A 288,358-nucleotide genomic window follows, 5' to 3' on the forward strand; every position below is an offset into this window, starting at 1 on the left:
AACTGCCTGCTGCTCATCCCGCACAGCACCCGGTGAGCCGTCAATCTGTCAGCCAGGAGTTTCCCCAGAAGCTTCCCGAACAGGTCCAATAGGCAGATTGGCCTGTAAGATTTAACTTCGGCCGGATCTTTTTCTGGTCCTTTTTTTAATTATTACCAATTTCGCGGTTTTCCACCTCTTGGGAAACCTCCTTTGTCTAAGACATTCGTTGAATAGGTGGGTCAGCGGCTTAGAATTACTTAAACCTAACTAATCTAAGTACATCACACACATCCATGCCCGAGGCAGGATTCGAACCTGCGACCATAGCAGCAGCGCGGTTCCGGACTGAAGCGCCTAGAACCGCTCGGCCACACCGGCACGTACGGTAAATGCAGGGACAGCATATGCTAGCACGGCGGTTTCCTTCTCTCATCTGAGCTTCTGCTCTGTCTCTAACGACCTCGTTGTCGACAGGACGTTATATCAAATGTTCTTCCTTTGTTTCCTTTATGTCCTTACCTAACCGAAGAGTCACTACTAACAATTTCACTGCGTGATTCACCGCAGTACAGCTTGTGATTTAATCCAGGGCATTGACCATAGCTGTGACCCGGATCTGCAGGACGCCAGTTTTGGGGATATACGTTTCCACTGCCAAGATTCGAACTGACAACACCCGGCATGAGCGCTGCCGCGTTACAAAGTTCAGTAGCGGATAGTACTGTGTTGCCACAGCGGCTCTGCAGTCCCCTACCTGAATATGACGTCACCACGCCACTCAGTGTAATTACCCCGCCGGTTATCACGGCTCTGTGAACTCCCGGAATACGTTGCCTGGCCCGTGGCAGCGCGTGGAAATTTTCGTGTAACACGCGAAATTCTTTACACGTGACAGCAGACGCTAACCGACTTCCTTGAATAACAAATCCCAAACTTGTTTGTCCTAGTTTCTGAATATTAATACAACAGGCACTGTCTAAACTGGCCACATCCTGTGCGTGCTGACGCTAAATTAAGAAACGAACATTTCCGAAATTAGTGTTATGAAGTGCATCTGAATCACACTGCCTCTAACGTTACTGTTAAACAGTAATGACTAGCCATGTCATACTTGTAACCTCATTCTCTCACAAATAAGGCAGTTATCGACAACGGAAGGCTATTTGAAGGAAACTGAAAAGGCGGATCAGATCTTGGCTCCTTAATTTATACTAAAGGCTGGCAGTTCATTCTAAATGCTCAAAAAATAGCCATTGGCTACTTACAATTTGAATCAACTACTTGTGCAATTTCCTGAACGGATATGGATTGGAACAATAAGCAAATTTCGTTTGCATGGTGTCAGGGCCGGATCGAGAACATTTTTCCACAGTAAAGTCTTATCATTTGGCGCCCCTACCCCCTCGTACACTTTCGCTACTCCTTTTGATATGCACTGAATACAAATCTTGCACTTGGTTCCCCTAGTGCTCACTTCAGCTTGGCGCCCCAAACGGCCTCTACTAATTGTGATAACGTCACGTATATAAATGTTACAGCTGTAGCGTCCCAGCCGCCCCTCTAAGGCTACGGCCATACGAGCGTTTTTTTCACGCACGTTTCTGCCGGCGTTCACGCCGACTTTAGGCTACGACCACACGAGCGTTTTTTCCACGCGCGTTTCTGCCAGAATTCACGCAACACGCGCGGCCACCTGGCCGCCTCTCTCACGCGGCGTGAAGCCCAGCGAAACGCCAGTAGTGCTTTGGTGCAAGCTGTGACAACATCTACTGTTCGCAGATTAGTATCAACTATGAGCGGAAATACATTAAACAAGAACGCGGTTCTTGCAGTATGTGCTGCGTTAGTTGTACATAGGCGTCGGAAACGACGGCAGGAAAAAAATACTGGATTCATCCCATATTAAGCGACAGATTAACTAAAGGAAAGTTCATGCTTCTATACAACAAACTGAAGGCAAATCCAGACAAGTTCTTTGAATACTACAGGATGTCGGTTAACTCATTTGAAATGCTTCTGAATATGATTGGAGAGAAAATTTCTAAAAGGAATACGAACATGAGGGAATGTATCAGTGCAGAAGAAATACTCGCAGTAACCTTAAGGTACGTTTTATTTTTTAATTCTTTCTCTGTTTAGATATTAATATTAATTAAAAATGTTTATGCCAAGGAAAAAATCTAGATCTGAAAGACCTGACATAGTTTTTAATTATAAGTCAAAAAGTGTCACAAAAGCATCTTCTCTTTATTCTGTGGACTCTCTTTCTTCTGTGGACTGTGACGAATAGCTTTCGTAGTGATGTACAAAAGACTGATTAATTGTGCTGCCACTCGGTGAAGATGGTGAAGGTGAAGACGTCGGAATTGTGTAAGACCTTAAAAATTGAAGGAATTTCATTTGAAAATCTAATTTGTCCTCCGTTTTAAGCTTCCTAATAACAGGAAGTTGCGACATGAGGAACATCTCATCCGCATCAGGCACGTGACGTGCAGGTTGTTCCAAATGCCCTTTTAAGACCTTCACAATTTCGTCCTCGAACGTATCTTGTTTCCGCTTTTTTGGTTTTGGCCTTGAAATATTTTCTGCACTTCGAGGTTCTGGTGCTAGTACGCTCTCTGTTCTGTCGTCATTCTCAATGACGTTCATATTCCCGGCAGTTCTGAAAAAATAACTTTTTTTTTATAATTTAAAACAGTATCCTTTCATATTAAACCTACTGAAACAGCTACTATGTTCAACAAGTGACCTTATAATCCACAGACAGTAAGGGGTAATTGTCACTTACGTCCTTTGTTGCAGCACTCCTTCAAGGAACGTCATTTGCTTATAAAATACATATGGTTTGCTGGACGTAGCAGCATCACCACTTCTTCCTTTACTTTTCATATATTTTGTAAAGGAATCTGTCATACTTTTCCACCGTTTCTGAACTTCTATCCCTAAAAGATAACGAATAAAAGTATTGTAGATTTATGTAATTACCTGGAGCTCATTTAATTTCTCCTACTTAAAATGAAATCATTTAAGAGGTTTGTGTATGAAACAATTTTTCTACTACCAAGAACGATTTTTTCCATTTATATTTTCCACAACGTGTTTTATGAAATGGTTTCCATTTTCAAGTGAATTTCTGCGTGCTGTCCGGTACTGCAGTCTTGTGTTGTCTTTAATGCATAAATCCATGTGCAGTTTTTAACTAATGATCGACATTTTTGCAGACTTTCACCATTAACTATATATAAAGACAGACAATTATTTCAATATTCCTCTTGGTTTTATATATTACAATGAAGACAACAGGACAACGGAGCTCCTTACACATGGAAAAAATCACGATAAAATAGCATAGCACACAAAAATACGTTTGGTAGTGATAACCATTTCCTGAAACAAAAATAAAGAGAAAATTCATTGGCTTTCCCCAACCATTTCTAACTGATCAAATCAAATTTTACAGGCATCTGGAGACTGGAAATTAGATGCGTTCTCTGCATTTTGAGTTTCTTCTAGGCCGATCCACAGTTGCTGATATTGTTAGAGATACTTGCACTTCCATATGGGAGATGCTGAAAGTGGAGTATATGAAACCCCCGACTACAGAAGAGTGGAAGAAAATCAGCGACCAGTGTGAGAAGACAGCAGACTTTCCTCATGGTGTGGGATCCATTGATGGAAAACACGTTAGAATCGTTAAACCATGGACATCAGGCAGAGAATTTTATAACTACAAAAAGTATTTTTCTATTGTATTGATGGCCATAGTAGACAGCAAATATTGTTTCAGATTCATAGATGTAGGGGCATTTGGTCATCAAGGAGACTCCAATATATTCAAAGCAACTGAATTGGGTAAAAAACTTTACCAACAAGCCTTGAATTTGCCAGAAGCTGCGCCACTTCCGAATGATCCTTGTGGACTGAAAATTCCTTATGTGTTTGTGGCTGATGAGGCTTTTGCGATGAGTTACCATTTAATGAGACCATATCCCGCAAAAAACCTTACGAATAAACAAAAAGTGTTTAACTACAGACTGTCACGAGCACGACGTTATGTGGAATGTGCATTTGGCATTTTATCCAATAAATGGAGAATTTTCCATCGTCCAATCGATGTTAACGTGGATGTGGCGGATACTATTGTTCAAGCATGTTGTGTACTTCACAATTTTGTGAGACAACATGATGGTTACAATTTTGAAGACACACTGACTTGCACAATGGAAAGTATTCCGGCACATGGGACAAAAGGAAAGGTCAGTGGCAAAAGTATCAGAGATCATTTTGCTGATTACTTCTGTTCCCCTCAAGCAACTGTACCATGGCAAGATCATTATGCAAACTTCTTCGGATGAAGACTAATTTTTGTATTGGCTTGTTAACATTTTATTCATGTATAAATTTCATTGTACACTGTTTATAGCAATTAATAAAATATTTACTGTCTGTAATTACCTAGATCTGATGTTTGCTTGTTATCCATTCCATCCCATTTTTTTCCCAGAACGGCCGCTGTAACTGCTCGCCACGATTCTCTTTTTCTTTCTCTAACTTTGTATTCCGGATCCCAGCCATGGATGTTTCTGCACTTCCATAATAATGATTTCACTGTCCAGACGCTCCATCCTGGCACTTTATAAAATACAAGAAGACTGCTACAATGACTACGAAGCGAGGACGGCAAAGTCTGTCCTTAAACTGAACAGCGAGCTGCCGAGCAGGGTTGCCAACCATAGAACTTTTTCCCTCGTACATAAACAACTAAAATCTCCTACTTTGGCTTTCAAACCACGTACATTTATCATGCATTTGACATGTTATAAAACCAAAAATAAGACATGTGTGGCTACTTCATTATGAAATACCTACTTTTTATAATATCGCACCACGCATTGTTAAACTGCATACGCCCAGCGTGAAAAACACGCAGAACGAATGCACCCGAGAGCATTCGCTCAGCGTGAACGCCGATGTTTGCGTGCCCGCGGCGTGCGAAAACGCCTCGTGTGGCCAGCCCCATTCAACACGCAGTGGTCTATAATGTCGGCGTGAACGCCGGCAGAAACGCGCGTGAAAAAAACGCTCGTGTGGCCTTAGCCTAAGCTTGGCAGCCGAGCGGCGGCTTGTGCTTCTTGGGCCTTAAACCGGCACTGTATGGAGTTCAATCAATCAATCAATCTCTTTATTCATCCGTTAACAACATACATTGTATGGATGTAGTCAATTACAATATAGTTTCTTATCTTTAATTTGTTTCAAAAACTTGGATAATAAATACAAATATGTTATATGAGTATATACAGGGTGTTACAAAAAGGTACGGCCAAACTTTCAGGAAACATTCCTCAGACACAAAGAAAGAAAATATGTTATGTGGACATGTGTCCGGAAACGCTTACTTTCCGTGTTTTTATTACTTCTCTTCAAATCACATTCATCATGGAATGGAAACACACAGCAACAGAACGTACCAGCGTGACTTCAAACACTTTGTTACAGGAAATGTTCAAAATGTCCTCCGTTAGCGAGGATACATGCATCCACCCTCCGTCGCATGGAATCCCTGATGCGCAGATGCAGCCCTGGAGAATGGCGTATTGTATCACAGCCGTCCACAAAACGAGCACGAAGAGTCTCTACATTTGGTACCGGGGTTGCGTAGACAAGAACTTTCAAATGCCCCCATAAATGAAAGTCAAGAGGGTTGAGGTCAGGAGAGTGTGGAGGCCATGGAATTGGTCCACCTCTACCAATCCATCGGCCACCGAATCTGTTGTTGAGAAGCATACGAACACTTCGACTGAAATGTGCAGGAGCTCCATCGTGCATGAACCACATGATATGTCGTACTTGTAAAGACACATGTTCTAGCAGCACAGGTAGAGTATCCCGTATGAAATCATGATAACGTGCTCCATTGAGCGTAGGTGGAAGAACATGGGGCCCAATCAAGACATCACCAACAATACCTGCCCAAAGGTTCACAGAAAATCTGTGTTGATGACGTGATTGCAGAATTGCGTGCGGATTCTCGTCAGCTCACACATGTTGATTGTGAAAATTTACAATTTGATCACGTTGGAATGAAGCCTCATCCGTAAAGAGAACATTTGCACTGAAATGAGGATTGACACAATGTCGGATGAACCATTCGCAGAAGTGTACCCGTGGAGGCCAATCAGCTGCTGATAGTGCCTGCACACGCTGTACATGGTACGGAAACAACTGGTTCTCCCGTAGCACTCTCCATACAGTGATGTGGTCAACGTTATCTTGTACAGCAGCAACTTCTCTGACGCTGACAGAGTTGATGTGGTCAACGTTACCTTGTACAGCAGCAACTTCTCTGACGCTGACATTAGGGTTATCGTCAACTGCACGAAGAATTGCCTCGTCCATTGCAGGTGTCCTCGTCGTTCTAGGTCTTCCCCAGTCGCGAGTCATGGGCTGGAACGTTCCATGCTTCCTAAGACGCCGATCAATTGCTCCGTTCGTCTTCCTGTCGGGACACCTTCGTTCTGGAAATCTGTCTCGATACAAACGTACCGCGCCACGGCTATTGCCCCGTGCTAACCCATACATCAAATGGGCGTCTACCAACTCCACATTTGTAAACATTGCACTGACTGCAAAACCACGTTCGTGATGAACACTAACCTGTTGATGCTACGTACTGATGTGCTTGATGCTAGTACTGTAGAGCAATGAGTCGCATGTCAACACAAGCACCGAAGTCAACATTACCTTCCTTCAATTGAGCCAACTGGCGGTGAATCGAGGAAGTACAGTAAATACTGACGAAACTAAAATGAGCTCTAACATGGGAATTAAGCGTTTCCGGACACATGTCCACATAACATCTTTTCTTCATTTGTGTGTTAGGAATGTTTCCTGAAAGTTTGGCCGTACCTTTTTGTAACACCCTGTATAAATAATATTACTTTTCCATATTCAGATATTCTTCAATGCTATAAAAACTACGTGTTAGTAAAAATTGTTTAAGATCTACCTTGAATTTATGAAATTCTTTAATTAAAATATTATTCTGCACCGACGAAAGAACTAGCTTACAGGAGATACTAAATTTACAACACTACTAGTTATGCGTATGTTCGTCAAGCTTTATAATCTTGATGTAGGGATGATTTACACAGAAGTGCACAGATGGTTTGTATGATGACAAATCTGAATAGGCGCAAGCTCAAAGAAAAAGAATTAGGTCTCGGAATTATACTTGAAAAACATGGGATTTATGGGAAAGTCCTTCTAGTATCTCTAGCGAAGATTACACAAAATTAATCGTAACACACGGGGGCTTTATCTAGATTGTTCTTATTCCTAGTATTGATACTGTGTATTGAGGTATTGGTTGGAAATAGAGATATATTACTTGCAACAAATTTCATTAAGGAATAAATATACTTAGAAGCAGTGGTTAGAATACAAAGTTCCATGAAAAGGTTTCTACATGACGTTCTTGAATTTACACCACAAATGATTCTTATTACACGCTTGGACGCTAAAAACTTTTGCTCGGTTTGATGAGTTACCCCGGAATATGATCCTGCATGACACAATAGAATAAAAGTAAGCAAAGTATGCAAGTTATTTTATATTTATATCTCCTATATCTGACATCATTCTCACTGCCAATACGGACTTGTTTATGAGCTTTAGCAGTTCTGTGGTATGCCCTTCCCAACTTAATTTGTTAATAAGTTGTAATTCCAGCAATTTAACACTGTCAACCTCTTAGATCTGCATGTCTCCACTGCATGTGGGCTGCCGAACTAGCAGCCCAAAACAATTTTCAGAAAATGTGTTCAAAAATATTTCGCATGACTGTCTGCCTGTACCTCCCGCAATGAATCCATAGACATCCCAGTCTATACTCAGCAGTTTAAAGTCGCCTCAAACTAGTATTGTATGATCTGGGTATTTATGTGCTATTGACTGTAGACTTTCTCTGAATGACTCTATGGTTGTCACAGCAGAATCAGGTGGCCAGTAAAAACATCCAACAATTAACTTAGTTTCACCTACACCTGTTGTGCACGACCAGAGGACTTCATTGTCACACTCAACTTCGAGCTCAACAGAGACAATATTTTTGTCAATTGCAATGAACAGTGCCCCTCTTATGGCCTCTAATCTGTCTTTCCGATATATGTTCCATGACTCGCTAAATAACTCAGAGCTTTCCACTTTGGATTTCAGCCAGCTCTTTGTTGCAACAATAATCTCAGCATTAGGCAGTAAATTCGGGAACTCTATTAAGAATACTTCGACAGTTTACTGATAAAATTGTGACAGTCAAAGTGTCTTTATTCTGAATGCCGTTTGAGTTCCCTCGCTGTGAATCAGCTGGCGAGTCGAGTCTTTATCAGAGCGCCTTAAACTACCGCCTAACCTAAAAAACCCTCGTGTGCATTCCACAAGTTCTTTGCCCCCTTGAGTAACTGCTTCCTTTGTGTAGTGACCCCTAACCTATCAGGGTGAGTCCTACAAATCCCCACACGAAATGCAGGTCTAGAAATCTGCAGCCAAGACAATCACAGAATCGGTGAAGCCTCTGGCTGAGACCCTCCACTTAGCTCCAAACCAAAGGACCTGGATCAACTCTGGGAACGATGCTGCAAATTGCAAGCTCTGCTTGCACCCCACGCGTGAGGCCAGCAGTCTTCCGCATCTCTGCCAACCACCTGTATGAACTGTGGATTGCTTCAGAACCCACGCGACAGGTGTTGTTGGTGCCGACGTGAGCCACAACCTGCAGACAATTGCACCCTGCACACTCGATAGCCACAAGCAAGGCCACCATCTCATCCCGGATAAGGCCCATTGGCGGACACACCAAGTGCACATCGGCTTTTTTTCCAGCCATGAACGCTATCTGCCTAAGGGGCTCCATAACGCACCGAACATCGGAGCTCCTAATAACCAGTAAACCCCTCCCTCTGTGTGCCTTTGCCAAAGGAGAGGACGTCTGACCACTCACAGGGTGAACGAGTGAGGCCAGGCTCTCCACATCGGCTCTACGCCTCGAGCAACGCAAACACATTACTACCCGCCACTCAACCTCCTGTGAGGGCAGATCCACTGCATTAGGTGCACTAAGAGGTGCCACGGAAGCAGAGCATGTGGTCAAAACAACTGACAGCTGAGGTGTCCCACGAGATGCGCCAGATTCTCCGCCACCGCTACACCCCGAGGCAGCAGCCTGAAGGTGACTGACCATAGCCGCAAGCACATACGTGTACAACACTTCTTTGAGAGTCTTGGCCGAATGCAGCACCTTCTGGAAGTGTTGACTGAAAATACATGCAGTCGGTTCTCGAATCTGGCTGGCTGGAAGACCTAAATGTAAGATTATTTCCTAGAACCGAGGAGAATCAAAACACCTAGCTGGTGTGAGTGTGGACATTCCATAATTTTTTGGGCGATCTACATACATAAACGATAACTGCAGTGCTTGTCTGAAATGCCTGTATATTGGAGTGTAAAGTTACTGTGGCCTGTGTTAACGGCATGAAAATTATGTGGGTGGGAAGTAAACAGACTATGTCTGGTTGTAAGGGAGGTATTGTATTGTATTGTATTTTAACCGGGGACCTAGAAACAACGGAGACGCTCTGTCCCCGCCGCAGCCGCAGTGGTCCACAACCCCACGACGACTACCACAGTCCACTTCACTCCGCTGCCCCACTCCGAACCCAGGGTTATTGTGCGGTTCGGTCCCCGGTGGAACCCCCAGGGAGCGTCTCACACCAGACGAGTGTAACCCTTATGTTTGCGTGGTAGAGTAATGGTGGTGTACCCGTACGTGGAGAACTTGTTTGCACAGCAATCGCCGACATAGTGTTACTGAGGCGGAATAAGGGGAACCAGCCCGCATTCGCCGAGGCAGATGGAAAACCGCCTAAAAACCATCTACAGACTCATAGTATGAAGGCTTTCACGACCGGATGACATATCTTCTGGTAAACCTTCCAGGATGTAAGGTCGTGGTCCATGAAACTCTTCGGCTCCTAACGTTTCGTCCAGAGCTGCGCTGGACATCTTCAGAGGGGTGTTTCTCCTCTGGTGAGTCTTGCCGACTGACGGGTCGGACGTCTGAGAGCGACTTATATATCGTAGAAAGTGGGCGTGACCAGAGTTACACGTGATATGCAGAGATAATCTTTGTCAGAGATAAAACTTAACTATCGATCGTAATCTCGTCACGGATAAAACTGTCTAGCAATTCTGTAGTGCTACTGTCCAAATTTCACTGAGTTTCATGGTCTCTTCTTTCCAATTAAAATTATCCCTATGTTTATATATTTCAATTGCTTCTCTACAAAGCCGTGGGTAATAGTTCGTCGTCGTAGATAAAATTTTTGTTTCGGAAAACCTCACTTGATGATTTCCTGACTGAAAAGCGTGTTCTGCTACAGCCGAACATCTGAAGCACGCTTTTGAGAAAAATGGCTACTCAAAGAAAGAAGTAAGCAGACTTCTGCACCCAAACAACAAAAAGCCTAAGGACAAACCCGAAAAACGATGGAAGAATACAGTCTCTGTCCCTTTCATACAGAAAGTAACGGATCAGATTGGAAAGATTTTAAGTAAACATGATATTAGACCTGTTTTTAGACCAACGAAGAAAATTTGTCATGTTCTTCGGTCTGTAAAAGATAAACGGGCTCCTCTATCAGCCAGTGGCGTATATAAAATTCCGTGTACATGTGGAAAAGTTTATATTGGAACAACAAAAAGAAGCGTAAATACACGGTTAAAAGAACACAGAAGTATTTGCCGATTAGGAAAAACAGATAAATCGGCTGTAGTAGAACACGCTTTTCAGTCAGGAAATCATCAAGTGAGGTTTTCCGAAACAAAAATTTTATCTACGACGACGAACTATTACCCACGGCTTTGTAGAGAAGCAATTGAAATATATAAACATAGGGATAATTTTAATCGGAAAGAAGAGACCATGAAACTCAGTGAAATTTGGACAGTAGCACTACAGAATTGCTAGACAGTTTTATCCGTGACGAGATTACGATCGATAGTTAAGTTTTATCTCTGACAAAGATTATCTCTGCATATCACGTGTAACTCTGGTCACGCCCACTTTCTACGATATATAAGTCGCTCTCAGACGTCCGACCCGTCAGTCGGCAAGACTCACCGGAGGAGAAACACCCCTCTGAAGATGTCCAGCGCAGCTCTGGACGAAACGTTAGGAGCCGAAGAGTTTCATGGACCACGACCTTACATCCCGGAAGGTTTACCAGAAGATACATCTACAGACTGGCCAGTTCACCGGACGTCGACACAAAGCCGCCGGGCGGATTCGTGCTGGGGACCAGGCGCTCCTTCCCGCCCGGAAAGCCGTGCGTTAGACCGCACGGCCAACCGGGCGGCCTAAGGGAGGTATAGATTTTACGTGTAAAACTGCGATTTCAGTACATTGATAGCAGTAAGAGGTATGAAAGATTTTACATGGAAAATTATGTCCAGTTGTACGGAGGATATAGCACACTTGTTTGTCAGAGTGAGACAGGTCTCTCTCTCTCTCTCTCTCTCTCTCCAGCACGTCTTTGTGCTGGACTCGTGGTCTGTTACAAGGCACACAATTTAGCAGCAAATAGTGCCAATGACCACTCGCCCAGTGTAAAGTGGACCCATTCCATTTCATAAAAGCACGCATAGCAAGCGGGACGCAGTGTTCGGAGCTGCTCCTCGATGGTGAAGTATGTTTTGTTATTATTATTACCATGGAGGTGTTTTTTTTCCTCCCGAGTACGATGATGCATTGTGGTTATTAGAAACACAACTTTGTTTTCTTTCGTAGTTTTCTCATCTGTAGGACTGTGCCATGAATTCCCTTGTCTTGATGTGACCTAATGATGCAATGAGCACCTGTGCTGAGACTCATGGCACCTCACTGGCGTAGGGTACGACCCTGGAACAGGGCTGGCAGCTGACACTACAGGTGTAACCGACCACTTAACGTGGGCAGGCTAATAAGATGTGGTTTTATGTTACTGTCGTCCATTCCACTCATAAATTTGTTGTGTTTTTTCCAAATATAATACAGCAGCAAACTCCATCTCTCAGTGACAAGGAGCGTGTTATAACACTGGCAAGGTGGTTACGGCAGCAGTGTGCCAGGCCCCGGGCTGCTGTCTTCGGCGGCATGCAGCTGTGGCAGACCTGTGTTTGCAGATGGTCTGCAGGTTGTGAGCTTACCGGAAGAGGCCTTACCCAGAGTGCTATCTGAGAATCAGTTGTTCCTATCCTAACTTTGCTCCTAGCAGGGGCACCATGGACGGCTTGTCGGTGGATTTCGCGACCTGCCTGGTGGTCGGGAACTTTGCGATTGCGGAATAGGCAGCTCTCTCTCCCTGCAAGTTATTTGTTGAAATAAAGATGCGAGTGTTCCTACTACACACCGTACATTTTGGGCTTTAACTTAGAGGAATAACTCAGGGCTGCTGCCTGGTGGTGACGGCATAGTGGGAAGTGGCTACACACCGTTGCAAAGGATGGCAGTGGCCACAGATATGACTCATGAGTTGGAGCAGTAATCAGGCGTTTTTTGTTGGGCTGTAACAGATAAGAACAGATTTTTTTACTAGGTGAGACAATACTTAAAGGAAATGTAGCCTATGTCATAGTGCTGTACAGGGTTTTCACGATTCTTTAGCAATGTGAAAACATTTGTTTGCTCCACTTTCTTCAGTCACTACGAATAAGGGGTGGGATATATATTTAGGAAGGGGTGGACTGCAGACAGATATTTTGCTATTGTCAGTTTGTAGAAATCAATTCCCCTCAGCATTCAGAAATGTCTTTGAAGCCGCTTGACGGTTCATGAGATATTTTAGACAGAAATTTTGTTTATGAAGAACTGTTTGGTTTCAACAGGTATTACCTCTCTCTCTGCTGCAGGTGCTGAGAAAGCTTTTAGCATTAATGGCAGTATACTCTCAAAATAGCTCCTTTATTGGGAGTTGCAGTTGAAAGTTTTGACAACCGACAGGTCAGAGAGCTGCATCTCAGGAAGGTCTTTGTCTGTGTAAATGATCGACGGAGTCCATTATTTATGAATTGAGAAGACACTGGCCACATACCAGACACACACAGATGTTGCAAAAGTATGCTATTGTTGTAGAATGTCGACAGCTTCTGTTTGCTCTTGTCCATCTATAAACGTGAGGCTGAGTGCATATTTGTGTTTGGATCCAGCAGAATGGACCGTATCACTCTTGTGAAATCACAGCAGGACTTCGCAAATCGTCTCACGTGGCAGCCACCTGCATTGCTGTGTTGAGTGCCTCATCATTGTTCCACCAGCGGCCATCTTGTAGCACGACAGTCGGCAGAGCACACAGTTGCAGGCAGAGAGCCAAGACTCAACACCTGAAGTAGAAGAGCCTCAAACAGTTTTTGAGCAAAGTAGGGTGCAGCAGACTCGTAGTAACAATTGCAATGCTAGGTCGGGAGTAAAATCAAGCAGAAAGAAAAGAATTCTGCTGTTAGGAAGCAGATATGGGAGAGGTGTAGGCCAGTTGCTACAGGATAGGCTAGGAGTCGAGTACCAGGTCACAAGCATTGTGAAACCTAGTGCTAAGCTTAGCCAGGTTACAGAAAATCTAGGAGCCTTGTGCAAAGATTTTGATGGTGAGGACCATGTTCTTATAGTAGGAGGAGGAGGAAACAGCCTGGCTAGCAATTCGGACTATAGTATTAAGTGTGATATGAATGTAATAGGAGCAGCAACAGCTCACACTCGTGTGGGGTTTGTGGATGTTTTGCAGCACCATGACCAGTCTTGGGTTAATACGGTTGTCAACCGTGTTAACAGAGAGCTGGGAGGGCGGGGGGTTACTGTTGGCAGAAACTAAATCTCATATCTGTGCTGTGCCTGTTGATGCAATTGGGAGGTGGGGTTACACTAGTCATAGCCTGCATCTGAATAGGAGAGGTAAGGATAGATTAGTTGATCTTCTTGCAGAAAATGTAACGGGGGGCCACATGCACACAATACAAAATATCTGTGATTACTGGAGTCAGAGGGACACATTTTTTAGGTTAGAGTCCGGTTACAGACAGAGAGTATTGAAAGAGATTAAAACAGAACAGTGCCATAAAGTCTGTGGCAGTATCCACAGAAATAAAATTTGTGTGTTTCATCAGAACATTAGAGGACTGAAAAATAAGATAGCTGAGCTTCTTGTATGCCTAGAAAATGGGGTAAATTCTGAATGTAGAGATGTTTTGTGTCTCTCTGAACACCATGTAACCGCAGGGATGGAGAAGTTACATTAAGGGACTACAGATTAGCATCTTATTCATGTAGAGTCAACATGGAAAAAGGAGGAGTTGCTACTTATATAAAAATTGGACACAAAGTCAAAAATATTGAAACAATTAATTTTTGTGTAGATCAGATCCTTGACGCATGTGCTTGTGAGTTGCTACTGCAATATACTGCTACAGTAGTTGTAACAATCTACAGATCCCCTCAAGGTAACTTTCAGCTATTCATGAAAAATCTGGAGGCATTATTGAGTCATCTGTCAGACAAAAAGAAGCCGTTAGAGGTTTGTGGTGATTTTAATGGATAGGAAAAATGAGCTAGAATCTTTGTTTGGTTGTTTCAATGTAGTATCTGTTGTAAATTTTCCAACTTGTGTGCAGCAGGATAGTAAATCACTTATCGATAACAAATGGTTCAAATGGCTCTGAGCACTATGGGACTTAACTTCTGAGGTCATCAGTCCCCTAGAACTTAGAACTACTTAAACCTAACTAACCTAAGGACATCACACACATCTATGCCCGAGGCAGGATTCGAACCTGCGACCGTAGCGGTCGTGCGGTTCCAGACTGTAGCGCCTAGAACCACTCGGCCACTCCGGACGGACTATCGATAACATTTTCATAGACAGTGCTCGGGCAGAAACAATTAATGTGTACCCAGTTGTTAATGGGCTATCTGATCATGATGCACAGTTAATGGAAATAACACATGTAGCACCTTACAGACTTCAGGCAGGTTCATACAAGGCAGGGAGGCTTATTGATGCTAACAGGGTACAGAGTTTTAAGAGCAGCCTAGAAGAGGTAGAATGGGATGAAGTATACACAGAAAACGGTGCTGATGCCAAATTCAATTTATTCCATATTTGAGAGTTGCTTTCCTGAAACGTTATCCAAAAAAGTCATTACAAAGGCAAGTAAGCCATGGATTATTAAGGGAATTAAGATATCGTGTAAGAGGAAGAGGTAAATATATGGGCAGGCCAGAATAAGTCATGAATCAGACATTACTTGCTTACTACAAAAGATATTGTAATATTTTAAGGAAAGTCATTAAGAAGTCGAGAAGCTTATGTGTTCTGACAGAAATTAATAATGTGGATAATAAGATTAAAACTATATGGAATATTGTCAAACGGGAGATGGGGCAGCCTGACAGTGCACAGCATACCATAGCAATAAAGCTAAATGGTGATGTTGTGATTGATAATTCACAAGTTGCAATTATTTTTAACAGTCACTTTCTTCTGAATGTAGCATCAAAAATAGGGTTACAGGGCTCGGTTGAAGAAGCAAAAAAATAAATTAAAAATGTCATTCCCCAGGGATTTAGGCCTTTAGAAATAGCACCAACATACCCCACTGAAATTAAGGGGATTATAAATATACTGAATAACAGGAGCTCATGTAGTGTTGATGCAGTCTCTAAGAGAATTTTGAAGTGTTGCTCTAGTTTAATAAGTGGAGTCCTTAGTGAAATATGTAATGCTTCGCTGGCACAGGGACTTTTCAGGCAGATTGAAGTAAATATGCAACTGTCAAACCTCTTCATAAGAAAGGGGACAAGAGTGATTTAAATAATTATAGACCAATCTCATTGCTGACTTTATTTTCTAAAATATTCGAAAAAGTTATGTATCCAAGAGTAGTTGCAGATTTAAGTGAAAATAATTTACACAGCATGTCACAGTTCGGATTCTGGATGGGTTACTCGACTGAGAATGCTATCTACACATTTACCCATCAATTAGTACAAGCCCTAAATAACAGGAGCTACTCCTAGGTTGTAGTGGCAAGCGACATGGCGGCTAACTGTACTTACGGCTCGTGATGTTTGAATGCTCTATGAAATTTCTTCTTGGCGACGGATTTTTAACCTATTACAGCCGTTCCTTATTGCCAAGAGTACTATGCAACAGCCAAATCCACATCCGAGGCAAAATTCCTTGCAAAGTGGCTTCCAATTGTCTCCTTTGCCACCGTCCATGTGTACCATGCAACGGCTAGCAACTGACTGCATACCGTTCACACCAAGGAGCCGCCCAGGTCGACCTCCAAAACCACCTTCCACATCGCGCCAAGCCACTTCTGTTGCGGAGGGACTTCCCTACATCTTTTACATTTTACAATACAAGTGCCCTAAGCATGAACCAGTTTCCAATAACAATGTTTTTCTTTTAAATATACCCATATTATAAAATGTCATTATTTTAAATATCATTTAGCTCTTTACGTATATACATTACAGAACTCTAAATTTCCTGTCACAAATCAATAACCTTAACTAACAAAGAACACACACTTCGTAATTACAGTTACACAGTTACATAATATAAACCTACTACCATTCGATATAAGTGTTACACATGCCCATGTTTCATTGAGGTTTCCCGATAGGGGTACTTCAATGAAACATCAATAACACTTCAAAACCGTGCAGGCGCTAAATAAGAATTTTCTGCGATTACATTACACAAAAATACTTCACATAACTGTTCATATAAAACACTGTTTCATCAAGTATAAAACAAAAAAATTAAATTCTGTTGCATTCAGAAAATGTTTGTACTACTTCAGATATGGGCCCATCTTGCAAAACAACATATATACAGGAATTTACATATTGCTTACAAACACAGTTTTCATTACACATAGTTAATCTAAGTCTATTTGTCACTGTATGATCAATAAGATATTATGTTTTGTCAGCTAGAAATATGTATGCAGTTCATCAAGAAAATACGATAGTCAGAAACTATATACATTTTTCACCCTTTGTCTACCTAATCATATATTTAGCAGTCCTTCGTTATTTTCGTTATCAACACTTATCTGCCGTTTGACACTTTTGGCAGTCCTTTGTTATTTTCAACATCAACACTTTATCTGCCTATGGACACATTTGGCAGTCCCTTCTTATCGTACTGCAATATTCCATTATTGCAGTCCTTCTATAATTCATTGCATGGAGTTTACATGTAATTAATATATCCCATTATGTTATCCCAAATCTGAAACTTACAGACATGCATCAGTAGTCTGATAACAGAAAAGTTTTTTTCCAACATAACAACACTCGACAACGCAACATCACAAACAAGAACATACAATCTTCGAAATTAAGACCTGAGCAGCTGCTAACAAAGAAAGGTGCATCCAGCGTTAGAGCAACTACGCTGACAGATTTTTTTAAGCTTGAAATTCACATTGATTGGACATTATTCCATTATAGAGTTGATTTTGTACCTGAGGAAGACAACACATTTGTGAGGAAAACGTTGTTAAGAGTTCACAAGAAAAGACGTGGAGGCTTCATATTTGATGGGACAATGATGTTCACATCAAGCAGATTATTTCCAGATTCAAATGCAGTTGTGAAGTTGACATCGCAGAGGAAATCGGATGCAGTCAGATACAAATTCATATCAAGTTTGTGGGGGAACTTAGCCTTAGGAGATTATCATTACCTCCAGTCAACATTTTAGTGCGTAAATATTTGGGATTGCTCAAACCGCAATTAGTGGAACAGAACTATTTTGATGCAGCTACCAGAATAAGTATCAAGGTGTATAAATTGGAACTTTGGACCGGTTATATTACATCCATTCGACAGCATAATAATACAATTCTCATGAATTCAGAATTTAATTTCAAAGTTGTGTGCTACCATACAGATTTCCCTATTTACACAGAATTATGTGACAAAGAAAAGGATTACCAGGTAGCTTACAAGAAAACCACTGTTGGAGTCATCGTAATGGCACCTTAAAACAATAGAACATACAGAGTAAAATATTCCCTGATTAAATACATATAAAATTTTCCAGTTTGCCCCTTATTACTCATTTCTGTAGACGTAAGGTTTTAAATCTACATTGTTACAAACACCCAAAGGCTTCTTTGGGATAAACAAGATAATAGGCAATAGTGTGCGAGTTCCTTGCACTTCAAAGGGACCATTAGAAATATATTTGAACTTAGAAATTTCCTGGTTTATTTCACTAGGTTTTTCGAGAGTTTTTTACGAGAACAAAATCCCCAATTTTGAATTTGGTCACTTTAAGGCCCTTATCGTGCCTTATAGATCTGGCTCCCGCTTTTTATTTCATTCTTTTTCTTATTAAGTCTTTTTTCTCTTTCAGATTTAGTTCTACATAAGGTGGAAATTGTAAAGCTTCTTCAATTATACTTTTTTTCTTATACTTCAAAAATGGTTCAAATGGCTCTGAGCACTATGGGACTTAACATCTATGGTCATCAGTCCCCTAGAAATTAGAACTACTTAAACCTAACTAACCTAAGGACATCACACACAACACCCAGCCATCACGAGGCAGAGAAAATCCCTGACCCCGCCGGGAATCGAACCCGGGAACCCGGGCGTGGGAAGCGAGAACGCTACCGCACGACCACGAGATGCGGGCTTTCTTATAGTTAAGTAGAATTTCCTCGTGTGTGAATCCTGTAGTTTCATGGTGTAGGGTATTAATTACACTTTCAAATTCTGCAATAAAACTGCCCCATGCCTTATGATTGTGGTGGCAGTAAGTTCGACACAACCTACCTAGTTCACGCATATAACGTTACACTAGATTACTTCCAAGATGGTAGGCCAAAATATATTTCACTTGGATGCCATTCTGTTCCATCCCTTCCTTCCATATTTTTGAAATAAGCTGAGGCTCATTATCTGATAGTACTGCCTTTGGTTTTCCTATCGTATTGAAATATTCAATCATTCTATTAAATACTGCTTTTGCAGTACCTTTTATAATGGGAAATAGTTTGATAAATTTCGAAAATACTTCCAATATCATTACAATGTATGTACAATTTCCGGAAGTTTTTGGGAGAGGCCCATACATATCTACTGACAATAAGTCAAGCGTGTCCTCTGGTACATTGTTCTGTATATTACCTTGGTTGGTTCGATTTGTAACTTTTGCCCTCTGGCAAATATCGCATGATTTAATTCGATCTGTTATTTTCTTTGTTGCACTCATATTTATTAGCGGAGAGTTTTTCAATACATTTTTTCGGACCACAGTGTCCTATGGCGAGGTGGAAATAGTCAATTACTTTGATCTCAAATTGAGATGTCCGTCATACTTTCCACCCCTCTCTATTCGCATCTTTCCTTTTGTAAAAATATCTTTAAAGATCTTATAAAATTTATTAATTTGAGGATACTTGGTATTATTAAAATTTACTTTAACTGACTTCCAGACTTCATCTTCACTTTGGTAGTACCGCATTTTTTGCAAATTTGTTCGATATTCTTTTCCCCCTGAACCTCTCTGATGAATGAAAAGTGCCATCTTCGTTATTTTCCTCTGGTACACTGTCTATTCCTTCCGGTAGTATGGATAGAGCATGAGCTACATGGTTGTTTCTTCCTTTAACATAAAAAATTTCGTAGTCAAACTGCTGAAGTTACAGAGCCCAATGGCTTAATCTGCCAGTAAATAAGCGGCAGTCTTTGAGAGACGTCAATGCTTTGTGGTCAGTATGTATAATTGTTTTATGCCCCCATAAATAATTTCGAAACTTTTTCAAACCCCATATGATGGCTAGAGCTCCCTTCTCTGAAATGGTGTAATTTCTTTCGTACTTAGTCAGAGTTCGAGTAGCGAAAGCTATTGTCCTGTGTTTTGGTTCTATTGTGTCAACGTTCTCTTGTAAAATTTCTATTCTTATTCCATATGCACTGCTATTAGTATTCATATGAAAAGGTTCACTCAAAACAGGGTGATGCAAAGTATTATTCCTTATTAGTACAGTCTTCAGATTTTCGAAATCTTGTTGGCATTCTTGTGTTCAAATGAATGCACTGTTTTTCTTAAGCAACTCATTTAAATGAGTGTTAAACGCTTGCCCCTCCGCAAATTTTCGGTAAAATCCACACAGACCGAGATACGCTTTTAACTGCTTTCTGTTTTTAGGTGGTGGGCATTTTTCAAGAGCATTTAACTTCTCCACGTCCTTTCCAATCCCAGAAGTGGTAATAATATGTCCCAAGAATTTTATTTCTTGTTTTACTAACTTGTACTTCTTCAGTTTTAATGTCATTCCTCCTGCTTGAAGAGCAGAAAGGGTTTTGTTTAACAATTCGCAATGTTCCCTCCAATTTTCTGTGGCGATCAGCAAGTCGACCACGTAGATTGTCAATCTAGCACTTAGTTCCCTTCCTAGCACAGAGTCTAAAGCCCTAATGAAGACTGAGACAGAAGTATTAAGACCAAAAGGAACAACTTTATATTGGTAACATTTTTCCGCAAATAGAAATTCTTTATACTTTCGAGACTCTTTATGCAATGGGATTTGCCAATATCCCACGTGCGGTCTAAGCTAGTCAAATATCGCACATTGTGGAACTTTTACAATAGATCATCTAAATTTTCTGGACGATCTACTTCTCTTTAGACAACCTTGTTTAGAGTTCGTGCATCGATTACTACTTGCAGGCCTCATTGTTCTTGTTTACAATAATGAGAAGGCTATTATACTCACTATTGCTCCTTTTGATAATCCCCATTCAATCATTTTATCGATTTCTGCCTACACGGCTTCTCTCTTAGCTAGAGGTATTGGATAAGGTCTCACGAAAAATGGCTCATATTCTATGGCTTCAATACGATATTCAAAATTCTTTACCATCCCCAGTTTAGCTGAAAACACTTCCTGAGTATCAGTTAGAATGTTAAACAAATCGGCTTTTTGTTCTGACATAAGTTATTCTATCTCTTTAATAATTTCTTTAAAAGTTTCTATTTTTGTGTTATCAATCATTACCTTCTTTACATAGTATATCTTATATAAATTGGACAAACCATCGTTTCCAGGATCTAATTCTAATATCAATGGATCAACTTTGGTGTCCTGTGAAATTTCGTTTTCTTCAAACCTAATTTCCAAAATGCCAGATTTACTACAAATTTTGACAATCCCATTACCGCAATCAATGAATACTTCTTCCTTTTCTACCCAATCAATACCTTAAATGATCTCAGCATTCAATTCAGGCACAACCAGATAGTTGTGTTCAAATTTTCGTCCTTAATCTCAAATTCCACCAACACTTGTCTCTGAATTGGCTTGCTGGATTTGCCAGTTGCTCCTACAATTTTCACACCATTGACTGACATCATAACTAACGCAGGTTTATTTGAAATGTGTTCAAGGAAAGATTGTGAAATAGCACTAATTTGGGATCCAGTGTCTAAAAGTACTTGCAATTTAACACCGTAAATTTCGACTGGGATGATTGTTTGATTGTTCTACTTTCTGAATTTTGTTGTTCCTCCCATAACAAATCTTGTTCGACCATCACATCGCTCCAAGATATGTTATTTACTGGCAAATCACATATATCCAGGGGATTTTTCGTTTTTTTATTTCTATTTCCTTCACAACCCTCATCAACTCTCGCCACGGTATCGTATCGTCAGGTGGCTCTTTCTTTTTCAGTTCGCTATCTACTGCCGGAATTTGTTTAGAAAAGACCTCATTTTGCTTTGTTCTCTTTCCTCTATTTCTACGTTTTCTTCGTCTGAACTATCACTGAACTATCACTGATTCTAGCATGAACGCTACTCTTAGACAACGAGCCAGCTCTTCTTTTCACCTTTAATTATTTTTCTCGATTTAAATTTTCTGGTCCTTTCCTACAACTCCTACTTCATTTTCAGTCGTAGGCGTTTCTTCAGTATCACAATGGATAACATCTACTTTAATTTCATATTTTGTATAGCCATCATGGATTTCAGTGGTTCGCATATATTAATCTGAATCTGTATTCTCACGATCACCAACAATATTTACTTGTAAGAGCATTTCGTCAGCCAGGATCACCTCATCCACACTATTGAGGATTTCATCCTCCTCCAGATCCGTATTTATACCGACTATGTTTCTATTTTTTGCACCAATTTCTCTAACATCAGAAGCCTGGGTGCTTTGCATGGCGCCTCCCTTTCTCTTACCAACCTCTACCTCTAAAACTGCTGCGCGAGCACCTTGCATGGCGCTAACTACTTCCACCTCATTTTCATTTTCGGACGTCCTCTTACCGATGTTTCCACTTTCGTTTCTCCGTTCAATTAAATCTCTAGCCATATAACCCCTTTCAAAGTTTTCTCTCTCATATTGCTTTATACTGTAAAACAAATCGTCATACCGTTCTGCGATCGCTGACGACTCCTTTTCGCACAAATTGTTTGTCTTTTCGCTCTTACTTAATAACTTGTCTGATTCCTCTTTCATTTCGGTGATATTCCCCACCGAAACGGGTCCACTGAACTCCCTCAGGAAGTAATCTCTTCTTACTGCGGTTACTGCAGCCGCATGATGGACAGCTGATATCTCCGCCAAGTTCAATGCATGCTGTGGCTTAGACCGGTATTACACTATCAAATTTCTTTATCAAAGATTTGATCAAAGATGTGATCAAATATTCTGTCAAATATATTTGAGAAAGATCTTTGACGAAGCGTTAGAAGGGGTATTACACTGTCATCATATTTTTCGTCAAAGTTCAAGATGGCTGACAACAACAACTTGTTATTAACTGCAGCAGTTGCATGTACCACAATTGCACTGTGTGCATATGCGGAAGAGAAGCGGGGGGAAAAATGGAAACATACCTGGGTGAAGCCGTGGGTTTTACGACGACACGATAAAAGCATTCAACAAAACTTGTTACGTGAGCTTGTAGTGAAGGACGTCAAGTCGTACATCAATTACTTAAGAATGGATGAGCATACATTTCTGTATGTGCTCAATGAAGTGTATCCTCATATCACAATGCACAATATTCACTTAAGAACTGCTACATCTGCAGAAGACAGATTCCTTGCTACAGGAGGGGGTTAGGTTAGGTTAGATTAGGTTAGGTCAGGTCTCCAATCTTCATAATCTATTTTTATATTCAGCATGCATCACGTTGTAAAGCGCCTCATCAGCTTCATAAATCTCTATTAATTTTGTAGTTATCGGCACACACCAATTGTATTTACCTGCAATGTTTATAGAAACGCTACAGACAACAGAATGCAGTGATGCTAGCGCTCCATGTGGTAACATGTCACATTGCAGTGAACAGAAGAAAAGCGATTTCTTTGATCAAATCTACAGCGAGGCCCTAGATTTGATCAAATATTGGACGACATTTGACAAAGTTCCCTATTACACCATCAAATATCTTTGACAAAGATATTGGACAAAGATATTTGACAAAGAAGTTTAATAGTGTAATACCGGCCTTAGTTCGCACGCTATCACCTGCAACATATTCTTCCGTACGTGACTCATACATGCCCGCATTTGTTGTTCTGCGCGTACCGCCTTGGTACGCAGCTCTGCTGCTTGCTCGTGTCTTAAATTCATTTCGCTTTATCTGGTATGGTTTCTATAGTTTGGGCCCATAATACTTGTTCGCGAAACATGCGGGCCTTAGTTTTCCACATTATTTCGGTTTTGAAAGTTTTCACGGTACAAACCCCCTACTGTGAAATGACATGTTACCACGACCTCTGCCTCTACCTCTCTGCATCATATTTACTCAGTAATGTTCTTTCTCACTTGCTCGTGATTTTCCCTCGTCCGGTTGCTACTGATTTGACGATAATAACAGGTCCCTCTCCAGTGATCCTTGTCTTCTACTCTTTCTAAAAACGACGAGGAGCTTTTGTGATTGCTTCCTATGTAACATTTAGAATCCTCCGGGAGCTTTTTCCATAGCTCCCACACTATTTTGTATTCTGTTCGTCTGTTTCTCAAATGTGTCAAGTTTCGATGCCATATTTCGAAAAACTTTTTCATTGGGTTTCTGCCTCTGTAGTCATACAGCCCTGGCATGATAAACTCTCGCCATGTACAGTCCTGTTTTTGTTCCGGCCAGTATTCCTCTATACATTTTTGTTTCAATTCTCCAAATGATATTTGTTCCATATGCAAATTTAGTCCCCATCTTTTCGCATTACCAGCTATGGCGCTAATTACCACATTGATATTTTCCTGACCCGTTACATAATCAGGAAAATTCCTTTCACAGTTTTTCAAAAATTCTAATGGGTGCCATTCATTATGCTTTTTAGCCAGATCGAATCGTTCTTCTCCCTCCAGCAGTTTGCTACAAACTATTCTGTCAGTGGCATAATTCTATTTTTCTCTTATTTTGCGTTCAAGGTCGCTCACTTTACCTTAAATCTGTGAAGTGTTCTGTTCATATTTCTTTTCACAAGCCACCACTTGTTTACTCAGTTCTTTTTCGGAATCATTCACCATTTCTCTCAAATGAGAAATTTCGGTGTTACATTTTTTATTAACTCGGTTTTGAGGCCGAAAACGTTTCCATCAACTTTTATTACCACCAAAGGTTCTACAATATCTTGCATTTTCATTATTTCCACATTGAACCTTTTGTTGATGTCATTTATCTGCCCCTGCATATTGTCGATATTGTTATTGATAGTGTCTATTCAATTTTTAAGTCGCTGATTGCATTACTCACAACACCTACTTTTGAGTTTACTTCTTCGATTTGTTTACTGATTTTAACCTCCTGCATTTCAATTTTATGACCTTGTCCTTTAATTTTGTTGTTAATGTCACTACTCTGTGCTGCAATTTGTGCTTTAATTTGGTTGTTAATATTGTTACTGTGTGCTGCAACTTGTGTTTTAATTTAGTTGTTAATATTACTACTGTGTGCTGACAACATTTTTAACAAATCGTTCATGCTCAGTGGTTTTTCGCTTTCTTCTTCTAATGTATCCTCATATTCAGATCCTACTTCTTGTATTTTGCTCAGTTCACTTTCGGCTTTTGATGAATTGAACATATCCATCGAGTCGTTAACATAGCCACTGTCTTCAGTCATGTCTTTTTCCTGCCTTATTTTATATGTGATGAGATCATCATTTGAATTTTATCGTTGCTTCGTCTGTTGCCATCCTATGGCGTCATCTGTGCTCTCGTTTAGATTAGATTAGTACTTGTTCCTTAGATCATGACTACAACACTTCGTAATGATGTGGAACATGTCAGGTTAATAAAAGGTGTCTATACAAGATATTACATTACACAAAATATTACATGACAATTTTTTTTTGGGTGGGTGTGGGGAAATTACCCACTTACTATATACAAAAATTCATCTAATGAGTAGACATAGTTGCCATTCAGAAATTCTTTTAATTTCCTTTTAAATGCTATATGGCTATCTGAGGTCGTTAGTCCCCTAGATTTAGAACTACTTAAACCTAACTAACCTAAGGACATCACACACATCCATGCCCGAGGCAGGATTCGAACCTGTGACCGTAGCAGCAGCGCGGTTAAGGACTGAAGCACCTAGAACCGCTCGGCCACAACGGCCGGCCATGTAACAATCAGTAATAAAAATTTAAAAAACAAATAGTATCATAATTACGCTGTTTATACTCCCATTTAAAGAAATATATCAGATTTCCTTAGTAGCAATAATATTCCAATTATCTTTCTAATATGAGAAGAATATAGTGGGAACCTATAAACTGGTATAGTATCACTATTCAAGCTCTATTATTATTTCAGTAGCAAATTTAATTCAGCTAAAGTTAATTCGTAGCTTCACTTGGAATAGTGTACGTTTTTCTTTTCAAGGCAAATTGTTCAACACTGAGCTCAATTAACTTCAAATAAATCTTTCTTGGTAGTAATCAAGGCTAAATTATGTTTCAAATAAGTTTGACTTTTGTGCCTTTTTCATCACCTGTGAAGCAGTAATATTAGACAGTAACATTTACACTGCCTGCCACAGAATTTTTGCAAAACGATACTTTGCAATAAACTGATAGTACTTTAGCAAAATTCTAACTGACTTCAACTTTTGCTAATCCTTCACATTTGACAAATATGAATAAATCACTAGTTGATTTGAAACATGATACTCAATTTTATAAATACTCAGAAGAGGACCCTGCATAGGTTCATGATCAGGATGGAAGATATGGTTTTAAATACAGGTTTACAGCACTTGGATTATTATTAAAATCGCTCACACAAATTAACTGGTCCATGCTCTGATACATATCTGTAAGCATGAAGTTGGTGGAGCAGTGGCAAAGTTGTGGTGGCAAGCGACATGGCAGCTAACTGTGCTCACGGCTCTTGATGTTTGAATGCTCTATAAAATTTCTTCTAAGCGACGGATTTTTAATGTATTAGAGCCATTCCTTATTGCCAAGAGTACTATGCAACAGCCAAATCCACATCCGAGGCAAAATTCTTTGCAAAGTGGCTTTCAATTGTCTCCTTTGGCGCCGTCGATGTGTACCATGCAACGGCTAGCAACTGACTGCTACCGTTCATACCAAGGAGCCGCCCAGTTCGACCTCCAAAACCACCTTTTACATAGCGCCAATCCACTTCCGTTTCAGAGGGACTTCCCTACATCTTTTAAATTTTACAGTACAAGTGTCCTAAGGATGAACCAGTTTCCAATAACATAGTTTTTCTTTTAAATATACCCATATTATAAAATGTCATTATTTTAAATATCATTTAGCTTTTTCCATATATACGTCACAGAACTCTAAATTTCCTGTCACAAATCAATAACCTTAACTAACAAAGAACACACTCTTCATAATTACAGTTACATAATATGAACCTACTTCTAATCGATATAAGCGTTACAAACAGTAGGGGGCGAAGGACTACAACCCTATCTTACGCTCTCTCTAATCTGAACACACCATTCTTGATTCTCTAGTCACATTCCTTGGTTCTTGTACGTATTGAATATTACTCGTGTTTCCCTATAGCTTACTCCTGTTTTTCTCAGAATTTCTAACATCTTATACCATTTCACACTGTCAATGCTTTTTCCAGATCGACAAATTCTATGAAAGTGTTTTAATTTTTCTTCAGTCTTGCTTCCATTCTCAGCTACAATGTCAAAACTGGCTCCCTAGTGCCTTTACCTCTCCTAAAGCCAAGCTGACTGTCGTTTAACAGATCCTCAATTTTCTTTTCCATTCTTCTGTATATTATTCTTGTCAGCAACTTGGATGTATGAGCTGTTACACTGATTGTGCCATAATTCTCACAGTTGTCAGTTCTTGCTGTCTTCTGATTTTAGTTCCTTCTGTGGATTTTAGTTTTTGGTGAACAACATGAAATACTGAGGGAGTATATAGAATTACTGTCAAGAGGTCTTTTAATTTCACAGAAGATAAGGGCCATTTGAACACAGTAATGGTATTTCTTCCAGAAGTTTAGTGACATAAGGAAGCTCATGTGCAGGTTCTCTTCTGATTTTTGAACGACGACCTGGAATCTCATTGAAGGGTTTCAATCCATGCTACAGTTAGACTTCCAAATAGTCTTTTTTTATATTTTTTTAAAGCATGCCTGGTTGGCTGTGTATCAAATTTCACAGCACTTGTATTACTGACACTAAAGATTGCACCAGTTGTTGCAGTTCAATTCTTTACTATTTCAATGTTTAACTATTGAAAAGCCTGGATATCTGTTTTAATTCAAAATACCTTAAATGAGCATTTTCCACAATATCATACCATTGGTCATGTGCGTAAATATGACTTGTATTTCAGAGTTTCTTTTCCATTGAGCCAGAATCTCGAGTTCTGGGTAAATAGTTGCGTTCAGAAAAAAGTAAATAATACCGGTATTGAATGGAATCTTACAGTTCTTCAGTAACGAGAGAATACTACAAATTAATCACTGTATTGTCTTTGTTTTGTAAAAAAATTGAACTTTCTCCTAAAATGAACATTCAGGTGATCACTGAGCACTTTCGTAATACAGGATGCATCTTCTGACGAACCCCTTGGGTAATATCTTCTGGCCACATGCACATAAAACCTGAATTAGAGTTGCACATCTAGCAGCTAAGGCTGTAAACCCACAACTGCCTTCGGTAGAATAATCGCTGTTAGAATTTCTGGTGTTGGCAATGTCTATTATAAATCATAAGTGATCACTCACTAGTCGCAATCATACTGGAACAAGCATTTACGTATTCCCGAAACAGAGCAGGGGTGGCTACACAGGGCTAGTAGGTGAAGTTGCACTTCATCAGTATTTTCATTCTGCCACATCTTAAAAACGTTTACTTATCTTACCACGTATGCTGGTTTTTACTCCAAACAATTTCCCTGTTTTGTACTGTGTGGAACTGAAGTAGCCAGCCTTTCTTACAGCTCAGCCTCATAGGTGGGGCCACAGGCCGAGCATAACTGCATGGTCGCTATAATGACTCTGACGTCAACCCTTGAGTTTGTGGAGGCGGCATGTGGTTATGTAAAAGGAAATTTTATTCTTGGCTATTTCTGCTATGCTGGAGTTTTTTATGGAAATTATTGTGTGTAGTTGTGAATGACTGGGAAAAGCAGAATGGAGTTTTCGAAACCATAGTTTGCTCCGTCTCTAATGACCTCGTTGTCGACGGGACGTTAAACACTAACCACCACCACCACCATAGTTTGCTGTCAATAAGCTGATGATTCCACTCAACTTGCCAGATGTTTCCTCAATTACATGAACAATTTTTAATTTACAATTTTGGCAGTAGTATTTCACGACTATTTTCTTTGACAGATATACTTTTAAATGTTTTGCAGAAGCTATCATTGGACGTTAACTGCTGCACATCTAAAGTAAGGAATATTTGTGATATGCCAAGAAACAAGAGGAAGTGTGTTTTTCAATTATCTTTCAAAGGCCAATAAAATAAGAGATATGTGACTCTCATGAGTACATTTCCCTGTCTCAGGATGAATGTGTTCAAATGGACTGAGCGCTGTATTAAGAAATTTCGTGTCACGTTGTGATGGAAATGGACGGCAGATTTTGTGATTGTGAAAAAATTCAGTTTGTTTGTGTTGCCGATGTCACAAAATTTCCAGAATACATCTTTTCCTTTTAGTCCACTTGAAAACGTGCAAAATTTCTTTGACTATGTATTCTCCAAGACACAGCACTTAAGAAACGAAGGCTGTATTTTCTATGCCAATTAGATGTATAGAAAGATTTCCACTGGAACGTTGTTGCAATGCTTAACAAGAATAAGACAATTTTACAGAGACTTAAAAGGTGTTTTCCCTTACCCTGTCCATCTTCTCTACTACAGCATCTGTGGAACGAAGCTTTTTATTGTCTGAAGCGTATAAAAACATACCTGAGAAATGCAGTTTCAGAAGAGATACACTTTGTTCTTTAGTGAATATTTCAATTCAGAAAGAACTGCAGTGAATACGAAGTCAGCCATTCTATGAAGACATTACATCGACAGTTTGTGACCTCAAAACGCAGGTGGATTGATTTGGTATACAAGAAATAGGTTAAGTTTGATGATTAAAATAAGTTTGTGTAAATATATGGACATTTTTCCTTTCATGCTATGTCTTCACCTAACTTTCCAGCCACGAGTCGGCGCTGCAACAAAGATCATGCTTTTTCAGCTGGAAGTTGGTTGGCCTACCATTCAAGGGAATATTATCTATTGTAGAATCAGGACACTCACTGCAAGTTTTACATGTGTCTGTAAATGGTAACTTAAAGCCTGTTTTAAACTTGGTATTGAAGCTTTACCATACATTTCAGATTTTATGGGTGGCATTCTTTTTCGTACAGATGGTGCATTTTCATTCACAGTTATCACATTTATAATGTCCAACCCACTGGTATTGTCTTTCTCACTTCTTTATTTTGCAAGCATTTCAATACTGTCTCTAACACTACCCAGAGAGGTTTCATTGATTTTATGCTCCTTTTTCCACATCTGTCAATATGCTGAATGCCACGATGTGGGATATTATATTCATTGCTAATTTCATCACTATCTATGTCTTCACCAACTTTACACACTTTCCTGTCTTCTCTAGCTGTTGACACACTCTTCTGTGGAACTGCAAACACGTCACAAAAAGCTTTCAAACATACTCTAATCTTTGTACCTGTAGGATTTTTAGTATAGCCCCAATTGCAACCACCACACTCAATAAGACCACTGTGGTGTGCAGTTTGAATGTTGTGTTCTTACAGCTTGTAAAACACAAAATAGTGTGTTTTTATAATCTTCCACTAACTCTGAATACTACCACAAACTGACGTTAGAACTGTGTTTTTACAGTACTATCCATGTCCTTGTTGTTTAGCTACCATTTTTTTGACTGGTTTTCTTTCCTTCTTTACATTTTCTGTCTTTCATTTGTCTGGGATACAGATATTTTTTTTCCAACCACCTTCAAAATTCCCTGACACACAAGCATCCATGATTCTCTGAAGTATTGTAAAGCAGGAGTACCAGAAATATCACTTCCTTTACCACAAGAATGACATCACATACACATTACAGAGTGGGGCAAAATAAAAATCTAGGTGTAATGTGCTTACAAGGGGATGTATGTAAGAATAAAAATTAAACTACATACACCTCCCATATGGTAAAGTTTATGAATCAATCTGTAACATTCCTACGTTGATTACTCTGCTACTGACATAGTGCAGACATCAATATGTGGCACAGTTCCTCCTGCCACTTAATCTACTGCGGAAAATGCAGGACCTATGTCATTCTAGTTCACATGCTGGTTGGAGTATACTACACTCAGTTTTTTCATGTTTACTTACCTAGTTTCATCTCTCACTTGAACCCCTCTATTATTAGTTGGTTTTTGGAGTGGCAAAAACACCAGTTGAACTGTGGCACTGTGTGAGGTTTTTGTAAGTACTGGTGGAAGCATATTAAATTCATTGACATGGGAAATGACACACAGGTGTTTGCCATCAGTATTGAGAGAATGTTGCCTTCCTACAGCTGTCGAAAGGTAATAGCAGCACCCAGGGATGATTATGGCAAACACAATAGATTTTTTTGAATGAGTGAAACGTTTGTTTGTACATGCGTACAAGATGACATTTGGCCTGTGTATATAATGTGGAGCCATGGAAGGCGGTTGAACTCAGGTGGAGCACAATTAATGGGAACAATTGTGTTACAATGGAATATGGAAATCATCGTATCCCACATGAGAAATTAAATTAAATGGTGTCTTGGTACAGGATCAACAAGAGACAACAGATTCCGAAGTCCAAAGGTTTGTTTTAAATTAAAATGATGGAGGAAACTATTTTTAACGAATGGAAAAGGAAGAGCAATATGGTGACGCCACTTATAACCTTGAAAAGCACAGATGGACACATACAGTACTAGCTACCCTTGCCCTTTTCAGTATGATGTGTGTGGTACTGCAGGGTACGAGTTGGCAAGTTGTTCTCTGCTGGAGGTTGGCGATGGAGTGGGCGAAGAAGGCCGCCAATCAGTTGATAGGACGCTATATTGATGGACATGAACAGATATGGTTCAGCACATCTGAAACAGACAGAGTGTGAATGACAGGAGGTGATCCTCACGCCACTGCACTCAGGTACAGGTGAGCCGATGCAGTGGTCTCCTGTGGACAGAGGCAATGGCCCAGCTACCACAGCATGCTGAGGGATGGCAGATACGTGGTGGCACCACAGCAGCGAGGTGATGTCCCTGTATCCGGATTGGATACGCAGGCAGTGGCCATTGGTTACCAGCCCGGTGGAGGCAATGTCATAGATGTGGCGATGACCAACACTGTCTACACGTCATCAGACAACCCAGCTGTGATGGCTTGCAGACAGGCTTGTCCTAGTAGCTTAAATCCTGTTTCCACATGCTGTCAGTTGCAGAAGGCCCCTGTATAGAGCCCACGTCGAAATGTTGGGAGCGAGGTTGATGGCCCAGTGTGGCGTAACCAGTAGATTGGTCAGTCATTTTGGTAGGACTGCATATGATGGCCCTCATCACCATGTGGAAGTGCTAGCAGTGAAAGTTGACCTGGTGAGGCATTGGCCAGTGCACTGTGGCCTGGGTTCTGTCGCTGGTCTGCAGTCCTGACTGCTGGCATCTGGGCCATTACAAGGTGAGCACCTGGATAGCAGTTCCAGCAACCATGACATTGGCAAAGTCACGTTTAACCTTGACAAATGGAGGTGGAAGTATCATGATGCTGGTGACCCAAGCCAACTGCAGACTGGCGATGGTAGTTCCAGCAACCATAAGTTCCTATAGGACCAAACTTCTGAGGTCATCTGTCCATAGGCTTACACACTACTTAACACACCAATGCCCAAGGAAGGACTTGGACCTCCGACAGAGGGGGGGGGGGGGGGGGTCAAGCCTCAGACGGCATGGCTATCCCATCTGGCTTTTCGGTATTGCAATGCTGTTTAATAAATGGAAATAAAATGTTGTAAGACAGGAGTAATTGGCAGAACATTAAGTTGGTAGTTTTAGGATATATAGGCACTGGAAAATAAATTAGAGGAAGATGCATTCGAGAATGCATCTGTGAGATGTGGCTCAGAACTTAACAAGACAGAAAAACTGAAATGCACAGAAGTGTTCAAGATCCCCTCCCCCCTTCCTAATAAACCTCCAGAAGTGTCTCAGTCTAGTTAGGAAATCCGCAGAAGATTGTGTTAGGGGCATACAGTATTAGTACTGTGCTTTCCCATCCAAGACTAACAGAGAGTAAGACAACCCTTCCTTGGATTATCTCAGATAATCAGGTTTCTTCTTACGTCTTACCTGTTTTGTCACAAAGCTCTCATAGCTGAAGTCCCTCGCAGAAGCAGTATGAGCGCCATCAGATTCTCTGGAAAGTGCAATTCTATAGTGTATCATTTCTAAAGGATGAAAACAGGAAGCTATATTAACTGAAATAATGTTCTGGGACGCCTTTATAATGTGTTTATTTTCGTAAAATACCGTAATCTGATAATAAATGAAACACTATGTTTTTTAGTAACTCAAAACTAGTAAGTTGTTGAGAGCATGATCTTGTGACAGAACTAGATAGAAAGGCATCCTATTGGCAACTGGCGACTATGGCGCGCAGGCTAAATGTTGTACTTCCACTCGTGAAACATAGTAAGTGTTCGTGCAGTGAGGTTATCTGAAACATTATTCTTCTGTTTAATACTGTTGTAAGAAAGTGTTTATGTCCAGCAGGCTTCACCTAACAACTGTATTGGAAATAGTAGCTTTTATTAATAAACATTTATTTTAAAAAATTACTTGCTTCGCGCCAGAATGGCTGTGGTTTTACTACGTATGGTGACCTGGCATAACCTTCTTTGCCACAGCTAACCACAGCAGCCCACCGTCTACTGGTAACGCCAGATGGTCCAGCAATTACTTTAGACAGTGTGGGGACTGAAATCGTACTCCCTGCAACACGTACTGCAGCACTGCCCGAGCTTATTGAATGCTACTGATATCTATAGATGCAATATAAAGTGTAAACATGGAAAATAATGAAATAAAATGTAATCTGTAAATAAGGGGTACCTTACAAGTTGCAGGTAACGAAAGAGAAAAATTATACAGATTCATATTCAACAGGAAATCTGAATGCGAACTGCTATTAAGGTTAGATGAAACGGCTACTTTTCTTTCTGGTGTACACAAGGAGTGGTGCGGGACACAGCACCAATGTGACCTGTCACTTCATGATGCGCTGCTTAAGTAGATCCAGTGTTTGCCCCTGGTGAGAAGGCAAATTGCAAATGTCCCCAGCTACAGGAATATTTGGTTGTATAGCTATCATTGCAGACTTTATTACACAAAGATGATCCTATTGAGGCGTAATTCCCTGCATCGTGCCTATGTAAGTCGCATAGTAGACGCAATATTAGCTTCACACATGAGTCATCGTTCCAGCACGACAGATATACTCTTATGATGCATCAGTTCCTAACAGTCGTGGCTGTGTCCAGAAGGTGTCAGCATCTTATGGACTATATATTATAAAGTCAAAACAAGTATTTTCATTCTGTGAATATTATACACCTATTAATTATTGCTGATCTAATATGTCTAGTTATTAGTGTGAATGAACGTGTGAAGTAATATTATAAATAAATATTGTTATGTCTGCTAATTGAGTAGACGTTAGCGTGAGAACTGTGGTCCTACAGAGAAAGTGAATTATACTCTCATGAGAAACTTGTAACGCGCAAGTAGCCACTTTACAGGACTAGGGAAACAAGAAACATCTTACGATAATTTAGTTATTTAAAGAAGGGGTTATTTTGATATTTGTGCGTTTTATAAATTTGTTCTTTTAATAAATTGCCCATAAACGCTATAATGTTGTGATTGGTCAAGTATTAAAAACACGCGATTATGCGATTTCATTCTGATATTGGATTGGATATGATGTTCCTCAACCAATCAGATGACAATGAGTTTGCAAGTATTTTGTGGACTAAAGAATTGCTTTGTGCGGTTTGAGAGTTCAGAGCTCAGCTTTGGTCATGTTCAGATGGGGGTAAAAGGAGACCTGAATAGATATGAACATTTTGCCGGATGATCAGTTAAACTTGACCGTGGAGTGCTGCAAAGTGAACACGAACGACAGACAAACACTCGAAATCCGATTTTTCTGTGAACAGTTACTTTTGAGACAACTAAAATCTGCATGGCGTATTGAGCTTTTCGGGACCAAGAACTGATTGTTCAAAGGGATCGAGTTGTGGATTATTGGAGCGAGCATTCTGTAACAAATAAGCCGTTTTGTAATCTTCCTGATATAACAGGCTCGGTTAATTATCATAAGCTGGCTATAATGAGTGACTGCATTTGCATGTGAATGTTGAAGCTGTAAATTAAGCCTAGCATGAAGTTGGTAGTGTTTTGTACAAAAGAAGTGACAATATATCGAAGTTTTCACTCAAAATCTATCTTTTAATACTTCACTTAACCCGTTACTAGAGACGCTTAATGCATCCTTTAGACACAGTTAATGTGACTGGCTCTCCTACAGCTCATCCAGTCGAGTAATATTATCAATTATCTAACAGGGTTGGTGTGTGGACGGGACTGCAGAAGATGAAATCATCAAAAGCTGGGTGGATATTTTCTGTAGGACAAACACAATCAACAGCGCCATTTCACTATGACAGTTAAATCTAGACATGTTGTATGTGCATGGTTAGGCTGTGTTGATTCTGAAATCTTAATAGACAGCAGTTCAGAAATCTCTGCATTGGCACAAGAGTATTTTGACGCTTTTCCTAGGATAGATAGATAGATAGATGGATGGATGGATGGATGGATGGATTGATCGCTTGATTAGGTTAAAGGGACCAAACTATGAGGTTATCAGTCCCTTAATCCTTTGTGTGTCAAGCTGGGAGCAGTCCCCAGAGACCAAGGACACGTAAGACAAATCGCAATGGACTGGACTGTACCCAAGAATAAAGAAAGCCAAGAGACAGAAGCAAGTAGAAGTGACAGAGTTGTAAAAGGGTGAAGATGAGAGAGTTGCTCCGCCTAGAAAGCAGCTGGAAGCCCTCTAGACGTGTTATGCTATTGGGTACACACCTTCTGCATCCAACCAGTGCATCCACACCCTTCATTATCACAAGAAAACTAGCTACATGGACAAGGTAAAATCTCAGGAAAGAGAATCAGTCAACACCAGATGTAAAAGAATAAGATGATTTAAAATGGCAGGAACGGCAGGAGCCAGACTGGACCACCAAGTAAGAGCAGCCACAGGCCCCTTGGGTTGGAGAGGCTGACGAGGAACCCTTCCAACCACTCCAGTGGTCAATGATGCTGATGTGCGCCACCTCACAGAGAGGAGTAGACACCACCTTCACAGGTGCCCCTTTTGCATCATCCATTAGGACCAGAGGCAGCATATCAGCAAGTTTATGGTTTCTCCATAAGGTGGCCAAATTAGCAGAGTCCACTAAGATTTGGGCCATTGTTAGCAGGCATCAGCTGTGGGTTGGATCCTCATGTTGTAGGATGTGGCCATGGGTCAGCCATGTGTGGCCTACGTGAAGTGGACAGAACAGCATATTCCCTACGAGAGACACGAAACGAAAAATACTACATGTTCATAGTCCCGTTTATTGTTTGCAGTTTGGAGAAACCAGGGCACATCAAGCCGTATTCCATGCCTCCAACGACTGATAGCATAAAGTCAACCAAAGGTCTGATTCTGATACTCCCATCTCCAAATTCAGAATCCTGGTAGCCAACTTCGCCAACCACTCAGCATGTTCACTCCTCGGGATCCAAACGTGACAAAGGGTCCATACAAAGATGACCAACCATCCAGCATGGGAGGTCATACAGGAGATCCTGGACTGTCGCAACCAATGGTTGTTGAGGGCAGCATTGGTTGACAGCCTGAAGACTATTCCAGGAATCACTGCCAATTAAGAACAATTCTTAAGTGCAAGAACAATGGTGTCTGAGAGCTCAAACAATGGCCACCATTTCTGCATTGAATACACTGTATCCATTTAGCAGGGAGCATAGCTCACTTATCTTCCACATGTACGCAAAACCAGTTTGTCTACCGACTACAAAGTCATCAGTGTACACCACGGCTGAGCATGGTAATACATCAAGGATGTCGAGGAACAAAAAACCATAGCATTTATCGAGTCTTTCGGTCCAAAGGAGAGGTTGAGGCAGATCTGAGCAAGAGGTACGCACCACGGAACCACACATGATTTCTCCCTGACAAGAGGTAACAGAGGGGTTAAGCTGGAGTTGAGGGCAGAAACTCCGTATGCGAATAATCGAGTTGCAACAGGGCCAGAGCTTTGTGTAGCAGTGAAAGTGTACAACAGTCTGCACCCCAGCTGATGTTACTGAGACAACAAATAGTATTAAGGTGTAACCGTCTGTTTCCTTAATGTGGAGAAGACAGAGAAGCCATGTCAATCAAGCATCAACGAAGTCCCAAAAAACGATAAGACTCCACCACACTGAGCATTTGGTTCTCAAGATAGAGTTCTGGTTGGGGATGGACGATATGAATGCAAAATAAGTACATGACACCACGCTTGGTGGCAGAAAACTGGAAGTCATGGGTGAGAGCCCAGGACTGTGCCTTTTGTAAGGCACCCTGCAGTTGGCATCCAGCAACACACATAGTTGAAGAGCAACAGTAGATGCAAAAGTCGTCAGCATATAGGGACGGCGACCTGTAGTCCCCACAGGTATAGCTCCACCATTGACAGCCGCTAGATAAAAGGATACACTCAATACAGAGCCCTGTGGGACCCCATTCTCTTGTGTATGGGGTGTACTGTGGGAAACACCAAGTACTGCAGGACAAGAAGTTCCAGACAAAAATCGGGAGTTGGCTCTGGAGATCCCACTCATGGAAGGTAGCTAGGATGTGGTGACGCCATGTGGTGTTGCAAGCCCTACGAAAGTCAAAGAAGACAGTGATAAGATTTAGATTCTGGGCAAAAGCTGAACTAACAGCAGACCAAACTGTCAGCAGTTTAACAGCCTTGGTGGTACCAGAAGACCTCGAGACTCAAGGTATCAACACAGCATTGTCTCACCCTATTGATGAGCAACTTGCAGAGAACATCAGTGGGGCTAACTGGGCGATAGCTGTCTGTCTTAGTGGGGTGTTTATATACTTTCAGCACTGGGATAATCACGCTTTCTCGCCAGATACAGTTGAAAACGGCAACAATCTGACATTGGCAAACCACTGATAAGTGTTTCAGTATTTGGCTGTGGATTTGGTCTGGCCCTGGAGCCATGTCAGGGCAAAGGGCTAGGGCACTGAGGAATTCCCTTTCTTTGAATGGAGCATTTTAAGGTTCCAGGGGACGCGTAATAAAAGGTAAAGGAAGTCAGTCTACCCACTGTTGGGGGTCCAGAAATGCAGGTTGATAATTCTCAGATGTAAAGGCTCGCACATTCAGCAGTGTATCACAATAGACATCAACATTCACAGGGATACCAGCTACACCCACAGGGTACTGGTGTTAACAGAAGCTTTTAATCTTCACCCATACCTGCAAAGGAGGATTGGTTGGTTTGTTTGTTTTGAGGAGGAGACCAAACAGCGAGGTCATCGGTCCCATCAGATTAGGGAAGGATGGGGAAGGAAGTCGGCCATGCCCTTCCAGAGGAGCCATCCCGGCATTTCTCTGAAGTGATTTAGGGAAATCATGGAAAACCTAAATCAGGATAGCCAGACGCAGGTTCGAACTGTCATCCTTCCAAATCGAGTCCAGTGTGCTAACCACTGCGCCATCTCGCTCAGTGCAAAGAAGGGCTACATGGTCTAATGTTAGCAAACAAACCACACTCAGCATTCTTGTTTCTGCCATTTTATGAGGTGGTGAACTTGCGCATGTAGCAATTTAAAGGCAATGAAGTGCTCCATCGACAGTTGTTGCTTATGGTGTCAGACAGCCTGCCTGTGATCTCTAATAGTGGCAACAATTTCAGGAGCCCACCAAGGTACTGTCTTCCAAGAGGAGAATCCCAAGAAAGAGGGGACTGCCGAGTCAGCTGCCAATAGAATAGCTGCAGCTGGGAGGACTCCATCTGAGTGACACTGAGGGAGCGTCAAAACGATCAGAAAATGATCACTGTTGCATAGGTCATCAGAGAGTTTCTCCAATGGATGGATAGGAGAAAACCTGAGCTGCAAATGGAAAGGTCCATGGCTAAATAAGACCCATATGCCACACTAAAGTGTGTGAGAACACCAGTATTTAAGAGGCAAATGCTGAGCCTTGCAAGAAAGCTTTAACACAGCAAGTAGTTGTAGTTCCACCCAACAAAGGGTAACGGACATTGAAGTCACCCAATATTAGGAAGGATAGGGGGAACAACACAAAAAAAGTGCAGACAACACATTCTGGGACACTTAATTGTTGCGAGGGAGATACATGGAAAAAATGATAAATTCTAGATATATTCTCACACAAAGCCACAGCCTCCAATGTCGTATTGAGTGGCCCATGTTTGCTGTAGACACAGTCCAGAACATACACGCAAACATCACCTGATGGTCATTCATAGTCAGTGTGATTCTTAAAACAAAGGCAACAGCTGCAGAGGGTAGGGGTCCACATTACTAGAAACCAGTTTCCTAGAGGCTGATGCAAGAAACAGGGCAAGTGTACAAAACATTGTCATAGATCAGACAAGTGGCGGAAAAACCCACTGAAGTTCCACTGGAGAATCACGCTATCAGTATCCTGTGGGGCACAAAGAGACTGAGGAAGCAGGTCATGAGTCAGTGACGCCTGCTGCTACTCATTATGAAGATACTCCAGCAGTACACATTTGTTCTGAATCAGGGTGGATGGGCGGGGAAAGGGGGGTCCAGGGCGATATGGGTCACCAGAAACGCTGCTTCAGATATAGAGGCAGAACATGTGGGGTCTGGCATCATGGGAGCCATCAGAATCTCCATCTTTTAGGATGACTTTTCCTTGTCCTTCTATAATTTCGATTTCCACAAGGGCTTGTTTGCTCCAGATTCTGGCACAGAGGAAAAATGTGAAGTCCTATGACCCACAACCTGTGGCTCCTTCAGCCACTAGCTGGCATCCAGTTGCAAGTCAGCATAATCTTGGATGGGAGTCTCCTGAGCTGCCTGTTTCTGGTAAGGGGTTCCGGAGGAGGTCATTGCTTCTCTGGCTGTGGGTTGAGGACTGATTGGCCCAGCAGATAGGGAGTTGACATTCTCAAAGGGGGTGTTGGGGAAGGAAACACAACCACTAGGGGAACAGATGTAGTTGAGTGGCCCTGGGGGCCAGACATAGAAGACATGGAGGGCGATGGCACACCACTAAAAAGGATGACGACATTGTAGCATTCATACATATAGGATGTGGAGGATAATATTTCTTCTTGGCCTCTTGATCTGTGAGGCTATCTCTTGCTTTGTATTCATGGATTTTCATTTCTCGTTTGGAAATGGTGTAGTCTGCTCCCCACAGTTGACACAGATTGTGAAGGTGCACAAGGAGTGAGTATTCATGTGCAACTGATAGCCACAATCCCTACAGATGGGTCTGGTGTTGCAACATGAAGACATGAGTCCAAACTGAATGCATCTGTAGCACCACATGAAAGGCGGAATATATGGCTTGACATCAAATCAATACACCCTCACCTTGACCCTCTCAGGGAACAACTCACATTCAAAGGCCAAAATGAAGGCTCCAGTATCCACTATGTTGTTTTTTGGCCCCCTCTGGACATGACGGTCAAAATGCACACCCTGTTACTCAAGTATACAACTAGTCATCGGTCTGTAAAAGGAGATCTCAATGGAAAATGATACCATGTACCACATTCAGCCTTTATGGGGGATTATGCTGACAGGAATATCACCCAGCTTCTCGCAGGCACGCAATGCCTGGGAGTGTGTGGGGAAGGCTATTTTAAACAGAACAAAGTCACTTTTCATTTGTTAAATCACTGAAACTTTCTCACACCTGTCCTCGAGATGTTCAATGAAGAAACAAGACTGTGTAGTCAAAAAGGAAATCCTGCCCATCCTAGAACAAATCAAGTTTGGGGAGAGTATTTCTCGCCCTATGTTCTTCCCATGGCATAGCCAGGGAAGGGAAGGGAACATTCTTGGGTCAAACCTCTCCACATTGTAATGTGTCTTAGCTTACGAAGAGATTCCTAGGGGCATGTGGCCAACAGTGGAAGGAATTTTAGTTTGCTTCACGTGAGAATCTTGTATCATGGTACCACCCAGTCTAAAAGGAGCTCTCCCCACATGGGCCACCTAGCCACAGCAACAGTTATCTGGCCGCTAAACCATTGCCCAGAGTCCGTGTGCCCCAGCCATGGCCGGCACATGCTCTTTAGCTTGTGTGGGGAGTTTCCAACTTAGGCACCAACAGCGTGACCCCAATGTGGTCAGGTGGTACCACTGCACAGGGACTTGACAACCCCTCATCCTTCCTCCCCCGCCCCCCCCCCCCACCCCCACATCCAAATGGCTATTGTGCTGGGTTTTGTGTGTACTCTCTTTCCAATAAAGGAATGGTACAAAGAGAAAAAGGCCCAAATGTGGAAAATACCTTGCATTGGGCGACATTCCCTGCACAATCCGCAATTCTGTAAAATTTGTAAAAGAAATAGCAGGTCAAACACAACAATGGAGATCATATAGTTAAGAATGAAAAGATTTAGAATGCCAGAAGGGAAGAAAATCAATGTCGAATATGAGAAACAAAATCCAAGCACAATGGGCACCAAGGAGACCATGCAATGGAAAGGTCGAGTAGCTGACAGACAGACTTGCAGCACGGATATGGAAGTAGCTTTGCGATGGCTGGTGCACTGTGGTGGCCAAGCACGGACTCACAAAAGAGATGTGAGCGCCCCCCCCCCCCCACCCCAATGGGGATTAAAGAAAGACTAGTTGTAATGCCAGTGTCTGGTGTAAACTATGCAGAACAAATAAACACAAGGTGCTGTTGCCTTTGAAATTGAATAATGTTGACATGGAACACCAGTCCATAATTATGTCATCTTAGTGTTAATATGATGGTGAATGTTCATTTTATGAATTATTATGTCTGTGAACCTGATTTTGAGACATTATTGGGGTACCTCATTCGTTACACTGAAAAACTTTATAGAGAAGAGATAAGTGTGCTTAATTTTCATGGGCTTAGAGTTGAGAGAGTAGAAGAAGATTGGGTCAAGATATACAATCCTCTATTTCATAAACAAAAACAAATTGTGGTCAAGATACGTGAAAGAATTCACATTATGCATATTTTGTCTGAGCCACAAAAGCAACTTTAAAGTAAGCGCTCCTGCGAAATAGCAAAGTGTTTCTGGACTCATCCACAGCAGTCCAAAGCTGAAAAAAAATGGCTCTGAGCACTATGGGACTTAACATCTATGGTCATCAGTCCCCTAGAACTTAGAACTACCTAAACCTAACTAACCTAAGGACATCACACACAACACCCAGCCATCACGAGGCAGAGAAAATCCCTGACCCCGCCGGGAATCGAACCCGGGAACCCGGGCGTGGGAAGCGAGAACGCTACCGCACGACCACGAGATGCGGGCTGTCCAAAACTGAGTGTAGGTTGAAAATTAAGCAAAATGTTAAGTTCGCAAAAAATTTATCTGATACTTTTTGTACAAATAGAAGCTATACAGAAGGAAATAATTGTAATGGATGAACAGGGAATCACTGAGGGTGCCTGAAGCGAGTATATCTATCATTTGTTTTCATTTTTCAGACTTTCTCAACTGATCTGTTGCAAATACTTTTCTCAGGTTTTCCGTAGCATCAAATTGCGCAAATCCCACAATATTTTGTCAATACAACTGTTCAACAACTTCAGGTGGTGGCAGCTGCTTTTGTCACTACTGTGACTGATGATAATCATGCAGCGGCGTCGAAATTTATCAGGGTACGAGCAGGCAGTATACGCGCATTGGCAGACGCTTGCAGTTGGAGGAAAGCGGCACTCATACTGCCCCTGACAGGAGACGCAGAAAGGGCTTATGCAGGTGTGCTGTGGGCAATGATGTGCTGCCAGACCCTCCTTGTTGTTAAAAGCTGAATTAAATCTTAGCAGTGTGCTGTGTCAGGTAATGAATTTGAAGTTCTTGTTACTCCTGTTTTAATTTAATGGCAGCCAATGACGCATTCCAGGCAGCACTTGGTTGAGAGAACCTGATCATTGTTGATAAGATTATCAACTTAATGGATATGTATGGCCTCCTTAAAAACACACTTTCAAACTGATGACGCTGAGGATAAAACGTCAATCTCCTCGAAAACCATGTGATGCCCCATATCCAAGTAATGGTTGCTCTGCTTCTGCTGATTTGTCAGAATGGTCCAGGTGTATATGACGATGATGTTCAGCACAACGTTCTTCCATGGTACGGCATGTCTGCCCAATATAAGATTTTCCACGTTGGCATGGGATCTTATAGTACATGCCACGTTTCCTAAGGCCAAGATCGTCCTTTACTTAACACAATGAATTCCTCAATTTTGATAGTGGCCGAGAAGAAGACTTCATGTCGTGTCTCTTGAGGATTCTTTCTATTGTTGAAGACATGTCGCCAAAATAAGACAACAATGCTGGTGGAATAGGTGCCCCTGCATCTTCATTTACATCCCTGCTCTGAACTTGCTTAGAAATGAATGCGTGGCGTATCTGTATATCAGAATAGCTGTTCAGTTGGAATGCCATTCTTAGGTATTGTAGCTCACCAAGGACACTGTCGGTGTCTGAGACCACATGTGGCCTATGTACCATAGAGTGTAAAACACTACCACGTTGTGCCAGATGAGAACGGCATGTGGCCTGCAAATATAACTCAATGTTACTACAAATCAACTCACACAAATTAAATAAAAACTTATTTTCTGTAGGGACTCATATACAGTGAACCTCGCATAGCGAGCGTAATTCGTCCCAGAATCTTACTCGTAGTGCAAAACACTCGTTAAGCGAAACAATTTATCCCATATAAATCAATGTAAAATACGATGTGTTCCATGCTGAAAAAGTACTAAAAGTTTCACCTAATTCATGCCATTTATTCAAAGAAAATTATACATTCAGTACTATTTACTTTATTATTCACGATAGGCAACTAATTCTTTTTCACTAGGAAGCTATCTAAAGTCATTTGTATCTGCTAACACTTCAACACTTGGCGAAAACGCGACACAGCATTATCGTCAAATAAATATGTAGCGCATAACCACTGCTTTGTTGGGGTGATGATTTAAAGGAAACGCTTCACTGATCTAATCACAAAAAGACCACGTGTCATCCAAGGCTTGTGTTTCGACCTCCACATAACATTTAACCTGCTCTTCTGGACTTTACACTTCTTGAAGGCTCGTGGAGCTTCTGGACGGTAAACAAGCAGCGGTTTAATTTTCAAATCGCCACTTGCATTGGCACAGAATAGCAGTGTGACGCGGTCTTTCACTGGCTTGTGACCGGGCAATGCATTCTCCTCTGCTGTTATAAAGGTACACTTCGGCATCTTTTTCGAGAATAGACCCGCTGCGGTAGATAAACCTCAGAATTTACGAGCATTCTGAAATTGCTGATGAAGTTCTCTGCTGCCTTTGTGTCGGAGATGGCTGGTTCGCCGAGCCTCACAACGCTGTTCTCAAACTTTTAGAACCACCCACGGCTCCCCTTAAAACACTTCTTCGGCCGCTGATTATTCTGGCGTCTCCTTAACGAGGTCGACGGAAATCATTCTCGCCATCTCACAAATAATGTCGTCGTTAATAGTGCCGCCTTGAAATTGCTTTTCATTTATCCATATAAGGAGCAACCTTTCGACATCGACCAGAATACGAAACCGTTGTTTAGATACTCCTGTCTCGCCCTTTGAAGCATCTATCTCCTTAATCTTGTCTCTGTTCTTGACGATAGTACAAATAGTTGATGTAGACCGATTGTATATGTACGCTAAATCAGCAACGCTCACATCACGTTCCTTGTTTTTCAATGATTTTACGTTTCATTTCTAAGGTCACTTTCTTTCTCTTATGGTCGTCTTCTTGCGGCTTTAACTTTGGGGACGTTTCTACGACGGTTAATAAAATGTGCACACAAAAAAGCACTGTGTGAACACAAGTTTAGAAAGATGTTTGATCACAAGCTGCACTAAGTTTGTAGCAGAAAGAACGCTGAACCCAGACTGCAGTACGTGCTAAAGACATAGTTCATCACATGCGGCTGCCGACAACCACAATGTGTTCATATTGTTCAACGTTTCCCCCGCAGCGCGCGAACGGCTGGTGACGTCACACTAAATCGTTCATCACTCGTTATGCGAAATATCGCTCGTTACACGAGTCATTGAGTCATTTTTTTTTTCAATTTGTTTTGCTCGTTGTGCGAATTGGAGGTGCTAGTCAAGCGAGGTTAAACCATAACACTCTTGGTAAATGGCTTTCCGAGACTTATCTGAAATACTCCTCCGTGATGTTGACAAGGGAGAGATTGAGTCAATAATTAAATCATTATAGACTCAGGACTTTTATGGATGTGATGGAGTATATAGCAGAATACCAAAGTACTGTGCTGCATGTGTCAGCCCTGTATTTTGCCATATTTGTAATTCTTACCTTAGGAATGGTCGGTGTCCTGGGTGATTAAAGTACTCAGTAGTAAAGCCGCTACATAAAAAGGGAGAAAGGGGTAATGTAGACAATTTTAGATCTATTTCTATGCCATTAGTGTTTTAGTACTTTCATGGACACTATGTGCAGTTCCTGTCGTGTCCACAGAAATATTATCACTGCATCTAAAGATCTCTTCGAACTTCTCAGCTGTATCCTGGGGTTGGGTAGATATCATCACATAGGTTCCAGCTGACTCGTCTAAACAACAAGCTAAGGTTCGCCAAATGTCAAAGTATACTCGTCTCGAGGCCGAACGGCAAACAGTGAATGCACCATGTTTAATCTCATGGATAGGATCCTGGATGACGTAATGATTTTAGTGCTCGACAAAGATTTGAACTATGCACCAACACAAGGAATAAAGATTTCCTATAAGACAAAAAGGAAAATGTATCTGTCGACCAAGAATAGCTCCAATGCTGATGATCTAGCTAAATACAAGGAATACTGTAAAACATTAAAAAAAGTAATTCAGACGTCTAAACAAATGCACTACGAGAAGAAGATAGCAATGTCAGGGAACAAAATAAAAACAATATGGGATATAGTGAAAGAGCAGACTGGTAGAACCAGAAAGGAACAGGAGCAAATAGCACTAAGGGTAGATGACACATTAGTAACTGATGGGCATAGTGTGGCAAATCTATTTAACAAGTACTTTATATCCGTTACTGATAGAATGGGACTTTCAGGATCAGTAAATAATGCCCTTGAATATCTGAAACTAGCCTTCACAAATAGCTTCAAGTACATGAATATATCACTCACTTCAGCAAAAGAAATAACTTCCATAATAAAATCTTTAAAAACAAAGCATTCTAGTGGGTACGATGAAATATCAACAAAGTTAATTAAGGCATGTTCTTGTGAGTTTAGTACAATTCTAAGTTATTTGTGTAACCAGTCAATTATAACTGGGACATTTCCTGACTGGCTAAAATATGCAGATGTTAAGTCTCTATTCAAGAAAGGGGATAAAGAGATACCATCAAACTACAGACCGATTTCACTTTTGCCAGCATTCTCCAAAATTTTAGAAAAAGTAATGTACAGGCAGCTGCTCAACCATCTGACCACAAATAACATTATCAAGAACACAGTTTGGATTTCTGAAGGGTTCTGATATCGAGAAGGCTATTTACACCTACAGTGAAAATGTACTTAATTCATTAAATAACAAATTACAAGCAGCAGGTATTTTCTGTGATTTGTCAAAGGCATTTGATTGTGTGAATCACAACATCCTTTTAAGTAAATTAGAATTATATGGTGTCACGGGCAGTGCTGCAAAATGGTTCAAGTCATACCTCCCTAACAGGGAACAAAGGGTGTCAGTGCAAGGGACTAATGAATTAAGTCATCAGTCATCATCAGAATGGGAAGAAATTACATTTGGTGTCCCACAAGGATCCATCTTAGGGCCATTGCTTTTTCTTGTGTACATTAATGATCTCTCGTCAGTTACACTGCCAGAAGCAGAGTTCGTTTTGTTTGCAGATGACACAAGTATTGCAATAAATAGTATGTCAAGCGTAGTTCTAGAAAGATCTGCTAATGATATTTTCATGGATATTAATAAATGGTTTAAAGCCAACTCACTGACATTAAACTTCGAAAAGACTCACTATATGCAATTCAGAACCTGTAAGAGGTTTCCACCCAGCATATGCATAAAATACGAAGAAGAGCAGATAGAAGAGGTTGACAGTCTTAAATTCCTGGGATTACAACTTGATAATAAATTCAGTTGGGAAGAGCACACCACAGAACTGCAGAAACGCCTTAACAAATCTGTATTTGCAATTCGAGTGTTAGCAGACATAGGCGACATAAAAATGAAAAAGGCTTGCATACTTTGCCTACTTTCATTCCATAATGTCATATGGTATAATATTCTGGGGTAACTCTTCAAGCAAAACAAAAGTTTTCAGAGTCCAAAAGGGTGTAATACGTATTATTTGTGGAGTAAATTCACGGACTTCCTGTAGAAACCTCTTCAAAGAACTGAGTATACTAACTACTGCCTCTCAGTATATTTACTCCTTAATGAAATTTGTCCTAAATAATATAGCTCTTTTTCCAACAAACAGCCCAGTTCATACATACAATACCAGGAACAAAAATGATCTGCACAAGGACTTAAAAGCACTTACTTTAGTTCAAAAAGGGGTCCACTACTCAGGAACACTCATCTTCAATAATTTGCCAGTAAACATAAAAAATTTAGTTACAAATAAAGATCAGTTTAAAAGGAGCCTGAAAGACTTACTAGTGGCCAACTCCTTCTACTCCATTGACGAATTTTTTAATAGAAACAAATGATGTATTGTATATATTCATACTATTAGTATTGTTATTGCAGCTTAAAAAAAATTGACATGTTCCACATCCACGAGGATCTCCTCAGCACGGATCTATGGAACGAAAAACTAATCTAATCTAATCTAATCTGGGACAGCTCCAATCCGAGATGTGACTGGTGGGGTACAACAGGCAATTTTGAAACTTCCAAATGACGTTGCGGAAGAGATTAGGAGGGACACCTACCAAATTTTAACCCAAGACACGCCAAAAAAGTTTAACATTAGTTCAGCAGGAAGAAAGATTCTGCATGGCTTGAGAGTAGACAGAGACACCGTTATTTTACCTACTGACAAGGTGAACGCCATTGTCCTTCTCTCATGAATTGAATACAATAGCAAGACAGAGGCACTGATCAATGATACTGCTTATTGCAAGCTAAGAAAGGATACAACAGGCAAATTCAGATGAAAACATTAGACTTTCTCAAGAAGAGATCTATTCTGACTAAAGTCATTAAGGGCGTGAGCCAACAGACTGCATTTCACCCAATACTGTACAGCCTACCGCAAATACATCACTCTGGGTTTCCTCTTTGTCCAATAGTGAGCAACAGTGGAACCCCTACCGATTTCCTGGCTAAACATCTTACTTCACTATTGGGTCCTCTTGTAGGCAAATGTGACCATCATACCCAGAATTCAGAGGACTTCATAGGAAACCTGAAGACACTTAAGCTACAACTGTTGGATCTTTTGATTCTGATGTTGTATCTTTATTTATGAATGCATCTCTGTGGGACTCATTAAGCTGCTTAGCAGCAAGTTTGAGAAAGACATTGTGGGATTGATTAAACATGTACTTACCTCAACTTATTTCTGATTCAGGACCCAGTATTTTGAACAAGTGGACGGTGTCGCGATGGGAAGTTCTGTCTCCCATGGTGGCCAACTATTTTATGGAAGACTTTGAGGAAAAAGCAATGCAGTTGGCAAGTCTCTAAACTTCCTGCTTCTGGCAGTATGTAGACAATACATTTGTGGTGCGGCCTCACAGAATAGACACATTAGCTATATTTCTCCAGCATTTGAACTTGCTACATGCAAATATAAGGTTCACCATGAAAGTGGAAAAAGATGCCATCTTACCATTCTTGGGTATGGTTAGAAGAAACGTCGACGACATGCTGGGACATAGTGCCTACGGCATATCAACTCACGTGGTGTTTCATTTGCAGGCCATAAGCTGTCATCATCCGGCACAAAGTGGTAGTGTCTTACACTCGAGGTCTCAGATACTGACAGTTCGCCTGGCGAGCTAAGCATCTAAGAATGGTGCTCCAACAGAATGGCTATTCTGATAGACAAATATGCCTTGTTTTTTGTTCTAAGCAAGTTCAAAGCTGTGATGTAAGTGATGATGCAGAGGCCCCCACTGCAATGGTGTTCATGCCGTATTTAGGCAGCATGTCTTCCCCCAACAATAGAACGAATTTTCAAGAGACACAACATCAAGTTTTTTGGCTGCTGGGAGAATTGAGAAATTTGTTGTGTTCGGTCAAAGACGATCTTGGCATTAGGAAATGTGGCATATATAAAAACCGATGCCAATGTGGGGGATCTTATATTGGGCAGACATCGCTCACCGTGCAAGAACATTGTGTTGAACACCATCGTCATACACATCATACACATCGTCATACACAAAAATGGTTCAAATGGCTCTGAGCACTATGGGACTTAACATCTGAGGTCAGCAGTCCCCTAGAACTCAGAACTAGTTAAACCTAACCAACCTAAGGACATCACTCACATCCATGCCCGAGGCAGGATTCGAACCTGCGACCGTAGCGGTCACGCGGTTCCAGAGTGGAGCGCGCAGAACCGCACGGCCACTAGCGGCCGGCTCGTCATACACAGCCTGATAAATCAGTGGTAGTGGAGCATTTCGTGGACATGGGGTATCATATGTTTTATCACAATTTTTATCTTCAGCGTGTTTTTAAGGAGGCCATACAAATCCATACACTGGAAGATCTTATCAACAGGGATGCAGGTTTTTAACCAACCACTGCCTAGAATCCAGCACTGGCTGTCATTAAATTGGAACAGGAGGAACAAAAATTTCATACTGATGACCCAACACAGCATATTGCTGAGATTTAATTCAGCTTTTAACCACAGGAGCATCCAGCAGCACAGTAATTGCCCACAGAGCACACACAAAGCCTTTCCGAGGCTCCTGGGAGGGGACACTATGAGCATGGCTTTCCTTGAACTGTGAGTGTCTTCCCATGCACGCGTATTGCCTATTCCTGGTCTGATAAATTTAGATGCTGTCGCGCAGTTATCATCATTTGCATCTTGCAGCAGTGACAACAGCAACTACCGCCACTCGAAGATGTCAAATAGTTGTATCAATGAAATATTGTGGGATTTGCACCATATGATCCCATGGTAAACCAGAGAAGAGTATTTGCAACGCTTTGTTTTTTTTTTTTTTTTTTTTTGTTCCAAAATGAGGTGCAGTGTAAGTCCTGCTCTTGAGGTACAAATTCTTAATGAGATTGTGGAAAGAGACAGTGACAGACCAGGTTCAATTGACAAACTTTTGCAAAGGTTCCACAGAGCAAAATATGGGATGTCACTGGATGTCGCTTGAGGATACTCGAGTATATGGCTAGCTCTAGAGTTGCAGAAGTATTCATTGTTCTTGCAAGGCACGTCGTGTTATCAGTTCTGCGAGTAGCTCTTGGAAGGAATACAGCTGTCTGTGCATCCCAAAGGCAATGCATCAACTAATAACGCAGCCAGAACTGATGGATCAATGGACAGTATATTCGATGGCGTAGTGCTGGTGACATCCACTTGGGTATGGCACTGTGAATTGTTGGAATTGGTTTTAGTAGCTATGCACGGACGTGAAATGAAATTCTACGACGGAACTGGTCTCAAGTGAGTTTAAATTCTTGGGACCCACCATTAGTGCAGTGCGTATAGTTCCCGACCAAGGTCGTGCAGTTGTAATTTGGTTATTTTGAATGGCCAGTGGCTGTTGGTCACATCTCAGTCAGGTTCCAACCTCTGATGGGGACACACCACGAGAGTAGCAAGTTACTTATTTAGCTTCTTCTGCATCCTTTCGTAGTTTAATTCTTAAATTCCTTGCATGTTGTTGTATTTAAGAGATGCAGTCTTGCGTATTAGTAACTGTAAAGTGTAGATTCGTGCAGTAAGACATCATCATCCGTTGGTGACACACTAGGAGAGTAGCAAGTTACACATTTAGCTTCCTCTATGTGCTTTTATAGTTAATTCTGAAGTCGGCAGTCTAAGGATGGACAGGATGTATGCATGCTGTGTGCAGGTACAGGAGCAGCTGACCGCATTCACAAAAAGCTAGAGACACTTTTGATGACAGTCAGCTGTCTTCAGTCTGCTGTCTTGGGTTGTAGCAGTGGCGAAGAATTTGCCAGATCTCATGGGTCACCTCAGGTGTTGCATGTTTCACAGATGGGCTCTGTTGCCGAGGCACCTTGCAGCATATATGACACGCAGGATCCACCCTCATTGGAGTGTGAGTGGCAGGCTGTAATGTCTACATATTGCTAGAGTTGGAAAGTAATGTGAAGGATGGCCATATTCTGCCCCCATTCAGCCTGCGAGTGGACAGGTGGCCACACCTTCAGTGGGGTCCAAGGAGGCACATGACGACAAGGGTTGGTTTCCCTTAGGTAAATAGTGTTCAGGGCTGGAAAGAAGTCAAATGTGCACTCGGTATGTCTGCCCGGGGGCCTCATTCAAGATGTGAAGGACGACCTGGCTGCGGCAACAGAGGATGCAGGAGTCTGTAAGTTGAGACCCATGTTGGCACCAATGTCGTCTCTCCCTTGGGTTCTTGAGTGACCCCAGTTTGTACAGATGAAAGTGGTGAAGACAGCTAGCCTTTCCCGTGAGGTGCAAGCAGAGCTCTGAGTTTGCAGCATCCGTTGGTGACACAGGGCTGACTGGCATCCTTTGGTTTGGAGCCAACTCGAAGGTCTCAATCAAAGGCTCTGTCACTTCCGTGATGGTCCTAGCTGATTTCTGGAGCTGCGTTGTGTGGGGGAGAATTGTAGAACTCCACTTGATAGATCAGGGGTGGACTACACAAAGGTACCAGCTTCTTGGGTAGCAGAGTACTTGTAGAGTGCATATGGGTTTTTAAGATAGGTAGTAGTTTGACATCCTCTGATGATTGCTTGCTGGTCGATATGCAGAGAGCAAAATCCAACTGTGTACAATGTAAAGACACTGTGACTGTCAAAATTTTAAGAGTAAATTGTCAAAGTATCCAAAAAAAGTTCCTGAACTTACTGTCCTCCATGAAAGTTGTTGCACTCAAATTATTCTCAGGACCGAGAGTTGGTTGAAACACGAAATAGAATATTTAGTAAGGTATATCAAAAAGATTAGATGCCATAGGAGTAGTTTTCATTAGTCAACGAAAATATTGTGTCCATCGAGGTCAAAACTGAGTCTCACTGTAGAGTTATCAGCATCGTTTATGAATATATTTCCTACAGGATCAAGTCCCTCAGCACTTGTAACAGTAACCTCTCACAGACTTTCCTCCCCTGCAACTACTCCACTGACCTTATCCACAAACTTATTTTGCAAGTACTCTCCTCCTCTGATTAAAATAGTATCAAGGATTGATCACACAAGTGTTTCGTTTACAGCCTCCGTTGTAGTCGAGCTACACTTCCCAAGAATTCTCTCAGTAAACTTATGTCAACCATTCATCTTTCCTATAACCAACCTTATGTGCTTCTTCCATTTCATATTGCTTTACACTGCACACAGATATTTAATTGACATGACTGTGTCAAGCAGCACACCACTAATACTGTATTTGAACATTCATTATTGTTTCTCCTACTCATCTGCGTAACTTACATTTTTACACATTTGGAACGAGCTGCCATTCATCACACCAAATAGAAATTCTATCCAAGTCTTTATGTATCCTCCTAATGTCACTCAAAGACGACAATTTTCCATACCCTACAGTTCCATCCGCAAACAGTCACAAATTGCCAGTCAGCCTACCCAAAAGATAGGTTGTGTGTATAGAGAACTAGATCAGTCCTATCACACTTTCTCGGGGCACACATTTTTCTCTGACACATATTCACCATCCCTTCACAACATGCTGACAAGGGGAGGCCGCCAATTGTGAAATTCAGATTCGATTCATACTGCGCATAATAAAAGCTCATGGCCAGAGGTGTAATGTGGCAAAGCACCAAGATGCACTTCTCAGCCGTTGTCGAGAAAATCGACAGTTAAAAAAAACCGTTGCGGTGAAATACTCTCTACGATTAATAATTTTCTACAGCGTCGTGGCGCAGCGGTAAGCGCTCGGGTTCGTAATCCGAAGGTCGCCCGATCGAATCTCGCGCCATGCAACTTTTTTTTTTAGTATTTGATTTTTGTAATTCATATATATATATATATATATATATATATATATATATATATATATATATATATAATTCACGGCAATCAGTTGCAACAATTATGCATATAATAAGTTGTTGAAAGTCGTTTGTCGTGGAAAAACTGGCGACTTCGAACATCATTATGTTTTCCGCAAACAAAGTTGTATTTCACAAATGTTATTAATTGTCTTCATAATGTTAACCACGTATAGTTAACGGAAGACATAGAAACGATATTCCGAAACGAATACGTATAGCGTAAGTCAAACGTTCGAATTAGAATAGAGACCCCACGAACACAAATTTGCTGTGACAGGTATGAAATATAAACTCCGTTACTCGCTCGTTACACTTGAAGGACAGATGTTGAATGGGTCGAAACGAGCCGCCGCATAACAGCGTAGTTGCCTGCTAACTTCGAAAGAAGGTAGATGCGGTCCCTAGCGCAACTTATAACATCGTCGAAAATCAGTGCGGACGGGAGAGCTTTGGTACACCCTGTTAAAAAAAAAAACGGAAAAATGGAGGCGGTACAATTGGAGAGCGATCCGCCTTCACCAACATGCATAAGCAATTCATTACAAAAAACTAGTAATAAAAAAAAATTGCATCGCGCGAGATTCGATCCGGCGACTTTCGGATTACGAACCCGAGCGCTTACCGCTGCGCCACGACACTGTAGAAAATTGTTAATCGTAGAGAGTGTTTCACCGCAACGGTTTCTTTTAACTGTCGATTTTCTCGACAACGGCTGAGAAGTGTATCTTGGTGCTTTGCCACATTACACCTCTGGCCATGAGCTTTTATTATGCGCAGTATGAATCGAATCTGAATTTCACAATTGGCGGCCTCCCGTTGTATCACTACTTAAAAAGTGTTTCACCCACTCACATATTTGAGAACCTATTCTGTATGCTCTGATCTTCATTGACAGTCTGCAGTATAGCACTGTGTCAAATGCCTTCCATCACAACAACCAGTCAAACCATATGACATTTCTCATACCACAATCCTTAGTGTGAGGTTCCTAACCTTGCAATCATTTCCACTGTAGAACTGGCTCAATGAACCCATCCACTAGCACTTACTCCAGCTCTGTCACTGGGAAATCATACTATATTAAAGACAGAGTAACATGTGAAACCATTTATTGTTTAACAACTGTAACAACACAAGCCTAGGCAGAGGAGCTCCATGCTGGAAAGCAGGTAATTTACAGCAATATGCTGACTGCACCATGTCGCTCACTAAATATCGTCATCCACCTACCAACTGCCCAGTTGGTTACTATCCAAGGTGCACAGCCACAGCTGGATGGGACTCAGTGTCAGAGATAGTAGGATGAGTCAATCTGTTGTGTCAACCCTGATGTTGCTTGGTCATGGCCAGGACCACTGACTACTCAAGGTCACACCACACCTGGACTGCAGCCAGAGACCTAGTACAATGTTTCACTGCTGCGACCCGTAGGTCGAGGCCCACCTTCCAGCACCACCGAATGTGGGTCTGAGTTGTACTACAAACTACTTCAGGTAATAAAGGAAGTATACAGCTTCCGAGTGGCTTCTGACTCATTCTGAACCACAGTCCTCCACTAAAGCATACCCAAATCCTCTACATAACTGACATATACAGAGGGGTTCAGAAAAATGTGGAACTCTTTGATAGTCAATATGCAGTTGTGGCAGTTTACAGCACTGTTCAGTTTGAACTGCATCTTGTCAGATCAGATAACCAACCTCGCAAACTGTTCATCCTCGTGAAGCATGTCTGCAAACATATTGCAGTACTTCATCTTTCAATCCAGTTTGTCCTTGTTCATAGTGTGCAGTGATCGTGGAATGTACACTTTTCACTTTGCAACCTTCAGAATTCGTCATATGCTTGATTGGCTCACCTCACTTTCATGTGCACCCTGCTTCATACATTTTTGAGGTGATCTAGTAAAACATTGCAATACAGCAGTGCTGGAAGCTGGACTACTTGATCTTTTTGGCTGGCCAGACTTTTCCTTATGCACATCCCAAACAGTACCGTACCATTGCTTTCAAATTTATCCTGAGTACAATAAATTGTTGTCTATGTTGGTGGGCTTAAATTTTGTTACTGATGTACAAATCTGAAAATATATTTGTCACTGATTTAAAATACTAACAGCACTGTCTTTTGGTTCTTTGGTGTACTACACCACAATGATCATGTCACTGAGGTCAACACAATTAAGTTGAGCACATGATTTCAAATAAAACTTGAAATTACAATATCTGTTTTCTTCATATTCCAATTTTGATGAAATAAAGCCTATATGTTGCCCCATGCTATGTTTAAGTTATCTGTGAAAACACCATGAAAATTCATCAAGTAGTTTTAGAGATTAGCCTGTTCAAACAGAAAAACGGACACACACAACAGTTTCAGATAAGACTTTAAATCACTATATCTTTTTTTCCATGATCCGGTTTTCACGTGATAAAGCCTATATGGTCCTTCAAACTATGCTCAAGTTACCTGTGATAACACATGAAAATTTGTCTAGAAGTTTTGGAGATTAGTGTATTCGAACAGACAAGCAAACAAGCTGACACAATGGTTTTACAGTTTTATCATTAGTATAGATATCTGCTAAGTGAATATATTTTCCACTGTTGTTTGTCCACATCTAAATCCACTCTGGTCTTCAATTAAAATTGTTTCACCTATTGGTCTTAACCTTAGAGTCAAAATTTTTTACATATATTTTACATTCAGCTGTTAAAACACTTATAACCATAGAATTAGCCTTTTTGATCTCCTTTCTTAAAAACTGAGTACACAACAGCTGTTGATCAGATTTCCACTATTCTTGCTTTCTTCCAGCACAAATTAAAGAAATGCAAAAATCTTGTTTTTAAGAGAATTCCACCTTGTTTTTAATAATTTATTAATAAAATATTGTTGTTGTTGTTGTTGTTGTCGTCGTCTTCAGTCCTAAGACTGGTTTGATGCAGCTCTCCATGCTACTCTATCCTGTGCAAGCTTCTTCATCTCCCAGTACTTACTGAAACCTACATCCTTCTGAATCTGCTTAGTGTATTCATCTCTTAGTCTCCCTCTACGATTTTTACCCTCCACGCTGCCCTCCAATACTAAATTGGTGATCCCTCGATGTCTCAGAACATGTCCTACCAACCGATCCCTTCTTCTAGTCAAGTTGTGCCACAAGCTCCTCTTCTCCCCAATTCTATTCAATACCTTCTCATTAGTTATGTGATCTACCCATCTAATCTTCAGCATTTTTCTGTAGCACCACATTTCGAAACTTTCTATTCTCTTCTTGTCTAAGCTATTTATCATCCACGTTTCACTTCCATACATGGCTACACTCCAAACAAATACTTTCAGAAATGACTTCCTTACATTTAAATCTATACTTGATGTTAACAAATTTTTCTTCCTCAGAAACGCTTTCCTTGCCATTGCCAGTCTACATTTGATATCCTCTCTACTTTGACCATCATCAGTTGTTATGCTCCCCAAATAGCAAAACTCCTTTACTACTCTAAGTGTCTCATTTCCTAATCTAATACCCTCAACATCACCCGGCTTAATTTGACTACATTCCATTATCCTCATTTTGCTTTTGTTGATGTTCATCTTATACCCTCCTTTCAAGACACTGTCAATTCCGTTCAACAGCTCTTCCAAGTCCTTTGTTGTCTCTGACAGAATTACAATGTCATCGGCGAACCTCAAAGTTTTTATTTCTTCTCCATGGATTTTAATACCTACTCCGAACTTTTCTTTTGTTTCCTTTATTGCTTGCTCAATATACAGATTGAATAACATCAGGGATACGCTACAAACCTGTCTCACTCCCTTCCCAACCACTGCTTCCCTTTCATACCCCTCAACTCTTATAACTGCCATCTGCTTTCTGTACAAATTGTAAATAGCCTTTCGCTCCCCGTATTTTATCCCTGCCACCTTCAGAATTTGAAAGAGAGTATTCCAGTCAACATTGTCAAAAGCTTTCTCTAAGTCTACAAATGCTAGAAACGTAGGTTTGCCTTTCCTTAATCTAGCTTCTAAGGTAAGACATAGGGTCAGTATTCCAATATTTCTACAGAATCCAAACTGATCTTCCCCAAGGTTGGCTTCTTCTAGTTTTTCCATTCGTCTATAAAGAATTTGCATTAGTATTTTGCAGCTGTGACTTATTAAACTGATAGTTCGGTAATTTTCACATCTGTCAACACCTACTTTCTCTGGGATTGGGATTATTATATTCTTCTTGAAGTCTGAGGGGATTTCGCCTGTCTCATATATCTTGCTCACCAGATGGTAGAGTTTTGTCAGGACTGGCTCTCCCAAGGCTGTCAGTAGTTCTAATGGAATGTTGTCTACTCCCAGGGCCTTGTTTCGACTCAGGTCTTTCAGTGCTCTGTCAAACTCTTCATGCAGTATCGTATCTCCCATTTCATCTTCATCTACATCCTCTTCCATTTCCATAATATTGTCCTCAAGTACATCGCCCTTGTATAGACCCTCTATATACTCCTTCCAACTTTCTGCTTTCCCTTCTTTGCTTAGAACTGGGTTTCCATCAAAGCTCTTGATATTTATGCAAGTGGTTCTGCTTTCTCCAAAGGTCTCTTTAATTTTCCTGTAGGCAGTATCTATCTTACCCCTAGTGAGATAAGCCTCTACATCCTTACATTTGTCCTATAGCCATCCCTGCTTAGCCATTTTTCACTTCCTGTCAATATCATTTTTGAGACGTTTGTATTCCTTTTTGTCTGCTTCATTTACTGCATTATTATTTTTTCTCCTTTCATCACTTAAATTCAATATTTGTTCTGTTACCCAAAGGTTTCTACTAGACCTCGTCTCTTTACCTACACTCCTGGAAATGGAAAAAAGAACACATTGACACCGGTGTGTCAGACCCACCATACTTGCTCCGGACACTGCGAGAGGGCTGTACAAGCAATGATCACACGCACGGCACAGCGGACACACCAGGAACCGCGGTGTTGGCCGTCGAATGGCGCTAGCTGCGCAGCATTTGTGCACCGCCGCCGTCAGTGTCAGCCAGTTTGCCGTGGCATACGGAGCTCCATCGCAGTCTTTAACACTGGTAGCATGCCGCGACAGCGTGGACGTGAACCGCATGTGCAGTTGACGGACTTTGAGCGAGGGCGTATAGTGGGCATGCGGGAGGCCGGGTGGACGTACCGCCGAATTGCTCAACACGTGGGGCGTGAGGTCTCCACAGTACATCGATGATGTCGCCAGTGGTCGGCGGAAGGTGCACGTGCCCGTCGACCTGGGACCGGACCGCAGCGACGCACGGATGCACGCCAAGACCGTAGGATCCTACGCAGTGCCGTAGGGGACCGCACCGCCACTTCCCAGCAAATTAGGGACACTGTTGCTCCTGGGGTATCGGCGAGGACCATTCGCAACCGTCTCCATGAAGCTGGGCTACGGTCCCGCACACCGTTAGGCCGTCTTCCGCTCACGCCCCAACATCGTGCAGCCCGCCTCCAGTGGTGTCGCGACAGGCGTGAATGGAGGGACGAATGGAGACGTGTCGTCTTCAGCGATGAGAGTCGCTTCTGCCTTGGTGCCAATGATGGTCGTATGCGTGTTTGGCGCCGTGCAGGTGAGTGCCACAATCAGGACTGCATACGACCGAGGCACACAGGGCCAACACCCGGCATCATGGTGTGGGGAGCGATCTCCTACACTGGCCGTACACCACTGGTGATCGTCGAGGGGACACTGAATAGTGCACAGTACATCCAAACCGTCATCGAACCCATCGTTCTACCATTCCTAGACCGGCAAGGGAACTTGCTGTTCCAACAGGACAATGCACATCCGCATGTATCCCGTGCCACCCAACGTGCTCTAGAAGGTGTAAGTCAACTACCCTGGCCAGCAAGATCTCCGGATCTGTCCCCCATTGAGCATGTTTGGGACTGGATGAAGCGTCGTCTCACGCGGTCTGCACGTCCAGCACGAACGCTGGTCCAACTGAGGCACCAGGTGGAAATGGCATGGCAAGCCGTTCCACAGGACTACATCCAGCATCTCTACGATTGTCTCCATGGGAGAATAGCAGCCTGCATTGCTGCGAAAGGTGGATATACACTGTACTAGTGCCGACATTGTGCATGCTCTGTTGCCTGTGTCTATGTGCCTGTGGTTCTGTCAGTGTGATCATGTGATGTATCTGACCCCAGGAATGTGTCAATAAAGTTTCCCCTTCCTGGGACAATGAATTCACGGTGTTCTTATTTCAATTTCCAGGAGTGTATTTGATCCTCTGCTGCCTTCACTATTTCATCCCTCACAGCTACCCATTCTTCTTCTACTGTATTTCTTTCCCCCATTCCTGTCAATTGTTCCCTTATGCTCTCCCTGAAACTCTCTACAACCTCTGGTTCTTTTAGTTTATCCAGGTCCCATCTCCTTAAATTCCCACCTTTTTGCAGTTTCTTCAGTTTTAATCTACAGTTCATAGCCAATAGATTGTGGTCAGAGTCCACATCTGCCCCTGGAAATGTCTTACAATTTAAAATCTGGTTCCTAAATCTCTGTCTTACCATTATATAATCTGATACCTTTTAGTATCTCCAGGGTTCTTCCATATATACAACCTTCTTTCATGATTCTTAAACCAAGTGTTAGCTATGATTAAGTTATGGTCTGTGCAAAATTCTACCAGGCGGCTTCCTCTTTCATTTCTTCCCCCCAATCCATATTCACCTACTATGTTTCCTTCTCTCTCTTTTCCTACTCTTGAATTTCAGTCACCCGTGACTATTAAATTTTCGTCTCCCTTCACTACCTGAATAATTTCTTTTATCTCATCATACATTTCATCAATTTCTTCTTCATCTGCAGAGCTAGTTTGCATATAAACTTGTACTACTGTAGTAGGTGTGGGCTTGGTGTCTATCTTGGCCACAATAATGCGTTCACTATGCTGTTTGTAGTAGCTTACCCGCACTCCTATTTTTTTATTCATTATTAAACCTACTCCTGCATTGCCCCTATTTGATTTTGTATTCACCTGACCAAAAGTCTTGTTCCTCCTGCCACCGAACTTCACTAATTCCCACTATATCTAACTTTAACCTATCCATTTCCCTTTTTAAATTTTCTAATCTACCTGCCCGATTAAGGTATCAGACATTCCACGCTCCGATCTGTAGAATGCCAGTTTTCTTTCTCCTGATAACAACGTCCTCTTGAGTAGTCCCCGCATGGAGATCCGAATGGGGGACTATTTTACCTCCGGAATATTTTACCCAAGAGGATGCCATCATCATTTAATCATACAGTAAAGCTGCATGCCCTCGGGAAAAGTTACGGCTGTAGTTTCCCCTTGCTTTCAGCTGTTTGCAGTACCAGAACAGCAAGGCCATTTTGGTAAGTGTTACAAGGCCAGATCAATCATCCAGACTGTTGCCCCTGCAACTACTGAAAAGGCTGCTGCCCCTCTTCAGGAACCACACGTTTGTCTGGCCTCTCAACAGATACCCCTCCATTGTGGTTGTTAGCATATTCACCCCTTTCCCACATTCATACATTTCTGCTTGTTCCATCAAGTTTCAGTCATACCACAGCTTTTTATAATGATCTTCCCAGTGTTTTATGTTGATTGTGTTAATGCTTAATGTATATTTTTTTGTCTGTTTAAAAGCCTGACCGCATTATAGGCAGCTGCTCGCTGTCCATGATTGTCATTTTCTACATTACTTATATATCTGCCCCAATCTGCTGTGTGTGCCTTTTTACATTTTCATTTAGCAATTGCTCTTTTTGAATTATATTCTGCTCTTCACTCTGGCTCTTTTTTTGTATTCATTGAATGGCTTTCCATATAGGAATGATCATGACAAAATTTACTGAATACACGAATGCACACAAAAGAACTGTCCATTACCCAGTTTCTGAGCACGCCCTACAGCATAACTCAAGAGACACGAGTGCTTGTTATACCATATGGGCTATTTGGATCTTCCCACCCAGCACTAGTTTCCCCATGCATGGGAGGTAAGGACTTATTCGTTCTCTCTCTCTCTCTCTCTCTCTCTCTCTCTCTCTCACTCTCCCACTCTCTGTCTCTCTCTCTCTCTCTCTCTCTCTCTCTCTCTCTCTCTCTCTCTCTCTCCCCCCCCCCCACCCCCTCCCACCCCTACCATACTTACATGAGAGTGCATCTCAGCCAAGTTAGTATTAAGAAAACAGTCTTAATCGCATTTTTTTTATTTATTTAGTGCCAACCAGTTTCAGTCCATCGCAGGGGCCATCTTCAGGGTGAACATACCTCTGGTCCACTGCTGGTGACGTCATTTCTACCAAGGTCTGACAGTCTCCTGCCACAACTTGGTAGAAGTGACGCCACCAACAGCAGAAATTTTATATCAATCGCTGTTACTCCACAACCATGTGGTCCAAGCATTTCAGCCAAGTGTATGAGTGACCTACCCAGCTATCCTCATCTTCCTCAATCAATCCCTCTTTCCTCCATGAAGGAGGACCATATGGTTTAAAAATCTAGGAACATTATTTTCTAGTTTTAGAGTTCCTATTGGCAGTACAGAAATAGTGTCCCTTGCAAATAATTTCTTGCCCACCTTTCTATCTCTCTTCAATTTTTTCTGTACTTTTCTTAATAACACCAACATAAAGTATGAATCTGTCTCCCCAAATCATCATGCATGTTCTGTACACTATTACTATTGTACAAAAATGTAAGTGCTCTGTTACATCGAGACTTCACAAGAGAAATAACTCACAAAATTGTTCTGACAATAATACAATGCATACAACTCAAATTGTTCGTGCAAACTTTCTAATTTTAACATGCATTTCTAAAACAGTGAAAATGAATAATTATTAGTGCTGGAAGTCACTACTTTCATATACAGGCCATGTTCCAAAAAATTAGCTGCATCTTTAAAAGAACTTTGATGAATAGCTATCAGGTGGCAGTGTTGAGACTGCATTGCATTTCAGTGAGTGTTATATTCATCATCTTCTGGCAAAGTGACTTCACCAAAACAAGGTGAGTATGACACTAATCGAAACATTAAAGTATTTCAACACTCGCCCAGCTGAAAATCCAAGAGCTTTGCATCAGTAGTTTATGTTGGGAAATTCTGAATTCACACAGATTTTTAACTTTATCTTGCATTTTGGTTTATTTGCTTTTACTTTACAATTACAAAATATATAATAAATACTGTTTTTCAACGCATTAACAACAAGGAACTATTTCCTCAGTCTTCATCAAATCAAAGTGTAATAAGTCACACTGAAAGCAGACTGTCAAAATATGACAAATATACGGAAAATTATTCCTCTTCTTCAATATCCGAAATGAACATGGATCTTTATTTGTAACTATCTAAAAAGAAACTCACTACTGCCATTAACATGAATCCAATGAAAAAAAATAATACTTTCCACAGTTGATACTTATTCCTCACAAACTCTTCTGGCATAATTTCCATAAATGTTACATGTATAAAAATCCCTGCTGCAATGCCTTGCAGACAGGCTGAAAGTACACTGCCAAATAAGCCTGGTGCTGTTCCAATAAGGAGTCCTACAATCATTCCAACAGGTATACTTCCAGTGGCCATCAGAATATACCTAAAGCTTTTTGTTACGCCCAGATTACGCTTTGCTATGTTAACACCCAGTGCGAGTACGACGAGTACTTCATGAATTAAAACTGCAAGGAACAAATGCAAGAGTTTCACCATGTCAGTTTGTAAGCCTAATGTAATCCCTTCAAACAGTGAGTGTATGCTAACAGCGAGTAACAACATAAAACTACGCTGATTAGAAGTGTTGTCTGTCACAAGTATTGTGTCCAGATGTGAATGACCACTTACACTTAGCTGAAGCTCCGTATTATCATCATTTTGCAACTCATGGTCAGTTTGTTTTTCATTGGCCTCTGCTTCCAGAAGTCCAAGATGAGATTCATCTTCATGTTTATCATCATCACTAGCAACAAATGTGTGAGCTGAATTCTTGACAGGAGCTGAGTTTAATTTCTTTTTAGAGATCAAAATTTGTTCTGATGTTAGAATAAGGAAAAAGCCAATGCCAATGACAAACTCTGCTATTGGGAAAGTGGTTGACAGCTTCATTTTTTCCATAACATCTCTAAACTTTTCCTTGACAAACGGAAATAGTCCTAAAAAACACATCCCCATGAAAACACCACCAGCAACACAGTTGCTTACAGATATTAATGTGCCAGCAATGTCACTTAACTGAGCATTCTTGCGCCTCCATATAATGACTATAGGTATTGACCCACTTACAGTCATAATGACAAAAAGAACTACCAAACAAACAAACTGAAAAATTATTACTTCCATGTTGTGACTGCTTTATCCACAGTAATGAAATATGTAGGACGGAAGTTTCCAGCAACCTGAAAATGAGATAAAAATGATAAATTCAGATTTGTTGCATAATGAATTTGAAACTGTTAAGTACTCCATGATTCCACCTCCTGCAAAATATGTATTTTGATACCACAAATCTATCTGAACCTCAAACATGTTTTCCCATTTGCTGACTGGCTTCTTACTTATAAGAAATACCTTAAATGTTTTTATAAGAACAAAAAAAAAAAAAAACATGCTTAGAATGGTTAGTTGTGACAGTTTCTGCCTTTTTTATTTTTACAAAATATTTCTCCACACAATGTTCCTCTCATTAACTGATTCACTGATATTTATACAATATTTCTCCACACAATGTTCCTCTCATTAACTGATTCACTGATATTTATTAACCACAGGTGTGGAAAAATGAAATCTATTTGTTTAACTCATTCACATGCTGTATCATGGAGTGTATATATCTTTTAAAGTAACGTGTTCATATCTCTTTCCAGATATTCGATTCTCAGACAGCTGTATATACTTCATACTCATTTTTCTACTGTTATCTTTATTTTAGCAATTAACTACAGTAATGTTGTGACTCAGTAGAAAAGGGGCATGGCAGTAGTGCTGACAGATAAATGAAATATTCACATTCAGAGTAACGTAAAATTAAAGCTGTCAGTTTCTAAAGACTAGTATGAACAAAGTTGTCATCAACACAAAGGTTTGTATGAGGACTCTAGAACTTTATCAGTTGTGGTACAACTGTAGGTGGTATGTACTTGCCTTCCTCAGACCTCTGAACAGAACTCAGAACTTTGAACAGTCACCCATCAATTACAAGAGGAACCACAGTTGAATGGGGACTCCAAAAACCGTAGAGAGATTTGTCATGTTTCAAATTAAGAAACAATTGACAGAGGCCAAGGAAGCAATGAGTAACAGAAAAAAAAAATCATGTGTCATGGTGTAGCGATTATAAATGCCAGCTGGTGACATGCAAGTCACTAGTTCGATTCACAGCCTCCTGCAATTATTTATGACATACAATTTCTGATTTGTGTAAGGTTCTGTGTCTTTGTTATTTATCAAATATTGTAATTTTCAAGAACATTATATGTATCTATGTATGTATAAATTGGGGCACTATTTCATTAATGTTAACACTAATTAAGAAACTGACTTGTTACACATCATTTCGATAGAAGAATCATTCAAATGATCTACGGAAAATTTAACCAACTAACTATCTGCTGATATAGGGAGTTCTGTTCTATCTGTGCATTTGTGTGTACTCAATAAACATAGTTTCATTGTTAAGTGTTACTTCTTTTTGATGACCCTGCTCTCATAACTGGTGCTCAGTTCCAGGTTCTACTTGACAGTTTGATGGAGACAGCGGAAATCTTGCAATCTGGCATCATCCCAACTTGCACAAAACTATGTTTGCCTTTGCAGATGACAATGAGAATACAAACAGTACAGTCCTCCTAAGGTTTATACCATCAAGGTACCAGAGGATACAAAAGCTCTGGTGGCTCAGACACACATCCTGCATCCGGCACTGTTTTTAGGAGATGTTGGCTGGGATCTAACAAAATGGCTGTATGGACTGGACCATGTCACTACATACAACAGGTGGGATGACACGATTTGCACTTCCCCTTGTATATACTTCACACTCAATTTTCTAGTGTTATCTTCATGGATTATCATTGCCACCTCTATGTCACTGGGTCCCAGTTTCAATTCCTGACCAGGTGACAGATGATGATTATTATTTTTTCACTCAGGGACTGGGTGCTTGCACTGTTCTAACCATTTCTGGGTGTCTGTGCTGTCCAAATCATTTTGTCTCATCTTCATCGCAAAGACACACAATAATAAATGGTGTCAAATAGAAAGACTTGCACGAGGAGGCTGAACAACCCCAGACAGGGTCTCCCGGCTAATAATGCCACACAATCATTTGTTTTTTTTATTTGTACTGCAAATGTCTACTTTTACTTCGATGGTACAGCCCTGCAGTGGTTTGAGAACAATGAGGAAAAGCTCAATAGCTAGGACAAATGTCAAGTGGAAGTTAAGGGCAATCCTTTGGAGTAGCAATATCTGAAAAACTGAATAAGATTGTACACAAAACAGTAATAGAAAGCACATGTACATATAGCTCAGGGGTTTGGAAAGTAAAGGAGAGAGAATACGATCAACTGCTATCCATGGAAATGGATTACTGGAGATGAAGTGCTGTGGTCTCAAGATTAGACCACGTCAGAAATGAAGATGTTCAAAAAATGGACATGGACATGTGGTAGAGTGGATTAGGAGGGGGTGATAGAACAGAGGAAGAGGAAATGGTGGTGTACAGGTTGTGGGTTCAGGGGATTAAGGACACTGAGGCCAGGACGATTATGGGTATGAAGGATGTGTTGCAAGGATAACTTCCATCTACTTAGTTCAGCAGTAGTTTCACGACACTGACATTAGATCATCTAATGTTCGTGATGAACCTTGATAGAATACAAAGCAGGTATTGGCCAGGTCTCTACTGATCTTCAGTCATTGTGTAAGACACTCTGAAGAGTGACATTGATAGATGGATGTGCTTAGTTACCCCAGGTCATTTGTTAAAACCACTCCTGCAGTTTCTCCATTTCACCTGCAGAAAATGTAACTTTTAAGCATGGAGCAACCCATGTAGCAATTTCTGATTGTGATAAAATGTTTCAATCTTAACTGGTGTCAGAAGTAATTTCATAACGCAATATCATGATAACTGCCTGACACTTGTAGCTGATTGGCCTCACGGGAACTTTTAATAAGATGGTGGCACATATGCTCTGAATGTGTGCTGATGTGAAACTGGAAGACTGGGATGTTATACTGCCTGCAGTAAAATTCACATACAATACAGCAAATAGACACTAAGGGTTTCTTATCATTTTGACTGATGCACCGGTAAGAGGTTGAGAGAACATTTGATACTTTCCTGAGAATGATTACATCAAACAGGCTCATCACTAGAACTGAACTAAACTGGCACACATGCAGACCTCGGATCCTGATAAGAACTGTGATTCTTAAAACACCTCAATGGAAGTAACTTTATTTAAATGTCACAGTGACGATGGGGACATGACAGTACAATCAGAACATTAGGATTGACCAGCAATGCAGTACAAATGATCACTGACAATCTACTCATCCAGGAAGCTATTGTCCACTCCAAAATAGTGGGTCAGTGTTTTGTGAGGAGGCACAATGATGCCACATGCTGTGTCTTGTATGCTGTGGTGTACTGGTTGAAAATCACTGGCTTGTGCCATGTGGGTCACCAGTTTCAGTCCCACCTCCTGCATTTATTCATAATTAAACATTTCTGACTTCTGCAATGTTCTGGGACTTACTTATTTACCAAATACTGTAATTTGCAAGAACATTCTTGATATGCATCAGCAGAACACTGCCAGGTGAGTCAAGCAATTTCAGCTCTGTCTGTACTTTTGTATGTCCTCAATAAACATGCTTTCAATGTGAACTGCTAGTTCATGTTGATGACCTTACTCTTGTAAATGGTACTACTGCCAACTTTGCAACAAACTGTGGTGTTCCAATCAACCACTATGTTCATAATTGCTTCACTTTCTTGTGTATACAGTGAATCCTATACATGCAAAATAATAAGGTGAAGAGTAAATACGATAATGGAAGTCCTGATGGAATATAAACAATCTAAAGAGTAATGGTAACAATAACTGAATAGTAGAAGTGTTAAGTCATCACAAAGCACATACATAAGACAGAGAACTTTGCTAGCTTTTGAAAAAATCCTTTTTCAACTTAGAGTACATACTGTAAGATATGTAGCTTGGTCTCTGTAGCAATAAGATAGTACAGGGGAGCATATTTTCTTTTGTCAAAAATGAAGGAAGTAACTGTTGCTGTGCAAATAATGCACAAGTGTATGGGTGGCAACTGGCACTGTGGACCAGCAATACTTCTGTTCACTTTCTCTTGGGTGAACGTTTCAGAATGTTGTCATTGCCTAACACACTTTTGTTTTCAATATTTGACACACACACACACACACACACACACACACACACACACACACAAAAATGGCAAGGGTTGCAAACCAGCTACTGAAATGAAACATGTTGTGCTCAGCACTTTGTGCCATCACATTGGATGGTCGACTCTGCTCTTAGCCAAAATTTGGTGGTGACCATTCATTCGAGTGAACAGCTGGTTGGTGGTCACATCCACATAAAATACTGCGCATAAATTACAGAAGAGCTTCTATATGACACCAATGCTCTCAATAGTGGCCCTGCCTCTGATGGGACGGACAATCCTATGATAGGACTGTAGTAGAATATGCTGGGAGGATGCATCAGACCAGTCTCGCATGTGGGCAAGGGGTTGGAAGTGGGAACGGCCTAAGGATGCACTAGGATATTATGCAGACTGAGTAAGCAAAAGAATACATGCTCATCTTCACTTAAAACTTCCGGGCTGATAGGCCGTGGTCGAAGTATAAAACTGTCTCCTAACTTAATGCAGATAAGGGTATTGCCACCATCATACTGAACAGTGAGGACTATCATGGAAAAATCAATGATATTTTGGTTCCCTCCAATTACAAAAAGCTCCAGAAAGATCTGACTATGAAGATTTTAAGAATGACAAATCGACTGGTGAAAGCGTCTTCATTTGGCTCCGACGATAAGAAGCTGCTTTGTAAAACAGAAGCGTACCCACCTAGACTTTATGGCTTACACAAAGTTCATAAACCTGGGATTCTGTTGAGGCCAATTGTCAGTGCTATAGGCGGACCAACACACGAGTTAGCTAGACACCTTGCCTCAATGCTGCAGCCTTATGTTGGTAGGACGGACAGTCATATTAAAAATTCAGCTCACTTCATTGACAAGTTAAGGGAAACGAGCGTGGGCCCGGATGATATCCTCGTCAGTTTTGACGTTGTGTCGTTATTTACCATGATTCCGGTAAACGAAGCTATCTTATGCATAGCGGATATTTTTCCCACCGATATTGTGGCATTATTCCGACACTGCCTCACCACAACCTACTTTCAATACAATAGTGACTTTTATGAACAGATTGACGGGGTGGCTATGGGCAGTCCTCTCAGTCCTGCTGTGGCTAACTTATTTATGGAGATTTTTGAACAACGGGCGTTGCTGACGGCCAGTAAGAGACCAGCCAGATGGTATCGCTATGTTGATGACACGTTCGTAGTATGGACACACGGAGCAGAGGATTTGGATGCCTTCCTGATACATTTAAACAGCATTAATCCGCAAATCCAATTCACTATGGAGACAGAAAGGAATGGGCAATTGAACTTCCTGGATGTGTCTGTGATTAAACGACCGGAGGGAACGTTGGGCCATAAGGTGTATAGAAAGCCCACACATACTGATCGTTATCTACACAAAGATTCAAACCACCACCCTAGACAAAAAAGAGGTGTAATGAAAACTTTGGTAGACAGGGCGCACAAACTTTGTGAACCTGTTTATTTAAAAGATGAGATTGAACATCTACGGTCAGCTTTCGTGAAGAATGGCTTTTCTAGCAAGGATATAGATCGAGCACTTCGCTCTAGGCAGAGAATCAGGAGTAACGACGAACAACAGTCGTCCATGGGCAAAGTTTTTCTTCCGTTCATTAGCAAGGTCACAGATCGCATTGGGAAAGTTTTAGGCAAGTATGGGGTGGAAACTATTTTCAGACCTACTAGGAAAATAAAAGAATTTTTAAGGTCGGCAAAAGATGCACGGCACCCTTTGGCTACACCGGGGGTATATAAAATTCCTTGTAGTTGTGGACAGGTTTACATCGGTACCACAAAGAGAAGTGTGAACACCCGTCTTGTCGAACATAAGAGGAATTGCCGCCTAGGTCACACGGATAAATCGGCCGTAGCGGAACATGTTTACCAGGAAGGTGATCATGAAATAAAATTCAGCGAGACGAGCATCGTATCAAAAACCTCGCATTATTATGCACGCTTATATAGAGAGGCTATCGAGATTGATGTTGTTGTTGTTGTGGTCTTCAGTCCTGAGACTGGTTTGATGCAGCTCTCCATGCTACTCTATCCTGTGCAAGCTTCTTCATCTCCGAGTACCTACTGCAACCTACATCCTTCTGAATCTGCTTAGTGTATTGATCTCTTGGTCTCCCTCTATGATTTTTACCCTCCATGCTGCCCTCCAATGCTAAATTTGTGATCCCTTGATGCCTCAAAACATGTCCTACCAATCGATCCCTTCTTCTAGTCAAGTTGTGCCACAAACTTCTCTTCTCCCCAATCCTATTCAATACCTCCTCATTAGTTACGTGATCTACCCACCTTATCTTCAGCATTCTTCTGTAGCACCACATTTCGAAAGCTTCTATTCTCTTCTTGTCCAAACTGGTTATCGTCCATGTTTCACTTCCATACATGGCTACACTCCATACAAATACTTTCAGAAACGACTTCCTGACACTTAAATCTATACTCGATTTTAACAAATTTCTCTTCTTCAGAAACGATTTCCTTGCCATTGCCAGTCTACATTTTATATCCTCTCTACTTCGATTATCATCAGTTATTTTACTCCCTAAATAGCAAAACTCCTTTACTACTTTAAGTGTGTCATTTCCTAATCTAATCCCCTCAGCATCACCCGATTTAATTAGACTACATTCCATTATCCTCGTTTTGCTTTTGTTGATGTTCATCTTATATCCTCCTTTCAAGACACTGTCCATTCCGTTCAACTGCTCTTCCAAGTCCTTTGCTGTCTCTGACAAAATTACAATGCCATCGGCGAACCTCAAAGTTTTTACTTCTTCTCCATGAATTTTAATACCTACTCCGAATTTTTCTTTTGTTTCCTTTACTGCTTGCTCAATATACAGATTGAATAACATCGGGGAGAGGCTACAACCCTGTCTCACTCCTTTCCCAACCACTGCTTCCCTTTCATGCCCCTCGACTCTTATAACTGCCATCTGGTTTCTGTACAAATTGTAAATAGCCTTTCGCTCCCTGTATTTTACCCCTGCCACCTTCAGAATTTGAAAGAGAGTATTCCAGTTAACGTTGTCAAAAGCTTTCTCTAAGTCTACAAATGCTAGAAACGTAGGTTTGCCTTTTCTTAATCTTTCTTCTAAGATAAGTCGTAAGGTTAGTATTGCCTCACGTGTTCCAACATTTCTACGGAATCCAAACTGATCTTCCCCGAGGTCCGCTTCTACCAGTTTTTCCATTCGTCTGTAAAGAATTCGCGTTAGTATTTTGCAGCTGTGACTTATTAAACTGATAGTTCGGTAATTTTCACATCTGTCAACACCTGCTTTCTTTGGTATTGGAATTATTATATTCTTCTTGAAGTCTGTGGGTATTTCGCCTGTCTCATACATCTTGCTCACCAGATGGTAGAGTTTTGTCATGACTGGCTCTCCCAAGGCCATCAGTAGTTCTAATGGAATGTTGTCTACTCCCGGGGCCTTGTTTCGACTCAGGTCTTTCAGTGCTCTGTCAAACTCTTCACGCAGTATCACATCTCCCATTTCATCTTCATCTACATCCTCTTCCATTTCCATAATATTGTCCTCAAGTACATCGCCCTTGTATAAACCCTCTATATACTCCTTCCACCTTTCTGCCTTCCCTTCTTTGCTTAGAACTGGGTTGCCATCTGAGCTCTTGATATTCATACAAGTGGTTTTCTTCTTTCCAAAGGTCTCTTTAATTTTCCTGTAGGCAGTATCTATCTTACCCCTAGTGAGACAAGCCTCTACATCCTTACATTTGTCCTCTAGCCATCCCTGCTTAGCCATTTTGCACTTTCTGTCGATCTCATTTTTGAGACGTTTGTATTCCCTTTTGCCTGCTTCATTTACTGCATTTTTATATTTTCTCCTTTCATCAATTAAATTCAATATTTCTTCTGTTACCCAAGGATGTCTATTAGCCCTCGTCTTCTTACCTACTTGATCCTCTGCTGCCTTCACTACTGCATCCCTCAGAGCTACCCATTCTTCTTCTACTGTATTTCTTTCCCCCATTCCTGTCAATTGTTCCCTTATGCTCTCCCTGAAACTCTCTACAACCTCTGGTTCTTTCAGTTTATTCAGGTCCCATCTCCTTAAATTCCCACCTTTTTGGAGTTTCTTCAGTTTCAATCTGCAGTTCATAACCAATAGATTGTGGTCAGAATCCACATCTGCCCCTGGAAATGTCTTACAATTTAAAACCTGGTTCCTAAATCTCTGTCTTACCATTATATAATCTATCTGATACCTATTAGTATCTCCAGGATTCTTCCAGGTATACAACCTTCTTTTATGATTCTTGAACCAAGTGTTAGCTATGATTAAGTTATGCTCTGTGCAAAATTCTACAAGGCGGCTTCCTCTCTCATTTCTTCCCCCCAATCCATATTCACCTACTATGTTTCCTTCTCTCCCTTTTCCTACTGACGAACTCCAGTCACCCATGACTATTAAATTTTCGTCTCCCTTCACTACCTGAATAATTTCTTTTATCTCGTCATACATTTCATCAATTTCTTCATCATCTGCAGAGCTAGTTGGCATATAAACTTGTACTACTGTAGTAGGCATGGGCTTTGTGTCTATCTTGGCCACAATAATGCGTTCACTATGCTGTTTGTGGTAGCTAACCCGCACTCCTAGTTTTTTATTCATTATTAAACCTACTCCTGCATTACCCCTATTTGATTTTGTATTTATAACCCTGTAATCACCTGTCCAAAAGTCTTGTTCCTCCTGCCACCAAACTTCACTAATTCCCACTATATCTAACTTTAACCTATCCATTTCCCTTTTTAAATTTTCTAACATACCTGCCCGATTAAGGGATCTGACATTCCACGCTCCGATCCGTAGAATGCCAGTTTTCTTTCTCCTGATAACGACGTCCTCTTGAGTAGTCCCCGCCCGGAGATCCGAATGGGGGACTATTTTACCTCCGGAATATTTTACCCAAGAGGACGCCATCATCATTTAATCATACAGTAAAGCTGCATGTCCTCGGGAAAAATTACGGCTGTAGTTTCCCATTGCTTTCAGCCGTTCGCAGTACCAGCACAGCAAGGCCGTTTTGGTAAATGTTACAAGGCCAGATCAGTCAATCATCCAGACTGTTGCCCCTGCAACTACTGAAAAGGCTGCTGCCCCTCTTCAGGAACCACATGTTTGTCTGGCCTCTCAACAGATACCCCTCCGTTGTGGTTGCACCTACGGTACGGCCATCTGTATCGCTGAGGCACGCAAGCCTCCCCACCAACGGCAAGGTCCATGGTTCATGGGGGAAGATTGAGATTGATAAACATCATAATAATTTTAACAGGAAAGACAAAGGTGTTAAACTGGATAAAATTTGGATGTCAGCGTTGCACCGCAAGCGTGACGATCGATTACTTTCAATCGAGAATGTTGGCATTACCAGAGACAATCTCATAGCCGACGCCACGTGATCGACAGTGGCGCCCTCTGTACTGCCTATATAATCAGCGCCTCCTCGAGTCCTCTTCGCAGTTCGCCGCTTTACCTCCGAGGATGTCTCCCACAGTCGGAGACGAAACGTTAGGAGACAGTTTTGTACTTCGACCACGGCCTATCAGCCCGGAAGTTTTAAGTGAAGACAATACTGGCCGTGAAAGTTTACATTGTATGATCAAACGCCTTTACGGGGAGGATATGTCAGTATCTGTTCGACGATTTGAAGGAATGCGCAAGAAGAAAGCACAACAACTGTGTACCCTCACCTTCCTGTTACGCTGCAGGGACACTTCGACGGTTCCGAAATTACTGAAGGTGAAGAGGATGTTTCGCTCGGCCCAGGCACATCGGATTTACAACCATATGGAGTCTGCAATGCTACGTGAGAGGATTCATCAGACGCGGCGAGCACTGGCGGTAACCAGCAGTAAACTTTTTCATCTCCACTTGTTTCTTAGTAATACTATGCAGTGTGGTGACTGGAATAAGATTGACGGTCTAACATTCAAAACTATGGAAGTTAGTGCAGAAATATCAGCAAACAGGTAGAAGAAGAAGTTCAATAACTTACAGAACAACATTTCTGGGGGTTCAGTTGATGACAATTCTCGAACTGTTATTAACCTGTCCGATAAAGATTTGTCAAAAGTTGAAATTTCTGTACTAGTGAAAGGAGGCAATTTTGCTGTGACGCCCCAAAACGTACCCACAGAGGATATTGTAGCAAATATTGAGGCCGGTATCCGTCAGCTTCCACAGCAGTCCGCTGACGTAATTAGGATGGAAACGGCTAGGATTTTACGCACATGTAAGCCACCTAAAAGTAATTTGTCGCAGGCTCAAAGGAAGGCACTGAGGGATATAAATGGAGATAAAAACATTATTGTTCTTAATGCAGATAAGGGTAATGCCACCGTCATACTGAACAGTGAGGACTATCATGGAAAAATCAATGATATTTTGGTTCCCTCCAATTACAAAAAGCTCCAGAAAGATCTGACTATGAAGATTTTAAGAATGACAAATCGACTGGTGAAAGCGTCTTCATTTGGCTCCGACGATAAGAAGATGCTTTGTAAAACAGAAGCGTACCCACCTAGACTTTATGGCTTACCCGAAGTTCATAAACCCGGGATTCCGTTGAGGCCAATTGTCAGTGCTATAGGCGGACCAACACACGAGTTAGCTAGACACCTTGCCTCAATGCTGCAGCCTTATGTTGGTAGGACGGACAGTCATATTAAAAATTCAGCTCACTTCATTGACAAGTTAAAGGAAACGAGCGTGGGCCCGGATGATATCCTCGTCAGTTTTGACGTTGTGTCGTTATTTACCATGATTCCGGTAAACGAAGCTATCTTATGCATAGCGGATATTTTTCCCACCGATATTGTGGCATTATTCCGACACTGCCTCACCACAACCTACTTTCAATACAATAGTGACTTTTATGAACAGATTGACGGGGTGGCTATGGGCAGTCCTCTCAGTCCTGCTGTGGCTAACTTATTTATGGAGATTTTTGAACAACGGGCGTTGCTGACGGCCAGTAAGAGACCAGCCAGATGGTATCGCTATGTCGATGACACGTTCGTAGTATGGACACACGGAGCAGAGGATTTGGATGCCTTCCTGATACATTTAAACAGCATTAATCCGAAAATCCAATTCACTATGGAGACAGAAAGGAATGGGCAATTGAACTTCCTGGATGTGTCTGTGATTAAACGACCGGAGGGAACGTTGGGCCATAAGGTGTATAGAAAGCCCACACATACTACACAAAGATTCAAACCACCACCCTAGACAAAAAAGAGGTGTAATGAAAACTTTGGTAGACAGGGCGCACAAACTTTGTGAACCTGTTTATTTAAAAGATGAGATTGAACATCTACGGTCAGCTTTCGTGAAGAATGGCTTTTCTAGCAAGGATATAGATCGAGCACTTCGCTCTAGGCAGAGAATCAGGAGTAACGACGAACAACAGTCGTCCATGGGCAAAGTTTTTCTTCCGTTCATTAGCAAGGTCACAGATCGCATTGGGAAAGTTTTAGGCAAGTATGGGGTGGAAACTATTTTCAGACCTACTAGGAAAATAAAAGAATTTTTAAGGTCGGTAAAAGATGCACGGCACCCTTTGGCTACACCGGGGGTATATAAAATTCCTTGTAGTTGTGGACAGGTTTACATCGGTACCACAAAGAGAAGTGTGAACACCCGTCTTGTCGAACATAAGAGGAATTGCCACCTAGGTCACACGGATAAATCGGCCGTAGCGGAACATGTTTACCAGGAAGGTGATCATGAAATAAAATTCAGCGAGACGAGCGTCGTATCAAAAACCTCGCATTATTGTGCACGCTTATATAGAGAGGCTATCGAGAGTGATAAACATCATAACAATTTTAACAGGAAAGACGAAGGTGTTAAACTGGATAAAATTTGGATGTCAGCGTTGCACCGCAAGCGTGACGATCGATTACTTCCAATCGAGAATGTTGGCATTACCAGAGATAATCTCAAGCCGACGCCACGTGATCGACAGTGGCGCCCTCTGTACTGCCTATAGAATCAGCGCCTCCTCGAGTCCTCTTCGCAGTTCGCCGCTTTACCTCCGAGAATGTCTCCCGCAGTCGGAGACGAAACGTTAGGAGACAGTTTTATACTTCGACCACGGCCTATCAGCCCGGAAGTTTTAAGTGAAGACAATACCGGCCGTGAAAGTTTACATTGTATGAATACATGCTCAATTTCCACAGCTGCTCCAGAACCCTTGCCATCTGGATCCTTTCCCTCAACAACAGCTTCTCTGGATTACAGTTGTCCTTGCAATATGCCCTTTGATAATTTAATCCTCCTGGCCTCGAGCCCTGTGAGCCTCCTGTCCCACATCAACCTGCCCTAGGATCCGAACTTCATTGAATCCAGCACCCACACCCTCTTCCCCACAGTCTCTCCCTTCCTCTATTCTGTCTCCTCCTCCCAATCCACTCCCCCATGTGCTGGTCATTGTATGCTGCACAAATTCATCAGCGTCGGTGACCTTGTTGCATTCATATCTCACGCACCAGCTCCATCTCCCGCCCAGCATGCAGTCACCCTTCCCAAAACCTCTCTCCTGCTCCCTGCCTCCTTTCTTCTCTCGCCCGCTCCAACCAACACAAACCCTCACTCTAGTCGAGTTGCAGCTGTAGCATGTTGGCCGATGCACCAGCATGCTCTAGCTCAAAAAAAGGATTTGTCCTAAAGGTAGTAAAACTGTCAGTCTTGTTCATGCACCTTCTGAAAACTCAGCACCTCTATTATGTGATGAGTTGTTAGCTTTACTCCTTACATGATTAAAGTGAAGAGTAATACATGAGAAATAAAAATGAAAATAGTAGTGGCTCGAATAGCATAAAAAATGTTGAAAAAAGTTTTTAACAAAGCAGCACCTTCAGAATCAAACTGAAGGTGATTTTCTCACTGAAAATATCTAATTTACACAATGCATAGCTCCAGAATGCCAAGAATGAGTATTTTCTTATGGTTTTGTGATATCCATAGGCGAAAGAAAACATTTGCAAAACTGCTCCAAAGCAATAGATAATTGTGCTTTACTGTTACATGATATACAAACATGACAGATAGTTGTTGCCTTCATAATGGTTGGTGACTATTCAAATACTACAACATGAAACTCTAAATTACCTTAGGTACTTTCATGGAAAGAGATAGAAGTAAACATTTTCTGATGGTCAGACTTTATTGACTAGAGCTGCAGTGATAAGAAATGTAATACAGACTATCAAAAATTTATACATAACAAAACTAATCCACTAAGGTAGGTCTTACATATACTACTGTCACTGTGACAGAGATATAAGCAGACGATTTCTATACTGCAAAACATAATTTTAATCTGAACAATGACAACAACAACAAATGTTACCACTCATCTGTTTGCTTTATAATGCTAAAAACTGGAGAAAATCACACCAAGGAAGAAATGCCAGACTGAAATCAACTTTATAGCACTGATTAGCTGCATTGCAGAAAAGAAATAAGGTTTACAGAAGTTTAAATGATGTTTGAATCTGGTAGTTCAATATAGTATGAAGCCCACACATGCTGCAATCTGAGACTATATACCTTATGACTTAAGAGTCAGAGCAGGCTTTTGTGCATTCCAGGAATGCTCCACTCCATGTACTACATATTCAAGTCTACCAAATATCAAAAGTTGCTGCTCAAGGACCGTGATCAATAAATTAACAATTAACCACATTCCAGACATGATTGGAGGACAATATGCAGGCCACGAAAGTGTTAGTATCTACAGATCTTTCAGAATGCTTGGATATTATCTTCCATGTATGTTTGCTCATTGCCCTGCTAAAATGAGGCATGTACAGCTGCCTGAAGGAGTAATGGTAGGTCCAGCTATGGCCACAACGTGCGAGTTAGTACTGGTTCAGTTATGCCAGGTTGTTCCAGCTCAAGTTCTCACCCACGCGGAGCTGGGTGCCTATTAGTAGTGGTGAACAAACAGCTGGCACACAGGAGACAAGAAAGTCAGGTCACAGCCTATGAAATAGTACCGCAACAATGACAAGAATGGCCAAGTGTCTCGCATGTGTGCAGAACATGTGCAGTAGGGACACCTGGCGTATATCCTATGAGAATGCGACAAAAAGTAACGCCTCCAAATTTTTTATGTAAAAACTCAAAGCTTTTTACACGAAACAAATGGTACTAACATTCTACATCTTTATTCTTCACGTCTACATATTTATTCCTCAACAAGGTCACCCTGGCGATGAACACATTTCTCCCAACAAAAGACCAGTTTGTTGATACCATCACTGTAGAATGTTTGACTTTGTTGACGGAACCACAACCTAACCTCTGCTTACATCACTTCATCACAATCAAAGTGAAGTCTTCAAAGGCATTGTTTAAGTTTCGTAAACAGATGAAAAATGAATGGTGTTGAGTTGGGACAGTATGGACGATGATCAATGACAATAAATGCAAGCTGTCGGATTGTTGCAGGTATGTCACAGTGCTCATGTGTGGTCTGGCATTGTCATGCTGCAGGAGAGGGTGTGCCTTGTCTGTACAAATTATTCTGTGGTTAGAAACTCAATTGCAGCATGCCGTTTCTCATACACTGACAAAGTTAAGTTATACACCACCGTGTTACACACTACAATTCGGAGACCTCTGGCAATAGAGGGTTGCAACTTGCATCAGCAAAGTGGAAAGATGGCTGAGTAATAGGCATTAATTTCCAACACAATTTTGTATAGAACTGACATTTTTTCTTGGATTGGCTGGTGGACTCTCACATGTGCCCATGCCTGCATGGGACAGTATTGGAACTGCCTTATTTTCTATTTCCCCGTTCCATACTCAAATCACTGCAGTATGAGCTGAAACATCATTCCTGAAGACCAATCATTACACACTATTCATATACATTCCGTGGCAGTCCTCTTATTTTGGATGACATTTTATTTGGTAATTTTAAGATTGTACTAGGAAGCCACAGTTAACAGGAATCATTTGCTATCTTGAGCAGCACTATAGTGGTGAGTAAGAAGCAGTTCCTACTTCTGGAACACAGGCAGTGAGACTGGCCATGCTGTATGGTACTGAAGTACACCAATAGTGTGAGGAACTATGGGTAAGCTATGAGAGTGAATCCCACTCAATGATTCTAAACAATGGGGATCCACCAACATTTAGACATGAAACTAAGACATTTTCTTTATTAAATATTAATTGTTAAAAGCAATCTTGAACATAATAAATTCAAAGGGAAGCCTAAAGGTCATTAAAAATTTGCTACTCCAGGACTGAGGATGATCGTGAAGCCCTACGACCAGCTGCTTTTGGGCACTTCAGCCACTGGCGAGCATCATCTTTCACATTAGCAGAAACCTGGGAAGGGAGTGACCCAAGGGACCCCTTCCTGGTGAGAGGAGCTGAAGAAGTCTTACATTTCTCTGGCTGAGAAGTGGGGACTGGTGTCCCCGATGGTTGGGGGGAGGGGGGGGGCAGTGTCCCCCACCATCAAGGGGGCAGGTGTAGTCTTCTGGCTCTCAGAGCCGACTGGAATTCACGGAACTGATGGGGCTACAACTGTTCTCGTAGCGGCGGTGTATGAGGTGGTCATAGCTACAGGATGTAGGCACTCATATTTTCTCTTAGCCTCAGTGTAGGTCGGTCAGTCCAGGGTCTTGTATTCCATGATTTTCCTCTCCTTCTGTAAAATCCTGAAATATGGTGAGCAACGTGAATGATGCTCTCTGCAATTGACACAGATGGGAGGCAGGGCACATGGATTATTGGGATGTGATGGATGTGCACAATCTCGACATGTGACACTGGAAATACAGCAGGAAGACATATGGCTGAACTTCCAGCCCTTAAAGCAGCGCATCGGGGGAGGGTTCAAATGGCTCTAAGCACTATGGGACTTAACATGTATGGTCATCAGTCCCCTAGAACTTAGAACTACTTAAACGTAACTAACCTAAGAACATCACACAACACCCAGTCATCACGAGGCAGAGAAAATCCCTGACCCCGCCGGGAATCGAACCCGGGCGCGGGAAGCGAGAACGCTACCGCACGACCACGAGCTGGGGACCTGGGGGAGGGATATATGGCTTGACATCACAGCTGTAGACCAACACCTTGACCTCTCGGGTACAGTGTCACCCTTGAAGGCCTAGGTGAAGGCACCGGTGGCAACCTGATTATCCCTCGGACCCCGATGAATGCGCCGCACGAAATGAACACATCGCCGCTCTAAATTGGTGCTCATCATCAGAATGCAAAAGAAGATCCCTGTGAAATATGATGCCCTGGACTATATTTAAGCTCTTATGTGGCATCATGGTAACAGAAACATTCCCAAACTCGTTACAAATGAGAAGTCCGTGACTGGGCAGAGGATGCTGTTTTTATCAAGACTGACCCAGATCACATTTTGGACATGCTCTCCACCTCTCCAAACTTGTCCTCTAAATACTCTACAAAAAACTGTGGCTTCATCGAAACAAAGGAGTCCCCATCAAGATTTTAAACATGGCTGCAACAGCAACTGTTGAAATTCTTCACGATAAAGGATGACAGCCAAAAACAGTTGCAGGATAAAAATTTATTAAAATTTCTTGACCAAGGTTTCGGTACATATAAATATACCTTCATCAGAAGTAAAAAATCCTGAACAGGAAGACACTTTCATTAGAAAAGCCATAGCATCGGAAGTGAGAAACAAAAGCTTAAGTAACAGTGAAATTACCAAAGTAATACAGGCACAAAATCTTTAGTTACTTACTGTAATTACATCATGTAATGGAGATTAATAAAACAATTGTGCCAAAGGCGTCGTCAATAATTGAGACATCTTGTCCATTAGTACAACATGACTAAGGGCACAGGGTCAAAGCGAACAGTTTAGCACCATTACTTCGCCTGTGAACTATCGAGACAAGAGTGTGAAAGTACTAGGGCAGATGGTTTCGCCGAGAGAGGGCACTTGTATGTGCCAGACACTCGCGCATATTAAAATCCATGAATACATACATAAGCGCATCAAAAATTATTAAAAGTTGTGTTAATTCAAACTTTCTGTCATAATAAATAAAACGTATCAGGCCATTTAAAAACAATTATGTAAAATAGAAAATATAGAACCAAATTTACCTGTGTCCTAGTGTCAAACAGATAAAGCTTGCGCTATGTAACATCTAACGAGAGAGGGCACTAGTGTAATGCGCGAGAATCTCGCGTAACGTAGGCGGTGAAATACATACTAGCGAAAACAACCAAAATGTTATAATAAAACGAAACCATCTGTCGTTGTGAATAAAAACATACTAGTCAATTAACCACACATACACATCGAAAATCACAACCAACAAACATCAAAAATACGTAAAATCCCAACAAGACAGGAAAAGCGCATTTCACCGGCATCAACAATCAAGAAAATTAACTTCTAGTCAGGCAGACTATATTACATTAAGGCAAGGAGGGGTTTGAAACTGTCTAAAAAATTTTTGTTTTGAAGCTGCACCTGTTCATTAAGAACAAAACCATCTTTTAGAGACAGATGCTTGAAAATCTCTAATTCTTCGAGCAAGTCTAGTTTGTAACCTTTATTCGCTTCATGAAGCAGCTCTACGTCGTCCAGTTCACGTGGCGTATGCTGTAAGAGCCATAGATGTTCGGCATCGTGGAATTATGTACGTTTTCCCCATTTTTACCTAACATGTGTTCTTTATACCTAACTTTAATGGGTCTACCTGTCTGTCCAATGTAATAGTTTGGGCAGTCGTTACAAGTAATTTTGTATACACCGGACTTAGTGCGGAGTTCTTCTCGTGCTCCAATATTATGAATTACTCTTTGTTTCAGGCTATTATTTACGGAAAAGGCAACTCTGTAACCGTATTGTTTCTGTAAAAGTCTTCTTATCTTATATGAAACGTTCCCCAAAAATGGAATAGAAATAAAGTTATTACCCTCATACTTTTTTGCCCTGTTATCTCCTAAAGTTGAACATTTTACAGCTGTTTTATTCTTAACAATTTGGTCAATTAATTTAGGGTCGTATCCATTGTTAGTAGCCATTGATTTTAATAAAGATATTTCATTTTCTAAACAATTCTGTGCTAAAGGTGTGCTCACAGCACGATGAACTGCAGAATGAAAGAAGGCGATCTTGTGAGTTTGAGGATGACAGGAATCTGCTGGAATAATATTATCGGAAAAAGTTTCTTTACGAAAAATGTCAAAGCTAATAGAGTTACCCGATAACTTAAGTTTCAAATCAAGAAAATGGAGTTCTCTCTCATTGTTTTGTATCTCTTTTGTGAATTTCATTTTCTCGTGAAAACTGTTGAAAACATGAAACAGTTGTTGTAAATCTTGGTCACTCCCTTGAAATATTATATCATCAACATAATGAGCATAGAAAGGAATCATATTACCCAATGCAGGATTGTTTTTGAAGAAATTTTCTTCTAACGCATTCACAAAGATGTCAGCTAAGATACCAGCTAACGGGCAACCCATGGCTAAGCCGAATGGTTGCTCATACATTTTGCCATTAAACTGAAAGTAATTGTAATCTAGTACAACCTGCAGTAGTGACATAAGTTCCGACAACTGTAGCTCACTTAGAGTTCTATGTTGTCGAATGTTATCTTCAATAATCTTAAGAGTGATATCCACTGGAACATTAGTGTATAAACTTACGACGTCAAAAGAAACCAAACGAGAGGAAGAAGTGATCTCTATCGATTTTAGCTTGTTTATTACCTCAGCACTATTTTTAACAGAATAATTGTTTCCAAAAACAAAGGCTTCTTTAATTTTAGTGTGTATGGATACGACCCTAAATTAATTGACCAAATGGTTAAGAAAAAAACAGCTGTAAAATGTTCAACTTTAGGAGATAACAGGGCAAAAAAGTATGAGGGTAATAACTTTATTTCTATTCCATTTTTGGGGAACGTTTCATATAAGATAAGAAGACTTTTACAGAAACAATATGGTTACAGAGTTGCCTTTTCCGTAAATAATAGCCTGAAACAAAGAGTAATTCATAATATTGGAGCACGAGAAGAACTCCGCACTAAGTCCGGTGTATACAAAATTACTTGTAACGACTGCCCAAACTATTACATTGGACAGACAGGTAGACCCATTAAAGTTAGGTATAAAGAACACATGTTAGGTAACAATGGGGAAAATGTACATAATTCCACGTTTGCCGAACATCTATGGCTCTTACAGCATACGCCACGTGAACTGGACGATGTAGAGCTGCTTCATGAAGCGAATTAAGGTTACAAACTAGACTTGCTCGAAGACTTAAAGATTTTCAAGCATCTGTCTCTAATAGATGATTTTGTTCTTAATGAACAGGTGCAGCTTCGAAACAAAAATTTTTTAGACAGTTTCAAACCCCTCCTTGCCTTAATGTAATATAGTTTACCTGACTAGAAGTTAATTTTCTTGATTGTTGATGCCGGTGAAATGCACTTTTCCTGTCTTGTTGGGATTTTACGTATTGTTGATGTTTGTTGGTTGTGATTTTCGATGTGTATGTGTGGTTAATTGACTAGTATGTTTTTATTCACAACGACAGATGGTTTCGTTTTATTATAACATTTTGGTTGTTTTTGCTAGTATGTATTTCACCGCCTACGTTACGCGAGATTCTCGCGCATTACACTAGTGCCCTCTCTCGTTAGATGTTACATAGCGCAAGCTTTATCTGTTTGACACTAGGACATAGGTAAATTTGGTTCTATATTTTCTATTTTACATAAATGTTTTTAAGTGGCCTGATACGTTTTATTTATTATGACAGAAAGTTTGAATTAACACAACTTTTAATAATTTTTGATGCGCTTATGTATGTATTCATGGATTTTAATATGCGTGAGTGGCTGGCACATACAAGTGCCCTCTCTCGGCGAAACCATCTGCCCTAGTGCTTTCACACTCTTGTCTCAATAGTTCACAGGCGAAGTAATGGTGCTAAACTGTTCGCTTTGACCCTGTGCCCTTAGTCATGTTGTACTAATGGACAAGATGTCTCAATTATTGACGACGCCTTTGGCACAATTGTTTTATTAATCTCCATTACATGATGTAATTACAGTAAGTAACTAAAGATTTTGTGCCTGTATTACTTTGGTAATTTCACTGTTACTTAAGCTTTTGTTTCTCACTTCCGATGCTATGGCTTTTCTAATGAAAGTGTCTTCCTGTTCAGGATTTTTTACTTCTGATGAAGGTATATTTATATGTACCGAAACCTTGGTCAAGAAATTTTAATAAATTTTTATCCTGCAACTGTTTTTGGCTGTCATCCTTTATCGTGAAGAGTCCCCATCAGTTCTTGCACATAGAAGGTACCAGAGTGAATAAGGTTCGCTGCCATCCTTAGTTTGGTATTCCTCCCATAGTGTGGCCAGGGAGGGGAATGATTTAGGGTCGTACTTCCTTGCATTGTACTGAGACTTGGAACACTTAGAGACTGCTGGTGTTTGATCACCAGCAAGTGATGACATGGTACATTTCATCGCGCGTCATCCGACTTCATGCCACCCACTCCAACCAGGGGCCCTCCCCACGCATGTAACCCAGCCCCAGCAAAGGCCACCTGGTAGGATGGCCACTCCTGGGAGTCCCGATGCCCAAGGTGACAGGCATCTAATCCTTGGCATACGTGGGGAGTTAACGGTGCAGGCATCAGCAGAGTGATCCCTGTGTTGTCAGGGGGCTACAACGAACAGGGTACATGGCGACCCCACCAAAACGGATTGGCTACCGTGCTGGATATGAGTTGCAAGGAAGTCCATGGTCATTGTCGGCGCAAAAAGCGACACATCATAGTGCATGGTGGAAAATGCACCCAGGAAGGCATCCTTGCCCAAGAGATGGAGAATGAGCTGGACTGCAGTGTGATGACGAGAAAGTGGGCTAAAGATCTCAAGGCACGATGGACACAACACACCATGTAAGGTGCCCTTCCCCAATTGGCTCACTCTTCGGCAAAATTTTGAAAAATGGAGGTCAAACCCTACATGGGACCATCACATAAAGGCCGAAACATGTGAGACTCCTTTTAGTCGCCTCTTACAACAGGCAGGAATACCTCAGGCCTATTCTAATCCCTGGACCCACGAGGGTGGGGAAGCATAGAACTGGTAGAGAGGAATTCTAAGTGTTGCTTCACTAAGTTGATCGTGGAAGGGGTTACTTTAACTTTTGCAATCTCAAATGTGATGGATGAACCAGTTGTATGGTATGTCACCTGCACTACTTTCTATGGACTTGTTGCTTTACTGAGCAATAACTATGGGGGTTTAGTACTACAGAGTGATCTTGCAACTCCCAAGCTGACTTTGTGCCCTCTGATGTTGATGAGGTACAATTAAACTTGTTTTTGCATTTCTACTTTATCTGATAGCTTTTCACTGAATGAGCTTGGCTTACAGCTGACCTTTTAGGGCAGACAATATTGGGCAGTGATGTGCTATTTCTCCACAATTTTAATCACTTTTTACTAGTACACAGTTCTGTGTATCCACACAGTTTGCATTCATTCAGATGGGTATGTCTGGTGTTGCACATTCAAAAACTGTGCATAGATCGAATTACCACATTTCAAGAACGTCTGTGGTCATGTGGTAAACTGCAGCATGGGTATGCGCAGTGCGGTATTGTTATGAATCTGGTAGGATACAATTTCTTTTGTCATGTTCGTACAGGACTGCACTTATGAACAGTACATTGTCATTAACAGTGCACCAGTTGTACAGACATAATGAACCACATAAAAAACAAATACAACACTGACTGAAAATAATAAAGTTTGTATGCATAAACCAGTAAATAAATGAAAAAGGAAAATGCTAACAAAAGTAAGAGTCCACCACAACACGTATTACAAGCTTATGCAGAGGAAGTAATTCATATTGTCATGTGGGACACACAATGTTTATCCATTAACCTGAAATCCTGTTTTCTGTCTATGAGGTTTACATCATAAAATATTGTTAGGCTCAGGATAATATTTGATACAACATTCTTTGTCCATTAGTATTAGCAATTTTGTTGTTGTTGCCTTCATTTCCAAGACTGGTGTGAAATGGTTTGATCCAGCTCTCCATGATAGCCAGTCCTATGTAAGCTGCTTCATTTCTGAACTACTGCATCCTACACCCATTTGAACCTGCTTACTACTTGATCTCCATCTACAATTTTTACCCCTCACACTTCTTTCCAATATCTAACTGACAATTCCTTGATGCCTCAGAATGCATCTTTTCAACTGCGCCCTCCTTTTAGGCAACATGTTGCATAAATTTCTTTTCTCCCCAATTTTGTTCAGAACCCTCTCATTAATTATGCAATCTGCCAAGCAAATCTTTAATGTTATCCTATAGCACCACATTTCAAAAGCTTCTATTCTCTTCTTATCTGAACGCTTATCATCCACGTTTCACTTCCATACAAAGCTACACTCCACACGAATACCTTCAGACAATGACTTCCTAACACTTCAATTTATATTTGGTGTTAAAACCCTCTTTTTCAAAAATGATTTTCTTGCTACAGCCAGTCTAATTTTATATCCTCCCTATTTCAGTCATCATCAGTTATATTTCTGTCCAAATAGCAAAAGTCAACTAGTATGTTTAGTCTCTCATTTTCTAATTAATTACTTCAGCAAATCTGATTTGATAAACTATATTCCATTACCCTTGCTTTTCTTCCGTTGATGATCATCTTATAATCTCTTTTCAAGATATTACCCATTCCATTCAAGTGTTCTTCCAAGTCCTTTGCTGACTAACAGAATTACAATGTCATCAGCAAATCTCAAAGTTTTTATTTCCTCTCCTGGAACTTAAATTCCTCCTCAAAAATTTGCTTTGGGTTCCTTTACTGCTTCCTCAGTGTACAAACTGAATAACATCAGGGATAGGCTACAACCCTGACTTTCTCCCTTTTGAACTATTCCTTCACTTTTGTATCCTTTGACTCATAACTGTGTCTGTTTTCTGTACAAGCTGTATATAGTCTTTGATCCCCGTATTTTATCTCTGACAACTTCAGAATTGCAATGAGTGTATTCCAGTCAACATTGTCATAAGACTTCTCTTAGTCCACAAACATGATAAACAAACATAGGTTTGCCTTTCTTTCACGTATCTTCTAAGATAAGTCATTGGTCCAGTATTGCCTCACATGTTCTTATGTTTCTCCAGAATCCAAAGAATTCTTTCCTGAGGTCAGCTTCTATCAGTTTTGCCATTCTTCTGTAAACTGACAGTTTAATAAGCATCTGCATAATTTGGAACTGAAATTACCACATTCTTCTTGAAGTCTGGGGGTATTTTGCCTCTCTCATGTATCTTGTACACCAGGTGGAATACTTTTGACATGGCTGGATCTCCCAAGAATTGCAATAATTCTAAGGGAATGCTGTCTGCTCTAGGGGCCTTGTTTCACTTGGATACTTCAGTGCTCTGTCAAATTTTCCCATACCATCATATCTCCTGTCTCACTTTGATTCACTTCCTCTTTCCTTTCAACGGTCTTGCCTTTAGGTTCATTTCCCTTGTAGGGCCCTCCGATATTCCTTTCACCTTTCTCTTCTTTGCTTAGTACTGGCTTGCCATCTGAGCTCTTGATTCTTCTACAGTTGCTTCTCTTTTTTTTCCAAAGGTTTCTTTAATCTGCCTATAGATAATATCTACAGGGTATCCATAGTTACAATTGCAGTTTTAAAATGCAGTAGAAAGAGAACCACTGCTCAGAATGACGTCAAATCTGAACAGCACTTTATTGACGCAGGAGGAAACGCCATAAAACAAACAAAAATTAACAAAAATTTGATCAATATTTGGGATCATAAATGTCAGAAGATGCACACTAATGGACGCTTAGCACATGGCTGTTCCTTAGTTTGCATCTGAGATGCCCCATATGACTGTCTCCTTGCAGGACCACACACTGCTGGAAAAGCTCTTTTACAAGAATGGGGACTGTATGCCAGTAGCCCTGCAGCAGTTCTGGACACTCAAGGGTATGAGAAAAGACATTGTTCTGATGTCTGTTAAGGGTCTGGAGAAAATTATTGCAATGTGGCACAGGGAGGAAAGCAGTTGATCTTACATCTGTTGGAGATGTGGCCACAACATTGCAGGAGGCGCCGAACATTGGTATGCTAACATGAACTGCACAGGTAACTGTCTGAATGTTGAACATGCCTGCAGCCATGGTACAAAAAAATAATGTGAAACATCCTGCATTGCTAACGATACCAAAATCACCCACGTTCAATTGTTGCTTCCTGCTGACCTGTCAGCAAGACAAATGTTCCCTATGTAATGTCTTGCTAACATGAAAGTGGAGAAAGAATGGCCACGGAACATTCTGTGGACAGACAAAGCCCATTCCCATTTCCAAGGACATGTCAATATGCAGAATTGCAGAAAATGGGCAACACAAAATCTGTCGCATCTCAACCAGTACCACTTCATTCTGCAAAGGTGACTGTGTGGTGCGAGTTGATGGCACTGGTTATTCTAGGGCCATATTTTTCGAGGAGACGCATCCTGCAGGTACTGTCATCTATACTGTCACTGGTAAACACGATGAGAGTTTTTTGTGCACCAATGTCATTCCAGCCCTTCAACAGCATGAATAGGGTCATTTTTATGCACACATTGCACAGTTAGAGAAATGGCTGCTGTAGAGGCATTTTGGAAATGCTAGAATTATCAGACGTCATTTTTCTCGAGCCTGGCTGTCCAGATCACCTGATCTCTGTGACTTCTGGCTGTGGGGTTATCTGAAAGATGCTTTGTTCAGTGCTTCAATTATGAATGTAGCTGAAATGAAGGCACGCACTGCTCTACACAATCTGTATGTGACCTCCAAGACACACCAATCTGTTGTTTCTCGATTTCAATTAGTGGCAGAAAACTGTGGACAGCATACTGAACACATCTTGCATCAATAATATGCTGCTCAAATTTGACATTATTCTGAGCAGTGGTTCTCTTTCTACAGAAGTTTGAAACTGAAACTTTGATTATGGACACCCTGTACCTTTCCCGTAGTTATGCAAACTTCTACAGCCTTGCATTTGTCCTTTAGCCATTACTGCTTCACTATTTGGCACTTTTCACCAGTCTCATTTTTTAGGCATCTGTAATCCCTTCATCTGCTTTGTCAACTGCTTCTTTCTCCTTTTGTCCATTAAATTCAATATATTCTTTGTTATCCAAGGATTTCTGCTACACCTTATCTTTTTACCTATTTGACCATCTGCTGCCATCACTATTTCATCTCTCAAAGCTAGTCATTCACCTTCTACTGTATTCCCTTCACCCGTTTCAGTCAAACATTGCCTAAAGCTCCCTTTGAATCCCTCAATAATGTTTGATCTTTTCAATTTATCCAGGTCCCATCTCCTTAATTTCCTATCTTTTTGCAATGCCTTAAGTTCTATGTTACAGTTCATAACCAATAAATTATGGCCCGAGTCCACATCTACCCCTGGAAATGTCTTACAGTATAATATCTGCTTTTGAAATCTCTGCATTACCATTATATAATCAATTTGAAACCTCCCAGTGTCCCTAGGTCTCGTAAATGTATACAACCTTCATTTATGATTCATGAACTAAGTGTAACGGGAGTGAATTTTGCTCTGTGCAAAGTTCTACAACACGACTTCCTTTTCATTCCTTAATTTCTTTTATCTCATCTTACATTCGTTCAATCTCTTCATCATCCACAAGGCTAGTTGGTATATGAACTTCTACTACTGTCATGGGTGTTGGCTTCACATGTATACCTCAGCTATAATAGTGCATTAACTATGATGTTTATAGTAGCTTACCCACATTCTTATTCATTATTAGACCTACTCCTGACTTACCCTTATTTGAATTTGTGCTTATAATGTTTTAGTCACCTGACCAGAAATCCTGTCCTTACTACTGCTGGCATTGTAAAGACTTCCACATTCCCTATGTAGCAAAAACTAGAAGTCAGAAACATGTTAGCCACTTAGGAATAAAGCTTTTAAATGCACTTCCATCTCAAATTAAAGAATTGAAAGGCAAAAATAATTTCAAGCATGAAGTAAAAAAATACTTGATGGAAAAATGCTTCTACAGTGTAAATGAATACCTGTCTCAGACTGTGAATTGAAACCTGTAGCCTACTTTTTTTTTTTTTTTTTTTTAAAAAAAATTCAGACTAATTAAATGATGTTTTCAACTTTGTAATTATGAAATTTAGGAAAAATCTGTTAACTATCCGTAATACATTTTTGTGTATATCCGTAACAAGTTTTGTGTATAAGGCATAGTTCATTATCTAAAAATTTTCATTGTGAGCATGTACTTTTGTTTTTTGGGTAATATGTTGTTGTACACTACTATTGTACTATGTGTATGTAATTTGTTTGCTGTTTGTATATGTTTGTCAATTTATTATGTGTATGTGTTGTTATGTGTTACGTGTAATCAAATGACAAATCCTATATCACATGTGTGATCTACTGGATGCTAAATAAATAAATAAATAAATAAACTTCACTAATTTCCATTATATCTAACTTCAGCATACCTCTTTCCCTTTTAAAATTCTCTAACTTCCTTAACTGATTAAGGGATTTAGCATTCCACATTCTGGCCCACGCGATGCCAGTTTTGTTTTCCCTAATGATGGTATCTTCCCGAGTATTCCACGCCCAGAGATCTGACTGAGGGACTATTTTATCTCCAGAATATTTCACTCAAGAGGATTCCATCATTATTTAACCATACAAAAGTGCTGTGTGCCCTTGGGAAAAATCACAGCTGTAGTTTCCCCTAACTTTCAGCTGTCTGCAGTACTGAGACAGCAAGGTTATGTTGGTTAACATTGCAATTCCAGATTAGTCAATCATCCAGACTGTTGCCCTTGCAAATACTGAAAAGGCTGCTGCCCTCTTCAAGAACCAGGTGTTTAGTAATTCTATGCAGCACATTATTATTAACATTAGTATTAGCATTACTTAATGTAATTATAATAATACAGGTACCAATTCAAAGAGATGGCATATGGATGAAGCGACCTACCAAAGAGCTGTACCAGCACACTGACAGACTAACAGACGCGATCAGAAAACGCAGATTAACTTTCTATGGGCACATACAGAGAATGGACAACAACCGACTTACAAAGAAAATTTTTGATGTAGTAAACAGCTCAAGCAAGAAAACAAATTGGTATCATGAAATAGATGAAGACTTAAGGCAGATAGGGATCAACAGGCAAATGATAGGAGACAGGAAATACTTCAGAAACAAAGTTAGGAGTGCAAAATTTATTGTAAAGGAAAGAAAGAAGACAGGAACATTATGGACAGAGCAAAGGAAACAGGAGCACAGCCAAAGGATGAAGAGATTTTGGGAAGAGAAGAGGAAGAAAGGAAAGAAGTGAAAATTGTGTCATCATGTGATTTTCGAGTTCAAACACTGTCCATAAGGGCAACAATGAAATGAATGAATGAATGAATACAGGTACCATAATGTAATGCCATGTTGGATAATCATGTGACATTGTTAGAGGAGTCCCATGAAACAAAAACTCAGAACAATTAAAAAAAACATAAAGGTAAGCCCCACAGTACACGTTTATTAAAGTTTCCTCTGCCCCTTTGACACTTCATCACATCGACCCACTATTTTGTTCCACATGTGAGGAATTGTCACATATGATGATTGATCTTATACAAACTCAGACATAACTTGGTTTTTAAATATTCTTTCTTCACAAGTACCTGTCAGATCTTGAATACTGGTGAATTGCTGTTCTCGTTAAGAATGACTATACCGACTGCAGAAATCACTACAGGTCCATCTGAAAAAGAGAGGTGGTAATATAATACCTTTTAAAAACATTATAAGGATAATAGTGAAAATTATTACAGCTTACTTAGAACAACAACTGTAACGTACCAAAACATATATTAGATTAATAGATTAGGTAACATGCCTAAATTTTAAGATCATAAATTTAACAAGTAAGTGGTACTATCAAACAACACAAAGCACTAGCTCAACCTTCCATGGAAAAGAAAAGGAATGGGCCAAGGTCATACTAGTATGCTACTATTATCCAAAGTATTTAGGGAGAATGTCTGGGCTGAGTTATGGGCCCCATTCTTGCAGTGTTAAGTCCACTGTCTTACCAATCTTGTCATCTTAATTAACCAACTGCCAACAGCAGTCTTCTTGATTGAACATCCTATGCTACATCATATAAGCCATTGTAAAATGTGGTACAAGTGACATGGTGAACCAATCATTTTACACACTTTCTATTCCACTAACAGACAACGGGCAGGAAGAATGGAAGTACATATGCCTGAATTTACCTAATTTTTACAATTATGATTATTACACAAAATAAATGTGGAAAGGAGTGATTTATTTCTTGGCACGTGTTGAAATGTAAACTCTCTGAATTTTAAATTAGTTTTTCCATGATATACACAACACACTTCTCTCCACCAGAATGAATTATCACTTTGCAGCAGAGTGTATGCTGGTATGAAACTTCCTGGCAGGTTAAAGCTGTGTGCTGGACCAAAACTCAAACCAGGGACCTTTGCCTTTCACAGCCAAGTGCTCTACTGACTTAGCTACCCAAGCACAACTCACAACCCATCCTCTCAGCTTTATGTCCACCACTATCCCATCTCCTACCTTCCAAACTTCACAGAGTCCTCCTGCAAAACTTGTGGGACTAGCATTCCTGGAAGAAAGTAAATTGTGGAGCTATGGCTTAGCCATAGCCTGGAGGATTGTTTCCAGAATGAATTATCATGCTGTAGCGAAGTGTGCACTGACATGAAACTTTGTGGCAGATTAAAGCTGTATGCCAGACCAAGACTCAAACTTGGGACCTTTGCCTTTCATGTGCAAATGCTCTACCAACTTGCTCTCAAAAGGCAAAAAGTTCCGAGTTCAAGTTCTGGTCCAGCACACAGTTTTAATCTGCCAGGAAGTTTCAACTTCTCTCCTGTAGCATCTTCCCCTGGGGTGTGTTGAGCATTCCTGTGATGCTCTCAAGCTGAGTAAATGGTACAAGATCCTAGATTGGTGGAAAATACTCTCAAATTGGTCTGAAAAAGAGCCTTCTGCAATCTTCTTCACAAGTAAATTACATTTCAAATAAATCTCTGTTTGGTATCTACCATTCCCTGCAGTAGATTGACGTGGTTCTTCCACCTTAAATTAGTCTGGATGGATACGCCTAGAAATGTAACTCCATTGATCATTCAGTGATGATCTAATAATAAGTATCTGGTCCTGTGTCTGTCATTTATACATGACATTACATTACATTACATCTGTCTACATCGAGAATCCACTGTCATACATCAAGTGTCAATCAATTTGCTGATCTTCCTGAATTATGTGACTTTTTTTTAATGGAAACAATGTTTTGTGCCTGAACAATGTCTGATAGTACATTCACCATTCTTACAATGACTGGTCACATCTTAATAATAATAAAAGCCACAGCCTCAATGTGCCTATTGCACTTCGCAAGAAAATCCTAGTTCAACAAGATGGTGGACACAACTATTTTGTTTTGGGTCTCAATCTATATTTCTAAGGAGTCTCCTTTATCTAATAGTAACATTATGAACTGGGAATTTCTGTTGTTGTAGTGTAGGGAGACAACAAGAGTATGTATTATATATTTTGTTTTACCCTTAGCACTGGGATTAATTAACACATTAACTATGTTGGTTACACATAATCACCAAAATCACAGTAGCTAACTATCGCCCTTGGTAAAAAAAAAAAAAAAAAAGTGGGGAAAGTGGAATACATAGATTACTTTATACATTTCTTTCCGTGCCATGAAAACTGCATATTTCTGGACACCGAATGATACCTACTCAGTTCCCACCACAAGCCCTCATCATTTGTAACAGGACTTAGAGATACCACTTATAAAGGGCTAAAGATTGTGGTCAAGATAACCAGTTTTTCATATGGTAATTGAAAGTTTGGTTCCAGAACATGAAGCAGTGATTTTGATAAGTGATATTGTAATATTTCCTGTGTTAGTAAAGGGGGAATGTAAGTGCAAAGAGAACAGTAACTTTTAAAAAAATCATTGCTCATTTGACTGCAAAATCAATTTATTCATAAAATCTACTATTGCAGCTTTGGAGAGCACTGAAAAAATTGTGTCACAAATTTAAAAATATATCTAACACATATAATGTTATCATGTCTACAGGCTGAGAATTAAATGTTGTAATTGTTCTTATATTTTGCATAAATAATATTGCAAAAGATGACAACAGTAATATTAAATACTCAACCAAAGATGTGCTGATGACATACACAATGATGAACCAAAACACTATTACCACTGCTTAATACCAAGTTGGGAACACACTACAGCTCATTCCACATGGCATGGATTCAACAAGTCCTTGGTAGTTTTCTGGAGGTACGTGGCAGCAGACATCTATTAAGTGTGTGATTTGGGCAGCCATTACCCTTGACGATGGTGTATCAGAACACAACCATTGACCTAATGTAACAAGAAACACGATTCATCCAATATTTTGGCTTTTCTGTGTATATACACTGTCCTCCAGGGCACTGAAAGCCACCTGATGGCATTGTGGGCTTGTGATGGACTAATGAATGTATTTATGTTGAGCATAGATGACTGGGGAATTATTCTACTGTTGATAAGGGTCACAAAGGGGGAAACACCGACACAAGTGACATTGACAAAGGGAATATTGTTATGGCACGACGTCCGGAAATGAGCATCTCAGAGAGAATGAAGCTGGTCAGCAGTTCCCATGTCACAGTTGTGAGCATCTCTAGAAACTGGTTGAAGGACAATGAAACCCCAAGTATGCAAAAATGGAGGTCGGAGGTTTGTTCACTATGTAACACAGGATAAGCTATGCTCTGTGGCAAATCTGACAACAGGATACAGTGCTAGTGTGGGTTCAAGTGTTTCAGAGCACATTTTTTGCACATGTGGTTCCACATCCAATGATCCCTGTGTGTTCTCATATTGAACCAACATTATGAATTAGGACGGTCCTCAAGACTGGACAGTGGATCAATGGATGTGTGTCACGTGGTTGGGTGAAACATGTTTGGTATCACACCAGGTCAGGATACACTGTCATCCATGGGAACAAATGCTCGAAATGTGCACCATTCCATGGATGCAGGTTGGTGGTGGCAATATTATGTTTGAATGACATTCACCTGGATTTCCATGGACCCTGTGATAATAACTGAAGGCACCATGATAGCTGTGCACTACACAAATAATATTGCAGACCACCTAGATCCCTTCATGATCGAAGTCTTCACCAATGGCGATGACACCTTCCAGCAGATTAATTGTCCATATCGAAAGACCTTGACCGTGCAACAGTGATTAGAGGAGCAGAACAGTAAATTCGCACAGATGGCTTGTACTCCACATTCAGATGATCTGAAGTTGGTGGGAAGCCTTCTGGGACATTGTCTTGGCTCAGAGTGTGCCAAATTTGCTTTCCTAGATATTTAATTGATGTGACTGTCAGGCAGCACACCACTAATACTGTATTCCCACATGACTGATTTTTCTACTCATTTAGGTGATTCAGATTTTTTTTCACATTTAGAGCAAGCAGCCAGTCATCATAATAAATAGACAGTTTGCTCAGGCCACCCTACAGTCACTCAATGATATCACTACAGTGTTATCAGCAATTGCAGATTGGTGCTCACCATATTTGACAGATTGTTTATGTATCTGGATACCAAGTGCAGCCCTATCACACTTTTCTGGGGCACTCCTGACGATACCTTTGTCTCCAAAGAGCACTCACCATCCAGGACAACATACTGGGTTCTGATATTTAAAAAGTCTTCAACAGACATATCTGAGAATGTATTCAGTATGCTCAGATGTTAGTTTACAGTCTTCAGGATGGCAATGTGTCAAATGCTTTCTGGAAAGCCAAGAACATGGAATCTGCTGCTGCACTTTTCACCTATGGTTTGCGAGATACCATGTAAGAAAAGTGCAACCCAAGTTTCACATAAATGATGCTTTTTTTTTCTAAATCTGTACTGATTTGTGGGTAGGAGCTATTCTCTCTCTCTGAACATTATTATATTTGAACTTAGAATATGTTAAAGAATGCTGCAGCAAACAAATGTTTAGGATATTGATTTGTAATTTGGCATGTCCATTATTTTAGCTTTCTTATATATGGGAGTCACCTGAACTTTCTTAGAGTCGATTGGGATTTTCCACTGGGCAAGAGATTCACAATAAATGCAAGCTAAGTAAGGGGCCAATACTGAAGAGTAGTATCTGTAAAACTGAACTGGGATTCCATCTGGACTTGGTGACTTGTATATTTTCAACTCTTTCAGCTGCTTTTCAATGCCAGGAACGCCTATTTCTGTGTCCTCTATACTAGAGGATGTGCGGTGATCAAACAATGGTGTGTGTGTGTGTGTGAGCATTTTCTGGGAATTATTTTTTTTTGTCTGTGTACTTTAAAATTTCACTTTTCTTTTTGCTGTTTTCTATTGCCAAATCAGACCAGTCTACGAGTGCCTCAACAGAAGCCTTCGAGCTGCCCAGCAATTTTACGTAGGGCCAGACTTTTCTAAGATTCTCGACAAGATCTTTTGCCAATGTACGATGGTAGAAGTTGCTTTATGCTTTGTGCATCAATCTTTTGATATATGAAGGAATTTCTATGCACTTTTGCCTGTGTGCTTTTGTGAACTGAGAGTCCAACAACCTTCATTTTATCAGAATTTCTAAAGTTTATTTTAAACTACCCATGAATCTTTTCCACACTTAATCCACTTACTAAGTACCTACTCCTCCAGAGTGTTATTTAAAATCAGTTTCAACTTTGCTCACAATTCCTCTATGTCCATTGTACTGGAACTAAATGATACCTATAACTGTAAAAACAGGATGCTAACAACTGCTTATTTCCAGCATAAAATCTCTCCTAGCTTTCTGAATTGATTCATTAACTTTAGTAACCATCATGGTTATGATAGCATAACAATTACTAACCTCACCACCTCTACACCAACATTGTCACTAATGTTAAGCCTGTTAGTAGTTACGAGGTCTAAAATATTTCCATTGCATGTGGTTTGTTGCACCAGTTGATCAAGGCAGTTTGTGAAGAAAGCTTTCAGAACTTCTTTGCAAGGCTGTCAGTCCATACCACCTGCAATGAATCCATAGACTTCCAGTCTATTGCCAGTAGATTACAGTTGCCTCCAATTAATATTGCATGATCATGTTACTTCCATGCTACTGAGTTAATACTTTCTCTGGATGGTCCTACAGCTGTTACAGAGGAATTGTGGGGCTCGTAAAAACATTCGATGACTAATTTGAGTTCATCTAGGTTGACTACTCATGTCCAGATAACTTCGCAACAATACTCAATTTTAAAGCAGCAAAATGGATCTCATCAAGGGCTGATTATTCTAGTCACATCAGTTTCAAACTGTTTCCTTTATTTTTCAGGTTTTTCCCATCTGGATAGTTGTATATCATTTTCTATCTTAAATGTGTTGCAAAACTTGTGTCAACAAAGCAGTAGTTTTAATTGACAACACAAATACATTATCAAATATGGATGGAAGAAAAGGAAAGGTAAAAAAATAGCACGTAATGAATGGTTATATTGTGCAGAACACTGTCCAGACAACTGCAGACTGTTTAGCGAGATTACATTACATACGTGTTTTGTTCCACAGATCCAAAGAGAAAAGATCTCCAATGGTGCAGAACTTGTCATAAATCACACCTATTTATATGTAGCTGATAACTGGGAAAATCTAACAACATTTCCATGTTTATGCTGCATGTGCTAAAAAACAAAAATTATTTTGTGGATTCAGTCAAATTACAAGGAACTTTTAAGCCACAGGCATAACCAAGTGATTAGCTCTCGTACAAGTTGCTAAATGCGTCACTGATATTTTTACTCATCCTGAATATTTTTTCTAAGATTCTATCCCCTCGTTATCCTTCAGTTCCTTTCAAGCCAGGCAGCTATCTTCTCCAGCAGTACCCTCCTTACGGTAAAAGTGAATGCAAACATATTTGAAGTCATAAATGAACATCTTATGGAATGAAAATCACTAACAGAACTGCAAACAGCTGTATGTATGATCATTTATTTGGAACCAAATAAAAATAAAAGATCTTATGTACAGCCGTTTCCAGTTTTCATTTCACAAAACATAAATTCAGAGCTGCGGTTTCTTAAGTGAAATTAATGTGTTGTTGGACAAAGTACAATTCAGAAAAATGTGACAGCCCATTGTAGAAATTATCTGTTTTCACTATTGCAATTTAGGCCTTGAGGCTATTGTCAAGTGGTATACTGTAAGACTTCAGAACTCCTCCGATATGCGCATGTGTCGTATCTGAGCCTTTCAACAACGTTATCATCTTTAACATAAATTCAAACAAGCTTGTGTACAAAAAAAAGGTTTATTCAAATTTATGTTAAAAATGTTGACATTGATAAAAAGGTCAGATATGATGATGATGATGATGTGTAATTTTCAGTTTGACATGTGCTAAACCACAGTTTTTTTTCTTCTTTTTTTATTTCCCAACACACACCTGATAATAGCCTGAAGGCTGAAATTACAATAGTGAAAATAAATAATTTCTACAGTCAATGGTGACTATGATGTCCTGTAAAAAGTATTACATGAGTGTGAACCTCAATCATGAGGTGTTAACAGAATGAGTTTCTCAGGAAGTGTCATGAGAAGTTAAGTCTGATAATAATATGCAGGGAAAAGGTACGAATTTTGTACTTATTTTCACAGTGAACGTGTGTCTCAGGAATATCAGATGTATGTTTGTTCTCTCTCCAGCAATTTTTTTATGCACAAGAAGAGAGTGTTTTCATTAATTAATGCTTTGTCAACATTAAAGGAAGTAGTTAAAAACAATGAGAGCAATCACAATAATAAATATTATTTCTGTCAATCTTTTAGATGTGGATTTCTACCATTTGACAAGTAATGAAAAATACACTATGTGATCAAAAGTATCCAGACACCCGCAAAAACATATGTTTTTCATATTATGTGCATTGTCCTAACACCTACTGCCAGGTACTCCTTATCAGCAAACTTCAATAGTCATTAGACATTGTGAGAGTAGAATGGAGCAATCCGTGGAACTCACGGACTTTGTACGTGGTCAGGGGATTGCGTGTCACTTGTCTCATACATCTGTATGCGAGATTTCCACACTCCTGAACGTCCCTAGGTCCACTGTCTCTGATGTGATAATGAAGTGGAAATGTGAAGGGACACGTACAGCACAAAAGAGTACAACCCGAACTCGTCTGTTGACTGACAGAGACCGCTGACAGTTGAAGAGGATCATAATGTTTAATAGGCAGATATCTATCCAGACCATCACACAGGAATTCCAAACTGCATCAAGATGCACTATAAGTACTATGAGAGTTAGACGGGAGGTGAGAAAACTTGTATTTCATGGTTGAGCGGCTGCTCATAAGCCACACATTATGCCGGTAAATGCCAAACAACATCTCGGTTGGTGTAAGTAGTATAAACATTGGATGATTGAACAGTAGAAAAGCGTTGTGTGAAGTGACGAATCACGGTACACAATGTGGCGATCCAATGGAAGGGTGTGGGTATGACGAATGCCCGGTGAACGCCATCTGCCAGCATGTGAATTGCCAACAGTAAAATTCAGAGGGGGTGGTGTTATGGTGTGACCATGCTTTTCATGGAGGAGGCTTGTACCCCTTGTTGTTTCCTGTGGCACTATCACAGCACAGACCTACATTGATGTTTTAAGCACTTCCTTGCTTCCCAATGTTGAAGAGCAATTCAGGGATGGTGACTGCATCTTCCAACCCAATTGAGCACCTGTTCATAATGCACGGCCTGTGGCGTTGTTGTTACACGACAATAACATCCCTGTAATGGACTGGCCTGCACAGAGTCCTGACCTGAATCCTCTGGGATGTTTTGGAATGCCGAGTTTGTGCCAGGCCTCACCGACTGAAATCTGTACCTCTCCTCAGTGCAGCACTCCTCAAGAAGCCTTCCAGCACCTTATTGAACATATGCCTGTGAGAGTGGAAGCTGTCATTACGGCTAAGGGTGGGTCAACACCACATTCAATTCCAGCATTACCAATGGAGGGCGCCACGAACTGTACGCCATTTTTAGCCAGGTGTCCGGATACTTTTGATCACATAGTGTAATCTTCTGTGGTAAATATATACCACTCAAAAGTCATGGAAAAGTACCAATACTCTAGTAATATCAGTTCAAAACTTGCAAAATTTGTGTTGTCATTTGGTTGTGCTCTGGACAGCAGCACAATACCTCCACATGGCGGTGCTAAGGGCAATGGCAGAGCAAAGGCATCCCAGTCAGCACTGTTGAGAAACCATCCAGTTGGATGCCCAGTGAGTGATGCTGAGGGAGGGACAGAATAATCAGAAAATAATCACCGTTACACATGTCATCATGGATTCTCCAATGGACGGAGGGGAGAAGACCAGGGCTGTAAATGGGAAGATCGATGGATGAATAAGATCCATATGCCACACTAAAATGTGTGGGGACATCAATATTCAAGAGATAAAGATTGAACTCTGCGAGCAAAGTTTCAATAACTTGACCATTGCCACTGGTTGCAGTTCCAGCCCACAAAGGGTTGTGGTCATTGAAGTCACTTAAAATGAGGAAGGTTGGAGGGAGTTGAGAAATGATTGCAAACAACACATTCTGAAACACTTCACCATCAAGAGGAAGATACACATTACAGGCAGTAAAATCCAGTGACGTCCTCCACAAACAGCCACAGCCTCCAAAGTCATACTGAGTGAAAAAAATGTGTTCCCTGTAGACAGAATCCAGAATGTACATGCAAACTATGTCTGACACACTGTCATAGTCAGCTTGTAAAATAACGCTGAAAGCTGCAGAGTGTAGGGGTTTTCACTGCCGGGAACCGCTTTTTCTGGAGGGCAATGCAAAAAAGTACGGGAAATGCATAAGAGAGGCTGTATCTAAGCCATGTGGTGGAAAAAAAAACAACAGTTCCTCTACTGGATCACACTATCAGTATCCTCTAGGGGCGTGAAGGGACCAAGGAGATAGATCATGCTCCAGGGTCATTTACTGCCACTGGTTATGAGGATATGGTATCAATACACATTGACTTTGAAACAGGTTGTGTGGGGGGGATCCATTGCCACAGAGGACACCAGGCACTCTACCTGTGGTACAGAGTTTGAACGTACAGGGTCCAGTGGCTCGGGACCGCTGAAACCTCCTTCATCTGAGAGGTCATCTTTTTGTCCCTCTTCTCTTGGATGATTTCACTGTCTGTGAGGGCTTGTCTGCCCTATAATCTTATGTTAAAGGTTTCATGCAATAAGTCATGTATTAAAGTGATCAACAGTACATACGTCTTGAAGCACCATTAACTACCCAGATTATACAGGGTGGTTCATTGATAGTGACCGGGCGAAATATCTCATGAAATAAGCATCAAATGAAAAAAACTACAAAGAACAAAACTTGTCTAGCTTGAAGGCGGAAACCAGATGGCGCTATGGTTGGCCCGCTAGATGGCGTTGCCGTAGGTCAAACGGAGATAAACTGCATTTACTAAAATAGGAACCCCCATTTTTTATTACATGTTCGTGTAGTACGTAAAGAAATATGAATGTTTTAGTTGGACCACTTTTTTCGCGTTGTGATAGATGGCACTGTAATAGTCACAAACGTATAAGTGCGTGGTATGACGTAACATTCGGCCAGTGCAGAAGGTATTTGCTTCGTGATACTTTACCCGTGTTAAAATGGACTGTTTACCAACTGCGCAAAAGGTCGATATCGTGTTGATGTATGGCTATTGTGATCAGAAAGCCCAACGGGCGTGTGCTATGTATGCTGCTCAGTGTCATGGACGACATCATCCAAGTGTCCGGACCGTTCGCCGGATAGTTATGTTATGTAAGGAAACAGGAAGTGTTCAGCCACATGTGAAACATCAACCACAACCTGCAACAAATGACGATGCCCAAGTAGGTGTTTTAGCTGCTGTTGTGGCTAAACCACACATCAGTAGCAGACAAACTGTGCGAGAATCAGGAATCTCAAAAGCGTCGGTGTTGGGAATGCTACATCAACATCAATTGCACCCGTACCATATTTCTATGCACCAAGAACTGCATGGTGACGACTTTGAATATTGTGTACAGTTCTGTCACTGGGCACAAGAGAAATTACGGGAAGATGACAGATTTTTTGCATGAATTCTATTTAGCGATGAGGCGTCATTCACCAACATCGGTAACGTAAACCGGCATAATATGCACTATCGGGCAACGGAAAATCCATGATGGCTGCGACAAAAGGAACATCAGTGACCTTGGCGGGTTAATGTATGGTGTGGCATTATGGGAGGAAGGATAATTGGCCCCCATTTAATCGATGGCAATCTGAATGGTGCAATGTATGCTAATTTCCTACGTAATGTTCAACCGATGTTACTACAAAATGTTTCACTGCATGACAGAATGATGATGTACTTCCAACGTGATGGATGTCCAGCACATAGCTCGCGTGTGGTTGAAGCGGTATTGAATAGCATATTTCATGACAGGTGGATTGGTCGTCTAAGCACCACACCATGGCCCGCACGTTTACCGGATCTGATGTCCCCGGATTTGTTTCTGTGGGGAAAGTTGAAGGATATTTGCTATCATGATCCACCAACAATGCCAGACAACATGCGTCAGTGCATTGTCAATGCATGTGCGAACATTACTGAAGGCGAACTACTCGCTGTTGAGAGGAATGTCATTACACATATTGCCAAATGCATTGAGGTTGACGGACATCATTTTGAGCATTTATTGCATTAATGTGGTATTTACAGGTAATCACGCTGTAACAGCATGCGTTCTCACAAATGATAAGTTCACAAAGGTACACATATCACATTGGAACAACCGAAATAAGATGTTCAAATGTACCTACGTTCTGTATTTTAATTTAAAAAACCTACCTGTTACCAACTGTTCATCTAAAATTGTGAGCCATATGTTTGTGGCTAATACAGCGCATCTGTCACAAAGCGAAAAAAGGCACATGTTCTAGCAGCACAGGTAGAGTACCCCGTATGAAATCATGATAATGTGCTCCATTGAGTGTAAGTGGAAGTACATGGGGCACAATCAAGACATCACCAACAATGCCTGCCCAAACGTTCACAAAAAATCTGTGTTGATGACATGATTGCACAATTGCGTGCGGATTCTCGTCAGCCCACACATGTTGATTGTGAAAATTTACAATTTGATCACGTTGGAATGACGAATTTAAAATGACCTCTAACATGGAAATTAAGCGTTTCCGGACACATGTCCTCATAACATCTTTTCTTTATTTGTGTGTGAGGAATATTTCCTGAAAGTCTGGCCATACCTTTTTGTAACACCCTGTATATGTGGATGAGTTACACTTATTATGAGTTCGTTGTTGACTGCAGTTTTTTTTTAACAAAAAGGAAAATCCTGTTACGTAAATGGCTAGCATGTAGCCATGCTTTCACAAAGAAAATTTATCTTATTTGTGAACGTACTAACACATTCCACATCATAGCGAGTAGTTGCAATTATGTTTAATATCATATGCATAAAACTTTTTTTTTAAGTGGATGGTGTAATTGTTTCAGGTAGAAGACTTTCAGAGTTCTTAGACAAACCAAAAGGAAGGAACAAAAGGTTTTAGTATCCTGCTGATGATAAGATCCTTGGAGAGGCAGCACAAGCTCAGACTGGGGAGGGAAATTGGCTGTGTCCTCTTCAAAGAAACCATCCTAAAATTTGCCTCAAGAGTTTTAGGGCAGATACACAAAACCTAAAGCTGGCTGGTTGGATGGGGATTTGGACCTCTGTTTTCCACATTCAAGTACAACATGCTGGCTACTACTCCATTTCAATCAGTTTCAGAGCTCTTTGCGAAAGGAATAGTGAGAGGAATCTAGTTAATTTTCTGTGAAATCTTAAAAAGGGGTCTTGGAACCACTGTAGCCATCGACATGAAACTTATACAGGACATTAAACTGTATGTTCTGAGTCTACTGATCTACAATAATTGCATTTCAGCCAGTGCTTTCGGAAATACAATTTTTTTAATTACACTGTTAAAATTGTGTGTACTTTTTTGTATGTTCTCCTAAATAATTTTAATTATACATAACATTATGTTGTTCTTTTAGTTCAGTTGACTCCGGATTTGTATGTAATTACTCCCTGGTTTCCGAGATTTAGGGAAAAATGCAACAGAAAATGTAAATTTTCAGGAACGGGTTCTAAAGTTTCAAAAGACTGTGACTCACTTAATACATGCTTAATTTTTTATTTTTAGTCACTCAGAAGCACGCTGCACCATACTGTATATCATCCTCTTGATCTTTTTCCAAGTTTTTTCTTCTTTCTGGACAGCATACTCTGCTTTATCAATCCGAACCTTGTCCATCCGTTCAAGTTCTCTGATGCAGTGCTTTCACCCTACCAATGTTGCCATCATTATAAGTAATAACAGCATCACTGACACCCCCCCCCACTTTAGTGTCTTCATTCCAAAAAAACATTTTTTGGTAAGCGAGTCTATGTAAGATTATTGAACAACTCATTGGGATTTTGATGCTAATCATGCAAACACTTCTTCAGTAATTCAGGATTTGCCAGATCTCTGTAAATAGGTTTCATGATATTCATGACTGCTGCTGGGATGGAATGTTTATGGGTGTATGAACTGTTTGAGTACTGGGCATTGCGGTAATTGCACCATTAATCATGTCCAGGAGGGCAAAGGTGGTGTACTGGTTTTTCATCAGATGACAGTCTGTGGAAGAAGGTAGCCCATTCTGCCTGCTTCATTTTCAACAAATCCTTAGTATTATTTCTAATGGTCATCCCATAATACTGCTGTAGTTCTTCAATCGTTTTCTCTGTCAGCCTGCCTCTTATGGTTTTACCATCGGAAAGCTTCTTGTCTCTCAAACTCTGTTTCAACTTCCTCAACCTGGTGCCCATCCTCCTCTGGACATAAACTTTAACACAGCAATCCACAGCCTTCTATATAAAAAATTACCGATTTTATTAGACCCTGAAGTAATGCACGTACAAATTTTAACATTTTCAACCAGTGTAGATTATATTTTAAAAGATCAAATAAAATACTTTCCATGTGAGTTTATAAGTGATAATCATTTTATTCAGAAAATAGCAAATTTTATAATGAGATAAAAATCCGAAAATGTGATTTTTTTTCCATTCTAGCTCCCCTTAATAAAATACCAAAGAAATATTTTTTTTCCATTCTAGCTCCCCTTAATAAAATACCAAAGAAATATTACAAATGAAGGCACCACAACAACAGCCAGTTTCCTTATGTGGTGTTTACATGACAATGGAGATGAAACACCTAACACCACAGTGCTCCACTACACCGAGAGCAATCATTAGGTATTTTTGTGACAAATCTCACTGTGAGCATTAACAGGAGTGGCCCACCATATTCTTATTTTAAAGAGCTGAGGAATGCTTTTAAGAAAAATATATTATCCCAAAACAGAAATGAAAATGGTTATTGCAATATCTTTACAATAAAGTAATTGCTCCTTTGTGTACAACCACCTGCCAAAAACTTGTTTTAATAACTTGAAACATTTACAATTTATCATGGCAACAACAGGACTATACATGTACTCTTAAAAGACTCTTGCGAGATGGCTAATGGGAGCAGCTGCATCTATAGAAATTAGATGACACTGAGCAGTATTTACTATTTTCTGATCACTGCTAACTTCATCAGTCAGATAACATAGCATTTATATTGATGCCAAGGCCATAGGTACAAGTGAAGACTAATTACTGGTCAAGTTCGAGAAGGATATAGGAGACAGATAGGACTACACAGTGCAGTAAAGTCATTGCTAATATCCTATCACCATCACCATCAATGTGCAAGAACTGGGTAAATCATCTTCGTGTCAACATGTAAATTATATTACTGTAGTGATAAGTTTTCTACAGTACTTTATTTGTTAATGCAACTTACGAATCATGTACATGAAATATGTGTCAGAACATGCTATTTTCCATTTCTCCAAAGCATACAATCAAATTATATTTTATGAAGGAAGGTGGTCGTGGGCATGACATCATAATATTGCAGAAGAAAGCTAAGATTTGTCGGGTGCGTTTTTTTCTGATGTTTTGACAAGCGTATACAAGTCTGGTTTTCCAATATGAAGTTGGAGTAACCCCACATGGTTACTAATCACATCTTTCATGCAATGCCTAGTGTCAACCGAAAGCATCTGTTTCCAGTTACAAACAATATTATTTTTAAAGTAAAATTTTATGTATACATCTTAGAGATCCAGTCCAAATTAGTCTAGTGTGATATTCATTTTAAGCGATATGTAAAGTGACAGTAGAATATGAAGAATAACCAGTACTCTAGCAGGGACAGCAGCAGCTTGGTACTGCACAAACTGCTACCGCCATGCAGCAGCGCTGCTCAGTCGCTACTAGATGACTGGTAATATTTCATGTTTTACTGTCTTCACTGATACATATCAATAACACAAATATTGCATTATGCTAATTTATTTGGGAGTTCTCTACCAAATGCACATGTAAAATTTTGCTTTGAAAATAATTTTATTTTTAACAAGAAACAAACCAACATTTTTATTTAGTACTGTATGGGTCATACTGAGGGCAGCAACTCAAAAAATAAAAGCCAAACACAAATAAAAATGGTAGCAGTATTTATTATACATGCAAGTACATACTTTCCACTATAACTTCTTATACAGTTGTACATATAGTTGAGGGCTTATGGAAATTTTGCTACTACATTTTCAGCATAGAAATTTGCGACATGTTCCCAATAGGCCTATACTTTCAAGTAGAATAGTTTCTCAAATTGTGGAAAAATTACTAAATGCAAATATCATCTTGTAACTCCTTTCTCTCTGGTCACAACACCAAACATCTCACCAACTCATCACTTGTGATAATTGCCTGCTCCGTGTTCCTGACAACATTCTCTCTCTCTCTCTCTCTCTCTCTCTCTCTCTCTCTCTCTCTCTCACACACACACACACACACACACACACACACACACACACACACACACGTGCCATCCACACATTGCCAATTCAATCAGTATTTTGGTCCCTCCTATAAATCTTAATGATGTTTGCTAGTCATGTCCCATGCATTTAGAAAAATAAATAACTCCCTGGATCTAACATGCAGCTGTGTTTTCAGTCTGATAATTTTTACCATCACTGGTTACTAACTGCAACAGGCCTATATGCAGTTCACAGGAAAAGTTACATTGTGGACCATCTTGCAGTTTTTGTAGTGTGTGTACAATATAAGTGCACAATATGCATCGCAATACTCACCAAAGACTTTTCTAAATTCACCTTGCAATTCTAGTTTATATGATACGAGAGTGTGATAAATATGATGCAAACGCAGAAAGTATGCTACGCTACAGGGCACTCTCTTACAACCACCTTCACCTGGAATTCGTATTTGCTGGTTTCACCAGCTCTCAACCAAATTACCAACTTTCAAATTAACTTAGACCTTGGGCTTCACTACATGTGTGTGTGTGTGTGTGTGTGTGTGTGTGTGAACATGTCGTGGGGAGAGGTGGTTGGGACTTCACACTATAGCCCAGTTCACAACTAAAACCAAAGCAAGTGGTGTAGGTTTCCAATCAAAATAATGGACTTTCAAGTGCCACATGCTCTAAATGATAATTGCATTGCTGCGTTATCAGAATGTATATTTCATGAATTAAGCTTACTTTTTGAATAGTTAAGACACATACCTAATTGATGTAGTATCGCCTTTTTTCCCCCCTGAGTCAGGATCCAGCTTACCCAGTCAAAAGAGGGCACTACAGTTTAAGAATTGAAATCAAATTGTAATTTAGCGTTTCTTGTACATACAGAACATTACCAAAAAAGAAAATTGTGTAAACTGCTCAAAGAATTTCTGAACTGTTTGACATTACCCACAGAGACACAAAGTTATTTTTGTATTTCTTATTTTCAAATTATCCGTATATTTCTTGTGTCTGGAAATCCATATCACTTAAAATTTAAATCAACTGCTGCACAATTTGAGTAAACTTTACACATAGCACAACTACAATACATGTGGCATAACAATTCATGCCACATTAATTGCTTCAGATTATTACCAGCACAATGATGTGTAAAACTGTTTCGTGTGCTTTATAATTTTGCTATCTTCTTTCTTTCTCGATTTTTAAAATTGTACTCTCATGTCAACAATACTAACACTAGTGGCAAAGCACTTACTTACACAAGACTTTAAATGTTATTGCCAGCAGCTTTGCCCAAGTTGGCCACAGAGAGAAAACCATGGTGGTTAAACCAAGATTTTTAACGTCATCACTTGTTATTTATTACTATTTTATCTCATTACTTCAAGACATATTAAATGCCTCTCCTGCTACGACATGAACAGATTTGTCTTTTGATGATCTACTTAATACCAGTGGATACACCAGCCCAATACGTTACTCCTTGTAATTGCTATGAAATGAGATTCATTTATTACAGTATATAGCCTGCATTATCTTGCTCCTAAGACAGAAATATTCCGTAACTCCACTTAGTTTACAGCAATCGTTATTTTTGCAAGTTCATATATTCGTCTGGTTTGTATGTTCCACATAATAATTTTTCTGTGGCATTTATTCAGTTCTGTATTTCATACAGCATTAAGTACAAGTGGTTGTAGCCTAATTCAATTTCACGTAACTTGTAATGTACGCATCGAGAGAGTTCAATTTTTTTGTCAAATTCGAACGATATTGTAGCAATACTGGAGATCCTACATGAACAAATATAGGCCTTGTTGGTGAAGCTGCCGGTAATACCTCCTGTAAACTGTACAAAATGTTAGTGGCACGCTGTGGACAGCTCTCACTGAATTGGGCTAGTAATTTACCCGTTCCTTTACGTTGAATCCTTTTGCGCAAGATGCTTAAAATCTATTAAATTGCCCCCCCCCCCCCTCCCCCCAACAATGTTTTTGGTTTACCTCGTTCCCATTATGAAACTGCAACTGAACATCAGAGTTGCGAAATATAGAAGAAAACTGAAGACACATTCCAGTCAGGGGAAAAACTTAAGACTAATCAGTCTTCCTCTAAACAAGTGAAACAAAATTACGCACAAACAACACGTTTCACATTACGTTTACGACTTCGCCACTGCGCTTCCAACGAAATACAGGTTCACAACTTGTCTCTGTTCTCTACGTACAAAAACAAATGTGAATGAACGATAAGAACAAATGAATGAAACACTGTTTTGAGTGTGGAAACTTGAGGTCATTTGACGCATCACAAACGTCAAATTCAAGGTTATATGCAAGCAGTGCTTCGCTATAACCAATAGTTTTGACAACAAAGCTTAATAACATGGGAACTGCAGTGTACCATCTATTTAATCATTATTCTTCCTAACTTGCTCTCGGCTAAGAAAAATGGCACTTTTGAAACTCTTTCGAATGTTTCGCTTGGCAGCCCTGCTTGAAGCGTCTGTTCGTGGTACACGTGGTTTAGTAAGTGCTGAAGAGCTGGTAACGTTATTTTGTGGTCAAATTTCAGCTGTTGGTCGTGCATATACTGCATTTGTGAGACACACGTAGGCATTGGCCGTTATTTAATTATTATGAATCAACTGAAAGAAGGCTGGTTTAGTGAGCTGTGTACCCTGTGGCCAGGCTTTTGCCTTTCGTTGGAAGTAGACAAGGTTTTACATTCGGAACGTTCTGAGTATCAGGATATCCTTGTGTTACAAACGTGAGTGTTAGTAATTGTTTAGACATTTATTTAAGTTTAAAAAGTGTCGCCACATTGTATTTTGATAGTTAAAAATTGTTATCGCTTGCACAATGAGTTCTTGGAACTCTTTACCAGAGATGCATTGAATTCTGTATCATTTTATTCAGAATGATACAAAAAAAAAATTAACTCCGTGAAGACAAGGAATATTCCTGACACAGTTACGTTGTGTTTTTTGCGCACAAACACTAGCACGATTTTAAAGTAAATGTTTAGATAGAAAGTTGTCATGCAATGGCTCTGGAAACCACCAGCTGCTACTAACAATATCATATTTTTATTTGGTATAACACGTGTTGTATCTTGGAGCGTTATTCTATAAATTCAGACACATTTGAATATAACAAAAAGATGTGCAACACCCTGTTCTGCAAAAATGTAGGCAAGGCGGCGCAAAAAAAGAAAAGAAATATATATACAGTTCATCCAAAAACCTGTTTTTTCTTTAACATTGTGCAGTGCTCTCAGAGTTCTCCCGTCATTGCAACCTGCACTTTTGCATCTGTGTTTTGCTCAGGTCAAGTCTGTTTGTTTTCAGCTCTTAGATTGTGTTCAATTTTATGTTTGACATTTGTCACTTGTAGGAAGTCCCATGGCCGAGCCCTTATACTGGATGGCATTATCCAGTGCACGGAGTTCGATGAGTTTGCATATCAGGAAATGATTGCATTTCTACCATTGTGCAGTCACGTATCCCCTAAAAAGGTATTTGTCACTGAGATGTGATTACGATCTTGTCCTTCTTTCTTTTTCCACAAACTTAGTTCTTTTAACTTGTGTGTTTGCTCTAGGTTTTGATCGTTGGTGGTGGAGATGGAGGTGTGGCACGAGAAGTTGCCAAGCATCCTTCTGTAGAGTCGATCGTCCAAGTTGAAATAGACCCTAAGGTTTTAGAGGTATCCAAGCAATTTTTGCCTTTCATGGGGCAAGGCCTGTCTCATCCAAAACTAAAAATACACATTGGTGATGGATTTAAATTTATGGCAGACCATGAAGAAGAGTTTGATATTATAATAACTGATTCTTCTGACCCTGTTGGTATGTTATACATTGAAATAACCACTTCAGGTATTCATGTGTATTTTATATGTGAACTGCAGTTGTGCATGTCCTCAGTGGGTAATACACATTGCGCTGTTTAGCTTTGTGTATTTAATGGAGGATTGCTAAATTTACTCATTCGTGTGGTGTACCTTCTCACTCTTTGTTGTGGAAATTTTATTTATAATAATATTTTATTATAAAGGAAGGTCTGAATTGTGCCTGTAAAAGTTCTTCAGATTTTAATGTCTTTTGGTAATTTGTAAGGAGGCATGCTGTGCAACAAATATCTCACAAATTATAATAGCATTTCAACTAAACCACAGCTTGTGATGATTAATTTTTGGATGTATTTTAGCCATGTTCAATTTTAAGGATCATCTTTCGGGTTAAGTTTTCCACTGAATATTTATCAATGCTCTGTTGTACAAAGAAAATGTCAGAACCATTTCTTTTCGGTTTACTGATGTTGATAACAAATGTTTTTAGATGCTGTGTGTCCAAGTTTTAACAATAAGAATACAAAATACAATTGATTAACTAATGTGCCATGACAAAAACACCAATCAGTTGTGGTATGTATGGAAAAAGCATAAATACACAACTGGCATTTTAAAATGTTTGAGACTTGCTTGCCAGCGGCACCTCTGTCCCCTCCCCTCTTTCTTTTTTGGCATTTAACATGATTTTTCAATTCTTTCAAGATTTTGTATATGTCTCATAGTATGAAATACACCAAGTCCCACTGTGGTACCAGATAAGGCTATAACTGACTGGGAGAACTGGTTTGTGAGTTGAATAAAAGTGCATCCCACATTCAGTAGGTGAATCCATGGCAAAGCATTGAAATTGTCAAGTTAATCTTTGGGCTGTACTTGCTTTAGTTCATTCAGTGATATGGCAAACTGTAGTGCAATATGATTCGAGGAAATGGAGGAAGGGGGGCAGGCAGCACAGATTTTGATTAATGATGTGTTACATTAACATTCAGTTACTGACAGAAATTTGAAGACGTGTAATAAGACTTTTGGAAATTTTATATGTGTATGGGTCCTAAATAATTGTTTCCAAAGTTCTTGAAAGATATATTTAGGTGTGAATGTAATGAGGAAATGGAGGAGCTAGGGTGCTCCCGTCATAGATTGTGACCAGTGGCCAACAGCAATAGTATTTTGTTTGTATAAAGCATTTATTTTATTCATTGTACTAAGTTTTTCTGTGGGGAAACTAACTGTAGCTGCGTATTTCTGTTTTGAGTACTGTTTATTAATTTTTTTTCTTATTTCTTGTGTTTTGCAAGTACTACTGTTACTTTATCCTTGTAGTGGTCGCCCCTTTGTGCTGTAGTAAAGAAGGATTAAGGGTATACGGAACGCCCTATGCTTACAATGTTAAATTGAGCTAAAGGTTGGGAACATTTTCTCATTTGTTATTTGGACGATACTCTTGATTTTTTCACAGAACGCAGAGATATGTTCTGCTTTTATGCTGAATTATTAATTTTGAAAAAATAATGTATAGTTTTTCAGATATTTTATTTTTTGTAAATGTTAAAAAAAGTTATACATTTTAACAAGTATTTTAAAATTTACATCCATTAATACAAAATAATTCCACGTCTTTTAATTCAGATATATTAGAAGGTCTTAAGGAACAACTACAGAAAATTTCATCTTTCTACTATAAATAGGCCCTGAGAAAATGTACCTTATACACACAAAAACTAAAGTTACGGGAAATTAGCTTCAAAGTTTTTACTTCAGTACAAGCCTGCTCCATAGCTTGTATTATCAGAATTGTCCAACAGCTTCCTCTTGATGGCTCTGCTATGCTGTCTAGCCGTCTTTGAATATACTTTCATGGCATTATCTGAAGACCTGAGCCGTTCCTTGTCCAAACAAAGCATAGCTGCGGCAGTTCGTAGTCCTACACAGAGCCCCAACTTCTGCAGAACTTTGCACTTTGTTATATTGCCCTGATTGAATGATGAAACAGCATCATAAACGCCAAAGTGAAGTGTGTTTATACCCACAAACACAGTTTTAGGTAGTCTATTCCATATCACATGGTTCACACACTCATTTGGATTTTGAGTCCGGCCATGAAGACATTTCTTTAGTAGACTAAATCTGCGAGGTCTCGGAATATTGGTTTTATTTCATCCATTATGGCAGGAGGCAGGTGACGAGGGTGATAGTACTGTTTCTTAGTTACCTTGCCTCTGTTGTACTTGCACCAACTATTGTCTCCTTTTGGACATAGCCCATGTTGGGGATTCTCATTGTTTGAAGCTGTATGAAAAAACAGAGCCCAGACTGCTCTTCTCATTAATTCTGCACATGCTGTATTCTGTCTTATTGCTAGACCATAGCACTTCTGAATATGATCTATTGTAGCATCTGTCAGTCTATTTTTCCCATCTAAAGTTTTTCCATCGCTCAATTTCTTGCCTTTCATGCTAGCCTTGAGCCGTCGAAGTCTTGATCCCATCCTTTTCTGAACATGGCCAACACACTCCAGTTTGGAAATTTTCACATCGTTACCATAGGGTCTCAGTTCCTCAATTTCTTTGAAAGCCTTTGAGTCACCATCTCCAAGATAATTTATGTATCTAACGTAGTACCATTTTACTGAGTGTTGATAAATACTTCTTACACCAGCAACTTCCATACCACCACTTGACCCATAGTAATTTCCTATGCACTCCTCTTCATGTTTAGTTTTCATTTTCTCCTTGCATCTGCAATGCTTGGAAAGTGTTGCCACATCAACTACCTTACCAGTGTCCACACTTGTAGCTGTTACTACCCCATTCAGAAATGTGTGGCCTCTCTTCTGCCAGCTTCCATCAAAAGCTATGGACAAGTCTCTGCTATTATTATTTTCAACAACTGCTTCCTCAACAGCATCTTTCATGTTTTCCTGTGCCACATCTTCTACAGCAGAGCCTATTGCAATTATGTGTTTGTTAAATTTTGAAGGTGTAGGAGGGAGGTTCATCACACCACACGACATGGCACCTGCAGCCCTGCCCTTTCCTATACACCGTAATCCATAAACCAGTCTAATGTTTATATCGTATAGTTTACCTGTATCTGCAGTAACATGTGAGGAATTGAAGAAAGTAACACTGTGTTCGCAATAACTGCACATCATCTCTAATTCACAAGCAAGTCCTACATGTAAGATTGTTTTCAATGAAACACCACATTTTCCACATTGTTTGCAGCACACATTGTTCTCCAAAACGTCTGATAATAAATAGACGTTAATTACCTCATATTTTGTAGTCCCAGCATTTAGTTTCTTGTATTCTTCTTCAATTCCAGCTAGTTTTTTCTTGAAGCACTTTCCGGTGTAGTGGCAGCAGCATCACTCAATGTATCACTACCAGTGTTGAGGTTAGTCGCTACTGGGACATCAGATACTGATGAAGATGAATCAGACGAATTTTTAGTACACTTTACTTGCTTGCGCCAATGTACATGCTTTCTAAATACCTTCAGACTAGGTCTTGGCATGTTGAAGGAAAGAAAACTCAGTCCGCAGCTCATGGCCGTGCGGTAGCGTTCTCGCTTCCCACGCCCGGGTTCGATTCCCGGCCGGGTCAGGGATTTTCTCTGCCTCGTGATGACTGGGTGTTGTGTGATGTCCTTAGGTTAGTTAGGTTTAAGTAATTCTAAGTTCTAGGGGACTGATGACCATAGATGTTAAGTCCCATAGTGCTCAGAGCCATTTGAACCAAAGAAAACTCAATGACTTCTCCACATACGACTTTCACAACAACGACATGGATGTACTCACAAAGGAAACAATACAACTGGTGCAGAATCTATTGTCAACTGTCTAGCAGTGTAGCCAACAGAAAAGCTAACTCTCTTGTGCTCAATTATATCTCTGGCAAGGCTGTCTATATCAGGTATATTTCGCGTCTCATATACAAGGTGCGGAACATTGTGTGTCGAAATTATTTTAAAAAATTATTTAAAATAGTTCTATTCGCATCATCCAAATATTTTATACATGGTATTAAATGGGAGAGTCTAAATTTTTCAAAAATGCATTTACCCAAAAATCAATTTTTTTCATCGAGAAGCTCATTCCGTATACCCTTAAGACAAGGGGAATGCAACTGTCTTCTTTGGCTACTGCCAACATTTCAACAGGTGAACTCCTCACCATTTTTCAAGGCATAAATAAACTGAGAGAGAATTAACAAGGAAATTTAAATCCTCACTGTGTGTGTGTGTGTGGGGGGGGGGGGGGGGGGGGAGCTTTCTTAGATGATTCAGATGACACTATTGTTGCCTGGCTTCTTGGCAGTGAGAATTTGCACAGTTTTCAGAATGTTTGAATTCAGTCCACCCAAATTTTCATTTCACTGTGGAGGTGAAGGATGGCTGCCTTCTCTTCCATGATCTTTTGGTCAAGTGGAAGATTGATGGTATGTGTGGCATATTGTTTATAGGAAGCAAACTCAAACAAATATGTTTCCTTCAGCCTGATAGTTGTCTCCATCCGGTTACGCATGAATGTATACATTTTACCTGGGCTAATAGGGCCCTCATAATCTCAGACCCTGAAAGTTTGTCAGCTGAGGTACTCCACCTTGAAGACTCATTTTGCTAGTGCGATTATTGTAAAAGGCAGATTGGATGTGGAATTCTACCCCTGTGGAAGACCAAGGCGCAAGTCCTGCCCAATCCACCTGCCCAGCACTTCCTGTCACAGGCTTATCCTAGCTCCATCAGAGTCCGGACCACCTGTGAAAGCAGCCATGTTGTATACCAACTCGGATCCTGCAAGCACTGTACAGCTTTTTATGTCAGTATGACTACTAACCTGCTGTCCATCTGGATGAATGGCCACTACCAAATTGTTGCCAAGAATAAAGTTGACCACGAGGTGGCACAACATGCAATTGAGCACACGATGCTCAATTTCAATGGCTGTTTCACGACCTAGGGACTGATTACCTCAGATATTAAGTCCCAGAGTGCTTAGACCCATTTGTTTCACAACCTAAGTCACCCAAGTTCTTCCCTCAACCAACATATTGTGTGAACTATGCAGATGAGTTATCCTTGCAACACACACTTCGCTCTCATAATTGTCCTGACCTGAAGCTCTGATTACTCACTGTATACCCTTACACTCCAAGCAACAGTTTCCCCTTCCTCCGTCCTGCCACCTGTTCCCAATCCATGTATCTATGTGTCGTACAGCATGCACCACTCCCCACCTGCTCTGATAACTGTGCATTGCGTGCCTAGTCCGTGCATCTGGCACCCCTCCCTTTGCATTCCTAGGTGACTGTGTGGGTGCCATATGAATTTGTTTTTGGTACTGTGTCAAACTGTTACCATGACGATCATGCAGTACTCTTGTACTGTTCTCAAAGCATAGTACATGACACACACAAATTATTTTCCCATTGTGCTTAAATTGGTAGGCAGGAGTTCTTATTAACAAATTACTTTATTTTCAGATTTGGTCACACAACATATGATGTCCCTTTGCAGTGCTTTCAGAAGAGGTCCATCTAGAGACTTCAGACAAGAGACTGCTTGAAATATACAGCCAAGTTCAATGTTCTCATCTCCAGCATTGTTCATTAGGGTTCAAGGAGTCTTCCATCCAGCGTATTCCATGGAGGTGTGGGGTGTCTCTGCACTTGCTCAGGTGTCACATTGGCTGTTGCACCTCAGTGCCGCCTATAGCCCAATGAATACCTGAAACAGAATGTGCACAAAACCGAAAACCAATATCTAAAATACATAAGTAAACATGAGTCTGCAGAATATCATCATGTAACATAAAACAGTACCATAATATCATCATATTATAGTCCCATAAATAATGCTATAACTCTACACGTTTACTCATTCATGTATGTCGTTAATGGAGCAGAAATTTTAGTATGATACATTTGTGCATATTTTAAGTTTCATAATTTCTGCATCCTTTCACAGCAAACCGCCTACATCCTTCTGAGCTGCTAGCCACCCACCCCCAACCTGTCTCCCTCCCCCCCTCTACCCACCCCATTTGACACAACTCCCACCCAAACCATCTGCTAAAATGGAGCACTAGCGTTGCTCATCTAGCAGGTGCCATGTAGAGGCATAGGGGTGTGTTTGTTTGCTTGCCCCTCCTACTAAGGATTTAAATTTTCTTGGAAAACTCTCTCTCTCTCTCTCTCTCTGCATTTTTTCTTTGAAAATTAGTGTTCACCTGATAAAATATCAGTGGTTGTCAAAGACATCACCCAGCTACATCTTCATAAGTTGTCTGAACATATTATATGCTGGGAGAAATTCAAGTTTGAGAGATATGAGATGTTGACAAGTTCTGAAATAGTGGTGGGGCCAGTAACTCACCTCCATGGCTAGGATTGGGGTTGACTTTCCTCTTAGGTCAGAACTTATGGAGAGAAAGCGAGGCTGTTTGCTGTTGGTAGCTCCAGGTGATGGGGCCCCTTCAGGAAATAACTGCTAAATCAAGAAGATAGCCTAGTTTGAATTTGGTACACTTGCTAGGGGTGTCATCTAAGATGTGGAGGACAATCTGGTGACATCTGTTGTCTGTACTGCTTGCAGTGGTTTGCAAGTTACAGTATTTGTTGGTGCCAATGATGCCTGTTGCCTATGTTCAGAGGCCATCCTCAGTTCCTTCTGGCAGCTGGCCAAAATGGCAAAGGTTGCTAGTCTTTCGACATAAAAGTTTTCTGGGTGTGGTACCACATCATAACGTATAAAACTACTGCTGCTGGAGAAAAAGCCAACGTTTCGGTCACTGGCGAATGAGAAGTTGGCTGCTGTTAACCAAATGCTGGATGTCAGCCGTGCAGCCGCAGTTACTCACCAGTGGTGCTCGTGCCTCATGTTGACAGTGCGGTCTATTGGGCTCTGATTGCTGGCAGCCAAGCCCAAGTCCATCCTCCCTATTCATGTTATTAGGGTGTTTAATTATTTCGCTAGCCGCACTGTGTAATACATGCACCTTGTCCTGAGTGGAACCTAGCATGTCCTGGATCCTGCAACCACTATAGAAGACAGGCTGCACCCCAACCCGGTGAAGTTGTTTGTCTATTCGATCAGTAACATTTTTCGCATAAGGTAAGTGCACTGTTGCCTGCAGTTTGTCTATTTCTTGCTTGTGTTCATCGACAAGGCTGTGTGGATCTACTTACGGCTGTAGCTATTGGCTAGAAACATTGTGCATAGCCTTTTAAGCTCCGGTGTTATGTTTTGAGCATCACTTAGGTGCTGCACACTGATTGCCAAAGAACGGATGACAGAGTTGTTCTGCGCAGGATTGGGCATGCAGATACCTGCCTATATGTGTAGGCTTGTGATATACTCTGTGCCCCAGTGTGCCCTCCATTGCCCTGTATACTTTATGATGCAGTACCACACCCATAAAACTTGTATGCCGACTGACTCTGGCCGCGGAAGCCTAAGCAATTATGTTGCTAGTCTTGCTTAGGGGGTACAAGTGAAGTTCTAAATGTGCAGAATCATCCACAGATCGGACTGTGGTATTCCGGTTTGGAGCAGGCTGGAAGATGTGAAATACAGATGATCGAGTGCAAATTTTGTGACCCATGGTATCAGGTTAGCAGCTATCAGGGTAGAAAAGTTGTGTGTCACATGAGAGTTTTTCAAGTTAAATGTACCCCTCTGTTTACTGGATGAGAGTTAACGTGAAGTACAATATAAATGTTGTGTACGTCACCTGCAGTTGTTTTGAAGGGGAATATCACTGTACATCAGAAAAGTAAATTTAAATATAATGTTACTTAACTAAAGAATCGTTCATGGTAATGTCTGAGTTGCTGACACTTATTGATGACAACAACACTTGCATAATACTAGGAATAGAAAGTTGCTTGAAAGCAGAAGTAAATAGCAGTGAAATATTTAATTCTGCCTGTGACTGGAATATGTACTGATAAACTGAGTACCACTGGTGGTGGCATATTTATCGTTAGGCTCCCAGTCCCATGGTCAACTGAGGCAGGCCGCGAAGCCATTCCCACACGAGGAGATACCATCAGAGTTTCTAACCGCCAACCTACTATGGCTAACTGCATTCATTATAAACAGATGTGTGCAAAGTGCCATCACATTCTTCAGGATGGCAAAAAAGCTAGCTGTATTCATTCACAAGTTCTTTTAACATCTCTACTCCTTCCTCTGTTGTGTGGGCCAACCTCGGACTGATCTCTGTGACCAAGATTCATTCGCCAATTTCTGGTCTGACAGTAGCAGACGGTCATTGTGGACCCTGTTGCTATCTCCAACACCTTGGGCCGCCATTTTGTGGATATTTCAAGCTCTTCACACTATCACCCTGCCCTCCTCCGTCGGTAAAGATTGGAGGAGGCTCGGGAGATACCCTTCTCTTCTCAGAATCATGAGTGCTACAATGCAGCCTTTACTATTAGCGAGCTAGATCATGCTCGCAGTTCATCTCGACCCTCTGCCCCAGGTCCAGATGCTGTCCACATTCAGATGTTGCAGCACCTGTCTCTTGTAGGCAAGCACTTTCTGCTTAATACATAGAACCGCATCTGGGCAGAGGGCACATTTCCCAGATGTTGGCATGAAGCCACCATCATACCCATACCTAAGCCCGGCAAGGACAAAAACCTTCCTTCTAGCTACCGCCCCATCTCTCTTACCAGCTGTGTTTGCAAGGTGATGGAACATATGATTCATGCCTGCTGGTATGGTGACTACAGTCTCGCAATATACTATTGACTGCACACTGTGGATTTTGAGCACACAATTCTGCCGTTGACCATCTCTTTACTTTGTCCACCCGTGTCATGAACGGTTTTCTGTGGAAATCCCAGAATGTGGCCATGTTTTTGATTTGGAGAAAGCCTACGACACCTGCTGGAGAACTGGTATCCTCCGTACTCTACATGTGGAGCTTCCACGGCTGCTTGCCCTGTTTCCCTGAGGAATTTTTAAAAGACAGAGTTTTCAAGGCGCGTGTGAGTTCTACCTTGTCAGACACCTTTATCCAGGAAACTGGCATGCCTCAGGGTTCCGTCTTGAGTGTCATCCTCTTTGCTATTGCCATAACCTTATAATGGCCTTTCTCCCACCGGGCATCTCTGGTGCCCTTTTTGTTGACGATTTTGTCATCTAATACAGTTCTCCATGGATCTGTGTCACTGAGCGGCATCATTAGCGATGTCTCCATCGTCTTTACTCCTGGAGCATCGGCAATGGCTTTCATTTTTCCAATATCAAAACAGTCCGTATGAATTTCTGGCTGCACTATTGGTTTGTCACACCATCTTTAAATCTTGGCCGTGTTGCTCTTCCATTCATTGAAACTATGAAATTTCTGGGGCTCATGCTCGATAGGAAACTCTCTTGGTCCTCCCTTGTGTGTGTTTGTACTGGTCCCTTTCCCGTTTGAAACTAGATTATGTGTGCTTTGTTTATGTGCCTGCATGTCTGTCCCTCTTATGCCATCTAATATTATCCATCTTGGCATCTGTGTGGCCACTGGCGCCTTTTACACTAGCCCGAATGAGAGTCTGTGTGCTGAAGCTGCTGAACTACCACTGTCCTACCACTGTGACTTTCTCCTCAGCAGGCATGCATGCCTTTTGTCTGCCATGTGTGGCCACCCATCCTATGCCTCCTTCTTCGATGATTGGTAGCACACTGGACTCGCATTCGGGAGGACGACGGTTCAATCCCGTCTCCAGCCATCCTGATTTAGGTTTTCCGTGATTTCCCTAAATCGTTTCAGGCAAATGCCGGGATGGTTCCTTTGAAAGGGCACGGCCGATTTCCTTCCCAATCGTTCCCTAACCCGAGCTTGCGCTCCGTCTCTAATGACCTTGTTGTCGACGGGACGTTAAACACTAACCTAACCTAACTTCTTCGATGATTCATTTGATTGCCAGTATGGGGCGCATGCCTCTTCTCTGTTACCTTCTGGAGTCTGCTTTTGGCACTTGCTCTGGTGGCTTAACTTCACACTACCTGCCACTTCACCGGTGGGTGTGAACCATTCACCACCTTGGCTTCATGAAGTGGCCTGTGTTCATCTTGGCCCCTGATTCGCTTCATAGGAACGCTACTCCAGTCTCGCTCTATCGCCTTCAGTTTCATGACCTTTGCATGGAACTTAGTGATAGTATCTTCGTGTACACTGATGGTTCTCGTAGTGACCTCGGTGTCAGGTGTGCCTTTCCCATTGGCACCCACGTCTTTCAATATCTGCTTCCAGCATGCTGGTCAGTACTTACAGCTGAGCTCTTCGCCCTGTATCAGGCCACAGAGTACATTCAGCGACACAGACTTTTCAATTGTGTCCTCTGCGCAGAGTCTCTCAGCACCCTTCAAAGTCTATGTGTGCTGTACACAGCCCATTCCGTAGTGCAACGGGTCCAGGAAAACTGTCACTTTCTCACTCTGGTGAGCCACTGTGAAGTTTATCTGGGTTCCTGGTCATGTAGGTCTGCCAGGAAATAAGGCTGCTGACACTGCTGCCAAGGTTCCAAACCTCGTACCTCAGCCTGCTAGTTCCGCTATTCCCTCCAATGATCTCTCGCTGTCTGTCAGGAGGTGGTGTCCCTTTGCCATCACCATTGGTCCTCCCTTCATGGGAATAAGCTCTGGATCATGAAGCCTCTCCCAGCAGCTTGGACAACCTCCTCCCCGCCCTCCCGCCGGGAGGAGGTCATTTTAACTAGGATGCGTATTGGGCACTGCCTTTTTACAAATTGTCATTTGATAAGTGGCACTCCCCCACCACTTTGTACACATTCCACCCAAGTTTTAACTGTCCACAACTTCCTGACAGAATGCCCATTTTTTAACTGTTTATGTTCCCACTTGGGCTTGCTGTCTGAGTTATTGGCCATTTTAGCAAATGACGAGCGGGCTGTTGACAGTGTTTTACTTGTTATCTGTCAAAGTAATATGGCGAAGGCCATTTAATTTTTAGTTTTGGACCTCCTTTTCTGTATGGTGTCTTTTGTAGCCGTTTCTCCATATTCCTGTTTTTAGCTGTCTTCTTTTAAGTCAATTGGCATTGACGTACAGTCATTTCTTAACTTCTCTCTGTCTTCGTGTTCTATAGTTTGGCTTGGGCGCGTATGACCCCAGTTGTTTTTGCGCCCCAAAATGAAACAAAACAATACTCACTAAGAGGTAATATCTTTTGTTAAAAGTTTAACACAAGACAAGTATTACAGTTAGAAACTGTGAGTTTGTCTTGAGACAGTGTAACTGATGGCATGCAAATACTCAGACTTGATTCATCCAGTATTTGAGAATGAGAGCACTTAGAGACTTGCAGCGAACCTTACATGTAAGTTAGTCTTTTCAAAACTTGTTTGTACTGTCACTTCCTACATAATGATAAAAGAAAAGAGATTTATTGATTGCTAAATTTTCACTGATCATGCAGTAAAGTATCAGCAGCTAGCACGACTTTTAATTGATTACGTTTACTGTTAACTCTATTAGCAACACACTTTGCAAACAGTACCCACATGTACCACTGAATATGCCTGTAAAATCATGAAATTGTATGACATACAGTTCAGGATATATAACATTGTAAAAATTGAAATACTTGAAAAAACTCTCTTTTAAAAAAAAATAAAAAAAAAATGGAATGCAAATCCCCCCGACTATAGTCATTCAGTGTTTGATAATGAGAGTGCTTGGCAGCCACCCAGGTAGTTGCACGTGTTAACACAGCTGCATCTGGGAAGAGGAGGTATGCTGACCCTGGAATGAATCCTCCAGCTGGATTAATGACTAAGATTCAGTGCGCCAGCCAGCCTATATGTTGTTTTCAAGTGGTTTCCCACATCCCACTAGGTGAATACCAGGCTGGTTCCCATTCCTCCTCAGATTCTTGCTACTCTAACATTTAGATCACTTTCTCACACATGTACATAGAATTTACTGTATTTGCAAACAGATTGGATACACTGCTTTTGTCCTGGGGGTGAATAGGAGACTGATGACCTTAGCTGTTTGGTCTCCACAAACACCAGTCGAATATGTAGGAACTGATACAGTGGTACATGTTGCTGTTTCAAACACATTCCTACCGTGATCCAGTGTTTTGGCAAGGCATTCTATATTTGCCCACACAGTACCCACTTGCGAACAAACAATGCCATCTGGTTTTAAGGCCGTGTACATAAGTTCAAAATATTCCTGTTGAAATAAGGAAGCATTAGCAGCTCTTAGCAGCCGCCAACAAACTTTAAGCACAATTTCAAACCTTTTCTAAAGTTTTTCACACTTAGTACTTTAAGTCAACACATTAACTCATTTAGAAAGTATGATGATGATTGAAGCTGTTTAATATATGGGAGTTTAAATCTTTAAAAAGAATTGAGGGTTTACTGGTGTTGTTGTTGTTGTTGTTGTTGTTGTTGTTGTGGTGGTGGTGGTCTTCAGTCCTGAGGCTGGTTTGATCCAGCTCTCCATGCTACTCTATCCTGTGCAAGCTTCTTCATCTCCCAGTACCTACTGCAGCCTACATCCTTCTGAATCTGCTTAGTGTATTCATCTCTTGGTCCCCTCTATGATTTTTACCCTCCACACTGCCCTCCAATACTAAATTGGTGATCCCTTGATGCCTCAGAACATGTTCTACCAGCCGATCCCTTCTTCTTGTCAAGTTGTGCCACAAGCTCCTCTTCTCCCTAATCCTGTTCAATACCTCCTCATTAGTAATGTGATCTACCAATTTAATCTTCAGCATTCTTCTGTAGCACCACATTTCGAAAGCTTCTATTCTCTTCTTGTCCAAACTATTTATCGTCCACGTCTCACTTCCATATATGGCCACACTCCACACAAATACTTTCAGAAATGACTTCCTGACACTTAAATCTATTATAGAATCATTAGTCACTGTTGTCAAACAAAAACTGTTGCTGCTTATCAAATGCGATAGGAAAATCTCCTGAGCAGTCATCATCAAACATTCTGCTCTGTATTGTAGGACATGTTATAAATTAGTTGGTGCTCTGGGAGATATTCAGATTATTCAGTAGTAATATTAGAAAGGTGGTATGAAAGCAGCCCAACAAGGTGGTATGAAAGCAGCTCATTCAAATGAATTTGAATCTTTGCTGAACAACAAAAGCTGAGTGAAATCAAAGTAAATATAAATCAAGCTATGCAAGGAATGTTCAGTGAATTCAAAAGCGATATGTTACGTGGTCAGTTGCCAAAGAAGCTTAAAATTTTTGTTTCTGTCCAAACTCAATGAATGTAACAAAGTTGTCATTCCACATACATGTTGACCATGATGGCACTGAAATGAGAGATAAGAAAATGAAGGCTGAAGTACTAATTTGTTTCTTCAGAAGTAGCCTCTTCAAAGAATATAAGGTACATTTCTTAAGTTAAACCATTGTATGACTGCACAAATAATAGAAATAGAATAAGTGAGTCCAGAACTGGAAAACAAGCTCAAATTACTCAATAGGGAAAGGACACAGAATCTAATGCTGCAGCTGTAAGGTTCATTATTGAATATGCAGAGAGCTGGTGCCTCTTATTCCTCTTCTACCGTCAGTTTCTTGTTGATAATGTGACTAGGAAAGGCCCAGCCCAGCTTCAACCCAGTGCAGGTATAAACTCCAAACCTCAAATAGTATCTCCCTACATGTGAAACTGTGTTATTTGTCACACTGAATGACCTTTCCTTTCCATGATATCCTTTCCCAATTTGCTTCACAGCTAAGTTCACAATCTTTGTAGGATATTTCTTGTGACAGTCACAGCCCTTGATCCCACTTTAGACATATTATTCACAAAACTCTTCTATTGGCTTATTGATTATGAGGATAAAGGCACCAACAATAATGCTGTTTACACTGTTGGAAACCCCATTAATGATGATGATGATGATGATGATGATGATGATTTGTTGCTGCCAGTAGTTTTAGATCATCCATGTATAGCAAATGTGTGATTTTGTGTGGGTATATTCCAGTAATATTGTATCCATAATTTGTATTATTTAGCATGTTGGATTGTGGGTTCAGAGCAAGGCAGAATCAGAAAGGACTTAATGAATCTCCTTGGTGGAATATACCAAATAGATTCATTAAGTCCTTTCTGGTTCTGCCTTGCTCTGAACCCACAATCCAACATGCTAAATAATACAAATTATGGATACAATATTACTGGAACATACCCACACAAAATCACACATTTGCTATACATGAATGATCGAAAACTATTGGCAGCAACAAATCAACAACTCAACCAATTACTATAACCACAGCGACTGCATAGACGCGATGGAAAAAACATGCCTATAAATATCTAGGATACAGACAAAAAATAGGAATAGATAATACAAATATTAAAGAAGAACTAAAAGAAAAATATAGACAAAGACTAACAAAAATACTGAAAACAGAATTGACAGCAAGAAACAAGACAAAAGCTATAAATACTAATGCTGTACCAATATTGACCTACTCATTTGGAGTAGTGAAATGGAGTAACACAGACCTAGAAGCACTCAATACACTTACACGATCACAATGCCACAAATATAGAATACATCACATACATTCAGCAACAGAAAGATTCACATTAAGCAGAAAGGAAGGAGGAAGGGGATTTATCGATATAAAAAACCTACATTATGGACAGGTAGACAATTTAAGAAAATTCTTTATAGAACGAGCAGAAACTAGCAAAATACACAAAGCAATCACTCGTATAAATACATTGGCTACACCACTACAATTTCATAACCACCTCTACAACCCTTTAGATCACATAACATCAACAGATACGAAGAAAGTAAATTGGAAAAAGAAAACACTCAAGGCAAGCACCCGTATCATCTAACACAGCCACACATCTATCAAGACGCATCCAACACATGGCTAAGAAAAGGCAATATATGCAGTGAGACGGAAGGATTCATGATTGCAATACAGGATCAAACAATAAACACCAGATCTTACAGCAAGCATATTATTAAAGATCCCAATACCACAACAGATAAATGCAGACTTTGCAAACAACAAATAGAAACAGTAGATCACATCACAAGCGGATGTACAATACTAGCAAATACAGAATACCCCAGAAGACATGACAATGTAGCAAAAATAATACATCAACAGCTTGCCTTACAACATAAACTTACAAAACATGTTCCCACATACAAGTGTGCACCACAAAATGTACTGGAGAATGATGAATACAAATTATACTGGAACAGAACCATTATAACAGATAAAACACCACCACATAACAAACCTGACATCATACTCGCCAATAAAAAGAAGAAATTAACACAACTAATCGAAATATCCATACCCAGTACAACAAATATACAAAAGAAAACAGGAGAAAAAATTGAAAAATACATCCAACTGGCTGAGGAAGTCAAGGACATGTGGCATCAGGATAAAGTTGACATTATACCAATTATACTATCAACTACAGGAGTCATACCACACAATATCCACCAGTACATCAATGCAATACAGCTACATCCAAACTTATATATACAACTACAGAAATCCATAATTATTGATACATGTTCAATTACCCGAAGGTTCCTAAATGCAATATAACATATACCGTACAGTTAAAAGGAAGTCACGCTTGATCAAGGTCCGAGTCACTTTCCATTTTTGACCAGACATAACGTCTGAGAAAAGAAAGAAATAATAATAATTAATAATAATAATTAATAATTAGAATGTATGTAGTGATGAGGATAGGGTATTTTCCATACTGTTTTAGAAGTACTTGATATTTTTTATGTATATTTTTTACAATTAGTTTTGTTATACAACAACAGAGTTTTTGATTGATTTTTTGGTATTACATTTAAAAAAATAGTAAATATACTAAAATTGCATGTTGCACTATTTATGTGAAGCTGTCACATAAGGTAAGGTACACTTTGGGAGAAATAATTGTTTTTCAACATTTATAGGGAAGCTACTATGTACTGACTAAAATTTCAGTAAAATGAACGAAAACTGCTAATTTGTGTCCTATTACCACAAAATGAAATTTGTCATTTTTACAGGTCCTGCTGTGTCCTTATTTCAACAGGAATATTTTGAACTTATGTACAAGGCCTTAAAACCAGATGGTATTGTTTGTTCGCAAGCGGGTACTGTGTGGACAAATATAGAATGCCTTGCCAAAACACTGGATCACTGTAGGAATGTGTTTGAAACAGCAGCTTGTGCCACTGTATCAGTTCCTACATATCCAACTGGTCAGATTAGTTTTGTCATTGGAGGACGCAGTCCGGTAAGTTTCCCCTCTGACTGTCTGTTGCTGTTTTGATGTTGCTTTTCTAATAGGTCATGAGCAATCTTTCATACAATGTGTAATTGCTTTTTATATTAGAGTATTGGAAATGGTGTATGAAAGCAGTTTGACAATGTCTAATTGACGGTAATTATATGGAACTTTCAGTAAAATATCACTGATAATTATTTCATTGGCATAATGTTTCAAGCTTGGAGTTAACTCTATTACAACGTTTCATATGGTTTACGTAAATTAGGTGCAACAGTTTGAAATTGGCATGGCATAAATAAGATTTTAGTCCATTAGTCCTGAGACTGCATGCATTAAATAATATCTTTTAAACAATGAGAATTCATATTAGGTTTACAGTTGGATGTTATTACTATGCATGTTTATGATGGAATGCTTGTAATGACTGATCCCAGTATAAATGAAGTGAAAGGGAAAACACTATTGATAGTTGATAAATCTGCACAGTGGCTACATAGAAATGAAACTGGAATAAAATTGAAACAATGTACTACTGTATGCACTAAGTGAAAGATAAATGAGTGAATCTTTGTGACTACTAGGAATTCTTTGGACCCACAACTGAAATAGTATGCACACCCAGAGCAGTTGTGCCTTAATCTGTCAAGATTGATTTCCTTGCTACACAAATTAAAATGTGTATCAAGAAGGAATAGCATGGTCTTTACATTATGGTTCCTCCCACTCTTTCATGAGTAGTACATAGTGAGCACGGGACCCAAATCTATTGCAGCACCCACTTCCATTCCTGTGCATCCATCTCTCATCTCTTACTCCCTTTCTCATGGTGGCAGCTTTTGATGTCGACCCAGCTATTTCCGAGGTTTTGCATTCCTTTCTTGGAATATTCATTCATTCATCTCCGTTAGACTGAAGTAATTATTGATTACCCTCTGGTTTTGACCTTCATGTTCAAAGTTTTTCTGTTGTGTGGACCGACTGGGAAAGAACACGTTAAATAGAAACTACTGCACACAGTGTTAAAGATCAGCTGCACATAGTACCTGCATAGACTCTTACATGTACTTCAAAGCCAACGCAGTAGCCCATCTGATGTGGTGGGGTTGGTATGTACCATTTTGGTTGAGGCCCCTAACAACACAAGAATCACACTGCTGATGCCTTAGCTGCTAGCTCCCCACTCGAACCAAGTAGTAAATGTCCATTGTCCAGGGACATCAGGACTCCCTCCCCTTGGGGGGAGGGGGGGGGGAGCAACACTTTACTGTAGGCACCTTCAGTGTGGGATGAGGGGACAGTTTGAGTGTCTCAGTGAGGCTGAGGCCTATGCTGATGGTAGCATAGCTACTGGTAGGGTCACCTGAGCCGGGCAGGCCTCAGCAGAGGGTCCTTATGAATAGTGTCCCACAACTTGGGGAAGGAAGGGCTGTTCCCCCCATCCCCCCTCCAGGGATCTCTGCCAACAATGATTAGGTATGGGTATGGCAGCTGCAGTTTTCCAAGCTGGGGACTGGCCAGCTCTGCCAGACCCATTCTACCGTAAAACTCTGGGCATATTTCAGAGACCAACATTACATGCACTGGTGGAACATTGTGTGTTTCGAAGAATGGGGGCCTTGGCTCCACTGCCTGGACCGTGAGGAAGTTCCTCACCTCTGAAGTGCTAAATGACTTCATAATTGAACACTTCTACATCTACATGACTACTCTGCAATTCACATTTAAGTGCTTGGCAGAGGGTTCGTCGAACCACAATCATACTATCTCTCTACCACTCCACTCCCGAACAGCGCACGGGAAAAACGAACACGTAAACCTTTCTGTTCGCGCTCTGATTTCTCTTATTTTATTTTGATGATCATTCCTACCTATGTAGGTTGGGCTCGCATTCGGAAGAGAAAGTTGGTGACTGAAATTTCGTAAATAGATCTCGCCGCGACGAAAAACGTCTATGCAGTAATGACTTCCATCCCAATTCGCGTATCATATCTGCCACTCTCTCTCCCCTACTACGTGATAATACAAAATGAGCTGCCCTTTTTTGCACCCTTTCGATGTCCTCAGTCAATCCCACCTGGTAAGGATCCCACACCGCGTAGCAGTATTCTAACAGAGGACGAACGAGTGTAGTGTAAGCTGTCTCTTTAGTGGACTTGTTGCATTTTCTAAGTGTCCTGCCAATGAAACGCAACCTTTGGCTCGCCTTCCCCACAATATTATCTATGTGGTCTTTCCAATTCGTAATTTTAACACCCAGGTACTTAGTTGAATTGACAGCCTTGAGAATTGTACTATTTATCGAGTAATCGAATTCCAACAGATTTCTTTTGGAACTCATGTGGATCACCTCACACTTTTCGTTATTTAACGTCAACTGCCACCTGCCACACCATACAGCAATCTTTTCTAAATCACTTTGCAACTGATACTGGTCTTCGGATGACCTTATTAGACGGTAAATTACAGCATCATCTGCAAACAACCTAAGAGAACTGCTCAGATTGTCACCCAGGTCATTTATATGATCAGGAACAGCAGAGGTCCCAGGACGCTTCCCTGGGGAACACCTGATATCACTTCAGTTTTACTCGATGTTTTGCCGTCTATTACTACGAACTGCGACCTTCCTGACAGGAAATAACGAATCCAGTCGCACAACTGAGACGATACCCCATAGGCCCGCAGCTTGATCAGAAGTCGCTTCATATCCTGCAACTTCTAGTTGAAACTGCCACGTTAAACAAAGTATGTACTTTTGTAAAAGTGTGGTTACCTCCTCGGACATAATGGAGATAGACCTTGAAAGTTCTCTCTCTCTCTCTCTCTCTCTCTCTCTCTCTCTCTCTCACTCACACACACACACACACACACACACACACACACACACACCCCATATGGTGTGTGGCAGTGAGTGTGTTCTGCCACTACTAATTATTTCCCATCCTCTTTCACTCACAAACAGAGTGAGGGAAAAATGACTGTCTGTATGCCTCTGTATTAGCCTTAGTTCCTCTTATCTTATGTTTGTGGTCCTTATGTGAAATGTACATTGGTGGCAGTAGGATAGTTCTGCAGTCACCTTCAATTTTCTCAATAGCCTTCCTTGAAAAGAATGTGCCTTCCCTCTGTGGTTTCCCATTTGAGTTACTGAAGCATCTCTCTAATACTTGCATGTTGATTGAATGTACCGGTAAAAAAAATCTAGCAGCTTACCTCTGAATTACTTCAATGTCTTTCTTTAATCCAACCTGGTGGGGATCCCTGACACTCGAACAGTACTTGTGAATGAGTCCCACTAATGTTCTATATGCAGTCTCCTGAACAGATGAACCACACTTTCCTAAAACTCTGCCAATAAACTGAAGTCGACCATTTGCTTTCTCCACTGCAATCCTTATATGCTCGTTCCTTTTCAGATCACTTTGCAACATTACACCTAGGTATTTGATGATGTGACTGTGTCCAGTACCACACTACTAATGCTGCATCCAAACATTATGTGATTGTTTTTTCTACCCATCTGCATTTACTCACATTATTCTACATTTACAGCAAGGTGCCATTCATGACACCATCTAGAAATTGTGCAGAAGTCATCCTGTGTCCTCAGACTGTCACTCAAAGACAGTGTCTTCCCATATGCCACAGCATCATCAGCAAAAAGCTGCAGATTGCTGCTCACCTTAACTGTCCGATCATTTATGTATGTAGAGAATAATAGCAGTCCTATAAAACTTCCACGGTCACTTGTGATGAAACCTTTGTCTCTGATGAACACTTGTCATCAAGGACAAAATTACTGGGTCCTATTACTTAAGAAATCTTAGTTACTCACACATCTTCGAACATACTCCATAGGCTCATACAAAGTACCTTCGTTAACAGTCTGCAATGGGGCACCACGTCATGTGCTTTTCTAAAATGAAGGTATATGGGATCTGCCCCATCATCCATAGTTTGCAGGATATGATTTGAAAAACAGGCAAGCTGAGTTTCGCATGAGTGATGCTTTCCAAAACCGTGCTAATTTGTGGACATAAGGTTTTCCATCTCAAGGAAATTTATTATATTTGAACTGAGAATATGTCCATAGATTCTACGGCAAACCAATGTTAAAGATATTGGTCTGTAATTTTTGCAGATCCATTCTGTTACCCTTCTTATATAGAGGAGTCATCTGCACTTTTTTTCCAGTCACTTGGGACTTTGCCCTGTACGAGAGGTTGGCAATAAGTGCAAGCTATGTAAGGGGCCAATGCTGTAGAGTAGTCTTTTTAAAACTGAACTGGGATTCAATCTGGACCTGGTGAGTTATTTGTTTCCAACTCCTTCAGTTGGTTCTGTATGCCAGGTATGCAGATGCATACTACTATGTCTTCCGTACGGGAGCCTGTGGGATGGTCAAACAATGGTATGTTTGTATGATTCTCCTACATGAAAGACTTCTTAAATACAAAATTAAAACTTCAGCTTTCCTTCTGGAATCTTCTATTGCCACACTAGATGAGTCAAAGAGTGACTGGGTAGAAGCCTTCAAACCGCTTACATATTTTACATAGCACCAGAATTTTTTCGGGTTCTTGGCTAGACCCTTCACTAAGGTAGGATGGTGTAGTAGTTGTCTGCTTCAGGCATTTATCTTTCTACAGATGCATTAATCTCTACTGACTTTTGTTCGTCATTTGCGTGTTCTCTTTTGAACCAAGAGTGCAACAGTCTTTTCTTCATTACCATTTTCCAAAGTTTGTTATTAAATCACGGTGGGTCTTTCCATGTCCGTAATCCACATGCTCCAGAGTGAGATTTACAATTGGTTTAAACTTCACCCATAATTTCTGTACTTTCATCATACTGGAATTAAATGATGCCAATTTGTTGTCTAAGTGGGATGCTAGCAACTGCTTATCTGCTGTTTCTAGCAAAAATACTCTCCTAGCCTTCTTGATTGATTTTATAACTTCAGTAGCCATTGTTGTTATGATATCATGATTACTCATCCCTGTCTCTGTACTGACAGCATAGATAAGGTCCAGTATGTTTGTAGCTACAAGGTCTAAAATATTTCCATTGCATGTGGGCTATTTAACTATCTGCTCAAGAGTTTGCGGAAAACATGTTCAAAAGTACTTTACAAGACTGTCTTTCTGTACCCTCTGTAATGAATCCATAGCCATTGCAGTCTATACGCAGTAGGTTAAAGTAGCCTCCAACTATTATTGCGTGGTCTGGGTATTTCCGCCATACTGAGTGTAGACTTCCTTTGAATAACACTAAAACTGTTGCAGCAGATAAGATGGGTGGTAAGAACATCTGACACTCCTTGATTCCACTTAGAACTGTTATGCATGCCCAGATAACTTCAGTCACACTCAGTCAGATTTTTTTCAACTACAGTGAACACTTCTTTTATGGCATCTAATTTGCCTTTCCGATGTAAGTCGCTAAATGTCTCAGAACTTTCTATTTAAGATTTCAACCAGCTCTTGGTCCCAAGAATAATTTCAGTGTGACAAATTTCCTAGAGGGCAGTAAATTTGGGAACTTTTTCTTACAATGACTTTGGCAATTTACTGATAAAATGTTGACAGTCAAAATACCTTTACTCTGTACGCGGTCTGATGTCACTGGTGAGTGTTCATCAGAGTACCACTAAAAAACTACTGCTTAGACTAAAGAAAATCCATGTGCACTCCACAAGTACTTTGCTGCCCGAGTAGCTGCTTCATTTGTATGGTGCACCCCTGACCTGTCAAAGGGAGTCCTACAAATCTCAGGCCAATAACAAAGGTCCCAAAATCTGAAGCCAAGACCATCACAGAGTCGATGAAGCCTTTGGTTGATACCCTCCACTTGGCTCCAAACCAAAGGACCTCAATCAAATCTGGGAGCAAATCTGCGAGCTCTGCTTCGGCATCATGCTTGTGAGGCCAACAGCCTTCACCACTTAATGCCAGCTGCCCGTATGGAGTGAGGATGGCCTTAGAACCCAAGTAACAGGTGTCATTGGCAGTGAAGTGATACACAACTTGTAGACAACAGCACACTGCCCATTCTGTAGCTACAGGCAAGGTCTTCTCCACATCTCGGATGAGGTCCCCTGGCAGATATAGCAAGTGCACATTGGATTTCACTCCAATTGTGAATGCTACTTCCCTCAGAGGCTCCATAACATGCCTAACAATGGAGCTCCTGATGTTTGCTGTGGGACATGCCAGATGCTCTGTCACCACTGCACCCAGAGGCAGCAGTCTGAAGACAGCTGACTGTAGTCAAAAGCACCTACATCAGCTTCAGCTATTTTAGAATTTTTGTCAGTTCCTCCTGCATCTTCACACAGAATGCACACATCCTATCCATCCCAGGACTACTAAGAAAACACAGAAAAAAGTTAAATATGTAACTTGCTGAGTTGATACTTTGCTTGTTGTTCCATCATGATTTTTTTCAAGTTTAAGTTGGTTGTGGTGATATGTATTGGAGATCACAGATGTTAAAGACGTGATTGTAGAGATCGACATTTGTAGCAGCTGCACCAACTAAGTGAACAGATGCCGACCACTAGCCGCTGGATGCCAGAACAGATGCTAATGGGTCTATGCCTATGTTAGTATTTGATTTGCCCTGGGTATTTAATTACCACAGTACCACCCCTATCGAGGAGATTTTCCAGTATCCACCATCAGGGGAGGCGCCATAGGGGGAACTAACAACCCCACACGGGCCCATAATCATTTTATTAATAGAAAAAGGTTTACATTGAATATAATTGTGAGTCATGCATACCTGTAAGTATCAAAGTAACCTATCTATAAGAAATATAAATATTGAGCATATAACCATCAACTCTCTGGAATGTAATACATTTTTGTCATCTACAAAATTGAGTTCTTGTTGCATGTCACTTCTCAAAACTGATAAAGTTATATATATATATATATATATATATATATGACAGTTTGAGTTCCCACCCCTCCCCAGAAAAATTTATGCAGATGCCTGTGACTCAGTATTAATTAATAAAACAGTTGGCGATGAATGACAAAACCCATCGGGGTCACTTACAATTCTGACTTCCCGAATAGTTCGGGGGGAAGAGAGGGCCCAGTGTGACATGGGACACTGAGTTAGATGTTTAGTAAATGCTTTGAATGCAATTTGCCTTCTGCTCATTAAGTTGTATTACAACTGAATTTATCTAGGTTTATTGGGGTTCATATAAGGTACTCAGGTGTAGAAACAGAAACCGTAGCAGCTATGAAATCTTCAAACTGAAGATGATGGATACGCAATCCATTGAAACCGACTAGAAGACGATGCCACTTGGCTGATAACCCGTGAAGATTTCATAGCTGAAATACTCAGAGAAAGTGTGCAATCGCATAGAAACCGTATCATTTTGTTTCTTTTATTTATTGGGTGGGAGGGGGGGACTGATTATATGGTGTGGATAGCCAGAGGAGAGGGGCAGGGGGTGTCAGACCCACCTTGAAGGAAACAGGAAAATAAAAGGTAAGATAACTAAGCGATTTAGCAGCGGCTTTGAGCAGAAGAGAGATTTTTCAGCTGCAGCTCAGAGATCACACTACCCCACTATCTCACAAGTCAGGACATCCTGTGATGTCATTTGACTGGTAAGGCGGCTTTGGTGATGGCTCTGTCTATTCCAGTGTGAACCAGCTGATTGTTGTCATATCAGCTTTGGTGATGGACAAAAAAAGGTGGGCTCTTTGTAAACTTTTATTATTAAAAATTACCTATATTCGGTGCCTGGGGGCACCTTGTAAATCTCCTCCCCTCTTCCTTTCTGAAAGAATTCCCTACGGGGAAATTCTACAATCTGAATGGGGCCTCAACTCAAAGAAGTAACAATATTTGATTTTCGTATAACAATTCAATATTTAAATTTTATTTAACAATTCTACAGTTTCAAGACAGGACTGTGACTGTGATGGTGTTAACGAAGATTGATGAATGAATGGTTTCAAAGACAGCTTTGAGGAGTACAAGTAACTGAAACTGCCATATGTCAGGAATTAGGATGCAATGTGAAAGTTACTCAATAAATATTTACAGGCCATTTAATTAATAAAGGAAATGTCTGATTTGTAACATTATTAGAAGAGGTAATGAAATTGGTGTGATTTGTAATAGAAAAAGGGCTTCATAAAGTTGACTTTTTGTTGCCCAATTAAATAGTTGCGATGCTTCTGAAGGTATTTTCATTCTGTCATTGCAACTACAAGAAAATGCGTTCCCCCCCCCCCCCCCCTCCCTCCACACCAGACACATCTCACTTTATTGAGTAAAGCATCAGTGGTGGTGATTTCCACTTGGTTTCTTGCCTACATTGGGAAATGCCATCTGCTAGCACATATTTGGTGTTTTTCTTCATTAGACACTTATACTTGTAGTCTGATGTTTTAGTTGGTCTGTAGAACTATGAATTTCTTATGTTTTACACACGCCACTGTCACTGTTTTCTGTTTATTTTTACACTTCTAAGTGAGAACAGTGGTGTGTGAAAAAGTATTGTGTAAAACATAAGAAATGCATAGTTCTTCAGAGCAACTATAAATCAGACGAAAAGTATAAGTGTCTAATGGCAAAAAAAGAAAGAAGAAGGGAAAAAAACCACACACCAAAGATGTGCTGGCAGATGGCATTTCCTGATGTAGGTGAGAAATCAAGTGGAAATTGACACCACTGATGATGCTTTACCTTAATAAAACAAAACATGTCTCATGGAAAAAAAGTGAGTTTTCTTGTAGTTGTAACAAGTGACTGAAAATACTCTTGGGAATTGTACAGCAACTATGGACAATATAGCCAATATGAATGAATTTAGTTAGAATGTTACTTAGCAGATGTAATCAGTGGTACTAGTGAACTCTAAATAAATTTTACTTACAATGATTCTATCCTGCCTTATCGTCAAGTAGAGAACATAAAGACGCCATCCAGGTGGTTACCCATCCTTACGGTGACCAGGTATCCACCAGGGTGGCACCCTTGTGTTGCCAAATTTACAATAAGGCAAGTCAAAGTAATGTACACTTTTGCACAGAGTGTAGGGAAGATTGGGGCAAAACCGACCTGTTAACTTTATATCTTATGAAAATTGGACTTCCACTAAAAATATTTTGTAAAATGAGGTTATTAAATATTACGTGCTTATCAAAGATGTATGGCATTCATGTATAACACATTAATGATAAGTGATTTAATTTTTGTGAACTTTTTCTCTGATTTTACAATACGATAATTTTGCCCCATAAGTGGTGTAAAACAGACACCCATAAGGTTTAAATGTAAAAAAAAAAGTTTATTCAAAAAGTCTCAAAAAAAGCTATACAAACGTAGAGAGACAGTTATCAACATGAAATAAGAAAGTAACAAATGAGTTAGATTTAAGTTTGAAGAACAAAAGTCACAAATAAAATTGTCATCTTCTTCTTTACAATTTGTACAAGCCTTGTGGGGCCCATCCTTTACTGTTCAGACATTAAATCCACCTCTCCCTGTTATTTTAGAGAGAATAAAATTCATTGCAGCATATGCAAGCCTCTTTGTCCTCATTGAAGTCATCGTCTTCATCACCATTCATTTTCTTTTCTTCTACCTTGCTATTTTCACATTTTATTTTGAGCTTGGATTGAAAAGAAAGCTTTCTCTGTGGACATCTTGTACTTTAGCATCTTTGCCCAATGCTCTATTTTTTTAGCTTTCATTCTTTTTTCTTTAATTTTCCTTTGCTCTTCTTTTTTCTTCTCCTCTCCCTCTAGTTCTGATTTCTAAGGTGAGGATGTGAGAATGGTGATCTTTCCTTTTTTTCCTTCAATTTTTCTTATAAACACTCTCATTCCCGTGTGGGGGTGACATTAGTAATTTAGGTGATATTAGAAGTGACTTGTTTCCAATGGTATTTTTTGTAGGCCTACTGGACTTAGCGCCCATGACGTATGTGGTGAACTTGCTGCACCAGAAACGGGAGTTTGAATCCCTTCTTCATTCTGCACTTCAGAGGTTGAAGGTCGGGAACATGTAACATCGGGCATTACAGATGTAGAAGGCTGAGGAAAATTGTCATCAGGTCTTCTAGACTCTAGTCTCAGGAGGGTTGCAGAGACAGTCCTGGAACTGTACAGCATCTGTTGCACCAGAAGGTAAATTCTGACATTGCGCAGTGTTTGATGCTTCTGTAGAAGTTGATGGCTGACAGTTTGTAGAATGTGATTGTTCTTGTCTATTAGTAGTTTTCTGGTTTATTGGTAGTTTCAGATAGAGCATCCAAGTGATGGGGGAATACATTTATATTGAAAGGGTGTAGTCCAGTCTTCTCAAAGCCCTTTATGGCACTTTGCATAAGAGCAGCTCCTGTAAAAGACCTATTTAGAAGCTCACCAATTTGGTAGATGGTGATGCAACACCTAGGATGGGCAATTAACCACTGCCTTGCTTCCTGCTCATAGTATGCACTCAAAGGGGCCATAAAAGAAACATATAGGGACTGAAGGTGGTGTGTTGTATACAGTGAAAAACACTGTAAAATGGTATTGTGTTTCTGAGCTAGGTCAATAAGGCCCAAACTGTTAGTATGTGGTTCATGCTTGTTCAAAATGAGCAAAACTAGTTTTTCCAGTGAAGGGTTAGAAAATTCTTTGAATTTATTAAACCAAATTAGAAAAGTGTCCCAACCCAATTCATGGAAATAGGCGAAAGATCCCAGAGGATCATCATCCATTAACAACAGATTTCCCTTCTTCCTGGGAAATATGAACATTGGCAGCATAAAATTCCCATATGTGCTCATACATGTTTCTACAGTGACAAGAACACCCTGTTCTACAGAGGATGAACATCCAATTTGATTTTCCCCTGGAGGGCTAACATATTTGAAGGTTTGTTTGGGACTGTGAGAGTCCCATCTCATCTACATTATACACATCACTTGGTTTAATTTTGTAATTTGTGTAAATTGACTCCAAAAGATCAAACAATTTCCCTACGGCAACTGAGTTAAACCCTATAGCTCGAGATAAAGATGTATGCTCTGGTAACCTTAGTTTTAATTCAGTATGTCTGTTAGTGAATCTGTAATACCAATCTTAATGTGTCATTTTGAAGGTATGGTTTATGATTTTTTTTTCTGCTAAATCAAATGCCAGCCAGTGTAGATTGGAAACTGTCAGGCCATCGAGTCTTTCCTCCATAAATAGTACGTGCTCAACTCTTTCCTTTCCTTGAGCTTCAGAAAATACAGCAACATAGCAACCTAATGGCTTGTCAGAAGCCAGTTAGGGCATCAGTTCTCCTTTTTTTTCTCTCTCTCTCTCTCTCTCTCTCTCTCTCTCTCTCTCTCTCTGTCATCAAGGCTGTTCTAGGTAAGTTGAAAGATTCATATGCTGCAGTGTATCCCATCCATCTCTCAAGAACTGCATTTACTGCCTCCTTAATTGCTTCTTGTGATCAGCTCTGCTGAGTTGTAGTTTGCATCTAGTTCCTCAACATATCTGAAACGAAATTGTAGGTGCATTAGTTTTCGGAACATAAAAGAATTACACATAACATTGTTTGCTGTGTGTATTAAAAATTAATTTATTAATTTGAAGAGAATATTTTACTTGAAAGAGAAACTTAACTTTGGCCCTACAGAAAAATACAAATTTCCTATGATTTTAACTTTTTTTGCAACAAGTAAAAATAAACTTTTATGCCAAGTAAAAAATTTGGCCAAAGCCTTTTTGTTTCAAATTAAATTCTATCTCCATTTTGAGTAAATGTTATGAAACACTAATATTAATAATTTGAAGTTTTTATTATTTTATGAAGTGTAATGAAACACTAAACTGAGTAGTTTTGTTGGACTTGCCTCATCATCGATTAATGGTCTTGCCCCACAGTACGCTACAAAACAAATATTATGATTTCAGGTTATCAATCAACAGTTAGCTGTTAAACTATGTTTACTATAAAAATACAACTAAACACACTGAATACATTTACTCACTGGTGGTAAATCAGTTTGCCATAATAATTCTCAAAGCCACAAACTAACTTCACGCAACATGGTAAAGAAACTGTTTAAAATTTTAAAAAACTGTGCATTCCAAACAATGGCCAGTATGCAAACAAAACTAAGCTCGAACTGCTCATAATCTGAGCCTTGTCTGTAGTTAATAATGTTACCACCTGATAGCAACACCTAATGGGAATTGTTTAGGGGTGGGTTTTACCTGCCCAGCTAGTTTTGCCCCACTTTCCCCTAATGTAATCTCACAAGCACTGGGCTTAAGATTCGTGAAGAACGTTGAATACATTGAAGAGACCTGGGACCACTAGAAGTTTTCAGATTGATTATATAGTTGTAAGTCAGAGATTTGGAATTCAGATTTTAACCTGTAAGATATTTCCAGGGACAGATGTGGATTCTGATGATAATTTTTTTTTGTTTTGATCTGCAGATTAAAACTGAAGAAACTGCTGAAAGGTAGGAAATTATGAAGTGGGGCCCACATAAATTGAAGCAGCCAGTTTCAGAGTGAGCATTAGACAACATTTGAACAAAATGGGGGGGGAAAGAAATAACACAGAAAACGAATGGGCATCTTTGTCAGATGAAATATTGTAGGTAGCAGATGATCACAAAGGTAAAAAAAAAGACTTAAAAGAGATCCTTGGCTAATGCAGGAGATATTCAATTTAATTAATAAAAGGAGAAAATATAAAAATGCAGCAAATGTAGCAGGTAAAAGGGAATATAGACATTTAAAAATTGAGATAGATATAACGTGCATAAATATTAAGCACAGGGTGGAGAACAAATGTAAGGCTGTAGAAGCATACATATCTAGAGGAAGGATGGGTGCTGCCTATAAGAAAATTAATCTTTGGAGAAAAGAAAAGCAATTGTACGAATATGAAGAGGTTCCCCAGGGGGCACGCCGTTCTTTGTCGAGTTTGTGCTTCGCTACCAAGGGTCCCAGCCTTTGCAGCATCTTTTCCCTTCTGTGCTGCATGTCTATCCTCTTGCTATTCCTTTTCCCCTCCTTTGGGGAACATGTTTGAGATGTCTTTGGAAATCTGTTCCACATTTTCAGTAGCTGACACCAGAACAGCCTCACCACTGTTTCTCATTCATTTTTTCTTTCTTCATTCTTCTTCTCCTATCCTTCCTCAGCTTTGGCATTTGAAGTTCCTCCTCTTCTCCGTCTTCCTCCCTGAGAGTGCTCCTGAAGGCCGGCCCACACGTCTAACACATAATAGGTGACCGGATAACCTGAATTCCCAGTCCTGGGTCGACAGGTAGTGTTCACGTGTACTCCCTGGTACAGGCCGTGTTGAGGGAGTGGTGATTGTCTGAACTGCTACCTTCCCAAATTGCCGATCGGTCCTTCTGCCAGGTGTTAGGGAGGTGTGACCTAAGGTGCGAAAATCGCATAAGGCAGGTGAGCCCCCCTTCTGAGGATAGAGGGGGCAGTTGGAAGGAGCACACCGTCCGAGATGCTGGCAATCGTGGAGGATTTTCTTGCAATGTGCCAGTCATCATCTTCACAGTCAGTGTCTACCAAACATAAACGGAATGAAGCTCCCAATTCAAAGATCCTTCCAGCTGCACCATGTTTCCTTGTGGTTTCACTTACTGAACGCAGTCAATCCTTTGCAACGGTAAATCTGTTTCTTATTCAGAAAGGTGTTGACACACTCGCCAGCCCTGTGAAATCCTGCTCTTGTTTATGCAATGGAACTTTGCTTTTGGAGACTACTTGTGATTCTCGAGCACAACAGCTGCTCGCTACTTTGCTTCTCAACAGCTATTCTGTTCGTGTCAAGGCCTGTGGAACTCTGAATTCTTCCCGTGGTGTTATTTATACTAGGCTGTTAAGACGGTCTGACGGAGACAGAAATCCAAATGTACCTCTCTGATTGGTGTGTCATTGCAGTCCATCAGCTGATGAAAAAGGTAGATGCATCCTTAGTGCCCACCCTCACTCTTTTTCTCATATTTGATAGTGTGGTGCTTCTGTCAAAGATCAAAGCAGGGTATGAAGTTATCACAGTTGGACCATACATTCAGAATTCGATGTTCTGCTAGCAGTGTCATCATTTCAACCGCACTCGAACGTCCTGTCAACACCCGGCCAAATGTGTAACCTGTGATAGGGATGCTCTTGAGGGCCATTGTCTGCCTCCTCCCCTCTGTAGGAATTGCAATGGCAACTGTGCTGCCTCCTCTCGAGATTGTCCCACGTATCTCGATGAGTGTGCTGTCCGGGAGATCCGGGTAAAGGAAACGGTGCCTTATCCGGTCACTCAAAAGTCATCGACTAGTCGCAAAGCCTACATTCTACCATCTGGCACTTACAGTACTGTTCTTGCAACATCTCACTCCGTGAAGGACTTGGCCACGCAGACGTGCTACCTCAAATTCAGCAATGCGGTGATGAAATTGCCCAGTGTCGTGGTAGTGTCGCAGTCTCCTCGTCCAGCTGTGCGAAGAGCCACCGAACTTTTGCCTTGTGAGGTGAAGTTGCCTACTCCCCGACCGGCAGCCCAGAAAGGACAGGAGGAATATTCCTGTGAAGGCTTCCTATGTCCCTCCAGCCAACAAATACCTGAATCTACCTCTGCTAGCCGGAAGGGTCCAAGAAGGCAAACGAAGGCTGACGGTCTTCCCTTTGCCGACTGACCTCTGTACCGCCAACTGTTTTTCTGCCCCGGCCTCTGCAGATCGACAGTGTGTGTGCCGAAGCCTCTGTAGATCTTGTGGAGCGGGATTCTCCAGCCTCTGTGCCCTATAGCAGCGAACCTTTGAAGGCTGGCACTGTGCAGCTGCCGAGATGATACCCCTTCGTTTTTTCCCTCCTCCCCTTTCCTCGTTATGCTTCTCCTTAAGTGAAATGTTTGTGGCCTTCAATCGAACAGAGAGGATTTATGGGTGCTCTTAGAATTGCAGCGTCCACTTGTTCTCTGCCTGCAGGAAACAAAACTGCATCCTCACGACCACTTTGAGCTCTCGCATTTCTTCCCAGTCAGTTTTGTCCTTCACCCAAGGGTGGTATTCCATCTCGTGGGGGGAGTCCTGCTGCTCATACAGGATGATGTTCGTAGTCAACCCATCTCCCTCACTACCCACCTTCAAGTTCTTGCAATTTCCCTTTTCCTTCCTCACTTCACATTTTGCCTTTGTACCGTTTACTTCCCTCTGGCAGTTGGTCACTAGAGCAGACTTCCTCCAGCTTATTGGGGAGTGACTTGACCCCTTTCTGCTGCTCGGTGATTTTAATTCGCACCACCCCTTTTTGACTCGCCCAGAATGTGTCAGAGAGGTGCACTTTTGGCTGACTTCAATCAACTTAACCTCCTCTGAATTAAACAGGAGCACCCATGTTCCTTCCAGACTCCACGCACACATATTCCCCTTTGGACCTATCCTGTACTGCCCAGCTTGCCCATCGTCTTGAGTAGTCCGTTCTCTCTGACACATACTCGAATACCATTTGCTGACTCCTATCCCATTTATGTGCATGCCCAAATGGCAACTGACTAAGGCCACTGGAGGCGTTACTCCTCACTGGCGACCTTTGACAAACATCGTTTCCCCAGATGTGATGACCAGGTAGAATATCTTACAAAAGTTATCCTTACCACCGCAGAACATTCCATTCCACACACTTCTTTTTAACTACACCGTGTCCCATTCCCTTGGTTGACTGAGTTGTGCCATGATGCAATTTGCGTGCAGAGATGACGATGGCAAACTGCATTCATTATAAACAGTTGCAGCACAGTGTCCTTGAGTTCTTAGAGATAACAAAAAAGCCATCTGGATTCCATACACTATTCCTTTTAACAGTTCCACTCCTTATTCCAACTTGTGGGCCAACCTTTGACGGCACTCTAGGACCAAGATCCGTTCCCTAATTACTGGCCTGACAGTAGTAGATGATGTCGTAGTGGACTATATTGCTATCTCAAACACCTTGGGCCACCATTTTCAGAGATTTTGAGCTTCTACCACTATCACCCAGCCTTCCTATCAAGCGGTGGCGGCTCGGGTGATACCCTTCTCTCCTCAGAATAGTGTGTGCTACAATGGCGCCTTTACTGTGAGAGAGCTACATCATGCTCTCAATTCATCCCAATCTTCCGCCCCACAGGGCCAGACGAAGTTAACATTCAGATGTTGCAGCACCTGTCTTTTGCTGTGAGCAAGAACTTTCTGCTTCATAAATACAATCGCATCTGGACAGAGGACACATTTATCATGCGCTGGTGTGAAGCCACTGTCATACCCATACCTAAGCCTGGTAAGGGCAAACACCTTCCTTCTAGCTACTGCCCCATTTCTCTCACCAGCTGTGTTTGCAAGGTGATGGAACATATTCATGCCCTGCTGGTATGGTGGCTGAGTCGCACAATTTACTAATGACTGCACAGTGTGGATTTCAAGTGCGCTATTCTGCAGTTGACCATCTCATCACTTTGTCCACCCATGTCATAAATGGTTTCCTGTGGAAATCCCAGACTGTGACTGTTTTTTTGATTTGAAGAAAGCCTAAGGCAATGCTGAAGGACTGGTATCCTCCCTACTCCCTAAATGGGGGACTTCTTAAAAGACTGAGTTTCCAAGGTACATGTGGGTTCTGCCTTGTCGGACACCTTTATCCAGGAAAACGGTGTGCCTCAAGGTTCCATCCTGAGTGTCCTCCTCTTTGCTATCGCCATTGAGCCTATAATGGCCTGTCTCCCAACGCGCATCTCCAGCTCCCTTTTCGTTGACGATTTTTCCATCTGCTGCAGTTCTCCATGCACGTGTCTCATTGAGCGGTATCTTCAGTGGTGTCTCAATCACTTTTACTCACTGAGCATCAACGATGGTTTTTGTTTTACCTGGCAGCCTGCTGCACATGGTTCCTCAGTGTCATATATTTTCTCCGTGGTACTTCCTGGGGAGCAGATCAAACTATCTTCTTCTGTTTGTACCGGTCCCTAGTCCGTTCGAAGCTAGACTGCGTGTGTTTTGTTTATGCGTCTGCATGTCCATCCATCTTACACCATCTCAATAATATCCATCATCGTTGCATCCATTTAGCCACTGGCACCTTCTACACAGCCCGGTTGAGAGTCTGTATGCAGAAGCTGCTGACCTGGTGCCCAACATCAGAGTGGCACTTGCTAAGGCGAAGGCAGCAGACACCTCTGCGAGGTCGTATGGGATCCCGCAACAGCGGCAACACTGGTTAGACTGGGGCAGGCAGTCCAGACTGGGTGCACTAAGCAGGCATCCATTGCACCACGGCATGCAGCTGGGCAACTCTGCCCAACACTTTCACGCATTCACTCATGATTTAGTAATTTGTGTGTGGCACCTCAAAGTCGAAAATGATGAATTTGGCATCTCACATCTGACTGTAGCTTGTACACTCCCTCGGGACTGTAGTCAGGATTGAAAAGTGATGTGGGTTTGTTATTATTGTACAGTACTCAGGCTTAGAAAAAGAAACTGCATCAATTTATTTGGGCATGAGGGATTACATAGGGAGTATTGCCATGGGGACGAGAGAAGATAACTCTTGTAGTCCCAGACCTATCTTGAGGGAGAAGGGGAAACTCAGAGGTAAAGGAAGTAACCCATTTAGTGTCTGCTCTAAGTGACAGCTTGGAACAGAAGAGAGAATGTTTTTCAGCCATGGTTTCAAGCCCTCAGTCTCAGAAGTCAGGTGACCCTGCAACTTGATTTGATCGGCAAGGTGTCTTTGCTGAAGACAATACTATTTTGGCATGAAGCGGCCGATTGTTGCCGCACCAGCTGAAAGGCATCGGACAACAAAAGACAGCCTCTGTATAAAATTTTAATAACAAGAGTTACCCGTGTTCAAGACTTGAGGACACATTGTACAGGTTTCTGTAATGACGAAAGGAAAATTCAACAGTTGAAAGTTCAGAGACACACATGCTACAATGAAGCTAAAAGAGCTTTCAAAGCTATGCAACCTCCTGTGTTTGCTACTTCTTTTGCATTGGCCCTTAAGATGCCAATCATAAAGTATAATGCCTCCAAACAAACACAGACCACAGATTCAAGTATTAGTACAATCACTTGCCAGTATACTTAGAAGGAAAAGCTACACTCCCACCGGAAATTGTTCAGAAGCTGTTGATGATGGACATGGAACCTCAGCCACATAGTGCTGAAATTCAACCTAATTGTAATAGGTATCGATATACTGAATGCAACATAAAAATTTGTGCTGAACCAGGACTGCAATCCTTACTTCTGGCATGCTCCCCAGACAATCTTCCACATGTCGCACACCTGTCTACTGTGTGGTTATAATTAAACTTCCCTATCTAACATATTATAACATGGAAACTAATTACCATATGACTAATGAGCTTGGTAGCATTAATGTCAAGAACATGGGGAAGAGAAATAATGCAAACTCGATTCAGTTGAAACACTTTATATGTACTGCTATGGTACATCGTACCATTACGTACCGGTACCATTACTGCTACAAAAGGGGCTCAATATGGTGCCCAGCAGCGTCCAAAAGAGTATGAAAGTGCAGGATTGCATTCTTCTCAGCAGAAGAAAGCATGTCCATAGGTATGCTGGCTACCTCTCTTGATATACTGCACTTCAGATCAGCACACGTGTGAATGTTTCCCTGGTAAACCCTGTCCTCCAGGCAGCCTCACAACCAGAAATGACAGGGAGTGAGATCAGGTGATCGTGCTGGCCAAGCATTTGGTAACAATTGGGTGATAATTCAATTGTTTCCAAATGTGTTTCAGAGAAGCAGGTGTATTTCACAGCAATGTGCATTGGGCCCCCATCTTTGCATGAAAACTTTTGAGTTCAATGCGTCTCTCTCCTGTAGGACGTGTTTGACATACTGGCGATGGATATTGCAGTAATGCCTGCCAGTCACACTGCATGTCTTTGGTCCTTGAGTGCGAACCTGTTGCAAAACGAATGGGCCAGTGATGAATGTAGCCATGGAGCCACACCATATGGTTACCCATTCACCATACAGAGGAACTTACGCACAGTGACAGGAGGTCAAGAACCCCACACTTGGCAATTTTGTGTGTGCACCTCACCTGTCAGAGAAAAATGAGTTTCGCCGGTCCACGGGATGGTCCAGGGCCATCTCTCATCAACTTCAAGCCTTGTGAGAGCAAAGTCAACATGTTGTTGTGCATCGTGTGATGCAAGCTGCTGTAAGATATGGATCTTGCAGATACGATACAGCCTTCCATACAGTGGACCACGGGATGTTCAATGGTCATGATACAGCACACACACTGCCTGACGATCCGGAATTGCACGCAGCATTGCCTGCCATAGCAACAGTGATTTCATGAACCACCTGTGGCACAACCGTCGTTGGCGTCTTCCCAGATCAACGCCCAGGTCTCCAGCTCAAACTACTTCATCATGCTCTGCACAGCAGATGGAGAAAGAGGACCTTTCCGTAATCCTTTCAGCTGGCAATTGTCGAACTCTTGCTGCAGCATTACTGTTGTTTTGATAATAGAGCTTCACCAATAATGCCCTGCTCCTTTTGTCCAAGCTCACGTTGACACGTCAACAAGTGCACTGCGACTGGTCAGGTGTGTGAGGCTGTGAACAAAATTACTGATCACGGCACATGGTGGTCATAGTTTGAATTGGATGGTGGTGCTGTTACACAGGGAAATCGTGTACGCCATACTCTGGACATAAAGTCCGGTACTTGTACGGTAATTAGTTTCTGTGTTATAATGTGTTAAATAGGGACAATTTAATTATAACCACCCTCCATTCCTTCTCACAGATTATTAATTAATTTATTCACGCTCGAACATCTCATGGTTCCTATGCAGGTGTTTAGAATCCAAGAAATGAAAAGTCATAAACTATCATTGTCATTTTTTTTAGTAAGGCAACCACTTGCAGTATGCAGGAAATACAGGTTAGAGTCCTGGTCCGGCAGAAATTTTAGTGTTTTATTAGGTAGTACATTAATACTTATTACAGTTAGGTTGAATTTCAGGAATAAATTTCATTATTTGAAATTGTAGTCAATCATCAAATATACACATACTGCTGCACATCATCAGAAGCCCACTAAGTCTGTAACCCTACGCTATCGCGCACGATACTTATTAAAGCCTGTACTATGGTAAGTTGACGGGCTTCACCTTATAAGAAAGGATTTTGGTATATATGTTGACCGCGTGTACCTGAATGGAGGCAAAATCAGACTTTCACCCACTCAGTAACAACAACGATATGTCAAGCAAGTCTGAAGTGCAACTACACGTTAGGACGGACAAGAAACAACACAGCAGATGCTACCAAATTGTTAATAATACGGTCTCCAGCCTAATTAGGCATTAACTGAGTTTCTTCCCAGTACAAGTTGGTGCACGTTCTTACAAAACAACACGTAACAACATTGCATACTAGGGTAAATTTTAGAACCCGAAAATCTACTGAACTAACGATTTCACTTTCTGTACTAATATGAACAAGCCATAAATACACAACAATACACTATAATGTTTACTACAAACTTCGTACTGTCTATTGATCTGATTAAAATCGGGCATAGGTTACCCTAGAAACAGAACTTTCGAAACACACATACAATGTCAATTTTGAAAAAGGTAAAACACTAATAAATTTTGATTTTATATTGACTTTAACTTTGCTGGTCAAATCAGTTCAGTACACTTCAGAATTTAAATGAATAGAAAAGAAACAAGGGGGGGGGGGGGGGACCTTGAAACTGTTATGGTCACTGTATTGAAATTCTTTGACTATTGAACTCATTAAGCACTCAAGGTTTCCAATACATGAGTTACTACTCTTTTTGTCTTATTACCTGCTCATTTAACTACTATTATTTTTGTCTCAAATTAACTAAACTTCATTACTAAACCAATTCCAAAATTATCTTCCAACTTTGTCAGACCTTTGTTCTTTGCTTATATATTCTTTAACAACAAAGTTCTTTAAACAATTTTCTAACATATATAGGTCTGCAGGTAATTATTATTAACATAAACTTTATATCTTCATCTCGGGACACTCGGATTGCACAACATGTGAAAAGGACCCTGTCTAGGTTAGTGATGAGGATAATTAAATGATAGGACAGTTCTGGTAAAAGTTAAGTTGTTATTAAACAGTCAGGAACAAAAGTGACACTGGTCCACACGAATACAGTACTAAAAGTTTCAACCTGTTCGTATCGATGCGGCGGTTGGCGAGCGGCGAGATGGCGAGGCGCAAAGCACACATACAATCACAGCTATGGCTCTTGATGTATCGGCACTTTACTTCTTCATAGCATCGCAATATTTTTCCATTTAGTGCCTATTGAATATTGCCATGCTGTATAGTCGTTGAAACGGCACATCCGAGGCTCAATGAAATCACGTTTTCCAGGAGAGCCTCCTCGATCCAGAGCGTGTTTCTCAGACCAATGCCCAACTCCGACTAATACTGCTGAAGCCGTTATGCCGTACAGCGCCCGTGTGCATTTTCCCGCGCTCGCCTGCCATCCACCTTTTACCGCTCCCCTACAGACAGGGTATTCACCAAAGGTTTTGCATCCCACATATCCTAATACATTGCCTACGTATGGACCAGGCGCATAAATACAACTTTAACATCTTACAACAGTTTCAACATTCCTTACATTTCCATTTTGTTATAATATTGCTTGCAATTTGACATAAACATTAATATTCACATCGAAAATTGGTTACAGTTCCTTTAACATCATGGCATGAAAAGAAAAAGAAATGAAATCAGAACATCGATTACACTAATTTAACGAAAATCAGAAGAAAAAATTATTATATGCACAGTTGTTGTTGTTGTTGTTGTTGTTGTTACAAATCGTTCTCTCTACTTATGCAAGCAACTCTTCCCATCAATAAGGAAAAATGTCGCAACAAAGGTCATTTGAAATTAAAGAAAGTGGCAGCTAAACCTCAGAATCAAACAACATTCTCCCTTTCCGATTGTGATTACTGTTGAGGATAGTGATAGCCACATGGAGGAACCAATTAGTTGGATAGTGTCCCCCCGACTTCTTGGGTAAATCGCCACTGCCGAGGGAATAGGAGAAGGACAACTATAGCTTTTCAGTGGCTCCCACAGGGACTTCTGTGTTGCAGTGCAACTTGGATACCAGTTGTATTTGGAAGAATTACAGCCCCTGGCTCAGGAAAGACCATTATGCACCTGCTTACAAGAAACTCATTGTAAAGTTGCTGACACAATTGCATTAAAGGGCTACCACCCCTACTGGAAGAATTATGTTACTGGAAATAGGTCTAAGGGTGGACTGAATGTTTTTGTTGATGACAGATGCAACATCTCTCCTGTCCCTCTTACTGGGAGTTAAGTATTAATGTACTACCTAATAAAACACTAAAATTTCTGCCGGACCAGGACTCTAACCTGTATTTCCTGCATACTGCAAGTGGTTGCCTTACTAAAAAAATGACAATGATAGTTTATGACTACAAGCAGTTACAGTGGAATCCACCACATGATCCATTGGATGTAGATGCACTGACAGAACCGTTCCACGCACACCCCTGCCCATTCCTCTTTGAGGGGACTTAAATACACACAATGTGCTGTGGAACTCGGCTACCACATGTTATCAAGCACTTCACCCATTCGGAGAATATCTGCCTTTTGAATTGTGGTCATTTTCCACAGCTACAGGGCAATTTCAGCCATAGACATTTTGTGTTTGCTTCCCAGCTATTGCAGACTCCATTCAGTGGGAAGTGGCCACCGGTGTTCATTCCAGTGACCACTTTCTGGTGTGGATTTGCCATTTGACTCTTTCAGTTGTCGACAGGAGACCACGAAGATGGGCAGTTCAAAGGGCAAATTGATTGTGGTACTGTCACCGGGCCATTTTCAAACAATGAGATTTTGCCCAGAAGATGGTGGACCATATCACATGTCAGATGCAATGAGCTGCCACAGGTTTCGTTCCTCAGTCTAGCAACTGCTTCAAATGACTGCCTGTCCCATGGTGGATGACTAATGTCTCTTGGCAATCTGAGCAAGGTGTGCATATTTGTGGTAGTTCAAACACCATCTAGCTACAAAAAATCCTTGTGCCTTCAGATCTGCAAGAGCACATGTGAGGTGAACGATAAAAGGACAGAAGAGGAACTCCTGGAAGACATTCTCAACTTCTGTTAATCGGCCCACTTCCACTGAGCAAGTTTGGGACTCAATAATACGGATTTCAGATGAGGGCAGTACACTTGCCATTAAGGCATTGGTGAGAAATGGGGAGGGCGAGCTTATTTGAATCTTGGTTCGGTGTACAGAAGCGGTTTTCTTGAAACACAAGCTTTCACAGTCACTATTTTCTTAAAACGTGCCATTTTGTCACCTACTGTAAGAGACATGATGGGAGTATCTAGAAATAAGATGGTTAGCCTTTTGGAATATCACTGCATTTCTGCACAGCTTATACACATTATAATAGTATCGTAGTGAGAAAGACTGCTCCTTTTTCAGCAGATGTTGGAACATTGTAATAATCATTATACTTACTGTCTTAACCTAAAACCATAAACTAACAGCCATGTTGGTAGTGTTTTGTTGTTCTGGTGTGGGTTGAATAGATCTTAGTTTCATTTGTTAGGCCCTTAGAAAGAGTTGTTTGCTAAAGAAATGAAGCCCTTCTAGATTTTGGAGGAATATCATAGGAAGGTTAGTAATCTGCCAGTTGTAAAGTGCTTCTTTCACTTACATTGCAGGCATGCACCTTAATAGAATGATTTGAGTGTATAGGAAGAATTAAAATGAAGTATTAAATTTAACTGGCATGAGGACAAGTAATTTGTTGCAAGTCATGGTGGGAGCATTCTGCAGGGACTTGATAAAATCAGGGAAACAGTACTAGAGCTGGTCAACTCAACCTTCAGACTCACTTGTAAACTCATTACCACTGTCCATATTCACAGCCATGAGGTGCACTGGGTCAAGCCAGCTATAGACATCCGGCATAGCAAGCCTGAGAGATCCTACTATGTTCATGAATAACTGCTGCTCACCTGCAGCCTGTCACAGTTCTATAACGAGAGGACTACATTCTACTAAAGTTAACAGGCGGGACATACATTCTACTGGACAGACACACAAGGAGGCAGAGTAGCTCCAGCTGGGATAATTTCTAGATACTAGTTGTTTAATTTTATTAGGAATTTGCATCATTTAATGTTGGATGAACTAGGTGCCCAAGCCAGAGTATTCTCAGATTTGCCTCAAGTATTCCTTGTTTTCTCTTGCAACAATTTGAAATGAATACTTAATTTTGTCACGCGTCATCCAGTCTCTGAACAGTGGCATTCTATACATTTCTTTTGCTCAACATCTTGTTTAAGCTATCTTGGTACAATGCAAGGCTAAAAAAATAAATTTTTGGTGAAGGTTCTGGAGTAATGTCAGACATTCTGTTGAAAAAAAGAAAGTAAAATAAATTTTGATAACAGACTTATAAAAAGCTTTCCTTTGCTTTTATTGAAAAATTTGTGTAATATTTCTTACTTACTAAAGAAACTGTCATCCCTCTTTTTTTCTTACCTTCTAATTTTGCAAAATTTGCTTCATTGTTTTGAAGTAGTAAGAAAACAAGATAGGGCTCTGCATTCAACAGAACAAATGTTCAGTATGATTTCTAATTTCAGATAATGACTGAAAATGTTATTTGCAGTCCTGTGGGTTATGTTCAGCATCAAAGGGGGGTGGGAGTGTTACTTATGTCACATCTTAAAGAATATTAAATGAACAGTTACGAAGTAACTTCATAAACTGAGTCTGATTATAGCAGACAAAAATTGTACATCTAGGCACATGCTCAACAAATGAAAAGTTCGACTAGTTGTGGCACTATGATGTTTGTACCCAAAAGGACAAGAAAATGCAAAGATAAAAATATGATAGCACCAGCCAAATTGTCTGCATTATATGAATATAAACTGTTTGGGCAGTACAAGAAGTTTGGGTAATGTAGTAACACTGTTCACGTTTACGTCGCACTTCACTTAGCGTAGACTGGGACTGTGTCCTAGGCATGCCCGATGTTAACTGACTGGGCACGGCCTGTGCTGCCGGAGTTGTTGTTGTTATGCCGGCAGAGGTCACGTCCGAATTCTCGCGTGCCCTCTGGTGGACGGGACTACTTGTGGCAATTACCGTCCGTGATGCGCCGTGCCAATGTGCGCCTCCCACGATCTTTCTGGTGGCTACTGCACTCCTCCTCCTTCGGGGGGTGAAGCCACTGTGATCCACTGCGTCGGAAGGTGGAGCGTCGGGCAGGAGCGATGACCCCCACATCCATTGGATGGCCGGAGTCGAGGGGACCTGCCAACCCTCGCGCTGGAACCTTCGAATACGGCTGGAAGTGACCCACACGAAGAGGCCCCCGTCGTCCCACAACCGGAGCCCGGGACAGAACGGGCGACAAGCTGTCGAACTCCGGATCCTGTTCCACCTCGGGAGGGGCAAGACCCAGTGGCGGGGACGAAGGGGAAGGGACGACCACAGGTGAACCAGCCTCCTGAGAAACCGGGCCTGCTAGGGGGGCCGGCTCTCGCTGGGGCATCTCGAACGATGGCGATGCCGGTGCTGGAGCTACTGGAGGCTGCCAAGGCTGAGAACCATCGCAGTGCGGCAGAGTCACAGCGGGGAGAGGAGGTAACGTCCCCTGTGAAACCAACACAGGTGCCGGCAATGGGGAAGCCGGTGTCCAAGAGGTCGGAGGGTGGGTGCCCGAACGTGGGTGTAGCTGATTTTGGTGACGACGTACCACCCGGTCCCCCGCCTGCAAGGTATAGAGCAGCGGCCATTTCGGCGCAGGACCACCGCCGGTATCCAACGTGGATTGCGACCAAACCCACGGGCCCAGACCGACATACCCAGTGGAAAACCAGGTACTCCGTTCTGTGAAGACTGGCGAAGACCAGGCCGGAGGAGGTGCAGCAGAGTCCTAGGTTGACGCCCATGGAGGAGCTCTGCGGGGCTGCGTTCTCCCATTGGTGTGGTCCGGTATGCCGTCAAGAAAAACGTCAATGCTTCCTCCGCACATACTTTTTCATCTGCGTCTTAAATGTGCGCACCATGCACTCGGCTTCCCCATTCGGTTGTGGATGGAAGGGGGGAGAGCAAATGTGCCGAATACTGAAGCGCCTACAAAAATCCTGGAAGGTCTGCGAAATAAACTGCGGTCCATTGTCCGAGACCAGGGTGATTGGCAGACCTTCCACAGAAAAGATTTTTGCTAGTGCATGGATTGCAACTTCTGAAGTGGTTGAGGAGCAGCGAACCACATATGGGAAGTGGGAATAAGCATCAATGACAATGAGCCAAAAGCCATTGAGAAACGGGCCCACAAAATCGATGTGAACACGTTCCCAGGCTTGGGTTGCCAGCGGCCATGAAGAGAACACTACCCTGGGAGATGCTTGTTGGCTCGCACACTGGGAACAGGCGGCCACCAAGTGCTCAATTTCTCTGTCAATACCGGGCCAGTTCACATGTCTGCGAGCCAAGGTTTTAGTACGGGAAACACCCCAGTGCCCCGCATGTAATAACGTGACGACCTCCCTTCGTAAACTTGCAGGAACAACCATGCGAGGAGCTGTATCATCGGTAGCCAGAAGGAGAACTCCTTCCAAGTCCGAGAGGCGGTCTCGTAGAAGAAAATAATTACGAAGAGGGTCCGAGGCCCGGCCCGGCCCGGAGGGCGGGATGACCACCCCTGCTGAATGAGGCGAACTACTTGCTGGAGAACCGGGTCAGCTGCCGTTTCCCTGGCAACTCGAGAACTAGTGATCGGGAAGCCATCAACTGCTTGGCGGGACGCCACATCCAAATGAAAACACATAATCTCCTCTCGATCGAACGTAGGATCCGGGCCCACCGGAAGATGGGAAAGAGCGTCGGCGTTGGCATGCTGTCCTGTAGGGCGAAAATGAATGTCATAATGGTACTTACAGAGGAACAAGGCCCAGCGCTGTAGTCTGTGGGCCGCCCTATCCGGAATCTGAGAGGCGGGACCAAATAACGAGATTAACAGCTTATGGTCAGTGATTAACTGAAACTTCGTGCCATACAAAAAAGGGTGAAACTCTGTAACAGCGTAGACAATGGCCAAAGCCTCTTTTTCCACCTGGGAGTAATGGGCCTGCGCGGGACTAAGCGTTTTAGACGCAAACGCCTGTGGTTGCTCGGAACCATCTGCAATGCGATGGGCCAGGACCGCCCCCACCCCATACTGCGAAGCATCTGTAGCCAGGACCAACGGCTTATGGGGATCAAAAGTAGTCAAACAAGGGGCTGACGTGAGGAAGCCCTTCAACGAGGTGAACGCTCGCTCGCATGCAGGCGACCAATCAAAAGGAACACCCTTGTGCAGAAGGCAGTACAGGGGGTGGGCTATAGTGGAAGCCCTGGGAATGAACCGGTGGTAATAGGCTATCTTGCCTAAAAAAGCTTGTAACTCTTTCATCGAAGCGGGCCGAGGAAGGTTGACGATACCTTGGACCAAACTTCCTAGTGGCTGGATGCCGTGCCGAGAGATGGTGTAACCCACATACTCAATGGACGGTTGGAAGAAGGTTGACTTATGCAGGTTGCAACGCAAGCCCACAGACCTGAATTTGAGAAAGAGGGTGCGAAGGTTGTGCAAGTGTTCCTTCGTGCTGCGGCCTGTGACAATTTTGCCATCCAGGTAATTAATACAATGAGGGATTGTCGACGTGACATGCTCAAGATAACGCTGGAATATCGCCGGGGCACTGGATATTCCGAAGGCCAACCGCTGGTATTGGTAAAGGCCAAACGGGGTGTTGACGACTGCCAGCCGTTTGGAGTCCTCATCAAGTGGTATCTGATGATAAGCCTCCGACAGATCGATTTTCGAAAAATATTGGCCTCCCGCCACGGCGGAGAACAATTCATCAGCACGAGGCAAAGGATAGGTGTCCACCACCAATTGGGAATTAATGGTGGCCTTGAAATCGCCACAAAGACGTAATTTTCCCGAGGGCTTCCTTACAATAACGAGGGGCGAAGCCCACTCACTGGAAGAAATGGGAAGAACGACCCCTAGGGCTGTCAGCCGGTCTAGCTCCTCCTTTACCTGAGGGCGGAGAGCCAAGGGGATCTGCCCCGCGCGTAGAAAACGCGGGCGAGCTGACGCCTTCAACGTTAAGTGAGCTTCAAAATCTGAAACACGCCCCAGGCCCTCCTCAAAAATATCTGGAAAGTCTGAGATCAAAGATTCCAATGATTGATAGGGAACGTCTTCTGAGACCAACTGTATGGTGTCAGCGATAGAAAAACCGAAAGCTTGAAAGGCATCCAGGCCAAAAAGGTTAGCGGAGCTCGCATCACTGATAACAATAAAAGTAATAGGCAGAGTGACTGATTTGTAAGTCACGTCGGTAGTGAATTGACCCAGTAGGGGAATGAACTGTTTACCATAACCGCGTAGACGCCGGTAAACTGGCGCCAACGGGGGCGATCCAAGGTCAGAATAAGTTTGTGCATTCAACAACGAAACTGCCGCGCCCGTATTTACTTGCAGTTGTAACCGGCGCGACCGAACCGACACCTCGATAAAGAGTTTGCGTGCCGATGCGTCGGGAGCCTGGCCCGATGAAACTTCCGGAATGTCCACGTCCATGTCCTCTGTACCTGCTTCCTTCGATTCTTTTGAGGCTGAGCGGCAAACCTTAGCAATGTGACCTGTTTTATTACATTTGCGACAAACGACCCACGGCAACAGGGGCCGGCGGCCGGAATTCTGTTTACGCGCCGTGCAGGAGCGGCCGTAACGGCCAGATTGTACCGCTCGCACGTCGTCCACCCCGGACACAGTGGACGCAGCCGCGCCGCCCTGAACCTCCGCGACGTCGCACCACGCTTCCAGCTGTTGACCTGCTGCGTGAGAGACTTCATACGATTGAGCCATGGACAGGACTTCCTCGAGGGAAGGGTCTTCTAACTGCAGGGCCCGTTGCCTGACCTGCCTATCAGGGGCCGAACGCACAATGACGTCGCGTACCATAACGTGGGCATACGACTCTCGCGGCTGCTCCGTGACAAAATGACACTTGCGACTAAGACCGTGCAGGGTAGCGGCCCACGCCCGGTAAGACTGATGGGGCTGCTTCTTGCATTGATAGATCTCGACCCTAGCCACCACAACATGCGTGCGGCGGCGATAATATGAAGACAGCAATGAACACAATGCGTCAAAAGACAAGGACGAGGGTTCCTGCAACGGCGCTAGCTGCCGCAAAACTTGATACAGCGAGGGAGATATCCAAGACAAGAAGAGAGCTAGACATACCTCCGCATCGGCAACATGAAACGCCTGGAAATGCTGCCGAAGGCGATGTTCCTATGCGTCCCAATCCTCCGCCGTCTCGTCATACGGTGGAAAGGGAGGAGGGAACTGCGCCGGAGCAGACGGCGTGGAGAGCAACGCCGGAAGCACTTGTTTCATGGTGGCCATGAGCTCCGTCTGCTGCGCAACCAAAACTCTCACCAAATCCTCCATGCCGCGGAGAAGCTGCGAAACCGGAGCAACGACGCAACACGCGAAAGAACGATCCCATCCTCGTCGCCAATTGTGTAGTAACACTGTTCACGTTTACGTCGCACTTCACTTAGCGTAGACCGGGACTGTGTCCTAGGCATGCCCGATGTTAACTGATTTTTTTTTCCAATTCCCCCCGAAGGGGGCGGGCTGGCAGCAGCTTACTACGCTGCTCTACAGCCTGCAGACTTTTGTTTAAAAAAGGAAGAAGAAAGAAACAAGGAAAAACAGGCGATAAAATGGTGATTTAAAGTGAAAACTGACGTAAAAATGCGGAAAGGTAAAACAGAAAGCAAAAGGGGTTGGCAATGTTGATAAAATACACAGGAATCAGACAAGTAACATAGTAGACACACAATTTAAAAAACATGGCGACAGTCTGGTTTCTGTTCGCAAGAGAGAAAAAAATGCACTCCCAGCGACAGTACGAGGGCTGTTCGCAACACGTCCCAAAAGAGACAACACGGAGCACTCACTGGAAAAACATACTGTAAAACACTGCACGAAAAAGGCGGCACAAAGATGGCACTCCCGATCCAAGGCAGATGGGGGGGGGGGGGACGACCTGGAGTAGGGGGGATGTTAACTGACTGGGCACGGCCCGTGCTGCCGGAGTTGTTGTTGTTATGCCGGCAGAGGTCGCGTCCGAATTCTCGCGTGCCCTCTGGTGGACGGGACTCTACTTGCGGCAACTACCGTCCGTGACGCGCCGTGCCAATGTGCACCTCCCGCGATCTTTTTGGTGGCTACTGCAGGTAACACATTAGAGAAAAGTGACGTGTTGGTGGTGCAAGCCAGATCGGCAAGGGTGTAAGTGTAATAATGATTCTTGAGGGTAGTTTTTTTCTGTCATTACAACTACGAAAAGCGTGATTTTTCGTTTTTTTCACCAGAGGCATTTCGCTTTATTGAGGTAAAGCATCATCAGTGGTGGTGATTTTCAATTGATTTCTCGCTTACGTTGAGAAATTCCATCTGCCAGCACATCATTGATGTTTTCCTACATTAGACACTGATAAGTTTCGTCTAATTTTTAGTTGTTCTGCAGCACTATGCATTTCTTATGTTTTTCACGGCACACTTTTATGCACATCGCTGTTTTCTGTTTGTTTTTGTGCTAAACAGTGGTGTGCGTAAAAGTATGCTGTGAAAAACATAAGAAATGCATAGTGCTGCAGAACAACTTAAAATTATACCAAAATTATCAGTGTCTTATGCAGAAAAACATCAACGATGTGCAAGCAGATGGCATTTCCCAGTGTAAGCGAGAAATCAAGCGAAAGTCACCACCACTGATGATGCTTTACCTCAATATAGTGAAACGCATCTGGTGACAAAAAAAAAATCGTGCATTTTTGTAGTTGAAACGACAGAACAAAAATACCCAGAAGAATTGTAAAGCAACTACGGACAATATGGACACACAAATGAAGTAATAATGATTGTAGAAGGGTGAAATGGCAGAAGTAGGAAGGATCAATGTTGATGTGTGGTGTGTCAAGAGGAGATAGCCGCTGTGAATGAGGGCTCCATCTCATTGTGTACGTAGTTACTCAGATCTAATCTCAGTTATCTGGATAATATTTTGAAAAAATGGTGTTACATAATGGTACAAGAATCGCAAGAGCTTGCGGAAATTCAGAGTAAAAGAGAAATGTAGGTTGTTACAGATAATCGACTATGTCACTTCTATACTTGTAAAGGCCATTTCATTTTAGCCTTTCACACTGGGTATTGGTAGAATACAATTGAGAATAAAAGATAACTGTAAAAATACACACACATGCATTATACATAAGATAACTGTGTTCTAGGCTGGCCCCACTCAGTTAAATAGTGCATTTCTAACTGGCTAACATGGGGCACAGTCTCCATTCCCAGTCGCAGGGTGCCTTTCTGATGGCTTCCAGGGGCAACAAAAAAAATTTGTTTTCTACATCTCATATATTGGATTGGTTGGTACGTAAGTTTGTAGTCTTTTCCGTAAGTTTATTAAACGCTACAAATACACATTAGTAATCAATAATATATTCTCCTTCTCTATTTACAACAGTCTGCCCACTCCGTTGTAACCTTTCTAATACAGTGTCTGTAGAAATCGCATGGTTTTGAGGCGAAGAGCTCATAGAGCCACATTCAGAGCGCATTTTCATCCGGAAAGGAATTTTATTGAAGGTTGTTTGTTGGAGAGCAGAAAAAGTGAAATTCTGAGGGTGAGAGATCAGGTGAAAAGGTGGGTGCAGAATAACTTCCCAACTCCTATATAGTGTTTTTTTCATTCTAGCAGAGTGCAGACATCCATTATTATGGAGTGGCATCACTTTAAGCAGTATTCTTGGCCATTGTCCGTAGATTGCGTGTGCAAGGCATCTCAGTTGTTGACAGTAAGTGTCAGCAGTGATTTTCACACCTCACGGAAGCAATTCGTAGTACACCACACCATTGCTGTTCCACCAGATGCATAACATTATCTTTTTTGGATGCATGCAGGTCTTTGTATGGGGAGTTGTTGCTTTGTTTGGGCTCAACCATTCCTTTCTTTGCTTTATGTTAGCATTTCTCATCACCAGTAATGGTACAGAATAGGAATGGTTGGGGTTGTTCATGAGCCAATTGATGACAAGCAAGCAGAGGTGCACATATGACTATGCACTGATTTTTATGAGCATGCAGTACCAATACACCTGAATTTTTTTTTAACCGTACCCATTGCATGTAAATGTCACACAATGATAGAATGATCATAGTTAACCACATTTGCCAGTTCTCGAGTACACTGACATGGGTCATTGTAGATTAATGTGTTTAAATTATGATCATGAAACCCCGAAGGTCTTCCCGAACGTGGAGTGTCTTTAATGTCAAAACGACCCTCCTCAGACCGAGAAAACCATTTTCTTGCCATGCTCTACCCAGTGGCATTATCCCTATACATGGTGCAAATGCTTGTGGCTGCCTCCACTGTTGTCAACCCCTCTATTGAACTCAGAAGAATGTTGGAAATGTTCAGATTTCTCCTGTTGTCACTCCATTTTCTAGCATCCACAGCTCCACTCACTATCTCCAAATGACAATATGTAACCTCAAATAGCAACCGTGAACTAAAAATAATAAATGACAGTTAATAAATAAACCCATAGTAACCAGAATATAATATATGAAAATAAAAATGCTACGAACTAAAGCACTCAGCTAATAATCGTTGACCATATTTCAAAATTTTGAATCCTGTCGTAATCTCCTCATTAAGAGGTGTAATCGTATGTTGAAGGTTTAATGCAGAAAGACAAGCATTACAGTTAGAAACTGTCTATGTCTTCAGGCAGTGTAACTCATGAAGTGCAAATTACCCAGACTATATTCATCCAGTATTTGAAAAAGAGTGATGTGCAACAAACTTTACACGATTTAAAATATTCACAAAACTTTTTCTCACTGATAACTTTATTGTGAATAGCAGAGTAATCGCGTAGATGAAGATGTCGATAACAATGCCCACCCCAAACCACAAAACTATGAAAGGAAAAAAATTTATCGCTTACTACATTTTCGCTGTTCATGCAGTAAAACTGCCACATCAGATCTGACATTTTAATTTATTACTTCTTTTGTATTTTATTTGCAACACATTTTGCAGATAGTATCCACATATACCAATGAATGTTCCAGCAAAATTAGATCATCGTAACACACACATTTCATGAGGTATGAAGCATAAACACTGAGATGCATGAAAAACTAGCTTTTGATTAACACACCGTGCAAATTATGCAGCAGCTTCTGGTTACTTTCATTATTCGATCCATAATATTGGCATGTTAATGTTACTTGTGACAAGTGTCCTCTGTTGGATATTATAGTACTGCATTTTGATATAGTTGGTAGTTGAAACCAGTGTCATTTTTAAGGAATTAATTCCATTTTCTTTGTAAGCCTCAAATTCAAAGCTCCAGATTACCCGAAGGCATAGACTTCCTGTAGTTCATACCTTAAGTACTATGGTCTCGAACATTAACTCTCTCTTACCAATACGATTGATACTTACGATGTAGCAAGATTATTCGTTACATGATTGCCTATCTCATAGTGGATATGAAAGTTATGTTATTATTTGTGAGGGATACATTGCAAAGTTTCCCATTCAGAGGTTCACAAAAGTGATTGGCTAACTTTTCACATTAACAATTGTCCAGCCTATCTGCTAGAATAGTTAAATTGCCAGTTATCAAGCTGGAACCATTTGTTTGACAATTTTGCAAAATCAGGACTATATATTTCAGTTAAGATTTTCAACATATCACTACAGTCACTACTGCACATACATTCAGTTATGATGTCCTTAAAAATGGGATTTCAGCAACAAATAAGTCATACACTTAAATAATCATTTTAATTACTACAGAGAACTTCTCCAGTGCTTTTTGAAATAAATTTTTATTTCAGTTTTCAAACAAAACGAACTTGAAATTAGTTAAGTGTTCTTTATCATAAACCTAGTTCACTAACTGTCAAAGATAGATAGGTTCAGGTTTTGCATCTAGCTTTTATTTCTGTGGGCAAAGATTTTCAGCATTCTCACTACATGAGACATAATAGACTGTAATGGTTTTTATCAGTAATACCAAGTGATTATCAGGTGACAGTTGATGGCTCATGTGGCCACTCAAGTTCAGAGAGTCTTGTTTCCACACACATCTTCACTAAGAATTAAATCAATGTAATTCAGTGGACATACTTATTGCATCACTTGTAAAACCGGGTGATTCATGCACTCTGTGATGCCACTTGCATATAGCCCTGACATAATCACATGCTGTAACATAAAAGTGGTAATGCAAAAGACCACAAAGCTCAGCCATACTTGATAGGAAATATTGAACATGTTGTCATGGCAAACTGAAATGACAACTGTTCATTTACACCTGGCTCTCTTTTAAGCACTGAAATATTCATCTTCCCCATAGTTGCAGAAGAACTGCAAGAACTTTATCACGTAATTCAAATTACTATTCAGCTGTTTAAGGAAACAGTTTGTCTGCTGAAATGAGTCATTTTCTTCCTGTGCAGCCTGATCACTTTACACACAATGTTTCACTTTCCTTAATGTGAACAGCTCTTTCATGAGGTGATGTGATTAGATTGAGGGGAATGTATTTTGGCAACACTAGAAAAAAACAGATGCACAGAAATGTAGCAGTTTCTGGGACAGTAGTTTCCAAAATGAAAAAATCTTCCAACATAACAATTAGCAGAGAGCACAACATATGCACAAAAAAGAGGAATTGATTTGAAAAAAATTTTAAGTAATTGACTTGTTGCTTAATCACAACATCCAATATCTGGATTATCTCAAACGTAAAAAACACTGAAGTAAAATATACAATACATGGACAGCTACTGTGGCACCAGCTGCCAACATCAGATTCTATTAAGTAGGTGTTATGTACTGAAACATTACAATCATTAGTCCAGCTTACATTTTGCATCCGTGAAAAGTTGCAATTCAATCAGTGTCAACTTTGCAGAAACGCTTGGAACATATGCAACTATTTTTGTTTGTTTCCCATCTTTTTTTAACCCTAGGATGCCCAAGCCTTTTTTTCTAACTTGGATGCCTAAGGGGGGGGGGGGGTCGGCGAACCCACAGGTATTAAATAAGTTTACTGATGAAAAATTACAACTTTCAAAATGGTTTATGTATTTTAACTAAGGCATCAGTTTATAAATGTTGTTAATTGTTATAAATATTGGATTGAGTGAACAAAAAATTGACATATTACAATACAAAATACAGATGTGTTCATATACAATAGACCACTCTGAGTCCTCAACTTCAAGGCAAGAGGCACACTTCACAATTTTTTTCTGATTGTGTGTTACACACGTTTATGACACTGTCCACAATACTGTTTTGGTTTACTTAGATTGTTGTACTTCTGCTTCTTTGTTTTAGCTTCTCTTACACAAATATGGCACTGACCTTTCCCTGCAGGAGGCTGATGTGCTTCTGTTGTCACTTCTTTGGTTTTCTTTTGTAGAATAGTCTCCGTTGATTGAACAATTTGGTTAGATAACCCTCTTGCATTGACACTTCTTTCTTCTACCTGCAATTTCACTAGTTCCATCCCAGCTTGCAGAAGACAAAGTTTCCATTTGTTGTGTTTCTTTTCATTCCATCTTGGATGTTGCTGGATGAAAATGGTGGTTGCATTGATAGCACAAACGTCAATGAGAGAGTAAAATACAGATAGAGGCCATCTCTTTGTTCCCCTCTTACAGGTGTACATACGCACCATTTGATCAATGGTATCAATTCCACGTTTAGTGGAATTATAATATGCATTTATCTCGGTTTTATTCTTCTCTCCTTCAACAGTGCCTTCATCTTGGTGCATTGTTGACAACATCACTAAGTTTTTACTTGGTTTAATTTTTGCTATGTAGGACACCAAAGTTACTGGAGGCCTACCTGTTGATGGGTCTGTGAACAAGAACATTGATGAATATAGCTCTAGATTTGATGTGTTCTTCATTATGTCTGGAATATGCTTCCTATTTGACTGGAGAGTTCCTACTGTAGTAACTTTGTAGTCTTGGTATAACTATTCCGCCAAATCCACTGATGTGTAGTATCGGTCTGTAGTAATATTTCGACCAGTATTTTTCACAGGTGCTACCAGACATTTGACGACAGCTGCTGAACCCCGTTCTTCTTTTGACAAGTTCTGAACATTACCTGCATAGGGTTCCATATTCAAGATGCATCTGTCAGCTGCATCAAGCATCATGAGTATAAGGATGCCATACTTGCCCAGTTTATCCTTCATAAATTTGAAGGGGCAGTGCCCTCTAAACAATCTGAGCATCTCATCAATGGTGAGGTGGACCCCTGGTTTATACGGTAGTGGAAACCTATCATTCACTTTGTTGAAAACATCATGGATTGCTGTGAACTTGTCTGCTTCCCTTCTTAGTTGGAGGGTACTTTTGGCATCAAACCTTATGATTGCAATAAGTTCCTTGAAATGTTCTCTTGCCATAACACCCTTGTAAACTGGCCGACCCATTAGGTCTGACCAAAGATCGTGTACACTGACAGAATTGCCCTTATTTGCCCCCATAAGTATCAGGATTCCTATAAAGGCATACAATTCTTTCTCATTAGTCAAAGTAACATTTCGCCTAACTGCCTCTTCATTTGAATGTTTTACTGTAACATCCATGATGATGTCAGGCGTAAGAAGTAACTTCAAGGCTTCTCCAGGTGAATGGCAAACACCAGCTGGAGTTACTCCTGCCTGCTCTCTTACTATGTTAGCAACAGACCTCTGAGGAATTCTAGGCTGTGTGGTTATGTACCTTCTTCCAGACTTGGCCACAATAACATCCTGATGGTCACTGCCTGAAGCTGCACTATCCTCATCTTCTCTAACATCCACATCACTTTCCGATCTGAACCATACTCCATAACATCATCCTCATATTCACTTTCACTCTCCGAGTCAGAATCTTCATCTAAAATTTCATTCAGCACTATTTCTAAGACGAGTCACGTATTCTTTTAGTCATTTCTAAGTCTGGGTGTGAACAGTAGGGAACTGCACTAACTCAATGCAAGTTTACAAGATAAATAACAGCTGACAGACATCAACAATCACTTCCTCTGAAAGTAAACTGATTGTTGTGAATATCAAGAATACCAACCAACAAGAAACTAACTTGCATTGTTGTAGAGATGAGAAATACGAAAGCCTACTAAGGGAAATATTCTATAGCATGGAAGCCTGGGGGGGGGGGGGGGCGTTTTAGACCCATAATAAGGTTATTTATTTTATCTTTCAAAGCAGGAATTTTCTGTAAAATATATTGACACTAACGTTTCATAAAATAGCCAACAAACAATAACTCAAAGGGAATATGTAGTATGAAAGTTACTTGGACAAAAGCAGGGGACATAAAAAAAATTGTGGGTTCAACGAACCCCCCCCCCCTCCCCCCTTAGGCATCCTAGGGTTAATGCAGTGGATTGATTCAGTAGCTTTTCCTTGCACTGCCCTTCAAGAATCTACAAATACACAGACAGCCTTTGATTGTGTCAATCAGAACATTCTCTTAAGTAAATTAGCATATTATGGTGTCATTAGCAGTGCTGTGAAATGGTTTGTGTCTTATCTAACAGGAAACAGTGTGTCGTTGCAAAATACCTGTACAGTAAGCAGTCAGTCTTCATCTGATTGGGAATTAATTGCATCGAAATTGCCTACTTGTCCTGGAGATGTACATATGTGTTATGTATTAGATAATTTCTTGTACATTCATTTGAATGATGTAGACTTTTGTTAGAAATTGTGGATACATTATAAGAAACATGAGATTGTGTTGAAGTCCAGAACAAAAACACAGTATCTTCCTAGTCCAAAGAAAATATGTGCAGTAACAGCTTTCACTGAAAAGGAAATGGCTGTAAATTTTTTTGGTAAAATGGAGGAAGGAGAAAAGTGTAAATTTAAGCAGTGTGCAAAACCAGTTTCATTTTGTGTTGTAAAATCTGAACATGAATTGTGTAAATGGAAGAAAGATCTATATAAAGTAAGAGATATGCAAAAGAGGGAAACTTGCAACAAAAATGTGAAAGAAAAACATTAGTAAGATTTTGAATTGGTAAAGAGAGTCAATGCACTGTTACCAAGGGACATTCAAGAGATTTTGCTCTCTGAATTGCGAATGAGGTGAACATTACTGACTTCCAGGGTACTTCAACCTAGTTAAACAGGAAAATGAAGCCGCAAAATTAAGAAGTTTACAACAAGTAAATGTGTAGAGGTGGTAGCACTAATAAGTATTACTGTAGAGAAATTAGTAGTGGACATGAAGATGAAGCTTTTTGTTATCTTGTAAAATGCTTTGTAGAAAGGTTTCACACAAGAACTGTGTGCAAACTGCACTTTATTGTTCAGAGTGAAAAAGTCGCTTGTGTAGTAAGAGAATGCCATGACACAGTGATATATTATGATATATTATAGTACCGGTGATAAGTATCAATGGATTACTGTTTCTGCAGCATAATATCTATCTTCAGGAACATCAGAGCAAAGTAGGACCAAATATTTTAAAAAGGACTGTTTAGATGCAAAAAAATCTTGTAATTGATGCAGCAAAATGTGGAAAAATAGAATAGTTTTCAGTATTACATTTGCAATGTCTTCATATCAGTTGCAGAAAATTAATTCATTGCTCTTGTTGAATTCTTGGCCTGGAAACAATGCCTCTGTCTTTTAGGAGGACAATGAAAAGATTGTTAATATATTTCAGATTCCACCAGGTACTTATATAGTGTGATTCAGCTTCTCATTAAAGAAATTTTTCAACTGTGTAAAGCATTTTTTCAGTAATTTGAGGCATGCTGCCATGAGATGGTAGGTCCGCAACTGTTCAGTACTAATGAAATTGGGTAATTTTTTGTTTCATCCATCTCTGTTGCAGTGATATAAAATTCTGCTGCAGTGATTACCAGTTTTGGGCTGACACACCCATTCTCAAACCACACACATTGCTATAAACTGTAATTATTCATACAATATGGTGCCAAAATGCACAAACACCTTCTGTACAGCAAAGTATACTGTAAGTAACAAGTACCATCATTGATTTTAGCCTGTGTGTCTGCTGCATCTCACTGTTGTGTTGACGTTGTTGGCTGACCAGCTATTTTTTGCTTATTTCATTGTTACGTGTGTTATGCATGCTATATCCTCCTAAAGTTGTTTTTATTGATGGGATTCTTTTAAGTTGATTGAGGATATACCTGATTGAAATTGAGTGTGTGTGATTACAAATACCACTGTTCCTTTTTTGTTAAGAAATTTGTGTTGTGTGTTGCGTTTTTTAATACATAGGTGATACACTGTCTGATCCAAAGAATTTGGACACCACTATGTAATTCAGAATTGACGACTAGATGTCATTAGAAGTGGACCTGTCAGTATAAAATGAAATGGGGAAACTGTGTTGTCAATAGAAAAGCAGTGACAAACAACTTTGTAATAGGTCGATCAGGAGAGCTCAGGGACTTCGAATGTGGAAGAGTCATCGGATTTCACTTGAGTAACAAATCCATTGGGATATTTCAACCATTTTATAGCTTCCCTGGGTAATGTGATTTGGAAATGGAAAAGCAAACAGCCACAGCTAAAACAAGACCAGGCAGACCTCACATACTGACGAACAGGGACCATCAAGCGTTGTGGAGGGTGGTTGTAAAAAAGATCACATGAAATCAGTGGAAGGAATCACATGTGAGTTCCGAAGTGCTACCAGAAGTCCAGCTAGCACAAAGAAAAGTATGTAGGGAGTGAAAAAGAATGGGGGTATGATGACTGAGCCGCTCCTCATAGACCACACATTTTAGTGGTCAATGCTGAGTGACACTTCAGTTGGGGGTAGTTATGCCACTGGACTGTGGATGACAGGAAACAAGTGATTTATCATGAATCATATTATACCCTGTGCCAATCCAGTGGAAGGGTTTGTGTCTGGCAAATGCCTGGAAAACATTACCTGCCATCATGGGTAGTGCTAAGTGTGAAGTACAGAGGAGGTGATGGTGTTACAGTGTGGGGTGCTTTTTTCCTGGCTACGGTGTGGTCTGCCAATTGCGCTTTAGAAAATACTAACTGTAGTAGTATAAGACAGGATTTTACAACATAGTGTTCTACTTGCAGTGGAGGAACAGTTTGGAGACGATGATTGACTGTGTGAATGTGATATTTTAGTTTGACTAAAATTTTATGTACTATGATAGAAGGATACAGAAGTAGTAAGCTTTGTCCAATGATTCATGAATGCTGGGGGAGTTCCCAAGATGCTATCATCAGTTGATAAATACACATCACGGGCACTTATATGTTAGAAGATTATGAAATGAGTTGGAGAGATTGTCAGTGTATGCGTGTGTTGCTGCAGTCCCGGCCTGTGTCAGCTGGACAGTTATTAGCAAAGAATTGTTTTATGGTTAGTGAACACTGAATTTTTCACTGTAAGTCTGTCTGGAATATTGCAATCATTTACTAAGTAAAGTGTCTGCAATACAGGTTGGGGAGTAGACCCTTCGTATCAGTTCTCTTTTTTTTTGGTCCGGTGCAATAATGTATTTGATTAATACAATAAAAAAGGCTGAAGTATGAGATGTTGGAGTGACCGGTGGTTGTGGGAGACAGCTTCAATTGTAGTCTGGTTTGGGAGTCCTCTTCATGGCGGTGTAACCCCAGACAAGTGTTAATTTCAAACATTTTAAGATACTGTCATAAACTTGCTGCTCGAATTAAAAAATGAATAAATAAACAGGTAGTCCTGTCTCATGTTCCCTTATAAACACTGAAAGAATCATTAAGCTGTTGTGAGTGCAATTTCTCTAATTTTTTTGTAATTTCTAATTTTAATAGGTCGTAAACTTCAAGGAGCCATTACGAATATTTTCCAACCAAGAATTGGATGATCTTGGTCTAAGGTACTACTCACCTGAAGCACATCGTACAGCTTTTGTATTACCTCGCTTTGCTCAAAAGGTGTTAGAGCCGATATGTACAAAAAAAGAATAGGTAAGGTTGTGTTATATAACTGTACCTGTTTAAAGCTGTAAAGTTTCACCATGGATAATGGTTCTTTTTTATTTTAATTTTTTTCTTTCTCTTATTGTTACAGGAATAAATGTTTAAGAAAGGGCTAGACATTCCTCTACAAACATCTGCATTGCTAATACTCAGTGTTGTATGGTTCATCCAGTCCTACACTCACTGGAAAATATTTTTTTAATCATGTAAAATGTGGTGTCAGATCTGTGTCGTGTTTGTGTACTTACTAGAAATAAAATTTTATTTAAACTTTTCTGGAAACATAAGTGACACACAAATCTTTCCTCAACTACAAATGCCATCGAAGCACCCCATACTTACAACTTTTTTAGTGGTATAAATTTCTTATAATACAACAATTACTGTTTTCAACTCAGTTTTATTACCAGTTCATTAGAAACAAATTGTCTTTTATAGGTTTTAGGACTATATATATAATAATATAGTAATCTATGTTTCTTTGGATTTGTTGCATCCACATTGTTTTTTCCATCTCCTGAAAAGTTGTGAATATTGCCTTAATGCTCCGTTACATTCGATCATCATTGCCTGCCAAGCGTTAATGGAGAACTCTAGTATTATCTGTCATTGTTTGTTTTGAAAACTTCCCAGTGTATGTTTAATTTTTTTTCTTCCCGATTCCACGCCGTGCATTTTGCTGTATGCACTGCAACTGAGAAATTTGAATTCTTATTTTTTTATTTATTTGGACACAGTTTTCAGGTGTGGGTAGAAAAGTCAGTACAAACTTGAGTATCTCCATTCATATCAAGTTCATATATGCCTGCAGATTGTGTGTCACATTTGCATAGCCCGATTGTAAAGTTCTGTTTGAACTGGCATTATGGTTCTTACACTGAGTTAGCTTAATCACTGAATACAAACTGTTGAGCCTGTAGTGACATTGTGGCAGCTATCTGTTGAGCCTGTAATGGCATGGTGGCAGCCATGAAAGTGAAAGCTTTGCAATTTGACCAAAACTCCATGATCATACTTCCTAGCTGAGCGGATATTATCAGGTTAACTTTGATATTTTAACAATGAAGCAACACTACTACTTCGATTATTGATTAGATTACCAGTTCTGCAGGTGAGTAGAAAGAAGGCATCCTACAAACATTGGGAATATTTTACTTCCCCGTAATTCCTGACTGCTTTCTATATCAAGAAGACATTCTAGTTTGTGAAAAGTCCAGTGATATATTGGAGACTCCTTCATAAACCAATGGGAGGTGATTTTTCTCTGTTTCGAATGACTGCCTTAGCAGCACGTGGTTCTTGTACCTGTGATCCCCGCGCCGCCGTCGTACTCCCCCCTGCTCCTTTCAGAATGAATTTGAATCTGTAATTACACCTTATTCAGGCTCTCAAATAAACTCTGCTGTTAGAAGAGGATTCATTCTTAAAAATGTAGGTTTAGTTTTCTATTAAGAGTGGAACAAGTGTTAAGGATAACTTCTGTAATGCAAGAACTAATTTTTCTGAAAACGGGTCATTTACCAGAGATTATTTGTAAGCTGGGTGTGCATTACATAATGGTCAACATTGGAAAGTGTTGGAGCAGTTTTCATATTTTCAAATTCAAATGCAGACCTTCTTTATTTTTCACACATGACATGATTTTGAAGGAAAGTTTTGGTTTGAGTTAACTAGTTCTCTGTAGCAAAATAAACATAATTGATGTTTCTCTGTGGTATCTCTCTCTAGAACCTAAACCAACCTAAGTTTTAGCAGATTGATGTTGTGGCAAATGGTGCAGTAGGAAGTTAAAAAGTTTCAAAAACTGTTTTCATTCGCAGTAGCACCATGAATACTGAGTTTTTCTTATGATTTTTTGCTGAATTTCATTCTGGCCATTAGCAACTGAATTAAAGAAGACAGAAGAAATGCTGGCAAAGTGGAGTAGTCAAACAGGGAGTTTTGAACTGACAGACAGCATGGCCTCTGTATGATAGAAAGAGTGCTCCACTAATCCAATGACACACTGGTGCCTGGTCAACACACTCACAGCCATAATGGGGATTATATCATATCATTTGCAATGTTATAGTTGAGAGCTTACATGTAGATTGACATCCCTGGAGACAAAAGTCATATCTGTTGTATCTTACAAGGGATTATGAAGTGAATTTTGGAGCATAGTTTGGTGCTACACCTGGAAATAATTGGGCAGTCACAGAGTCGCCATATGTTTCCTATGATGTTGAAAACTCGGAATTATCTTAGTAGTCGTAAGAATGTTACCATGGCCATAGCCATTTCTGGTCTTGGGCAGGTCTGCCCTGTAATGCTAAGCACATTCTGTGCTGGTACGCCATTAGGAATGAGGCCCACTTGAGTTTGAGCAGAGGGTGTTGGCCACTGTACTGATGAACAGTAGTGTAGCTTTCTGAGTAGACAATATATACAGTGGATTGAAATTCCCGATTTTCTCAGAAACTATTTGGCTTTATACAAGACATGTCATCTTCATATGGTCCAAATTTATCTTGACCTTGAGTCAGTATCTTGCATTAATAGTCAGTTATTTCCCTAGAGTACACAAGGCTATTTCAATTTTAAAAAACCTAACCCACAAAAACTTTGAAGGGGCTGTCACTGACAGAAGTTTTGATGTTCTCTATAATTTAGGAACTAGAAACGGGGGGGGGGGGGGGGGGGAATTTAAGGAAGCAGAGACCTATCTGATTAGTATAATTTCTGTCGTAAACATAGAGTTAAAGATGTTTATCGTACACCTATACAATTCCTTGTATCTGCACCTGGCTACACAGCTTTCAGTCTGTTTTTGTGAATGTTGTTGTTGTGGTCTTCAGTCTAGAGACTGGTTTGATGCAGCTCTTTGCTTTTTGTGAATATAGCAATCTAATTGACTGCTGTAAATATAGAGTAATATGTTAATTGGAGCTCTTCGTATGTTTACTCTTATTGCAATACTATCTGAGTACATGCTGCTGACCGGGGATGTGTATGTTCCCATCTGCTATTAGTCTGTGCCCTCCCCCCCGCCTCTCTCCCTCTCTCCCCCCCCTCTCCCCCCCCCCCTCTCTCTCTCTCTCTCTCTCTCTCTCTCTCTCTCTCTCTCTCTCTCTCTCTCTCTCTCTCTCTCTCTCTCTCTCTCTCTCTCTCTCCCTCTCCCTCTCCCTCTCCCCCCCCCCCCCATATCCTCCTCCACCCACCACTCCCTTCTCTCACTTGGCTACCACAGGGATACCGCCTTTGCAGCATTACTTCCTTTCTGTGTTGCAAGGTTACACTTTCACTACCCCTTTCCCCCTGTGCTTCTCCGTTGGATAGTTTTCTTGATGCAGGCCCTGCTTCGAGCTGGTGTATGACTTAGGACTCAAGTTTCCACTTCTGGCTTTTTCTGCAACTTTTCATTGAATAAATACATGGTCCCCATTGTTTGGTTTGACCTGACATCAGTTTTCAAAATTCTCCAGAAGTGCAGATTGTCCAGGGAAAGTCGCCCAATGTGGAGTATGCTCCACCTTCATGCCTTTCTATCTTTGCACCCATCCCTTTAATAAGGTGGTACACCCAAAACCCAGCACTGTAGCCATCCAGTTGTGGGGAAGGGGGTGTGGGTTTTCAAGTACCTGCACAGTGGTAGCTCCCTGCCCATGCAGGGATTGCTCTGTTGTTACCAGAGCTGAAAACTGTCCATGTATGCAAGGAGTATGTGCCCACTGTGATTGGGGCATGGTTGACACTGAGCAACGGATTCCTGGCCAGGTAGCCATTTCTGAGAGTGGGTGGCACCCATGAGGAGAGTCCCCATTCAGTGTGGATGGCACCATGATGGATGAGTCGCAAATGAAGCAGATGAAGTTACCTCCCGCTGGTGGCCATATGGCCCCAGAAGTCTCAATGGAAGGAAAGTCTTTGTCGAATGTAGAGAGATACGACCCTAAAATGTTCCCTTTCCTGGCTACACCGTGGGAGGAACATAGAGCTAAGTGTCAAGCAGAAAGAGACGACCCTAAAATGTTCCCTTCCCTGGCTATGCCGTGGGAGGAACGTAGGGCTAAGTGTCAAGCAGATATACTCCCCCCCTCCAATACTTGGTTTGCACAAGGACTGATTAGGGATTCCTTCTGGCCACAAATCTCTTATTCTTTGTGGAGACCATAGAAGTCAAGTTTGGGGAAGTGGCAACCATCTCTAAAATGAAATGTGGGTCACTTTTGATCAAAACAGCATCCCCTGCCCAGTCACAGGTGCTGCTCAGATGTAACATCTGGGTGACCTACTGGTGACTCTCACTCCCCATAACAGTCTAAATATGGTTCAGTGCATCATTTTCCACCGAGACCTGCTTTTGCAATGTGATGTTACGTACATGACGACTTGGAGTGACAGGGTGTACACTTTGTCCATTGTGTCCATAGGGGGCCAAAGGACAAAAGGGTTGCTACCGGTGCCTTCATCTTGGCCTTTGATGGTAATTCATTGCCTGAAAAGGTCAACGTGATGATATGATGGTATACTGAAGTGATATGAAATCATATGTCCCTCCCCCCCCACCCACCCACTTCCACTCCCCCATGCGGTGCTTCAAATGTTTGAAATTCTGGCACATGTCTTCTTGTTGCAAATGCTGGCCCCATCTACAGAGATTGTGGACAACCACTGCATGTGAACACTCCTTGTGACCCTCCTCCATCTGTCAACTGTGGAAAACATCTTCTCCTTGCTTGGCAGATCGGACTGTTTTCCAGACAGAGGAGAAAATAAAATAATATAATACTATGGACAAATTAATTACTAAGAGGCCAAGAAAAAGTATGAGTGGTTGTACCCAACGCATATTAGTGTCATATGCTACAGCTACGATGATGTTGACCCTTTGGCGACTGTACTCCCACCCATTCAACCTCCCACAGTGGGCCCTCAGGGCTGCCCGACCATGCCTGCACCCCTGATGGTTAGGGGTTCTCCTCTTACTGCTTTCCCCACACCGACTTTGGGGTCATTTGCTTACCACCCAGTGGGGACATTGGTCCCCACACCTCAGCTGGAAGTCGGTCACCTTCCTCCAGCTTCTCTCGCCAGGAAGGGGTCCCTTGAGACACTTCCTTCCAAGGTTTCTGCAGTCTACAACCAGACTGTGCTCAGTGGCTATAGGAGCCAAGGCTGCTTGTCACAGTGCTTTGCGATCACCATTACTACCTGAAACAGAGAACCCCTAACAATCATTGTAATCCTCTAAGCAGAGGAAAGGTAAATAGTAGTCCTCAAAGGATGAGATTCCTGTGGCAGAGGCGGAGAGTCTAGCAACATTTGAGGCCTCAGGTCGCACCGCACAATGGAACCTGGAACCTATGTATATTGATGCCATAACCCCTAAACCAGTGGTGGCAGGTGACCCTAAAGCATAACCTGCCTCCTTGGTCCCTTCATGGCCTCACTGTGCATTGACAACATTACTCTCCTGTGGAATTGTAGTGACTTTTTCCACCAACTGGCTGAGCTAAGACATGTTTAAAGCACTTCTTTTGCATTTTGCATTGCCCTTCAGGAGGCATGATCTCCAGCAAAGTGGACCCCGCCCTCCGCAGATAACGGGGATATTACAAGAATCGTGCTACCTATGACAGTAATTCCTGAAACCTACTACAGGGTATCGGGTGGAGTTTCACACGTTCTAGACCTACTATATAGTGAACTTTTGCCTCTTAATACACATTTTGAGGATGCTGCTGTTTGGGTAGGGGCATTTCAGGATATTACCATCTGCAGTGTTTACCTCTCTTTTGAAGGTGAAGTTTCTCAGAACGTATTGTTTGCATTGGTTTCTCAGCCCCCCCCCCCCCCCTCCTCCTCCACCTCTGCTAATCTTGAGTGATTTCAACGCCCGTAATGCTTTGGGGTGGAACAATGATCACTGGGCACAGTAAAAAACCTTGAAAACTTACTGGCCCAACTTGACCTCTGCTTCTTGAATACTGGTGCCCCACACACTTCAGTGTGATGCACGGAACTTTCTCAGCCATTGACCTTACCATATGCAGCCCTTGCCTTCTTCCATCCATCTGCTGGAGAGTCCACGATGACCTGTGTAGTAGGGACCACTTCCTGATCGTCCTGTCCCTCCCTCACTGTCAGTCCGCTGGACGCCTGGCCATATGGGCTCTCAACAGTGTTGACTGGGGTGCTTTTGCCTGGGGGTGCTCTCACCTTGGCTCCCCGCCACATGGCAATATCAGTGAGGCTGTCCGGAATAAAACTAAAGCTATTCTTTAAGTAACTGATTTAGTGATCCCCTGTTCCATGGAACTGCCTCGACAAAATAGTACCTTGTTGGTCATCAGAAATCGCAGAGGCCATTAGAGATTATATGCGGGCTATCCAACACCATAAGTGGTACTCAACGATGGAGCATCTCATTGCCTTTAAGTGACTCTGTGTCTGTGTCCGTCACCTTACAAAACAGTGGAAGCGAAAATGCTGGGAATGGTATGTTTCAACCATTGGACCACATACCTCTCCTTCACAGGTTTGGGCAAAGATGATACGTCTCTGGATACCAGACACTTGCAGCTGTACCTGCCGAAAATTTAGCTCTGCGTTATGCTCGATCCTCTGTGTCTGAGAAGTATCAACCTGCCTTTCGTGTCGTAAAACAGTGGGTGGAGCGAAAGTAATAATCTTTTACTATATACCATCTGGAGCCATATTCAGTTAATGGGAATTTGTCAGTGTCCTAGCCCACTGCCCTGACACAGCCTCAGGGCCAGACAACATCGACAACAAAATGCTCAAGCACCTAGTGGTTGACTGTCAGCATCATATCCTTGTCATCTTTAACTGCATCTGGAGCGAAGGAGAGTTCCCATCACAATGACAAGAAGGCATCATCATTCTTGTAGTGAAATTGGGTACACACTTTCTAGAGATGCAGTTATTGCCCAATTAGTCTATCCAATGTTCTCGGTAAATTGCTTGAATACATGGTGAACCAGTGACTGTGTTGCCTCCTTGAGTCTTGGGTCTTCTGCCTCCACCCCAGGGTAGTTTTTGCAAAGGCCATAACCTGGAGTTTGCCATCTGAACAGCTTTTACCAACTTCAACACCTTATAGCCACCTTCTTCAACCTGCAAAAGGCTTGTGACACCACATCGTCGCCACCTTACATGAGAGGCGGGGACCAGTGTCTGCTCCCAATTTTTATCCAGAATTTCTTGTCTCATCAAATTTTTCAGGTTCAAGTGTCTCTCTCCCATACGTCTCCCCATATCCAGGAGAATGGGGTCCTGCAGGGCTCTGTACAGTGTGACCCTTTTTCTAGTAGCCACCAATGGCCTAGCAGCATCTGTGGGGTCCTTAGTCTCACTCTCCTTGTGTGCTGATGACTTTTGCCTCTTCCATTACTCCTCTAGTGTGGGTGTCGCTACATATTGACTGCAAGGTACCATACGAAAGATGCAGGCGTGGCCACTCACCCATGGCTTTGTTTTTAGCCACCAAGACTCATGTCATGCACTTCTGTCGGCATTGTACTGCTTACCCACAACCAGAACTTTACCTCAATGAACAACTACTTAGCACTTTTTGGGACTGGTCTTCGATGCTTGGATGACACGGATTCCCCACCTTCAGTGCAAGTGCTGGCTGTACGTAATCCACTATGGTGTCTGAGTAACACCAGGTGGGGTGCACTACCCTTCTCCAGCTCTACAAAGCCTTGATAAAATGCTGTCTCGATTATGGGAATCTGGCGTACAGTTTGGTCCATCATCGTCAGCATTGCGAATCACCCAGTGGGCTCAGCACCTCTTTGGCGGGTTCGTGCTTGGCTACCACTGGGCCCCAGCTTTTGCAGCAATTTTTTCCCTTCCATGCTGCATGTCTATCCTCTTGCTATTCTTTTTCCCCTCCCTTGGGGAACATGTCTGGGGTGATATTAGGAGTGTTCTGCATTGTCTGTCACTGACATAAGAACAGTCTCACCACTGTTTATTCGTTCCCTTTTCCTTTTTTTGTTTCCCTTGTCTTCTCGTTCCTCCACTTTGGGGTTCGAGGTTCCTCTTTTTCTTCTTCCACCCTGTGTGCTCCTAACGTCCGGCTCATGCGTTGACACACAACAGCTGACGCATAATTCCCATACCGGATCGACAGATAGGGTTTGCACGTACCCCGTGGTACAGGCCAGCCCGAGGGAGGGGTGATTGCCAGAGCTGCTACCTTCCCAAATTGCAGAATTGGTCCCTCTGTCAGGCGTTCGGGAGGTGTGACCTGAGGTGTGAACAGTCACCTAAAGTGGCTGCGCCCCTTGTGAAGGGGGCCCCGCCCCCAGTTGGAAGGAATCACCATCAAAGACGCTGGCAATCATGGGGATTTTCTTGCAATGAGCCAATCATCTTCACAATCAACGTCTACAAAAAGTAAATGGGATGAGGCAAATGATTCAGAGACCCTTCCAGCTGCAGCACGGTTCCTCTTGGTTTCATGTTCTGAAGATGGTCAGTCCTTCGCAACAGTAAATCCGTTTATTATTCAGAAAAGTGTTGATGCCATGGCTGGCCCTGCGAAATCCTGCTCTCATTTACGGAATCGCACTTTGCTTTTGTAGACTACTTCTGATTCTCAAATGCAACTGCTCGCCACCTCGCTTCGTTTGTGTCGAAGCCCATAAAACTTTGAATTATTCCTGTAGTGGTATTTACACAAGACTGCTAGATGGTCTGACTGAGGCCGAAATCCAATCATACCTCACTAATCAGGGTGTCATTGCCATCCATTGGGTGATGAAAAAGGTAGATTCCTCCGTAGTGCCCACCCACATTCTTTTTCTCACCTTTGATAGAGTGCTGCCTGTGTCAAAGATCAAGGCAGGCTATGAAATTATCACTGTCCGCCCGTACATTCCGAACCCGATGCGCTGCTACCAGTGTCATCATTACAACCACACTAGAATGTCTTGTCGACACCCAGCCAAATGTGTAACCTAAGGTTGGGATGTGCAGGAGGGTGATTATATGTCTCCTTCTCCCTGCTGTATTAACTGCAATGGCAGCCATGCCGCCTGCTCTTGGAATTATTCCTCATATCTTTATGAGTGGGCTGTCTAGAAGGTCTGGGTAAAGCAAGAAGCGCCTTACCCATTCGCTCGCAAGTTCTTGGCTAGTCGCAAACTCTGCGTTCTTCTGTCTAACACTTAGTTCTGTTCTTGCTACCTCTCACTCCATGAAGGACGTGGCCATGCAGACATGCAACCCCAAATTCAGCTCTGAGGTTGTGAAATCGCCCGGTGTCAAGTTAGCATCACCATTCCCCATTCAGCTGTGCAACAAGCCATCACTTGCTATCGCTATCACGCGCTATCGCAGAATTTTCCAGTGATACTACATGGACAGAGTGAGGATGTAGTGGATGAGAGGATACCAATTAAGCCCTGTGCACCACTACTCTCCTCTTCAGTGTATAATTTAACTGTTAGTGGTTCGAAACATTTACATATTGGTATAGAAGCGACCACAGACAGAGTGGCGTATTGTGATAGAGATCGAGAATGCAGCTAAAAGTATTAAAGTGCGGTTTACGCAGGTGGAATGGGATGAACTCTGTCGTGAAAAGTGTATATGTCATGGAGCAGTTGACTGCCGAGTATCACCTGAGCCATCTTCCTCCGGACATTTACTGTGCTGCTCTAACTCTATCCATTACAACGGTGTACAATGACTCTGCACTCCATGTGAAATCAGGTGATATCCGTTTATCTACAGCACTCCACCGTTCAAAACTTTTTCGATCTACAGATGGTACTATCCATTGTGTTGTAAAGACTGAACAGATAGCTGCCTTGTGTTAAAGCTGTGTCTAGAGACATTGCAGAGTATCTAAGTACGAACAGTGTGCATGTAGACGACTTCAGTGGGTCAGTATGGTGCCGGTGAAAACTAATGTACTGCCAATACGTTTGAGAGGAATACACGCTGAATTCTGTGCTTACAAGAAGGCTTTATTTTCTATATTCTGTACTGGTGCTAAGCTAAAGAAAGAACTAGTTGATGTAGTGCATCCTGTGTATGATTACCGAATAAAAAAAAAAGGTATATAATGATGTGTTTTTTATTTCCTACCTCTTATTATATTGCAAGTACTAAAGCTATTGCCCAGTATTTTCACTGGAAACAGGCAACAGCAGAAAATTGTCATTTAACTAAATTCTCCGTAAAAGCCCATTTCTCGCCAGTACCTGAAATGGTCGGTATCCTGGAAAGGGCATAGCATTGTTTTCTATAAAAACCCCATTGCACGTCGGTACCTGACATAGTATCATGGCAGGGTGGGTGAAGCATCAAGACTTCGTTGTAAGTGACTGGAGCTGTGACGGCGCGCAAAAAGACAAGAAGAAGAATGGCGCACTCCTTCCCGACAACATACTTGCAATAATTGTAGGTCAATCCAACTGCGGCAGGACAAATGTTCTCATGTCTCTGCGAACGCATCCGGATGGAGTCCGCTTTGAGCATGTATGTGTATTTTCAAAAACACTGTTTCAACCCAAATATCAACTATTACAGGAGATTCTGCAGGGTGTAGATGGTGTGACATACACGACATTCAGTGAGAGCAGTGATATCCCTCCACCGGAAAAAGTAACGTCATACACAGTGTTCATATTTGACGATGTTGCTGTGGAAAAAAGATCAAATTAGGCGATATTTCTGTTTCGGTCACCATATGGCTGTTGATGTATTTTATCTGAGTCAGACATATTCCAGAATCCCAAAACAGCTAGTGAGGGATAATGCAAGCCTAATTATAGCATTCAAACAGGACAATCTGAATTTAAAACACATTTACCAGGCTCATGTAGGAACCGACATGTCGTTCAATGATTTTGTGAAGATATGTGCAGATTGTTGGAATCAGTCACAGTACAGTATGGATTACTCGTTATTGATAATACAAGAAAACTGAATGCTGGCAGGTAAAGACGGAACTTCCAGGAGTGTGTGTGTGTGTGTGTGTGTGAGAGAGAGAGAGAGAGAGAGAGAGAGAGAGAGAGAGAGACGGAACTTCCAGGTGTGTGTGTGTGTGTGTGTGTGTGTGTGTGTGAGAGAGAGAGAGAGAGAGAGAGAGAGGGAGAGGAGAAGAAGAAGAGAGGTGAGTATATCAGTATACGCATCACCATGGATGAATTTGCACACATGCCGGGAGCTTAATTTGATAGGATGGATGTACACAGACAAAACATTCGCTTGTACGTGGACGCGAAAATTCAAACTCTTGAACATAAAGTTGGAGGTGTAAGCAAGGAACTAGAGACGTATTTTCAAACCCTTCTGAGACTGCACAGAACACTGAATGATCGGGTTAATGCAATTGAGAAGAAAATAAACGGTTTAACTGATGGGGGAATAGCTGTCATTGAGAACGGGACATTGTACGAATGGGTTAACGCCATTGAAAAGAAAATAGGCAACTTAACTGAAGGGGAAATAGCTGTTACCGAGAAGGGGAACAGCATAAGAACAAGAGCGGATATATTAAACATCGCGCTGCACAGAAGTCCGATCAGTATACACCGAGAAGTCGACTAAGCATAAAGTCATCAAGACACAGAAGGCCGTTCGCGAGAAGTCGTCACGGTTGCTGAGGTTAGGGCATTTGAAGCGGGAGCAGACACTGCGAGAAACTTTCAAACCAGTTACTGAATCTAAGAACTCTCAGCGAAATTCCGCAACGACGACGATGACGCTATTGCCAAGTTCATTAACCGTCACAGCGACGCTAGGATAGACAAAACATTCGGTGTCAGTGATAAACCATACCTGTTGGGCACACAGCCTATAACTTTAAATGAGAAAACGATACAGATAGGCGATAAACAATTTCAAAGAACACCCGGTCTACTGAAACTTATTTTCCTAAGACCCGCAAAAACTGTAGATTATTTGCGTAAAGATCTGGAAATGTATCGTGAAATATTGCTTTTAACTGATCTGCATAAGAATGCAAAAAGTTGGAGCAATGTCAAGTACAAATCTATTTTGGATCGTGAAAAAAACAGCAGTGGTGATGGTATTGACATTAAGCAAAAGAGTGAGCAATCGACTCCCGCAGTATGTATATTACGACGACCCCAACGAACTAATAGACCGGCTACGACTGCTCATGGCATCAGCTGCCGCTGGTAATACAGCTCGTTCCAATGAAGTTGTTCCAATAATTTCTGAGCTTAGGGAGAGAGGCATCATCGAATAAATATGGTGACTGTTGTTCGAGAAATGCACAAACCAGTAAGTAAAACATACCCTCGAAGATATGTTATGATTAACCCTAGGACTCACTCTGGGGTCATAGGTGACCCCAACCATCTTTACTATGGATAAAATAATATTTCTATTTCTTGTAAAAATCCAGAATTTTATGACTTTTACCACACAGTATTGTAGTTCTCTCACAAAAATTTTTAGAGCGCTTGACGCAACATTTAAATCAATAATTAACAAAAACTACTGTTGGGGTCAATTATGACCCCAGATAGATCATATGTAACATTCATAGAATGTATAGATTATCAAATATCAATCTCTTTCTTAGGTATTTTGAGTTGGTAACACTGAATTCAGGTGTTATTCAGGTGTTACTCAGAACTAACCTCAAACTGGAAGTTCGTTTGTACGTTTGTTGTTGCAGTGTAATTTCAGCGTGGATGGAATACGTTTTGCTCCTGGCTATAGTGTAGAACAAGCTATGTAAGACTTATTTCGTAGCAGTAGTGATTCAGAAGGTAGTGACGCCGAAGATGATGGAACAGAGACACAGGTAGACCAAAGTGATGAAATTTGTTTACATGAATTAGAAGAAAATGATATTCTTGCTGAAAATGATGACAGTGGAGAAGATGAAAGTGCAGTACTGGTAAGCAGGGGTCGGGATATTGCATGGAGTACAAAAGAACCATCAATCCGTGCAGATGACTATGTTACGGATTCCGGTTAGAATTATGTTTCCTGTTGAGTTGTTCATCACATTTTCTGTAAATTTGACCCATTGTGAAACATTTATGAGTGAAACAAATTATGACTTAGAGTAATATTGTAACTTCTGATATGTAATTACTCTACCGTATGTAATTTAATTCTACTATGTACATACCTGTTAAAAAAGCTGTGAAATGTGTCTAAATAATAAATAAAATGTAAACAAACACTATTAAACGACAGTACGTTGTTCTCTGAATGATTAGTACACACAGTCAATTATATATTGATTGGGGTCATGTATGACCCCAGATGCAGTACTAGGGAAATTTTAGCAGAGTGAGTCCTAGGGTTAAAGGTTGGGACGACCTGTCGCAGGCGGATCGTGTCGACATGAGAGAATATTCACGTGTGAATAAGAGATTCAAATATATTTTCATGGTCATTGATACTTATTCTAAACATGCCTGGGCATTGCCTGTGAAATCGAAAACAGGGAAGGAAGTCGTGCATGTGTTTGATGGATTGCTGCAGACGAGGACGAGTCGAAACCCAGACAACCTTCAGACAGATCACGGCGGTGAGTTTTACAATAAATACTCGCATTTCAAGGCTGTGATGGAGCGGTATGAAATACACCACTGCTCGACGTTCACCCATCTCAGGGCGAGTATCGTGGAACGTCTGATCGGAACAGTGAAAACCCAGATGTGGATGCAAATCAATCTTCTTGGCTCACACAGATGGATCGATATCCTCCTGCAAATAATTGCCCAGTATAATCGAACCAAACATCGCACAATAAAAATGAGGCCAATTGATGTTCGTGATAATAAACTTCTAGATACAGTGGACAATCGCATTAAAAAGGTAGATCCGAGCAAACAGCAATTTAATGTAGGTGATTTCAAAACACAAGACATCGTTTCAGAAATCGTACATGCCAAACTGGTCAACCGAGATATTCACAGTTACCAAAGTTCAGAGAACGAATACTAGACCCTACCTCTTAAAGGACAACAGTGGTATGGAAATTGCAGGATACTCTTACACATAAGAGTTACAGAAGAGACTGGAACCAGAGGTGTATCTCGTAGAGAGGGTCATACGGCATCGAGGGAATAGAGCGTTGGTTAAATGGCTTGGTCTTCCCGCATCACAAAGCAGCTGGATCGATGCTGACGATTTGTTCTATAACAGGGAGTGCAGACCACATGCACCTCAGTAGAATAACGTGCGTCATAGGAGACGCATTAGAGGAGGCGGCGTAATTCTCAACAAACTACCAGTCGAATTATACATTCCTGGATATAACTACTGTGGACCTGGAACAAAACTTCAAAAACGATTGATAAGGGAATGAATCTACTCGATGAAGTGTGTATGGAACACGACATCGTTTACGCACAAATAAAGATCGTCACACCGCCAATCGCATTTTAGCTGATAAAGCTAAGGTGTGCGAGAAAGGAACTGGTATAGGTCACCGCATAGCAGCATTTGCAGTTGAAAAAACTATACATAGTAAAGTTAAGTTGGGTTTGGGTGTGAAGAAGTTCAGCCAAGATATGAGCGCTGCACGTAGGGCACTAAGGAAGAAGATGAAAACCAAAGGGTGCATGAAAAACTGTATCCTAAGAGCGTTGTATGCAGCTAAAAGCGCCCTGAAGCAGAAAAGAGTGAGGAAAAAAAGACCGATTAAACCACCCAGGCTTTTACCAAAACCCAAGACGTCAGGTGGAATTATTCCCTTCATGCCTTAGCCAGTCTCTCAGTGGGGGTTCGCTGGCTGGGGGTGCTGCGACAATTGCCAGGGCAGTCATGAATGCACAAAGCTCTCAGGAGCAACTGCACGAGGCACGAAGACATAGCAGCATGATGGTGGCAGCAGCTATACTTGAAACCATACAAGAAAGGACTAGGTCTCTTCATACACAAAACAACTCCCCTAGCAGTCAAATGGTTCAAATGGCTCTGAGCACTATGGGACTCAACTGCTGAGGTCATTAGTCCCCTAGAACTTAGAACTAGTTAAACCTAACTAACCTAAGGACATCACAAACATCCATGCCCGAGGCAAGATTCGAACCTGCGACCGTAGCGGTCTTGCCCTAGCAGTCCTACCAGACAGCGCGCTTACAAATACAGATCTGCTCAAGTTTGTTACGAAGAAATTCAACATAGCCGGCCGGAGTGGCCGAGCGGTTCTTGGCGCTTCAGTCCGAAACTGCGCGACCGCTACGCTCAAAGGTTCGAATCCTGCCTCGGGCATGGTTGTGTGTGATGTCCTTAGGTTACTTAGGTTTAAGTAGTTCTAAGTTCTAGGGGACGGATGACCTCAGATGTCAAGTCCCATAGTTCTCAGAGCCATTTGAACCATTTTTTGAAATTCAACATTCCGAGGTGTTTTTATCTAGAATACATTACCGAAGACTATGTAGAAATCAGAGGAATGAGGAATTGTGAATCTGGATGTAGCAGGAGGACCTGGAACTCACTGGGTAGCATATGTTAAAAAAAGAACTACAAATAATGTCTACTACTCGTATTTCGACTCATTTGGTGACCTGCAACCCTAAGAAGAAATACAACGATACTTCACAGGCAGAAGACATGTGTTCTACAATTTTCGACCCTACCAATACTTTGATACATTCCTGTGTAGTCATCTGTGTGTCATGTTCCTTCTGAATTTTACGAATGATATATAAGGCTGGGTATTAAGCACCCATTCACCAGTCGACGTTTAGATGCAATGTCGTATCTTCTGACATTAAAAGAACGATCGTCTGTACTACGTGCGAAATACTTCCAACCAACTGATTTAAGTGTTGGAGATTGAAGCATGGTGCTGATTGAACTGGAGACATACATCATCCCAAATATCACGGAGGCTAACAATAAACTGCATCTGGAAATTAATGGTAAAGAAGGAATCGTAGAAATTGAACCTGGTGCATAAGATATTGACGGTTTAAGCGAAGTTTTAAGAGAGTCTGGAAAATGGATTCAGCTCTGTTCAAACATCAGTACACTTAAATGTGAAATAATGACCGTGAATGCTTCAATTGACTTTTAAGCAGAAAGGTTCAATAGGCCCACTACTGGGTTTCATAAAAGGATAGGTTTTGAAGACGGCTCCCAATAAATTTTACAAATCTCACCAGACAGTGGATATTCCCCCTGTCAGTACATTCTGTGTTGAGTGTAACATTGCAACGAACTCATATCTCAACGATAGATTGGTTCATTCAATTTACGGACTCTTCCCATCAATTGGAACAGGGTATAAGATTGTTGAGACCTCTACCACCGCTATGCACCTTCCAGTGACAGTTCAGACATTGGACTACCTGGAGCTGCGTATTGTCGATCAGAATAATCAACTTGTTGACTTTCGTGGTGAGGAAATCATTGTATGACTACATCTACGACAAGATGGGCTTAAGGTATAAAACCAGCACAAGCAGTGCACAGCATAGCACTTCGCAGCAGAACTGCAAGGTGATAACACGTGCGAATTGCAAGTTTCCTAAATCAGTAGGCTTGAAACCTCACAATGACGTCATCGCTCAACACATCTCACTCAGTGGAATATGATGAGTGAATAATACGCCAGGAATACTTCTCGCATAAACCTTATGCTTCAACGACATTTATCAAGAATGATGAAATTAGGATTGTCATCCAGCATCAAGACGCTTTAACTCTTCCATGCATGAGTGTCATATATTTGGATGGATCCTTTAGTAAAAAGGATGGTAGTCATACAGTGGGATCAAGGCTTACATGTAATGCTTTGGCATTCCTGTTCCAGGAAAGACGTTATGAAAGTAATGAGATAGAGATTGATCGTACACGTAATGTCAGCATAGCATCAACCCTTAAAACTTATGTCTCATCATCACCCTCGGATCAGAATGGCTTAGAAAATTCAGGATGGTTCACAGACGAGCCTGTGGGCAGAACAGCAGAAGAGTACCGCCGATTACCCGCATGCATACCACTAAAAATGCTTATGGGGTACTTTGAGAACATGCAGCGAGTTATTATGAATGCTAAACAGGAGCTTATGCTGGTACGGAGCGCAACAGATAGCTGCTCATACATTCAAGGAGCTCAAGAGGAGAATGAGATCATCATCAATAAAATTATATCACTGTGGCAGGCGAGAAGCGTTTGAAGCTTTTAAAAGTTCTGAATACTAGTACATATCTAACATTAACTTTGCGCTCATGGGAGGTTTTTGAGTACCCGGTGCTGACAGCGAACAGACAAACATGGGCTATTAAAACCCCAGTGCAGCTGGAAACACCAAGATTCATCATACTTGCATTCCAGACCAATAGAAGGGGGAATGTAGCAAATGATTCCGCCGTATTTGACTACTGTAATTTAACTAATCCCAGAGTCTACTTGAATTCTGCCCGCATGACAATTTACTGTTACATTGGGATCCGAATGTATACAGTCTAGCACTCGACATGTATACAAGATTCCGTGCTTCTTACTATGAAGGTGTTGAAGAAGAAGAAGGATGCCTACTCAATCCACAGAAATTCAAGGAGCTGGCACCAATCATCGTGATAGACTGTTCTAAGCAGAATGAGATAGTTAAATCAGGACCAATAGCTGTATGAATCGAACTTGAATCTTCGTCAAATTTCCCAGAACACACTGCAGCGTATGCTCTAGTCCTACATGACCGTGTGATTAACTGTTGCCCACTTACTGGTGTTGTGCAGCGTGCTGTACAAATGCAAAGTGCTGTGGCATGCACAGAGCATTGACGATGACAACTTGCAGTGTGAACGTCGTTGCCGACATTCAAGGTTTCTTTGATGATGAGTGTAGACAATTCGTGTTTAAAGAAGTTTCACTCATAGCATACACAGAAGATGCTGGTATAATAGAGACATTTTCAGCAAGAATTGCATCACCGAGACGTTTCAAGGATGTGAACTATGCTAAAACACGGAAGAGTGCAAAGAGGCTAACACGTTTCTTTCACGGACTCCACTGGGACGATCCTGGTATACCTTATAACGAAATGATGACGTCACTTCCAATATCGATCATCCTGAGACCTTAATCTACATCAAAGCCAAGGAGAAGATCACATGGATGTACTGAATCTTCAGGTCTGCATCTATTCAAGACCTGGAATTCTACGGGTGCCCTGCTATCCATAAGCTCAACAAGAAGAAGATATGTGAAAATAGTGTTGTGTGTGCATATGACAATTTAAAATTGCTTTTAAGCTGGATTAATGAAAGTAAATGAATTTTTACCTCGCATTCTGTGTTTTTCTTTCTTTCTACCTAGCTCCTACTTAGATAGTACGTAGCTTTGCCCAGATCCTATGTCTGTGGCTTTGCTCAAGCACAGGAGATATAATTTCAGCCACGGTTGCTATATGTCTGTGGAAGCGGACACGCTGCCTGTTCCTAAATACCTATACGTGCAGCACGATAGACGAAATCCCATGCAGTCATTACATATATTTTGTTTTCATCCATCTTAAACGTCACCCTCCTCATGCTTTAAACTATTATCTTGTGCATCTCGCACAGCCTTTATATTCATTTGTAAAGGTAGGGATTTGTGAAATAACAACAAAGACGTATGGTAATGAATAACAATTTTTTATTCAGACATAAATACTCACAGTAGTAATACAGCTTTAAATCCACAATTTTTTGATGATGTTGGTTCAATTTCTTAAATTTTTTATATACATTGCACATTTTTAATTTTTTTATAATTTTTTTCCAGCGCATACTGCTTATATATAGTCCTGACTAGATAGTATGGTACTTATTTAGAATATATATATATTCACACACAGGCATACATATTTACACAGATATCCACACTCAAACGCACTCACAAGCTATAAATAGACACACATAAGCACTCACACATTCAGGCACGCCATACATCACACATACAATATTTAAACTATGATAAAAGAGCCATGCTGTTAGGTACAAGCTCTCACTCAGCCCACTCTCTCTCTCTCTCTCTCTCTCTCTCTCTCTCTCTCATTCACACTGTCAGAGTTCCCCATCCCCTCTCATGCTTCAAGTAAATAGTGTGAGTACAGGAGAGTTTCGATCCCGTCATCACAAATGTCTCTTTTTTATCGTCATGAGACGATTATCTGACTTTAGATTGCAGCACAGTGTACACCTCGTGACCTCGCAATCGATGTTTGCTGTACCAAATGTGGCGGTTGTGGCGGAGCACCGCGAACTCCGCCGTACAGGCACTGCAAGTAGTCTTCGACCATGAGAACACGTGATGCCACATGTTGCATACCCTTAGCCTACCTCTGGGTGGCTCCGTATATTGTACTATATGCATACATTTTGAGTCTTAGACCTACAAACTCCACAATCGGCAATCCACCCGCCTCATTTTTCATGAAACCGATAACCTTCTTGTTCTGAGGAACAATACCGTAAGGATTATTGGCTGCATATCCCCATGTGTCGAATGTATTAGCGTAACACCTAATTACTTCACAGGGATCGCAGTTCTTCACCCAGAAGATGAAGCTATCTGTATCCATATAAAGTAACTTTGGCTCCACAAAATGAGTTTTAGCAAACTCATGGTGGAATCAGTACATGTGGAGTTTGGAAATGTCCAGTATACACATACCCAAATAGGTTGGTTTCGTAAACTCTACTGAAAGCTTCGACATCTCCACAGCAACAAAGTTCTCATTGAAAATTGTGACACGCTTAAAATTTGGGCTGGCGATGCAGTTTCGTACGCCTCAACACCCATCCCATTTGGTCCTAATCAAAATATCGCGTTCATTTCTCACATTCTGCATGGTTTTACCAAAAATGGAATTTTCATTAATTTGTAAAAGTCTTTTTCGAAATCACTAGTCGTGACGGCCCTCTTTTCGGTATTTAATTCAATATACTCCTTCAACCAGGGGGACTAATTGAAGGAAATAGCCCGGGTGATTCAACCTAGCTCCATCCCTAGGCTGAGACACTGCTGGAGATTATGATAATAAATTACGTACCTCTGCTTGTGTCCAACAGTTTAGGGATAGCCCTTCCTCGTGGAACTTGTTGCTCTGGACATAACGGCAAGTCGCTTGTCACTTCATGCGAACTAACAGGGTACATGAGGTCTGCCTCCACCACATACCCTTCATCAGAATCAGCCGTCAGACCCAATATTTTTCCACCTAATCCCTCTAATTCGTTTTCGGGCACCCATTGATACCCACCAACTGGCAGTGGCAGCATCATGGCATGTCCATATAAGTTATTCACATCCAAATATAGAATATAATTTGAATTGAGACATGCGTTAAAACCCGCGCCCTTATATGGATTATTTGTCTTGGCGTGTCTGTGGACACACTGGCAAAGTCCTCTACACATCCTGCGCTCAAAGAAAAGAAGCATATCGGCATCAGTCAAAAGTTCAATGCTGCGCCTCGTTTCCTTGAGCATTGCGTCCCAGGACAAACCAGGTGCTGTGGTAATAAAAGGCGGGGTCCAGAGAGTACGTGGCCATACATACACTCCAGAACTTTTCAAAAACATCCGCAAGCAAGCGCACATCGGTGTCCATGTATAGACTTGCATATTCATCCAAATTTGGAATGTTGAATTCCCACCAGACATTCACGGCATGCTCATAATCTGCATTAGTTATGGCATCGCCTGTGAGAGTACTGGTAGATGCACAAATGTCAGGTAGCCTGGTTTCGTCGAGTTTCGCCTTACTATCCAGATACTCGTAAAGGAAAATTCCTTTCCCATTCACACGCTGAAACCTTTCCTCATCGGGTAAGCAGATTGGGTTATGTGCATATCCTCTTGAGGCAGAGTTTCAATGAGTTTCTGGAGTGGCGCCTGCATAAAACGTAGCATGTCAAGGAAGTGGAGCGTAATTTTTGGCGTCATTTGTTTGGAGAATGAAATACTTCTCAACACTCTCAGGCAGGACACTGACCCGATTTTTCTCCCAACCGACATTAACCAATTGCTCAACTAGAAAGCGAGCATCATACCTACTTACGTTATGGAAGAAAACAGGTATGTGTCATGGTAACTGATACTTCAAATTGCATGCGCTGTGAGCTGCACTGCGGTACTTCCCTGTAAGATGACAATGATCTCTATGTGGAGTTTCAGCTTTTCTATCTAACAGCAGCCTACAAATATGACAGTTAACTACATCATTGTATATTTTTTTATTCTCCACCAATTCAGTCATGGGGATGTTGGTGCTGTACAGCCTATCAACATCCCATGAGAATTTCTCAAGCTCAGTGAGCAACCAATCCCCGACATAAGATTCATAGTGGTTAAGATTTGAATCATACAAACATGCAATTTGGTATGCTGCCGCATACAGTATGTGTTTTTGCATGAAGGTGGTATGTGAGGCTAAGGAGTTCCCTTCACAGCGGGTAATAGGGGCAAGGAGACATTCGAAGCCTGTGTATACAACAACCAGACATGGTTCCTGGTAATGAGCATTCTTGAATTTAATGAACTTGTTTTCTTCTGTAGGATTAACAACACGAACCGGTTCCTTGGATTCACAGTCTGTCAGATGTCTTTTTAAATACCTTTCTTCTGAAAAGGTATTTAGACATCTGAAGCAAATGTGTTTTTTATGTTCATGTTTCGACAATTGGCTGTAAAGGAGGCGGGACATGTCTTTGATCCATACGTAATGCAAATTATCACCTTCAGAGAAGAGCAGCATGTTTATATGACGATCGTGCCCACCTGAGTATTTCGAAAAATGGAGTGGTCCAACTACAGTATGCTTGTCCTGCTCATCTGGCTTGCTTTTCTGCTTCTTCTTCAGGCTATAAACGTGAACCGATATTCCGAGATTTTGCGCCCCAAATTTTGGTACATTCTGAATCTTTACGGGGAACTCGATACCATCAAAGTTATAACATCAACGAATGTTAAGATCTATTCCGTATCGAGATGTGAGCTCTGGATGCTGTTTAATTTTTCTTTGACAAGCCAGAATTGACCGTGCAAAACAAGCATTCTTTTTGATTTTGAACGTTAATGCAAGTCCGCTTCTTCTTAATATCCTCAGGGAGGTCGATATAACTAAACGCTCCATTTAACGGATCATAGACATGAATATGGATGTCGAGGTGTGGTATTGGGCTGAGTGCTTCAGCTGATCCTCTTACTTCCATCTCAGAAAACCAGGCCAGTATAGCACCCAAGATGGATTCGCGATACCACTCGGCGATTGATGTACTCCAAGATATAACGCTATTATCACCCCAGATGTAATGTAAGGTTTTCTCCTCAGCATCTCCCTGCTGTTTGGGTGGGTGGGTCAATTCGCAGCAGAGCAGTGCATTACATTTAATGGCAATATATCCCGCGGATCGTCTAGGGCTTTCAGGAGCACCGCCACTAGCGCCGGAAGGCATGCTTCTAAAAACCTGGCTGGGTCACGATACCCCCCCCCCCCAGCCGGATTCTCTATTCTATTAAATGAGATACGCTCCTCAAAGTCCCCAGAAACCGGCGAGTATTCTAGAGGGGTCATGACGCCGCTTCACTATCAGGACGGGATAGAGCACTACCGCTAGCCACAGGTTCATTATCATTAATAATACTACAACTAGGTTACGACTGCGTCCAGCCGGTGGATGAGGGCGCTGCGGATGAGCCGCCTTCAGGTGGGAGGGGTATGCGTCTAGGTATACATACCTTGCATGTACGTCAATTACGACAAGGCTCATACGAAGATGATGATGACGGAGGAGGATGTTACGGTGTTACCGGGCCAGTGTGATGGGAACAGCCAGGCTGCAGCGATGGCTCCTGATGCTATTGTAGACCCAACCCAGTAACTTGAGGTGCGGTGGTTCGTTGTTCCGCACACGGTGTCGGGGCAGCGGCAGCGACAGCGGCTTCCCGCGCAGCGAATAGCGGCGCCATTATAGGCGAGGCGTGCCTTACCGGGCGCTGCTTTGGTGAGCAAGACGGTTTAGCCGCCACCGGTATGCGCGCCACACTGCGTTCAGACGCGACTGCTGTAGAAGAAGAGATAAAATAAATAATAGTTAAGTGGATACAGGGAGCGAAAGGCTATTTACAATTTGTACAGAAAGCAGATGGCAGTTATAAGACTCAAGGGACATGAAAGGGAAGCAGCGGTTGGGAAGGGAGTGAGACAGGGTTGTAGCCTCTCCCCGATGCTATTCAATCTGTATATTGAGCAAGCAGTAAGAAAACAAAAGAAAAGCTCGGAGTAGGCATTAAAATTCATGGAGAAGAAATAAAAACTTTTGAGGTTTGCCGATGACATTGTAATTCTGTCAGAGACAGCAAAGGACTTGGAAGAGCAGTTGAACGGAATGGACAGTGTCTTGAAAGGAGGGTATAAGATGAACATCAACAGAAGCAAAACAAGGATAATGGAATGTAGTCGAATTAAATCAGGTGATGCTGAGGGAATTAGATTAGGAAATGAGACACTCAAAGTAGTAAATAAATTTTGTTATTTTGGGAGCAAAATAACTGATGATGGTCGAAGTAGAGAGGATATAAAATGTAGACTGGCAATGGCAAGGAAAGCATTTCTGAAGAAGAGAAATTTGTTAACATCGAGTGTCAGGAAGTCGTTTCTGAAAGTATTTGTATGGAGTGTAGCCATGTATGGAAGTGAAACATGGACGATAAATAGTTTAGACAAGTAGAGAATAGAAGCTTTCGAAATGTGGTGCTGTAGAAGAATGCTGAAGATTAGATGGGTAGATCACATAACTAATGAGGAGGTATTGAATAGAATTGGGGAGAAGAGGAGTTTGTGGCACAACTTGACCAGAAGAAGGGATCGGTTGGTAGGACACGTTCTGAGGCATCAAGGGATCACCAATTTAGTACTAGAGGGCAACGTGGAGGGTAAAAACCGTAGAGGGAGACCAAGAGATGAATACACTAAGCAGATTCAGAAGGATGTAGGCTGCAGTAGGTACTGGGAGATGAAGAAGCTTGCACAGGATAGAGTAGCATGGAGAGCTGCATCAAACCAGTCTCAGGACTGAAGACCACAACAACAACAATAAGTACATTGTTCACCGTTGCTGGTGCGGTGAAAGAAGGAATTCTGATGACCACATGGTTATATGCAGAGTGAGTAGTTACCTTTTTCGGTCTGGATCCAGGGCATAAACAATTGATCAGGCATCTCCATTGCACCCTCAAAAAAGTCATCATAACTATCATCTAGTAGAGCCAGATCTGAGCGCCTTTGTCGGCCCTTGTCTGTCTCGCCTACAACAACAAAAAACAAGATTATAAACCGATTTGTTACAGAAAAAAATTTCCTGTACTACTATCTGTTGTGTTGGCAGAAGAGCCAACACCTTGTTACTAGTGGAGGCCGAAATGCACGCGTTTTAGCTCACGCAGGCTGGCGTGAGGAGGGAAGGACTATACTGTCGTGAGGTCTGGAACATGACAAGGAATTAGAATTCAGAAAGCGGACGTAATTAGTTTGATACTTAACTTTAATCCATTAATGATGAACGTCGCCCTTGATGGTACATGATTCTCAATATTATCTGTTCAGAATATATTCATAGTAACTGAATATGGCACCTTGCTAGGTCGTAGCAAATGACGTAGCTGAAGGCTATGCTATACTGTCGCCTCTGCAAATGAGAGCGTATGTAGTCGCTAGCACAGTCGGCTGTCCAACTGGGGCGAGTGCTAGGGAGTCTCTCTAGACTTGACCTGCCGTGTGCGGCGCTCGGTCTGCAATCACTGATAGTGGCGACACGCGGGTCCGACGTATACTAACGGACCGCGGCCGATTTAAAGGCTATCACCTAGCAAGTGTGGTGTCTGGCGGTGACACCACACTATCATTACTACTAGAGGCACATAATCTTTTTTTAAACTTACAAGTATGCTGCCTGGGCATCTCATTATTTGCTGGAGACTCTTCTTGCATCTGCTGATGAGCAGCCTCCAGCTGCCTGTCCAACAGATCCAAGTCCTCTAGAGCTGTTTCTGTAACAGGACGAGACATAATTTTATTTATTTTGAATGTCGAGTTACACTGAAAGATCACACATGGATATTTTTTTCTATACTTACGTGGGTGCTGTTGTGGGTTATCCACAGCTGGGGACTGTTCCATTTAGCGTTGTTGTTGCTGTAGTAGACAATTGATTTCAGTCCCAAACTCTGCCTCCAGCTCAATTTGCATTTGCTTCAAGTGATTTAGAAAAAAGAAGTATGAAATAAGAAAATTTTGCATCGCTACTACACAAAAACAAGTTAAAATGAAAATTATACTCACAAGGCAATTTTAGCTGTGAACCCAACACAGGAGGCTGGACTTCCAGAGTTTGTTGCGGACCAGCCCCCTCCTGTCTCTCCTCACACTCCAAGACGAAATCTTGGAGTTCTACTATAACAAGAAGGCGAATTTAAAATAAATACGAAAATTTAGACTGAAAATAGAAATTGTTTACTCACTTGGTAATCCTGTCTCCAGAACTCTAAGGCTCTTGCCGCTACACTCAAGCGTTGTTGCAGATACCTCTCTTCATATTGCGGAAAGAAAAGTACAAGTAAACACACAGACTTGATGGAATGCACAGCCAGGCGGACAGCAGCGGACTGAGGACGATCGAGGTTGAGTATGGGTTTATATATAGACCGAGGCGATCAAAGAGAGAGCTTCATTTGAATGGACAGCCAATTAGAAGCTTTTATCGAACTCTCTATTTCTGGAAGGGCTTGATGCGACCGTCGTCTCTCTCTCTCTCTCTCTCTCTCTCTTTCTCTCTCTCTCTCTCTCTCTCTCTCCCCCACCCCCCTCTCTCTCTCTCCAAGTAGCAAGAATGTTTTTATGATTAATGGTGTTTCCGCGAGCGTGCACAGTTATGATGAAGGCTTTTAGCGGTGAGAACGTTTAACATTTCTGAGACATACGTTGACAGCACGACATGACGATTTCCAGGAAGGGAACACGTGATGTCTTGCTAGGACCATCGGGAAGAATGCATTCATTGTTATTCTGGGATATTTTCGTAAACAGTTTCCGAAAGCAGTTCAAAAGATTTCTGTTGCATGAGTCTGTCCAGAGGGAGATTTGGCTGTCAGCTTAACATTGACAACCTTTTATCAGTGACATGCTTCTGTTCCTTGAAGGCAGGAATTTCCCTGCAGACAAGCTGGGACGTCACGAAAGTTCCTACAGCAAAAGCGATCATTAACTATTTCTGCAGCACTTTATGATTTATGGGAAGGGGTGATATGTAATGGACAGGCTGTCACATTAGGATCGCTAGGAAGAATGGGTCCTGTGTTATTCTGGGATATTTTTGCAAACAGTTTCTGAAAGCAGTGCAAAAGATTTCTGTAGCATGTCCAGAGGAAATCTTTGTTGTTATTTAAATAGACATGAGATGTCAGTATAACACTGACAACCTTTTCGCCGTGCCTGCAACGGTGGGTCGCTAGGAAAACATTTCGCTCGGTAATTAGGCCGTGTAATAGAGCTGTCACGTATAGAACCTCTCGATGAGTCGTCGTTCACGTCACGGGTGCCAGTCAGATGCGTCTCGCCTGTGGGACAGGCTGGCATGCATAGCAATTAGAGGAGCATGTCTCCTAGTGTTGACACTAACCCATGCTGTACTCACAGGTACAAAGGCGATGCATCAGTGCGCCAGCCATGGTGGCCAGGTAAACACGTTACCACCCTCTCAGGCGTGCACGCCCAGACGCGTCTTGCCTGTGGGACAGGCAATGCTGGCATGTGCGCCTGACACAGTCGGTCATCATTGGACCTCTGCAGGAAACATATCGCTGATACGTTGTGGTCGAATTTGTTAACGATAGTTCGAAAGTGTTTCTACATGCAGCGAGTGTTTGTGCACTACATTATTTCGGCTGTTTAAGCGTTGTGAGCGTGTTTGCAGAGTGTTATACATGCATCATTGTATTGATAATTTTATGTGCAGGAAGGTGTCTGCACATCAGTGTACTGCATTATTTGGTGAACGTGTCTTTAGTCTATGCAATGCATTATTTCTGTAATTTACGAATTGTTTTCGTGTCTGTACATCAGTGTACTGCATTATTTCGGTGATTTACGAGTAGTCTCCTGGCCTGTAAACTGTATATTGTGACCTCAAGCACGCCAGGGCGAGTGTTTTGTATCAGCATAATAAATAAACTACGTGAAATCAGTCTCTAAATAAATTGTTCCAGAAATAAATAAAGTACACTTCTTCCTCTCTCCAGCAGCCCAGAACAGGCTGAGTCCTTTTCCCGCCATTTTCTTAGGTTAGTGGAGGTAGCCCAATTGACCTTTCTTCCCACCAAAATTTGAACATCTCGCCAAAAGGGTAGGTTGAAAGGGGGGGGCGGACACATCCAGCTGGGAAAACACATGATGTCATCCAGAGGGCGGGGGTGGGTGTGATAGGGGATGCGGGTGGGAGTGGTTAATTGATTAATTTAATTAATTTGCATATCAATTTGATATCAAAAGTGTCCTGATACCGCCACTACCCTACTACTGCGACAAATATACAATTCTGTGTGCTGTTGTGACTTAGAGTGCTATCTACTAGCAGTCATTAATAGCAAACCGCTGCATATTGCAGTCAGCACAGGACTTGCAGCGCATGTGTAATGAAACATGTCCATCAAGCAGATGGAAAATCTATTTTGGCACCTTCCTCTAGACGAACGAAGATGTAAGCGAGGTACTCAATTTCCCTGCCACAGCGTGGACATAACTTGAGTCTTCAGTTTCATAACTGTAGTGATTCTAAGTTAGTGACAGGGATTTGTGAGGTACTGCAATCCCAGTGTATATGTCTGCCTGACAGATGTGTGTGGAAGAGACTGTATTCTATTCATGGAGTTAGTGCAGCATGGCAAGTAATTCGATGTGCCAAGCACCGCTGCTATGCATTTGTCTATTACCTCATAAGATGTCGTTGTTTCATGCATTTTCCATCTCTGACGATCATTTTATAGGATAGATTTGAGCATAGCACAATTTCTGAACCATAATAGGATATGAACAGTGTGTGCTATACATCTCTGGAAAGCCGTATAGTGCATATATAACAAAGAATCAATTTTTTTCCTTTGGTGTAGAAGAAGGTTGCAGTTGTATGATCTTAAAGTTGCTTACCATAGTGTGACAGAAAACTTGAGGGGTGAATGATTGTCAGGTGTTGGAAATATACACTCCTGGAAATGGAAAAAAGAACACATTGACACCGGTGTGTCAGACCCACCATACTTGCTCCGGACACTGCGAGAGGGCTGTACAAGCAATGATCACACGCACGGCACAGCGGACACACCAGGAACCGCAGTGTTGGCCGTCGAATGGCGCTAGCTGCGCAGCATTTGTGCACCGCCCCGTCAGTGTCAGCCAGTTTGCCGTGGCATACGGAGCTCCATCGCAGTCTTTAACACTGGTAGCATGCCGCGACAGCGTGGACGTGAACCGTATGTGCAGTTGACGGACTTTGAGCGAGGGCATATAGTGGGCATGCGGGAGGCCGGGTGGACGTAGCGCCGAATTGCTCAACACGTGGGGCGTGAGGTCTCCACAGTACATCGATGTTGTCGCCAGTGGTCGGCGGAAGGTGCACGTGCCCGTCGACCTGGGACCGGACCGCAGCGACGCACGGATGCACGCCAAGACCGTAGGATCCTACACAGTGCCGTAGGGGACCGCACCGCCACTTCCCAGCAAATTAGGGACACTGTTGCTCCTGGGGTATTGGAGAGGACCATTAGCAACCGTCTCCATGAAGCTGGGCTACGGTCCCGCACACCGTTAGGCCGTCTTCCGCTCACGCCCCAACATCGTGCAGCCCGCCTCCAGTGGTGTCGCGACAGGCGTGAATGGAGGGACGAATGGAGACGTGTCGTCTTCAGCGATGAGAGTCGCTTCTGCCTTGGTGCCAATGATGGTCGTATGCGTGTTTGGCGCCGTGCAGGTGTGCGCCACAATCAGGACTGCATACGACCGAGGCACACAGGGCCAACACCCGGCATCATGGTGTGGGGAGCGATCTCCTACACTGGCCGTACACCACTGGTGATCGTCGAGGGGACACTGAATAGTGCACGGTACATCCAAACCGTCATCGAACCCATCGTTCTACCATTCCTAGACCGGCAAGGGAACTTGCTGTTCCAACAGGACAATGCACGTCCGCATGTATCCCGTGCAACCCAACGTGATCTAGAAGGTGTAAGTCAACTACCCTGGCCAGCAAGATCTCCGGATCTGTCCCCCATTGAGCATGTTTGGGACTGGATGAAGCGTCGTCTCACGCGGTCTGCACGTCCAGCACGAACACTGGTCCAACTGAGGCGCCAGGTGGAAATGGCATGGCAAGCCGTTCCACAGGACTACATCCAGCATCTCTACGATCGTCTCCATGGGAGAATAGCAGCCTGCATTGCTGCGAAAGGTGGATATACACTGTACTAGTGCCGACATTGTGCATGCTCTGTTGCCTGTGTCTATGTGCCTGTGGTTCTGTCAGTGTGATCATGTGATGTATCTGACCCTAGGAATATGTCAATGAAGTTTCCCCTTCCTGGGACAATGAATTCACGGTGTTCTTATTTCAATTTCCAGGAGTGTATTTTCTGCTTTGAAGTATTAACAGGGTTTCATTCCACATGACTCAAATATCAGAAATTAAACTTTCACATTATAGCAGGCTTAATTGCAGAACTTTGTAGCCTTAGGAGTGTGTGTTTATGTTCTATGCTCATTTCTCTCTTCGCAGTACGTTTTTGGTATGGGATCCAAATACTACATGAATACTACACAACTGATAGCACAAGTGATTTATGTAAAATGTTTCATTTCCTTCCATATGGAGATCCCTCATGCATAAACCATCCATTGTTTCTTCTTCTTAATCGTCTGTTTTATCACCATGATGTTCTCAAATGTATCAGGCTCATATATACTATACACCAATAAGGAGCGCTTACCTCTTCAGCATGCACGCATCTAGAGAGATCATGTATGACACAGCACATGGCGAAATTTGAAGACCGAAGGGGCAGCTCATTTCGAAATAGAGGGCAGAGTGTTGCTATGGATGTGATTCGCTTGTTGGTGCTGGTGAGATCTTTCACTCTCCAACTTTATCTTATAAATGTGAGAATACTTTGTGACTCTGATCCACTTAGGGTGAGATGGCAAATATGTAATAAAATATTTCTGAATTTATAAAGTGTTCTGGCTAACAAACATAGTTTTCGCACCTCCTCTCAGCTGGTGGCTATTTCCTACACAAAGAAAAAGTGTTTGTTTCACATGATGTAGGCAGTGTAACAGGGTTTGCGATATGTCCACGTGTATATGACCCTCGCAGAGTAATGGAGGGGGTGGTTTAGCAACGACACAGAAATTGAGAACCATGTTGCAATGTCATTGGCTGATAGCATCATAACATCGACATTATGAGAAGTTTTATTGATGTGACAACTCGTCGAGAGTGTTGGTTTGGACCTTGAGCTATTGGGTAAAATGCGGGTAAATTTACGAAAATTGATGGAAAATACGTAAAGTTGGCGGAAATAGACAAAATTATGGATGGATAAGGGTACTTAAATGGTCGCCTGGGTGTATGAAAATTATTCCATTCCTCCACCAGTGGGATTGAAAACTGATAATGCATACTATGTGTGCTCTATTGCTTTAAGTCCTGCAGCACACCATCTTGTTCCACATGTGGTCATGCATTGTAAGTCATAAAAATGAAAGACACAGTTCCCAAAGATTGAAGGTCAAGATGACTACCATGTAGGACAACGAAACAGCGATCGTATACCTTGGTGCAATATGCACCACCAATATGAGGAATCAATGCTCTGGGTCTCTTTGAAAATAGAACACTGATACACCTGCTACCCCTTCATTTGTGGAAGATGAGATTAAATGTGGAAGGTATCACCTTCAGACAGCTGCTTGGAAACGCTCCACAATGCTGCATACCCTTTCAGTTAACATATGTTGCAATGTCTTCCACATTTTTGTCAGTAAGAAACACCGCCTCTATCTTTTATTTCAACCACCCTGTGTGTTGTGGGAGCAGCTTAATTTACACCATGCCATGCCAGCTTTCTGTGTGAGCCAATGGATCGAAACGTGTTAATGTCGGTTTAGCACTGGACACAGACTTCAAAGTCATGATGGGAAGACAAACTGTATGTCTCTGTCCACAGCTGTAGTCACAACTGCTCCGCTGTGTTACAGCAAAACTCAATGCAAGAACCTGTACTGTGATTGATAGTCTGTGGGATATGGTCTTCCTCCAGTACAGGCGACAAAACTCCACACAGGTCTGTGGAAGTGACTATGATCACTCGATGCCTGCTACAGGTGACCAATACATGTACAGAGTGATATTTATGGACTCTCATTGGATATCAATGAATTATAAGTGTTATGCTTTTGAATTTCTTTGTGCAGTCCTTGTATACTATGCATGGTTTTCAATTTCCTCCTGCAAAAGCAAGTGTGCTGTTTTTCTCATTGTGATAGCACTCTACAGGACAGCCGGATTGGAAGGTGGTGGGCAGGAATGAACCATTAGGAAGATTTTAGATAAGTCTTTTATTCGCATTAAATGCATTTCTCCCTTTTTATAAAGCGGCTTTACTACTGAGTACTTTAATCGCTCAGGAAACTGACCATTACTAAAGGAAAAATTACAAGTACGGCTACATAAAGGGCTAACATGTGCAGCACAGTACTTTAATATTCGGCTAGACACTCCATCATAACCATGAGAATTCTTAGTCTTCAGTGATTTAATTATTGACGCAATTTACGTCTTGTCTGTATCACAGAGGAGTATTTCAGACATCAATCACGGAAAGGCATTTGCCAAGAAAGTTATATGATTTCCTGTAGAAACTAAATTCTTATTAATTCACCGGCAATGCTCAGAAAATGATTGTTAAATACTGTACATATATCTGATTTTTCAGTAACAGAAATATTTTTACTGCAAACTCAGTTTTTATTGCCGAACGTGTGCTGTTGTCCATACACTTCCTTCACAACTGACCATATTGTTCAATTTTATCCTGTGAATTAGCTATTCTAATTGCATACTGCATACTCTTTGCCTTCCTAATAACATTTTTAAGCACCTTACAATACTGCTTGTAATGTGCTACTGTAGCCCGATTGTGACTACTTCTAACATTTTGATATAATTCCCACTTTGTTCTACATGATATCCTTATCCCAACTGGGCTGTCCATTACTGCTAGTACCACGTTTAAAATGTTCTAATCGAAAGCAACTCTCAAAGAGCAAGAGAAATGTGTTATGGAAAGCATTGTATTTATTATCTATATTATCGGCACTATAAACATCCTGCCACTCTTGTTCCTTGATAAATTTAAAAAAACTCTCTATTGCTGTTGGATTAACTTTCCTACATAGTTTGTAATGAAATATGACATTGATTTGAGTACAAAAGCCTTTTAGTGTTAAAATTTGTGCATCATGATCTGAAAGGCCATTCACGCTTTTACTAACAGAATGCCCATCTAGTAATGAAGAATGAATAAAAATATTGTCTATGACTGTGCTACTGTTCCCCTGCGCCCTAGTTGGAAAAAACACAGTTTGCATCAGATCATATGAATTTAGGAGATCTACCAACATCCTTTTTCTTGCACAATCATATAAAAAATTAATATTGAAGTCACCACATATAACTACTTTCTGGTACTTCCTACGAAGTGAATCAAGAACCCTCTCTAGCTTGAGCAAAAATGCTCTGAAGTCGGAGTTAGGGGACCTATAAACAACAAAAATTAGAAGTTTAGTTTCACTAAATTCAACTAATGCTGCACAAGTTTCAAATGTCTGTTCAGTGCAGTGTCATGATACGTCTATGGACTCAAATGGAATACTGCTCTTTACCTACAGAGCCACTCCCGTACCCCACAAGGACCTCCTTGAGAAACAGCCAGGTAATCTATAGCCTGGTAAAGGAAGCCTCTGAATTGTCAAATGATTTAAGCGGTGCTCTGATATACCAATAATTTCAGAGTCAACATCTATTAGCAGTTCACTAACTTTATTTCTAATACCTCTTATATTTTGATGAAATATGCTAATTCCTTCTCTACTTGGAAACATTACATCCTCTGAAGGTGAGCCCTTAGTTAGAGGGAATTCCTTTAAGCAGGTATACCTATCAACTGACTTCAATCTAAAAAAGGTGCAGCTCTAACACCAACTACTACAGGAGTTTTTCAATGAGTGACACCACCACCACTACCCACTACACTGTCACCCATAAGCTTAGCCAGCCTCCCCTTCCCATACCTATTGAGGTGCGGGCCATGCCTAGTGAAACCCCATCTACTGATAGACCCAACTGGCACCACTGAGACGTGATCCATGCCCTCCGCCATCAGTGCCCTCCCCAGCCCCACATTAACGTGCCCCACAGCCGCATTAAGGTGAGACCGGTCATGACGCTGAAACAGTTGCACGAAATCCACATTAGTGCTACCAGTTTTTGTAGCTATCTTTACCACATCACCAGCTACACCTGATCCTCCTTCGTAAAATTCTTACATAACTCCCCTATGCTTTCAGTCACTGAGCCAACCCTGCACCAGGCTTCACAATGCCGGTGACCTGGTACTCACTCCCCAACACTTCCTGCAACTGCTGGCCCACACCTCTACCATGGGAACTACCTAGCAGCAGAACCTTCTTTCTGCTAGACTTTGCAACTAACCTAGGCCTCCTAATTGCTGAAGACTGCTGCAAGTTCCCTACATCTACAGCTACACGAGGCTCCTCTCACTCAACTCTGACAGTTGGTCGTATCTATTGCACATATGCAAAGTAAAACTGTCTGAATACCTCCTCTTCCTAGCTGCCTTCTTGCCAACTGCCAGTTCCCATTCTCCACCACCCTTCACCTTTCTCAACCTATCTATTTCCTGCTTTGCACATTGTAACTGCACCTGAAGGGCACAGATCTTATGCTCTTGCTCCTCTCTCAACTTGTTCCTACTACAGATTCTACATTTGCAGGAGAGAATCTCACTAAAATGACTACTGGCTGCCCCATTGCATTCCTCACAATGAAAATACTTTGAACAAATCCCACACCGTAATCCACTACTCACTAACCTGCGACAGAGCCCACACTTCTCATTCATGGTAAAATTTTACAGTTACTGAAAAAAAAACTATACATCTATGTTACCAATGTTCAGTTACACCAGTAGAACTATTTAAGAACTAACAATAATGGTCTCGAAATTCTCTGCCTACTAAGAAACACAACTACTTGTATTAATACTACTACAACACAGCCAATACCAACAAAACTTCACAAAATTATTAGGTAAAACCAAAAAATTCAAACGGCCACTGTAACACTAAGCGAAGTTAAAACACTGAAATATTTCACTAGAAACAATAATAAACGTCAGTTGAAAATTAAAACACGAAATTTACTAAACGACTTCAACGCACTGAAAACTCTAAAAAATACAGTGAGTGAACTATTACAAAAGTTTATTAAGTCGTTATTTCGCCACAAACGGCACGCAACACCATAAGGGGAATTAAGGATTTGACGTGGAAAATTGAGATAATAGTAAGGGGGTGAAAGATTTTATGTGGAAAATTATGTCCACTCATAAGAATGGTACAGATTTTCATATTTCCAGGGCCTCAACCATCAGCTGGGGGTATTGCCGACACTCTGTTCATTGTTGAAATTCATCAGATTGCGGCTGCAATCGTTATATTTAACTGTAAGTACAGTGAAAAAAAATGTGGTTGTTTTCCTGGGACGATTCTGCCTGTTGCGGCATGGCGGTAACAGCCTGTGTGCCAGAACAATTGACATTTCTGGCTTTTGATAGGAGCTGTCTGAACTGGACAGGCTGGGGTACTACATGCAGCTGACCTAACCATGTTGCCCTCTAGGTGACTGAATAGCGAATTAATACTCAGCATGTGTTCGGCAGCATTCGTGATCACGTGTGTTGGGAGTATACTCCATTTAAGTTTGAGAAGATTCAATACATGTGTGTGTACGTGCCGGACAATTATTCCCTCCCATATAAATTGTCTAGTTGACTGCTTGTGCTGCCGTTCTCCACATTTTGTGTCCTTATTTGGTTGAGGAAACATCGTTTCTGATGTGTGTTGTGTGTATCTAGATGGTGAAAAACAGGTGGAAGAGACGTCTGCTGGGTCTCTAGACATGAGAGATATAATTTCCACTCTTTATCTACGGAATTATACTGTGCAAGCAGTCGGTAGCATACTGCTATGTGCTTGATATCGAGAACTGTCGCGTGAATGGTATGATATTCTGGCAAACCATATGAAAATACATATGATCTTGTAATCCCAGAGTCTGGAGATAGCTGTAGAAAGCATGGCAGCAAGTAAGCAAGCATTTCAAGGCCAGGAACAGTAAAGCCTTTGTGCCAGAGGAACCAGCCCAGCCGTTGCACACCAGTTCGGAGAGTGACCATGGTCCATCGAGAGCTCTCTGACCGCACATCAGGCCAGTGTGTGTGGTGGGCAGTTGACTTATGACCGTTTGCTGCCATGGATGTCCGACCAATCTTGCGCAAAATATGTAGTGCTGCGACTATAAACGGTGCATGTGCTGATGTTTTTCAGGATCTGTCTCTCTTCACATTATATGTTTGAGTGTCTGGTGGCCGACAGCTACATGCAGGATGCAGAAGTGATGATTTCGTGTGGTTCAGGATACGAATTGTGTTTACTACATCGATATGGTCTGATGGTACAGTCGTTTGTGGTGATATTGCCCGGTTGGAGATCGGTTTCACACCGAAAAATTCAAGTTTTCCTCGACAGTAGTAGAGCAGTGTGATTGAGGAAGAGTCTTTGGTGATATTTTCCATATTTCATGATCTGTAGACCACTTTTGCAAGATTTGACACTCTGTACGTTACGACTGCTGTATGTTTCTTTCGATCTGTACAAAATAGCTCTGCTGCTGAAAGTCTCGTAATTTGTCCATCTGCAGAAAATGATGGACAGTGGTTCCACACTGGCAGCAGCAACAGTTTGGCAGGTTAATTCAGTAAGAACCAATCAGAATGCTCCATTCACAGGAAGTTGCATGATATCAGGGAGTCACAAGACATCCTTTGCGTTGGGCATAGGAGTCTCTACAGACTGGCTCGATCAAAACAGGGGCGAGGTACCTATGAAAAGTTCTGTGACATCTGAGAGTCATGAGATGTCTTCTCTTCAAAGACAAGTCCAAGCAATCCATCGTACTCTGGTTTGGATGGGCGGGGATGCTGTCCCCACACTCACCATTGTGGCTTTAGAGCATATCCAGATGAGCAGTTGTAGGACATCGAAAATTCGCTAAAAATTCCAGTCTTTTTTTCGTATGTACAACAGTGTGTCGAATTCTGTTTGTGTTTTTTTCACTATCTGTTGTGGGATTCGAAATATCTATCAACTTTTAGATATGTTATTGTTTTGATTTTCACACCTGTGCTTAGAATCCACACTCATGTGCTTCGAGAAGTGAGAAAAATAAAAAAAAACAGAACCTCAACATCCCTGACTCCAACAGCAAATATAAACTAAGCCCACTCAGCATCTCAGAAAACTGATGGAAACCACAGCAGCTGTAGGACTCAGAAATTTTTCTCCCTCTGACAGTGCCTTGAAACAAGATGGGGAGGGGTGATGAGAGGGGAGGGAGAGAGTTTTGTTAGTGTAGGCAGCCCAATTGACCTATTTTCATGGGAAAATATGAATTTCTCGCCATGACGTCAGTTCAGCACTGCTGCATCTATTGCTGGCATCTTGGATCCGCCATCTTGAAAAATCTGGCAGTGGTGCAGCGTGGGACAATGCTCTCTATGTTTCACTACTGTCTCATTTTTAGTAAGACTGCAGTAGATGTGAGGTGCCTAGTTGCTTCCACTGCCCTGAGTGGAATGCATAAATTGTGACTCATGTTCACTCACCTGCAGTCTTCTACTGTAGTTGTCCCCTGTGCAGAAAACAGCACATAGGCGTTAATCTGTTACCTTGAGGCTGTAACATATTGTTATCAAGGAACTATTGTTGTATAAATATTAAATTTAGAACTGGTTTGTTTAAATGGAGTGCCACTCGCTTTTTATTAGCAGAATACGAAAAACTGCAAACTGTAGTCCACTTAATGAACCATAAATAATTTCCATTCATCACATTTTCACAGAGAATAAACAAAATAATGAACTGTGTGTTTTCATCATTACTATGAAACTCAATTAAATATTCAAAAAACCAAAGATTGCTGATTAAGTTCTTAACCAATACCGACAGCATAGGAGAAACACATCTGTCCTCTGAGTCTGCCGAACATTCTCCCATATTTATGAGCCAGAGATTGCTAATTAAGTCTTAACAGATGCTGCCTGTAGTAGACAACATGTAGATTAGATTAGATTAGATTAATACTAGTTCCATGGATCATGAATACGATATTTCGTAATGATGTGGAACGAGTCAAATTTTCCAATACATGAACTTATTAAGTTAATTTAACAACATACTTAAGTTAATATAACAAATTTTTTATTTTTTGTGTTTTTTATTTTTGTATTTTATTTTTTATTTTATTTTTTTATTTTTTATAATTTTTGGTTTGTTTTTTTCTTAATTTATATCTAAAAATTCCTCTATGGAGTAGAAGGAGTTGTCATTCAGAAATTCTTTTAATTTCTTCTTAAATACTTGTTGGTTATCTGTCAGACTTTTGATACTATTTGGTAAGTGACCAAAGACTTTAGTGGCTGTATAATTCACCCCTTTCTGTGCCAAAGTTAGATTTAATCTTGAATAGTGAAGATCATACTTTCTCCTAGTATTGTAGTTATGCACACTGCTATTACTTTTGAATTGGGTTTGGTTGTTAATAACAAATTTCATAAGAGAGTATATATACTGAGAAGCTACTGTGAATATCCCTAGAACCTTAAATAAATGTCTGCACGTTGATCTTGGGTGGACTCCAGCTATTATTCTGATTACACGCTTTTGTGCAATAAATACTTTACCCCTCAGTGATGAATTACCCCAAAATATGATGCCATATGAAAGGAATGAGTGAAAATAGGCGTAGTAAGCTAATTTAGTAAGATGTTTATTACCAAAATTTGCAATGACCCTTATTGCATAAGTGGCTGAACTCAAACGTTTCAGCAGGTCATCAATGTGTTTCTTCCAATTTAATCTCTCATCAATGGACACACCTAAAAATTTGGAATATTCTACCTTAGCTATATGCTTCTGATTAAGGTCTATATTTATTAATGGCGTCATACCATTCACTGTACGGAACTGTATGTACTGTGTCTTATCAAAATTCAGTGAAAGTCCGTTTACAAGGAACCACTTAGTAATTTTCTGAAAGACAGTATTGACAATTTCATCAGTTAATTCTTGTTTGTCAGGTGTGATTACTATACTTGTATCATCAGCAAAGAGAACTAACTTTGCCTCTTCATGAATATAGAATGGCAAGTCATTAATATATATTAAGAACAACAAAGGACCCAAGACTGACCCTTGTGGAACCCCATTCTTGATAGTTCCCCAGTTTGAGGAATGTGCTGATCTTTGCATATTATGAGAACTGCTTATTTCAACTTTCTGCACTCTCCCAGTTAGGTACGAATTAAACCATTTGTGCACTGTCCCACTCATGCCACAATACTTGAGCTTTTCTAGCAGAATTTCATGATTTACACAATCAAAAGCCTTTGAGAGATCACAAAAAATCCCAATGGGTTGTGTTCGGTTATTCAGATCATTCAAAATTTGATTGGTGAAAGCATATATGACATTTTCTGTTGAAAAACCTTTCTGGAAACCAAACTGACATTTTGTTAGTACTTCATTTTTACAGATATGTGAAGCTATTCTTGAATACATTACTTTCTCAAAGATTTTGGATAAAGCTGTTAGAAGGGAGATTGGACGGTAATTGTTGACATCAGATCTATCCTCCTTTTTATGCAAAGGTATAACAATAGCCTATTTCAGTCTATCAGGGAAAATGCCCTGTTCCAGAGAGCTATTACACAGGTGGCTGAGAATCTTACTTATCTGTTGAGAACAAGCGTTTAGTATTTTGCTGGAAATGCCATCAATTCTATGTGAGGTTTTGCTTTTAAGCAAGTTTATTATTTTCCTAATTTCAGAGGGAGAAGTGGGTGAGATTTCAATTGTATCAAATTGCATAGGTATGGCCTCTTCCATTAACAGCCTAGCATCTTCTAATGAACACCTGGATCCTACTATATCCACAACATTTAGAAAATGATTATTAAAAATATTTTCAACTTCTGACTTTTTGTTCGTAAAGTTTTCATTCAATTTGATGGTAATACTGTCTTCCTGTGCTCTTGGTTGACCTGTTTCTCTTTTAATAATATTCCAAATTGTTTTAATTTTATTATCAGAGTTGCTGATTTCAGACGTGATACACATACTTCTGGATTTTTTAATAACTTTTCTTAATATCACACAGTAGTTTTTATAATGTTTGATAGTTTCTGGGTCACTACTCTTTCTTGCTGTCAGATACATTTCCCTTTTCCGGTTACAAGATATATTTATACCCTTAGTAAGCCATGGTTTGTTACAAGGTTTCTTACGAGTATATTTAACTATTTTCTTGGGGAAGCAGTTTTCAAATGCATTTACAAAAATGTCATGAAATTAATTATATTTTAAATTGGCATCAGGTTCACGGTACATCTCATCCCAGTCTAACTGCTGTAGGCTTTCCCTGAAATTTGCAATTTTTAAATCGTTGACTGAACGTACTACTTTGGAGGACTGTTTAGTATTGCTGAATGGAGCTATGTCATATATTGTAACTAGCTGTGCACCATGATCAGAAACACCATTCTCAACAGGCTGAGCATTTATCTGGTTAAACTTATCTTGGTCTATAAAGAAGTTATCTATCAGTGAGCTGCTATCCTTTACCAACCGAGTAGGAAAATCAATAACGGGTGTCAAATTGAAAGAACCGAGTAATACTTCAAGGTCATTTTTCCTATTACCCTCTTTCAGAGAATCTACATTGAAGTCCCCACAAATAATAATTTGCTTCTCCCTGTCTGACAGATAGCACAACAAGGAGTCCAAATTTTTCAGAAATAGATGAAAATTTCCTGATGGGGACCTATATACAGTTACAATTATAAATGTGCCTTTATTTAATTTAAGCTCACAGGCACATGCTTCCATATGTTTCTCTAGACAAAACTTTTTTGTTTCTATACTTTTGCACAATGATAACTTTTGACATATATGGCAGCTCCTCCTTTCTCCATATTTTCTCTCATTAAATGTGCAGAGAGCTTATATCCACTTACATTTACCTTATCCATATCAGTAACAATGTGATGCTCAGACAGGCATAGTATATCTATTTCATCCTCAGCTTCTAAATCTTCTAAACAAACCAGAAGCTCATCTATTTTATTCTTTAAACTCCAAATATTTTGATGAAATATACTTACATTATTTTTAATTATACTTTTATGAGAACCTTTCCTTATTCTAACATTTGCAGTACTCTCCTGTCTGAGTTTCTCATTGTGCTTAGGCCTAGTTCCTATACCAGTCTGTCATCCGAGACGGCTGAATGAACTCTGATCACACAGCTGAACCATCTCACTTGCTATCCAATTAGGCACGACCTGTAGTTCTCCAAAAAAGTGATTTGCTTGCGTCTTCATTTAGCAAATGTTTATTATTGTGCCGGTAATTGAATCTTTTGAAATTATGGAATTATACCCTGCTATTGAGAGATGTTTTGATATGAAAGACAAATAAATGGAATATTTAGTTTTTCTAACGTTAATACCAGAAGTTTATCATTTTGGTGCGCTACTTCCGAACACAGGTGCCAATTGCGGAGAAGGGTCAGAATTTAGGTGGTCTTTCTCACGATACACATACTGGAGAAACCATCTGTCACTGGTACCTTACATTGCATTACACCACCTTCCCTCTGCTGCCTTTTCAGCTCCTCTGACAAGAAAATTACTCCATTCTATCTTGGTGTGGTCATACTGCAACCTTTTCTTCCTCCATTTTAAAAAAAACTTTTCCTTTATTATTCTTATTATTCTTTTCTTATTTTTATTAGTCTTGTTCTTCATCAACTTAAGTTAATGAAGAACATTCAGCAACCTACGATCTTTTTTAAATAACTAGTGCTCTACAAAGAGTTTCTTGTAGCTGTATATGATGGCTGTAAAGCCAGAAATATTACAAGAGCTGATGGCAGGGCTTGAGTGTAGCGCAGACTCCATGAAGCCATGGACCCAGGAGCAGGTACTGGGGTATTTAGTTAGTGCAGGTTGCGTACATTAAGGGGAAAGCATACATACAGGGGCAAACCCATCGTCATACTAATTGATTTATGACAACCCTGGATGATACCACCCACTGTAAAATAATCCATCATGCTGAAATACTCACCCCTCCCCCTTCCCCTTCTCCCCACCCCTTTGGGAAATCCCCAATCCTTCCTCTGTACATTATTGATTTAAGCACACTTTTGATATCAAATTTATTGACTTAATAAGTTGATCAATGAACTACCCCCTCCCCCTCTGGGAAACCCGCAGCCATCTATCATCTCCCCCACCCCTTCTCCTCCCCATCTGGAAATTGGTGGGCAAAAGTCTTTGTCTCTGGTGAGCTGCGGGAGATGAAGGACATAGGGTATTTTATTTTCTTTATTTTGGGTTCTACCCTGTTGGAAATAGATCGGAAAAGCTCAGCACCTCCCCTCCTCCACCCCCTCCTCACCCACATCTGCAAATTGGTGGGAAGCACTCAGTTTGTGCTTGGCTATTGGACTGAAAGGTGGAGGTATTACTTTGACCAGCAACTACATGCCGTAATTACGTAATTACACTGATGTAGATTGGAGGTGTTGTCTTGTTGGAAAATTTTCGTGTGTGTGCTCACCTTGATATGCGGGGACCGACTGAGGTAGTTCAAATGCCACCACCAGAGGATGTCTCACCCTCACTTGTTGTCTCATCCCTCCCTATTCCTCCCAGAAAAAATTCATGGGAAAAATTACTGATCTGGTGGACTGGAAAGATCCCACGACAGGAAATTCAACTACAATGTATAGGGCATAATAAAATATTGTTTATTTATAAAGTTCAATTTGCATACCAGCTTGTAGGGGTTGGATCTCTTTATTTGTCATGTAAAGCTCCTCATTCTCGGCAGTTTATTTAATTTTGGAAGGTGTAAGTCTTGTAAAATACATCCGAAAGAAGTAATTAAACGCGGAAATAGATCGCTTCTTCCGACTGTGCGAGGAATGCCGTCATGAAATCAATCTCAACATAACTCATCACACATAATTGCACTGTTAAAAACCTTCCAATCACATCTTTGCACCAGCCACAGGGCAGACGTGGCGGGAGCTGCAGCAGCGCCATCCACCTCTTGTATTCCCATGTGCACAGGTCAAGAGAGAGGCCTGCACGCAAGGCCGACTCATGTGGTGCACTCACCAGAAGTTGCGCTAATTTCCCAAACAAAAGCTTCAGGTGGCGGTAACCATTTGATATTTGATACCTGGGCAACCACCTAACTTCCTACTTATGTGTGAATCAACTGGTCCAAACAAACAGATGGAGGTTTTCACCTCTCCTCAGAAAACTATGTTCCTATTAGCTAATACTGAGGACAAAGGGAGAGATGACACAATTTCGATATCAAACATAGAGAGAAGAGTCCATTTGCACAACCCTACCAAATTAATCGTTTAACTATTTACAGGAGTCAAACAGATCGCTTAAAAAACTCACCACCACCTTATGATGATTCTTTTTTGTAACGAAACATAATTTCAACGTTTGAAACTCACAACATCTTGCAAATCAAGTAATTAAATTTCCACCACAAGTACGTCTTAGCGCTAAATCTATCTGACATTTGACAACACAAGCACCCTCCACCACCACAATGTTTACACTAAACATATCTGGTGAAAGAATGCTTTCCAATCACACATTCTCGCGACAGCAAAGAGCACAACATCCGCTGATTGCCGGGATATCACGTTGTTGCACGGGCACTGGTCACGAGAGACCTGCACATGCACCGAGCTTCCCGGAAGCTGCATGCACATCCCGCATCGTCCACAGGCTGGCCCTACCGAACGCTCAGAGGTCGGAGAAACTATCATCAAGCAGCCAATGATTTACATGGGGGACTAATCGTCCAGTGCAAACACCCATCATATTGAATGTTCTCACGCTTCTGTCGCCGCACACCCAGCATTCTGGTTACTTTGGCTAGTCAATCATCCAGGGAGTGCTGCTACCAGGACTTGTCCCCACGACCAAAGCCACACCTGAGAGGTTGTAGCATTCTTTTTAACTAAGTCCCCATCACAGGGTAAGCCATGGCTTTTGGTCGACTGAAACCTTATACCCACTTGTGCCGCTGGCTGTGATGCTCTGCAAGATAAGTGGGTGCAACTTAAATATATAGTTCTAATTGTAGTACCACCCAGATATAGACGATCCCCAGTTTAAGAAATGGACTTTATCCAGTCTGAGACATGGTTGTTGTTAACCATATACGTCGAATTTCTCACAAAAATGTAGATTACTGCCTTTTATAGAGCTATTTTCGAAGACAGAAGAAATCGGAGTGTACAGGTGTTGGGTTGGGTTGCGTTGTTTGGGGAAGGAGACCAGACAGCGAGGTCATCGGTCTCATCGGATTAGGGAAGGACGGGGAAGGAAGTCGGCCGTGCCCTTTCAAAGGAACCATCCCGGTATTGGCCTGGAGCGATTTAGGGAAATCACGGAAAACCTAAATCAGGATGGCCGGACGCGGGATTGAACCGTCCTCCTCCCGAATGCGAGTCCAGTGTCGTACAGGTGTTTTTACATCGCTAAAATATCGTTACTTGTTGTGAAAATCCTTTAACAGTATGGCATAGGCTATGTTTCCTCTTTTAGTATTCCATCATCAGGTAAAACAAATCTGTTCTAGTCAGCTTAATATCTGCTACATCCTGCTCCACAGGTCTAGAATATTAAACTCGTTTTTGGCTAATGATGGAGTGCTAAAAGCATTCTCTAACTCTGTCTCAGGATGCTTCCTCACTTTCGAACTGTCTTGAAACAAATGCTTCATCACATACAACGTCTCTTAAGGTAACAGCACAGAGACATTGTAAATATCAGGTTTATACTACATATCACTTTACAAATTTGGTAATACAGTTGATTTAATTACGATGGCAATCTCTCCCTTGACAGTTGCTACTCCTTTGAGCAAACTTTTCTTTCTTCTTTCTCATTTTCATTCTCCTATGTTTTCTAAGGGCAAAATCGCGTTGCGATTCTGGACTTTCTGTCGACGTCATGTTTAGACATTTCTATTTCCCATAGCCTACTTTATTTGCTGCATTTTTATATTTTTCCCTCTTGTCAAATTTAATATATCACGTTTTATCTAACGATTTCTACTGTACCTATTTCCCCTTCACGTACTCTGCTGCATTCACTAATTGTTCTCTCAAAGATATCCATTCGTATTCTAGCGGATTCCTTCTTGTGTTTCAGTCAGTCGTTGCATTACGGTAACTTCAAGATCATCGAAAAACTGTGGGTCTTGACTTATTCAAGTTCCATCTCCTTAATTTGCTACCGTTTACTGCCTCTTTACTTTTAAACTGCAGCTCGTAACCAATAAATTATTGTAGGTTTGCGTCTCCACTGGGAAATGTCTTATAATTTAAAATCAGGTTTCGAAAACTCTGTTCCAAATATATATTATTCTTTCGTGATTCTTAAGCAAGGTGCTGGCGATGACTGCATTATGCTCTGTGGGAAATTCTATCAAGTGGCTTCCACTTTCATCCCTCCCCCTAGCCTTTGTGTTCTTACTGTTTTCGTGTACCTGCTACCATATCACATTTTAAATTTTTGTCTCACTTAACTATCTGAATAATCTCTTTTATCATACTGTTTCAATGTGTTAGGAGATAGTGAACAATCATGAACGGTAGTCATGAAATCTGTTTATGGTGAAATGAGAAAACATGAATAACGAAATGTGTGAAAGAGTGAGAGGTGGCATGAGCCCCCTCTCATATTTTTATCTTACTCCGAGTAACTCGATTTGGGGAAGTATAGCTGAGTATGGTCATTACAAGGCTAGTATTGAGAACACACAAGATATGAATATTTTCCTCTCTAATTGCATGTGGTGAAAAGTTGCTATTGCTTCACACGCAGACTTCCCACGCAGCGTCTCTCGTCACCCGGGTGGTCTGGTGACAGGCGGGCTCTGCTGATCTTGAAAGGGTTATGCCGACGGGTGTGAGGGAGACGAGTGGATGTTTTGCAGACGCCGACATTGTCATAAGAGCGGGGGCGGCACGCCTACAGGGGCCTGAAGGAGCGGCTGGGGCTAGAGATTCCGTTACTTCGCAGAAAATTAGTGAAAAGACTTTCTGCCGGCTACCAGTGAGGCGTGGGCAGTCTTGGAGGGCAAATTCCCGCGTTTTCTGCAAAATCATAACTGTGATTGGCTTGCTCAGGGGATAGCTCCGTGATGTAGCAAAATCAGCGCAGAAATTGGCACCAAGTATCTCCATTGGTGGAATAGTAGTGCTTCGGCAATAGAGTAGAATTTTCCTCCGGTTTTCGAGTTGCTGATTGGCACATCTTAACCACGGCCACTGTCGTGGGGGCGGGATTGTTCTGTGTTCGGCTTATACGGGTGCTCTTGTGTGGAGTCGGCTCTCGCCTTTTGGTCGGAGTAGGTTGCAAGACTGAGCTCTCGCTGCTCTGCACAGCCTGCCTTCCATTGGCTGTCTAACATACTTTCATTTAATTATAACTGTTTGATGAAGTTGCTGAAGTTTAGACTTCAACGTGACTTTCCGAGTACAGTTGGCAATTGAGCGCTCTGCGGTGGCGTGCTGTGCTTGGCGGCCGTGGGCCGGCAGACAGTCTCCGTGGCGTGTGAAGCCGAAACTTCATCCGCAGCGCTGTTTGTAGTGGTGGGACAGGAGGCAGGTCATCCTCCTACAGCCAGTACGTGTGCTAAAGTGTTCAGGGGAAAACCTCCATCCGCAGAATCTGCGCCCCATCTCTGCTATGTTGCGCCTTTCTTCCTGGGTCGTAACGTCGTAGGTGGCGGGCAAAAAGCTGGATCACTAGCTTGCACAGCCAAGGCTGCTTCCACATAAAGCAGCTCCGACCAAGTAGTGGCGTTCTTCTCATTCTCTGATTCCATGCACCGGTAGTGGGAAGGATGAGACCTACAGCAGAGCAAGCTCTGCTGAGCAGCGATCAACCACAGTACTAACTCCTGCGGCCGAAACCACGGCGCATAACGACTTCTCGAGCGCAATCCAGTAGCCATCTCGAGTGCCATTGTTATCTGCTGGTTCGTCATCGGTGGGGGGCCGAATGGGGCCACTGGCAGGGCGAGCTCTGCCGGATGGGAATCCGCCATCTCCTTTGCTTCTTCGCTACAGTCCACACGGGAAGGCATCTCAGCATTGAATGAGAGCGACTGCACTACAACAGGGTTTATAGAACCTCCACCCCCTCCACCAGACATTTTACGCAAGGAGCCAATAGGAGTGCAGCATTCTACCCCACCTGCAGATGAATACTGGTCTGAGCACACAGGACAAGTTGGTGCCGGTCTGGCTGGCCATGGTTTTCGAGTGCGCGTGGATCCGGTCAAAAAACCCCGCTTCCGGTCTGCACTCTGTGGCGAGCTGCTGCCGCTGATGGACGAGCCGCCCCTTTGCAGGTTTCCCAGTTACGACCGTGCCTCGTGTAGCAAACTACTGTGATAGTGTATTTAACAATATTTCTTTTACATGACGCAGGATCGTCTTCAGAGTTTCGACACAGTGTATTTGTGCACATTTTAGTAATGTATTTTTTCGAGCGTATTTTACCATATGTATTTCCATGTGTAACTGAGAAGACAGTGCAGTGTTTTATGTGCGAGTGTATTTCAAACAAATTGTTTAAGACAATATTTGTAAATGTGTTGAGGTGTTAAATACTTTACCTAATTTGTTTATGCACGCAGATATTTCAGAATAGTGGAGGAAGACTGAGAGGTTTCACAAGTGTGCCACGATCTTTCGAGAATCTGTGTTCATGTGTGACAGTATAGACTGCAACATTGAAGCAAACTACCATGCAGCGATCTTTTTGAAAGTGTATTTAGATCCATATTCAATTGGATTTAGAAACTCCCGAAGCAGCTCATGCTCAAAGACAAGGGCATTTTCCACAAAAGCGCGTGAAATGTCTCAGGGATGGCTTTGAAAGTGTGTATTCCTCGGAATGAAACGTGTAGGTACATCGAAAATTGTTTAAATATTCTTATGTCATCTGTAAAACTCTCTCTGCCTGTCTCTCTTTCTGTTTAATTCCTGTAACATCTTTGTATTATGTATGTGACAATATACTGCACATTGCTTAAACACCAGATGTAATAACTCCCAAAGCAGTTCATGTTCAACGACAAAAGGTATCCATGTGCTGGGGATGGGAAGGAGGAAGGCTGCAAGTATTTCCAACATGACAAGAAGTATGTGGCCATCTCTGTGGCTACTCTGTGGCTGTGCTGCGAGCCGGCACGTGGCCTCTGGGAGCAGGGAGCACACCCTCCAGGGTGAATGTCTTGCCTCTGGCACTTTGGAAGACTTTTATCAAATGATCTACAATTACAGCACATGCTTGAGTTGCAAAGTGTAACTTAGCCCCATCCTGCTGCATCTTCATTGTTTTACGAAGCATATTGGTCTTCACCAAATATCATTTCTATTAACACAGTCCTCAGCTGCAGGATTACAGCTAATATACCCATTAAACTCCTCCTTTTCCAGCACAGACATCTCATCTACTGAACACAGTAAACAATACTATCGGTCCTGCCAGTCCAACAGCTAGATGCAGATTGAGTCCTTTTCCCTCCATTTTTCCACGGACCGTCATCTTGGATTACATCACGGGAGGGGAGAGGGAGGACCGACAGCACACTCTGGTGGCAGTGTTGTGAATTAGGTCAGTTGGCCTCCGGTCCCCATGATGATCACACTGGATGGAGTTACTGCCTATGACAAACCCAATTGTTTAAATAAACAATGCATACAAAATAAAGATTTGCATCCATCTTCTCTGGCAGCCCAGCACAGATTGAGTCCTTTTCCTGCCAATTAACAGATGGAGAGGGGAGGGTGGAGGAGAGGGAGGGAGGGCGGGGAGGGGGTTAGGTTAGTGGAGGTACACCAGTTCACCTACTTTCCTGCCAAAATGTGAACTTCCCGCCGTAACGTCACTGCAATGTAGCCACATCTATGGCTGCCATCTTGGATCCGCCATCTTGAATACATCTGGCAACATTGCAGTGTGGGGTGGTATCCCTGTTGTCCCACTACTTCCTTTTTCATAGCTGCAGTGATTCTAAATTAGTGAGAGGAGTTTGTGAGGTTCTGTGATTCCTGTCTATACATTTGCTTGACAGATGTGTGTGGAACAAAGTGTGCTGTTCACGGAGTTACTGCTGCATGGCATGTTATTTCACATGTCAAACACCACTGCTACGCATTTGTCTGTTTTATCATAAGATAAGCCATGGTAAATAGAAATGTCTAAACATCACGTTGACAGAAAGTCCAAAATCGCAACGCGATTTTGCCCTTGGAAAACATAGGAGAATGAAAATGAGAAAGAAGAAAGAAAAGTATGCTCAATGGAGAAGCAACTGTCAAGAACTCACTTGGCAAGCCAGAACTAAGCAAAGAAGAGAACGCTAGAAAGTGGAAACTAACATAAGCACAATGTTAGATTCCCGTGAAATGTCTGAACACGCAAGGCAATACTGATCCTACCACTTAGCTAAGTAGACAGACTGAAGAACTGTGAAACTGTGTTTATAGCATTTGCATGTTTAGAGAAAGGTTTCGACAATCTTAATTAAAACATTCTTTGAAGCTCTGTAGATGTCATCGATAAAACACAGGGACACAAGATTATCTACAACTTGTACAGAAACCAAACTGCATTTATAAGACTTCAATGACCTGAAAGGGAAGCAGTAATTGAGATGGCAGAAATAGAGAGGATATAAAATGAAGACTGTCAACAGCGAGAAAAGCGTTCTGAAAAAGAAAATTTGTTTACATCCAATATAAATTCTAATGGTTGGATACTATTTTACAAAGGTATTTGTGTGGATTGCAGCCTTGTGTGTAAGTGAAACGTGGTCGATGAACAGTTCTGTCAAGAAGATAATGGACGCTTTCAAAACGTGGTGATCAATAAGAATGCAGAAGATTAGACACGAGGATCGTGTGACTAATGAAGAGGTACGGAATTACATAGAGGAGGAAGAGGAAATTACGGCAAAACTTTGACTACAAGAAGGTTTAGTTGACAGGACATACACTACTGGCCATTAAAATTGCTACAACAAGAAGAAATGCAGATGATAAACGGGTATTCATTGGACAAATATATTATACTAGAACTGACATGTGATTACATTTTCACGCAATTTGGGTGCATAGATCCTGGGAAATCAATACCCAGAACAAATACCTCTGGCCGTAATAACGGCCTTGATACACCTGGGCATTGAGTCAAACAGAGCTTGGATGGCGTGTACATGTACAACTGCCCACGCAGCTTCAACACGATACCACAGTTCATCAAGAGTAGTGACTGGCGTATTGTGACAAGCCAGTTGCTCGGCCACCATTGACCAGACGTTTTCAGTTGGGGAGAGAACTGGAGAGTGTGCTGGCCAGGGCAGCAGTCGAACATTTTCTGTATCCAGAAAGGCCCGTACAGGACTTGCAACATGCGGTCCTGCGTTATCCTGCTGAAATGTAGCGTTTCGCAAGGATCGAATGAAGGGTAGAGCCACGGGTCGTAACACATCTGAAATGTAACGTCCACAGTTCAAAGTGCCGTCAATGCAAACAAGAGGTGACAGGCGTGTAACCAATGGCACCCCATACCATCACGCCGGATGGTACGCCAGTATGGCGATAACGAATACACGCTTCCAATGTGCGTTCACAGCGATGTCGCCATCACTGATGTAGCATCATGATGCTGTAAACAGAACCTGGATTCATCCGAAGGAATGACGTTTTGCCATTCATGCACCCAGGTTCGTCGTTGAGTACACCATCGCAGGCGCTCCTGTCTGTGATGCAGTGTCAAGGGTAAACGCAGCCATGGTCTCCGAGCTGATAGTCCATGCTGCTGCAAACGTCGTCGAACTGTTCGTGCAGATGGTTGTTGTCTTGCAGACGTCCCCATCTTTTGACTGTGTGATCGAGACGTGGCTGCACGATCCGTTACAGCCATCTGGATAAGATGCCTGTCATCTCGACTGCTAGTGACACGAGGCCGTTGGGATCCAGCACGGCGTTCCGTATTACCCTCTTGAACGCACAGATTTCATATTCTGCTAACAGTCTTGGGATCTCGACCAACGCGAGCAGCAATGTCGCGATAGGATAAACCGCAATCACGATAGGCTACAATCCGACCTTTATCAAAGTCGGAAACGTGATGGTAAGCATTTCTCCTCCTTACACGAGGTATCACAACAACGTTTCACCAGGCAACGCCGGTCAACTGCTGTTTGTGTATGAGAAATCGGTTGCAAACTTTCCTCATGTCAGCACGTTGTAGGTGTCGCCACCGGCGCCAGCCTTGTGTGAATGCTCTGAAAAACTACCTAATTATTTGCATATCACAGCATCTTCTTCCTGTCGGTTAAATTTCTTGTCTGTAGTACATCATGTTCATGGTGTAGCAATTTTAATGGCCAATAGTGTATTATGAGGCGTCAAAGAGTGAGGACAAAGGGGTTGGGTGATAGTATTTGATAATAATCATCTGTTGAAATGCTATTCTACTATTTTATCTATTAATGTAAGCAGTGAATTTACTCTTCCATGCAATCCTCCACAAAACATTTAAACCAAAACTGAAATTAGCTGAACACCAAACCTTTCAACCACTGTCTGACAACTGCTGCATTCACTTTGAACTTTCTATAACTATCACTGGCTAGCCACACACACATACAGATATAAGGAGAACAGAAATAAACAAACATTAATTTTCAGCATACAGTTCTTTAGGTTGGCAACATGTACATAAACAAACCAAACAGGAAGGGACATGAGGTGAACACACTGTAGTTACGACTTCAAATCAGAGTTTTCGGTAAAATGTCTACAGCTAGTGACAGAAGAAAAAAAGAGCGAACATAAAAATGTGCTTATGTTCCATAATCTAAGTTTTAGTTCAACCTACAGCATGTGACCGCAGGAGGGGAAACGCAGATGTCCGCCAAAAACTCGATTCACTGTAAGTAATCAGTTATTCACGTAAAAAAATGTGAACTATTTTATAATCTGCAAGTGCCACATACCAAAACAAAACTGAATCATTCTAGATTTCACCGAAAGTGCCTTAAAGTAAAAGGCGAAACGCGTCTTGAACCAATAAAGTACACTGGATCAAGAAAAAAATAAGTTTGTTACTTACCAAAGGAAATAATCAATAGCTGTAGATACTTAGCAAATTACATCTTATGACATACCAGCAAATTAGTTTCGCCGGCCGGTGTGGCTGTGCGGTTCTAGGCGCTTCAGTCTGGAACCGCGTGACCGCTACGGTCGCAGGTTAGAATCCTGCCTTGGGCATGGATGTGTGTGATGTCCTTAGGTTAGTTAGGTTTACGTAGTTCTAAGTTCTAGGGGACTGATGACCACAGATGTTAAGTCCGATAGTGCTCAGAGCCATCCATCAAATTAGTTTCAGCTTAACTTCTCATTCCACATGCTATTAAATGCCGTTTAAAGAAATTCATCTATCCCTTCTGAAAAACTGTAGTTACTTTCATATCTCAGTAGATAAATAGATTTTGGGTATTTATCATGCGACGAAATACAAGACTTTTTACAAGTTATCGTTTGCACAAAAAACACATTTCGATTTCTTGAACCGTTTACGAAATTTTCAGTTGATACAACCACATGGTTTACGATGAGCAGGATAATGTATTGGTCGCATCGTGAGCGACCAGCGCGTGGCCACCGCACAGCCCGTCCGCCGACATTACATTCAATAATGCGAGAACGGTGATAGCTATCGATCTGATCTCAGCTTTAAAAACAATTTCGATATGTTGACTAAATTACATACGCAATAATGTATTCCCTAAAATGAACTGTATGCAAAGTCCACGCATGCGTTTTTACTTCTGCACATTCATTAAAATTTCGTGTAAAGTTTTACGTAAATGCGATACAGCAAGTAACCACGACGAATAACTAAAAGAAATTCGGCCCTTTATCGAGAGAAGATATCAGGCTATAACATGCACAAGAATCAAATTTTTCTACCGAATAGTTTCCTTGGAATCGGATGATAAGTATTTCATAGCTACCGCCGCGTGCGCGCCAGCGGTTCGGCGAAGGTTCGTGTGGCCCGGGGTTCCGTACCTGAAGTCACGCTCAGCGCGTTCTGTGATTGGCGGCGCGGACCTGGAGCGCGGCACGCGGCAACGGCAGCGGTTCGACATGGGCAAACCGCGACGCAGACCCCGCCGCCCCGCGACGCTGACGGCGTTTCCGTGGCAACCACGCTGCTGCCACGCGGTTTTGACGCGCGGCAGCTCTGGTGGGAACCAGACTTTAAGCTGCAGCAACAGCAACGCCAGACAGGCCATCACAACAACGTCCAGGCGCCGCCACAGACGTCCAGAGCCGCGGACATCGGATGGAGCACGCTCTCATCGTGGCAGAAGCGATCGGGAGCGGACCATTGACAGAGCAACCGACACCGGCCAGGGTGGGCCAGTGGCGTGCTAGGCGAGGGACAACGGCCTCCACAGGTCGCCACCGACTCGCAATCCGCCAATCAGACCAAACAGATGACACTGAACAAGGAAAAACCAATTGCAACAACTGAAGCTGCTGAACTCAGGGATATGATAAACGATTTCAAACAGCTCATCATGCAGATTCCGCAGCTTGTAGTGGCTGCAGTGCAAGCAGCCATCCAGGTCAACACTACAACAGCATCCACAATGCCCGACATGGCTAACACACCAATACTGGGATCACAGCTTGCATCTGGGACACAAACGGCATTCGCACCAAGGAAGGCGAATTCCAGCTGTTTCTGCATGACAAGGCAGTGGAGGTATGCCTGGTCACGGAAACTCATCTAAAACGTGGGATCAACATGCAGGCGGCGAATTACCATTGCTGCTGCAGGGACCGAGAAGCCGCACCCTGTGGCACGGCAGTGTACGTCAAGACATCACTGAAACATCACCCGGTGCAACTTCCTGACCTGGCGACAGTGGAGGCGTCTGGTGTGGCCGTCAGTACTTCAGCGGGGAAGAAAACGTTCATTGTTGCGTACCAGCCCCCAAGAGGGACACTACAACCTGCAGAATTCGAGGTGTTGCTGGGTATGTGCAGCAACCTCTTCATCGGTGGTGACCTTAACGCAAACCCTCGGAGTGGAACTCCCGAGTAACGTACAACAGTGGACGGCGGCTACTCTGAGAGGCCAGGAACCACGATACGATTGTGGTAGGAGCCTATGACCCCTACCATATACCCACGACGCGGCCTCCGTGACGTCCTCGACGTCGCCATCGTCAAGGGAACCGCCCACAACGCAATCGCGTCTACCTGCTGTGTCCTGTAGTCAGACCACTTACCAGTGATATTCGACCTGGACACAGACGGTATAGCATCACCGGAAAGCCGCAGGACGCTGCACAACGTCGACTGGAAGCACTTCTGGGTGCTCCTGGCACAGACGGTCGCCGCCACTCCCGACCCGGACGTCATGGAAGTAGGCGCGGCCATCGGGACCATCAAGCGTTACACACTGGTCGCAGCAGACGCAGCCACGCCGCAAGGACCGAGGAAACCAAGGGACCGCACACGCCAGCTACCTCCTGACATCATAGACGCCATCTGGGAGAAGAACTGGCTCTTTCGTGACCGGCAAATCACGAGAGACCCCGCTGCGAAACGAGAGCTAAACAGACGTCACCGCCACGTCGCGGCCGCAGTAGCCGACTAGCGGAACCGAGACTGGGCGAGCCTGATTGCAACTCTCAGAATTAACGACGGCAGTGCGTGGAAAACCACCAAGAGATTCCTGAGGGGTCGCCAGCGCATTCCGCCGCTGCAGGTGGGGTATGACGTCTTCGCAGAGCCCGACGCCAAAGCCGGCGTGTTAGCAGACGCGTTTGCGGCAAAATTCACGCCAGTGGAAGACGGCATCGACGACGATCACGTCCGCCTGGTGGAGGAGCGGCTGCCTGCCTTCCTGGCAGAAGATGATGTGATTGAAGAAATCACATAAGAAGAAGTTCAACGACAGCTCGCCCTCCTGCCAACGAGGAAGACAGATGGTTGCAACGATGTCAACAACGCACTGCTGAAACTACTGCCGTCTAACGCAGTGCGCGTCCTGACGGCAATTTTCAACGCCATCCTGAACAGCTACAGCTACCTCTCGGCGTGGAAGCACGCTAAGGTGGTGGCCATTCCAAAGGTAGGGAAGGATACCAGGCTGACCCAGAACTACAACCCGATCAGCTTGCTGCTGTCCACATGAAAGATCTTCGAGCGTCAGGGAAGAAGGCCTGCTTCCCGACGAGCAGTCTGGGTTCTGCAGAGGGCACTCGACGCCACAGCAGCTGCTGCGGCTTGTGGAGCAGGCTATGGGGACGCTGGAGGGTCGCGAGTACCTCGGGACTCTGCTTCTGGGCGTTGGCGGCGTCTTCGACTACGTGTGGCACAACGGCCTTCCATACGAGCTGCTCGTGCATGGGGTGCCAGTGTCGCACATCCGCCTGCTCCAATCATATCTACAAGAACACACCTTCCACGTGCGAGACGACGACGTTATGTCAACAGTACGTCCCATCCGAGTGAGAGTACCACAGGGGTCCGTCCTCGGTCCCCTACTTTACTGTATCTATAAGAGCCGACGTCCCAAAAACGCCATAGTAAACCTGGCGCTTTACGCGGACGATACCGCGCTGTTCGCGAAGAGTGTGAACGCGCAATTGCTGCGTCGCTGCCTGCAGTTCGACTGCGACGAGCTTGGAGCTTGGGCCAAATTCAGAGCAGGCAAGAGCCAGGCGCTGATGTTCACGTAGAAGGAGATGCCAGTGGACATTCGGCCGGTGCAGTTCATGGGTGGCCCCATCCCACGGACACGCACTGGTCGGTAACTCGGCGTTACATTGGGCATTCGCCTGACGTGGAAGGCGCACATCCGGGAGCTGCAGGCAAAGGCGCTGGCCAGGATGCGCCTTCTGTACCCGCTGCTCGACCCAGAGGTGACGCTACCCCCAGACTGCGGCAGGAAACTGTACCTAACGCTCATGAGACCTCTGTATGATTACGTCGCCATAGTCTGGGGAAACGCGGCAGACACATCGATGAAGTTGCTCCAAACCGTGCAGAGCAAAGCCTTTAGGCTTGCACAGCATCTGCCACGAGATTTCCCCACATGGGAACTGCACCAACTTGCCGGAAGACCTCCGCTAAAACAGCACATCCGGCAACTAACAACGAGATTCTATGCAGCATCGCGGGAGTCCGAAAATCACGTCGTCATTGGCCTGGGGAACCAAGTCCACTGGAGGCCAACCACACATTGGCCGGACCTGCTGCGCGAGTAGCGACAACGCACCAGCAACAAAAGAGGCAAGGATGTCCAAAAATCAGTGACACTGAGAAGATAATCCGAAACGAGAAAAAACGAACACCACAGGCAACAGTAGGAAGAGCTTATGAAGCCACGATGGGCAGTCGCTCTCATTCTGCCTTCGTCAATTCGTCTGTGTGCTTATCAGCATTCCCAGTCTTCGTTTGTTTGCCTGTGGTCTACTCATTTACATTACAAGATGAAACACTCAGCCAGCGACAGCATCGGCAGCAGCAGCAGCAGCAAACGCCTTCACCGGGACAGACTCCCATGTAAGTTAATTGTTCTAATCATTCAATGTACCTATGAATGCACGTAATTTTAGTACCTATCACTTCACTTGTTTAGGTTGTAGTCGGTAGAGGCATACCGCCGTACTACCGATCTTTTGAACGACTCATTGCGGTAATTTTAGTGTGTGACGAATTTTTATTCTGTAGTTGGTACTACAGCTCTTATTTTTTTATTATCGTTGAAGCCTTCATCCCTGAGGTGTTGGCTGATCTAGATCGGCAGCTGGAGGCTGAGAGACTTGTAGCAATAGCCTCTAGCAATATTAATCGAGTCGGCGCAACAAGAATGTAAATGCATTTATTTTATTAACATGTGGCTCTTAGAGAATTTTTTTTGTTCACGTAATGTATTGTGGTTCTAATGATGAGGACTGGGGAATATATATACATTTATTTTTCGTAACATGATGCATTCAGTTGGCTGAGACATATTCCTTGCCTTCCTAGGTGTTTGTCTGGATGAGAAAGGAGACGTAGGCGTTATGTGTCGAGGTCGAGAGCGAGGAACGATCGATTCAGTCTTGTAAGTAGCAGAGTACGATTTTCAAATTCAGTGTGTTTCATATATAAGAAATTTCACTGAACTAGATTGTCTTTTTATATTTAAGTGAGTGAACGAAAACGATTTTCATACGATTTTCTGTGTGCATATGTCTAACATTTGCGAGAAATAATTATGTTCAATATCTTATTGTTGAAGGTAGCGTCAGTGAGCAAGATAAATGCCCCCGAGGCGAGGATGAAATACCAGAGTGGGTATGTGATATGGCAGCTGCTGCAGAGGAAGCTGAAAGGCACACGACATCTTGTCCTTTTGGGGTGGGATGAGGAAATACTGGGTTGGGTGAAAGAGGTACTGGAGAACCCAACTGAACTGTTCACTCCTTGCACCCAAAGTGGAAAAGCTGGTTATAATGCAACTATCGTCGTTACAGCATATAATTAGTATTCAGAAATGTTATTGCTTGTTTACAATAATATATTCTTGGGTGTTGTACTGTAACGTCACAATAGGTTTCATTACATAGTTAAAATCAGTGTTATGTTGCTATCAGCTGATAGAAATTATCAGCGTAAATTCAATTACTTTACATAATTATGAACAGTAAAATAATCTCAGACCCAAATTACATGCATGTAGAAACAATTATGGATCAAAGTCTTTTATTCTCATTACAATATGCACGTCCTGTGTCCCTATTTACATTTCCAAATCTCTCCTTAAAGTATATGGTCAGGTGTGAATATTTTGAGTGTGTTAGCAGACAAACCAGAGATGTAGTGGGTCTCAGAATCTTCTACCAACTTTAACACAGTCAGTGGAAGGCAAAGAGCAGGAACAGGATGGCTCGACCAGAGGTGCGAAAGTCTAAAAAAAAACGTTTTTTTACCAGAGGTTGGTCATGGGCCTCCCCCACCACCTCGCGCTGCTCGGGAGAAAGAGCCGCGTAACGGTTACGGGGAGTTTTTTGGAAGACAGGTAAGCGACCAGATGTTCCTTCAGAACGCTGCGTCGAAATCAGGACAAAGGTATTTGAATGTTTAAATATGTTTAATGTTAACACTTTATTTATCAGAGGCTTTTTCGCGATTGATTAATTAAGAACCATTTCTTGATTTTTGTTCAATTTATCCGAATAAGAATAATCTTCTCCGTTAGAGATTTCCGTTAGTACCCGCCACGTGGCGCATAGTTTCAAACTGCAACCGCCGAGAAAGCTAATAGAGGGAGTTGTAGCCAGTTTTTGCGATTGCTGAACATTTATGCTAGCGTGTGTCGATGTTTAACAACTTATTGAAAATTTAGTGACGAGTGTAGCTTTTCTAAGATGAATCGTTTCGTATTCAAGCACTTCGCGCTGGAGATACCAGCCACGAGACCTGCTCGATGCCAGCGACTGTACATAGAAAATCTGCATAGAGAAATAGTTACGATATGTGCATTTCAGTGATAACCTAGTGCATGTACATGTATCAGCATAGTAGTAGTGACCACGTGCTCTCCAAGATTTTCCTTCCCTTTCACAGGACGATGCAAATCAAAGGCAACATGGCTTGTAATTCAAAGGAGAAATAATCTATGTGCATAGTTAAATAATCTTTGTCCATAGTTAAATGAAAATTCAAAGCAGAATTTGTGAAATGTGTATTCAAAAGATTGTTAAGAAGTGACTTCGTAAATTTGTCTAATGTTGGTTAAAATAAAATTAACTTTGTTTTTCGAAGTAATTTCCGTTCTCGGCTTGCTCATTTAAACCATACCTAAGAAAAGAGAATCATATCAATCATATCAATCACGCAGCCCCTTTACTAAAATTATTGGCACAAGACTAGATTCGTGCAGGATGTAGTTTTCTCTGACCATCCCCAAAACTACAATTGCGTTATCCATTGCGACTGCAAACTCAATCGATAAGATTGTATTCTGAACTTTGATGGGCCTAAACATCAATTCTAAAGCGGGCAGAATGGTCAGGGAAGGTTACGCTGCCGAGAGAGAAAAAGTGTGCGTAACATCATTCCCCACAGCAGGCTTATATGAAAATGAATAAAAGTAATCCCTGCTGATAAAATTAAGCAAACTCCCTTCTCAGCCTGCCACAGGCAGGGAGAATTAACGACATTTACGATCTAAATACCAGTCGTTGGTAGCTTGCAGTACTTAATTTTTTGTTTTCTTCGTATGTTACAGAGGTAACACAGTCGCCACCAGCACCACAACAGCTAGCTGTGGCACGAGTGCCTAGAGCGGTGGTTGTGGGGGTTGGAATGAAACACGCGCCCGAGCGGCACGCAGCACCACTGGCAACTGCACGCGAGGCAGCAGCATCAGTTGCGGCCGCTGCAACGCCTGCTCCTGCACCATCGCGTACCCCCTGGGGTCCAAGGGTGGTTCAGTCAGAAGAAGAAGAAGAACAGCAACAATGTCCCACCCCCAAGGCCCTGGCATGTAGCAGCAGCAACAGCATCGCCGGACACCGTCACCGCAAACAGGGTGTTCCCAATGACGCCCACTGCCGCCACTTCATCCTACTCCAGTTCTGACTGGTCGCCCTCGCCGGAAACGGAAGGTATGTGTGCCTCGGCGCATACCACTGTCCACCTCGCTGCCCTCATCGTCGACAGGATGGACATCATTACCCTGTAGTAGTGTTATCATTGGTAAAAGAGAAGATCCAGTGGTTAGCAGCAGTTCCCTCTCCCGTCCTTTTAATGAAGAACATCAGGTTAGCGACGCCATACTGGAGTTAGAATACTCAGTGACTACAGACACCTTTGAGGAGCGAATCTCGTTCACAAGGACCGAGAATCTGGCTGGAGGGTACCGCTACCCTGTCGGGTTTCTAGGGTCATGCCTTCCTGTCATGGAAACGGTGCTCCACAAAGCAGTCAATGATCTGCGGTATACCGCCATTAAATGCAGTGCAGTGCTCTGCGTCGAATATCGCACCCTCCCCCCAACCCCCCCAAAAGTTGCCTCTCGCACTGAAAAGACAAAGAAACAAGTCTTCGTTATCATTGGGGCGAAATGGTGTGAAAATGCGGATTATGTCAATCGCCGAGTGGTTTCGTAAATACCACTGGGCCAGTATACCACCTTGATTGCTATACTGGTCCAGTTTTCCGAGATGGAAGTGAGAGGGTCAGCTAAAGCACTGCCGCGCGGAATTAGCCGAGCAGTCTAGGGAACTGCAGTTCTGGACTGTGCGGCTGGTCCAGGCGGAGGTTCGAGTCCTCCCTCGGGCACGGGTGTGTGTGTTTGTCCTTAGGATAATTTAGGTTAAGTAGTGTGTAAGCTTAGGGACTGATGACCTTAGCAGTTAAGTCCCATAAGATTTCACACACCTTTGAAACTTTTTGAGCTCAAGCACTCAGCTGAATACTAACCCTGGACATTCATATACACTCCTGGAAATGGAAAAAAGAACACATTGACACCGGTGTGTCAGACCCACCATACTTGCTCCGGGCACTGCGAGAGGGCTGTACAAGCAATGATCACACGCACGGCACAGCGGACACACCAGGAACCGCGGTGTTGGCCGTCGAATGGCGCTAGCTGCGCAGCATTTGTGCACCGCCGCCGTCAGTGTCAGCCAGTTTGCCGTGGCATACGGAGCTCCATCGCAGTCTTTAACACTGGTAGCATGCCGCGACAGCGTGGACGTGAACCGTATGTGCAGTTGACGGACTTTGAGCTAGGGCATATAGTGGGCATGCGGGAGGCCGGGTGGACGTACCGCCGAATTGCTCAACACGTGGGGCGTGAGGTCTCCACAGTACATCGATGTTGTCGCCAGTGGTCGGCGGAAGGCGCACGTGCCCGTCGACCTGGGACCGGACCGCAGCGACGCACGGATGCACGCCAAGACCGTAGGATCCTACGCAGTGCCGTAGGGGACCGCACCGCCACTTCCCAGCAAATTAGGGACACTGTTGCTCCTGGGGTATCGGCGAGGACCATTCGCAACCGTCTCCATGAAGCTGGGCTACGGTCCCGCACACCGTTAGGCCGTCTTCCGCTCACGCCCCAACATCGTGCAGCCCGCCTCCAGTGGTGTCGCGACAGGCGTGAATGGAGGGACGAATGGAGACGTGTCGTCTTCAGCAATGAGAGTCGCTTCTGCCTTGGTGCCAATGATGGTCGTATGCGTGTTTGGCGCCGTGCAGGTGAGCGCCACAATCAGGACTGCATACGACCGAGGCACACAGGGCCAACACCCGGCATCATGGTGTGGGGAGCGATCTCCTACACTGGCCGTACACCACTGGTGATCGTCGAGGGGACACTGAATAGTGCACGGTACATCCAAACCGTCATCGAACCCATCGTTCTACCATTCCTAGACCGGCAAGGGAACTTGCTGTTCCAACAGGACAATGCACGTCCGCATGTATCCCATGCCACCCAACGTGCTCTAGAAGGTGTAAGTCAACTCCCCTGGCCAGCAAGATCTCCGGATCTGTCCCCCATTGAGCATGTTTGGGACTGGATGAAGCGTCGTCTCACGCGGTCTGCACGTCCAGCACGAACGCTGGTCCAACTGAGGCGCCAGGTGGAAATGGCATGGCAAGCCGTTCCACAGGACTACATCCAGCATCTCTACGATCGTCTCCATGGGAGAATAGCAGCCTGCATTGCTGCGAAAGGTGGATATACACTGTACTAGTGCCGAGATTGTGCATGCTCTGTTGCCTGTGTCTATGTGCCTGCGGTTCTGTCAGTGTGATCATGTGATGTATCTGACCCCAGGAATGTGTCAATAAAGTTTCCCCTTCCTAGGACAATGAATTCACGGTGTTCTTATTTCAGTTTCCAGGAGTGTACATGTCTCTGATGCAATAAATGGAGGGTCTAACTATATCAAGCTCCCTAACGATATAGCTAACAAGCAGGCATGCATTACCGTCGACAATAGAAAGAATCAGGCTTGTACTGCATGGTCAGTCCTGGCTTGCGAGAGAAATTACAATTACAGAGATCATCCCGAGTGTCCCGGTACATTCCATGTACGTGATAATATTCGTGGGTGTTACAGCTTTGATGGTATCATGTTCCCCGTCAAGATCCAGGACGTACGTACCTTTGAGGCACAGAATAAAGGAATATCGGTTCATGTTTATGGCCTACAGAAGAAAAGCAAGTCGGGTGAGAAGGAGAAGCATACTGTCGTTGGCCCACTCCACTTCTCAGAATTTTCCAGTGAGAATGAGATGCATGTAAACATGCTACTCCCTTTCTGTAGGTGATAATTATAATTATGTTTGGATTAGAGACATGTCCCGACTCCTTTACAGCCAACTGTCGAAAAATAACATAAAAAAGCATATTTGCTTAAGGTGCCTGAATTATTTTTCCTCAGGCAAGTTATTAGCGGCACATATAGTAGATTGCACTTCCACACACCCGGTACGTGTTATTATGCCTACAGATGAAAAGAAATTCATAAAGTTTAATAATGCTCACCACCAAGAGCGATGCCTATTTGTAGTATATAACGACTTTGAATGCCTCCTCGCCCCTGTGACCCACTGTGAAGGTGACCCCACGACCTCACATACCACCTTTAGAGGAAAACACGTTCCATATGCGACAGCATACCAAATTGTATCGTCCTATCATTCGAGTCTTAACTGCTACAAATCTTAGGTTGTGGATAATCCTGCGGTTTCACTTCTCACTGAGCTCGAAAAACTTTCATGGGAGGTTGATAAACCTTACAGTCACAACGTTCTCATGACCAAATCGAAGGACAATGGAGATATGTGCTCCCTGCCGCCGTTGGATAAGCAACTGCAGCAGCAAGTCGTATACTCCTAGCTCACTCATTTGTTACATAGTTTAATTCTTAATTTCTTTGCGTGTTTTTGGTACTTTCATTGTTTAATTCATAAATTTCGGGCGTATTATAGTATTTGAGCGTTGTAACATCGCGTTTTAGTACCTGAATAGCGTAAAATCGCGTAGTCTCCTTCCGCCGCCGAGCAGTGTGTCAGCAGTGCGCAAGTAGCAGCATTACTGCATTTACTAGGCAATCTTGTATTTTAATAACCGTTTAAATTTTGCCGATTTGTTTGCGCTCTCTGTAGATTAGTTCAGACGTTCTTTGCACAACAGTTTTTGGCATGGATAGGGACTGCAACTGCTGTGTTCGGATACAGGCTGAGTTGCCATCCCTTCGCTCCCAGCTTCAGGCAGTGTTGGCTTCGGTCACACAGCTTGAGGCTGTTGCCAATGGACATCACTGTGGGGGTCTGGATGGGGGTTTGTCGGGGACGGCCAGCTCGTCCCACGCATCCCCCGATCGGACTAAGACTGTGGTTGCCCGGGATACTGCCCTCATTGAGGCTGATCCCTCACCTGTGGTAGAGTGGGAGGTCGTCTCAAGGTGTGGCAGGGAGCGAAAGACATTCCGGAGGGCTGAACGGAAGGCCTCTCCAGTTTGTCTGACGAACCAGTTTCAGGCTCTGTCTCAGGCTGATACTGATCTTCGGCCTGACATGGCTGCTTGTCCTGTTCCAGAGGTTGCCCCTCAGTCTGCAAGATCTGAGCGGTCGCAGAGAGTGGGCTTACTGGTAGTTGGGAGCTCCAACGTCAGGCGCGTAATGGGGCCCCTTAGGGAAATGGCAGCAAGAGAGGGGAAGAAAACCAATGTGCACTCCGTGTGCATACCGGGGGGAGTCATTCCAGATGTGGAAAGGGTCCTTCTGGATGCCATGAAGGGTACAGGGTGCACCCATCTGCAGGTGGTCGCTCATGTCGGCACCAATGATGTGTGTCGCTATGGATTGGAGGAAATCCTCTCTGGCATCCGGCGGCTATCTGATTTGGTGAAGACTGCCAGTCTCGCTAGCGGGATGAAAGCAGAGCTCACTATCTGCAGCATCGTCGACAGGACTGACTGCGGACCTTTGGTACAGAGCCGAGTGGAGGGTCTGAATCAGAGGCTGAGACGGTTCTGCGACCATGTGGGCTGCGGATTCCTCGACTTGCGCCATAGGGTGGTGGGGTTTCGGGTTCCGCTGGATAGGTCAGGAGTCCACTACACGCAACAAGCGGCTACATGGGTAGCAGGGGTTGTGTGGCGTGGGCTGGGCGGTTTTTTTTAGGTTAGATGGCCTTGGGCAAGTACAGAAAGGGCAACAGCCTCAATGGGTGCGGGGCAAAGTCAGGACATGCGGGGACCAAGCAGCAATCGGTATTGTAATTGTCAACTGTCGAAGCTGCGTTGGTAAAGTACCGGAACTTCAAGCGCTGATAGAAAGCACCGAAGCTGAAATCGTTATAGGTACAGAAAGCTGGCTGAAGCCAGAGATAAATTCTGCCGAAATTTTTACAAAGGTACAGACGGTGTTTAGAAAGGATAGATTGCATGCAACCGGTGGTGGAGTGTTCGTCGCTGTTAGTAGTAGTTTATCCTGTAGTGAAGTAGAAGTGGATAGTTCCTGTGAATTATTATGGGTGGAGGTTACACTCAACAACCGAGCTAGGTTAATAATTGGGTCCTTTTACCAACCTCCCGACTCAGCAGCATTAGTGGCAGAACAACTGAGAGAAAATTTGGAATACATTTCACATAAATTTTCTCAGCATGTTATAGTCTTAGGTGGAGATTTCAATTTCCCAGATATAGACTGGGACACTCGGATGTTTAGGACAGGTGGTAGGGACAGAGCATCGAGTGACATTATACTGAGTGCACTATCCGAAAATTACCTCGAGCAATTAAACAGAGAACCGACTCGTGGAGATAACATCTTGGACCTACTGATAACAAATAGACCCGAACTTTTCGACTCTGTATGTGCAGAACAAGGAATCAGTGATCATAAGGCCGTTGCAGCATCCCTGAATATGGAAGTTAATAGGAATATAAAAAAAGGGAGGAAGGTTTATCTGTTTAGCAAGAGTAATAGAAGGCAGATTTCAGACTACCTAACAGATCAAAACGAAAATTTCTGTTCCGACATTGACAATGTTGAGTGTTCATGGAAAAAGTTCAAGACAATCGTAAAATGCGTTTTAGACAGGTACGTGCCGAGTAAGACTGTGAGGGACGGGAAAAACCCACCGTGGTACAACAACAAATTTAGGAAACTACTGCGAAAGCAAAGAGAGCTTCACTCCAAGTTTAAACGCAGCCAAAACCTCTCAGACAAACAGAAGCTAAACGATGTCAAAGTTAGCGTAAGGAGGGCTATGCGTGAAGCATTCAGTGAATTCGAAAGTAAAATTCTATGTACCGACTTGACAGAAAATCCTAGGAAGTTCTGGTCTTACGTTAAATCAGTAAGTGGCTCGAAACAGCATATCCAGACACTCCGGGATGATGATGGCATTGAAACAGAGGATGACACGCGTAAAGCTGAAATACTAAACACCTTTTTCCAAAGCTGTTTCACAGAGGAAGACCGCACTGCAGTTCCTTCTCTAAATCCTCGCACAAACGAAAAAATGGCTGACATCGAAATAAGTGTCCAAGGAATAGAAAAGCAACTGGAATCACTCAACAGAGGAAAGTCCACTGGACCTGACGGGATACCAATTCGATTCTACACAGAGTACGCGAAAGAACTTGCCCCCCTTCTAACAGCCGTGTACCGCAAGTCTCTAGAGGAACGGAGGGTTCCAAATGATTGGAAAAGAGCACAGGTAGTCCCAGTCTTCAAGAAGGGTCGTCGAGCAGATGCGCAAAACTATAGACCTATATCTCTGACGTCGATCTGTTGTAGAATTTTAGAACATGTTCTTTGCTCGAGTATCATGTCGTTTTTGGAAACCCAGAATCTACTATGTAGGAATCAACATGGATTCCGGAAACAGCGATCGTGTGAGACCAAACTCGCTTTATTTGTTCATGAGACCCAGAAAATATTAGATACAGGCTCCCAGGTAGATGCTATTTTTCTTGACTTCCGGAAGGCGTTCCATACAGTTCCGCACTGTCGCCTGATAAACAAAGTAAGAGCCTACGGAATATCAGACCAGCTGTGTGGCTGGATTGAAGAGTTTTTAGCAAACAGAACACAGCATGTTGTTATCAATGGAGAGACGTCTACAGACGTTAAAGTAACCTCTGGCGTGCCACAGGGGAGTGTTATGGGACCATTGCTTTTCACAATATATATAAATGACCTGGTAGATAGTGTCGGAAGTTCCATGCGGCTTTTCGCGGATGATGCTGTAGTATACAGAGAAGTTGCAGCATTAGAAAATTGTAGCGAAATGCAGGAAGATCTGCAGCGGATAGGCACTTGGTGCAGGGAGTGGCAACTGTCCCTTAACATAGACAAATGTAATGTATTGCGATTACATAGAAAGAAGGATCCGTTATTGTATGATTATATGATAGCGGAACAAACACTGGTAGCAGTTACTTCTGTAAAATATCTGGGAGTATGCGTGCGGAACGATTTGAAGTGGAATGATCATATAAAATTAATTGTTGGTAAGGCGGGTACCAGGTTGAGATCCATTGGGAGAGTGCTTAGAAAATGTAGTCCATCAACAAAGGAGGTGGCTTACAAAACACTCGTTCAACCTATACTTGAGTATTGCTCATCAGTGTGGGATCCGTACCAGATCGGGTTGACGGAGGAGATAGAGAAGATCCAAAGAAGAGCGGCGCGTTTCGTCACAGGGTTATTTGGTAACCGTGATAGCGTTACGGAGATGTTTAATAAACTCAAGTGGCAGACTCTGCAAGAGAGGCGCTCTGCATCGCGGTGTAGCTTGCTCGCCAGGTTTCGAGAGGGTGCGTTTCTGGATGAGGTATCGAATATATTGCTTCCCCCTACTTATACCTCACGAGGAGATCACGAATGTAAAATTAGAGAGATTAGAGAGCGCACGGAGGCTTTCAGACAGTCGTTCTTCCCGCGAACCATACGCGACTGGAACAGGAAATGTAGGTAATGACAGTGGCACGTAAAGTGCCCTCCGCCACACACCGTTGGGTGGCTTGCGGAGTATAAATGTAGATGTAGATGTAGATGTAGATATGTACAATAAAGAGGCGGGCTGTCATATTTGTGGGCTACCGTAAGATAGATAAGTGGAATCTCCTCAGAGAGAGCACTGTCATCCTACAGGGAAGTTCTGTGGCGCAACTCGCAATACATAGAATTTTAAGTAGCCGTTACCAAGGCACATACCCGTTTTCTTCCATAATTTAAGTGGGTATGATGCTCACTTTCTAGCTGAGCACTTGGCTGATTTCGGCATGGAGAAAGATCAGATCAGTGTCCTGAGAGTGTCAAGAAATACATTTCATTCTCTAAACGAATGACGCCAAGAATTGCGCTCCGCTTCCTTGACACACTACATTTTATACAGGCGCACTCCAGAAACTCGTTGAAACTCTGCCTCGGGGGATATGCGTACGACTCGAGATGCATTTCCCGACGAGGAGAAGTTTCAAGGGGGTTTTGCCATAGGAGTAGGTGGATAGTATGGCAAAGCTCAATGAAACCATGCTACCCGACATAAGTGCATTCTCCAGCAATCTTACAGGCAATGCCATAACGGTTTAAGAGTATTAGCATGCTGTGAACGTCTGGCAGGAATTCAACATCTCCACTTTAGGAGAGTATGCACAGTTTTACATGGACACAGATGTGCGCTTGCTTGTATGACCACATATTCTCTGGATCCTGCCTTTTGTTACACGGAACCTGGATTGTCTTGGGATGCAGTGTTCAAGAAAACAAAATGCAGCATCGAATTATTGACCGATGCTGACATGATCCTTTTCTTTGAGTGAGGGAACCGTGGGGGACTTTGCCACTGTGTCCAGAGGCATGCACAGGCAAATAACCCTTGGATGGGTGACAAGTTCAGTGCATCCCTTGATTCGAGCTACATTATGCACTTGGATGTAAATAACTTATACAGGCATGACATGTAGCAATCACTGCCGATTGGTGAGTTTCAATGGGTCCCTGAAGACGAATGCAAGAGATTAGGTGGAAAAATCATGGGGAGTATGGCAGCTGATTCGGATGAAGCGTATGTGGTGGAGGCACAATTCACATACCCTATTACACCCCTGGAAATGGAAAAAAGAACACATTGACACCGGTGTGTCAGACCCACCATACTTGCTCCGGACACTGCGAGAGGGCTGTACAAGCAATGATCACACGCATGGCACAGCGGACACACCAGGAACCGCGGTGTTGGCCGTCGAATGGCGCTAGCTGCGCAGCATTTGTGCACCGCCGCCGTCAGTGTCAGCCAGTTTGCCGTGGCATACGGAGCTCCATCGCAGTCTTTAACACTGGTAGCATGCCGCGACAGCGTGGACGTGAACCGTATGCGCAGTTGACGGACTTTGAGCTAGGGCGTATAGTGGGCATGCGGGAGGCCGGGTGGACGTACCGCCGAATTGCTCAACACGTGGGGCGTGAGGTCTCCACAGTACATCGATGTTGTCGCCAGTGGTCGGCGGAAGGCGCACGTGCCCGTCGACCTGGGACCGGACCGCAGCGACGCACGGATGCACGCCAAGACCGTAGGATCCTACGCAGTGCCGTAGGGGACCGCACCGCCACTTCCCAGCAAATTAGGGACACTGTTGCTCCTGGGGTATCGGCGAGGACCATTCGCAACCGTCTCCATGAAGCTGGGCTACGGTCCCGCACACCGTTAGGCCGTCTTCCGCTCACGCCCCAACATCGTGCAGCCCGCCTCCGGTGGTGTCGCGACAGGCGTGAATGGAGGGACGAATGGAGACGTGTCGTCTTCAGCAATGAGAGTCGCTTCTGCCTTGGTGCCAATGATGGTCGTATGCGTGTTTGGCGCCGTGCAGGTGAGCGCCACAATCAGGACTGCATACGACCGAGGCACACAGGGCCAACACCCGGCATCATGGTGTGGGGAGCGATCTCCTACACTGGCCGTACACCACTGGTGATCGTCGAGGGGACACTGAATAGTGCACGGTACATCCAAACCGTCATCGAACCCATCGTTCTACCATTCCTAGACCGGCAAGGGAACTTGCTGTTCCAACAGGACAATGCACGTCCGCATGTATCCCATGCCACCCAACGTGCTCTAGAAGGTGTAAGTCAACTCCCCTGGCCAGCAAGATCTCCGGATCTGTCCCCCATTGAGCATGTTTGGGACTGGATGAAGCGTCGTCTCACGCGGTCTGCACGTCCAGCACGAACGCTGGTCCAACTGAGGCGCCAGGTGGAAATGGCATGGCAAGCCGTTCCACAGGACTACATCCAGCATCTCTACGATCGTCTCCATGGGAGAATAGCAGCCTGCATTGCTGCGAAAGGTGGATATACACTGTACTAGTGCCGAGATTGTGCATGCTCTGTTGCCTGTGTCTATGTGCCTGTGGTTCTGTCAGTGTGATCATGTGATGTATCTGACCCCAGGAATGTGTCAATAAAGTTTCCCCTTCCTGGGACAATGAATTCACGGTGTTCTTATTTCAATTTCCAGGAGTGTAGTTTAAACGATGCGCAGGCCGATTTGCTGCTGCATCCAGAGCAACTAGTTTCACGAGGAGGCTCCATCCCAAAACTAATGACAATGCTGGGGAATAAACGGAGATACATTATCCATTACCATTATCACCAGCAGTGTCCCTGTTGACGGAGCTTGTTAGATTCACATGGGCTATCTCCTTCAAATAGTCTCTCTGTTTGAAGGAGTATATTGATTTGAATACGAAACAAAGAGCTTCCGCGACATGTGACTTCGAGAAAATTTTTATAAATTAATGAATAACTCAATTTTCGGTCAAACATTGGATAATTTGAGGAACAAAATGAAATTTTGATTAGAACCGAGTAGTATGGGCGTTATGGCGTAGGAAAATGCATTGCCAGCCAAATTTCACGCAGGTCACCATATTCAATTGCAAGCTCCCAATGACTGGTATTTACATCGTAAATGTCGTCATTCTTCCTGTCTGTGGCAGGCTGAGAAGGGAGTTTGCTTAATTTTATCAGCAGGGATTACTTTTATTCATTTTTATATAAGCCTGCTGTGGAGAAGGATCTTATGCACACTTTTTCTCTCTCGGCAGCGTAACCTTCCCTGACCATTCTGCCCGCTTTAGAATTGATGTTTAGGCCCATCGAAGTTTAGAATACAATCTTATCGATTGAGTTTGCAGTCGCAACGGATAACGCAATTGTAGTTTTGGGGATGGTCAGAGAAAACTACATCCTGCACGAATCTAGTCTTGTGCCGATAATTTTAGTAAAGGGGCAGCGTGATTGATATGATTCTCTTTTGTTGGGTATGGTTTAAATGAGCAAGCCGTGAACGGAAATTACTTCGAAAAACAAAGTTAATTTTATTTTAACCAACAGAGACAAATTTACGAAGTTGCTTCTTAACAATCTTTTGAATACACATTAACTATGGACAAAAATTACTTAACTATGCACATAGATTATTTCTCCTTTGAATTACAAGCCGTGTTGCCTTTGATTTGCATCGTCCTGCGGGGGGAAGTAAAATCTTGGAGAGCACGTGGTCACTACTACTATGCTGATACATGTACATGCACTAGGTTATCACTGAAATGCACATATCGTAACTATTTCTCTATGCAGATTTTCTATGTACAGTCGCTGGCATCGAGCAGGTCTCGTGGCTGGTATCTCCAGCGCGAAGTGCTTGAATACGAAACGATTCATCTTAGAAAAGCTACACTCGTCACTAAATTTTCAATAAGTTGTTAAACATCGACACACGCTAGCATAAATGTTCAGCAATCGCAAAAACTGGCTACAACTCCCTCTATTAGCTTTCTCGGCGGTTGCAGTTTGAAACTATGCACCACGAGGCGGCTCGTAACGGAAATCTCGATCGGAGAAGATTATTCTTATTCGGATAAATTGAACAAAAATCAAGAAATGGTTCTTAATTAATCAATCGCGAAAAATCCTCTGATGAATAAAGTCTTAACATTAAACATATTTAAACATTCAAATACCTTTGTCCTGATTTCGACGCAGCGTTCTGAAGGAACGTCTGGTCGCTTACCTGTCTTACCTCTGGTAAGAAAACGTTTTTTTTTAGACTTTCGCACCTCTGGTAGAACCATCCTGTTCCTGCTATTTGCCTTCCACTAACTGTGTTAAAGTTGGTAGAAAATTCTGAGACCCACTACATCTCTGGTTTGTCTGCTACCACACTCAAAACATTCACACCTGACCACGTACTTTAAGGAGAGGTGGGGAAATGTAAATAGGGACACAGGACGTGCATATTGTAATGAGAATAAAAGACTTTGATCCATAATTGTTTCTACATGCATGTAATTTGGGACTGAGATTATTTCACTGTTCATTAATTGTTATGCTGATAATGTCTGTCAGCTGATAGCAACATAACAATAACACTGATTTTAACTATGTAACGAAACCTATTGTGACGTTACTTAATAAGAACTTTGTTGCTGTGGAGATGGCGAAGACTGCAGTAGAGTTTACGAAACCTATTTATGTGGGAATGTGCGTACTAGACCTATCCGAACTCCACATGAACCGCTTTCATTATGAGTTTCCGAAAACTCATTTCGCAGATCGTAAATTACTTTAAATGGATATGGAAAGCTTCATCTATTGGATGAAGAATTGTGATGCTTATGAAGTAATGCGGTATCATAGCAATGAATTCGACATGCCGTCATACATGGCCGATAATACTTATGGTATTGTTTCGCAGAACATGAAGGTTATTGACCTTAGGAAAGACGAGGTGAATGGTTATTGATTGCAGAGTTTGTAGGTCTTCCATCAAAAATGTATGCGTATTGCACATTGGAAGGTGCCACCCAGAGGCGGGCTAAGGGTGTGAGTCATATGGCATCTAGAGCCCTCTCTATCGAAGACTATTTGCGGTGCCTGTACAACGGTGTTCAAAGTCCTGCACCGCAGACGCCACATATGGTACAGCAAACTAGTATTTGATCGAGAGGACACGAGGTGTACACTGTGCAGCAGCCTAAAAGTCGCCTGTCGCCTCATTACGATAAGAGGGTCATTTGTGATGACGGGATTGAAACTCGCCTGTACTGACACTACTCGTTTGTAGCGAGGGAAGGGATTGGGGACTCTGATTGAGAGGGAGAGAATGAGCTAGAGAGACAGGGGCAGAGTAGTAGTATGACCCTTCTATCACAGTGCAGGTAATTTTGTATGTATGATGTACAAGTTTATATACACACACCATGTGTGGAAAAAAAAGATGATATATACAGGGTGTTACAAACAGGTACGGCCGAACTTTCAGGAAACATTCCTCACACACAAATAAAGAAAAGATGTTATGTGGACATGTGTCCGGAAACGCTTACTTTCCATGTTAGAGCTCATTTTAGTTTCGTCAGTATGTACTGTACTTCCTCGATTCACCACCATGATTTCATACGGCGTACTCTACCTGTGCTGCTAGAACATGTGCCTGTACGACACAACATGTGGTTCATGCACGATGGAGCTCCTGCACATTTCAGTCGAAGTGTTCGTACGCTTCTCAACAACAGATTCGGTGACCGATGGATTGGTAGAGATGGACCAATTCCGTGGCCTCCACGCTCTCCTGACCTCAACCCTCTTGACTTTCATTTATGGGGGCATTTGAAAGCTCTTGTCTATGCAATCCCGGTACCAAATGAAGAGACCCTTCGTGCTCGTATTGTGGACGGCTGTGATACAATACGCATTTCTCCAGGGCTGCATCAGCGCATCAGGGATTCCATGCGACGGATGGTGGATGCATGTATCCTCGCTAACGGAGGAAATTTTGAACATTTCCTGTAACAAAGTGTTTGAAGTCACGCTAGTACGTTCTGTTGCTGTGTCTTTCCATTCCATGATTAATGTGATTTGAAGAGAAGTAATAAAATGAGCTCTAACATGGAAAGTAAGCGTTTCCGTACACATGTCCACATAACATATTTTCTTTCTTTGTGTGTGAGGAATGTTTCCTGAAAGTTTGGCCGTACCTTTTTGTAACACCCTGTATATACAAGGTGGTCCATTGATAGTGATTGGGCCAAATATCTCACGAAACAAGCATCAACAAGAATCAAACGAAAAAACTACAAAGAACGAAACTCGTCTAGCTTTAAGGGGGAAACCAGATGGCGCTATGGTTGGCCCACTAGATGGCGCTGCCATAGGTCAAACGGATATCAACTGCGTTGTTTAAATTAGAAACCCCAATTTTTATTGCATACTCGTGTAGTACGTAAAGAAATATGAATGTTTTAGTTGGACCACTTTTTTCGCTTTGTGATAGATGGCACTGTAATAGTCACAAAAGTATAAGTACTGTTGAGCAGTGGATTTTCCATTATTCCCTCTTACCTTCTTCCAAATGGCTTTAAGACGTCGGGCCAAACCTTTCACGTCTTTGGATTTAATTCCAGGGGGCAGTTTGTCAATCTGAAAAGACGAATTCATAGGGCGGCCATATACCGCTTCATAAGGGGAGTATCCTTGTAAGTAAGCTGTTTAGGTTTTCTTATTGGTAACGCCACGTAGCGCTCTGTATGAAAATCACTGGCTGTGCTGTGTGCAGTCTGTGGCTAGTTTGCATTGTTGTCTGCCATTGTAGGGTTGGGCAGTTGGATGTTAACAGCGCGTAGCGTTGCGCAGTTGGAGGTGAGCCGCCAGCAGTGGTGGATGTGGGGAAGTGAGATGGCTGATATGGACGTGTGTCCATCAGAGACACTACATTTGTAAGACTGGATGTCATGAACTGCTATATATATTATGACTTTTGAACACTATTAAGGTAAATACATTGTTTGTTCTCTATCAAAATCTTTCATTTGCTAACTATGCCTATCAGTAGTTAGTGCCTTCAGTAGTTTGAATCTTTTATTTAGCTGGCAGTAGTGGCGCTCGCTGTATTGCAGTAGTTCGTGTAACGAAAATTTTTGTGAGGTAAGTGATTTGTGAAAGGTATAGGTTAATGTTAGTCAGGGCCATTCTTTTGTAGAGATTATTGAAAGTCAGATTGCGTTGCGCTAAAAGTATTGTGTGTCAGTTTAAGCACAGTCATTTATAATTTTTCTAAGGGGACGTTTCATATGTCGACCCTTAGCCAAGGATACCTCACTGGATTCTTCTGGTTTTTTCCTTGTAGTTTGTGTAATTAGTGTAGCTTTTGTTTATTGCTAGCGCGTAATTGTAGAGAGAATCTCCTTTGTAGTTGCAGTCTTTCATTGTTGTACAGTAAAACAGTTGTGGCATGCATGTAGATTTGCACCAAGTATTTTACAGCTACGCTTGCGATTAACTAGATATTATTTTCAGTGCTATGTTAATGTGTTTTCTTATTTTGCTCTTCAAATTGTACTTTTCTGTGTTGTCGTGTGAAATACGTGATGATTATGGCGTGTGAAAAATGTAACACTAGGCTACAAAGTAAACTGAGAAATAATAGTGACGACGAGCGTAGCTTATCAGCACCACTGTGTAATGAATTAACAGACATTCAAAGTAGTAATTTGGTAATTGTGCATAGGGAAATGGAGCGGGCGGCAAATAATGGCGTAGACAGTGAAACAAATAGTGAACAGGGAAGCATTATCGATCGATCGGTCGGCAACAGCTCGCCTCAGGAATCCGAAATGACAGGACACAATCTTGCAAATACTGTAGATTCAGGTTTTGCGTCCTCACCGGTTTCTCAAATAATTCATTTTCTGCTTTTCAAAATGCGAATATTGCGGGTGCAAATTCACTGCCGAAAAGCACTGAGGGACATGTTTCAGACACCAGTGCATTGTTATTACAGTTAATGCAACAAATGGGACAAAGGCTACAAAAGTTAGACACAACACTTGAACAAAATCAGAAACAAATGAGACAAAATCTTCAAAAGTTAGACGCAATGGAACAAAATCTTCACACGCCGCTTGAACAAACACGTGAAGTTTTAACTACTGAGTTACATAAAATCGAATCGAAATGTCAAAAAGTCTGTAATGACGTAAAAACACGAATTTGTGAGCATTTCCATCCTATTTTTTCGCGGCATGAAAATACATTACAGAATCAGGAAGCAGCCATAAAAGAACTGCAAACTATTGTTCATGAAAATCATGAGACCTTGCAAGCTAAAATTGACTCAGTTGCATCTACTGATTCGGTTACGCAACTTGCAAAAACTCAGGAAAACTTAAAGGACACAGTAGATACGATTTCAACACAAATGGACACTCTGAAACTTGGTTCAGAAAAACACACTGAGGAAATAAGTACACTATCGGAGAAAGTAGACGAACTTTCGGATCAGTTCACTAACTTGTCTACAAAGGTAGATGATGATCTGAATGACACAAGACCTGTAGCCATCACTGACACAGAAGAGTATGAACAAATTAAGAAATTCAAACAAAATCAGAATCAAATTAATACGCAACATAAAAGAGAAATCCGGGAAGTACAAGATCAGTTGGCACAAGTAATACAAAAATTACATATTTCAGAGGACACTCGCGCTCCAACACGGGAAGAGGGACTTAGAAATACGGAAAAGCCGCAAAATAATAACACAGGGCATTTCGGAAAATATGAAATAAATTGGCAAGGTGCACCGAATTTTGAGATGGAACCGCCGACGCGACGTAACAATGACCGATATGCGACCCGCCGACACGATGATTTTGAGTATAAGCTGTTTATTACTACACGTAAATTCAAAACATTTAAGAATTCCAGCAACCACATTCATCCACAAGCGTGGCTTCATCAATTCTCTCATTCTTTTCCTCCCAACTGGTCATTAGAGCACAAATTAGAATTTATGTGTGGCTACTTAGAGAATGAACCAGCTGAAAGAATTTGATCGGTCATTCACGATTGCCACAGTGAAGGAGAATTTTATCATGCCTTCCTCTCAGCATATTGGTCTCAAGCTACACAAGACCGAGTAAAACATAGCATCATAATGATGAAACATTTCGAACAATCGGAATTTTCTAGACTTGTCAAATATTTCGAAGACATGTTACATAGGAATCAGTACCTGTCAAACCCATACAGCCCCTCAGAACTCATCCGCATTTGCTTAATCAAATTGCCTGAACATTTACGACATATTATTTCGGCAGGACGTTGCAAAGACGACATTGAAGCTTTTCAGGGACTGTTACAAGAATTTGAAATTGACACTGACAATCGCGGGACGCGAAAACAAGAACACAACAATTACAGGTCACATCCGTCACAATTCCGCGATGAAAGAATTAATAACTCGACACGACAAGGCTATTCTTACAACGCAAATCGTGACCAAAACAGACACTACCCGTATGACAACCGTTGGCAGAGTAGTAATAATTACAGAGATAGATCGCATTTCCATAGTAATTAATATCACAGAGACAATCAGAAAAACAGACAATATGGGAACCAAAATAATTATTATCAAGGGAGACAGAATAACTTCAGACGCAACGGTCCACCGCGCAGTTACGATTACGGGGGAAATTCTCCACCACATGACTGACAAAAAAGAAATTATGTAAACTACCGACATAACGACAGACCTGAATTACATCAGAACTGGCGGGATTCAAACAGGGCAGGGCCCTCTCGGCAAGGTGAATTTGTAGAAGTTAGGTCTCCTAATCCCAATAACAACGCACGCCAACAAAGAGATAGCAGACAATGACTTGCACCGCAGGCAGCCATGTGCGCCGGCTGGCTCAGAGAAAAATAACATAGACGCTAACCTTGAGAAAAATTTGTGCATTCCTTACCAACGTATACAACATGATAATTGCTTTGAAGATTGCACCACATTTCACATGTAAAACCGTTTATTGAATCATAATCTCCTTTTTTAACTTTGTCTTTGCCATAAAATTTTTCACTTCACACTACTAGTACAATTTGTCACACTGAGAAACTGTTAACATGCAGCAATGTTTTAAAATTAAATATCCAGTCAAGAACCAAGAGAACTTATTTAAACATAAATTACGAATGCTTTGTTATAGTGAACAGACGACACAGTGTTGTTATTTGTACATTCTTACTTGTTAGTTGCATGATCACGTAACGACTATAAGGCTCACATACTTAGAACATATACCGGCACTGCTAATGAGATTTTCATGCAGCATTTGCTTTACTTGAAAAGACATTCTTTATTTGAAGTACTTTCTGTGGGATTAAAGATGACTTAGCATTTGGTTTCTTTGACAGCTACACAATTATATCACAACGCTACTAATGTGTGACACAATTTACATTGTTGCTTTTGTGCTGTATCTGCTTTATATCTGCACAGTTTTTCTGAATTCTTCTGGAAAGTAAAACATGTTTTAGTAGTAACTTTGTGGTATAGCTACAATGAGATAGCCTTTTCTGTAGCACAACAATACATTACAGCACAATACTTTCTTCATCACGGCAAAAAGCGTAATAACTAAGATATCTATACGCAAAGCATTTCACTTTTGTTTATGAGGAGGTGAGTACATTGACTTCAGCATAACTTTGCTTACAGAGGACGATAACTACGACAGTTCCACAGAATTATCTTACAGCAAGACGCACATTTAGCGCTACAGGTACACACATTTGAGTGATTAATTTTGTACTTAAAACATTTATTTTTAAAGATTTTTTAATTACAAAGAAAGTTTTCTGTGATACATTTCATTCCATTGCTGTAATCTGTAACACCTGAGGGTATAATTACATTAATCCTCAGGGGGGTACACACTTACTTTGTGTATCATGTGTTTGGCAAGTGCAAGGAGCCCTAGCTAATATGGTATTTGCTTATACAACTTTACACATCGGTACCATGTTTCTCTAACACAGAATTACACAGCTATCTGATTATTTAACTGAGAGAGACAAACATTTATTTTACTACATCAGTGACAGATGTTTACGTAATTACACCGTTGGATAACTTCACACTTACGAAATTGTATTTTGTCTGTACTTTGTGAAATGTTCATATTTTTACGGAACCATTGTGATACTATGAGAGCTTTGAATGTCATAGTTGGGATGGGATCATGATTTTTAAAGTACGTTTGAGGTAGATGACACTTTTGAAATGAGCAGAGAATTTTTTTTAGGTTTTAAAATATTCAGAAAGCTACGACGATTTTGAGATGTGATTGATCTGTTATGATGTTATTATTACGACAACGATGTGTATTATGCTGTTGAGGTATGTTTACGATCAATGAGATAATGCTATATGAGGAATATGATTATGCTATGTATTTATTATGATGAAATATTGAAGACGTGTTGATGAATATGTATATGTGTAATAAGGTAGGGAATAAGGAGTAGTGGTTAGGGACTCTGACTTGTGAAAAAGGATGATGGAAACCAAGAATCGTACTTTAAAGAGGTATGAAAAGTGTGTAAGTGCGTGAATCTATCACAATGCCGCCGAAATTTTTTTATGATGAAATATTGAAGACGTGTTGATGAATATGTATATGTGTAATAAGGTAGGGAATAAGGAGTAGTGGTTAGGGACTCTGACTTGTGAAAAAGGATGATGGAAACCAAGAATCGTACTTTAAAGAGATATGAAAAGTGTGTAAGTGCGTGAATCTATCACAATGCCGACGAAATTTTTTTGGACACTATTATATTTAAAGGATTTTGTTTCTACACATTTGTAACGCAAATTCTCGACCTGTGAAATTTTATATGAGACTGTCACTGTAGTGCAAACTGGTGTCGTAAATATTTCGGTAAGAAAGTTAAGTGACCACCTTCACGTAATGCGTCGTGGGCACCCAGCTGCGTGACAGTCGCCTGGAAAAAAGCCATTAGTATGTGCCTTTCAGAGGCACATGTGGAGAAAAAAGGAGGCCACTATCCTCGCTATTGACATTTCTTTGTAGAAAGCATCGCAAATACGACACGCTCAAACTTGAAAACATATGATTACACTGTGGAGCTCGTAATTTATGATATTTACTAAAATGCTTAATGAAATGATGAGAAACATTTTATATCTATTGTCTTTGTAGTTGAGAGATTGCTCATTTTGTTTACTATCTAGTATCTAGCTCCACTACAACATTGGTTAAAATAAAATTTTATAGATGTACTAATATAAATATTTTATGCCTACAGATCCAGTAAATAATAACTTTATGATCTACTTGAAAAAAACGAAGGAGCACAAAAAGACATTTCCCTTCACAGGAATTGCATACGGAAGTTTCTTTTCAACTACTTGGTAATTTTTTTGGTAGAATAACTTCTTGTGGTGCACCACTTTAATTACATAGACATTAAGATGTGAACAGACATTTCCCTTATCTGCATTGTTGTCTTTAGTGTACTAGTTTTTCTGCTTGTGGGTTTGTCATGTATAGATATAAGTTATTACATTTACTGCTGCTTGCTTTGCCAATTTCCATTTTTTTGTCATTACTGTTTGTGTTAATTGTTTTGTGCTGCTGCATTGCCTTGTCCATTAGTTTAGCATCTGAGCTCATTAGATTTAAGTTAGCTTAAGATGGGGTAGACTATATAAGAGAACGAGTTGTGATGAGTTGGAAGAAATGCATTGAAAAGCTATAGGAAAATGGTTTGGCCAAAAAAAGTATTTTGAAAGAGGATATTAGCAAAAAAGTAGGGTTTAAGGACAACAGGTTTAGGTAGGATTTTCTTGGAAATAAATGATGAGGGAAGATAATGGAAAATAAATAATGAGGTAAGAAATATGTGAACATATAAATACAGAAAGCATGCTTGGATAGGATTTTTTTGATGGAAAGAAATGTTGAAATAAGACGAAAGATCTATGGAATGAAGTTTTGGGTTGGACTGCAGTACCAAATGTTACACTGAAAACAAACCCTGTCCTGTCCTTTCGTATTATTCCGCTATGTGTTTGTATACCCTTGTGTATTTATGTTCTTCCTGTCTTGATGTGTTTAGCTAATAAGATTTATGTTGTAGACTTTTTCTAATACTCAGCTACATTCACTATGATGAGGAATACTGTTATCCTCAAATATAATTTGCATTTATAATATATTTACTTTGTAAAGATGTTTAGACATTATTTATTCTGTTTTGTTTCAATACTCACGTGTGAAGTTGATGTTTTGAAAGTTATTCTGATCTTTTATTTATGTACTTATGTCATAATTCCTGTAACACTGATGCACATGTTTATTTCTATTCTTTTGTAAAGCCTGTATTACTACGAATGTTATCTGTACTGTTATGTTCTTTAATGATGTATTTTGTACCTTTGTTATTGTATTCTCATGTTATAACATTGTAATTGACACCAATTCATCAAATTAAGTAACTTGTAAGTTACATTTCACTGCACACGTTTCTGTTGGTCATAGTATATTGACAATATGTTAGAAGTAGGGACTGATAGTGTTTGCATGTGTGTTGATAATTCAGCAAGGGACTGGTTAACAGCATTGCTGGTTCTAAGGACAATTAAAAAAAAACTTTGTAGTGCACAAATGGTGGTTTATGGACTTGCTATATTCTCCGCAAGACTCTTCAGTGGTGATTGTGCACCTGCACAGTCGCAACGGATGGCCGCTGGCCGTCTCTACAAGGACTACAGTGGGTCTGCACCTTTGATGGCCCACCAATACCATTATTTCTACAAGGACTACAGCGGGTCTGCACGTTTGATGGCCCACCAATACCATTATTTCTACAAGGACTACAGTGGGTCTGTTCTGCGATGACCTACCTACAAATATTCTTCAAAACTTCGACTGACTCTGCTGTGGGTTTGCTCTGTTGTGGACCATTACCTGTCTGCATGTCAAGAGTCAGCACTCTTTCCGTTGGAAGGACAACACTACTTCTTCAAGACTGCATGGAAATCCACTACATCCGTGTGCATTTTCTTTTACTGCTCAGACTTTGAGGAAAACAAAAAAAAATGCAATTTTACTGTGATGAACGATCAGGACTGTCTTTATGGACTGTGAGAAAATTTTATCTTTTGACCAACATTGTATCAATAGGTGTGTGCATGTGATTTCTTTGTTATTGTAATTGTAAAAAAATTTTAACAAATATGTATTGGCCGGTGCCCAAAACAATTTGTAAAATTTTTTGTGGGGAGCATGGGGGCTATGTAAGTAGGCTGTTTAGGTTTTCTTATTGGTAACGCCACGTAGCGCTCTGTATGAAAATCACTGGCTGTGCTGTGTGCAGTCTGTGGCTAGTTTGCACTGTTGTCTGCCATTGTAGGGTTGGGCAGCTGGATGTTAACAGCGCGTAGCGTTGCGCAGTTGGAGGTGAGCCGCCAGCAGTGGTGGATGTGGGGAATTGTGATGGCTGATCTGGACGTGTGTCCATCAGAGACACTACATTTGTAAGACTGGATGTCATGAACTGCTATATATATTATGACTTTTGAACACTATTAAGGTAAATACATTGTTTGTTCTCTATCAAAATCTTTCATTTGCCAACTATGCCTATCAGAAGTTTGTGCCTTCAGTAGTTTGAATCTTTTATTTAGCTGGCAGTAGTGGCGCTCGCTGTATTGCAGTAGTTCGAGTAACGAAGATTTTTGTGAGGTAAGTGATTTGTGAAAGGTATAGGTTAATGTTAGTCAGGGCCATTCTTTTGTAGAGATTATTGAAAGTCAGATTGCGTTGCACTAAAAGTATTGTGTGTCAGTTTAAGCACAGTCTTGTATAATTTTTCCAAGGGGACGTTTCATCCTATAGCTTCATGGACCGGCTATTGTAGGCCGACGTGACGTGTTGGACATACCTGTCCCAGTCCGAGTGATTTTTATTGACATAGTAAGAGCATGCGCGTAATGTTGCGATGGACCCGCTCCAGGCGTCCGTTCGGTTTTGGGTGAAATGGTGGCGTTCTCCAGTTTTTGATTCACAGCAATCGACAGACTTCTGTAAACAATGTGGACATAAAATTCGTGCCTTGATCTGTAAGTACAGCTTCAGGACTTCCATAGGGTAACACCAAGTGGGTGACAAATGCACGAGCTACTGTTTCGGAAGACATGTCTGGTATGGGAACAAGAATTAAGAACCTAGAGAAATGATCTATGATGGACAAAATATACCTGTTATTTTGTGGGCTCAAAGGGAAAGGACCAACAATACCTGCTGCAACTAAAGCCAAAGGACAAGTGGGTTCTTGTACTTGCTGTAAGGGCACTTTCGTCCGAGGTGGCAGTGACCTCTTAACATGAGGCAAACAATTTTGTATATAACTTTTGCACGTCTCGCCGCCTGCCTTCCCAGAAGTAACGAGCGGCTATTCGGTAATTGGTGGCATGAAAACCATTATGACATGCTTGCAGGCTATCGTGACATTGTGCTATTATTTTGGGACGTAGTACTTTCAGAATTACCACTCGTTTACCCTAGGGGGTCTTTCGATACAAAATTCCATCTTCAACAGAAAATTCAGGCGAAGTTTCATATTTCTGACATTCAACATCTCTTTGCTGTGATTCCCTCAATTCTTCAATGGAAACATCATTAGTTACAATCACTCTGACTTTCCGGCTTAACGCGTCGGCATTCTGATGCAACTTGCCCGGTTTGTGTTTTACCTCATACTCAAATTCGCTCAATTTTAAATCCCAAGGAGGTAACCTGCTGCTAGGGTCTTTTAAGCTGAGCATCCACTGTAACGCGACATGATCAGTGATGACAGTAAATTTCCTCCCATACAAATAACATCAGAAATAGGTTACACCAAACATGAGTGCTAAAAGCTCCTTCTCAGTGGTACTGTAATTCGATTCTGCTTTGTTAAGCTATCGAGACGCATAACCAATTGGTCGTTCTACGTCATCTATTTCTTGTGACAGAATGGCTCCTACAGCATAGTCGGAGGCGTCTACTGACAGAATGAATAGTTTTTCAAAATCTGGATATGCTAGTCCAGGGGCTTTAGTTAAATAACATGTTGGATTTGTTGCATTGCTTCATCACATTCCTTGGTCCAGGTAAAACTAACTGCTTTTTTTTCCAATAATTTAGTCAGGGGCTTCGCAATGGTAGCATAATTGTTCACGAAACGCCTGTAATAATTGACAAGGTCTAAAAATGACTGTAATTCTTTGATATTTGTTGGTGTTGGAAATTCCTTTACGGCTGTGGTCAAACGGGGATCCGGTTTGACACCTTCTACACTTATTATATGTCCCAAATATTGTACCTGCGTTTTGGTAAAGGCACACTTTTTCAGTTTCACACCCAAGTGAACTCCTTTCATCGTTTCCAAAACATCCGTCAGTCTTTCTGCATGTTCTTTGGTGCCGACCACGGTAGCCGAGTGGTTCTAGGCGCTTCAGTCCGGAACCGCGCGACTGCGACTGTCGCAGGTTCGAATCCTGCCTTGGGCATGGATGTTTGTGATATCCTTAGGTTAGTTAGGCTTAAGTAGTTCTAAGTTGTAGGGGACTGATGACCTCAGATGTTAAGTCCCATAGTGCTCAGACCAATTTGAACCATTTTTTCTTTGACAGTTTTATATAAAATAATAATTTCATCTAAATATACCAAGCATGTAGTGGGTTTCAATCTGCGCAACAACAAATCTGCAAATCTTTGAAAAGTGGCGGGTGCATTCCTCAAACCAAAAGGCATTCTTACAAATTCATATAATCCTGTAGGTACGACAAAAGCAGTTTTATGGCGGTTCTGGGGTGCAACATGGATTTGATGATATCCAGAGTGTAAGTCAAGGGTGGTGAGATACTTGCAGTTGCCTAGGCGGTCTAATGTCTCGTCAATGCACAGTAACGGATACATGTCCGGTGCGGTTACTTCTACATCTACATGATTACTCTGCAATTCACATTTAAGTGCTTGGCAGAGGGTTCATCGCAACACAATCATACTATCTCTCTACCATTCCACTCCCGAACAGCGCGCGGGAAAAACGAACACCTACACCTTTCTGTTCGAGCTCTGATTTCTCTTATTTTATTTTGATGATCATTCCTAACTATGTAGATTGGGCTCAACAAAATATTTTCGCATTCGGAAGAGAAAGTTGGTAACTGAAGTTTCGTAAATAGATCTCGCCGCGACGAAAAACGTCTTTGCTTTAATGACTTCCATCCCAACTCGTGAATCATATCTGCCACACTCTCTCCCCTATTACGTGATAATACAAAACGAGCTGCCCTATTTTGCACCCTTTCGATGTCCTCCGTCAATCCCACCTGGTAAGGATCCCACACCGCGCAGCAATATTCTAACAGAGGACGAACGAGTGTAGTGTAAGCTGTCTCTTTAGTGGACTTGTTGCATCTTCTAAGTGTCCTGCCAATGAAACGCAACCTTTGGCTCGCCTTCCCCACAATCTTATCTATGTGGTCTTTCCAACTGAAGTTTTTCGTAATTTTAACACCCAGGTACTTAGTTGAATTGACAGCCTTGAGAATTATACTATTTATCGAGTAATCGAATTCCAACGGATTTCTTTTGGAACTCATGTGGATCACCTCACACTTTTCGTTATTTAGCGTCAACTGCCACCTGCCACACCATACAGCAATCTTTTCTAAATCACTTTGCAACTGATACTGGTCTTCGGATGACCTTACTAGACGGTAAATTACAGCATCATCTGCGAACAACCTAAGAGAACTGCTCAGATTGTCACCCATGTCATTTATATAGATCAGGAACAGCAGAGGTCCCAGGACGCTTCCCTGGGGAACACCCGATATCACTTCAGTTTTACTCGATGATTTGCCGTTTATTACTACGAACTGCGACGTTCCTGACAGGAAATCACGAATCCAGTCGCACAACTGAGACGATACCCCATAGGCCCGCAGCTTGATTAGAAGTCGCTTGTGAGGAACGGTGTCAAAAGCTTTCCGAAAATCTAGAAATACGGAATCAACTTGAGTGTGTGTGTGTGTGTGTGTGTTGGTGTTTATGGGCGCTCAACATCGAGGTCATCAGCGCCCATCAACTTGAGATCCCCTGTCGATAGCGGCCATTACTTCGTGCGAATAAAGACCTAGCTGCGTTGCACAAGAACGATGTTTTCTGAAACCATGCTGATTACGTATCAATAGATCGTTCCCTTCGAGGTGATTCATAATGTTTGAATACAGTATATGCTCCAAAATCCTACTGCAAACCGACGTCAATGATATAGGTCTGTAGTTCGATGGATTACTCCTACTACCCTTCTTAAACACTGGTGCGACCTGCGCAATTTTCCAGTCTGTAGGTACAGATCTATCGGTTAGCGAGCGGTTGTATGTGATTGCTAAGCAGTGAGCTATTGTATCAGCGTATCTGAAAGGAACCTAATCGGTATACAATCTGGACCTGAAGACTTGCCCGTATCAAGCGATTTGAGTTGCCTCGCAACCCCTAAGGTATCTACTTCTAAGAAACGCATGCTAGCAGCTGTTCGTGTTTCAAATTCTGGAATATTCCATTAGTCTTCCCTGGTGAAGGAATTTCGGAAAACTGCGTTCAATAACTCCGCTTCAGCGGCACAGTCGTCGGTAACAGTACCATCGTCACTGCGCAGCGAAGATATTGACTGCGTCTTGCCACTTGTGTACTTTACATACGACCAGAATTTCTTCGGATTTTCTACCAAATTTCGAGACAATGTTTCGTTGTGGAACCTATTAAAGGCATCTCGCATTGAAGTCCGTGCCAAATTTCGCGCGTCTGTAAATTTTAGCCAATATTCGGGATTTCGCGTTCTTCTGAACTTCGCGTGCTTTTTCTGCTGCCTCTCCAACAGCGTTCGGACCTGTTTTGTGTACCATGGGGGATCAGTTCCATCTCTTACCAATTTATGAGGTATGAATCTCTCAATTGCTGTTGCTACTATATCTTTGAATTTGAGCCACATCTCGTCTACATTTGCATAGTCAGTTCGGAAGGAATGGAGATTGTCTCTTAGGAAGGCTTCTAGTGACACTTTATCCGCTTTTTTAAATAAAATTAATTTTCCGTTTGTTTCTGGTGGATATGGAAGAAACGGTATTGAGCCTAGCTACAACGACCTTGTGATCACCAATACCTGTATCAGTCACGATGCTCTCTATTAGCTCTGGATTGTTTGTGGCTAAGAGGTCAAGCGTGTTTTCGCAACCATTTACAATTCGCGTGGGTTCGTGGACTAACTGCTCGAAATAGGTTTCGGAGAAAGCATTTAGGACAATCTCGGAAGATGTTTTCTGCCTACCACCGGTTTTGAACAAGTATTTTTGCCAACATATCGAGGGAAGGTTGAAGTCCCCACGAACTATAACCGTATGAGTGGGGCATTTATTTGTTACGAGACTCAAATTTTCTCTGAACTGTTCAGCAACTATATCATCGGAGTCTGGGGGTCGGTAGAAGGAGCCAATTATTAACTTAGTTCGGCTATTAAGTATAACCTCCACCCATACCAATTCGCACGGAGTATCTACTTCGACTTCACTACAAGATAAACCACTACTGACAGACACAAACACTCCACCACCAATTCTGCCTAATCTATCTTTCCTGAACACCGTCTGAGAGTTCGTAAAAATTTCTGCAGAACTTATTTCAGGCTTTAGCCAGCTTTCTGTACCTATAACGATTTCAGCTTCTGTGCTTTCTATTAGCGCTTGAAGCTCAGGGACTTTCCCAGCACAACTACACAATTTACAACTACAATTCCGACTGTTCCTTGATCCAAGCACGTCCTGTATTTGCCATGCACCCTTTGAGATTGCAGCCACCCCGTACTTTCCCGAGGCCTTCTAATCTTAAAACTGCCCAGTCCACGCCACACAGGCTCCGCTACCTGTGTAGCCGCCAGCTGAGTGTAGTGAACTCCTGACCTGTTCAGCGGAACCCGAAACCCCACCACCCTACTGCGCAAGTCAAGGAATCTGCAGCCAACACGGTCGCAAAACCGTCTGAGCCTCTGATTCAGACCCTCCACCCGGCTCTGCACCAAAGGTCCGCAGTCAGTTCTGTCAATGATGCTGCAGATGGTGAGCTCTGCCTTCATCTCGTAAGCAAGACCGTCAGCCTTCACCAAATCAGATAGCCGCTGGAATCCAGAGAGAATTTCCTCAGATCCAAAGCAACACACGTCACTAGTGCCGACATGTGCCACCACCTGCAACTGGCTGCACCCTGTACTCTTCATGGCATCCGGAAGTTCCCTTTCCATATCAGGAATGACTCCACCCGGAATGCACACTGAGTGCACACCAGATTTCTTCCCCTCCTTAGCCGCCATACCCCTAAGGGGCCCCATTACGAACCTAACATTGGAGCTCCCAACTACCAATAAGCTCACCCTCTGCAATTGCCCGGACCTTGAAGGCTGAGAATCATCCTCTGAAACAGGGCAGGCAGCTGCATCTGGCTCAGCCAGAGACAGTACCTGAAACCTGTTTGTCAGACACACCTGGGAGGCTTTCTGATCAGCCTCCAGGGATGTCTTTCGCTGCATGCCACGCCTTGGAACGACCTCCCAATCAACCACAGGCGAGGGCTCAGCCCCACTGCGGGCAGCAACCGGGGCAACCACAGCGGCAGACCGATCTGGGGACGGACGGGACGAGGTTGACATCCCCGTGATACCCACGTCCGGCTCCCTGCGATCGAAGTCAGCGCCGCCTGCAGCTGTGAGTGAATGGATGCCAACTCAGCCCTCATCCGAACACAGCAATCACAGTCCCTTGGTTAACTGCCCGCTTATAGACACATAGACGATGGGCTTTCTCTCCATTTACAGACTTTTTCGGTACAACGAACACGGGGGACACCCACGAACTTCAGGAGGGCTGAATGATTCCTGCAGCTAATTGCTGCTGAATCGTATCTTCGACTACAGATTGCAAATACGATATGCGTTTTACGCAATCGGCCGCGCTTCACCGGTCGGAATTTCGTGCTGAACCAAATCCGTGGTCGGTAGAAACTGCCTCTCTTCAAACAACCAAGAAAATTCCTCTAACACTGGCTGCAACACCTTCTTCTCCTCATTGCTTAAATGGTTTAACTTCTCTGTTAACTAATTCCTTAATGATGACGCAACATAGCGCACTTCTCTAACTGGACACTTCTTTTTACCCCGTCCGTTCTCATCTTTACTTCGCGGAATCTCAGCTCCTCCTACTTCTTCAAACATTTCCTGTCCACTAGCAACAATAGTACCTTTCGGTATCACAAGATCTTTCACACCAAAATTATCTATACTCACCAGTATTGCAAAACCTTTCTGTTTTCTTTCCGGTCGACAAATACTTCTCTTTATATACACTGATTGACGATCTAATACATCATTCTGGGTGAGCGGATCCACCAGAATGTCTGTCTTCGGCTGCGCCCGATTTTTGACATCTAGCCAAAGAATTTTTCCACTTCCACCTTTTATCCTTACAGAGTCACTGGTTTTTATCGCCCACATCCTCGGTTTTATGGGAGACTGTGAATGGCGCCTTTCACAGCTTCCTCGCATTTGCTGGGTTAGTGCACTGCCGAAACAGTGAATTCCTTCGCCAAACTGCACTGTTTCCGTTCGATAATTCACTATTCCCTGATAACGGTGCAAGAAGTCATTCCCTAATATGATGTCAAAATCACCTTTCTTTAACATCACCACTTCCATCTCTTGACTGTATTTATTCTCGTCTATTTGCAAATTCACTACACACGAGCCTGTAGGGACAATTATTTCTTCACCAAGGCCACTGATATGAAATTGGGGTGGCTGTAGCACCCTTCGATCATTTTTATCTACAAATGATAAACTAATTTGTGCACCAGTATCAACCAAAATTCTAACTACTTTGTTCCCAAGTATGCCATTTAAACTAACATGTTCGACTTCTTTACATTTTCCGGTCGTCACCGGGTGTATTATTTTTGTCGGGGGCGTGGGTGGGTGGCGGGGCCTGCCCCCCACGCGTTTCCCTGATTCGACCCCGTGTTGCGATGGTGCTCGCGCATCTGATTAGAAAATTGGGACCTGGCTGGACAAACATTTTAGGATGAGCTACCGTCTGACAGATGGTGCAGAAAGGTGCGTGACAGTGCATTGCCATATAGTTGGGTATCCCACAATGCTGGCAAATTACTTCTTTTGCTAATAGAGATACTGAATTCGGCGGACACAGTGCAGCAGCGCAGAAGCGCAATACACCTTCGCGTACAATTGCCAAATGAACAACTTCAAACAAAGAGGCGGGGGAGGCTGCTTTAACATCTCCTCCGATGAGGGGAGCATTACTGTGAACAAATGAATCAATTGCACGCGCTTCTGCTTCCGAGTGCAAAATCCTATTTTCACTGGCATTTTCGCCTAGCTTGTAGGTACAAGATGCGGCTTGTAGGTGACCTGCAAAAGCATCAAAATCCTCATTAGGCTTCTGCCTAAGGGTTGATAATTTATCTCTGTAATATCCGGTACCTCTGGTATCGGAATAACGCGTAGTTAGTACGTGAGCCAAAACTTCAAAGTTACGCGTATCACTCAATTCGTCCACTGTCTCTATAAACATTCGGGCTTGCCCTGTCAACTTTAATCTGGCTACGTTGACCAATAGATCATTTGGCCAGCACAAGTGCGACCCACATCGTGAATATTCTGTATGAACATAGCCACATTTTCGTGGGACTTCCAGAAAAGGTGGAAATGAAATCAGCTGCAGGAAAATTACTTACAGTCGCCATGTTAGCGGAGATTGTGGCAGTCACATCTGTGATCGAATTACAGTTAGTGGCCATGGGTTGTGCACTTGTTACACGTGTGGGACTAGCCACAGGTACAGAAGTTCGCACTCTGGCTTTCAGCGTCTGTTTCAAGACGCGGTTTTGCTCAAGTAATTCTTGATTTTGCATGAACATTTGGTGCATTTGGGCATTAATAGCTTCGAGCGGATCTTGCAATGCTGGTTCCCCTGCGGGAGTATCCCGTTCTGTCTCTCGTGTTCCCATCGGCATGTTTACAAAATTAGGGGGCGGTAGTGACCCAAAAATATGATTATTACAAAAAAAAGAAAGGTCACTAATAACCTGTTCCTGCGGCAGACAGCTCGATGTTAAAGTTGGAAGCACACGGCGACTTACATGAAGGCGGATTCGGTGCGACGCATTGGTGGTGCCGATGGTGTGGTGGAGTGGCGGTGCCGGGCGACGTGCCGGCAGCGGACATAAGTGCGGGCGGGCGGTGACTGGACCCTCGGGCAGCAGCAAATGTGTTGGCGGCAGACGATGCTGGCTCGGCCGGTTCGCGACGGCGGCAGGCCCCTGGTGCGGCGGCGACAGTGGCGAGCGGCAGCAGGTGGTGGCGGGGTCTGGCTCGCGTGGCTATCTTCGACTGCGTCACTCATTCCGGTGGACTCCGACGGCCGCGTCACTACAGCGTGCCCTGTGCATTTATACAGCCACGGCCCATGCGGGGCGAACATGTCAGCCGGTTGGTGCCTTCTATGCTCAAAATGCTCGGCGCATCGTCAGAAAAATTTGGAACAGCGACAAAGTCGCTTTGGGAACGCATTCCAACTTCTGACACCAGCTGTACAAAATGGGCAGATGGCGAGGCGGTGGGGTAATTAAATCATCAGGATAATATTTAGACAAAGGCCATTTATTGGCGAAAGCATGTTAAAAAGGGGTCACATAGGCAGGCCTAGGGAGGCAAGGGTGAACCAGAGTGTAAAGTTTAGCAAAATGTAGTTCGCGAAGCTAACGAAAGTTGGTGTCTGCCAATTGGGCAAGTTCGAGTGGCGTGCCGGCTGCGAAACAAAGTCCACAGTGCCACAGCACCGGGAGAAGTGGGAGATCTGCACAGCTACAGGGTGCGTGTCCAAGAGAGAGAGCCCCAGAGGTGGGCGGCTGGGTACATCCAACGCGGCCCGAGGGAGGTGCGTGACCGAGGTAGGTTTCCTTGGTGCTGACTTCCTGTTGCCAGGCCGTGGGACGAGAAAATTTACAGGCAGCCGACACTGCTGTAACAAGAAAAATAAAGTTACCTTTTGAAAGCTGATAAACCAAGGTAAAATCCCCTACTGTCTGGCTCATCCTTACAGAATAATCTGCCTCTAACTGGACATGGATTTGCAAAAAAATGGTTCAAATGGCTCTGAGCACTATGCGACTTAACTTCTGTGGTCATCAGTCGCCTAGAACTTAGAACTAATTAAACCTAACTAACCTAAGGACATCACACACATCCATGCCCGAGGCAGGATTCGAACCTCCGACTGTAGCCGTCGCTCGGTTCCAGACTGTAGCGCCATGGATTTGCATTAAAGGATGATAGAAAGTAGATGGAGTAGTTGGTTGAGAGGGGTTGCAGCGAGGTATGATTTAATGCTAGACTGATGATCCATTCTAGGGAGAGGGAGATGTTGAAGCAGGTCATTTCTCACATACTTAACCATTTCTCTCTGTTGTTCTTTTGAGGTGAATCAGTTGTTTAATATAACCTGTGTTTGGCCTGTATACAATTGTGGATTCTGTGAGTGACTTAGAGCGCTATCTACACTACTGGCCATTAAAATTGCTGCACCAAGAAGAAATGCAGATGATAAACGGGTATTCATTGGACAAATATATTATACTGGAACTGACATGTCATTACATTTTCACACAATTTGGGTGCATAGATCCTGAGAAATCAGTACCCAGAACAACCACCTCTGGCCGTAATAACGGCCTTGATACGCCTGGGCATTGAGTCAAACAGAGCTTGGATGGCGTGCACAGGTACAGCTGCCGATGCAGCTTCAACACGATACCACAGTTCATCAAGAGTAGTGACTGGCGTATTGTGACGAGCCAGTTGCTCGGCCACCATTGACCAGGCGTTTTCAGTTGGTGAAAAATCTGGAGAATGTGCTGGCCAGGGCAGCAGTCGATTATTTTCTGTATCCAGAAAGGCTTGTACAGGACCTGCAACATGCGGTCGTGCATTATCCTGCTGAAATGTAGGGTTTTGCAGGGATCGAATGAAGGGTAGAGTCACGGGTCGTAACACATCTGAAATGTAACGTCCACTGTTCAAAGTGCCGTCAATGCGAAAAAGAGGTGACCGAGACGTGTAACCAATGGCACCCCATACCATCACGCCGGGTGATACGCCAGTATGCCGATGACGAATACACACTTCCAATGTGCATTCACTGTGATGTCGCCAAACACGGATTCGTCCATCATGATGCAGTAAACAGAACCTGGGTTCATCCGAAAAAATGACGTTTTGCCATTCGTGCACCCAGGTTCGTCGCTGAGTACACCATCGCAGGCACTCCTGTCTGTGATGCAGCATCAAGGGTAACCGCAGCCATAGTCTCCGAGCTGATAGTCCATGCTGCTGCAAACGTCATCGAACTGTTCGCGCAGATGGTTGTTGTCTTGCAAACGTCCCAATCTTTTGACTGTGGGATCGAGACGTGGCTGCACGATCCGTTACAGCCATGCATATAAGATACCTGTCATCTCGATTGCTAGTGATACGAAGCCAATGGGATCCAGCACGGCGTTCCGTATTACCCTCCTGAACCCACCGATTCCATATTCTGCTAACAGCATTGGATCTCGCCAATTCGAGCAGCAATGTCGCGATACGGTAAACCGCAATCGCGATAGGCTACAATCCGACCTTTATCAAAGTCGGAAACGTGATGGTACGCATTTCTCCTCCTTACATGAGGCATCACAACAACGTTTCACCAGGCAATGCCAGTCAACTGCTGTTTGTGTATGAGAAATCGGTTATAAACTTTCCTCATGTCAGCACGTTGTAGGTGTCGCCACCGGCGCCAACCTTGTGTGAATGCTCTAAAAAGCTAATCATTTGCATATCACAGCATCTTCTTCCTGTCGGTTAAATTTAGCGTCTGTAGCACGCCATCTTCGTGGTGTAGCAATTTCAATGGCCAGTAGTGTACCTTCCATTGTTAACAGCAAACGTATCCATATCAGAGACTGCAGAGGACTTCCAACAAATATGTGTTGAATCATGGCCACCAAACCAATACTAAACCTATTTTAGCAACTTCCTCTAAATGAACGAAGATATATGCAAAGTGCTCCATTTTCCTGCCATATCTTGGACATAAATTGAGTCTTCTGTTTCATAACTGCGGTGATTCTAAGTTAGTGACAGAGATTTCTGAGGTACTATGATCTCTGTATATACAGGGTGTCCCAGCTATCTTATCCACCCAAAATATCTCTGGAACAATAACAGCTATTGGAAAACGACTTTCACCGGTATCAATGTAGGGCTGGGGCCCATGAATGTACATATTTGGAAACATTCTAAAACGAAAGCATATGTGTTTTTTAACACAAACTTATGTTTTTTTTAAATGGACCTCCTATATTTTTTCTTCATCAATCCATAGCATGACAAAGCACATACACAATGGCGTTGATTGCATCGCAATATTCCCATTACATCCCGAGATATTAAGACGCGAAGTTGACGCTTGAAACATCTGACATGGGCTGCTAGCCCACGTCCTGAGTCTCAGGCGTGAACCCCATGCCGCCCGTAATCGCGATGTGATTGACATGCGTAATCACACTTCCATACTTATCAAGAGGTCCGAAACGAATAATACGGTCTGCTGCCATCCTGCATTAACGTCGTACATTCCAGCAGGTATTTATCCCATAGGCTAGGGGTGATGCGGTTCTGTAACATATCTGTGTACCGCAACGTTAGTCACAAAGTTAACTTCGCTTATCGTTAATCCGTTACTAAAAAGGTAATGCCGTTCAACGTTAAAACTTTACTTTACTGTAGATCTAGCGCAAGTGACAGTTAATCATCCACTCGTAATAGTAAAATTCATGTTGATGGTTTTAGTGAAACGAGCAAGTGGACTAAAAGTTTTACCGTTGTTCAGGTAAAAATGTTTTGATTTGGGAAGTTCAGGTAGGGCATAGAAGATGAATGTAAACATGTTTAACCAATTAGTTTTATTATCACATAATTATCAATTTTATGTTTACCTAATGCGTTAAATGACAAATTGTTGCAAACAAATGTTTCTTAACATCACTGGGTAAAATGGCCCTTTGTAGAAACTTCCACTGTGATACCAGCACTACATACTAAACATAGCGTTCACATCTCATGCTCAAAGTGATGCCCATTGGCTTGCATACATAGGGTCACTCTGCGGATGAAGGATGCCCTACTTCATGCTACTGTTTCCTCTTTGATGGCTGTACAAGCATCAATAATGCGTTGCTTCATGTCCTCTGGTGTTGTTGGTTCTTGTTGGTAAACAGCATCCTTCACTGCTCCCCAAAGAAAATAATCCAGCGGTGTAAGGTCCGGAGATCGGGCAGGCCACCTAACTGGGCCACCTCGTCCAATCCACCTACCAGGGAACTTACGGTTCAGAAGTCGTCGTGCTCGTAAGGCGTTATGTGCAGGGCATCCGTCATGCTCATACCACATGACCATTCTCCGGTTCAGAGGTACGGTGTCCAAGAGAACAGGAAGATTGTGTCGTATAAATCTGGAATATTGTTTGCCATTTTGGATGCCATTTATAATAAAGGTCCGATAATGGTATCTCCAATAATCCCACACCAAACATTAACTTTCCACGGACGTTGATGCTCTACCTGACGGAGCCATTTAGGATTGTCTGCGGACCAATAATGCATATTCCTCATATTGCCAATTCCTTTGTTGGAGAATGATGCCTCGTCGGTAAAGAGAACATCTGCAAAAAAAACTGGATTAGTCAGACGTTTTTGCTGAGCCCACCGACAAAATGTTACCTATTGCGGAACTCATTTCCATGAAGATCCTAGTGTAAATGAACATGGTAAGGGTGAAATTTATGACGTTTAAGAATACACTGTGCACTTGATTTCGACACACCAACTTCACGTTCAATTTGACGTGTGCTGATTTGAGGATTCACAGCTATGGTAGCGAGCACAGCAACTTCAGCACGTTCATCTGTGCGTGTTCTAGGACGACGTCGAGGTCTTGGATTTAAGCTTCCCGTTTCATTTAGACGAGATGTGAGACGACCAAACATCCGGCGCAAAGGCGATGGCTTGTCAGGGAATCGTCTTCTGTACAGTCGTTCTGCCTGAACAGCATTTCGTCCACCTACAACAGGGTACAGTACAGGTATGTAGAGTAGGGTAGAAAACAGACATATTAACTTAATAATCATAATGCTCGCTAACAGTACTATCAACAAACAAGCAATCTCACAACGTATTTCCCGTCAACGTACATTCTCCATAGATCAGCAGCATTTCTACCATATCTTCATGTGTGTACATTATACTGTGCATTATAAGTTCCACAACACAACGTTTATTCACAATGTGTACTACCTCCGTGCCGTCACTAGTTTACTCTGATGCACTACACTGGCAAGCGGTGGACTGCACGCCAAAGCAACAACAAATGGGATGCTCGGAGGGTGGTGGAGTACAGGAGTTTGCATGGGTCGTAAATCATAAACAAGGCGAAGTGGTAACTGTGGCAGTAGTGGGAACTACGTTGGACACTTGACTAGATAGAGCCAGGCCCTGTGCGACAGGCACAATGGGTCATATAACGCATTAGATAAACCTTATTTTGGGTGTGCAGGATAAATAAGACAACCTGGCGGGTGTACACCGATCGGTACTCGTTCATATTGTGTATGTAGATACGTAAAACGTGCAAGAGGGAAACCATTATGTGCTTATGAGAGTTGATGGCAGCAGACCGTATTATTCGTTTCGGACCTTTTGATAAGTATGGAGGTGTGATTACACATGTCAATCACATCGCGATTACGGACAGCATGGGGTTCACGCCTGAGCCTCAGGACGTGCGCTACCAGCGCATGTCGGGTGTTTCAAGCGTCAACTTCGCGTCTCAATATCTCGGGATGTAATGGGAATATTGCGATGCAATCAACGCCATTGTGTATGTGCTTTGTCATGCTATTGGAAAAAATATAGGAGGTCCATTAAAAAAACATAAGTTTGTGTTAAAAAACACATATGCTTTCGTTTTAGAATGTTTCCAAATATGTACATTCATGGGCCCCAACCCTACATTGATACCGGTGAAAGTCGTTCTCCAATAGCTGTTATTGTTCCAGAGATATTTTGGGTGGACAAGATAGCTGGGACACCCTGTACATTTACTTGACAGATGTGTGTGGAAGAGACTGTGTGCTGTGTACGGAGTTAGTGCTGCATGGCATTTAATTTCACACGTCAAACAACGCTGCCATGCATTTGTCTGTTTTATCATAAGATGTTTTTGTTTCACGCATTTTCTGTTGCAGACGATCATTTTATAGGACTGATGCGAGCACAGAATAATTTCCAAACCATAATCGGATGTGAACAGTGAGCGCTACACGCTTCTGGTAAGCTATATAGTGCATTTTTTCCTTTGACGTAGAGGGGAGTAAATTTATCATCTTAAAGTTTCTCGCCATAGTGAATAGATACCTTGTAGGGTGAATGCATGTCACGTGTTGGAAATATGTTACCTACATTGGGGTGTTAACAGTGTTGCATTGCGCATGTCTAATATATTGGAAACCACAGAGCTTTAACATTATAGCATATTTAAGTACAGAACCATGTAGCCTTAGGAGTGTGTGTTTGTTCTACAATCCTTTCTCTGTTTCGAATACCTTTTTAGTATGGAATCCAAACACTACAGCAATAATACAGAATTGATAGCACAAGTGATTTATGTAAAATGTTACAAACGCCTTCCACCTGGAGCTCTGTCATGCATAAACCATACGTTTCTTCTTCTTCTTAATCGTCTGTTATACCACCACAATGCTCTCAGATGTGTCAGGCTCATATCTACTATACACCAAAAAGGGGTGTGAACCTCCTTAGCATGTATCCATCTATAGAGATCGTGCGTAATTTGATGGTTCGTGTGAATAAGAGTGGTACAGACCAGTCTTCGTGGGATGGCAGTTACAGTATTGGAATGAGAATACCAGTCTATATCTCAGGTATCATGCAGTTGTGCAAGATTGGAACAAGTGTTTTTCTCTTTCTGAAAGCAAAATATCGAACTGTATCGATTAAATAGAACTCAGCTCGTTCTGTTCCTTAACGAGATGTCGAATGTAGTTGGTATTTTGCGCTCCTACTTCTGGTCAGTTCCAAATTAAATCGGACACAATGTTGCCAGGAGGGTTGTTTAAACACAGAGGAACACTTACAAGGTGCATAGAGAGACCATCTAGAGTTTTGCTCAGGATCCATGAATGTGACGATACTTTGTGACTCCTAGCCACATAGGGAGAGATGACCAGTCTTACCGAATTCATAAAGTGTTTTGCCTACGGAATGTAGTTTCTGCACCCCCTCCCTGCTGATGGCTATTTCCTACACTAAAAAAAATATGTTTGTCATGTGATGCAACAAGCTTCACAATATGTCCACATGTATATAGCCCTCACAAAGTAATGGAGGGTCTGGTTTGGCAATGATACAGAAATTAAGAATAATGCTGCAAAGTCATTGGCTGATAGCAACAGAAGATGAGACTTTTTGAAAGTGGTGGTTTGGAACTCGATAATTGGGTAAAGTGCGTTTAAATTACAGGAAACCTGGTAAAATTACGAAAATTGATGGAAAATACGTAAAACAGATTTAAATAAGACAAAACTGTCAATGAATGGTGGTACTCACATACTTGCCTGGGTGTATGAAAATCATTCCATTCCTTCCTGTGGTGCGGTTGACAACTGTTGGTCAGTACCATATGTGCCCTATGGGTTTAAGTCCAGCAGAATACCCCCTTGTTCGACATGAGATTATGCATTGTAAGCCATAAAAAAGAAAGATGGTGTCTCCAAAGATTTGGTGGTCATAATCGCTTCCAACCTAAGTCCCAAAACAGTGATCATATACATGGGTGTGATATGCCCCGCCAATATGAGGAATCAATGCTCTTGGTCTCTTCGAACACAGAATACCGAGACATCAGCTACCCCAACACTGCGGAACATGAATTTAAATGTAGACATCATCACCTTTGGAGAGCTGTTTTGAGGCTCTCCAGAATGCTGCAAAGTCTTCTAGTTTCAATATGTTGCAATGTCTCCCACACATTTTTAGATAAGAAACATCGCCTCTCTCTTTTATTTCAACCATCCTGTGTGTTGTGCGAGCGGCTCAACACCATGCAATGTCCACCTTTCTGTGAGAGCTGGTGGATCGAAGTGTGTTAATGCCAGTTTAGCACTTAACACACACCTCACAGTCATGGTGTAAAAACAAAATGTATGGCAGTATAAAAAGCTGTATTCAGACACTGCTTGGATGTGTTACAGTAGAAAAACAATTTATCAAACTGCTTATGAAAGAACAATACAAGAATTCTCTCTTGTGATTGATAATCTGTGGGATTTGGTTCTCCTACAGTAGGGCAACAAAACTTTATACGGATTTGTGCAAACAACTTCGAACACTGGCCGCATGATTCAGTGGACCAATACATGTACTGGGTGATCAAAAAGTCAGTATAAATTTGAAAACTTAATAAACCACGGAATAATGTAGATAGAGAAGTAAAAATTGACACACATGCTTGGAATGACATGGGGTTTTATTAGAACAAAAAAAAGCAAAGTATTGCAAGACGCGTGAAAGATCTGTTGCGCGCGTCGTTTGGTGATGATCGTGTGCTCAACCGCCACTTTCGTCATGCTCGGCCTCCCAGGTCCCCAGACCTCAGTCGTGCGATTATTGGCTTTGGGGTTACCTGAAGTCGCAAGTGTATCGTGATCGACCGACATCTCTAGGGATGCTGAAAGACATCCGACGCCAGTGACTCACCATAACTCCGGACATGCTTTACAGTGCTGTTCACAACATTATTCCTCTACTACAGCTATTGCTGAGGAATGATGGTGGACATATTGAGCATTTCCTGTGAAGAACATCATCTTTGCTTTGTTTACTTTGTTATGCTAATTATTGCTATTCTGATCAGGTGAAGCGCCATCTGTCGGACATTTTTTGAACGTTTGTATTTTTTTGGTTCTAATAAAAACCCATGTCATTGCAAGCATGTGTGTCAATTTGTACCTCTCTATCTACATTATTCCGCGATTTACTCAGTTTTCAAATTTATACAGACTTTTTGATCACCCGGTATATTTAACAGGATCACCACATATACCCGATGTCAACATGCAGACGGTATTTGTTTTCGGTGTATCAGAAGAGAGGGATGCGGTAATATCTCATTGAGTTCTCTACCAGGTGAGGTTAGTAAAATTTTTATAGTTCGTAGTTTTAATCCATTGGATGTTATAAAAATAACGAGGAGAGGGAGAGAGGGGGACTTTGTTGTCAATAAAGTATCTGACATCACTACACTGTCGTATTTCTAATGCAGCAATCATAGGAATATGATAAACAAGATCAGGACATGTACAGGGTGATATTTATAGGTTGTCATTTGATATTGATGAACTGTAGGTGTTATGCTGCTAATTTATTTGTGCAGTCCATGTATACTCTGACTGGTTGTGAATTATCTCATATACGTTAGTATGCCATTTTTCTCAATGTGATAGCTCTCTACCTAATCAGTGACTGGTGGAGGAATAGACAGCTTTATACCTAACGAAACAGTGCTGTCGGAATATAATGGGATTTCGAGAGAATTAGCAGGGGTCTATGACTTGGCTGGGGGACATCTCTTACTCGTGGAAATCATGTGGATTTAATCGCTGTATATCGAAGACTGGAAGATTCGTGAGAATAAGGCGGGTAAGCGATATTCTGACGAAAGGGGAGTTGAGAGGTGAGCTCTATACCGCTTCTTCTAATTTTTCTGGGCAAACATGTTAAACCTCTCACAGACGTCTTAAAGTAACTGCAATGAGAAAATTAGGAGGTAATACGAAGATTTCTACCAAGAGACAGTTAGCAGCATAAGCTCTGTCTTTTGTTTTCTTGATAAATTGGAGACAATACTTTTCTATGAGTTTTGTGTGTCTATAAATGGACGGCGTGAGATCTTAGTAGGTAGACTAAATATACATTTACATCTATATGCTTACTTCGAAAGCCATCATACGGTGTGTGGCGGTGGGTACCTTGTACCAGTACTACTTATTCCCTTTCCTATTCCACTCGCAAACAGTGAGGAAAAAAGACTGCCTATATACCTCCTTGTGAGTGCTAATTTCTTGTATCTTATCTTTGTGGTCATTATGTGAAATATATGTTGGTTGCAGTAGATTACTTCTGCAGTCAGCTTCAACTGTCGGTCGGGCTAGGCGCTTCAGTCTGGAACCGCGCAACCGCTACGGTCGCAGGTTCGAATCCTGCCTCGGGCATGGATGTGTGTGATGTCCTTAGGTTAGTTAGGTTTAAGTAGTTCTATGTTCTAGGGGACTGATGACCTCAGAAGTTAAGTCACATAGTGCTCAGAGCCATTTGAACCATTTCAGCTTCAACTGTCAGTTGTCAATAATCTTCTTCAAAAAGAATATCGTCTTCTCTCCAGGGATTCCCATTTGAACTACCTCGCTAGTGTAATCTGACTGCTGGAAAATAATTACTCACTGAGCAAAGTGGCTCTCATGATCAAATTAATTAATTAGACTATCAGTTTCATATCAATGACGTGCCGCCAGGTGTCTAGAAGTGAAGGCTAGAGTACCATGGATAGATGTATTACCGAATTTGTAAAGTGATATGTAGTATAAACCTGATATTTACAACACCTCTGTGCTGTTACCTTAAGAGACTTTGTACGTGATGAAGCATTTGGTTACTTTAAGGCAGTTCGAAAGTGAGGAAGCATCCTATGACAGATGTAGAGTATTCTCTCATCACTTCGTCATGAACCAAAAACAAGTTTAATACACTCCTGGAAATGGAAAAAAGAACACATTGACACCGGTGTGTCAGACCCACCATACTTGCTCCGGGCACTGCGAGAGGGCTGTACAAGCAATGATCACACGCACGGCACAGCGGACACACCAGGAACCGCGGTGTTGGCCGTCGAATGGCGCTAGCTGCGCAGCATTTGTGCACCGCCGCCGTCAGTGTCAGCCAGTTTGCCGTGGCATACGGAGCTCCATCGCACTCGGACACTGAATAGTGCACGGTACATCCAAACCGTCATCGAACCCATCGTTCTACCATTCCTTGACCGGCAAGGGAACTTGCTGTTCCAACAGGACAATGCACGTCCGCATGTATCCCGTGCCACCCAACGTGCTCTAGAAGGTGTAAGTCAACTACCCTGGCCAGCAAGATCTCCGGATCTGTCCCCCATTGAGCATGTTTGGGACTGGATGAAGCGTCGTCTCACGCGGTCTGCACGTCCAACACGAACGCTGGTCCAACTGAGGCGCCAGGTGGAAATGGCATGGCAAGCCGTTCCACAGGACTACATCCAGCATCTCTACGATCGTCTCCATGGGAGAATAGCAGCCTGCATTGCTGCGAAAGGTGGATATACACTGTACTAGTGCCGACATTGTGCATGCTCTGTTGCCTGTGTCTACGTGCCTGTGGTTCTGTCAGTGTGATCATGTGCTGTATCTGACCCCAGGAATGTGTCAATAAAGTTTCCCCTTCCTGGGACAATGAATTCACGGTGTTCTTATTTCAATTTCCAGGAGTGTATTCCAGTGCTGTGATTGAGGATGTAACAGGTATTAAGCTGATTAGAACAGATTTGTTTTACCTGATGACGGAATACTGAAAGAGGAAATGTAGCCTGTGCAATACTGTTACGGGATTTTCACAACAAGTAACGATATTTTAGCGATGTGAAAACGCGTGTATTCCCCAACTTCTTTTGTCTTCGAAAATAACTCGTATAAAAGGGAGAAATGTACATTTTTATGAGAAATTCGAGGTGTGTGGTCAACAACAACCATGTCTCAGATTGGGTCAAGAGGATTTTTTAAACTGGGGAGAGGCAAAGTCAGGGTGGAACTGTGATTGGAATTATACGTCCAAGCTACGCATGCTTGTCTTGCAGAGCACTGCGGCCGGCGGCACAAGCGGGTACGAGGCTTCAGGCGACCAGAAGCCGTGGCTTACTCTGTGATGTTAGGTTAGTTACAAAGAATGCTACAACTTGTCTGCTGTTGCCGACAGCGGCACTCTCTGGACGACTGACTAGCAATGTAACCACTATGCTTGGTGAGTGGCTACAGAAGTGGACATGTGTGTTGTGTGAGAGAATTCAGTATGACTGGTGTTTGGGTCGGTAGGGCTGGTGTGTTTATGCCAGGAGATGGGCATGCAGCTGATTAGTAGATAGTGTCGGAAGTTCCATGCGGCTTTTCGCGGATGATGCTGTAGTATACAGAGAAGTTGCAGCATTAGAAAATTGCAGCGAAATGCAGGATGTTCTGCAGCGGATAGGCAGGGAGTGGCAATTGATCCTTAACATAGACGAATGTAATGTATTGCGAATACATAGAAAGAAGGATCCTTTATTGTATGATTATATGATAGCGGAACAAACACTGGTAGCAGTTACCTCTGTAAAATATCTGGGAGTATGCGTGCGGAACGATTTGAAGAGGAATGATCATATAAAATTAATTGTTTGTAAGGCTGGTGCCAGGTTGAGATTCATTGGGAGAGTCCTTAGAAAATGTAGTCCATCAACAAAGGAGGTGGCTTACAAAACACTCGTTCAACCTATACTTGAGTATTGCTTATCAGTGTGGGATCTGTACCAGGTCGGGTTGACAGAGGAGATAGAGAAGATCCAAAGAAGAGCGGCGCGTTTCGTCACAGGGTTATTTGGTAAGCGTGATAGCGTTACGGAGATGTTTAGCAAACTCAAGTGGGGGACTCTGCAAGAGAGGCGCTCTGCATCGCTGTGTAGCTTGCTGTCCAGGTTTCGAGAGGGAGCGTTTCTGGATGACGTATCGAATATATTGCTTCCCCCTACTTCTACCTCCCGAGGAGATCACGAATGTAAAATTAGAGAGAGTCGAGCGCGCACGGAGGCTTTCCGGTAGTCGTTCTTCCCGCGAACCATACGCGACTGGAACGGGAAAGGGAGGTAATGACAGTGGCACGTAAAGTGCCTCCGTCACACACCGTTGGGTGGCTTGCGGAGTATAAATGTAGATGTAGATGCTAGCGTGGTCGATACGTGGGCGGGTCTCCCCCGACTGGCACCTGCACAACGACGAGATGTCCCGGCCTGCAGTACGGCCGTGGCTTCTGGCTGTCAGCGGACTGTGCACTATTTGCGATAGTGAGTGTGTGTGATTGAAAAGGACTTTTTCACCAGATGTGTTTAGTGGAAAAGGGAGCTGGTGTTGTCAAATGTCGGTGCATACAAGAACTCAGATATTTTTTGCGCTACGTTCTATTTTTGGGGGAAATTTAATTATTTGATTTGCAAATTGTTTGAGTGTGATTCTCAAACGTTGAAAATATGTTTTATTCTGAACAAGAATCATCATAAGGTTGTGGTAAGTGTTTTAAGCGATCTATTTTACATCTCTAAATTGGTAAATAATTAATTTGATTGGGTAATGCAAATGGACTATTTCCCTCCCTTTTTTATTTCGAAATTGCGTCAGCTCTATCTTTGTCCCCAGAATTAGCCAATAGAAACACAGTATTCTGAGAAGAGATTAAAAGTTTCGTCTGTATATGTGCACAGGTTCGTTGACGCATAAACATGAAGTAGCCGCTTGAGAGAGACTGGAGGTGGTTTCTCAGGTATTAAATATCAAAGGAGGTGCCACCACCTGACGCGTTTTTTGGGGGGATTAGCGCAACTTCCGGTCTGCACACCACACGAGTCAGCCCTACGTGTGGGCCTCTCTCCCGATCTGTGCACGTGGGAATACGTGAGGCGGCCGACGCAGCTGTGGCACGTCTGTCATGTGGTCAGCGCGAAGATGCGACTGTAAGGTTTTTAAAAGCATAATTACGTACAGTGAGCTACGTTGATGTCATTTTATGACGCTATTCCTTGTGTGATCGGAAAAATGCGGTCTATTTACGCATTTAATTGCTTCTTTTGACGTATTTTACATGACTTGCATCTTCCAAAATTAAATAAACATCAGAGAATGGTGAGCTTTTCCGCCAAATAAAGAGATCTAACCCCTGCAAATTGGTATGCAAATTGAATTTTATAAATAAAAAATATGTTATTGTGCCCTCTGCATTGTAGTTGAATTTCCTGTCATGGGATCTTTCAAGTCCACCAGCTCAACGATTTTTTCATGCCAATTTGTTCTGGGAGGGGATGAGCGGGGAGGAAGTTGGCGAGGGGTGGGGATGTGATGTCCTCTGATGGCGGCATTGTGCACTACCTTAGTTGATCCGTGCATATCAAGGTGATCCCACACACGAAAACATTCCCACAAGACACCACCTCCAATCTGCATCAATGTACTAATGTAATTAAGGCGTGTAGTTGCTGTACAAGTTAACACTTGCATCTTCCAGTCAAATAGCTCAACACAGATTGAGCGTTTCCCACCAATTTGCAGATGTGGGAGAGGAGGGGGTGGGGGAAGGGAGGAGCTGAGCTTTTTCCACCTATTCCCAACAGGGTAGCACCCAAAATATAGACCATAAACTACCCTATGTCCCTCTTCTCCAGCAGCTCAGCACAGACCAAGTCTTTTTCCCGCCAATTTCCAGATGGGGGGGGGGGGTTGAGGATGGGAGAGGGGAAGGGCTAAGCTTTTCCCCATCAATTTCCAACAGGGTAGCATCTAAAATAAAGAAAATAAACTACCATATATCCTTACTCTCCAGCTTGTGAGCACTGACTGACTCTTCTTCCCACCAATTTCCAGATGGTCAAGGGGAGGGGGTGGGGAAGGAGAGAGGAGGGCTGGAAGTTTCCCAGAGGGGGAGGGAGGTAAGTAATTGATCGATTTAATTAATTAGTCAACTGATTTGATATCAAAAATGTGCTTGTGTCGGTGAGGGGGAGGGTGGAGGGTTGGGAATTTCCCAGATGGGCGTGGGGAGCAGGGGAAGAGGGAGTAGTGAGGATTTCTCAGAAGAATGGATTATTCCCCAGAGAGTCATAAATCAACATCCAGGGGATCATAAATCAGTAAGCATAACAGTAGGTTTGTCCCTGAATATATGTTCCTTAATATATGGAACCCACACTAACAAAATGCCCCAGTACCACGATTATCCTTCTGCTCCTGGATTGTCAACAAGGCACTGTGCAAGCAGGTGGTTGTTCCATAATGATATTGGTTGTTTTTACATGGTATGGGCTGCGTCCTCTCATCCAACTGAACCCATCATTGACTGGAAATGGTTATGTTTGATTACTTGGAGACCATTTGCATCCATTTATGGATCTCACGTTCCCAAACAACAAGAAATTTATACGGATGACAATGCATCGTATCACAGGGCTTTAACCGTTTGCGATTGGTTTGAAAAACATTCTGGACAATTCGAGCGAGTGATTTGGCCACCCAGATCGCCTGACATGAATCCCATTGAACATTTATGAGACATAATCGAGATGTCAGTTTGTGCACGAAATCCTGCTCTGGGGACACTTGCGCTACTATGGACAGCTATAGAGGTAGCATGGCTCAATATTTCTGCAGGAGACTTGAAATGACTTGTTGAGTCCATGCCACGTCGAGTTGCTGCATTACGCCAAGTAAAAGGAAGTCAGACATGACTTTTGTCACCTCAGTGCACGCTAGTCGCAATGCAAGTCCTGGTGACTTCATCTCACAGATATTGATTCAAGTAAGTATCCAGCTAGAGCAAGCCAGAACAGGAATCTTTGCATTCATTTCTGATGGCAGTCAACCGAATAAAAAGGTCTGACAATGTCTACGAATTAGTGTCATAAAAAATATTTGCTCTATATCAAATCTAGTTGACGAAACCTGAAGAATCCGAGCATTTTCAGACGCTATTCGTGTAATAAAATTCGAAAGAAATAATTTTTGTGGTAAAGTAGAGGTACTTTTAAACGATAAGATCGTCAACCACAATTTTTATCGAAGAATTTACGAACAAAACAATTCCCCAGAATTTGTCGGATTAAAAGTTTGCCACAACTTAACTTCCAGCCACTTGAATCTGACGTCATTTCAATGAATGAACGTTAAGTTAGCTCTGCAGTTATTCAGTAACTCAGTAGCCAGCGGAATTAAATTCTTCACGACACTGAAGCAGCAGGATTCGAAGGCAGTGAATGAACAGAATCATTCACTAGGTGTATGAATAACTTATTGGACGCACTTAACTCTTTGTGTCCTAAGGCTGCTTTGTACAAAAACTCGGAGGCTCACAGAACGCTAATGAAATGGAGACGATTCTCGCCAATACAAATAACAGCTCTGCTTCCGTAAGAACTCTCCAGTCTCAGAGTAATCATTGAACGTACATTATGAACATCTGAGTACTTGCGGAAAGAGGTTTCAGCTATCACTTGAACGTCTTTTCGGTATAGTAAGAGCTGAAAGATGGAGAGATCTGTAGAGACTGAATAAGAGTCCCTAACCGTTCTTTCCACCAACGTGTCGTCTTCTAAAGTTGTGACCCAGCGCAGAAGACAGCTCGTCGGCCGTGAGATCTTCTTCGGCGCTATGCTGCCATTTCGAACTTGAACCTGTGATTGTGCTTTTTTATGGGATGCCACTTGCCCAAGTTAGTCTCTGTATCTACAGAGGCCAAGATCTGTAGTACTGACAATTATGGTAGGTGACACCTCTCATTAATGTATCCTGTTCGTTTATATTTTAAATATCACTTTCTACACTGTCTTCTACAACACTCCACATACCTTTCTTAATAGTACGGTAACTTTTCTGACAACTTCCGATATAGAGTACGACATGTTCGTCCGAAACAGAGACACACATCCGGCTCTGAAGAGCACCCGAAACAGAGCGACTAGCGCAGCCAAAGTACTTCGTCTCCCAGGCGCGCCAAAGCGACTGGAGGGTGTCCCAAGCACTTCGGTTTTAATATCATTACTCTTATGTTTCTCAAAATTAGTGAAATTTAATAAACAAAAACGGTAGACTCGTAGTGTAACCATGAGAGATTGTCATACCGAAAACTGAGTTAAATACAAGGAAAGTATATAAGTAATTAATAAGAGAAGTTAGGCGTTTTGGCGCCTAACACCCGAATGTGCCGACCAATCAGAAGCAAGTTCAGTATAATTGGTGGAGTCTCTCACTGGAATGGTATATACTGTACCATCTGTTGCTTGTACCTCACTCCACTTTTGTACCATATGCTACTTCACGTGTATCAAGCTGCTTCAAGGTGAGCTTCTAGCAAGATAAAATACTGGCGACCACAGCCAGTAATATCACAAAGGTCTCTTAGGTTACAATGATCATCCGTCAGTAACAGACTTCTGCAGCGTTTCCATGTTAGTGTGTTTACATTCCTGTTAAACTCTCATTATCTTCCGGTGTAAACTGTGAACATAAATGTGAATTTCTTTGACGTTATACGTAAACCAGATGCGGACGTCACCTAGAGATTTGCAGTAAAAGAACAGAGACAGAGTTCTGGAACTGGAAGATGTAATTTTAAAAACGCTGTCTGGTCTACATAATTTCACAGACGCTCAACTAGATCCACAACATATGCCACTTTGTCGACAGCCTGAAAGCTCCTTGGCAAAAGAATGTCTAGTTCAGTATCCGGCAGGTTACGTGGTGCATCAAGCAAGAAGCGTTAAAAAATGCCTAAGTGTTTTTGTCTTCTAAATGGGAATTCGTCTGACACGCCACTCTCTTTACTGACGTCTATTAGAGATTACAGCTCGTCTACAGGAAAGACGTTGCTCACATACCCATCGAAAGGCGTCTTCAGTGTTCTTATCCGGGTGGAAAATATCGTCGCGATAAAATGAATGTTTAAATAGTTTGGATCATGTTAGTGTTGAAATATCGAACGCTGAATGCTGCGAAGATCAAGCGATGGACATCGTTCTTAAGTTGATTCTTCATTACATGAAATATCGGTTTTTCACGGACATTAAACAAATTCAGAAGGAGCTGAAGTTTTCAAAAACTTCCGAGACTGCCCGCAAACTGTATAACTAGCGGTCAAATGATGTCCTCTGAGGTAAGTTAACTATACCACGTGCTTTCCATTTAGTTACATAAAGTTCATCAATGAATCAGTGCGTGTGCTGCGTTTGCCATGTCGACGCCCGCTTGTATTCTCCCAGCCTCCCCACTTGGCCCGGCATGTGTGTAATTCAGCGAACAGTTCGGTGTTTTGAACGCCCCCACAAACCAATCATCATCATCATCAGCTCAGTGTTACAGCCTTCGCCCCTGTAACTCTAGGAGCATGCAATAACCCCTAGCTGGACAATACCAGAAACAACAGTGCAAACGGAGGAAACATTGTGTTTTGTTGTTTCTCTGTCTAGGTTTATTTTATTACATTATTTATATTACTGAGGTGTGATACAGGAATTGCGGTAGATTTATTTCATTATAAGGAGGTATGTAAGCGTAGTAATTTATTATAAGTAACCATTACTCAGCTTACATATATCCGATGTACCTTCGTGTTTCACATGTCCTCTCTGATTTGCCATCAGTTGTTTGTTATACATTACAATGAAACAGTGACGTCTCGTTACAGGTTTCACTTTACCGACAGCAATGGTGTATTGCTGTGTGCCTTTTGCACGAGCCGAAGTCGTAAAGTGAAAGAGGTTTCATTTCACGAATTTCCCAGTCAAAGTAACCTAAGCAAACATGGCTTAAAACATATCAAGAGCAGATTTCACACCCAATTTAAACATTAGATCTTGTGTGGTGTGCAGCCTTCATTTCTCAGAATCTGACTATCGACATGGATTAAAAATGAAGAAATTGCAGGACGCTGTTGTTCCCCTGATTTTCCCTTTTTATCCAGCTTATAAGGCCGGCCAAGTCAAACAAGACCAAACACTCATTGACTGGAACATGCAAAAAAACGAAAATGTGAAAGCACTCAGCAAGCCGATGACCAAAACATTACTCCAAGTGTCTCTCTGCACGAATATCACGTCAATAATAATCGCCGTTCTTCCATTCACATCAGCTGTGACATTTTAGACGAAAAGATGACCAAAATAGAGCAAAATAAATTGTGACTGCAACGGTGGTGAGCGAGGGCTAACCTTTTACGTTTTGAAAAGAATCTCAATGAAACCACTCATGAGTTGGCACCTTATAATAATAATTATCACAGAGCTCTGTCGCATATAATTAAAACTGCAGAGCAAGATCCATCAAATGCAAAATCTTCCTTTCCTCTTGCGCATTTGGGTGACACTTCAAGCGAAACAGGAGTTGTGAAACTTTGAAAAGAGAGATTAACCTTAGAAGCTAAACGTTTGTATGAGGTTGAAAGATTTTGTTCCTTGATAGTGGATTAAATTACAATGAAACAACAATTACAATTTGATAGCTGGATACTTTCGTTGCTCATAAAACGACACCTGTCAACGAAAGCTATCAGAATGTTAGCGATAATACATTCGAAGTTAAGAACGAGAAGAATGTGAGTGAATGTGGAATTCTCGCCAACAATTTGCTATGTTTCATGATAGTGGGTTTATGCACTAAGTAAGGCTGCCTGCTGCATACTTCTTCAAACAAATCTCACGCAAGTAACTACATAATCTGACACTGTCTGTTATTAGATATCGAGGAGTACGAATTTCTTATAGGTACTGACAATCACAAGACCAATATAAATATGACGAGACGCCTTTGCAATGGTAAGGTTTTGAAGACACAAAATACTCACCTAAGTGATCTGAAGCGACCAATGCCACATTTTAAAAACTATAAGAAACATATTTTTGGAGAAGACCATGTTTGATGGAGAAGACGAAATAAGTGGTTGTCACATGAGAAACCTCTATGAACTGCAAGCAAATAAAGTCGTAGAACATGTCCACTTTTTGATCCGAAAACACATAAGTCCTAACAACAGAAAAATGAATGTGTAGGAAGCGAGGGGTGTATTTTCTACATCAATAATAACAGTTCTCGAATATTGACATTCTGGAGACCCAAAGGCCAATTTCTTCCAAGACTGCACAGCGACCGTATATTTCATGAAAATGATTCAGAAATGGTTCAACATCCATGATGTTAGCAGTTACAAAAACGCTAAGCTTTGTACTGTCAAGAGCCATTTTTTCAACACAGATGATAACCAGCTTCATTGGCTGGAAAATGAGTTCCTTACGTAGATTCAGGATGTGAAAAAAGCATGCCACGAGCAAGAAATGGTTTTCCACGGCAACGAGACTTACGAGGCAATTCGGTTGACTATGTGTTCTACAGTACCGTGAGTTCGATATTTACTGTCGTCGGGCTTTCATTTCGTGTTAACAAGAGTTGTTAATGGCGATTCTATAGAAATGTTCTTTAGCACTTTGAAGAGGACCTCAGGTATCAATGACCTGCTGGATTCAAGAGCCGTAGAACTTACCACAACAGAATCTTGAAGATAGGAATTCCTTTGCAACAACGAAATCATCTTGCTCGTGAGGTGATTGTTATTAGCTGCGACAAGTCATCTGAGCTAATTTCATCGGAAGTGATACCTAAGGTCCAAGAAACACTGACAAAAATCTTGCAGAAACTTAATGGGCCCCAAAGTATGCATAGATTCAAAAAAGTTTTTGGTGATAGTACTATAAATAATAACAATATTGTCATTACAAAGTAAATCTAATCATCTTGCTCGTGAGGTGATTGTTATTAGCAGCGACAAGTCATCTGAGCTAGTTTCATTGGAAGTGATACCTAAGGTCCAAGAAACAGTGACAAAAATATTGCAGAAACTTAATGGGCCCCAAGGTATGCATAGCTTCAAAAAAGTTTTTTGGTGATAGTACTATAAATAATAACAATATTGTCATTACAAAGTAAACCTAATGTCTTTATTTCGTTACATGGCTGGAAGAAGTAACTATTAAACTCGCATTGCTTGTTTTTCTCGGTGATTTCGCTGTGAAGGGAGTTAAAGAAGGAGTCACCTGCGAATCGTGTCGTAGGCTAATTCAACAAGAAAAATGTAGTTCTCCGTTAATAGACATAATTTTTGAACAAGATGACTGCGATGTTTTCTCCAATATTTCACAATTATTGGTGTGCAGGCCCATATTTAGAAAGGTGGGGAAAGGGGAGGCAAACTGGGGTATTTGACCTGTAGAGCAATTTCAGAGGGCGCCAAATTCATATTCTTATAGGTGGGGAAAAAAAGAAACGTGATTCATAAAGCGCCTGGCATCCAGCGCACGTTCATCTATGGATTATTCATATGATTTTGAAAAGCATCCCAGTTTGTTTCTGAAGATTTTTGAACACTTACTACGTTGATTTCTCTATGAATCATAAGTTGATTTTTGAATGCGTGCATAGTGTACGTGATGTCCCTGCCAGGGGAATCCCTGTTGCATCCAAAAAGAGAAAACTTTCTTGTAGACAAAAGGGGACAGGGATATAAGGGCTGAGCCCAGTGAACGCGTATAGATGAACGGCAATTGCTGTTTGTTTATGTGGCTAACTGGGCATGAGAATGATCAGCATCATTATAATTATTAGCGAAATCCATAGTTTCAGGCTACCAGGGTGGAAAAAGAAACGACTAACACAAATAACAGGTAAGAATGGTTACGTATTATGTTTGTGGTGTATCCAATAAAATGCAATTTTGATAGAAAATGTTTGCCAGAAGCTACTAAGGGCCAGTTATACAGTCCCCGGTTAGCAAATGTAGTAGGACAAGGCTGGAGTCGCCCCACTCTGCATTGTTGCCAAATTTATTGCAGATGGCGGGTCCAAGAAGCAGCGATAGATATGGCGACGTCACAATGACGTCATGGCGGAAAGTTCAAATTTTGGCAGAGAAAAAAGGACACTTGAGCTACCTCCACTAACGTACGAAAATGGTGGGAAAATAGGTCACTTGGGCTACCACCACTAATCTAAGTCGTCCGACCGCCACATCTTCCTTGCAATTTGGGGGAAAAGGACTCAGTCTCTGTGCTGCGCTGCTGGATAGGATGGACATAAGTCTTTATTTTGCAGGCAGTCTTTATTTAAACAATTTGAGGCAGTAGCTCCATTCAGTGTGTTCACAATGAGGTCCGGAGTCCATCTGACCTAGCACACAGTAACATCACTAGTGGGCACTGTCGGCCCTTCCGTGACGTAATTGAAGACGGTGGTCTGTGGGAAAAATGGCGGGAAAACGACTCAGCCTGTTCTGGGCTGCTCCATAGGAAGGACTGTACTATATTTATCTTGGAACAATTTATTTAGGGATGGATTTGACATAGTATATTTATTACACTGATACAAAACACTCACTCTGACGTGCTAGGGGTCGCACTACATAGCCACAGACCTGCAAACTACTAGTAAATTATCGAAATAATAAAATACACTGATGTACAGACATGCGAACAACTCGTAAATTACCGAAATAATGCATTACACACCCTACAGACTTGTAAACTACTCGTAGATCACCGAAATAATGCATGTAAAGTGCCCTGCAGACACGCCCACCAATTGCCAACTGTCGAAATAATGCAGCACACAGCATACAGATCTGCAAACTACTCGTAAATTACCGAAATAATGCAGTACACTGATGTACAGACACGCAAACTACTCGTAAATCGTCAAAATAATGCATGTAAAAGGCCCTGAAAACATGCTGACAGTCGAAATAGTGCATTGCACAGCCTACAGACCTGTCCACAAAATAATGCGACAGACACGTTCACTACATGTAAAATTGGCAAAATAATGCTGTATAACACTTTGCCAACATGCTCACAATGCTTAAACAGCCGAAAATAATGCAGTGCACAAACACTCATTGCACGTAAAAAACGCTTTCGAACTATCATCAACCGTGACATATCAGCGAACTGCACCCCTACAGAACACCAAAGTGTGCTCACGCCAACGCCGCCGACCCCGCACATGGGCTTTGCAAGGCCAGCCAGACGCAAGCCGCTGCCAGAGAGACGAACGCCAGAGCATGAGCCATCGCTCTAATGCCGCTGCCGCTTACAATCAGCAGGTGAAAGTCGCATCTCTTTTCGGGTATAAAGTTAGAATTTTTCATGTGTTAACTGATATCACATGTCTATGTAAATAAGAGCGAAGTCACTCTCTGTACGCACATGTGTTCACCTAACCACCATGGCTGAGGCGTAACTGCCGATCCAGCACTGAGAGAGATGTTTGCATAGCGGCTCACTCTCGCAGATGTACATAATAGGTTCTCAGTGTTATAGTGATGTCACAGGTCTATGTAAATATGAGCCAAGTCTCTCCTCTGAACACGCTATACAAATGTGTTGCAATGCTTCCCAGAATAGCACAGGATGCATTCTCCCCAGCGATCCTAATGGGGCATGTGAGACGCCTTTGGCCGCATATGTGTTTACTCAGGCGTGCACGTGTTTACCTGCCCAGCGTGACTGACGCATCACTGCAAAAGGTTAGCGTAGCGACTCACCATCACAGGTGCAGCTAAAAGGTTCCCAGTGTTCTACTGATGTCACATGGTTATGTAAATAAGAGCCAAGTATACCTCTCAGAAATCGTTAAGTGCCACAGAAATAGTTAACAGTCGCTATTGTAGGAGCATACATGATGTCTCAGCTTGTTTTCATGGAAATTCCTGTCCTAACAGAACCTGTTTACAAAAATCGCCCAGTATAATGACGAATGCATTCCTCCTAATGGTCCTAATGCGGCAACCTGTCGATCAAATGTTACCCTTCCTGCTTTCAACAAACAGAAACGCAAACGTTCTCACCGCTAAGTAGAGGCTCCTATGTCCCAGCACAAGGGATGTCTTGCGAATTAATGGAGCATTCTGATTGGCTCTTACTGAATTTAGCTGCCAAATTACTGATGCTGCCGGAATGGAAGCACTGTCCGCCTTTTTCTTCCAGTGGACGAGACTATCAGCAGCAAAAAGTTTGTACAGATCGCCATATTGCACTGACAGTTAAGCCCTGCAAAAGTGGCCTACAGACCGTCAAATACAGAAAGACTCTTGCTCAATTACACAGCTCTGCCACTGAGTACAGAAGCTTGAATATTCAGTTTGAAACCGATCTCCACGTACCATGACAATGTAGTAAACACACAATTCGTATGCTGGGCCATACAAAAGCGCCCCTTTTTCATCACGCATATAGCTATCGACTGCCATACACTTGTACATATTCCGCGAAGACAGACAGCATAAGCACATGCACTGTATACACTACTTTCAGTACTAGATATTTCCCATGAGGTTGGGCAGTCATTCACTGCAGCCAACAGCCGACAGTCACAAGTCATCTGCTCCCAACACGTGATGAGAGCGTCCTCAGCGGACTGAAGTCACTTTCCAAACTGTTGTACAAAGTTCCCCTCATTTCCCCTCGGCACAGAGGCATTACTGTTTCTGACCTCAACCAGCATACTTGCTTGCTTTCTACACCCATCTCCAGACTCTCAGATTACAAGAACACATGTATTTTCACATGGTTTGCCAGAATATTATACCATTTACACGCCACTTCTCGATATCAAGCACACAGCAATGTAGCTTGCATAGCAGTATCGCTCACACAGTATAATTCGGAAGATATAGACTCGAAATTAATTCTCTAGAAACTCGAAACTTTAGCGAGGTGGAGCATGCTGTAAACTAGAAACTTATCCCATCTGCGAAGACCTTTACGTGAAAACTCGAAGAAAAAAAAAAAAAAAGAGGACACTGATATTTCCACTAGCAAATTTCGATGTCGGTGATGTAACAGATTCCAAATCATCCTTATAATTTACACAGTCAACTAAGGTATTTCTCAGTGCCTGCCCGGTTAGCCTTGCCAGCCAGTCTGTGGATGGTTTTTAGGTGGTTTTCCATCTGCTTCGGTGAATGCAGGCTCGTGGTGCACCCGCAATAACTCTGAAAGAGTGGTTCTGTGTGCTGCATCGTCAGGATGCCGGCAGTTGACTCAGGGGTCTGCGAGCCTGACGACTCAGCACCGCTCGGTGTGAGCCGCAGGTGGCCAGCTGAGTGCTTCGCGTCAGCATGTCTAAAATTGCACCAACAACAAGCACTCGCAATCCGGAGTCCGAATCTGCGGCCCTCGCCTCAGGATGCCTCTGGCGTGTGTTGGAAGCCAGGACGACTGCCTGCAGTAGTGAGCCATGAAGTGGCCCACCGCTGGCTAGCTACAGACCCCGCGTCGGCCTCAGAGGGCCGAACCAGTGACCTGCCATGGACAGCCCCATCTGCTGCTGTGTGTAGCTGGTGGTGTGACACGCCCCGCCATCCACGAGAGCTGCCACACTTGAATGAATCTCGTAAGAAACCCGCACCTATTAATATGCATCTGCGCGCCTCTGTTTTGCCATACGCTCCAATTCGCATCGTGTGCTCATAACACACTAGGTTGGCCAGTGGGCCCCTTCTGCCTGTGATTTGCGGCATGCAAAACCACTATGTATACTCTTTCAGCAATTTGATGGCCCTGTGGCCTCCATTCTACTTTACAACTGTTGGTGTGTGTAACTCACTGCAATCTGTCCCGCATCTGGCTGTAACTTGTGCTCAGAATATTGCACAAAACTAACTTTCCCTATCCTAAACGGTGGTGCCGCTACATTATTCCCCCTCTTGGGAAAGACTTGGTCCCCGGGTTGACCCTTAACTAGATCTTAACTTGATTGGGTCGGCACCTATGGCATATTTCCTTACTATTAGAAAACGTAAATGTGGTCTAGTGCCTCTTAAATGCATGACATGAAACAAAACGTAAAAATTCCTTACTGGACATCCTCCGCTCGATCAACCCCTTACCTACTCATCTCACGCCCTCAGTATCCAATCCACTGGGACTTGGACTACCCTTGGTTCTCTCTTGGAATTAGCTCTCCGTCTGATCAGAAAGAAAACAACACATAACAAAACTAAGGCTGCGGTGACACTTGGCACAGAGGTGCTCAAAATGATCGTTATTTGCCGTTGCCTTTCCCTATACTGAGTGACATGTTGCACAAGCTGTTTGGCTGATATGCGCCCCTCTTGCTCTAAAATGAACTGGTTTACGGATCTCAACAAACCTGGCTCCAGAGTTTGACTTAACAAGTTCAGATTCTGCCTTGGCAAAAACTCTAATGTGGCTTCTGGCCAGTACAGCTGTGGTTGCGTAATATTCAATTGCGTGACGCCTGACATTGACGCTGGCAGGTGGAAGGTTGGTCCTATTATGTTACACACAGTTCCATTGATAAAAATTCCGTTCCCCTCGAGCTCTATACGTGTCGCTTCTGCAAATACTCTCTGCTCAAAACAACTTGTTACTACTACCAAATTCTCGTAGGTGGTTTCTCCCTGGCTGAAAATAACTGCACCGTGCATGTGTCTGGATTGGTACTTACCACTCTGGCTGGACATACCATTACCTTCCCTCTATCGCAACTTTGTAATTCCTCCCTTGCCACTTCCTTCAGCATTCCCTTGCCCTCTGCACACTGCCTAAGCTCTTTGAACACTTCCTCAAGCCTCCGTACTTAATTATGCATTTCCCACACGTTCCATACCAACCTTAATGCCCACTGGTTACTCGACACCACCACATCTTGCTGCCTTGAGTACAGCACATCCCATCCAGGTGGTGCACCCGTAAGGCGTCGGCGTCCTCCCCGATGATGAAGAGATGAATCACCACCAACGATCCCCCTTTCAATGACCTGAGGACAGGGATCACCATCACCCTTCCTCCCTCTTCAAAAGGACTGCTCTCAGCAGCAGGCTATATTCGAAAATACATACAACATATGATAATACAATGCCTAATTACGCAACACAATGATACATGACAAGGAAACAAAAAAAACTACAAATACTTTACTACTTTCTGGATCACAAAGCATACGGTACTTCATGATGTACTCTATCTACCTGGTTTTCTCTGTGCTTAGCACCTCTCTTAACTCTCTCTTTCTTCCTCTTTCCTCCCTGGAATCACATCCGGGCAACCCTTAAATGGGCGTAACTGCCCAATGTGTACTACCGTTGTTCTAGTTGGCAGCTGAAGCTTAACAATAACAGGTGATGTGGTTTCAACAACTTGGTATGGCTCTTGATACCTCGTGAGGAACTTTTCCATTTTCCCTTTTTGCGTATAGGGGCTGGACACCATTACCCAATGACCCACTCAATACTGCGGTAAACTTCCTTTCCGCTTTACTGCGTCTTCCTGCCATTCGCAAGACTTTGTATTCGCCTTTTGTAGCCATTTCCAAATATCCCAAATTGTCCTTGCGAATTGCCACAGAGATTCACCAATCCTTCCTTTCTGTAGCCTAACCAAATGAAACGGTGACGGCATTTTTCACCCATACACTACCTCATATGGAGACAAACAGGAATTTGCATGGACTTTTGCATTGTATGCGCATTGCTTCAAATACTCGTCCCACTGATGGTTATGAGAATCCACATAAAAACTCAGCATCTTCCCGATTGTTCTGTGTACCCGTTCTGTCCTTCCGTTGGCCTATGGATGCAACATGCTCGTCCTCAACGTCTTTACATTCAACAATTTACGCAGTTCCTTCATTACATCTGATATGAAGTTGGTCCCTTGGTCAGTAATTATTGTCTCCGGTGCACCAAACTTCAAAATCCAGTTGTTTACTAATACTTGCGCGACCATTGGTGCCTGTTGATTTGGCATAGCCACCATCTCCACATACCTCGAAAAATGGTCTATTATTGTCAGAACGAATCTGTTCCCCGATAGTGTTCCCCTGAAAGGTCCTAAGACATCGATCCCCAGCATAGAGAATGGACATGTCGCTTCCAGCAATCGTTGTAGCTGTATTTGTTTCCGGCTCAAATATGCTCTCTGCGCACATGGTATACAATTCTTGACATACTGATCCACATCTACTTTCCTACCTCTCTACTAATACCTCTCCGCCACTCTCCTATTCGTCGCTCTACACCCTCCATGACCAGATAACACGTGATCATGTGCTTCCTTTAAAACCTCGTCCCTCAACTTCGCACTACTACCCTTGACCCTAACTTCATTTCCCTGCACAGAAGACCGTTGTACATATTAAACTGTGGCTGTGTCCGATACAATTTACAATCGTTGTCCGTGTCCTGTAATTTTTGCCATACTGCTAGGTCATAAACTATGACTTCTACTTTTGCCACCTTCCTACTTAGTGCATCCGCATTACCGTGCTTCTTCTCAGGCTTGTGCACCATCTCGTAGTCGGATTCACTAAGCCTCACAGCCCATCTAGCGAGTCTAGTGGACGGATCCTTCAACCCCAACAACCACTTCAATGCAGCATGATCTGCCACTACCCGAAACCTTCTCCCATATAAATAACATGTAAAATATGTGATTCCATAGATTACAGTAAGCATCTTCCTCTCAGTTGTTGAGTAATTCCTCTCAGCTGCATTCTACTGCCTAGACGCATAGGCTGCAGCGTGTTCTTTCCCATCAATTTCCTGACTAACAACACACCCTAATGCTTGATTCGATGCATCGCACGATAGTATAAACTTCTTTTCAAAATCTGGAAACACAAGAACTGGACTTGATGTTAACACTTCTCTCAGTTTGTCAACCGCTTTCTGACATTCTTCTGTCCACTCAAATTTCACACCTATCCGTAACAATAGCACCAACGACTGTGCTTCACGAACTTTCGATAGAAATTGCGAATTCTGATAAATTAACTGTTTTCGGTTCCCGAAAATCTCTTGCAGCCCGTACCAATTTCGAATCTGTACACACTCCGTCCTTACTGATAATATGACACAAATATTTTATTTCTTATAATGCAAAATGACACTTCTCCAGGCTCAACGTCGAACGAGATGCTCTTAACCTCATAAAGACCTCCCTTCCCTTAACCGCTGTCTATGTTGCTCCAACTATAAATGAGCCTCACCAATGATATTGTAGGATCTGCAGTAGAGATAGGAAAATACTGAAACAGGAAGGGAAAATTGCAGCTCTTCAAGCTGACCTAGACAAGGCAAGGGAGGATCTGGACAGGTTAAAGAGGGAGAAGGGTGAACAGAGGTGGGAACTGGCAACAGGTAATAGGGGGAACAGGCAAAGGAGAGCATCAGACAGCTTTGTCATAAATCTTGAAAATAGATTTGACCTGTTGCCTCAGTCAGAATCGGATGAGCCTCATGTAGCTGAAGCTGTAGAAAGGGCACAACAAGCTTTCAAGGACTTGAAAAAGGTAGGGAAATTTGTAAAGAGGAAGAAAGTTCTGCTGTTAGGTAATTTCCATGGTAGAGGTGTTGGCCAACTACTGCAGGAAAATCTAGGTCTAGAGTACCAGGTCACAAACTTTTTCAAGCCTAGTGCAGATCTGGGTCAGGTTACAGAGTATGTAGGTTCTTTATGCAGGATTTCACAAAGGAGGATGCTGTGTTTATAGTGGGTGGTCTGGGAAATAGCATTGGCGGAGACTCTGAATATTCCATAGAGAGTGACCTGGTGCAGATAGCATCAGCAATGAAGCATACGAGTGTGGAATTAGTGTCTGTGTTGAGACGCCATGATCAGCCTCATTTGAACTCTTCCATAGGGAGGGTGAACTTGGAGTTGGAGTGGCTGCTTAGGACAGGTATAGGGTGCCATATTGGTTTGATTCCTGTGGATGCTATCGATAGGTGGGACTACACTAGGCATGGCCTTCACCTCAATACGAAAGGGAAGGGAAAACTGTCTGGGTTGATTGCAGAAAACTTAAGGGGGGACACTGACAGAAGTGGTAAAATACCAGTGGTCACAGGTGTCAGAGTGATGCCTTTTTTAGGAAAGGGAAGGGGGAAAGAAAACGAGTTTTTAAGAGAGATTGGCAGACACACTCAGTTTGAGAAAACAGATGAACAGGGGTTAGATTTTAGCATACAGCCTCCATTTAAACAATGTTTAACAGAAAGTAATCAGAAACTGTCAGTACATCTTTCGTAAAAGCAGTTATAATCCCATTAGTATGCAGTATCAGTTATATTTATTATACCAGAACATTCAGGGACTCAGAAATAAAGTTGATGAACTACTCATTTGTATCGATGAAATGAATTCATCTAACCAAATTGACATAATCTGCCTCTCTGAACATCAAGTGACCACTGGTATAGATATGTTAGACGTTTGAGGATTTAAGCTAGCTTTCTACTTCTGCAGAGTAGATATAGATGGAGGAGGAATTGCCACATTTATTAAAAACTGCCATAAATTCAAGAACATTGACATTAATAAATTCTGTTTAGAGCAGCATCTAGAAGCATGTGCTACAGAAGTAGAGTTCCATAACAGATCCTATATAATAGTAACTATTTACCAAGCACCTGCAGGTAATTACAATCTAT

The 288,358-nt window shown here is 42.1% G+C and overlaps 2 protein-coding genes across 6 annotated transcripts; one reads left to right on the forward strand and one right to left on the reverse strand.

The window, feature by feature from the left end:
* Nucleotides 1-62,352: 62,352 nt before the first annotated feature.
* LOC126249016 (zinc transporter ZIP3-like) lies at nt 62,353-109,154 on the reverse strand. Of its 4 annotated transcripts, none has more exons than XM_049950615.1 (3): nt 109,024-109,154; nt 91,444-91,523; nt 62,353-63,574 (listed from the first exon to the last, which is right to left on the reverse strand). In XM_049950615.1, the coding sequence occupies exon 3, from the start codon at nt 63,516-63,518 to the stop codon at nt 62,517-62,519; it is 1,002 nt and encodes a 333-aa protein (XP_049806572.1). In that variant the 5' UTR covers nt 63,519-63,574; nt 91,444-91,523; nt 109,024-109,154; the 3' UTR covers nt 62,353-62,516. The 4 variants fall into 4 exon arrangements, with proteins under 4 accessions (XP_049806572.1, XP_049806571.1, XP_049806574.1 ...); XM_049950614.1 differs by having other exon boundaries at nt 108,889-109,139; XM_049950617.1 differs by having other exon boundaries at nt 109,045-109,114.
* Nucleotides 109,155-109,232: 78 nt separating this feature from the next.
* Nucleotides 109,233-168,566, forward strand: LOC126249017 (spermidine synthase). 2 transcript variants are annotated; one of them, XR_007545588.1, is made up of 6 exons: nt 109,233-109,654; nt 110,281-110,401; nt 110,488-110,734; nt 126,815-127,044; nt 166,167-166,307; nt 168,125-168,262. XR_007545588.1 is itself a non-coding variant. In XM_049950618.1 (6 exons), the coding sequence occupies exons 1-5, from the start codon at nt 109,524-109,526 to the stop codon at nt 168,278-168,280; spliced, it is 885 nt and encodes a 294-aa protein (XP_049806575.1). In that variant the 5' UTR covers nt 109,244-109,523; the 3' UTR covers nt 168,384-168,566. The 2 variants fall into 2 exon arrangements, 1 of the variants encoding a protein (XP_049806575.1); XM_049950618.1 differs by lacking the exon at nt 166,167-166,307 and adding an exon at nt 168,384-168,566 and having other exon boundaries at nt 109,244-109,654; nt 168,125-168,280.
* Nucleotides 168,567-288,358: the final 119,792 nt, after the last annotated feature.

This window comes from Schistocerca nitens, chromosome 3, assembly GCF_023898315.1.
Source record: "Schistocerca nitens isolate TAMUIC-IGC-003100 chromosome 3, iqSchNite1.1, whole genome shotgun sequence".
NCBI classification, from domain to species: Eukaryota; Metazoa; Arthropoda; class Insecta; order Orthoptera; family Acrididae; genus Schistocerca; species Schistocerca nitens.

Bases quoted from the DNA above. Each gene is read 5' to 3' on its own strand.
- LOC126249017 (XM_049950618.1), top strand. From the start codon at position 109,524: ATGAATCAACTGAAAGAAGGCTGGTTTAGTGAGCTGTGTACCCTGTGG. The intron at 109,655-110,280 runs GTGAGTGTTAGT...TGTCACTTGTAG, and splicing joins GATATCCTTGTGTTACAAAC to GAAGTCCCATGGCCGAGCCC. The intron at 127,045-168,124 runs GTAAGTTTCCCC...TAATTTTAATAG, and splicing joins TCATTGGAGGACGCAGTCCG to GTCGTAAACTTCAAGGAGCC.
- LOC126249016 (XM_049950615.1), bottom strand. From the start codon at position 63,518: ATGGAAGTAATAATTTTTCAGTTTGTTTGTTTGGTAGTTCTTTTTGTC.